The sequence below is a fragment of the Aptenodytes patagonicus genome, chromosome Z (genome assembly GCF_965638725.1).
Source record: "Aptenodytes patagonicus chromosome Z, bAptPat1.pri.cur, whole genome shotgun sequence".
Taxonomy (NCBI): domain Eukaryota; kingdom Metazoa; phylum Chordata; class Aves; order Sphenisciformes; family Spheniscidae; genus Aptenodytes; species Aptenodytes patagonicus.
Window position 1 is genome coordinate 74,644,246 of NC_134982.1, and position 288,358 is coordinate 74,932,603.

The 288,358-nt window shown below is 38.7% G+C and overlaps 1 long non-coding RNA gene across 1 annotated transcript; it reads left to right on the forward strand.

Annotated features, from left to right (window-relative positions):
- The first annotated feature begins 26,206 nt into the window (after positions 1 to 26,206).
- On the forward strand, positions 26,207 to 225,007 carry LOC143172554 (uncharacterized). Its single transcript, XR_012997355.1, has 5 exons — positions 26,207 to 26,265; positions 94,483 to 94,575; positions 127,576 to 127,659; positions 215,868 to 215,910; positions 224,856 to 225,007. It is a non-coding gene; the product is annotated as an uncharacterized LOC143172554 (long non-coding RNA).
- The last annotated feature ends 63,351 nt before the right edge of the window (positions 225,008 to 288,358 follow it).

Here is a 288,358-nt window from a genome sequence, read left to right on the forward strand (position 1 = left end):
TGGCAAAACCTGTTATTGGTTATTGCTAGCTTTAGTACAGTAACTCAGGTTTTAAAACTCAGCTGTGGCCATTGCAATCTTTCTTAGTCTTCAGGTATATCCTTTAACTTTCTTTGGTCTATCTGGTCTTTGGTTCTGCGTATGAAAGATATGCCCATCCTTTTCATTTATACTCATTCCTTGTGTTTCTATGACACAGAATTACAAATTGCCTTCTGGCTGCCACCATGTCTCAGTCTGCTGATGCCCTAAGTGGCAGGATTGGCTCATTCAAGTTCATTAACATCTTTTTTGTATTGGAATTAAGGTGTTTTAATGCTTCCAAGTGCTTACGTTCATTCTTTCTCCTGTGTTCTTTTACCTTTTTCCACAGCATTTTTTAGAGGAGCAGGATCTCAGGTTGGTTTCCTGTAAAACTCATGCTGTGGTCCAATAAAACATGTGCTTATAGCTTGCTTATAGGTACATGGACATGCTTATAACTAAGCACATATTTAGTAAGCTTGCTGCATTTGAAAGATCAGGATTGTTGTTTTGGTTAATTTCCAAAGTGATCTATGTGTTTAACATTTAATGGTCCAGAACTGAAATTGCCATTGTTCTTTGTAGACAGCAAATTGACTGTACCTGGGTTTACTACAAAACATGAAAGTTAAAACCATGAAATAGTAGTAATAAGTGAGATAAGTAATGTGCTGGATTATATTTTTTTATGGAAAATGGAACCAGGATGTTGTAAATGGCGGGTGGATGCACCCTGTTAACTTACTGAATGCTGCTTGTTCTTTAACTACAGCTCTTTTTCTTCAGATCTTATTCCTACTGGTGAGTTAGAAGTGTCTTCTGTTTAAGAAATTTTTCAGTTACATTATTCTGAAGGTTTTAGTTAATTACACGTAAGTCAGACTTAGAATTGTATTTTTCTTTGAATCTGAATCAGTCATCTTGTCTTTCTAAATTGAACCTGAAGATTTTGGACAAAAGCCACATTTACCTCTTGTAAGAGGGCCTTGAAAATCTGTAGGACAGTGCTCGGTGTTACCATGCAGTTATGTTTGGCTACCATTCTTCCTCTTCCTTCTCCTTGATAGATTTTCACTAGAGTTGAATGGAGCATCCTTGGCATTGTGAGAACTGCGTGGGCTTTGCTAACCATTAGTCAGAATAGCACATATCCTAAGAGCAGCCTGGAGTCCCAAGCCAGCTAACTCTGAACTTTGCAGTGCGTAGTATCAGCTCCAGAGAGGAGTTCCCTGGGTGTCAGTACATTCATTTCTTTCCTTTGGACTCCCATTTGTTTGAGTAACTTACAATTTCATGCACAAGTAAGAAATAAAAGCTATGGTTTAAAATTCTCTCTTAAAAAGGCTCAACACCTATGAGAGGCCCCCTTCATGGGAAAAACCCTGTTACTGCACTTAGTCCCTTTGCTGCTATTAAATATTGCATTATAGCAAGTATTGGAAATGAATATACAAATTTGTAGGGCTGATTTTAAAAGCAAAATTTACATTCATACAGACAGTGTTTTTCTAATGGTTTTATATTGAAAATGTATTTTCTAATCTTTTACTCTTTGAACAATAATAATTGGATTGCCAATATTATAATCTGTTGGAGCACTTAAGTGGGATTCAGTTCACAGCATGTGCAGTAGACATTAATCAGTTCATGATCAGTTATAAAGCAGAGCATAAAAGAATCCATTATAAAACACCCCTAAAAAAGAAAATTGTCTTCCAACTTCACACTAGAAAACACAATGTGTAAATTCAAGCAAAACAGACAAATTCTGTGTTTTAAGACCTGGAGATTTCACTTTGGAGATAAAGTATAACCAGAGTGCAAAACCGAATACTTTATGTTTGTCCCAGTAATTCCTGGCCTGGGGTTGACAGGCAAGTTTTTTAGATATGGCAAGCACAAAAACAAACTATATTGTCAAATTACAACAGGTTGCGCTGAGAAAGGGTGTCATTAATACTTTTGTAGTTTTATTTCTGTACTATTAAACACATTGTTTTGGTTTTGTGTCAGGGGTTGGTGTGTACAGTGCTGCAACAATTTGGGGTTTTGCCTGGACTAATGATCTACGTTACTGCTGTTCCTGCCAGAAAGTTACTAATCTGCTCCTGAGAGGTGATTCTGCTGAGGGGACATGCCAAGGCACAGTTCAACTCATGGCCTCCCAAACTCCTCTTAAATGGCAGGTAGCCTGTCCACTCCTCCTCACCTGACTCATTACCTTTGAAGAAACAGGTGTCCCAATACTGCCAGCTTTATCTTCTGTCTTAATAACAGACAAGATGTAATCTAGAAAGAATTTTAGTTTATTCTTGTGGAGCAAAAGTTTAAGTCCTTGAATTGTAAAGATCCAGAAAAGAAACATAAGGTGAGAAAATGAACATAACTCTTCTTTCTCAGTTTCTTTTACATCCTCAAAATGCATTTTGACTGGAATAGTCAAAGTCAACAACTTGTCAAGCAGCAGCTCAACTTCTGGTTGCTGTCCTTCAGAGGGAAACCTAAGTTAGCCTAGTGCTGGGTCAGGGCCGGCAACTTTTTCTGCCCTCCACCTCCCGTTCTGTCTTGAGCAGCTGCCTGTGACACTACAGTGTTGCTCCTCTAGTTCCAATTACACTCAATTTGTCTTTTTAACAAAAACTTAGCTTCCTGATTCTTTCATCCAGTCGCTTTGGTATCCTTCATTCTTTATACCACGTTGCTAGAAACAGTTTATTTGGCCCAAGGCTGATGCAGGGTAAATCTGCAGGCATGAATAGTATGTATTCAAAATGACTACTGTACTTTATGGATCATAGCACTGCAGGACAATTCAGGATGACAGGGACCTCAGGAGGTCTCTAGTCCAACCCTCTGCCCAGAGCAGGCTCAGCTGTGGGTCAGACCACATTGCTCAGGGCTTAATTTCATGGCAGCCGGAAACCTTCTGCCTGCCTAGGACAGGGCTGCCTTTTGCTCCTGCCCCAGTTGCATGAGGGCCCCATTGGCCACTTCTTCCTACCAGCTGGACAGCAGCCCTACCCTCATGCATACAGACTTGTCTGCTGCCTCAGTTTGGTGTCACCTGCAAATTTGACAGAGTGCACTTGGTCACCTTCTAGGTCACGGATAGAGATGTTAAACAGGACAGGCCCCAGGACAGACCCTGCGGGACACCATGAGGCACCAGCCTCCAGGTAGATATGACCCAGTGACCACCACCTCTGAGCCCAACTCTCCAACCAGGTATTTACCCACTGGGTTGGGCACCAACCCAGGCCCTAACATCCAGCTTGGATACAAGGACATTGTGGAAGAAGTATTGAAAGCCTTGCTAAATTCGAGGTAAATTTGTCCACAAATCCTGTCATTTTATCACAGGAGGTAACTAGCTGATTTGGTCATGATTCACCCTTGGTCAAACCACACTCACAGTTCTCCATCACCTTCTTCTCCCTTGTGTTTAGAAATGTGCTCCAAGAGGACCCACTCTATGATTTTCCCACGACCAAAGTAAGACTTGAGGCTACCAGCATGATCCTTTTGGCTTGAAGATAGATGCATCATTTGCTTTCTCCCTATTGTCAGAGATCTCCCCCAAACCCCAAGACCTTTCTTGTTGCAGAACGGCCTTGCAAGCACGTCAGCCAGCTTTCTTAACACAGCTGGGTGCAGCCCATGAGCTTGTTGAGAGCTCACAAGTAATCCCTGACTCATCCTCCTCTGGTCATTTTCCTTGTTCTTGAATCGCATCCTTAAGCACAGAGAGAGACCTTGTTAATGCATACTGAGACAAAAGGCATTCCCTGTTTAGCCAGGCTCATCTGCCTCCATAGAGGAGCCCCATGTGTCTGAGCTGCACCATTACACTGAGGACCACCTCCTCCTCCACTTCACTGTCCACCTCTAACTGAAAGGGTTTTGCCTGTCCACTGCTTACCCCAGTTGTGTGAGCTGTCCCACCACATCTTAGTCACTGTGGTTTTGTTTCCCCATCTGTGAGCAGCTGTGTGCGTACCCTGGGGTGGGAGCCCTGTCACCCTGCAATACTGTTCCTGAGGTCTCTTTCGCTCCCATTGCCCAGCACCCTTTCCTTTCCACCCCATCCATCACCTCTTTACAAGGCTGTAGGTCGTCATCTGTCTTCCCCATTGTTTCTGTTTAAAAGCTTTTCTCAGTGTGATTTAATCTTTCCACAGAAATTATATGTTCCACATTATTAACACCAAGGAGAGATTTTAGTTTTATATGGTTTCCTCCATCCTGCTGGGAGACTGCTGGAGATGTTGTTCCCCACCTGCAGTCTTGCTTATGGCTTCTGAAGTCATGATGCCATGCTGTGTACAGCAGCATTAGTTAGATTTTAGAGGAGATGTTAACTCAGTAGAGGATGAAGGACTGTGAGTAGTTGTTTATAGTTGATAAAGGCTGACAATTATTTCCTTATAACCTTCCATTTCTGTCATATTTTTGTGATGATAATCTTGAAGCTCTCAACCTATCATTGCTGTGTGAATTTCTAATGGGTTCTGTAGATGTTTGTATTTATAATCTCCTGTCTGGAAGTTTGTTTTCATAGATTAAACCTACTTTCTCTCTTTCCCCCCCCACTGAAATAGAAAATTTATATGTGTAAGTTCTTATTAAGAAGTGACATAAAGAAGTTTAAGCTCATATACATTGTCTTAAGGGTTTTATAATTTAAACTGTGGTCATTGCCATGATAGTCTCATTTTTTCCATATATATATATATATATATAGCCATGCACAGAGCTTCCCTATATAGAAAACCTCATGAACAGACTTAATTCTCAATTTACAGCCAAGCTGGGGACTGAAGTGTTATTACTAAATCTTTAATCCTGAAGACTTTGACAAGTATCAATTTTAGGGTTTTAATTTCAAAATGACATTTACAGAAGTCCAGTGCCAAGTATTGCCACTAAAAATTTCCAGTTTCTTGGGATGTCAGAAAATGTGTTAGCTAAATCCCCTGCCTTACTCAAAGAATGTCAATAGAAAGCATTCTAGTGGCCTAGCTGTCCCTACAAAATTGGCAGGTTCTGCATGCTTTTGTTTTAGATGAGCCGTTTCAGAAAATCTTGAACATTTCAGACTTCAGTCAGGTGGCTATTCTCACTAGATAGTTAGATAACAGCTATATCAAAATGGCTATATCAAAACCTGTGCCACCTCAGTGGTTTTTGGCACTAACAGAGTGTGAAATATCTTCTGTTTTGAGTGAAAGTTTGAGCTGTTTTACAGACAGTCCCAAACTTTTAATTTTCTTTCTGACTTTGATGTTACAGTTGCAGTAAAGGATTGGGAGGAAAGATTTCTAGCTTCCATTTTAGATTTTACCTGTAATTTCTTCAGTTAACTCAGGAAAGGAAAGTCCCTTAGTGTTCAATCACTGACAGTGCAGATTATACTCAAAATGCTGGAATCAACTTCCAGCTGAAGAAGTCACAGCGAGTGATAGTTTTTCAGCAAAGAACAGGCTTTTGTGAGTTCATGCATTTGAGCTCAGCCTCCACACCGTCTCACTGACTTGTAGAAACTTTGACCTACGTTCACGCACACTCACAGTTACAGACAAGACCTGTTTATAAGCCATTTGTGACCTGAAAAAGTTTAACAATCATAATATGAAATAAAAGGGATGGTGTGTTCCTACCCATAAGAAGAGGATAAAGGCTCAATGTTGGAAGAGTGAGATTAAGATGTCTGAAATTTGTGCAAGGCTGAGGATTTCTTCACTCTTATAAGCTGAATAAGGTCTACAGAGTAGTTCAAATATAGTTCTGTTACTAACTGAAAAAATAGCTAAAATTATTTCCGGTTCTAATAGTGTGCTGTTTGTTATCAATTGCTTCATGAATGCGGTAGCTTATTTCAGGCAATAAATTGCTCCCACACTCTTTGCTATAAGTATTCCTCCAGGTATCCAGTACTCGAACATGTTTTTATGGCCCCATAGGCGATATGATATATTTCTGTTACTTGGCTGGATGAATACAGCAGCTCCTTGAATCATGCTCCCCATGTGGATTATGAATTGAGAACTTCCCTTCTGCTGTATTTGCTGAAAAGGGCAGTCATTCCTGTTGACAGTCATTCCTGTGTGCCAACAGAAATCTGCAGAAAGTGAATACAAATAGTATGAAAACAATAGGACTTATTTTTAAAAAAGGACTGAATAATAATAATAATAATAATAATAATAATAATAATAATAATAATAATAATAATAATTTGAATAACTGAATATTTTTAGTCTTTGCTGCCTATGTCTCCCTGTGGAATGAGAGATTTATTTATTTAATCTCAGAAGAATGGTGAGGATTCATTCATGGGTCTGCTAGTACTGTAACAGCTATTGCTAATAGTTGTCATTATTATGTTACATGAGGTAGCCAAGTTCTTCCTTTCTACAGGCTGCTGTAAATTGTGGCACAGTCATCCTTTTCTATGCCTTCCCTTTTATCCTTTTGCCCTCAGTGTATCCAGGTGCTTTAGAGTACTTATATGAAAAATTACACCCACACTAAGTGTATAGCGTGATGGTATTTTACAACATAACAGTGCAGTTCCATGAAATGGGTCAAGGCAGCTTAGTAACCCGAAGTTGCAGAAGGGGGCAATCCCCTTCCCAAGCTTCCCCTACCGTACTCCTACCTTTCCAAAGCTACCTGCTCTGGGTGCTTGCCTTCTGCATCTTCCTATTGCTTTTTTCTGGGTGTGCTTCTCATCAGACTCCTCCATAACCTGACACAATTTGCTAATCTACTAGAAAACTAACCTAGCTGGACTTCTCAGCTGAGTTTATTCACCAAAGTTTTTAACAGGGCTCTGCAGCTGGAGGAAGGTAGGTGGCAGGGGCACACAGCTGGGAGCACTGGGGAGCAGGAGTGGAAGAAAAGGAAGGAAGTGGAAACTGAACCTTCCCTGTGCAAGTAGCTGCGAGCTGGTAACCAGCTGCTGATCAGCTCTGCAGGTTGGCTGGTACATGCTTGGGCACAACCTGCTGCACCAAGGCCATACCTCTTCCAGCAGAGTGGTCATTACAAAGTGAGTTTACATGGCAACAGGCAAATCACTGTGTAAATTTATGTCATGCCAGGACCCAGTACCTGTGTTTTGACCTAGTAATATGTTAGCCAGACTTGAACGGTACGATGTCCTCTTAACAGCTGTGTGTGTTCTGTACGTCAAATGTCAAACAAAATTTCCAATGCTCCTCTGGCCTTTGCTCATTTCATCCCAGGGTGAGCTGAGGTTACATATCCTCCTGCAGAATAATCATGCAGTGAGGACTGAAACAAAAGAATTAGGTTATGTTGTGATTTATATCTCCATCATCCCAGTCTTGTTGTGTTAGCTGGAGACAGTGGTCACAAAAGGCACGTTTTTCAGATGCTGTAATAAACATCTAGGGCTGACAGCATGTTGCCTTTACTTTCCTTGTAGGTAATTCTTTCTGAGGGGAGAACTGAAATCTGAGTGTGTCTCATTTCTTCTGTTTTGTTGGCAGTTCTTCTGTGCATTGTTCCTCCTTTCTCTCTATGACCTTTTTGTTTGTGTTGTTTTGAAAAGTGAGGAGACACCATGGCTCTGCTTTGTGTTCCACAGGGAATATAAAGGAGCGCTATATTTTCTTTTTCTTGTAAACAGCTTTTCTTACTCAAAATAACCACCTTTTCATCTTGTTATTTATAGTCTGTGGTAAATGCATAAAGCACTTCACAAAACACAAAAGGCAAAATCTCTGCATTTCAAAGAGCACTATTCTATCTCTAGCAAGTTACAGAAAAGAAACAAAGGCATTGTTAGGAGTCTAAGGTCCTAATCCTACAGCACTAAGGTTAGTGTGAACATTGTCATTAATTTAAATGAGCCAAAAATTAGCTCTAAATACTTCCTAGGATAAAACTCAGAGGAGAAAAAATAAAGTTTTGCTTCTTGTGGTTATTTTAGGAACTCTGTAACAGGATTGCTTGACAGCTAAAATAAATTATGGATGTCATAATTTTGGCAGACTAGCCTGGACATCACAAATCATATTTCAAGTCCCAGCTTTATCAAAAGTAGTCTGTATAACTTGAGGTGAAGTAAAGTTTGCAGCCAGACCTTTAAAATTAACTTGATACCCCATTTCTGCTAGGCATAAGTTCTCAGTACTTTTGTAAACCAGTCCTAACTGCTGAATTTTATTCCATTCCATTTTGCCATCTTAATCTTGCTAAAACACCTTTTGAAATCAGAATGTATGTAGCTGGTAGAGTTCCTGAGAATTCAAACAGAGATCTGGGAAGATTTTGAGTAGTACTACAAATGTGGGATGTATGGGTACATATATATGGAATAAAAAAATTAAATGTTTTTGCATAGATTTTGCACCAGTGTATCTGCATTGACGATAATTGCATTAATCTAAGATACAGCAAGGGAGGTGACTGACGAGACCTTGGAGGGTTTCAAGCCCTGGCTGAATAAAGCCTGAGCAACCTGGTCTGACCCCACAGTTGAGCCTGCTCTGGGCAGGAGGTTGGACTGGAGACCTCCTGTGAGCACTTTTAATGAGGGGGGAAAAAAAAGAAAAAAGGACATCCCCCCCCAACCCCCCACCCCAAATAACTAAACCCTGAAACACAGGTTGATGCACATGATAGAAAGGACTGACTCTCCAAGCATAACTGTACAAATAGCAATTTCACTACCAACTAGTCAGCCTTGTAAGATCATGGAGCAGATCCTCCTGGAAATTAAGTTGAAGCATATGGAACAGAGGGAGGTGATTAGACACAGCCAGCATGGCTTCACCAAGACCATATTGTGCCTGACTAATCTAGTGGCCTTCTGTGATGGAATGACCGCATTAGTGGACAAGGGAGAGCTACAGATGTCATCTACCTAGATTTCTGTAAGGCCTTTGATATAGTCCCCCACAACATTCTTGCCACTAAATTGGAGATATGGATTTGATGGATGGACTGTTAGATGGATAAGGAATTAGCTGAATGGCCATGTCCAAAGAGCCAATGGCTCAAGGAGTGGAAACCAGTAATGAGTGATGTCCCTCAAGGGTCCAAACTGGGACCAATACTATTAATATCTTAATCAATGACATAGTGGGACTGAGTGCACTGTCAGCAAGTTTGCAGATAAAACCAAGCTGAGTGGTGCAGTTGATTCTGTAGAGGGAAGGGATGCCATCCAGAGGGACCCTGACAGGCTTGAGGACTGGGCCTGTGTGAACCTCATGAAGTTCAACAAGGCCAAGTGAAACGTTCCTGCACCTGGGTCAGGGCAATACCCAGTATCAGTTCAGGTTGGGGGATGAATGGATTGAGAGCAGTCCTGCAGAGAAGGGATACTGATGGATGAAAAATTGGACATGAGACAGCAATGTGTGCCTGCAGCCCAGAAAGCCAATCATATCCTGGGCTGCATAAAAAGAAGCGTGGCCAGCAGGTTGAAGGAGGTAAATTCTTACCCTCTACTCTGCTCTGGTGAGACCCCACCTGGAATTCTGCTCCCAGCTCTGGGGTTCCCAGCACAAGAAAGATGTTTACCTGTTGGAGCACATCCAGAGGAGGAGCATGAAAATAACAATCAGAGGGCTGGAACACCTCTCCTATGAAAAAAAGGCTGAGGGAGTTGGGGTTGTTCAGCCTGGAGAAGAGAAGGCTCCAGGGAGACGTAATTGAGGCCTTTCAATACTTAAAGGTGCCTTATAAGAAAGGTGAAGAGAGACTTTTTACTAAGGCCTGTAGTGACGGGACAAGGGACAGCAGTTTTAAACTGAAAGAGGATAGATTTAGATGGGACATGCGATGAGGGCGGTAAGACACTGAAACAGGTTGCCCAAAGAAGTTGTGGATGCCCCACCACCGGAAGTCTTCAAAGTCGGGTTGGACGGGGCTCTGAGCAACCTGATCTAGTGGAAGGTGTCCCTGTCCATGGCAGGGGGGTTGAGCTAGATAATCTTTAAAGGTCCCTACCAACCCAAACCATTCTATGATTCTATGATGCTTTCCTGTAGAGAGGAAGCTGGTAGTGCAGCTAATTAATTTCCTTTCTTGCAGTAATCTTTACTTACAGTCTGAGATTATTAAGTCTGGCTGGACATTAAGATCTAATTTAGGTGCAGCCTACCTGGCTGTATGAACACTTTCTGTTAGCTGCTCCTTTCACTCACTCACAAGCTTCTCCCTCACTGCTCTTCTTACCCATGTTTTGCGTTTCTCCAGTGCTACAATCACCACTCTTTATTCTTCTGCACTTCTCACTATGCTCTTCAGTCTCTTTCAGAGCCACCATAGGTTTTTGCTACAGGTCTGCTAACCAATTTTTTTCTCATCCTACTTCTTGAATTAATTTATATGATGCTGAAAATAAAACATGGTCTCTGAACTCACATGACACTATTAAATATGTTGTCTGATTTTACACTTGGCAGAAAACCTTAACACATGTTCACCTTCTTCCATGCCAGAGTTTGTACCCTAATGCTGGGGGATGTTGGCTTATTGTTAATGCTCAGGCCAGGCACACTTAGAAAGTTAGTTGACTTACTTCTGTGTATGCAGTTTCATGCTTTTCTCATGCACTACTTGCTGTAAATCTCTTTTTAACAGAGATACCTCTCTAACAGAATACCATGAAACAACTATGCATCAGGACTGCCTGCTGGTTGTCTTCATTTTTCTCCTTTTGCTCTGCAGGATGTTAACAGAGTTCCCATACTTGTTTGAGCTTCTCTCTCCTTGAGGCAGATAGAAAAACTGGGAAGGAACCTGGAGGGGGGGTTGCTTTCTCTTTTGGCCTCGGTAACTTCATAAAGCTTGCTTCAGCTTCTGGATTTTATTCTTAAATTTTCAGAAGCAAAACAGCCCCTGGAATATGCAAATGGCACTGATTCCTGGAAAGGAACTGTGAATAAAACCTTGGCCACTGTGAATCTCATTGTTCTCTATACACAAAGAAATATCTTACATTCTTCATGCATTTTTGAATACCCAAAGACAAGGAAATTCTCTCTATAGGTTAACTCCAGCATGTTTTGAATACATTTATTTGTTCGCTGCAATAAATACTGCAGTTCTGATACAAAATCTGTTAAGTACATAGCAATCATTTTAATGTAGACCCACATGTTTTGTAGAGAATATTAGACAACATTCTATTGTCTAATATGATGCCAAAGCAGCTTGGTTTAAAAATTATAAAAAGGAAATGGAGTCTCTAAGTTCTTTTTGCAAGCACACAGAATTTGAACTGTTTTTTAAAAACTTTTTTTTGCTTCACATTAAAATGTTTTCAGCAGGGTTTCTTTATTTTGGCATATTGTGGGCTTTCAAGCATGATTGGAATTCTGCACAGCATCGTAGTTCTGATTTGCATGTCCTGTTAGAGACACTATTCAACTGTAAATTAATTATGGAAAATAATGGAACTCTATAATTAAGATTTGGCAAAAGTCAGTAAGTCTCTGCTCTATTATATTTTAAACTTTTTCTATATGAAATGAATATGCTTAAAAAAGGGTTTTGTATTTTTCTGTGCCTAAAAATCTGAGTCATTCATATATCGCTAAATAAGCTGCTGAAATGTCTAGTTACTTTGTGATTGAAAAATATAACCTTAACTGAAAAGTTAGTCATTCCTTACCTAAGTGTTGTGCTTCATATCACAGTTGATACAAATCAGCAATAGAACGGCAACAGCACTGCTTGTTATGCTTTACTAGCGATGGAAAGGTACCCTTAACTGTGAAGTTGTGTCAATCACCGAGTCTCAGTTCATTTCTGGTTCTTCTAGGCAGTGTGGGGAAGCCAATTTCAGTTTGTAGCCTTGCTACCAGGTAAAAAATATACCACAAAGAGGATGTCTGTGGTTTACCTAAATCATTACAAGTTGATAAACCCATGTTTATTTGTCACAGGGAAAACAATGCACAATGATATTTTATAAAATTAATTATTATTTTGTTTTAAACACAGATGTCTGAGGTATACTGACAGTAGTATTAGCTTTTCAGACATAGTGACAGAAAAAACAGCAGCAGCATAAACCCACTTATTTTTACTTATAGAAATGTTAAGCAGATGGCTTAGCTTCTTCTCTGTGATGGTTATGTGTTTTCTGGTTTTCCCATTGTGCAGGATAAAGAGTACAGCATACACACCACCTAGGTGTACCATCCTGCATTTTCACCCTGTACATGAAGAAGAGAAATCTGTACATAAATGATATTAATGAAATACTGTTCTTAGTAAAATACTTAGTCATGCATTGGTCTTTAGTCTCAGAAATATAACCACATTATTAAAAGTCTCTTGTACTCGGTTGTTTTTTTTTAAGGAGGCTAAACAAACAAAAATAATGGTTTTATAGAAAAGTACTGAATCTACTTATTTATTTGTATAAAAGAATACCAGTTAACAGTTCTTTACTTAAAATTTTGCTTGTGATTCAAGTTGATCATGGATGTTAAATGTGGTCAGTCTTCTGTATGATCTTTGCATGGGTTCAAATTTTGTCTCTAAGGATTCAGATATGACAGATGTGGAGAATACTGGCCCTGCTCCTCCCAAAATATTCCAAGTATCCAAGACACCCTATTGACTCTTTGCTAGCAAAAGAAGCAGAAAGTACAGTAGCTTTGCAAAATTTCTTGGACATGAAATAGCTGTAATAGGTAATCTACAGCTGCACGTTTTGTTACAACAATGCAACTAATACACAATATTTTTAAAGGGTATCCTCACAGCAGCCACCAAACTCTTCCTTAGATAGTGCTTCTTTTTCCTTTTTTCAGTCAGTTCTTATATGGCCATAATACCCAGACTCTCTTAAAATGAAAAGCTTGTTTACACACCCATCCCTGCCTCCAGTGGTTATTTTTCTGAGGCATGAACCCTCTTAAATATCACCTGTTTTAGCTACTTTTATAGGAAAGAAATCAAATGGCTAAATTCAAAGTGTTCATTAACTTGGAATACCATCTGCTATATCTTACATTAAAATGCCTTATTCTGAGCCTAATGGCGCAAAATCTTATTTTAGACTGCTGGCTTCATTCCAGAAAAAAAGAAAATGTACTGAAGGTTCAAGTCAATGGAAGCAAATTTTCACATGATTTCAAAATAACCTTAGCAAAGCTAAATGGCATGAAGAAAGTGGTATGTACAGATCAAGGAAATCTATCACTTAATGAGGAATAGTTCTGAATTTTAGGTTACACAGTGGTCTGTAACTACTCCCTTAGGCCGTTACAAAGTAATAAATTCAGACTGTGCCTGTTGGCAGTGATTGACTTCCATGTAATTTCTTAATGACACCAAGTGATTAATACATATTTTATGTTCCTAATTAAAGTTTATTCAGTGGATCAGAATAGTTTCTTTCTACAATTCTACTCACTTACAGTTTGCTATTGCCTTTAAAATGAGCCGTGATGCATTTGCAGGCATATCTTGAGCTTTTTAAACTTGTGACTCAATGTAGAAAATTGTATGAGAAAGAGGTTGATGCTCTCAGCTGAACATATACCTTTGGTATATAGGTATTTTCCTTCAAAAATTCTAACCTCAATAGCTGCTGCTATTCAGCAATTGCAGTAATGCTACGCCTATAGCTGGGGGAAGGGAGGGGGGGCTCCTGTCTCTTTTAGTGCATCTAAAACTTTCTCTCAAAGTTTCTACATTAAATCCTTTCTGATTGAGAGAAAGGAAACAGTTTGAAGCATAGATAGGCAGAAGACACATATTTCAGAGGTTACTTATCCTGGTTGTCAAGTTTTAAGTTCACAGTTACTGACCCAGGACCTTATTAACTTTTAGCTCTCAATAAATGTGGAACTTTATGCCTTTTTTTTTTTTCCTTTCTTAAGAAAAACTGTGGGGTTTTTTTGTTGTATCTCTTAAATTATAATAATAATTAAAACAAAAAACAAACCAGTGTCAAACTTAACAAAAATATTCTGGAAAATGTTGTGTCCTTTGTGTATAAAAAGGGAGAAAAGATCAAAAGTTTTCTCTGCACATTTAGAGACAAGTCATCTTTATTTATTTCACTGAGGATTTTCTCCCCTTTTCACTAAGTCAAATTTTGCAGGAGAATGAAATGCTTTGTTGAGTACAAGGTACTAGGAAAAAGATAAATGAATTCAGTATTCTAACTGATACCTTCTTGGTTGCTAATATATCTGAGAAAGTTTTTATAGATTGTATTTTTCCAATGAAATCTATGCTGATCTTTTTTTAACTGTGAAATGTTATAGAGTAAGGACCCAGCATGCTCACATCCTTCATATACAGAGCTCTTGCTTTGAAATCACAACATGATGACAACATGAGCAAAACTAAGATGTTTACAAGTTTGTATTTATGAAGAATTTGAAAAGAGGGGTATCCATTTGTACTATTACCCTTTTTTTTAAATTTGAAAATTTCAATAGCGATTACCAAATCTTTTTCTAATAAACATCAAACCTAAATATTCTTTTCAAAATCCAACCTTTGCGGTTATATGCTGTAAAATATGCATTTCTGTGGAGAACCTTTGGAAATGTTAATCCTTGCTCAAATGCCATGGTTGTGAATTTTCAAAGAGGGAACAATTTTTGTCAGATCAGAATCATTCTTTCTTGAAAACATTAAAATATGTCAATCCATTATTATCCTAAGCTTTCCATTCTAAAATTTAAATCAAATACTTAATCACCCACTTTCATTGGAATCAAAATATTTTCATTCACGGAATTAAAATGAAAGTTTCTTTTGGCTCACCTAAGTGTTCATTTGTATTTCCCACTGTGAGTGCAATGCCTTATAAGAGATGTAAATCCAATTCTGATTCAGTTGCATTCCAGAAGTGAACAGGCTACTCTGCATTAGACGTGCCTTTGTATAAATGTGTTTCATTATGGGAGTTAAATAGCTCTGAGTACTTAATGGAGGACAGTAAAATGTTTTGGCCATTGAAAAGAATGGGAGACAGGATCAATACAACACTAAGAACACAGTACGGTGTTTAAAGAAAAAATATTTAATTTCAATTTAGCACTGACAGATTATATTGATGACCTGAAAGGAAACATACTTTTCTGGTAAAAGTTCCATCTTTTTGTTTTGATTGGAAATGTTGAAACAACAAAGGAATCATCAAATTTCCTGATAGACTCTTTGGCACATTTTTTTTTTTAATTTTGAGAAGCCATGTTTGAGGTTAAAAAAATTTCTTCAGTTCTGGTAAAGAATAATAACCTTAAGCTACCATACAGTTCATTCAGTTTCTCTTAGTTGCTGATACATTCGGATAAAACTCTCATCTGCTTCCTAACCAATTTTCAACAGGTCATGCTCATCTTCTGCATTTTTTCGTGTCTTCCATAAAGGTTGGAAGAAAGACACCAGTTTATAGAGTTGCAGCCCATCAAACTTCATATTGCAACAACCAGCTCAAAAATGATACTGGGTATCATCTCTACAGTAACACAAGATCTATAACATACAAACTTTTTCCTATACTAGTCAGTGTCATTAAAAGTCTACAAATCTGTCTCAGATTGTGTGCTCAATTTCATAGCTTTGAATACATTTGTCTTTCCAAGGTCAGGGAGAGTAATTATGGATTTGGTGTAGTGACTCTCTTTCCTCTGGGCTTGAAAACTATAGTCTTTTCCAGATCTGTTCTGTGAGTCTATTTCATCTGTAAGTTCAAAGGGACTTTGAGCAATTGTAACAAAGACTATAATTGCTGAGAACTTACTGAAAATAAGGGATGAAAAAGTTCTCAGGCAGATAATCCCTAATAGAAAATATGTTAGTATTAAAAAAGACTGGAGGAAGAGGTCTCAGATTAGCATAGACTAGAAACTTCAGCATCCCGTTTTAGTATTTGAGTCCAGTAGAATTAGCCACGTGTTCATGCTGGCTTATACTAAAGGTAATGGATGTAAGCTCAAGGAATCCACAGTATGCACTGCAGAGATGCACAAAATGGACCTGAACCTGTGGCAGTCTCTTGCAGGAATGTGTGGGGTGTTCATACCATAATCACCGGGGAATTTGCAGGAACTGTATTATTGTAAATGCAGTAGGGATATGAACGGGATCTCTGCAGTTCCCAAATGGAACGTGCCTCTCCTAATATAGCACCTGGAGCACTGGTAAGTGGTAGAGTTTCCAGAGGAATTAGCTCAAGCCCAGTGCACTTGCAGTAATAAATCAGTCAACTCGAAAGTGACTCTGCCTGAAGCCCTTCTATCCCTGTATCATGATTCCCATGACTTCTTTATCTGGCAAGACAGTGGAGAACATCTGCATCCAGATAGGCTTTGCTGGGAGCTTTTTAGTCTATGAAAAGAGTAGCTGTCTTGTTTCCCAAACCAAGTTCACTCCTCAGACAATATTTGTTGCTGACTTTGTCCTGTACTGCAGACAGTAAGCACAGGCATGGTGCAAAATTACATTAAAGGCTTCAGTCTAAATGATTCCACACATTTCAGGCTATTGGCTGCAATAAAATAGGTTTTTGTGGCATAAGGAATGAAAAGGTGAAGTATAAGCTCGGCTGGAATTGGTGGGAGTTCTTCTCCATGGTCTCCAGTAGGTCCAAAATTTCATAATAGGTATTCAAAACCCTGTGACAGAACTTCAGGTTTTTAAGAACGTTGAAGTGCATATATGTAGAAATCCTGGGGGAAGAGTTTATGATCTGCTTTGTATATATTTATAGTGTGAGCTTTTAACCTGTATGAAGATAAGAAAAGGGTTTGTAAAAGCCACTCAGGGAAATTAGTTCAATTTGTTTGGCCAGTTACAGTTTGTTCTCTGAAATAATATGCTTTAAATAGCCTCAATATGTTTTCTGAATGTCTGAAATGAAGAACAGTAATTGGAAAAATAAATCACTAGTCCAGACGTTATCAATGGTGTTGGGTCAAATTTTTTTATGTTCTTGGAGTATTTATCAGCTGAATTAAAGCATATTACATTTCATCCAAAATATCAGTTCAGCATCTCAGTAATGTCTCAAATATTATTCAGGCAGAAAACATTTCTAATTCATAGGATGTTAGTTTTTAAAATAATGTAATTCCTATACTGATATACTAAACTCAAACTACATACACTGTACTCGCAAACACAGACTACTTTAAGTGTATATTTTATCTTTCTGTTTCATAAGCCCAGATGGTAATCTGTTTGCTTTGGGGTAAGTTCATGAAATGAAGCATCTGGAGTTTAGAGTGTTTTGATTTGCTTCACTAGCTGCACCAAGCTCTGACTATATAACAAAATATTTGCTGCTAGAGCTCTTACTCTGAAAGTAGTGTTGCCAAAGGGTAAGAAAAGCATAAATGTATTGGTACTCTTTTCCAGACTACAATTCTGCTAAGATTACTACAAACCTTAAGGGCAAGAGCTCAGTTTCCCAATCTGAAGACGAATGTCATGTGTTTTATAAACACAGTCCTCTAAAATGAATCAGGTCTGCACTTGAATCATCCATCAAGTTACAAGTGCAAGGTCAAATAACATTTTGCTTTAGTATAAGAACATTCATATAAAGTTGATTTAGTTATAGTGACAGTTCTATATTCTCTTTTATATTGCTAAAAGATATCAATTACATTACGGGTAGATTACAGCTATAAAATGAAGTACCTCTTATGTATGCATGCTGGAGAGCTGCCTTATTTTATAGGTGTAACTTTTTTAATTCAGGCACTTGTTTCTGTATATGACTATGAATAAGGAGAAATCCTGGCTGTGGAAGAGAAAGAGGAAATCTCAGAGGCAGCTCAAATTTGTTTCAGAGTATGCCAGAGAAGCAGTAAACAAAGTAATTCCTTGATTGGTTCTTCCTTCTTTGGTAATCCCCATGGATTTTAACAGCGCTTTGTATATTATGCCTTACCACTGGCACTGAAATTGCTCTGTGTATCCCTGGTTAAAGCAAACAGCATCCATGGAAGCATGACACATATTTCTTACCTTTGTGACCTAGAAGAGATGCAGGGCCACTCTGAGTAACAAATAAAATATTAAACATGCTTACCTACAAAAGCTAACAAACAGTAGCTTAACTGTAGGATTTGCTGTTTCACATTGATTGTTGTAACTGTGTACTAGGCCTACTTTCAGGTGTTGTTGAAATTACACATACCTTTTTTTTTGGTGATGAACTTGTCCTTAAGTTCTGAGAGTAAGTTATCCTTGGTTTTGAATGGCACAAAACTAAATATTCGTTCTTCTGCAAGAAATTAGCATTACATCATGGAAAGCAATGTTGCTATTGTAAATAATAGAGGCAGGCAAACTACAGAGGTGGAAGGTACCTGAAAAACAAAGATTATGGGCACCTGCAGAAAATACAAGAGTATTATTGGACTTATGCTCAAACAAATGCATGTTTTCTTAATCCCTGTTCTTGTAACTTCTCATCTCTTCTTGTCTCAGGCCATATCTGACTGAAATGGGAAACATTCCTGAATAAAGGTCTTACTCCTTCACTTTTTCTCGTGACAAATCCTATTTGCTGAGCTGACAAGAAAAGATTATAAAATGAACTGTTGCAACAGTTTAATATTACATCATATAATTTCATTAACTCCTTTTTCTTCTGTCAGAGTGATTTATTTGAATTGTCATGCAGCAAAATAAAGCTGTCTGTCAGACTTTATACGAATGAAACCTGCAATTAATAGTGATGATTGAATGTCAAATGGTGCGAGTGAGTACTGGGCATTCTGGATGTTCGTGTTGTGTTTGTCCAGTTCAGTGTGACATGTTTAAGCTGTGTCCCTAACTCTGTTTTACACTGAATGGCAGTTTGAGTTGTTATCTAATGTAGTTTTGTCAAGTTTTTGGTTCATAAGGGGCTGTGTGTCTTCCTGATACCCATGATAAAAAGAGATGATTTCTCATAAAAAAGAGGTTGACATAGTAATTTCAGCTATTGTAACCACTTAATCCTAAATACCTCCAAAATTTTAAACAAAATTAAATCAAGTGGTTCCCAGAACACTGGTCCACCATGAGGTGTTTCACAACTATAAGAGAACCTATCTGAGCTGTGTGGTGGTGTCACAGATTATCAGAAGTGAGTTGATGACGCAGTCCATTGCAAGAAATATTCAGAACATTTGTCTATCATTAGGCAATTCTTAATAGCTGTAATTCTGCTGATGTGTAACACACCAAACGGTATTTCACCCACCATGCAAGCAGATGGGATGAGATGGCTGAGAGATTTGAGTAGGAAGCATATGTCAAAATTAGTTACCTTTATGTTTGGAATGGCACAGATGAAATAAAAACCTACAGACAATAGGCATAAACAACACTGCCTTCTGCTTTTCCAGATAGATGTAATTTGGTTTTGGTAGAGGGCTGTAAACCTGGATACCACTTGAGTGGTATGTAGAGGAATGAAACTAACAATTATGTAGTCTTTATAGAGGAATCTTGTTGGTGGCAAAGAGAATAAACACTGAAAAGAGCGAGAATGATTATGATTTCAGCAGGTGACACATTGACATTTATCCTGGATTCCAGTATATTTGCTTTCATTTCTTGGTAATTTTTGTTTTGCATTTTTTTTGTGGCATTTTGATAGAGAGTGACCAATTAGTGTGACTTTTATTGAAAAACTAGTAAAATGTTGAGAGCCATAAGAAATAATTGTTTTGAAGGACTGATTTTACAAAGACCGTAAGTTTCTTCACATCGCTTTTGCCTATAGTACTTCTTAAACATTAACCTTAGTCAGCATTCATTCTAATTGAAGGTTATATGATGATGATAAATGAAGAGAATGGCAGAATTTAATTCTCTTATTGCAGAATGCCTCAGTATCCATTCTTTTGACTTTCAACAAAAGCATCAATGAATGTGTACGGGCTTTGTGCAAAGCAAATGAGATAATATATGCTTTGGCTTCAGAAATCTGAAATTTATTAGTTTTTCAAAACCTCATACATAATTATTAAAATAGAAATTGTAGTAACTGAAGATCATATAACTCTTGAGGACATTTAAAGTGAAATTTGAACAATTTTTTTCAGCTTTCTCATGGTTTTAAACCTGAAAATACTGCCTCAGTTCACTTTTGATCACTTGTGATAACCAAAATAAAGTGATGAGAGGTATATATTTTAGGTCAGATGATAAAATATGAACCCAAGCCTATATCCAATTTCTTTCAATATTAGCAATTATTGAAAGAATCATGAAAGGTAGGTCTAATGGGTCCTCAAGAGTATATAACCTACTGTCCTCCCCCACTGCTGCCTCTAGCTGTTTGTATGTAATTTCTGAGAGATATTTATTTAAGTTTCATAATGATGCAGTACTGAAGTACTGGAGGTTCTGCAACTGCCATAGACATTACATTTCAGTGCTAAACTATTCTTAGAATTAGAAAGCTTTTTTTTTCCCCAGAGGAAGTTTGATCTGTTTTTCTGCAATTTGAACTCAGTACTTTCAGTTGTGTCAACTTTAACATCTGTTTTTTCTGTTTCCAGTATTTTCTTGTGCAGAATCTGAAATGCTAAAATGCAATTACATGTCTACAGAGCATAGTATACCCTGTAACTCCGAATAGGAAGCAGTGGACATTTCAGTGCAATGCCTACTCTCACAGAGCTACACTTCCACTGTGTCATTCTGAAACTCCTCTTAGCTGAGGAGAGTGGAATGAAGTCAGGAGAAGAAATAGGTGCTTGTGGGTTACCGTGGTCTGGCACAACTTAGCAATTCCACTAAGAGTGGTAAAGTTTTGGAAAGTTTTGCTATATATTCGTAAAGCTGACTCTCAAAGGCTGTGTTTACAGACCTCAGTGTGCAGCAGGTTTTTTTAATTAATTTTTTGAACTAATTCCTTCAATAGGAAGGAAGTCTCTGAGATATGCTTTCAGGGAAAGTGTGATATCTGTGTCCAACAAGGTTTACTTTTTTATTAGCTAGTTCATTTAGGTTTTTAAAAAACTGGCTCTAAGCTTAATATGTATTGCAAGCAATCTAACACATCTGTTGAAAAAAACCCGTTGCCTGCCTTAGGCTTATATTGAAATTTTTATTTGTTCAATTCATTAATGCTTGACAAGAAACATACATTTTAAGATAATGTTTTGAACTATGACAGATTTACAAAAAAAACTACTGCTGTCCTCAGTGCATCTTGGGTAACATTTCTTTGGAAATCTGTAAAAAAAAATCAGTGATTTAATTTGCGGAAAAATATGACCACTAACCTTACAAAATTCTATTGTCTAAAGAATTTCATTATTTTATGCCTGAAACTCTACTGTAAATTATATATAAAACTAATTAATTTTGGTGTCAAGATATAGATCTGGAGGATCGTCATTATTATTAATAGAATTTTGAAAGCTTTTTAAAATCTGAAACATTTATTGTTTGACAGTTAAAGCAGTCAGCTTTTTGGTTGTGTTGCATCTCAACATTTTAGTTCTGTGGCCTTCAATGTTTTCAGTATTTTAGAATATGTAGGTCACATAACTTATTTTCATGATGCTCGTGTTTTTTGCATGCTTTTAGGGCAAAACTATCTTAATTCATTTCACATCTGGCATGTGGCTCAAAAAATCCAGCTGAAATCTCTGTAATATCTTCAGGCTGTCCCTGTGTAGTGTGTTTTGGTGACTTCTAGTTTTGATGACTTCTTGTTTTGATATTGTGATACTCTCAGAATTATGTTTGTGACAGTCGTCCTCTTCCTTAAAGCAACGTCTTGATTGAGATTGCACTTCAGCTGCTGTAATAGACAAATTTAGATGAAGTATTCCAGAGTTACCAAAGCGGGGTTCCTGCAGATTATTTTCCCTCCAAAAATTTGACGATGATCAGCATCTGGGGCAAAAAGTTCTGTGTTTTCCCTGCACAATCCATGAATGAAATACATATTTTTCTTTATTTTTTGACTTTTATTCTGCTGGATATTGTATAGTTCCCACTGGTTCTTGTAGTGGGCACTATCTATGCCAGTAAAGATTTTGTAGAAAATTGTGGTAGACCCTCCTCTCTCATTTGTCTCTCAGTATTTTCCATTTTTTCTCTCTTCCATTCACAGTAATTCTTATCATTCAGGTTTGCTTTCTTGACTACTAAGCTCGTGTCCTCACAGACCTGCTTTCTAAGACTCCCAAATCTTACTTCTGAGGGGTGGTGATGGTTTCAGAACACACTACTTTTTATCTGATGTGAGTGCTTTTTTTTTTCCATGTGTATCACTGTACACGCAGCAACACTGAATTTCCTCTACCATTTCCACACCTGGTTAGTAAGCTTGTGTGGTTCTCCAGCATCAGCTTGGTACCACCTAAAGAGCAGCTTGGGGCCAAGGGCAGCTTGTTGTAAGACAAAATACTAGTGGTATCCCGCTACGGGGGAAACTGATTAGTTCCTCTGTTTCTCACCTTTTAGGCAATCACTTATCTCTAAGGACCTCTTCCTTGTCCCAGAGAAACCTGGTTTCTCTAATAGCCTTTTGTGATGGACCTTGCTGAATTCCCATTTGGATCTGTCAAATAACACCCCTCTATTCCTCTAGTACCACTTGGGTTTTGCCCTCAGAAATAATGAAGTAATGAGATGGAGATGTTATCAACATTTGGGAGTTTGATTCTTGAGCTTCTCCAATGAAGGAGATTTTAATGTTGATACTCCATTGTACTGCTGTATTTTGGGGAGGACATAAATCTGATTATTTAAATATCCTTTGAAGGTTAGTTAGAATATAAAGCACAGTTCAGAGTTAAATTCCCTTGGCCTCCAAAGGCTCACACTCATCTTTATTTTAAGTCTGCTATGTGTGCAACCAAAGGTGAAGGGAAATGGCTACAATACTTAAAATACTTCCCTTTTGTTTCAGCATAAAAGAAATGAAACGTATTTTTAGAGTCATGGTGGATTTGCTTATTTGTATAAGGTTTTTTTCTGTTCTAATTTTATTCTGTATTAAGTCTCAGAAGCATTCAAGGTTATAAAAGGCACGATTAAAAAATAGTTACAATTCCTCATAGGAAGTGAAAAACCTGAAAAAAAATTATTGCTTTTCCCCTTCTCCATTAAAATCACCAGAGAAGTTAGCTTTGAACCTATTACTTTAACCTACACAGTAGTGAAAGCAAAGCATGCTTTTTATTTAACTTAATACTACATAATAGATTTAGGAATTCAATACAGTGTAGAAACCTTTCACATTACAGTAGAATACATATTTAGACTGTAAGACACTCTTCCAGTATGGTGTGAAAGAACTGCTGCTTCTGTGGGAAAGCACTATGGAAAGATTGCTGTTCTGTAAATAACACTGTTTTCTTTCGTAGGAAAATACCTTGTCATTGAAACAAATAAAAAGGTCCAGTAATAATGAAGTAAGATATTGCAATGGTGGAACAACTTGCTTACCCTTTGCCCTCTTGAGCTGACCTAATCAGTATAACAGCACATGCACTGAGTGACCAAATATTTGCTCTTACCAGAGCAGAATTGTCCTGTTGTAGACTTCACCACAGAACAGCACTGAAATACTATTGCTTTTTTGACTTAACCTCATAATGTTGGCTTTATCCCAGTGAAAGTATAGCTCGTTAGGAATAGACACTTCTGTCTGTCTTAAGGAAGAGTTGCCAGGAGCGTGTAAAGAAACTGTGGTGGGCTGACCTTGGCTGGCTGCCAGACCACCACCCAGCTGCTCTCTCAATCCCCTTCCTCAACAGGACAGGGGGAGAAAATAAGATGAAAAAACTCACGGGTCAAGATAAGTACCAGGAGATCACTTACCAATTATTGTCACAGGCAAAACAGATTCAATTTAGAGAAGATTTAATTTATTCTATTACTAATTAAAAATAGAGTAGAATGGTAAGAAACAAATACAAAACTGAAACCACCTTCCCCTCACTGCCCCCCATCTTCCCATTCTCAACTTCACTCCTCCATGCCCAACTTTTCTACCTTCAGAGTTACATTCAGAAATAAGTTGTTTTACAGTTTCTATGTGTTTTGACACTTCTTATGATTTCATCTAGATAAGGCATTTTCAATCTAGTTAGAAAGCAGGAATAAAGAAAATAAGCTAAAAGTTAAATAAACTGTCTAGAAATGAATTCTGCCTGTTAATAGAACACCTTTTTTGTCATTCAAATGTGTTCAGGCAATGCAATATTATTTTCTCCTAGTGGCTTTTTCTTCCTGCTTTCTTGTATTGCTGGTTATTTCCATTTCTTCAAATAATGATTTGACCTCTTTATTAATAGAAGATAGCATTTGATTTTCAAAATATTCCACTCAGTCTCTGTCCCTAGTAGATACAAAGATAAGAGCTGTACAATCAGATTTAGGCATGAATATGAGTTTCCATAAAGAAGAAAATATTTAAGTATCTGAATATCTGGAGAGGTGTTCAAATTTCAGCAAAATGTTGGAGAATTGAAGTTTTTTTTCCATGACAATTGTTCAAAAAAATTCCGAGGCAAACTTTTTGCCCACACCTGTTAATTTCCTCACCTAAGCAACATGGGGGGGGAGGGGGCAGTTGTTTGGTTTTTTTGTCGTACTAACAGCTCATACAGAGCAACAGAAAGCCAAGCAAATTGCATAAAGGGGCCCCAGAAGCCCAAGAGATGGATTTCTAGAGAATTTGCTGAATCACTCCACTCCTTCAAAATAATCATTTCAAGGGGAGAATATTTTCAGCTAGGTCCCATTGGACCCTGCACTACAAAAAAATAAATGAATAGTGTATAAAGTTTCTATTTTCACAAAGTAAGCTGGTGGAAAATGTTATGCTAGGGAGATAATAGAGAATTGATGCAAATCTCATGCCAAAACTACTGCTTTGGTGAACAAGCAACCTGAATTCTTCTCTAGGGAAACAGTTTTGTTTAGTGAAGACAATCCTGCTTGGAGTGCTGGCAGCTCTTTGCTGCCTTCCAAGTCTCCTTCTGCAATTTGCATAAATTCCATATGTTACAGATTCCCTCTGCAGTTCAGCTGTTGGTCCCTTTACCTTGTCCATGGTCAAGCATATAGTATAATATAAAATGATTGAATTAACTCACATATTTGTATACCATATAAAAAGTTAGCTGAATGAGAATTAAATAAAAATTATATTTCACCATGAAATTTGTATTTACTTACAATACTTGATCTTTCCCATAACTGCCGTGTTATGTTTATATAATATCCTAAGAATATTTTTTAAGTAATATTTTTCTCTTCTTTTTTATATGCTATATTTCAGTTTTCAGAATAATCTCTGTCAGATCATAATGTGCTTTATGTAGAGGTGCAGAGTCTTCTTTTTCAGGCATTGTGAAAGGTCTTGGAAAAGTCATTTCTATATGGCAAGAAACCAAAGAATTTTGTCCTCTTGGTTTGTCTTTCTGAAAAGTCTAGGTGGACATGTTGATCAAAAGAGTTCATGGCATTTTTTTCAGATTACTTTTGAAATACCACAGTCATTACTAGTCTTTGGAATCAGTGTAGTTCTGGATTATTGTATAATCTATAGTTCTTTTGCTCTATCAGGGGTTATTCTGGTCCTGACAAACATACGAGTCAGAACTTTTCTTAACTCCTCTGTCTTCACTATTGAAGAGAGTTGTTTTTTCATATGTCCCATTAAAAAAATGGAAAGTCCAGATTTTAATTCAATATGGCAAGAGGATACAGTTCTAAAAACCTCCTTTCTTACTGTAGAGTTGGAGACATGGATGGAGAAAGCTGTGGAGGTGCCAAATTCCATCACCAGCAGAGACAAGTAGTCAATCCTACTGTTGAAAAGAATTTTTTTTCTTTGTCTCCATTCTGGGTTTAATGCTTTGTCAGTTTCACCTTCAGATTCTTTAGTAAATGGCTTTCTAAGTTACTGTAGGCAATGCAGTTGCCTGCTCCCTTTGAGTGCCAGTGAGTGCACATTATTATTTGGTATTATTAGGAGCTTTCACTTGCCTCTAACCCTATTGACCTCAGCAGAGGCATTTATGGCTCTGACAATCCTTTCTGTTCCTTTTTGGGTAGGAGCTAAATATGATCCTAAAACATCTCAAGGAATTTCACTAAAAACATCACCATTTCAAAAAGCTCAGTACAACCAACAAGTCTAAATAAATTTTCCTCTTATTGTTTTCTAGTAAGCGAGCAGTGGAGCTGGAAAACTTGGCAGCAAACTCTTTGTCTTTCCTGCTTGTATCTGTGGAGCCTGGATTTTGCAAGGTAAATGTTCCATTTTAATTGACTGTAATTTTATATTATTATAGTTTCCAATGACTACAATGACCTTATAATACCTCTAGGTTTTGAAGAAAATACCCTTGCTTGGTGTTTCATCTACAATTTTAGCAGTGAATTGTATTAGAATACTCTTATAACTTAAAATAAATGCAATGAGTTGCTTTGGATTCATTAACAAGCACACCTCCCTCGCAGGAAGAAAGGAAAAGGATGCCAAGATCTAGGTTATTTGTGAGTTTCTGGGTTATTGCTTCTTTATTTCCATCAATCTGAGTGAAAGAACAGCTAACCTGAGCCTGAAGATTTAAATCTGAATGTGAATGCATTTATTATGTCAAGATGTATTCTCCGTATTCTGTGTTTATTGGTGATTTTGTGTTTATTGGTGATTTTATTAGAGGGGAGACTGAAGGCGATTCGTCAGAGGTACCCGGCTATGTTTGACAATCTTTATTGCTGTACAGTTTTTAAAATGAGAGGTTCTTATTCATGCACTTAAACATAGTTCTTAATAGTGATATTTGAAAGGTAGTCATGTTAAATATTTGGAAAATTCAGTTCTTTTACACGTGGTGAAAAAAAGGTCTTCAAAAGCTTTTTTATTATATATTATAAAGAATTGAACCAGAAGCTATGCAAAAGCTGCTCCAAATTCATGCTTTTAAATGGAGTGCTGAGCAGAAGAATTACCCCCTCTCAAAAGAAGTGCCACTTTGAGCTGTACATTCAAGGTGGAAAATTGGCCCTTTTGAAAAACAAAATCAGCAGACTTCCCAGCACCTAAAACGGGGGAGTGAATATTCTACTCTTCAGCATTTATTTAACAAGCTGAACCCCAAGGCTGTGCATTTTAATGTATTGTATTTCTTTACTAAGGAGAGAAAAAAAAGGTGAATCCGCCTTTGCTGTGAGTGAAACCCTGCTATGAGATGTGGGTGGTGATTGTAAAAAGAAAAGTAGCAGCATTTCCTTCTAGGCGACTTCTGAGGATGGAATCCATTTGTAAATACTGAAAAAGGCTGGCCATTTTTCCCAGCTCTCTTTCACCTCTAGAAACAGTAAAAAAATTTCAGTTGTGAGGAAAAGCCCAAACACAATGATTTTCCATGCAGATGGTTAGGCATTGAACAATCGGACTTGCCAGAAAAGTGTGGGTGGTGGTGTGTTTCGAAGAGGTGCTGGTGCAGCTCCCCAGATTTTGTGTTGTGTTACATAGGCCTCATCTATCTTGAGTTCGTGAATCCAGCAGATTCCAGTGCAGAGAAAGCACTAGCAATCAGCAGTCTGATGGCTAAAGCCATAATTTTACAAGAGCGTAAACACAATTTTCATGATTATCTTGCATTGTGTTTAGTGACAATTTAAGCATGTACTTAAACACTTGCAGAATTGGGATATATTTGGCTCAATGGCAGCTAAAGAAGTGACAGTTGAAGACAATGAGTAAAATTTCCAAAGCATCTATACCTGATATAGCAGCAGGCACGTGCTGGTCTTTCTCCATCATATATGATAGCTTGGTATCTTAGGCAGGATAACAGTCACAAAAAATAATATAATGTTTTAAAACACAATTGGTAAAAAGCATTTAATTTTTTTCTAAAAAACTAGTATTATGACTTTTTAACCAGTTCTGACTTACAGGGCTTCCTTTGGTTGTAGGTGTAGTTAAATCTGAAGGTGCCATTGATTCTAGTGACTTATGTGTAATTTTTGGCATTGACATTTCAATAGCAAAACATCAATATTCAATTTGGAGTTAGCAATAAGTCACTGCCAGTGAGAATAGACTAATACATCTTTATGATGATGATCTTCTGTGGGGTAATGAGATGTTTTTAATCAGCCAAAAGGGTAGGTTCAGAGTTGCAATTTGATCATTCTATTTTTAAACAGGTTTGGGGAATTATTGTGACGTAAATTGTCCTTCATTCTGTCTTTTGTCTTCCTCCTTCTGAAAAGATTTATTACCACCTATTTAACTTGTTTTCCTAACATTCTTCTTGTGAATTTGGAATGCATAGTGCATAACATTTGTGGATTTGCATAAGCTTGATGCTGTGAAAGTTTTCTCTCTACTTCTGATTTCACATTAGGGTACTAACAAAAAACATCCGAAACCCCTGAGTAGTTTTTAGGCATCTCAAGAATGTTTCTTTGGTTACTAATGTAGAAAATACTAAGTGCTAATGTAAGTCACTGAGCCACTATAGGTGTAATGTCTTTTTCTACTTCAGAAATTAAAAAAAAGAAAAGGAAGAGGTTATTTCAGAGTGTCACCACATATGTCCATACGTATGTATTTCTTTTCTAAAGAGAAAAGATCCCAGTACTCCATAAGCTGAAATTGTCCACATGAGCAAAAATTATATATCTTTGTGCTTGGGACATTCAAGATAAAATAAAATTAGGTTGGAGGTGGTGTCCTCTAATCTAATAGCCCAGTCGTTTTTATATACCAGTGGCCTGATTCTGATTTAAGGTCATTTTTCTTCCTGGGCAAATACAGACTCTCACCTGGCACTGGGGTGTGTGAATTCTTTCTAAACATTTTGTATAGTCCCTTTACTGATTAGTAAATGCTATTTGGACCAGAAATCCTCTAAGTGTGTTTCTTAAGACTCTGGCTGATGAACTGTTCTCCCTTTTTTCTTCTATGAATAGCCATCCTGGAGAGAACAACACTGTGATGGTGCTAAAGTGCTGTGCTTTTATTTTGGGTATCTGCAGTCAACAGCCTGTATTCATTCAAATGAGTACAAGCGATATGAAGATTTTCCATACTGTGATATTGGCTGTTGCTGATGGTGTGTTTGTGTAGCCAGATTAACTCAGTTTCCTTCCCCAGATGGACAACAGTGCTTTAAGAACTGATTTTTACTAATGCAGCCACCCTGTTTTAGCCTACCAGGGTGAGAGATATTTTTTATATTATCAGATATAGCCAAACTTCATATGAGTGCAGTACTTGTCTAGAAATGATTAACTATTATTTCCACTGTCTTCTATATTGACTCTAATTGCTTGTGCTTAAACATCTATTTTTCTTGAGTAACTTCCCTGAACTTGATGGACCTGTAGATTGAGGAAAAAAATGCATCTCCTGAACATTCCTAGAGGAGAAAACCAAAAAATTCTGGATGATTGTATTTTTTTCTGCTCTTTAATCTATGAATCTAGATTAAAAAAGGCATTTAGCCAGGGGTTTGGTAGTATAATTAATTAAGGTTTCTCAGATCTCTCAGTGTTATCAGGTCTGTCTGCCTGAAAATAAATAAAAGCTGCCATGACTGCTATGCTTTCGAGACCAGAAGCTACTGTTCTTCAGACTGAAAAGGAAAATTTGAATGGTTGTGTTGAAATGACTATAAATATATACAACATGGTATGTAAATAAAAAGAGTAGATCACCTCAGGTTTAAACCATTTATTTTAATCCACGTGCTTGACTCCTCTCTGATGATTCAGTCTAGTACCTTCAAAAGTAACAGGTGGCTTCGGGTGCTCAGATTATACAGCCTGAAGGAATCTGATTTTCACTAAGTTCTGACCACTCCTTTTATGAAATTCAGGCTGCTTCTAAATTCAAAATGCACACCCATAAAATCACTTAGAGGAATCTTTGTTTACACTGGAGCTGCAAGACATGCTGATTCTTAAAACTACCAGAATAAATTAAAATAATCCATTTCAGTCTTTTGGGGTGTTATCTTGAGCTCTTATGTATGTGATGGTCTGCATACATTTCTCTGAGTTACAACTGGACTTTAAATAAGTGTTAGGAATTATTTGGAAGTTCTTAAGTTTACTGAATATCAGACTTTATTTTCCAGATAAAGTTCAGAAATAAGTTGTGGAGTAGGGACAATAGGCATCTACACTCCTATATAATGAATAGATATTTAAAACCGATGCACAGCAAACAAGACCTTCATTTATAGAGACATGCAGTTCATTCAGTGAAGACACTCCAGTTTGTTCCCTGGCCTCCCCCAAGCATCAGGTGTTGTTTACATTTAAAGTGGACTAGAATTACTGTTTGGAAATTATAAACTTATCCTCAGTATTCTTTGGTTTTGAAGAGTAAGAATGTTGATCAGAGCTGAACAAAATCTTAGAGAAACAATCTGCTGGAAAAAGTGAAGTTACAATTCACAAATAAAAAGGGGATTTCTTTGTGTTACAAAGTTTTGTTATATGGCTATCCTGCAGCCACTTCCTATGTTTTGGAGAAGATAAAGACACCTTAAGAAAAGCTAGAAGATCTGTGGTCTTCTTTTAGTAGCAATGCCAGTATGCTTCCATTTTCTGTCACAAGCAATGCACCATTTTAGATTGTGCACCATCCTTGAAATAATGGATTCAGTCCTTCCTTGACTTTCCTTCATGCCTCACTCACAACCCTACTGTGCATCCTTAAATCTTTCCATTTTGCATTTTCAGCATTGCAGGCCAATCTTTGGAATGGAATTTTGCAATGAGGGCTCATCATAGTAAAATACTGTGCTGCATTTCATTAATCAGAAAGTATATGAGCAGGAAAAAAAGGAATAACTTTCTATACTATTACTGTCAATACAAGGGTGACACTTGAGCTACAGTAATAATAAAAGGTAAAAGGAGGCTTTATCAAGATAATGTATGTAACTATCCAAAACTGAACTGAGTGGGTTGGTTTATTTTGATGTTGGAAGAAGAATTTGCATGCCAAAAAGTGTTTTTTGGTTCCTGACTGGCAAAAAAAGAAACATAAAAAATCTGTTATATAACAGCAGTCTGCTGATACACAGATTTTTAATAAATATATAGGTGATCACGGTTCAACACCTTGAATTCTTTTACATAATCTCTATTTTTAATACAGCTGTGATTTCTGGTATATTTTGTCAGTACCATTAGAAATTGTATAGAAGCTTTTGACGTGAATGTTAAGTCTCATTCTTGAATAACAAGTTTCAGAGCTTTATTCCATCCTTGTTTACTGCCTCACTGTGAATTAAATCACCCTTAGACTAGAAGATTATTCTCAGACTCACTATACATTTAAGTTTAATCCTGCAGGCCGCTGCGTTTTTGCCTCATTTTACTCTTGTGCACAGAAGGATTTTCTGCTGGCCAGGGGATGTTGATTGGCAGGTGAGACCCTAGGCCTGAAAGTCCAGGAACTACAGGATGTTGAAAAGCTACAGTCAAGTGCTTGATGATGAGGAGCCCTGCCAGCTCCCTGGGAGAGCCCTCTCAAATCCATTAAAAAGCCCTTGAGTGTGCAAGGAAGAACAGGTCACCCAGCTGTGTGAATGAGAACAACTATAGGTCGATAGGACTTTAAAGTAATATAATTTGACATGTCTTGAGAAAGCACTCAAGTGGAGAGGCCATGTAGCACAGTGTGTGTGTGCTGTCCTGGAAAAAGGAGCTATGGGTACCCCAAAGGTAGAAAGAGGTATTTTTCTGCAAATACTTCTTCCAAAGTGGTTTCTGTCACTGTCACAAGAGGAAATTCTATTGTCATCACATTCTTAAAGACAAAGGCATGAAGGATGAGGAGTCAATATGGAATAATAAAAAATATATCACCTCAGTAGAATATGAATATTTTAATGATAAATCTGGAGGTAGAGAAGCAGCACGCTCCTTTCTTTATATATAAATAGCAGGCTAAAAAAAAGAATAGTCTTCCAAATTTCCCAGAGGGTCATCAAGAGATTTAATCAAGATTACTCTTCAATTCTTTAATTTGCTCAGGTAGAGCCCCTGTGCTGAGTCTGGTGTTCTGTCTCTGAAGCATACTGATACCGTTCTGAAGGCCATTACTTGAACTCTCTCATTGCAGTCAGTACACAGAATAAATCTGCAAAATTCATTTTTTCCCACACATGGCTGTTTCTGCCTGTGCAAATTCCTTTCTGGAATCATTCTCCTCCAAAATTTGGCCTTCTAATGGGGAAAATTATTTGGAAACAATTACACAAAATCGGAGCAGTTTTAATTGGAAGATTTAAAGCAGCTGCTAGTCACCTTCATCTACTACAAGAAAATGAGAGCTCTCTCGTACCATTTATTCAAATGTATTCACTCTAAAAATATTCATATAAATTAAGCAGAAAGCAGCCACCATTTCAGTTTCTTGATGTCTTATCAGACAAGAAGATCAGTGCCTCAGTCAGACATAAAGGTCAATTCAGAAGAGGGAGGGAATGGAGAAAAGGGAATGAACCAAGAACTGTATGGTTTTAGTTTTAGTTTTAGTTTTAGTTTTAGTTTTAGTTTTAGTTTTAGTTTTAGTTTGGACATTAGAAGAACAGTGATGCTTTTCAGAATCAAAGACCCAGCATTATGGGACAAAGTAGGCTATTTCTGCAGTATTCATGCATATACAAAAATGTGGCATTCCTAATGCATTCCCTATACTTTTGATTTTCATCAAGGTCCAATTCATATCATTTGGCGTGAAAATTAAAGCCCATATCCTAAGCTAATGTAAATCATGATATCACTGGAGGTATACTAATTTACAAGAAATTATGATAGCCCTCAGACCTGTTTTGGAAATTCTACTCACTCTGTAGTGAAGTTCATGGGAGAAATATTTCAAAACATTTTTGATGAAAAAGTTGATGGAAATTACTGTGTTTATTCATTTGGACATATTCAAAGTAAAGGTGTTCATTATTTTTTTTTTTTCCTGTAATGTGTTCTTAACTTGACTTTTGTTGTGTCTAAAAAAATAGCAGATATTGAAATTTGGGAGAAGCTTGTTACATGCAATAAGAGCAACTGAAGCAGTGTGCCTTCACACGTTATCCAAGAGCCAAAAATACATCTATTTTAATTTCAGTTATGAAACTTTAGGATCGCCTAAACTGTGTTAGCAAATCGGTAATTATTTAACAAATGTTATGAAGAGAGAGGAAAAAAAAAGGGACAGCTATGTTGTTCCTACTTAAAAATGGATATTTACAATATCCATAGAATGCTAACATCTACTTAAATCTTAAAAAAAAGTAAAAAAAAACCCCAAACTTAAACAAAATGCACCAAACTTGTTCATCTTCATGCAAGAACCCTAGTGTGCTTACAATTGGATGTACTGAAGGAAGGTAAGGACCCACACTTTAAAAGGTTGAAAGCACCTTATGCCTGTATGTTTCTTTACAACTCACAGCATAGTTTTCAAATATTTGGTGGTATGTTTTTAATAGTTCTGGTGTTTGCACTGAATCTTTTCTTTTAGAATGATAAATTAAGGCAAGTCCGATGACTAGATCTTGTCAGCATCAGAATGCCTGGGTAGTACTAACATAATAGCAAATACCTCAGCCAACAAAGTTACTTGGTATGGTCAGGTATTGCTAAAACCATGCTTATCTTATGCACTACCTAATTGTTTTCATACTTTTCCAAACACATAAATAGAGTAAGTATAGCATGAATTTTTTTTGTCTCCTTTTCCCACTTGGGTTTGGAAACTACTCTCCCTTTTAAGGAGGATTTATTATTAATGATGGGCTTTTCTCATTTCTTCTCAGAATGTCACAATTGATCACATCCAGATTTATCTGCCTAGCTACTTGCATGTGTTATTTACAGAGTGTTGTTTTTCTTTTACTTTCCTTTCTCTTTTTTCGTGAGCCACCCCATAGCATCATGTAGCTCTTCACAATTAGACAGCAGCACCCCTGGGAAGCAGGGCTGCTTGTTATAAAAACAGAACTGTGGCATTTGTAGTTTTATTCAGAATTTTTCAAGGAACCTGTGATGTCTGAAACAGTAATTGGACCCGTAGCATACACTATAATCATGCATATTATTCAATGCAATGGTAACATGATACAGAATGGCAAAAAAACCCCAACCCAAGACGGTTAGTGAGATAGTGCCTCTTATGCTTGGATAACCCAGGGAAAAAGATATCTTTAGCACAGCTGTGTGGATGGGCTAAAGAAGAGCATTTAAGCTGCATAGCATCCCAAAAGGTGAAAATCATGCCAGTGAAGGTGAAAGTGATCAGGGTTTTGAAGGGGAGGTAATGGAGAGAAGACAGGGTATAAAGGAAATGTGGAATTAAGTTGTAGTATAAAATAAGTGCCAGTGGGGTTCCAGTAAGGGTCAATTTTGGCAAAACTGACCGAGATGACAGATAGATGAACCTGAAGAGAAGGGAAGAGTAAATCTCCCAGGGGAAAAAAGACTTTTGAACTTTGAGTGGAAACCATTCTAATTAATGCACCTGATTCATTTGAATTAAGATTCTGATCCTGACTACTCAAAATTCCTTCACATTTTTTGGACTGTACAGCTGTGAAGGCTAGTCCATACTCTGGGTGTGAGGAGCTTACACTTTGTAAGTTGTAAATTATGTAATGTGATAATATTCTGGCTTCATTTAACCATATTATAGAGCTCCTCAGCTCTGCTGAGCATCTTAATTACAGGAATTCATTTTACCAAGATGGTATTCAATGTGCAGAAATAAAAGAGAAAAAAACAGTTATTGTTGCTGTAGTCAGCAAAATGTATGTTTTGTGAGTAGTGCCAGGTAGATGGATAATGGTTAGCAGAACTGCATCCTGTGGAGAATGACACATTTTCTGGGTCACTAAATAGTCAGCTCGCTCAGTTCAAGTACAATAGTAATTGAATGTTAGAAGATTTATGGTGACAGTGGATTGGGCATACTAGTTCACTAAATAAAAAGGACAGACTTCTTTCCTCTAAACACAGTTTTTGGTACTCAGGAAAGCTTTATTATTCTATTATGAACTGACCAGATTCTGCGATGTTCACCCACTGTTTGAATACTGGCTTTTCCCTTGAGTTCATCTTTCCTTCAGCAAGCAGGCAATCTCCGAGAGCAGCCAGTGTGTCTGTCAGGTGGAGGGATGCTCTGAGGACTGTCGCCTTCCATCTTTCATTTCTTTCCCTTCAGTTACATAAATAATAACAGTTTCAGCCCTGTCGCTCCAGGGTTATGTGAACCCATGGACATAACTGGGATTTCTTTGAGAGTCACTGAGGGCAGCACTGGTTGCTGCAAGCTCTGAGGCATTAGTTTTTCCCATCTTTGGCTACGAATGGTCCTGTTAATTTCAAAGCAGTTGTGAGCCAAGTTGAAGTCCTCTGAAGGACTGACCTAGGGCTGCTTCTGCCCCACTGGGGTCTGGATGGAGGGGTGGCGTTGCCTTTCCACTCGTGCTCCTGTCCAACTCACCTCAGAGGTAGACGTGGAAGGTTGGTGCTGTATCTGTGAGCAAACGAGTGCCAGCCAAATGTGAGTGCCGGTTCCAAAAATAACCACCTGTAGAGACTGGTGTGAGCTTTGCTGTAAGGACTGAAGAGGAAAATCACCCTAGTTAAAGTGCAATTTCATCTATCAGAGGAAGGATTTTTCCTTTTCAATCAGATGAGGGTTTCATTTTCAAAATGCTGTCTTGCTCTGGAGGTTGCTGCATAAAGAGAAAGTCTGGGTACTCCAAAGGAAGACCCACATACACAGTTATGCTGACGTTACTGTATGTTCTCTCTTTAGTACACTGTCTAGTGTCCTAATTCAAGTACAGTACCATGCTTACCTTACACAAACTTCTAATGGTATATTTCAGGTTAAAATGCTGGGCTTTTTATCTTCACTCTCAAATTAGCATTGTGATTTAAAAACAAAACTTTTAATATACTCGATAAGAAAAAAAATTACTGGAATCAGAAGGAAACTTCTGTGATTTCTCAAATAGAAGTATTTAGCAGAGCAATGAATTTGAATGAATACCTGAGGGAAAGTAGTACTTAGATAATTTTGCCTTTGAAGATACTGTTTTATTGAAGTCTTTTAAAGTAAGCACATTGAACTTTTGAATATATTTTATGTTTTCAAATAATTTATCCTGCTTTTTGAGATAATTCTCAGATCTTAAGTGTATATTGTAATAATGTTAAAAACAAACACAAAAATACCTGGATAGTTTTTGATTAGTAAAATGCATCTGGGTAAGTGATTGCATTCCATGCCTATAAGCTTTATTTTCAGTTGAAACTGAAACTGCTGAGAAGGAAAGGCTTTCCACCGTTGTAGCCATACTTTAAAGGACACGTAGGACTAGGCAGGTGTAGGGCTTTTATGAGTCTTCTGGCTGTGTCCTATGTGCTGATGGGAAACACCACTGTGAGGATATAGTGTCCTTCATAGTTTTAGTCCTTATAGTCCTGAATAAACTACGGTTGTTACATTTATTAAAAGTTAAACAAACTAAATTTATAGTGTTCCAAAATGCTAATCCTCAGGGGGGGGGGGGGAAAAAGTCTTTTCTATTTGAGACTTATTTTATTGTTTATTACTTGCATTAATTCCTTTAAATGATGAAATTATTTGTTCTGTTCATTTTCCAGCTATTCCTCCACTTTCTCCACCCTTGTCACACACTTTTAAAGAGTTTGTACTGCAATAGCATCTTCTGGCATTTCTTTCTCTAAATGGTAAACAAAAGCATTTAAAAGAGACCTTTCAAAAATTCAAGAAAATTTGAAAATATTTTGAGGAGAGCCTTTAATTAAGTATCACTGATCATTTCTGGCTAACGAGGGAGCCTTTGTTGAATTGCAGAAGACAGTTCTGCACAGTTCTGTAAGGGGTACAAAGGGCAACCTATTTTCTTTGTAATGCTTTTGCTTCTCTTCTTCTCCCATGTAATACTAGGAGGTGTTTCTTCTTTGGTCTTTATCCTTCATTAACGCATAATTTTGTGTAAATCTTCAGGAGCACTTCTTGGACATTTTGCTGCTCTGTATCTGACTAGCCATGTTACGTAGTGCCTGCATATTATAAGTGTGAAAAGTTTGAACCCAAGATGGGGGCCAAAAAGAAAAGATCTTTGTTGGTGCCAAATAGGCAAAGGTTTAATGATTTATTAACTCTTCTGGAAAGCCAGTCACTCATGCTTATCATCTAGGTTTCCTTGCGATTGTTAGCAGCAGAGACAGTCAGTGCTGCCATGAACTTCATTCAAACCCTGCCAGTGCCTCCTCTTAAAAAGAGTTTCTACATTTACATTGACCTTTACCTTAATATAATAGAGAAATATGGCTTTCTCGCTTTTGCCCGTATATGGGCACTTGTTTCTTTCAATCTTTTAAGGCAAACATTAAGAACGTTGGTAGATGGTAAACATTTTGTGATCTATTTCACTGCGCAATTACAAACTACTTTTTCCTGTGCTTCATTCTTTTTTGGTGCACAGCTAGGACAGATTTAAGTTAAAAAGAGAACTTTAAATGTAGTTGCCCTGCTTTTATTTGCTGTTTCAGTTTGCAACCTAATTTTACTCTCTTCCGATCAATGTAAGGGCATAGGGAGAGGACATGGTTCTGGGTGTTTGGATGTTCATTAATTCATAAACCAGAATCATTAATATTCTTGGAGTTCAAAACAGAAGCATAAATCATTCCTTTATGAAGTGAGGTATTGTGCTTCTAATGCTCATGTGAAGAATACTTTGCAAATCAGGAACCAATGCATATGTTTTAGAGGTCAGAGACAGATAACCAAAGCTCAAGACTTTGTGCAAATAATTACATATCTGTCAAGTCATAACCGGAAAATCCAATTTACCATTTTATAAAAATTTTAAGACTTTTTCAATTATTTGTGGTTTTTTCTGTTTCTTTTTCTACTTCAGAAATACCATAACACAATTGCCACACCTGTAGTTTGGATCACCATAGATCATGTGATACCTTTATGCTTGGGAGGTGCTCACAAAATGCTGATCTGCAAACAGGACATTTATTGTGTAGATAGTCCTTGAACCTTGTTATTTTTTTACTTTTTTTGTTTGTCTTTAAGTGCTGTGCAGACAGACAGAGCATGAGTAAAGGCAGATTGATGAAGAACTTTAAATTACTCATTTTAGAGAGAAATTCTCTTCTCTAAAAACAAGCGTTAATTCTTTCATGACTGGTATTAACTAAATTAATTATGCAATAACTACCCCACTGTAAAACCATCTTGGAGGTGTTGCATTGATATGTTTTTATGGTAGCATAAAAATGAAATAAGGTCAGCAATAGAACTGTCCAAAGTTTTCTGACAATGCCAGAGAAGAATGGTCCAACAGGTAACTGGTTTAAGCCAAAATAAGTAGATCATAGTTAAGAAGTTAATTTCTAGAAAAATGTTTCAATTCAGTTTTGAGCAGTTTTTTCTTCTGAAGAGACTTTAAACACAAATCAAAATGTATAGTTGAAAATAACCCTCAAATTACAATTTCTTTCCCATTATTTACTTTGTATCTGACAGAAGCATCTGGCAAAAACAAAAATGAGTTGATAAAAGATCAGTATCATTGAAAAAGTTTTTTGATTAAAAATATGGCCAAACCCCCCCAAGTTCTGTTCCTTCATATGATTAAATTTAACTAAATTTATGTCACAGTTAAACGAAATCAGCTTTCTCCTGTTTGTTTTTTTCTGGGTAATTAACATGTATTAGTTAGTCTAAGGTAAAAATACATCTTACCTCCACTCAGAGTCTTGCAAAAGGAAAATTATTATAAGTTGTCTTTCTCAGGTTTTTGTTATTTTTATGAATATTTATTAAAAATTGTAGAAAAAAAGAATAATTATGATGATTCAAAATTTAAGTATACATGAAGTTCTGGTTACTAATCTTAAAAAAGAAATAGTTGCTGTAGATTGATCAGATATACTGGGCTTCTCTATGAAGACTGTATCTCTTTCAATTGACAAAGAGGCTTTTGAGGGGATGTTGGAGAAGTCAATGCATTGTATAGAGAGTGCCAATAGGAATAAATAACCACTTCCCTCAGAAGAATAGGGACAACCAAAGAAATATTCAGGAAGAAAGTTGGGAGCTCTAAAGGGAATATTTTCACAGAATGGAAAATTTATGGAACTAAATATTCCGGGAATTTGGGAAAGGCAATCTATAACTAGGTTGAAGAACATATCAGGAAAGTGGAATGGAGCAGAAGCTTTTTTGGTGTCATCAAAATGGTATAACATCTGACCTGGAAAATGCATCAATTTCTGTTTGCTAAAAGTGTTTGTAGGGGAACATAGCAAGTTGCCTGTATTCACCTGTGGGCTTTTGCTACTGCTCCCCAACAGAGGCATAATATCTCAATGGTCACTTGGTTTCACCAGACAGTAGATCTACTGTTACATTGCTAGGAAGTATTTTGGTTTGAGTTTTTCTGTTTGTTTTTGAGACGTACTCATAGTGATACCTTCTATAAACTAAAGCCCCAACTGTATTTCAATAATAAATTCTGCCAAGAGGCATATTGATGGAAAAAGTGGTATGGATAGTTAGGTAAGATATACAGGTTAGAAAAAAAGGAAGAATTGTTTTTGCATTTTTAAATTACTGTTTAAATGTAAAACATAAATATGTTTGCCATGTAGACAATTTCTCTAACTCCACTAAAATGCTGGCAGGGTTGTACTTACAGATGCAGTAAAATTTTAAAATTAAGAACAAATTAATAACTTGTCATTTCAGGGTCAGTGCTGAAATAAGAGTATGCAGTAATCTTAGATAAATTTCTTTCATCCACCTTTCCTTTAATATAGTCAAATTAAGTTAAAAAATACTTTGAAGTGTTACTTTAAGAATTGCCTGTACTTCTTCTAGGAACATAATTTCCCAAGTGTCTAAAGTTTATGTGAATACTTTTGACTAACCAATCACATTAGCCTAAAATGGATTCCCACCTACCTGGTTTACACTCTCACTTTGCAAAATTGTGCTCTTATTTATTTTTGTTTAAAAATATTACAGATTTTTTTTTTAAATTGCTAACTTGATAAAATCAGCTTGCAGTGACAGGCTTTTCAGCCATAAAGCAGTAAACAAATCCTATTTGACCCTGCCTAGTCAAGACAGAATGCAGAACTAGATTTTGTAATTATACTCACCTGAAGTAGCATGAAAGATAATAAAGTAGTGACGAGTCGTAAATGAATGTACATAGCTTGTCTTCCTCTGGGCTCCAAGTAAGTCATCACTGACAAAGAATACCTGGTTTAAAAGTTGCTAGGGTTCACACAGCCTTACTGAAGATGTATTCCGGCATAATTCCATACATAATTTGGGGTCAGATCTGTGCTTGTCTGCTACATCTTCACATTAACCAAACTAAATTTCAACTTTGGGATTACAGAAGACAGCTACTCAGGAAGCCCAAGTCCTCTTCTTGCCTGACACAGAGAGCTGGCAGGGTGACCCACTGCAAAGAGGCATGGGGAGAGAAACTGCAGAGCACAGTCCACCAGAATAGTGTTTCTGGACTTTTTTTGTTTGTTTGCTTGTTTGTTTTTCTGCTTCAGGTCAGAAGAGGGTGTGTTCAGTTTTCTGTTGTGGGTAGGGGCTGATCGGGGATGGCATCCCAAATCTGACAGCTGTCTCCCACAGCTGCAGAGTTGGCACATACTGCACGTATTGCACTCTGTATTGCACATTGCAAGCAAACAGTGGATTGGGTAATTTTTTTCTTAATTAAATCTTAAGCATGGATTTTGGGCATGGTTCTAAACCATAAGCTATCCACAAATGGCAGAGCAAAAGAAATTTTTCTTCAAAATTGGGAATGTCCAGATGGGAAGTTAATCAACACATAGAAGTGAATGTCATCATCTGTTTGAGTAACTTTTTTGTTCATCATTGCTTCAACAACCAGTGTGTGTTCTTCCAGACAGGGAGAACTGAATACATGTCTTGGGGATGTCTACATATTTAGCTATTGCAGCAACCTGATTGGGTCTGCAGCACCTCTGTTCAAAAGATGCTCAGCTTGATAAGAAGGAGCAGCTTACAGAAGCCAGGACAGAGGTGTAGAAGGGTGTTATGGCCTGGGGATTTCATGTCTGTGCATGCAAGCACAGGTAATTGTTTTGCAGCACTGCTGTACAATTCCGGTAACACTGTATGGCAGCCAAGGTGGCTGCTTCCCTCAGGGGCTCAGAGGAGGGAGGATCTCAGCCATTCCTTGTCAACTTGGAAAGCATCATTTTAGATTGTCTTGCTAATAAATGAAGTGGGTCAGGTGTAGCTTAAGGCAGCGGGACTTACCCTTCAGACATAGTTTCAGTCTGAAAACTTTGGGGATCCCATATCTGGTTTTATTCATGTATTCAGGGTTGTGACATGATTATCTGTATTCAGTGATGTTTGGCCATGAAATAGTCTGGTTGTTTCTAAGAGGTGGGTAGAATTGACTTTTGCATTCAGGACTTTTTTCTTTTTCTTTTCTTTCTAGCAAGAAGGAATTTTATAGATCATAATGGTTAAGATAGAAAGATTTTTTTTTTTTTTAATGAGGTGAAAGGAAAAAAGTTTTCTAAGATTACGTATTAGGCTGCTGAAAAAAGCACTCACAACCCCCAAGTCCTAATCCAGCTCTCTATTTAGACAGCTAAACAACATAATCATCTTCTGGAAAGATACCTTCTGCACAGAAAGCTGAATCATAGAATCACAGAATGGTTTGGGTTGGAAGGGACCTTCAAAGATCATTTGGTCCCACCATCCTGCCATGGACAGGGACATCTTTCACTAGGTCAGGTTGCTCAAAGCCCCATCAAACTTGACTTTGAACAATTCCAGGGGTGGGGCATCCACAACTTCTTTGGGCAACCTGTTCCAGTGTCTCACCACCCCCATCATAAAAAATGTCTTCCTTATGCCCAGTCCACCCTCTTCCTGTTTAAAAATGTTGCCCCTTGTCCTGTCATTAGAGGCATTGGTAAAAAATCTCTCCATCTTTCATACAAGCCCCCTTTAAGTATTGAAAGGCTACAATAAGGTCTCCCCAGAGCCTTCTCTTCTCCAGGCTGAACAACCCCAACTCTCTCAGCCTTTCTTCATAGGTGTTCCAGCCCTCTGATCATTCATGGATCATGGAGGATCATTTTCATGTTCCTCCTCTGGACATGCTCCAACAGGTCCATGACTTTCTTGTGCTGGGGACCCCAGAGCTGGACACAGTACTCCAGGTGGGGTCTCACCAGAGCAGAGTAGAGGGGCAGAATCACCTCCCTTGACCTGCTGGCCATGTGTCTTTTTATGCAGCCCAGGATATGATTGGCTTTCTAGACTGCAAGCACACATTGCTGGCTCATGTCCAATTTTTCATCCACCAGTATCCCTTCTCGTCAGGGCTGCTCTCAATCCCTTCATCCCCTAGTCTGAATTGATACTGGGGATTGCCCTGACCCAGATGTAGGACCTTGCACTTGGCCTTGTTGAACTTCATGAGGTTCACTGAGGTGAGGCTGACTGGTCGCTAGTTCCCAGCGTACTCCTTATTACCCTCTTATTAATTACTTATTATTATGTCAGAACTGATTTTAGTTTTACTTCTTTTATGGGGGTTCTTTTTTTCATTCTTCATTCAGACAGTCAGTTTGAGAAATGTAAATGTGATTTGCATAACCAGGGAATGGGAAATGGTATAGCAAGTCTTAACTTATTCTGAAATAACTTCGGTCTAAGCTAATAGCTTGTTTCCCATGATTTCATGCAACTAGGTCTGAGAAAAGATAAGGAAAACCTATGACTAAGGTCAGAATTTTCAGATAAGAATATTTCAGTTACAAAATACCTACCCAGTAAACTTAATATAGAGCAGCAACAATTGGATAACATACTAGTTACTAATAATTTAAGACAATATGTCATTGACGCTAATAGTATTGTTTCTTATGAAGCTGCTTCATGGATCTTAATTTTGTTGTCAGCATTGTCTCTGGTATGCTCTTCAGTTACAGAAGAAAACACTTGCAGCTATTTGCTCCACTGTCATAGAGTGGCTCCATAATGTAGTATGTCTTCATGTGTGGAGACATAGCTGGCCCAAGTTGCCAGTGTACCTTACCATAACACTTGCTTTAGGCAGGTGGGTATTTCCTTGGAAAATGTATTGCTGTAGGCACAGAATGTTAATTGCTGGTAGCTACTCTGTCATCTTGCAAACACAGTGATTTTAGGGTTACCGTTACTGCCTTATTAACCAGCTGGTGCAAGACCACTAATTAAAGGAAGACTTACTCCTGTTGTTGTGTACAGTAAGAATCATTAATAATGGCAAAAATATTACAGCCTTACAAGCATTTCCATCTTTTTTGCTGGGTTTTTTAAGAGCAAATTTCCAGATAAATTACATTCTGCCTTTATACCCTGTGCTGCTCTTAATGTAAATTGCAGGAGAGGTGAGTCAGGACATACTCTTTTTCATCATCGGTATTCCCTTTCGTAATTTCTTGCAAATGAAGACAGGATGAATACTCCTACCTTAGGAAAAAAAAAAAAGGAGGAAAAATGTTTTTATGTGTGTTTAGGAACAGAGATGTCACTAAAGTTTTATGAAACTTTTTTTTATTCTAACAGAAGCAATTAGAAATTAATTCAAGTTGATTTGCTTTTGCCTTTATGATTTCTCTGGGGGTGAAACTTAACACCTAAACTGATCTGAAGATGTACATCTTTAACACTATAGATTCAAGGATAGGTCCTATGCCTATAACTTCCATTGTGCAAGGAAGACCTGAGGATGTCTGGCATCGTACCATGACTTTGTTGCTGAGGGCTTTGCTCTTGGTCTGTTGACAGTAAAGTTTTAAAGTAGGCATGAAATGTTCTTTTCAGTATTATACCAACCTTTGTGTAGGAAATTATTCCGAACTTCAGTTTCATTAACGCAAGATGCTAAAAACATTCCATGATATTTCCTATTAGTAGACTTTTATGGGGGAAAAATTCAACCTAGACTGCAGAAGAGAATCTCTCTTCCCACCCCAAAATACTATCATACCCAGTCAAAATTAGACATGGCAAAGAAATAATTGCTGTAAGACTTCCCCCCCCACCCCCAACATTGCTTCATCAAAATTATGATGTGCAAATCAAACTCAGAAAATTTAATGATGCAGTAGGTATAGAACACGTCAGCTTTAAACTTAAGAGATTTTAAAATATAAATACAAAAAATAGTATATCAAAACTACACACTTCGTTGCTTAGGAAGCTCTCTTTCCCCCTCCCCCCACACCAATGTCAAGACATTTGAGAAAATAGACCCTACCCTGCATTTTCAATGAATGGATATTTTCTCCTGAAAACATTTCATTATGGAAGGTCTTGCTGGCTGGCAGTTGCACAGATTCACCACACTGTATTAGACATAGATCATGTAAAACACACATGCCTTTGTTAATAGGAAATTCATAAAGACAGAAAACAACTGTAAACTTGAATCTTTTAGTTTGATTTTTTTTTTTTTTTAATTCCCCTCACACAAACCTTACTATTTGAAATTATTGGTAATTGTTGGCAAATAGTGTATGTGAAAACTGAATGCAAATGATCCACTCAGTTTTAATTGTTGTACACAGCTGCTAGTGAACACTGGTTTTATAGAAGCAGCGTGCAAATTATAAAAAACAGATAGATAAAATCATCTGGAACATATTCAGAGGTTTTTAATTCTCTTATTTGTAAGTTAGTCTTTTGAGGTTAAGCCCGGCAAAGTAGAACCAAACACACACTTCAACGTAAAGAAATTTTTTACGGAACATTTTTCTTTTGTAAACTACCAGTTTCCCACAAGGCAGTAAATTCATTGATATTTAGATATAAATGACATAAGATTGGTTCGCTGGCTCTTCTTTTTAGTACTTCTGCTGTATAAATATCTTTAATTAGATTTTGTACACTAGAAATAAATTGTCATGTTAAACAAAGTCAAATTTGCTCTCTCTATAGCCTCCTAAGGGGAAGCAGATATATGGATAACGTAATCCGTCATTAATAACAATTGTGTGAACAAAACACACCTGTATTTACATGCAGGCTGAGAAAGGGTACACAGCTGGCTAACTTTAGGAAGGCCATGTAATGCTTTCAGCTAAACACACTGCCAATGTGAGCTGGGGTCATCAGTCAATTTGACGCTCTAGTGAGCTTAAATAAAAAACTGTAAGAAAGTTCATAAGTGGAAAATAACAGATAAAGACTATCATTGATACAAAACACAGAGATCAACTCAGTGTTAGGCCTTGCACTTCTAAATAAATAACAATACACTAGGAAACCAGGTATTGTATTGACATCCCATTTTAATCCTTGTTAGAGCATTTCTCAAGACTGTTTCATGCCAAATCAGGCTGCTTTGACAAATAGGATTTTTTCCTTCTTTTTTTTTTTTACAAAAAACATCACCCCCAAGATCTTATTCAGGAGAAATTATGGAAAATCTTTGCTGAAAAAATGACATTTCTCATTTAAAAGTTTTTCAAAAGTTTGCTATGTAACATGGTTTCACAATTCCTTTACAACATTTTTGTAAGTAAAATAAAAATGAAAATTTATATCACTTTCCTAAAGGGTCATCACAATAAACAAAAGCAGATTTTTAGTTGCAACAGACCTTCAGAAGAAGGTTTGAAAGAAGGAACATTGACTTGTTTTATTTATTTATTTTCCATTTTCATTTCCATTCTGTTTCCACACTTAAGGCAGACAACTCCTCCCTAACTCTCAGTCAGATTGTGAAATGTTTATGATAGAGCCACTAATAGAAAGCACAAATTTATGCCAACTGTTCAGATTTGAAATAGGATGTTCCTTCATTAAAACAGACTTACTAGTCCGACAACTGTATATTACTGAGTTTACTGTTTAGGAAAATTCATAATTTCCTACAATAAATGAAAAACAACAGTAATGGCTATTAGACTTGCAGAAGGTATAAGTCTTTGTTTATCACCTCCTCTATAGTTGTTTTCTTCAGCTGTCACTAAATATTAACCACATAACTCCCTGGTCTTGTTACAGTTAAAGAAAATCATGTGTTGACACTAATACAGCTTTCTAATCTACCCAATAGAACAGTGGTCTTCCTGATTTTTATGGTCTTTGATGCTGCGAAATATAAGGTACTTCCCTCCTGATACTAATTATTCATCATCTGAGAACACAAGATAGTTTTGCTGCTGCTTCTCTAAAAGCACACTTTTTCGTTTTGATGGGATGAGTTCGGAGGTGGAAGTGATGTAGTTGGAGAAGTCATAGAAAGTCATAGAAAGTCATAGAATCATTAAGGTTGGAAAAGACCTCTAAGATCATCGAGTCCAACCGTCGACCCAACACCACCATGCCCACTAAACCATGTCCCTAAGCGCCTCATCTACATGTCTTTTAAATACCTCCAGGAATGGGGACTCAACCACTGCCCTGGGCAGCCTCTTCCAATGTTTAACCACTCTTTCAGTAAAGACATTTTTCCTCACGTCCAATCTAAACCTCCCCTGGCGCAACTTGAGGCCATTTCCTCTCGTCCTATCGCTTGTTACTTGGGAGAAGAGACTGACACCCACCTCGCTACAACCTCCTTTCAGGGAGTTGTAGAGAGCGATGAGGTCTCCCCTCAGCCTCCTTTTCTCCAGGCTGAACAACCCCAGTTCCCTCAGCCGCTCCTCATAAGACTTGTTCTCCAGACCCCTCACCAGCCTCCTTGCCCTTCTCTGGACACGCTCCAGCCCCTCAACGTCCTTCTTGTAGTGAGGGGCCCAAAACTGAACACAGTATTTGAGGTGCGGCCTCACCAGTGCCAAGTACGGGGGCACGATCACTTCCCTACTCCTGCTGGCCACACTATTGCTGATACAGGCCAGGATGCCATTGGCCTTCTTGGCCGCCTGGGCACACTGCCGGCTCATGTTCAGCCGGCTGTCAACCAGAACCCCCAGGTCCTTTTCTGCCAGGCAGCTTTCCAGACACTCTTCCCCAAGCCTGTAGCGCTGCATGGGGTTGTTGTGGCCGAAGTGCAGGACCCGGCACTTGGCCTTGTTGAACCTCATACAGTTGGCCTGGGCCCATCAATCCAGCCTGTCCAGGTCCCTCTGCAGAGCCTTCTTACCCTCGAGCAGATCAACACTCCCACCCAACTTGGTGTTGTCTGCAAACTTACTGAGGGTGCAATCGATCCCCTCATCCAGATCATCGATAAAGATGTTGAACAAGACCGGCCCCAGTACTGAGCCCTGGGGAACACCGCTCGTGACCGGCCGCCAACTGGATTGAACTCCATTCACCACAACTCTCTGGGCCCGGCCGTCCAGCCAGTTTTTGACCCAGCACAGAGTACACCTGTCTAAGCCGTGAGCCCCCAGCTTCTCGAGGAGAATGCTGTGGGAGACGGTGTCAAAGGCCTTACTGAAGCCCAGGTAGACCACATCCACAGCCTTTCCCTCATCCACTAGGCGGGTCACCTGGTCATAGAAGGAGATCAGGTTGGTCAAGCAGGACCTGCCTCTCATGAACCCGTGCTGACTGGGCCTGATCCCCTGGTTGTCCCGCTCATGCCTTGTGAGCGCCCTCAACATGAACAGCTCCATCATCTTCCCTGGCCCTGAGGTCAGGCTGACAGGCCTGTAGTTCCCTGGATCTTCCTTCCAGCCCTTCTTGTAGATGGGTGTCACATTGGCAAGCCTCCAGTCGCACGGAACCTCCCCCGTTAACCAGGACTGCTGATAAATGATGGAGAGTGGCTTGGCGAGCTCCTCCGCCAGCTCCCTCAGCACTCTCAGGTGGATCCCATCCGGCCCCATAGACTTGTGAGCATCCAGGTGGCGTAGCAGGTCATTGACTGCTTCCTCTTGGATTACGGGGGGTTCATCCTGCTCGCTGTCCCTGTGTTCCAGCTCAGGGGGCCGAGTACCCTGAGGATAACTGGTCTGCCTGTTAAAGACTGAGGCAAAGAAGGCATTGAGTACCTCAGCCTTTTCCTCTTCCTCGGTGACAATGTTCCCCCCCGCATCCAATAAAGGATGGAGATTCTCCTTGGCTCTCTTCTTGTCATTAACATATTTCTAAAAACATTTTTTGTTGTCTCTAACGACGGTGGCCAGATTGCGTTCTAGCTGGGCTTTTGCTTTTCTCATTTCTTCTCTGCATGACCTAACGAGATCCCTGTACTCTTCTTGAGTTGCCTGCCCCTTCTTCCACAAGCGGTAAACTCTCCTTTTTTCCCTGAGTCCCAGCAAGAGCTCCCCGTTCAGCCAGGCCGGTCGTCTTCCTCGCCCGTTCTTCTTACGGCGTACAGGGACAGCCTGCTCCTGCACCTTTAAGACTTCCTTCTTGAAGATCGTCCGCCTTCCTGGACCCCTTTGCCCTTCAGGACCGTCTCCCAAGGGACTCTCTCAACCAGCGTCCTGAACAGGCCAAAGTCCACCCTCCGGAAGTCCATGGTTGCAGTTTTGCTGCCCCCCCTCCTTACTTCACCAAGACTCGAGAATTCTATCATTTCATGGTCGCTAAGCCCAAGACGGCCTCTGACCACCACATCTCCCACCAGTCCTTCTCTGTTAGTAAACAGCAGGTCGAGCGAGGCACCTCCCCTGGTAGGCTCACTTACCAGCTGTGTCAGGAAGTTGTCTTCCACACACGAAGTCAGTTAAGAGTAAAAGAAAAAAGGTTTGATAGATTAACTGATAGACTGGGCTATATTCTAGGTGTAACTATTCCTGAGCTACTACATTTTAAGCAGAGATTTTATAATGTTATTTTTAACTCCCAGTGCACTGTGATGTTCCTTCTTGTTTTTATGTATTTTTAACTGAACATGGTTTAGATCTTAATAAAGGAATTTTCTCACTTTTGTTTTCTCTTTCCTTCTTTGTATAGTCTGGGTTAATACATTGATCCAACCAAATGAAAAGAGAAAGGAAAGTAAGTACAGTGCTGAACAAAAAGAAAATTTTATGTGGCAGCTGTAGAAAATTGTGTTGGACCTCTTGGAACCAAATTCAGTGGGCTTAAATTTCTTGATTGGCAGGGAGTTAACATAGTTTCTGGGATTAGTGCCCAAACTAGAAGTTTTAGCAATGTTTGAAAGAAGGCAACAGTTAGTGAACTGGGGGGGAGAAATAATATTTTCTACTTTCAATTTCTTAGGCCAGCATGCAACTAATTCACAGGGGAAAAAAACCCCAAAACTTCACTTCCATGTAAATAAAGTTGTCCTTTTTTGCCTCTAGTATTGCAAAAAAACCTATGGCACCTCTGCCACTTAATTTGAAAAAAATTATTAATCAAAAAATCTGATGTGTAGACACCTATTACTACATATATTGACTATTATTTTTATTACAGGATTAGTTCAACAAAGGCAGAAACAAAATCTCATGCCATTATATGTTTCACAAGCTCTTCACATTTTCTAGAAATGTTCTGATACTCAGATTTTGCTGGATTTATGCCACACAATTTAATTAGATCTTTTATTTTAATGTTATTCAGATGTCCGGTGTTTTTTTCTCTCTCTCAGATAGACATTGGGCAGACCAAGTGAGGTGTAGTCATATTCCCAGTGATTTAGCTTGCAACTACCTCTAATTCTTAAATTTTCCTTTTCTCACTAAATTTTAGTTTTTATTTTTGTTGTCTTTCATTCTATTTTTTCATACATAATTCAAAACATGTCTGTAACATGACTCCTTATTTTTGAAATTCAATTTAGGTGAGCAAATGAGCTTTTTTTTCCCACAGAATATTTTAAGGGAAACTAAGGTCAAAATTTTCTTCTTCGAATCCCAACTCCTGTTTCCACTGAAGTCAATAGTAATATTGATGTATTCATTATGAACAGGAGCTGGTCTTTACACACTGAAACTTGAGCAGTTATCTCTGAATTTCAATATCTGAATAGCACTGAAGTTCCTAAAATTACCATCTAAGATTAAGATAAACTTTCTTAAAATTTCTCCCTCAGCCACAAATCTAAAGGGAAACTCCTTTGACCATGAACTCACCTTAGTTGTGTCGAGGCAAGTTTTTAGCCTTTCTGTAATCAAAGCTTAGGCCTCAGCAATGTTGGTTTTCAATGTCCTGGTTTCGGCAGGGATAGAGTTAATTTCCTTTCTAGTAGCTGGTACAGTGTTTTGGATTTAGGATGAGAACAAAGTTGATAAGCACCAATGTTTTAGTTGTTGCTAGGTAATGCTTACACTAGCCAAGGACTTTTCAGCTTCCCGTGCTCTACCGACTGAGAAGGCTGGAGGTGCACAAGAAGCTGGGAGGGGGCACAGCCAGGACAGCTGACCCAAACTGGCCAAAGGGACATTCCACACCATGTGACGTCATGCTCAGTACATAAACTGGGGAAAGCTGGCCGGGGGGGCCGCTGCTCGGGGACTGGCTGGGCATCGGTCAGCGGGTGGTGAGCAATTGTACTGTGCATCACTTGCTTTGTGTATTATTATTATTATCATATTATTATTATTATTATAATTTTATTTCAATTATTAAACTGTTTTTATCTCAACCCACGAGTTTTTCTCACTTGTGCTCTTCCAATTCTCTCCCCCATCCCACCGGGTGGGGGGGAGTGAGCGAGCAGCTGTGTGGTGCTTAGTTGCCGACTGAGATTAAACCATGACACAACTGGAGAAATGTGAGAGGTTTTCTTCACTGAAATCCATGATATGCAGATGGTGGATTACCACTCTCACGTAGGAGGTTAGTATTTATGGGGCAGTGCCATTACTAGCAGAATGCAAAAACCTGGAAACAGGTAATCCTTCAGCTTTGCTGGCCAGGCCCAGTCTGAGATGCATTAGAAAGCACTAGGTAGTAAGTTCTTAAGAAAACTTATTTGAAATATGCCAGTGTTATAAAGTTCTGAGTTGGAAAATTTGACTCCCTACCAGAGGTGATATAAAATGATAGGAGATAAAGGCCTAGCTGCATTAAAAATGAGCTGTATAAATAAAGTATCATGTGTTTTGGTGAGCCTGTACTCTTTTTTTACGCCTGGGCTGACAGATGCTGTTGTGTTGTGTTTAGACTGTAGTAACACCTAGACACCTCAGCTCTGCTGTGCATGACACAGAACAAGCGCACAGCACAGACTCTATCCAAGCTAACCCCCTGTGACCTATTGCACTTATGTTTAATAAAACATGATCCAGAAATATAAAGAACTTGTTCATTTTCACTTCACAAAATCTCTTTGGTGTCCATTTTTTACTTATCAAATATTGTTTGAACTTTCCAGGGCTTCAAGCAGTGCAGCTCTGTTTTCTGGTATTTCTTTGACTGTTCCCATGCAAAATATACATTTTAATCAGAAGCATGCAAAGCAAAACCTGTAAAACAACTCAAAGCTTCATTTTTTTAAAATTATAAATACATTAAAAATTATTCAAGTTATGGAGTCCGGGTAAAGAAGTTGCAGTATACTTCCCTTCACAAACAGAACAGTTTTTGACACGTCAGCCCATGTATTTATTGTGAGGATAACTTACCGTATGGGGTTTTTCCCCTTTTCTTTCTTCTTCTGAGCAGATCCTTGGTTTTAACAAAAGAAGAATGCACTACTATTTTATTGTGACTTGCTGTCAGTCATTTTCTGAGTTGCATTGTTAGAAATGCATCATAAAAACTTTCTATTTTCCTTCTTAATGTAGCATTTAGGAGAACAATTCAAATGGCCCAGAAAGACAGGAGATACAAATGAAATGGCTGGAGAGTTACTCTGTTGGGAATTACAGTGTGAAGATTATCAGAATGCAAGAATACCCACTAACATCAAGACCATGCCTTCTCAAAGTCATGTCTTTTTGGGGGGAAAAAAAAAAACCAAAACCCGACTCGAAAGCTTCCAAGCCTTTTGAGTTTAGCAGGATCTTGTTTCTTGGCTAAGGAATCACCTGGCAGTGCCCTAGGTTGAAGACAAAAAGGACAAGGCAGGAATCAAAATCTTTTAAGAAATTGCTAACTCACTGATGTGACAGTGGGAAGGGTTGTATCTGAAGCAAATGTCCATCAGGGCTGAAACTCTAGGACTGCAAAGTTGTCTTTTACTGTGCTATTCCTCCCCATCAAATCACTCTTCTTTGGGAATCTGTGAGTGGATGTTAGGCAATTTGAAAAGCAGCAATGTGCTTCACTGTTGAGTAGGCTACTTAATGAACTCCCACTGCTTCTTCCCTGATATAAATCATAGAATCATAGAATTGTTCAGGTTGGAAAAGACCTTTAAGATCATCGAGTCCAACCATTAACCTAACACTACCAAGTCCACCACTAAACCATGTCCCTATGCGCCACATCTACACGTCTTTTAAATACCTCCAGGGATGGGGACTCAACCACTGCCCTGGGCAGCCTCTTCCAATGTTTCACCACTCTTTCAGTAAAGACATTTTTCCTCATATCCAAACTAAACCTCCCCTGGCACAACTTGAGGCCATTTCCTCTCGTCCTATCGCTTGTTACTTGGGAGAAGAGACCGACCCCCACCTCGCTACAACCTCCTTTCAGGTAGTTGTAGAGAGTGATGAGGTCTCCCCTCAGCCTCCTTTTCTCCAGGCTGAACAACCCCAGTTCCCTCAGCCGCTCCTCATAAGACTTGTTCTCCAGACCCCTCACCAGCCTCCTTGCCCTTCTCTGGACACGCTCCAGCCCCTCAACGTCCTTCTTGTAGTGAGGGGCCCAAAACTGAACACAGTATTTGAGGTGTGGCCTCACCAGTACCGAGTACAGGGGCACGATCACTTCCCTACTCCTGCTGGCCACACTATTGCTGATACAGGCCAGGATGCCATTGGCCTTCTTGGCCGCCTGGGCACACTGCCGGCTCATGTTCAGCCGGCTGTCGACCAGAACCCCCAGGTCCTTTTCTGCCAGGCAGCTTTCCAGCCACTCTTCCCCAAGCCTGTAGCGCTGCATGGGGCTGTTGTGGCCGAAGTGCAGGACCCGGCACTTGGCCTTGTTGAACCTCATACAGTTGGCCTGGGCCCATCGATCCAGCCTGTCCAGGTCCCTCTGCAGAGCCTTCCTACCCTCGAGCAAACCAACACTCCCACCCAACTTGGTGTCGTCTGTAAACTGACTGAGGGTGCACTCAATCTCCTCATCCAGATCATTGATAAAGATATTAAACAGAACTGGCGCCGGTACTGAGCCCTGGGGAGCACCACTTGTGACCAGCTGCCAACTGGATTTAGCTCCATTCACCACAACTCTTTGGGCCCGACCACTCAGCCAGTTTTTTTTACCCAGAGAAGAGTACACCCGCCCAAGTCACGAGCAGCCATTTTCTCCAGGAGAATGCTGTGGAAAATGGTGTCAAAGGCTTTGCTGAAGTCCAGGTAGACCACATCCACAGCCTTTCCCTTGTCCACTAAGTGGGTCACCTTGTCATAGAAGGAGATCAGGTTAGTCAGGCAGGACCTGCCTTTCATAAACCCGTGCTGACTGGGCCTGATTGCCTGGTTGTCCTGTACGTGCCTGTACTAGTGTGATGGCACTCAAGATGATCAATGAAGCATCACCTACCATCACCATCTCACCCAGTGAAAACAAGTAAGAACTGTGCTGACCCTTCATACCCTCTGTATTGCCTGTTCTCTATACCAGAATGCTTGAAGTCCTGTGAAATCTTTGCATACTTTTTCTACCTAGACATGACAGAAATAGGGAGTCCCTAGTCTACTGCTGACAGATGATTATGATTTTCCTGTGCTTTTGGATTATGCAGACAGTCCTTGATATCCATAAAATAGTAAAAAATTCATTTAAGAGCTTGATGTAGAATAGTAAGTGTACTAGATATCTTAGCAGTTAATATAGGATTTTATAAATGTGAGTTGGCTTTGTTCATCAAATTGTACCACACAGACACAGGCCATAGTATACTCAATCACATCGGTTGCATACAATAAGGTTAATTACAAGATGTGTAAATACCACTGTCAAAATCAAGTTTGTATATGCAGATATCTGCAGGTTCTCATGCACAATATAAATAGACTTGAACTATCTAACCTGAATATCCTTGATGGGAATGGGCAATTCACATTGTTTTCTGAGATTGGTAGCTTGGACATCCCTTATTCATATTCTGTGTCTTTACTTGCAGAGCTGTGTGAAGTTCTGCCCGAGTTCCCACAGGGGTTAATTAAAATATTTGGTCTGTTTCATTTCATGTAAGTTTCATCCTCTTGAGTTTTAGATTTCAATGAACCCAGGAAGTGCTCCATTTTCTCATGACTTTAATCTGAGATCATCAGTGCCTGTATGATTTTCTTAAGATTTGGCTAGGGGCCAGCTCCAAGTTGACTCAGTTGTGTTGAAGGTTAGTGAACCCAGGTCAAGTTTCAAGACCAGTGTAGTGCTGTTTGTACACAAGAGGGAATTGCAAGGAGAGAGTTACCAAACTGCTGCTGAACAAAGGGAAGTTATTTGTTTCCACCATCCTGACACAGTATAACTGGTTCCTTAAAGGACTGTGGCCAGTGTATTACAACTGGTATCTCCTGTTCCTGCTGCTGCAATTTGAACAACTGCTGGTCACCATTACCAGCTCCCTCTAGACAGCTACTCAACACCACCAGAACACAGGCAGTTACATCTGCTGTTTTTCGTGGCTGAATTGTCTTTGGTTTGAAACTGGAAAAGGAGGAAATACCTAGCGGGGAACTTTTGGATTTTGTAACTGTTTGTTATGTAAAGCCTGTTAAGAGTATCAAATTATTCAGCAATGTTATAATACAGTCCCATATTCTTTAGGGGACAGGGTTTTCTTTGTTTAGCTCTTAGGTTGTCACCATACCATGCAGAGAGACAGTACATTATTACTTCTTGAGATCTATTGTAAACAAAGTAGATAAAAATATAGAGCTGAAAAATATCTGAAAGGCAAAGGGAAAAAAAAAAAAAAAAGAAAAAGAAAGCAGCATCGGCTTATCTTCTATCTCCAAAGAACAAATGTACTGTATATTCACAATAAAAGCATCTGGGGTGGTTTTCCTTGTATACCTAATAAGTTTATTAAGCTACTGATGGAAAATTGCTTTAGTTAAAAGGTACACTAAACACAGACAGTACATAAATCATTAAACATGAATAAACTTTAATTATGAAATATTTTGTCCAAATAACTTTTTAAACTTTAAGTTATTGCAAATAATTTAGTTACTACAAAATATGACATCATGGAAAAGAAAAAAAACCTTCATAATCTCTGGGTCTGCATCCTTCCTGTGTCACCTTCCACTGATCTATAGGACAACACAGTCTAAAGCACATATTTGTGACTTTTGGTTTACAAGAAACTCTCTTGAGATCAGAGGTGTTTTCTCTCAGCTCACACTAAGAGTATAACTGGGGAGCCCTCCTTGCTGGATTCTTGATATCAGTGATAGCATGAAGCATCACGTACAGCTTGGGGCAAAACTGAAGTTGCTTTTACTTACAGCTAGGGTTGAATCAGGGCAAGACTGGTTGTTCCCAATGGACATATAAAGTTAGGTGTCCTGCTCCAGTTATAGGTTGGTCAACACCGATGATCTGGAACATATACACGAAATGGGCATGTCAAAAAAGAGGCATATTAAAACTGCGCGTAGATAGAAAGGTAGATATATTTTTCTTGTTGTTTGTTTGGGTTTTTTTTATCTTCTTTTGGATTTCAATCTCTGGGATCTTTCCTTTCTGTGTAATCTTCCCCCAGTAGTGAAACACCATCCAGCCTCCAATCTCCTGTTCCTAGGCCAGGAACAGGAGAGGCAGTCCCTTGGCTCAGTTTCTCCCTGCACCCTGGGCTGGAAGTGCTTACATATGTTTCAGCATAGCACTGTTTCTGGGGGAAATGCAGAGAAATGAGCCCCAGGGGATTCGTGTCAGCCAGGTTTCCCTGTTTGCATGGGAGTGCCATGAGAGAACAAGCTGATACAACACTCTGGCTGACCTGCTCTGTGCATGGGGTTGGTCCAGAAACCCCCAGAGGTGCCTTCCAGAGCTGTCCTCTGTTTCTGTGACTCTGCTTGTAGAAAAGTATCACAGGAAACTGATTCAGGAGGAAGAATGGAAATATCAGCTCAACAGGAAATGTCTCACTTTGCCACCAGCATAAAGCTATAGGCAGCATCATGATTCATCCTTACATTGAAGGCTGACTCTGGAATGCAAGTGTGTCACTAATTAATAACACAACAAACAAACAAATAATGCCCACTGGTTACCAAAACCACTTCAAGAATGGAAAAAAAAAAAAGCCCACACTTGCTGTATTTTCTTTCCCAACGAATTTCTGTGTGACTTTGAAGGAGGTGCACCGTATCTGTTTTCTGATTATTACCTTAAAATTAACTCAGTGTGAAAGGGACCCAAAGGATTATCTTTTCTTCCTCTTCTTGTACCTCCAAGAATGTGGCTGAGTTATAGGAGGGATGACAGACACTGTGGCAGCTGGAGTTAAATGTGCCAGTAGAGATTTGTCCTTTTAGATGGAAGATCTCAGAGTCAACGACTGTCACTGGCAGCCAGTCCAGGAAATAAACATTGTCCTCAGCAAATTGCTTTGCATCTTGCAGGGAGGAGCACACCATATCTGAGTGTACAGTCTGAACAAGGCAGATGATAATATATATTGGATGGTGCTGCAATAAAATGTGTAAAAATGGCTTAAAGTATTCAAAGGAAGGGGCTGTTGAAATGTTATCTGCTGTTGTCTGACACTCAAGATGAAGTTATTACTAAGCCTGACAGTATTGGATCCTTTACACTATTGACTTTGATTATGCCTTACTAATGGCTGGCTCCTTTTCCATCTCACTGGCAGTAGTTTCATTTTCTTACCTGTACCTTTCTATTGAGTCATTCAGAAAGAGTCAAAGTCATCTTCCAGAGCTGAGAAATGGGAATTACTCTCCCTATATAAAGAACTCATAAAAGTGTCATATCATCAGAAGAGGTGTTCAGGAAATCAAGAGTGATTTCATACTTCCTTTGCAATTGCTGAGAGGAGCCAAGCAATTCTGTTCTCACAGACTGCTGGCAGGCACAGCAGCTCTGCTGTCTCAGACCACAGCTCCATCTAGACCAGTATTCCTATGCTGACCAAGTCCAAAAAACAGATTCCTGTAAATGACTTAAAACAAGGCAAAGGCACAGTAAGACAGCTGTAGGGGGAAGATTTTCATTCCTAACTGTGGTGTGATTTTCTTTTTTTCAGACAGGAAAAAGAAAGAAAAGCACCAGGCAGGGCCTGAGATTGTAACCGTATGGAGAAGTGTAGACCAAGTAAGTGTTCAGTGAAGTGTTGCTGGAATGGGTAAGAAGCTGTGAACAAAACCACAGCTACCTAAGACTATTTTTTCACTACTTTTGCTGCAAACAAAGAACAGGGCTCCTTATTTTCTGTGAAAGAGCTTTATTGCACCAAATTGTTTTCTGTCATTATTTTTATTTCTCAAGCAACTGGTAGTGGCTCAAGCCTGGACAGTATTTATAGCTGTTTTCTTTCTAGGATTCCTTCTGCTGCAGGCCACTGCAGCCACAAACAATGTGCCCTAAATATAAGCATCAGTAAAGTGCTTGATATCGTTTCAAAGAATGTTGAGTCTAGGACTATTTTCTGGGACTGTTTATGAAGAAAATCTTTTAAGAGCTTTTATGCAGGATAGGAAGAGAGATGTTTTCTGAAATAAGTTTATTTTATCTGATACTGTGATGCCAATCTTATAGGCTGTGTTAATAGCATTGTTATAGGTGACAGCGTATTAGAATAGAATAGAATAGAATAGAATAGAATAGAATAGAATAGAATAGAATAGAATATTTCAGTTGGAAGGACCTACAACGGTCATCTAGTCAAACTGCCTGACCACTTCAGGGCTGACCAAAAGTTAAAGCATGTTATTAAGGGCATTGCCCAAATGCCTCTTAAACACTGACGGGCATGTGGCATCGACCACCTCTCTAGGAAGCCTGTTCCAGTGTTTGACCACCCTCTCTATAAAGAAATGCTTCCTAATGTCAAGTCTGAACCTCCCCTGATGCAGCTTTGAACCATTCCCGTGCATCCTGTCACAGGATCCCAGGGAGAAGAGACCAGCACCTCCCTCTCCACTTCCCCTCCAGAGGAAGCTGCAGAGAGCAATGAGGTCGCCCCTCAGCCTCCTTTTCTCCAGGCTAGACAAAGCCAGAGTCCACAGCCGCTCCTCATAGGACATGCCTTCCAGCCCTTCCACTAGCTTTGTTGCCCTCCTCTGGATGCATTCATCCTTAACATGGACCTTAACATCCTTCTTAAATTGTGGGGCCCAGAACTGCACACAGCACTCAAGGTGAGACCACACCAATGCTATTCACTTAATAGGTGAAAAATCTGCTACACCTGAGATTACTAGCCAGTGCCCTTTTTTTGCTACATAATCTTTCCATCTGCACACTTCAAAAGACCTTGTTTTTTCCAACGTTATCCATTCTTCAGGAATTTTCTGTAGATCAGTTTTGTAAAGAAAAGGAAAATGGTTTGATGTCAAAGATATTTTACATTCCTTAAGAATATGAGTGTGGTTGTAATGGATCAGAATACAGTTCCTCCTAGCCCAATATCCTGTCTCTGACAGTGCACAAAAACAGATACTTAAGATACGGCTCTGGCACACATGACTTAAGCTTACTGGAGAAATAGCTGAGAAAAACAGCCCACCCCTGCAGAAATGCTTCTAGGAGAACAGTGCCAGTCATCCTAGACCAGAGACAAAATAACAGTGTTAACAATTGCAGTTCTCACAAAAGAAGTACGGAGTCATCACCCAAGGAAACATGGGAGGTAAGTTAGAGAAAGATGAATTAAAAATGTAGACACCATGAACGGTTCAAAGTATTCAGCGTGAAAGAAACATGAAAAGCACAAAGACAATGCCAAGCTTGTAGACAGTGGAGGCTAAGATACATATATGTTTTATATTCTGGGGAAACGGGTTCCCCTAAGAAGAGCAATAATATGAGCATGACTGAGGACTAAAGCCTTGTAATGCAAAGAAGACCGCCTGGAGTACTGCTTTAACAGATTTTAAGACTCTCAGTGTGCACATAGTGCATAAAAAGACTGTCAGCTATACAACAGCCAAATTTGCCACTCTGTTGTTAAATCAACAGCGGTTAAATCACAGCAGGATTAGGAAGACATCTGTAATGCAGTACTGGCAGTGCTGAGGGGCAGGAGTGGACTGGAGCAATCTAACTTTATGCTGGTTATGACAGGACTGTTCATAGGGAAAAGCAAGCATAGTTAAAAAAAATCTTGAGCAACAAAAGGTGATGTGACTTTATGAGAGCTGACATACAACTGTACCTATGTAGCACTGCAAGACAGTAGACCATTTTGAAACAGCCTGGTATAATATAAGAATATCATCATTAAGTGAAAGAATAGTTATTATGGGCCTTGGCCAGCAATACGAGGAATTGTGTTAGTGAACTGGACATATAAATAGCAGTTGGAAATTCTAAACAGACCACCCTACATACAGTTTGGGACTGCCGAAATGCATTTACCTCAGCCATGCTGCAATTACTAAAGTATTAACAAGAATGCAAAGAAAATTCATTACAACTATTGAAAATAGTGGTCTATAGTGAGAAAACAATGGCAGAAATTGAGTCATATAGAACAGTCACACCTTCTTAATAGAAATGCACCTATCAGATGAATATCTTTTTATTAGGAAATAAAACAAAGAAGAAAATAAATTCTTCAGGCAATAGATCGATCTCCAAGAAGTGTATTGGAATTTGGGTCTCCAGACCCCCCCACCCCTTAGTGCTGAAGTTATTTGGCTGAAAAAATGAACACTTTCCTGGTGAAGTGTATATTTAATTACACTCTTGAAATGGAAAAGCCCTAACAGGAAAAATTGAAAAACTAGGTCTATAATGTGGTTGTTAGAACCTATTAGTATCATACTAGTATCCTAATCTTGGTCATGTTGGTTATTCTGGGGCTACTGTATTCCCTTATTTTTTAATGAAAAAAAATTCTAACAGCTTTGTTTTGTTTCAGTGGATGAAGAAAATACTTCAACTTTAGAGCTTATTATGAAATCACATTCTTGGGAACTAGCTATTCTTTCTAAGGATTTGCACTGATCCAAAGCTGCAGAATAGCACCTGGAAAAGAAGTTGCTACCTATTACTAACAATTGAGAACATACTGCTTGATTTACCCAGGGAGCTGCAGTAATAGAAAAGCAGCAATCTGGTGCATTTGATAAACAGTCAATGAAAGACTCAGTAAGAGAATGTGAATATACTGAAAAAGAGCTACTAGCTGTGCTCTTTGGAATGAAATCATCACATCAGGGTAGATCTGCTTTGCCCCTCAGGTGAGGTTTGATCATGAGCTTCAGAAAGCATCATGAAAAAGCCACTGCTGAAAGCATCCGGGTGACTAAAATGCCTATTACTCAGCTTCCAGAGCTGTCAGTGGAAGATGGGGTCTTGCCCCCAAATCACCAGGAAAGTCACACTATAGTGACCGAGACCATGTCCTAGCTTACAGCACAGATGCCTCTCCCTATCAAGAACATGAGATAGACTTTCAACATGATACAGTATATGCACTGCTCTCATGAGAGAATATACATAATCCAAAAACCACCAACGAGATGACAGATAAAGACAATGTAGATGGAAGAAGTCTTCTATATGTCACAAAGTATTTCAGTACTTCTAATACGCTGACAGTAGCTTAGAAAACAGAATAGACCATAAAAGCAAGGTTCTGTCTTGTGTATCTACAGGAGAGGTAAAGTGATAGCTAGAGTAAAGAAATAATAAAATTAAGAATAGCAAAGCAATATAGCAACCTGGTACAAAAGAGGAACAGAAGCTCTGAAGCCACGATAACAGATAAATTATTTTGGCTTGCCATCTGAAAACCACATAATGATGCAGCAAAAAATCTAAACTGCACTAAAATGTAGAATACATTCTACAGCCATCTGGATTAAGAACAGAGAAACAAAGTTAGAAAAGGGAACATATGGTGGTGTAGCCAGAGAGCTTCAGCCACTCTGAAAACCTTCATCGTCTGTTGGACTCTGTTAAAAGAGCTGGAAAGAAACTAAGCAGTACAGAGGACCAGTCCAATAGCACTCAAAAGGACATAACATAAACAAAATAAATTCAGATTTCTTATCAACAGCAGTGACATAAATAAGAAATGTAAATTTTTTAAAGATCATGCATTGGAGGACGACCAGGTCTCACAGGCTGCAGCAGAAAGACAGTAACACTTATGTCCCTGAGATGAGTGTGAAACTACGTTTCAAAAATAACAAAATAGCAACACAAAAAGTTGAAATAAAAGATACAGTAATCTATCACAAATTTGGAGATGGCATCAAGCAGTCAATTGTGCAAACCGTAGAATGTGGAAAGCAGCATTTCTCAGTAAACCCTAGCATTGCACCTGGACAGAGCTCCACCATTTCCTCGCACATGGTATGGGAAGCAAAGCAATTGCCAACTGTGTAGAGGCCGTGTAATAGACTGATGATTCAAATTATGTGTGTTTATCCTCTGAAACTGAATTCCAGTGTAACTCTGCCTGGATTTTAACCTACAATGTGGGGTACAGGAAGGAGTTTACTGAAATATTCCCTAGTGCTGTTTTCCTGAATTGCAAATTTGAAGTTATTTTATTTTTCAGTAAATCATCAGAATATAAGGGCTGATTGACAATATTATATTGCCCGAATCATATTTGGAGACCAAATTCTCCAATTTTGTCCACAAGGTGAACAGGGTAAGTTGAAGGTTAAACTAGTCCCAGCAAATGATTTGGGGCTTTAAGAAATATGGACCTTCAGTTAAAAGAGTCTACAAGTATTCCTGCTCCCACTGTATGCCTGAGTCTTTCCAGGGACTACTTCTAATGACTAATCATATTTAGAAATAACTGTTCTTATATATGAAAGGAGATAGGAAGAAATTTGTTCAGAAACTTCACAGGCACAAGGGAACTGAAGGTAGTCTGCTAAATTAAAAATGTATGTCCTATCTATTCAGCATTGCTTAGTGTCACTTTGCTGTACAATAAAGAAGCCACTTTCCATTGACTCCTGTCATATGTTCACAGGAAGAATGAACTGTTTCCTTTTCTAGTCCTGGGAGCAACTGGACTCCACCATCCCTGGCAAGGAGCAGCAAGTGTGGGGCAGCATTGCAAAGAAGAACTAGCTGGGACCTGAGGAGGTCCAGTCAGGAGAAGCTGGGGACAAGAATGGAAAGGGCCAGGGAGAGGAATACAACAGTCTTGCTGTTGTACTTCAACTGTACAACAGTTCAGGCATCTGGGTGCATGCAAGATCCTGAATGGACAGTCACTGCCCTGCAATTCTTGCTGTTGGGCACAGAACAGTCACGGAGTGTCTCATTGTGTTAACAGCCTGAAAATGGGGTTACCAGTCTCCACAGACAGCTGTGGCAGCTGGTATGTTCTTCTGCAGGAACTCTACTGAATCCCCTAGAATTCTCTAGGACACTGCATACTAAAAGAAACGTCTTGAGATGCCTAGTATAATTACTACAGACACTTCACCTGCCTTTTTGGAGTTGGTAGAAAGACATTTTTTTCTGATGCTGTTTCTGTAGACCCTGCTGGAAATGGGAGCATTGTCTCAGATTGTACTCCCCTTACCTAAAGCCTCATCAAGGTCCATAAGTGCAGCAAGAATTAGAAAAAGTAGATTCCACCTCTGTTCCATGGCTTCAAAAGGTCTCTCTAGAAAGCAAGTATGCAGAAATCATCTGAAAATTTATGTAAGCGCAGGGAAGTCCCTAGCAGTGAACAAGCTACAACAATAGTTTCTGAAAGGTCGTCTGTGGGGAAGGAGAGACAAGTTGGACCACCACGGTTGGAGAATTTACCAGTGCTTCACCTGACAGGAACAGTTAGGCCATTTGATAACAGAATAATTTGTGCACAATGAAATTCAGATGGAATTCAGAGTTTAAGAAGCTCTGGAGAGTCGGGTGATATTCTTTATCATGCTAGAGCTTTTCTTTGAAAGGCAACTTGGAGATGTCATGCTGTGAGGAGCAAATGGTTGAAAAACTCTAGTTTCTATAACAACTTAAAACATTTTAACCAAACGGCTCTCAGGAACAAAATGGATGTGAATATTCGGTGTTACTTTATGGAATGGATTGCTTTTATTGGCATTTTTTGCAGTCAATAGAAATGTTACAAATAGCTTTCTCTAATTGAGTTTACCAGATCTGTTTATGAAGGCTCAGACATTCACATGCACAATGGATTTTATTGAGTATATAGAAAATTATTTATAGTAAAATGTTATTATACATCAAAAAGCGTATTAGAAATAGAACCAAAATTACCTACACCTGTTGTATGCTCCAAAACACAGGTAATAAGAGCAAGCATGCAAATGATTTTCATGTAGTTATAATTATTTTGATACAGAATTAGAAAGAATAACACAATGAAATTTTAACAGTAGTATGCTCATAAATTGTCATGCTTTGTTTAATCACAGCTAAAACATAAAGGAGAGAAAATATAAACAGGAATAGATGAAAAAGGTACTCAGGAGGTGTACAAATGTAAATAACAGCAATAAAATATAAATCCTGTAAAGACAAACAATAACCTCTGTTATTGTTAAATTTTTAATTTAACATTATTATTAAATTAAATCCTCGGAGTTTTAATGGATGAAAAATGGGGACACACTCAGGTGTAAAGTGGTCTGTATTGGATTATCTGGGAATCTAATGGCTTGAATTTTTAAAATAATTTCTTTTTTCCTTTTGCCATAAGAAAATAGTAGACACATAACTTGAACATGGATTTCCTAATATGCTAAATTTATATTATTCCTCAAATCCTAATTACCCTTCAATTATTTGGGGATAAATTGAGATTTAGGATAGTAACAAAATGATAAACTTGTTCAGAACCAATATAAGTCCAGCATCTTTCTATTACATTTTAATATGGAGTTGGGTGCAATAATAAACACTGTGAGCCAGCACACCACTGTAAAAATTTTTACATAAGTGCAAGCACTATTTGAAATAATAATGTTGGAAATTTGGAGAAAGGCAAACTAAAGGTAAAGATATATATACAGCCAGATATATAAATTCTAAGAGTGATGTTAGTTCATCTTCCTAAAAGGCCCTATTGTTATATAGAATATGAAGATATTATGCTGTTCTACCATAACAGATGGTTTAGGAACAATAAATCAGAATGAATAAGACTATTCTCTAATTTTATGGGACTCTACTTGTCATTGCTTATTGGATAAGCATGAATGAAAAATTAAATACAGATGTTTGTGTGCGTATGTGTGTCTGATGACTTGATGGTGAATAGAAAAACAGTATTTCCAGTGTAAGTCTAATTTAGAAAGAATAAACCACCATGAACCGTCAGCTCAGTCTCAATACAAGTCCAGCAATTTCTTAACTTTGCAAAAATTCCTAATTTTCCCTTTTGCAAGCAGCCTATTTGCCTGGGTAGAAATTATTGTGTCCAGTATACATCATAATATTCATACAGAAGCAAATGTATCTAAATCTTGCTTTACACCAGCAAAGTCACTAATATGATAACTACATTTCTTGAAAGTGACTGAAATTCAAGGCCACCTTTATCACAGAGATATTTCTTGCAGCTTTTTTTCAGTTTCAGTGGGGTTTTTTAATGGATTTTTATGGATTTTATTGAATTTGCTTTCGAAATCTCTTTATGTCTGAAATGTAAAGGAAATGTTCATAGTGTTCCTCAGACAACAAAACTGCCCTATATTCGTAAATAATTTAAATCAAAACTACTCTGATAAAAGCTCTGTAGACTAGTTGTTCATTACCTGAAAAAAATAATCTTTTGTTTATTTTACGTTTGTTTCAATCTCTTAATTTATTCCAAGTTTCCCCTTGAGTTGAGGGTTCTGATTTCTGCTTAAGTTACAGCATCTTCTGTGGTATTCTTAATCTTATCTACATTGGATTTCGGAGAGAAAATTTGCAAATTACCCTCTGCCAGCCTCTGCTACTTCACTGCAGGATACTTCAGTCTTAGTTGCTGCAGTATAGCCATATATAGCATACACCTTTTTCTGTCTAATACTGTATGACTTAATTTTTTTATTAGATTCTGCAGTTCATTTCAGTCCTTCTTCCTGACTACACACAATTGGTCATGTCACCAGGGAAGGTTTTCATTTTCCTTGTTTCTTCTATTTCAGAAATCAATGTGGGCTAGCTAGAATGAGAAATGAGTGGTGGAGTTAGCTGTATGTTATCACTGAGTGTGTGTTGCAAGACGAACCTGAAAGACAAAGTTTCAGATAGTCTTTGTTCCATCTGCAACAGTCAGATCCTGTTCCCACTGAAACCTGTTGAGGTTTTGCCATTGCGAACAATTGGAAAAAAGGAGACTCAAAAGGTATCTGACTTGTTAGAAGCCTTGTTTTTCCATGCGCAGAGATTTTGAATTGCTACCCCCATCTCTTAAATATTAAACCATAGTAAGTATGTTTTTTTATTAATTTGTATATTACCTTTTTAACTAAGATAAAACCTGACCCAAGCCTGTTTAGATTATTGTGCAGGTCGGATATTTTTCTTTGCTGTTAAAATGGTTATTGAAGTGAAATCCAAGTGGGAATGTGAAGTTGTGTAACCATTCTATTATAGGCATTTTAAGTATAACAGTTCCTGGAGTTTTTAATAGGTTTTTAATAAGACATTCACTCTCTTGTTACAGTGGTTTGCACAGAGCTGGTTCTACTTATTGCTTCTAGATCAAACTAGAGTCCTTTGGAACTGATATCTTTCATTTTACTGTTCCTGGAAATTGTCACGTAACTTTTGCCCAGATAAGGCAGAGAAAATTCAATAAATCTAAACTTTTTGATTTTTCATAACAACTTTTTTTTTTAGTTTCAAAATGGAAACACAAAGGAAAAAATAAGCAAGCCTACAGAGAGGCAAAATGTGTTTCTAGGGTCACTCAGAATGTTTGCTGATACTGAATTTTTTTTTTTTAATTTTTCATTTTTCTTGCCAAAAAGTCACCCAGCATGGCATTGATTCAAATTTTAATTTTTAAATAATTTTTTTTCATTAGTTTGAAATACATTTAGAAATCCATTATTCAAGCAACCCTGTCTGAAGTTGCTGATTTTTAATTTCTTTGTTGATGGCCACACAATAAAAGGAGTTCTGTTCCGTTTTAACAGATAATTTAAAAATCCATGTCAGTTTTCTAGCCTATTATGTACATAGTGGTTAGTGTGATTGTTCAGAGCCACAGCAAGTAGGTTTTTTTTTGTCCTCCTCTTAAGAATCTGTCAGACCATCAAGAGAAGTGCATTGTATGTAGAACCTGTGTTATTGTCGTCTTTGTCACTGCCACCAAGGATAGATCTTTCCTCTCCTTTGCCAAAAATCAGTCGAAATCTTAATGATAGGTTCATGGTATTAGTTGAGAAATTGACTTTCTGTACTCCTCACAGTTCCAGCATTTCAAAATATAATTCTCAGGAGTAAGGACAAACTAAAATCTTGAGAAAGTTTCTAATGCAAAATTTATGTGAGTAAAATTGAAAATGTCCAAATACTTTCAATTACTCTTTTTGTTAATATAAAAACTGTGGAGCAAAATGTACAGAATGAAGTGAGGATGTTTCCACTGTATTCCACCTCATCTGCTGGGCTACACTTTTTCAACCAGCTCTGGGTTATTAACTGCAAATTGCAAGCCCACTTGTGGCAATGATATTTTTCTATCTTCTCTGCAATGGTTATTAGTGCTTCATGTCAATGGTGATTATTGCATAGAGCACTGAGCAGGTTCTGGTGAAACGAGCGATGGAGGAATTTTCTACATCCACAAAGGGCAGACAAGTACTAAGGGGAACACCAGAGATGGGTTACCTTCCTTTAAACTTAGCCACCAGAACTGCTCAGGCAGCACAATTTCACATGAAAGGTCTCAGCTTTTCCTCCTGATAGGCTCCCTTACCATTTACAGACAGGCTACTTTAAAGATTTTGTTAGAAAAGTACTGCTGCTTGCAAAGTATCAGGGGATGCTGCAGCTGATAAGAGGAATAACAGCATTTTTTGAACAAGTGACTGAGCTGTGGGAGAAGAAGACAAAACAGGGCAAGCGTTGTGTGAAATGTATTTACCATATGCAAAGTTTGAAATATGTGAAAGGAAAATATTTTTAAGAATAAAGAATCAATGAGAAAGGTCAAAATAGGGGGGGGAAGATGCTTTCTTGTCCCTGCTTTCTTCATTCCATCTCAATATGCAATTCTTCTACTAATATTCCTTTTATAATGAAAATATGAAATATACCTCTGCAGAAAAAATCTATAGGAAAGGAAAAGCTTTAAGGGTACAAGTTATTACATAGCTCAATATCCAAATTACTGTATTTTCTCCACTCATGAATTTTAAGCCTGTATGGATCAGAAAAGGATGTGACAGTGATAAAAGATGAATAAATGAATGGAAGGCAGTGCTTCTGGAAGGTATTTAATGTCATCTGCCCTCACATCTGTAAACAGCTGTGGGTTATTTGCTGTATTTTACCGTGGTGTCAGGAAAGTGTTCTACACACACTACTTTATCAGGTATGAGTGAGCTTGTGGGAGCTGACAAGGCTTTGATGTATCCCTTATCCTCTGCATTCCTTGTTTGTGTACAGTTTGGGGAATCCTGAGCTTCTGAAGGTCCTGGCAATAGGGTCCACAGCTGCAGTGAGGGAGGCACTAAACAAAATTAATGCAGAAGAGAAAAATGGATCTAGAGAACAGTTTGGAATCTGACAGTTCATCCAGCTTTGCTGGACAAATCTGTTATTTTCTTGATATATTTGCTTTCCTTGTTGTTTTTCGAAGTTGCAAGATGCTAGGCAAGGTCATTAAGCAAGAGGAAAATCTCTGGCTTTCTGTTTTCCTGCAGGGTAAGTATAGATCACAGTTCAGAGTGATATTGCTTCAGGCTAATGGGTTTACTGTTTTGGTTTATTGTTTTGTTTTTGTTTTCCTCTTACTCATTGATACTCCATGTTTAACTCTGGTCTCATAAGCCCACTGACATTTTTGAAACAAGAATGGACAAGGAAAAGAGAACTTAACATTATAGGACTTTCCTTTCAGGCTAAGTGTGAAGGTAGTGTTACAGACTCGTCGCTGTGTCAATCTCCCTGGGAGCCTCATTCAATACAGAAGTTGCTGTTACCTGAATGTCCAGTTTCTTTGGAGTCATTCCCTCAGTCCATACTAAGGCCTGTCCAGCTAAGGACAAGGCTGCTACTGAGAAAAACAAGTCTATGTAGCCACCCCTTCAGCTTAGCAGCAGAGTTCAGATTGCTCTGAGCAACGTGATCTAGTTGAAGGTGTCCCTGCTCATGGGGGACTAGATGACCTTTAAAGGTCCCTTACAACCCGAACCGTTCTATGATTCTATGATTCTCTGCCCTGCATTTGGGCACTGACCAGCATCACCTTTTCTCAAAGGGCATTCACTTCACCTAGGATGAGTAAGGTGCTGCCTCCTTGTTGGCAGAGGAAGAGGAGGAGTATAACAGCAGTGCACTCACCCTCAGCTGTAGTAAGGAGAGAAAGCAAGGCTTGCTTGGTCACAAACAGGCTAAGTCTGGCTACTCCCTTTCGGAAGGGAATTTAAACTCAAGTAGCATATAAAACAGAATTTGATCAAATGAAAGGGGAGGATGGAAAAAAAGGAATATTTTGTCTGTCCCTGAGGACATATAGGATTTAGGAGATCCTTTCTCAGCCCATATATAGATAAAAGCCTTAATCCTTTCTGCAGTCCTGAAAGGTAAATCCTTTATCTTTCTTCAGGATCCTACCTGTTTTATACCAAGTAAGTGCAGCTGGCCCAGCCTCAGCTCACCTATCGATTTTTAGAAAAGTAAAGATGTTATATATTTATACAAACATGGTATTGTATCATGCCAAGGAAGCAATTACCCTTCAGCAAGAGGGCTATTTGCTTCAATATTTGAGTGAATAGTCTTCTAATACAACTATACCTATTTGCTTTCAGGAACTCAGCTTCTGTCCCACTAATTTCGGTTTACTGTGACACATAATTTATTCTTCCCAAGATTTACATGCATCTGCAGTACCATTAATTGTATTTGTTGTGCTATTAGCTTTAAACTTTTATAAATACCACAGAGATGGTAAATAAAGTGTCAAGGAAAGTGGCTGATATATGAAAGGGTATTAATATCTGCCTGGAAAGATATGCCAAATTTCTTCAGGGAGTATATCAGCTCCCATAAGATAACAGTTAAGGTTATCTTGCCTTTTGAGGCTGATCCCTGAACTGTACTGATTCTTTATAATGTTGATACTCTTTTAGGCATAAAAATTGATGTTACCATGAGAGTTGTAACTCATGTCCCTCTCTGCTACTGCTCCCATCTATATTTTGAGTAAATGAAAGGAAAAACGATATGAGACCTAGTTTTCACCCTCTGAGACTTTCACTGAGGCTTCTCTGTGAGGAATAAATGTCTTTTCTTCCCTGGGAGTGTGAGCATCCTTTATGTCATGATGCTTAAAACACAGAAACTGATAACTGGGTCATCATGCATGAAAGTGCTAAATGATGTGAAAGATGATATCTCCCAATTCTACATCAGTTTTGCAAATCTGTTTTGAATTTTTGGGGAAATGGGAGGCGGGCAGTACCACAAAGGTAAAAGCAGATGAGAGTCCTAACTGTGCTAAGTTCCCAAGCCATGAAAGAACAGTGGCTTTCTAATGCAAATCTTAAAAAAAAAAAAAAAAGTGTGCAACCTCCTACCCCTATCTTTTTTTTTCAGTCACTAGTACAAAAGAGGATAAAAAAGGAAAAAAAAAAAAAGACATCTCATCAAGAAATCCTTAATATGAATAATAATGTACTCATGCATGATTAGGAAATCTATATAGCTATGAGCTTGTTTTCGTGCACAGACTAGAAATTTAATTAGAGTCTGGGTCCAGCATTCCTGTAGTAAAAACCACAACTTTGATTCTCTTGGCCCCAGAAATAAGGTTTAATCTCTTTCCTTTTATTATTTTGCTGTCTACACCTGACTTTGTTCTTTTGACATTTGGTGGGTCCATACTGTAGAGTTCCTAAAATAGCAATGAGGCAAAAAAAGCAGATGGAAGTTAAGCACAAGTGATGTAGCATAAAGACATTTTCAAAGTATTTTGACAAACGAATGGACTTTAGAATCATAGAATCATTAAGGTTGGAAGAGACCTCTAAGATCATTGAGTCCAACCGTCAACCCAACACCACCATGCCCACTAAACCATGTCCCTAAGCACCTCATCTACATGTCTTTTAAATACCTCCAGGAATGGGGACTCAACCACTGCCCTGGGCAGCCTCTTCCAATGTTTAACCACTCTTTCAGTAAAGACATTTTTCCTCACGTCCAATCTAAACCTCCCCTGGCACAACTTGAGGCCATTTCCTCTCGTCCTATCACTTGTTACTTGGGAGAAGAGACCGACCCCCACCTCGCTACAACCTCCTTTCAGGGAGTTGTAGAGAGCGATGAGGTCTCCCCTCAGCCTCCTTTTCTCCAGGCTGAACAACCCCAGTTCCCTCAGCCGCTCCTCATAAGACTTGTTCTCCAGACCCCTCACCAGCCTCGTTGCCCTTCTCTGGACACGCTCCAGCCCCTCAACGTCCTTCTTGTAGTGAGGGGCCCAAAACTGAACACAGTATTTGAGGTGCGGCCTCACCAGTGCCGAGTACAGGGGCACATTCACTTCCCTAGTCCTGCTGGCTAAAAGTTTAGCCAGTAGTTTTTAGTAGCTAAAAGCTACTAAAGCTTTGGGAGAGCAAGAATCTGTGTGACTAAATGCAATGACTTGCTATAAAGCTGAAGGGGTCATTTGCTTACATCAAGATAACTGTTGCCAAAAGAAGAACATGACTAGTGACAAGAACAGAAGGAAAAAATGAATAGATAATTCAAAGGGGTTTTTTTGTTCTGTTTTTGGTTTTTAGTTGTTCATTGAAGGGTTCTCATCAGTGCTGAGAGATGGTGGAGGGAAGATTTGCCAGACTGCTTCCAGTAGCTGCAGTATGAAACATACTCTATGAAACCTAGAATTATATCCATTTATTAACTTTTTAAAAAGGGAGAGAGAGGGAAAGAGGGGTTTTAATTCATATATAGCATTGTTATTTAGTTTTCAAAATGCACTTAAATCTTTGACCTTACAGGATTTAAAAATTTGCCAGTGGTGTGAATTTTAAAACCTATTTTAGGAGTTCAGTAGCTTTTCCTAAAGGTTAAAAGAAAACTCTGGGCTTAACTTTTTTTTTTTTTTTTTTCTTTGCATTTCAAGTCATAATTCATATATTTGATAACAACTTTGCTTTTTAATGTTGGGGAATACCTGTGGTACAAACAGGAGTGTCACTACACAAATAAGCACTGACGTGCATGATCTCTACTACTTTGTATTCTATTCTTGCCAGTGGGAATGATTCTCTTTAAATAAAATGTGTCTGTCTCAGAAAAAATGTGGTTGTAATTAAGGGTTCAACAGTGAGTTACTTAACAGAGAAAATCAACACTGAGGAAAATTGGGCAACCACATTTGAATGGCAGCATCTTGTGGTTTGTTTTAATGTCTCTGTTAATAGTTACCTAACAATGAAAAGAGAAGGACAACTGTTTGCAGCCAATTCTTCTCTACAGCTATCACTTCTGTTGGCAAGGAGGAGGTTTTCAGGCTTCATGTAATGTCCAAAAAATGTCCTTCAATGAAATAGCACCAGTATCACAAAACTGTCCATTTATACTTTCTCCTTCCTTGGCTTTCTTCCAGGCAAACTCGTCTAAAATATCCTGGCTGGAGCCAAAATGCATCATGTACTTTTCTAATTTGCATTTCCTCATGAAAGATGCAGTGGGACATCATCCCTGAGACTACTTGAAGTTACCTCGATAGACGTTAAACAAGGTTAATTTTGTTCTGAAATAATGTTGGATTGAAAATAGTGGGAGAATGAAGTTCTGATGTGCTTTGGGTTAATGCAGATGTACAGAACATGAAACCAAGAAAATATTAATGTTACTAAAAATAAGACATACCATTCTCTGAAATTTGGAAGTAGTATAGAGCAGACTGTCTTCATCTCAGTACAACTGATGTGTCCCAGAGTGATAACCATGGCCTGTACATGATTAATGACATTGTTTATCACTTTGCAGTTTGTGAATTCAAGGACACTGAGCTGCATTGGAGAGAACACCCGCAAAAGGAAACATGGGTCACAGGAATGAATAGTGAATTTTATGAGTCTTTCCAACTGAATATTGCTCTCCATAAAGTAGATGCCTTTTATAGATATCTGGGTCTAAAAGATGAAGAAAATTGTAGTACTTATCTATATATTTGTTGCAATTGCCCCAGCCTCTGTCCTGTAGTATAGTCTTCTAATAAAGAAAACGGTATAGGATACTGACCTAGCCCAGGTAGAAAGGACATTGTCACTCTCTCTCCATTGTTAAATGGGGGCAGGCCAGGAAGGGTTTTGCTCTGGTCTTGAAAACAATAGAAATTCCAGTCCAGGGACAATATTACTCCCCTCCTTCAGCTGGAGCAGGGAAGAGTGAGAGGTTTTGCAGGGGCATTGTAGAGCAGGGAGTGGTGACTCTTTCTGGCAATAGCTGCAGATGCAGAATGGCACTGGGAGCACCTCTCCACCCAGGCACTGCGCTGAGCCTGAGCTTGCAGAGCCTTGGAAGAAGTCCTTGCACCTGAAATTTCCAGGTTGAGTCTGCTGCTGATGGAGAAACTGAGCTACACATTTCTTTTAGCTGGGAGCACAGGTCAGGGGATGATAAAAACCATAAAAATCTTAGTTCTTTTTTACACAGAGGCTAAAATTCTCAAGTGAGACAAAACTACCACAGTTGAGACTTTAAAAATACAGCAACCATCAGAATGAAGTTGTGAGACCTGACAACTCTGCAGCTGGTTTACAGCAGGAAAACAAGATCCAGTGTTTAAAAGGACTGTAACATTGCACCTGAAAAAGGCTGTACAGACATCCTTTCACAAAGCTTCTTCTATAGGCTCCCTCCAGGGAGAGGGGTAGAGGGATGCTCTGTGTACTGTTTTAGATTAAATGGGAACATCTTTGGTTGTAGAAACTCCAGAACACGTTATGTTCTTCATCTTATTGCTAAAGCATAGAGTGCAATTGCAGCAGTACCCCAGTCTCTGTTACCATATTGCAATGCAGTTTGTTTCATACCCAAATTACATCTTTATCTATCTATTTCATATGTGCCCATGCTCTTACTCACAGACCCCTGTTAATGATACTATAGCCACCTAAAAGTCTAGCTGCTGTAATAACTTGATGTTAGCTATCCACCACACCCAGTCTTCCCTTTCACACATGTAGAACAGCTGGCTTTTCAAATGCAAGAGGAGACCTGTATGCATATACTGTACAAGCCAATTTGCAGAGGATATAGATGCATAGAATCATAGAATCATTAAGGTTGGAAAAGACCTCTAAGATCATCGAGTCCAACCATCAACCCAACACCACCATGCCCACTAAACCATGTCCCTAAGCGCCTCATCTTTTAAATACCTCCAGGGATGGTGACTCAACCACTGCCCTGGGCAGCCTGTCCCAATGTTTAACCACTCTTTCAGTAAAGACATTTATATTTGGTATTGTCTATTTGAGAGAGAGGTTGGCAAAGAAATGGCCAACAGGAAATGGCAAATAAGTGCTAATGTGTAATATAGGTGGCAGCAACCTGGCACCTTGACATAACACAGGTTCTCCTCTGCCTAATCCAGTTCTGGCCTGGGCAAACACAGCGAAGGAGAGAGAAGGAGTTTGCTTTCTGAGCCAGTTCATGCTCTTGTCATCTTGCCAGGAGCAGCCAGCTGTAACGCATGGTTATGATTTGAATGCTTAATGAGAGATCACTGGGATTGAACACACAGGCACAGCTAGAATGAACAACCATTACAACTATCCAGGTTTTCTGTGGGAACAGTGAAGCATGTCATTACTCCATGAGAATACTTCCAAGCATGGCATACACAAGGTGAGTTACAGGGTATGAAGGGATAACCACAGGTTTCCTAGGAAAAGAATATCTTCATAATGATTCAGAGGGACATTTACGGTAATGTTTGGGCAACATTATAGCTATCTTCTGTTGGCAAAATGTAAATAAACAGGCAAAAGCAGAGACTCCCTCCAGGCTATCTTCTTTCACTCTTGCTCCCCTTACTTCCTGATATGATGATGACAGCAGACAGAAATAGACACCCTACCTGGAGACAAATATTCCAGCCAGAGCACCCCTGTGCATCTGGCTTGAAACTGCTGCATTACCATCACTATCCTGGGCAAGCAGCGGCCAACGCCAGAGATGAGCATCTCAATCAGCACCCTTTGCTCATACCACCGGGAGCTGCCAGGTGCATGAATGCCAAGTGGTGGGATGGCAGTCAGCGAGTATGCCAAATGTGCTGTTCCCATGGTGTGTCCCAGGTTGTGCCCTGTCAGTCCTGAGCTCTGGCAAACTGTCGTTTCTTTAAGCAAGACACTACACTTAATTAAATATGCAGAGAAGGTGTTTTATTTACATAAAACACCAGGTTTAAATTTTTGTTTTGACCTGCACAATCACCATGTTTATTTCCTGTTTTGAACATGTGGAGGGAAAATTGGCATCTCAGATACTCTTCTGGTAATTTGGTAGTTACCAACTTTTTTATGGTTATCACTACTGTGATACCAGAAAATGGCCTTTATGATCAGTGATAACTTGCTTTATGTTTGCTGTCAGCCAGTGGATGTTCAGTTTTGACATTAAGTTATTTTACAGAAGGGTATCCAAGTTCTGACTCTTGCAGATAGCTTCAGACATACTGATATTCCCACACAGCTGATTCAAATAAATGATAAAGGTTATCAAGTTATCCTACTGTCATGGTCTCCAAGTTTTTTCTAACCTTGCATGGGGCCAGGTTTAATATATGGATTGGGATGAGTCTGCAGATGCATCAAAAGCTTTTTTCCCTAATCCCACTAAGTGTGTTACAAAATTCCATGTCATAGAGCTGAGCAGTGGAGTGGCTTTTATTATTAGGAAAACAAGGAAGATCCCCAAAAATGTAAGTTTAGGAGAAAGATCCTAATCTATTTTCTTTTTGCCATTCCTTCAGATAAGTTTCAATTGGATGTGCCATTTAAAAATACGAGCCACAGTTTTCATGGGTGGGGCGGAGGGGTTTCTCAGTAAAGGGTAATTATTTCTCACTCAGTTCACACTGTTAGTCAGTGGCCCAGTGATGTGTGTGACTCCGTACGGCTCCCTTTTGTACTCCGTCTAGTCAACACGCCTCTCAAATCCTCTGTGCCTGAAAAATGCTTGTGAATAGCCTTTTAAGTTTTTCTTTGTTACTGTCATTCCTACAGAAAGACAGTATATTCACTTATCATTTTGAGACTGGACTGAGAAAGCAATGACCTGCTCAGCCCTCTGGCAGTTTCAGTGGGGCATCAGTGTTCAAGGATGAGAGCACTTGCAGGAGAGTCTTTCCTGGCTTTTGCTGAGGCCGGTGCTACAGATTGCGAACAGAGTCTGTATCTACTCACCTTATGACAGTTACCTTTAGTTTAACAATTTTTGTTTCCACCGTCAGTTTTCAAGTCTTTGCCATCATTGTAGAAGTCCAGAAAAATATTTGTATAAATTCATTCTGACAGCAGAGAGCAATAAGTGGAAGTTTAAAAGTACCCTTTAATATATTTTCATTCTAAACAGCAGTTCTTTATCCCAGTTACAGTTTTCACATTTATTGCTGGTTCATAACGTACTGGTCATTGCATCCTTTCAACAATTTTATCTAAGGAAAGAAAAATATTACTAATAAAAAAGAGTCTTGGGTGTGATATTCTCGATAATGGCTGTATTAAAGTGAAATAGCTAAACATAAAAATCTGTAGTATGTGTAAACAGGAGAAATCACTGCAAAAAACCTACACATTGCTTGTAAATGACCACAGAATAACACTGACCTGTAGTCAATTTTGATTATAACAGGTATGTGTATTAAGCTTGCTGCAGAGTAACCTCCAGGTGCTCTTGAAGCAGAATCGATAGGAAGCAACTACAGGATTTAGCAAACTGAATATTATTTAACTTCGGTAGAGCAGGTACTAAAAATGAAATACATATAAAAGGGTACCTTGATTTTTCAAACGTAGGGATGATTATGACTGTTAAAGCCATTAATCAGAAGTCATGGACAGTTTTTGGTTTACATATTTATAAAATAGTGTCTCATTAGAGTCAATGCTAATAATGCTATGTCTGTATGAATGCCGCTTTTTTTTGATCAGGAGGGTGGAGAGGTGGGATATTACAAGAAGCTTGTGCTGAAAGAAAAGTGACCATTTTGTCTATTTATGCTACAGCTGTGCAGGCAGTAATATAATGTTCTCTGCCCATTTACTTTTACAAGTGGAATGTGACACACTTTCTGGAGTTAATTTTTTTAAAGAGACCTCCACTGGGTAATACAATGCAAAATAAAATTTCAGTGCTAAGAACAGAAGATTTCCATTCTTGATCCATCAATTGGGGGGGGGGGGAGAAAGAAAAAAAGTACATCTTTTTGAAGAAGATGCTGTTCTAGAAAATGCAGTGGGTAGAAAAGGGAAAATGTCCATGTGGCTGATACACCGGCAAGAATCCCTACCTGAGTCTCTCCCCCAGACTTTCCATAAGAGCTTCCCGGGACCTAGCTGTCCTGTATACCCATTGACTGAGTCACTGAAAAAAAGTTACTCTGCTCATTTTCCCATTCTGTGCTTTTATCTTAATTATATTAGTGAGAGTGAAATAACTCTCTGGCTATGTCTACCGTCTTGTATCTGATCTTTGTTCTGGATGATTTCACCTCTCCTAATTTTTGTTTGTTGAACCTGTATGGTAAATTGTGCATCAGAAAGAAGGATCTTGTGAACAAAGTCATAGGGTTTGAAATACCCAAAGTTGCATGAAAAAGGGGAGGACACAGAGACTGGGTAGCTTGATCCACTTGCTAAGCAAGAGGGGGAATCTTGGCAACAGACTTTGTCCCCATAACTTCTAGCTAAGATGTCCTCTCACAGTCACTTTCTGCTAGGTTTCCTTGAGAAGCACAGACACAAGGCAAGCATCTTCCCAAAACTGAGAGAAATATACAGCCTGAGTAATTATTAAAAAAATAATTTGTGTGAAGCATTGTGTGAAACAGTCTGTGAAAACATTGCCAAAATTACTAAAATTCCTTTCTTTGTCATTTAAAAAGAAAAAGCAACACCAAAAAAACCAGTGTAGATCAAATGTTCTCCCCTAGATAGGTGAGTCTGAACTCCCACAGCATCGTGTCTTTTTAACATTTGTAGATAAAAAGCACTTCACTTGTTTCACCAAAGTTTCATTTTTAGTACTCCATCCTGAAGGATGTTTAAACCTGCAATGACTGAAAAGAGGTTAAAGGATAAATACATGGTGTCTTTTAAAACTATTGGGCAAGGCTTTTGTTTTAGAAGCAGTCATCTTAAATGATAGTTGACAGCTTAAGTTTCTGTAATAGAGGAATAAGATAAGTAAGACAGATTCAGAAACAAAATACTGAATTTTCCTCCAAGCTTTTTATCATTGCATCATTCTTAAGAAAAGCAAACCTATTGTACTTGGCTATGCTTCTTTATGCAGTTACACACCATACACTCGTATGACTAATCACCTAGAATAGTTTTTAGGATGTTATTAATGTAGCAGAGAGAAAGATAGAAAAAAATCAGTATAAAATTAGAAAGTCCTTAGACAGACTGACAGAAGACTAAGGGAGAAGACTTACCTTTATTTAAATGGAACTGTGTTAAGATTTCTACACTAATTTAATGAGTAGGTACATTTACACCATGAAATGGAGCAGATATGGAGCTCTCTTAACTAGGTACAGCTGAGCTAGTTTGGAAATTTGAAGCAGGTATATAGATGCCATAGGTTACACTGGGCACTGCCTGTGAGGAACTGTTTAGTGTTTCTGCTGGGCGAAGCCTCAGGGAACTGTGTATCTTGCTGTGTGGGGTGTTGATGACATGTCCAGTAACTTCTTGAAAGGCTGACATGCATACAAATATATAAAGAGGTTATATACATGTACATGTGTGTGTATACATAAAGGTGTGTGCATGTGAAGTATACAGTACAGATATAAACTTTGTTTTGCCAAAATACAAGTATCCTAGATGTTCCATGTAGGATTTCTCCTGCACACCAGTTTTTTTCCTAACCACTCTGGCAGAGAGAGATGAATTAGCCAGCAAATGCCAGTCAGATTTGGAGAATCACGGAAGCATTTTCAGATGTTTTGGCACTTCTCTGAACTGGACAGTAGAAGCAGCAAAGCTCACTGAGAGCCAAGTATCTAATTCCTTCTCACACCACTGTCTCAGCTAGAACTAAGGATATTGCAGAAAAATAAACCCAACTACCTGATATTCAGCAATGTTTATATTAACGTTGAAGCATGTTTGCATGGGTGTGTATCTAAACATATACGTGGAATTTAACTTGAAGGCATTGTTTCTTTAAAAAGTAATGAGAAATTGCATATATGTGGCACAGATAGTATTATCAACACCTTGTGTTGATGTATACATGTATACTTTAAAGCACAAAACATCTGCTATGACTGGAGTGGTAAATCCTAGTTGAAAATATTTAACTCCTTAAATATAAACTCACAGATTTGAGCTATATATTTCAATTTAAAAATTATTTATCAGATCAATCATAAAAACCAAGTCAGTCTTACATTCTTTCACAAATGAGAAACAGGCCAAAGCCAATTGATAGTTCTGTTTGAAGGCCCGATCTATTGACAGCAAAGAAGAGTGAATTCTGCTCACATCTGGATAATTATGAGCTCATTGAGCAAAACATTTTCCCCATGTGTTTTGACATTGTGGGAGAAAGATGATCCAGAACACCCAGCCAGCTTCCCACTACTACACTAGAGTTCTAGAAATGGGTGTCACTGCACAGTTTGTCACAGAGCAGTTTTCATGTCTGATTGCTACTGCCAGCAAATATTATCCAAATAACTTTAACAGCCAGCACAAGTAGACTAAAAAGAACAGAATGTTTGCTTAATTTTGTTTCAGTTAATATTTTAAGAATATAATCTGGAAATAATTCATTAATTTCTTATTCTTGGGTTCAGAAAGGGATAAGTTTCAAAAAGGCAATTTTTAATGCTTTTACACTGTGGTTTGTGTTGCTGGGAAATTTTTTCCTACTCTGATTTTGTAATTCATGGTAGCTATAAGCAGCCATTGCCTAAAGAATTTATAAAAGTTTCATATGTACCAGCTTGCAACTACAGTGATGTAAACAGCTTTAATTATGATCCTAGCATAACATAAAAATTAAAAATCTTTCCAATTAAAAAAGTAGTCAAATACATATTCTGGAACAATATTAGTGGAGATAAAATAAGGAAAGAATAAGAACAAATTCATCATCAACTATAGAGTGTTTTTATTCTAAACTTCAAAGGGTGATATTTCTACAAAAGTCTGAAGGCAGGACATCATGAAGAATTCTTTAGCATAGCATTGTGACAAATGCATATTATTTTAAATTAATCCTTTTTTCTTTTCCCCTTTTTATGTGGAATACAAGCTGGAATATACATTTGTGATACCTGAAGATAATTATGTGTTACTTTATTGTGCTCCTTCTGAGTGAGACAAGCTATGAAAATCCTCCTCAGTCATGTCTCTGATATCTGGCTTGTTAACAAGAGTAAGGGTCACCTAGTCTTTTAGATAATATCACAGCTTCTGAATTACTTCCTTATTAACGTTAGTTACAAATGGGAAAATATTTTTTACTTTGCTGTTCCAATATAAACCAGTGAACAGTATTGTTGAGTGCTGTGAAAAAAACTGATGTATTTCTTCTTTGCAGTCACCACATGTTGTCTTCCATGGGACTAATTAGTTCTTTTCTTCTGAAAACATCTCCCCCCCCACAAATGAATTTTTTTAAAATAAAATCTAATAGTTTATAGAAAAATCTGACATTTTCAGAAATCATTCCTGTGAGATCTATTGCACGTATACAGTGACTATACTCAGAGCCTGTCACTCTGTCACTCTTTTTGAAAGTACTGCTGTTAATGTGTTTGTGCAATATTTCTGACACTTTCAAGATGCATTAGACTGACTCACTGTGCCCGTATATATCAGTATATTATGTATGCAATGAGAACGATGTCTCAGAGGCATTGATTTTATGGCATATACCATCTATAGACAGCTGATACCTGAACAGTAAATCCAATGCATTCTTCAGTTTCATATATGTGCAATTCCTACACATATGATGTTGATACACTACACAGTACATGCTCATCTCTTTCTGGTGCAAATGACGGCAACTCTGATTGTCCCTAAATCAAAGATGTTCCTAATATGGAGCATGCATCTTTGGGTCCTGATCCTATGTTCTGGTCTGACTGATGTGAATCTGACAAACCTGTTAAGGTCTATGGAGCTTTGCACAGTGTAAGGGTGAAGAAATTAAGTACAGAGTTTGTAAACTAATCTTGAAAGTTTGTTTGGTGTTTATTGTAAGGGAGTTATGATATAAATGCAAATTACTGTCATTAGAAACTTTTAAAGATTAATATACCCAAGAAAAAAAAGTTAGAAATGGCTTAGTCTACCCGGGGGTTAAATAGATAACCTTTATTAATTGGCCTTACACCATTCCTAGCTCTGATATTCAGACCTTGAAGGCAGATTATATTAGAATAACATGTTACTCAGATGAGGTGGGAGACCATTGCACGCTTAAGGGTTGGGGTTTTTTTGAGGCAAGACTGATGTTGACTGTTGCAAAACAGAATAGGCACAAGTACGACTTCAAAAAGAAGTACTTATTTCCCATACATTTAGCTCATTAACTGAAAAGATCTTTGTGAAAAACATACATAAGCAGTTTTCACATATCATTGTGCTATGAATGTAAATTGCAAATTCAAACCATTCTGGCAGCCTGCTGATTTTCTTTGAGATTTCTCCATGACTGTTTAATGTTAATCCATCTGGGTACAGGAAAAAAAAGTCAATAAAGCTGGTGCAGAGAGGTAGAAATTACACCTTCCTGTGTTAGCAACAACTTACCCCCTAAGAAGAACCTATTTTCAGCAGTTTTTTCTAGGAATTTTGACAAGGATGGAGGCACTCAATTACAATCACCAGAGGACATCTGCTAGTTAGTTTTGCAGCAGACAGATGCAGAATTTCTGCATGCTTCAGGTGTCTTCGATTGCCCTTTTATGCTTCTTACCCATTTCATAAGTAGAATTGCAGCTGTTGAATACAATCACAATCTGGCTGCTGGCCTGGGGTGTAGGAGCAGAGAATGAAGAACTCCACCTGGCTTTCTGCTAGCACGTGCTGGTGTCATCTACAGGAAAATCTATTACATACTCAGCATGGGGAGCTCACAGAGAAATTCTGAACTAAATAGAATTTGGTATGATGGATGCTTTACAGGACAAACTGAGTTGTCCAATTGTTTTCCAGTAAAAATTATTCTAAAAATAATTCACATCAGAGAAAAGAATGGAAGCATCTGATGATGCTCTGTGGCTGTAAACTGGGTTTTCTCCAAAGCCAGAGCTCACCCTTTCTTGCCTGCTCCTTTACCAAGGAGCTCAGGTCAGCCGCAAGACATTTTGCACCAAAATTGGCAAATTGCAATGTTAACCAGATAACTGGTCCTTGATCTTTGGTGGGACAATAGCTGCAGTCACTGGGGAAGTCCTGGGATTTTCAGAAGAGAAAATTGATTTGGATTTTGATGTGAACGGTTGCAAAACAGAAGAGGAACAAGTACGTCTTCAAAAGTTTGTTTCCCATACCTTTAGCTCATTAACTGCGAAGGATTCTGTGAAGAACTCAAGTAAGCAGTTTTCACAAATCTTTGTGCTGTGGTTGGGATTTTCAGAAGACTGTAAGACACAGCCAGTGTCTCTATATGGTAGGAAGATATGAGTGCTGACTTTGGGAAAAATCTCATCCTCTCTCTAAGTAGCTTCCCATTTTACAGGGGTTTCAGAACATGCACATGTATAGCTGTCCTCTTCTTGTTCTTCTCACACAGGGATGGGATGTCACTGAAGTACAGCAACAGGACTTGAAATTCTTATTTCTCGTCTCTTTCTGAATACAATCATCTGTTCTTACTAAGCAAGGGGCTGCTCCCACTCTAGCAAAAAAACCCACTTTGATATGGATCAACAGCCATTTTTTGAACAGAATGTTCTATAAACATCTTCTGTATGAAAATCTTCCTTTTAATTCCATTATAGAAGATATTGGGGCTTTTTTTTGTTTTGATCTGGTTGGGGTTTTTTGTTTGTTTGTTTGTTTCTCAAATGCTAGTTGCTTTGATCTTTAAACAAATTTTGGAATCTTTGAAATACTGATATTTCTGTGTTCCCATTTTACGCCCTTCATGGAAACATCACAACAGTGTCAATTTCTACTTGCTGTCTAGTCACTGAGCCTATGAAGTTAATTATTCTCTAAGCAAAAACACCTTGCATTCAGTTTAGATCCTCTAAACTAAAACTGCAGTTTAAGGTTACAAGGGTCACAATGACTAATGGAGGACTCCAGCCTTTGGATTTATGAGTTACTTTGTGGAGAGAAAAAGACTTTCTAGGTTTTCAGCTTAAAAACTGAAAAGGCTTAGAAGATACTCCAAGGACTGCAATAAGTTAATCACATCCTCAAAAAGGTGGTTAATGTAATAAAATTTGAGAGGAGCTGCTAGGAGGCTCAGCTTCATTGCAGGGAGGGAGGAAGAGAGAAGGAAGGAATAAGCTCAAAATGAAGGCTGTTGGTTCTTACTAAACGTAGTACACACACACACACACACACACACCCTTTTCGTTATGTATTTATTTAACATTAAATGTCTTCAGGTAATAGTATATTAAAATACTTTGTAGAAAAATAACACGCATACATGCAGTGACCCCCCCTTTTCCTCTCCCAAACATAATACTGCAGGAACAGAGACTCATTACCTGTTGTGGTGGGTTAGCCTTGGCTAAGGGCCAAACGCCCACCCAGCTGCTCACTAACCTTCCTCCAGCCCTCTTTCCCTGCCCAGCTTCACTCCCAACTCCTCCCTTCCCCCTGAGCTGGTAGGGACTGCATGGTTGCAGTCAGTCTGTAACAGTTTGTCTCTGCCCCTCCTTCTTCCTTATGCTTTTCCCTCCTCAAGTGTGGGTCTTTCCCACGGATTGCAGTCCTTCAGGAGCAACCTGCTCTGCTGTTGGCTCTCCATGGGCTGCAGGAGAATACCTGCTCTGGTGCCTGGAGCAACCTCTTCCCCTGCTTATTCCCTGACCTTGGTGCTTACACTGCTGTTTTTCTCACTTTTTGTTCCCTCCTCCTCTGCGTGTGTGGTGTTTTCTGCCTTTTCTTAAATATGTTTTCCCGGAGGTGCCACCAGCATGGCTGACAGGCTCAGCTTTGGCCAGTGGTGGGTCCATTGGAGCTGTCTGGACCTGCCATTTACACCCAACACAGCTGGGTTTGGGGTTGGTCATATACAAGGAGAGAAGAGACCTCCAGGTTTGACCACTGAGATGGGTGTGCTTTTTTGGGAGACTGCCGTCCCTCTGAGGCACACCCTTAGCACCGAGGGCATTTGTCTCTAGGAAGTCATCTGTAACTCCTGTTCCTGCTGCTTGGGGCTCCCCACTGTGGCCAGCCAGCTGCCCTGTCCATGGCAGCCTTTTTCTGGGGCAAACCTGCTGCTCTCACCCGCCTGAGCTCAGCTGGGGGTCTGATCTCAGTTAGTAAGGAGGCCTAGAAACAAATGCTTTCCCTCTTCTATAAACTCTTTCAGGGCACCATGTTGCTTAACTGTTAATGTGGTGTCAAGAGGTCTGCTGCTTTACACAGCCTTGACATACTCTTCCAAGTGGGATTTTTCCAAAATACCTGCCAGGGTACCATGGGGGCTGGGGACTGCTGGAAACGGGACCGCCAGGGGCGGCAGGGCAGGACCTGGCAGCCAGGACTATCCCATCACCCCACCAGGGAGCAGGGCAGCTGGGGGGCAGCCCTAGCCCCAGGCAGCAGGAACCTCCCTGGGGATGGGGATAGGCAAGGCTGGGACAGGACGGCTGCCTGTGGGTGGGGGGCAGGATCAGGTCCAGAGCAGTCACTCAGATGGGAGTCCAACGCCAAAGCCTTAGAGGAAAGGAGCTCCCAGGAGCCGGGGTCAGCCCATAACATTTACACAGCCCTACTCACTTTGGTGAGCAAGAGACAAAAATAATGAGAGAAGAACTTCAAAGGAAAAAGAAACAGAAACAAAACCAGGTGGAACTGAAGCATTAAAAAGTTAAATATTCTATTTGTTTATTTTTCTGTCTATATGTGAATGAGTTGAATACAAATTTAGCAAGAGAGCTTTCTTAACACATCAAGGAAAGATTCTTTCTCTTGATAGAGCCTGACTGCAGATTTTAAAGAAATTTTTCACAACAATATGATTGTGTGATCTCCTGAAAAGGGGCTTTTCTTTTCCTATCACAAAGTTGCCTGAGAAATATTTTCCTCTTTAAATACAATTAAGAATTCTATTCATAAAATGAATCCCTTTAAAATTAAAATACCTACTCCTTATAACTCTTCGCAATATGAGGAAGATGGTGATTCCCACTGAGCATGGATTGCAGGTTAACATGGGTAACCAGATTGGTTGGCCTTGATTTCTCTCCTTTACAGATGGGTGGAAAGGGGCAGTGATGGTGCTTTGAACCATTCAGGCTCACTGAGCCAGAAGAGAGGAGACAATAGGAAGAAAGAGAAGTCACAAGAGTGTGTTTTAGACATTTGACCTTGAGAGATACAGTATGAACTCTTCCCCTCAGATGTGGTTCCTTCCCTGAGCTGTTTCCAGGGTAAGATAGCAGTAAAGCACCTTTCTGGTAAATGTAGATATAAAAGTGCAATATAGTATTTAATCAGTAGTAAATTAGTTTTTAATACAGTGCTTTTGTGCAGCTTTGCCTTTGGATACTGTAATATTATCACTAAGCAATTCCCTAAAAATGGTGAAAGGGCTGAGGGGTGGCAAGTGCATTCTGTATTAATGGTTCCATTCTACCTGAACATGGTACCTTAAATAATTAATTCACAATTCACTGTAAGCCTAAAAGCTCTTTTTTTGCAAGTGCCACCAGGCATGTGTTAGAAATAGCACACTCCTCTCCTGGAAAGCTTTGGGTACTCTCAGTCAGGTTCTGGAAAATGGAAAATTACCGTTAGATAACTTGGAAGAATTGTTAGGAACGTAAATGATGCTAATCGTGCTATCTCTGTTGGTATATTTTTACCTGGAATGAATTTCTGTGTAGTCTGTCTGTGGCCTTAAGTTACTCAGGAGTGACTGATTTATTACCATTCACATGTGACATCTGTCAAAGGCCAATTTTGCAGTAGAAGATTTGTTATTCTTTGTAGTTTATTCTTCTTATATCCTCAGAGTGGTTTTACTCAAGATACAGCTAGTTAAGCTGATTAAAACTGTTATGTTCAAAGTTGCTCAGACCAAATATTTAACCATTAAGTACCCAAAATGATCATGGGTGGATTTTCCAAGTTTCTTGTGGGGGTAAAAAGGGACCCAAAATATACTGTGCTTAGGAGCCATGAAGAGAATTATATCCAGATCCCCCTCAGAGAGGGGAGGGATTTTACATGGCCTTCTTGATCTTGTCTTGCCACACAGCAAGTGGGTGATAATCAGGATTTCCTGAAGGTTGATTTTTTTCTTCCTTGCTGCTCTCTCAGTGTATAACCACAGAAGCAGAGATCACCTGAGTGTAGTGTGCTTGAAATGAATAGTAATGCCCATGTATAGTTTATTTCCAAATGCTCATGCTGTCAATTATATACTATTTTCATCAAGATATACATTTCTCTTTCACGGGGGAATCCATGATAACACTGGGCTTTTGGGTTCTCTTTTTTTTTTTCCTTTTTGTCCTTTTTTTTTTTTTTTAACTGAGACCCTTAATTAGTTTCCCTGGTTGAAAGTACCATCTTTGCTAATACATTACATAAGTGTAAACTGTTCCTGATACATAATTGCATTAGAAATTGTTTGTGTTTAAAATGTGACAAGTTGCAAGTGCATAGAACACTTTTGGCTCTGTACAAGAACAACAGTCTGAGCTTTTTCAGTTTTTAAGCAACATAAAATGAAAGAACAACAACATTAAAAAATTACAACTTTAAAACGCCTTTTTAAATGTTAAGCCAAATTTATCCAAGTGTTATGTAACACTGAAACAAGTCTCTGTAGTCTCAGACAAACAAAATTGAAAGCAAGTTTTACTGCTGGTATTGTTAAACCAGGAGCTTTTGTGCTGCCTGTGTCCAGTGCTTATATTTCCTCTTTCTCCACCCATAAATCGCCTTGGTCCAGTATCTGTTGTGTTCCTGCTCAGTGCTGTTCTGACCTGCTTGGATGTGACTGCTGCCAGGGTAAACAAACGGTTCCTGAGTGTCTTTCAGTAAATGGAGTTAGCAACACCTCAGAGTGACCTGTGTGTCATGCATTGCTGTGGATGCTACATGGCATTTAATAACTGCTGCATCTGTGGAGGCAACAGATCTAAAATGGAGGAAAATATTTTATTTTTTTCCATGGTATAGTGTATTGCTAAGTTGTGGAAGTCATTTGCCTGAGGGTGTGTGGACTACAAAGCAGGGTCCTTCATAAAAGAGGATAGATAAATTCCTGGAGAATAGGTCTACAGGTGACTCTTAAATGCAGTGAAAAAGATTTTGTGTCTAGCAAATTCTCTTTGTCAGACGCTGGGAGTATAGCAAAGCAAGAGATTAGCTTTAGTCTTTCTCTGGTTCAGAAACTCCTTCCCTTTACTCACTGCAAACTGTTACTGGTGGTAGGTAATGGGGCAGGCAGTCTCATTTAGGCAATTTGTGTTCACCTGGGACTATGGGCTGGGCTCCATGAGTGAGCAGTATCAATAATAATCTAAAATACTCTTTTCCTGTTTTAAACTAAATCTGAATTTAATTTTAATTTAAATCTAAAATATTGCTTTAGCTTCATATTTACTTTGGCTGTTGTTTGTTAGGCTGGTGAAAGGTATGTCAGTTCTTCATTTCAGACAAGTATTTCAGACTTAGCCCTGAAATTAGTAGTAGTAAGCAGCACAAGTTGTTTTGAGCCAGGAACAGCTCCAAGGTATATTCAGCTGATCAAACTAGTCAAATTCGTTGTTTTATCAACTGCTCTCATGCTCTTTCCGAACTTGGACTAATTTTAGAGCTTAGAGATGAATTAGCAATTCACAGTGCATGCTTACCAGATGCTGTTGACACATGTGAATAAAACAGCAATGCAGTCAGGCTGAAAACAATTCTTAAAGATCACCTTGTCCCTTCAGTACTAAAGACTAAGCTAAACAGGAGAAGTAATATATTAATTCACTCCATGCCATTATTAAATTAGCCAAGCTGAGGGTATAGACATAATACTGTAGAAGAGTTTTATTGGTATGAGTCACAGTCCCCATAATTTAGCAAACAAATTGTGTATTTCTGTCAGGTGATTCCATCTGGCTGCTTGTAGTGAAAGTTTCCTAATGCTGGACTTGGTTATTTACCAATTATACAGCTTATTTCCATGCATTTTGTGAGTCCATCAGATGAGTGTTCTGCAGAAGATGAAGACATATTTTTCATGGAAAATTATGTACGCATTTTTGCAAGCCAGTAAATCTGCTTTAAAATAAGCTACTGTCCCAGCCACTCCATACTGTATTTTTCATGCCTGCTCAGTGTAAGACAGGGAATGACGCAGAGGTCAAGAACAGATAGCACAAAGGGTCCATCCCGTATAGGTAAAGCTCAGATCTGAATACAGTCATGTTCATTCTTTTTTATTTGTTTTTATCCTGCCAGAGATACACTGTGGGTTTTTTTTTAAGCCATACACAGAAACAACTTAAACAAAAGGGGGGTTAGAGTGCCAGCTACTCAATTTTCTGATTCTTGAACTATCTCATCATGTGTCTTATCATTAGGACACTCCCCTCAGGAGAAAAGGAATCTGAAACAAAGGTGGGAACCCCATTGGGATGAAGAGATGAGTGAGATTTTTTTTCCTAGAACCTATAGAAAAGCTATTAAAAAGATAGCTGCTATGCCTAGCATTTTTTTGAATCAAAGTTCCCATGCTTGTTTATTGTGCAGGATCCATTGCTACCTGTCTTTTATGTATATAACAGCGATTGGCACTGAAAACTGAACAGTGATGTAGCAGATCCGTATAGTATGAAATACGTTACTTGTGTTTTGTGCTCTTATTTTGCTGCTAAAATGGCCACAGGGACTGTTGTCATAAATAGAGGAGACAGGGATAGAATCCAGTCAGCCAGCAAGAGGTTTGTTAAATAGCAAAACTGGAATAAACGACTGTAAAATCTCACTAGAAAATTTGTTCTCAGATACTATCTGAGATTTCAACTACTGTTATCTTTTTCACTGTTATTTTGATTCATCTTTCATCATTGTTATCTGATCCTCTTTCTATCCTGCAAAACTTTTCCCCTTCTATGTATTTTTATAGTGGATGATTTCCCCCAGCATTAGATCATGCCTGTTCCTAAAATATTTGCCTGAAAGCTTTTGCTTCTCCATTGGGAGGAGACATCAAAGAGTTATCATCTAATTGATTTTGTGTTTTGTCATCTTCTTCCGTGAAAAATGAGGTCATCACAACACAGGATAAGAAAAAAACATTTAAAATAAATTAAGGCATAGCCTATAGCTTCACCAAGACCTATTCATATCCACTATAAACATTTTATTAGGGTTTTTTCTTAAAAGATGTTTACATAATAGGAATGTTAGGATTTGGGTTTTAGTTTTGGTTTGTTTTTTTTTTACCTAAAGTGTCAAGAGATTTGAACATTGAAATACAGTGACACAGATGATGAGAATACAGAGATTGAATAAATTGTCCAACCGAAATGGGAAGCTTTGAAACTCCCTAAAGTTTTATGATTAGGCAGACTCCATTCTTTCTGAGTTAAGGCTGAAAAACTAACAATTTAACTGCAAGCATATGGATTTCCTGTGCTGCCATTTCAAATGATGCTTATCTCAAACAAATTAGTCAATCTCTGAAAACTGAGATGAGCAGATCTTCAGCTATCTTAATTCTTTTGTTGAATGTGGATCTATACAATTTTATATTGCTATGTGAATAAAAGTGAGGTCAGAGTTCTGATAATTTTATAAATTTGTCAATTACAATTCCCAGTGAAATCAACTGGATTTCCACATAAAAAAGTGAAGAGAAAGTAGATGGATACATGTCAGCAACATGTTCCAAATCCATAATCTTATAATGATTTTTTTTTGTTGGTTATCAAAATGTGTTTAAGTTTGCAGCAAAACTACTGAGAACAGAAAAAGGACCATGCAGTGAAAAGAGGGAAAAAATGCCTGCCTGCAATCAATAATGATACTTCAGTTGCAAGACAGTACTGTTAAAGTAGCATTTCTAGTGGAAGAATCACCATGAGTTTTAGGATCTTGTGATATTGTTTCTTTGATAGTTGTTCTAGAAGGAAATTGTGAAATCTTCTATAAGTTTTTGTAATAAAAACCAAGCCCTTTTATCTTCAGTTAGAGGGCCTACTTCATGTTTCCAGTGAGGCCCCTTCCCTGGAAGTGTTCAAGGCCAGGTTGGATGAGGCTTTGAGCAACCTGATTTAGTGGAAGGTGTCCCTGCCCATGGCAGGGGAATGGGAACAGATGATCTTTAAGGTCCCTTCCAACCCAAACCATTCTATGATTCTATGAAGAAAAAAAATTTGGCTAATTATCGCATTACCTGAAGTTTCACTCATCTACTTGCAAATTGTAATAGATTGGTTGGCAAACTAAAAGCCCAATGAATATTTCCAACTCTGAATCTTTACTTGATTTGTTTACATTGTGCAGATCAAAAATGCCAACCTTCATAAATGTAAGACAGCCAGTTCCTGAGTTTGAGTGGATGTTAAATGCTGAGGCCAGCACAATTCCCTGTCACCTCTTTCTCAGTAGCCAACTAGTTCAGTAATATTTTCAAGATGAGTTAATTATCCTGCTACTTAGCACAGAATTCATAACCCCAAACTACCCAGTCTCTGATATCACTGCTGCTGTGCAGCCAGGATCATAGCATACACTAAAATTCATTCCAGTCTCTCAAATATTTCTTGTGCATCTTCCCATTCAGGTAACTCATTTTATCCAGATTTCAGAGTACAAAACATAGATCTGAGTTTTGCACTGGACCTCATGATATTTGTAACATTGAAATTTTTTAAATAGATTTATAGAGTCTGTCTGCTCCTATAGGTCTGTAGAACCTTACGCTACAGTGCAAAATGAATATAAATGGAATGGATGTAATTTGCTACTGTTTTGTGTTTGCTTTTAAGTAACAGTTACTGATTTCTTCTAGAACATGGCAATAGACAACCAATTGTGGTGAGAAGTTGTTTGCATTAATTCATGCAGTAAAATTCACTTTTTAGTGAATTCAGGCTGCCTTTATTGTTTATCATTTGGTAGTTGACAGCCCGTCATGAGCTGGAATCAGCTCACAAGATGTTTCTATTTGACTTGTCACCTTCTACAGGTGAAAGAAAGCAAACAGTTATTCCATTGCTCAGACTAGCAAAAGCTAAAGGATTTATTTCTCACCATAAAGAGGTTGGAGAGGGGTAGCAGCACTGCTGGAAGCTGGGAAGAAGAAGGGTCCCTGCACCCTTGCTGCCTTACATTGGCTGCACCATGAACCCAGTGCTCTGGGTGAGACAGTCAGCCCTTTTTATCCTACCTGCTTCCTTCCTCAACCCATCAAACTTCATCTTTGCAACAGAAGTGCACCTCAAAGTGGCAGGATAGGGAGGTCAGCGGGAAGGGTATATGGCTGCTTTCATGGGAATCATCCAATGCTGCCACCAGAGGAAACATAACAGAGCTTTCTGGGAAAGCCACTGTTCCTTGGCTATGGGAAGAGCAAGGATGGGCCTGAGTTTAGCATCTCCACAAAGAGGAAAAAAGGCCTGGCAAAGCAGGACCTCATTTCCACACAGCTGAAGGGAAGCCTTGGCTGCCCTTGCATGCTAAGCATCTGTGTGTAGGATCTGCAAATGAATCAGACATCTACTGTTGTCAGTGAGATCTAGGTGACAACAGTTAATGATGTCTGGAGAAAGACTTGCCTCACTGTACAGCTTTGTCATGCTTGACCATCTTGTGGTCATGCTTGACCAACTTGATAAGTTTCTACGATTAAATGACTGTCCTGGTAGACAAGGGGAGAGCAGTGGATATTGTCTACCTGGACTTCAGTAAGTCCTTTAACACTGTCTCCCATAAGATTCTTATAGAAAAGCTGTTGATGTACAGGCTGCATGAGCAGACAGTGAGGTGGATTGAAAACTGGCTGAACAGCTGGTCTTGGGTGGTGGTGATCACTGCACAAAGTCTAGTTGGAGGCCAGTAACTAGTGGTGTACCCCAGTGGTTGGTCAGTACTGGGTCTAATCCTGTTTAACATCTTCATTAATGATCTGGATGATGGCACAGAATGTACCCTCAGCAAGTCTGCTGATGGCATAAAACTGGGAGAAGTAGCTGATACACCAGAGGATCATGCTGTCATCCAGAGGGACCTCAACAGGCTGCAGAAATTGGTCTGAAAGGATCCTTATGAAGTTCTACAAGGGGAAGTGCAACATCCTGCACCTGGGAAGGAACAACCCCAGGCACCAGTATACGCTGGGGCCCACCCAGCTGGAAAATAGCCAGACAGAAAAGGACCAAGGTGGACACCAAGTTGAACAGGAGCCAGCAGAGTGCCCTTGTGGCAAAGGCGGCTAATGGTATCCTGGTCTGCCTTAGGCGGGATGTTGCCAGCAGGTCTGAGGGAGGTGATCCTTCCCCTCTACTCAGCACTAGTGAGGTCACACCTGGACTACGGTGTTCAGTTCTGAGCTCCTCAGTAGAAGAGACATACAGACATACAAAATCCAACAAAGGGCCACAAAGATGATGAAAGGACTGGAGTATTTCTCCTGCAAGGAAGGGCTGATCGAGCTGGGACTGTTTAGCCTGGAGAAGAACAGGCTCAGGGGGATCTTGTCAATGTATATAATGTACATAATGGAGCCAGGTTGCTCACAGTGGTGCCCAGTGACAGGACAAGATGCAACGGGCACAAAGTGAAACACAGGAGGTTCCTTATGGACATAAGGTAACATTTTTTACTGTGAGGGTGACCGAGCACTGGCATAGGTTGCTCAGGGAGATGCTGGAGTCTCCAACCTTGGACATATTAAAAAGCCATCTGGACATGGTCCTGGGCAACTGGCTCTAGGTGGCCCTGCTTGAGCAGAACAGTTGGACCAGCCTTCTTCCAGAGGTCCCTTCCAACCTCAGTCATTCACTGATTCTATGAAAGCAGAAATGTTAGTTGACAGTCTAGTTTCTAAACTCTGTTCTCTGTTTTGACATATCTCAATTGTCTATAATAGGAGCTTAGACACCTACATGTAGATGCCTAAATATAGGTATATTATTGAACTGTATGAAACCCAGATTGTCTTGCTTTAGCATAAAGAGTAGCACGAGTATCTAATTTATTTGTTAAAGGATGTTACTTGAGCCAGTTAACTTTTCTCTAGCTCTTACATAATTTTGGAGTAGAAATTTATGTTCACATTTATAATCTCCATGTAATCTCAGGAAATTATTCCCGAGAAGGACTTCCTAACTGTTTGATACTTCTCTATCTGTAAAACATACGGCTCCTTCTCTAAGATCTGTAGTCATGGTAATCAGTTCTAGCCAGTTCCTGTGCCCACTGCTCAGGCCTATGTAAGACAAGGTTATGCTATTTTTTAGACTGTGCATTACTTCAAATATTGCCCTTATTTTATTTTTGTGTTGTTTATTTAATTCTCTACCTTCCTGCTAAAAATTTATTTCAAAATCTTCGCTTTCATTTAAAAAAGTTTCTAATCTAGATTATGCAGAAATAAGTTAAAAATAAAATCCTTAAAGATTGAATACTGAGGAATGAATAACAAAAATAAAAAATAATTCTTAGAAGTACAGTATTTTTAAAACATTTTCATGACATGACTTTCCCTGGAGTCTGACTGATGCCTCTGAGTGCTTGGAATTTACTGTGTTAGCTCTGTAGCTAACATCTTTTTATTCACACAAAAAGATGTGAATAAAATAATGTCTGAGTATGAATATTAAATGGTAGAGCGCAAGAGACGGTGTTACTTCTGAGGCAAGTGGTACTTTCCAAGGCCCTCCCTAGGTTGCAGTTAGGTTAAGTAGAAGATCTGCAGGCAGATGTTGCCCACAAGAAGAGGCAAATAAATGTTTGTGGTCCTCACAATTTGTAAGTGTGATATACCATCATTCACCACCATCAGAAATACATGAGACATTTTGTGCATTATTGCATGTACTCCAGAGATGCTAGAGAAGTAGATTATAATTTTTCCTGACATTTCTTTTTTTCAGTCTCACTTATTTTTTTCATACATAACTGTAATCCTGATAACTTTGAAATGAGTTGTACAGTGGTTTTACATCGTACTTGCCTGGTTATTTACTATGCATTAGTGTATAAGATTTCTGATTTAAAAAAGGTCATCACATTTTATTCTGCTATGATGGCTTGCAGATTTGGTAGCTTCTTCATCAACTCATACTGCACATATCTCCTTTTTCTTTAATGGAGTGAGTGGAAATTACCTGGTTTGAAATGCAGGGTAAAATATGACACTACTGGAAATATTTTCATGAAGAAATAAAAGTTGTGGTACCTTTAGGACTGCACATTTGCCTCCTTTCAAACAAGATAGCACCTGCAGTAACTGACTCAGTTCCCCAAAACTCTGGCCCAAAAAGTGTGTCTACCTCTGTTCAAGGCTGAGTCCACTATTCTGCCCTAGGCCAAAGCCAAAAACTTGTCATAAACTACTCAGCTGCAGAACAGAGGTCCAAAATATGGAAGAGTAATAGCTGTAAGAAAACATAATGTCATTAGAGCAATCTGTGGGTAAGGAGAATAATTCTTGATTTGTTTGTTTTCCAGATGTATTAGCTGCTTTAAAGCAAGTACCTGTTTCTTGAAATGACCTTGCTTCACTAATATATGTGGTCTGTAACAAACTACAGTATTACAACTGTAAGTATGGCTTTCTGTTTTGATTTTAGCCTATTAAGAAAGTAGTTCAGCGCCCACTTAAGATCTGGCAGACTTGGCAGGCTTCAGGATGGTTCAAACTGAAAGGCTTGTCACGTTAGAAATATTTCAGGTAAACCTGGCCAAGTCTGACCAAATGTCAGATTTACAAGGAGTGTTGTCAAAAACGTAAAGTTAACAAGCTGCAGAAGAAGAAAAAGCCTTCTGAGCTACATAATCTTAATTGTTATTTGTAGCTGTAACAGATTAGAAAATAATACTTGAATTAACAGGCATTATTTTAACTGAGACTCTCTCTTTAATAATTAACTGCAACAGATAGAAAAAGGCATTCCAAAGCTAGAACCCTTCTTTCTTGTAGTCAAGTCTGCTTTCATTACTTTTCCCTTGATGTTGGGTTACAGAGCAAAGTTAAAAAATAAACGAGAACCTCAAGCCAGATTTTTAAATCCAGAGGTAGGCAACAAATTTAAGTGCCCTGATTTCTGAAATGCTGAGCCTCTGGCAACTTTCATTTACTTTAAAGGGAGCTGCCAGGGGCTAAGCACCTGAAAATAAGGTCAGTTATTGAGGCACTTCACTAAAGATTGATGATCCAGAGACAGGAGATCCATAACCAGAGCATAGCGTGACTGTTCCCCTTTGGGAGGAGAGAAGATTCTGAACAGAAAAACAGAGGCACATACATATTGTTACTAAGCAGTAAGTGCAGTATCCACAGGAGAAAGCAAAGTATTTCTATTTTACAAAATGTGGACATTGACTTTTGTTTTAGTTTTTTTAAAAAAACAAAGAACAAAACACTGGAATGAAAGGGAGGAAATTTTAGGGAATAGCATGATTTGAAAAGTCAAAATTCAAACCACTGTATCATGGCTTTCCCTTCTGCTGGCTGGTCTGTCTCTGAAGGGTGATACAACCCCGTTCTTTTTCTCTTTTTTTTTGCCACATTCAGGTAGAAATGCTGCAGTTAGGTTTGGTCCTGGCAACAGCATGAATGTGGGATCAGAAGGTTCCATTAACAGTAATTTTCCCTCTCTCTTAGCTATCTCCTCAGGCTGAATATAGCAGTACCATGACATGTTTTGTTTGGGAAATTAAAAATGTTGAAAGGAGGGAAATAAAAAAGAATTTCCAGCAGTTCTGTCAAGTTTCATTGCTCTGGCCCTTCATTTCCTTTTGAGCTCCAGCATGTATTTTTTATCAGATTTTGCCTCTTAATTTTGAGTCTTCTGCATCTCCCCTGCACAAAGCTATCCCATGGTACAAGCTGTGCTAGCACTCACAGTAAAAACACTAATTTTCAAGGATTCTTTACTGAGCTGTGAAAATTTGCTCTGGGCAGACATATGCCTCGGGGCAGAGATGCAGAAGGAGACTTGTGCAGTCTCCAAAGCCATTTTATGACATCCTTTCTTTGCCCCTAAAGTGGCAGTTCCAACCTGAAAATTCCAGAAGCTTCATTTTTGTGTTCTGTTCTGCTGAAACTCTGCAAAGTTGTGTCCAGTTACTCCAGGGATTCAAAGGGGTTTTACATCAATGAGCACCAAACAGCTCAGAGAACCTGAACTGGACCTTTCTCCCCGCAAGGCATGCTGGTGTGCGTTATAATCACACGGCTAATAGGCCTACCTCTTCAGCCTCACACTAGTGTGCAGTAGCCCAGATGTCCACAGTGGCCTGCTTTAAAGGTCCCGATTTGCATAAGTGGGCCTGCCAACAAATATATTTTACTCTCAGAAATTGATTTATGAACTTGCTGGACTCTTCTCTGCACAAGCTTTGCTTGCAGCCAGAGATAAGATTTGGGTATGTGTGAAAAGCTAACAGTTTGGGAAGTGGAAAATCCTCCAGACAAATGTAAAAAGCCAGACACTGCTAATAAAATGAATATAATGCAAGTAAGTGATTAAGAAGTTTTTGATTTAATATCTCTTTGGTTTGTTTTGATAGTTTTCAGTCTAAGGCTGTGTTTTAATGCTCTTGGACTAAGTACTTTCAAATGTACTACAGTAATGAGCAAGAGCTTCTAGACAATCCCAAGGGGGTTTTACAGGAGTTGCAGAGCAGAGGGCTGTAGGAGCCATTCCCTTATATAAATTAGACTTGCTCCAGGGTTAATCGTGTTGGGAACTTTGTGAAAATGTTATAGGGGGGACAGCAATGTAGGATTAGTACTATGACATTCCTGCTTCTCCCAGTGAACAGCTTAGAAAACAACTCAAAAATAGGATGAGTGGATTTACAAAAGAAAGAAAGAAAGAAAGAATCCAGTGGTGTTTCCTGTAGAAGTGACATGGTGGCACAAGATGCCTGTCAGAACTCAAGTAAGCCAGCACAGAAATTAGGGCAGTGGTTTGACTGTTGTCTTTTTTTCAGAGCTGGGTAAAATACCTGGGTTATGATTCCAGGGAGGGAAGAACAAGAAAGAGTAGGAGAATCTCTGAGTTTAATTTATGTAGTGTCCAAACACAGTGGCAGAAGGTGCTGAGGGTATACACAAACAACAGAGAGTTGAGAACTAAAGAAGTTAGTCACATATCCTTGTTTAGCTGACCTGCTTTAGGACAGACAGTGGCCTCTGAGTGTTCCCCAGGTGCTACATAAGGCGACATTATCACTGTTAGTACTGGTCAACACACCACCCTTGTGGCCTGTAGGGAGAGCAGGCTTCTTCCTTGCAAAGTAAATACATGCATCATATACAACTAAGTCTTTTCTTATATTCTGTGAGATCACCTGTGCCAAGCACAGCACGGATGCAGAATAGGAGCATTCATAGGAAGTGTGGAAAATTGCATTGTAAAGCATAGCTGCAGGTATGTAGTCCAACCTCTTTCTCTAAACAGGGCTAACTTCAAAGTTAGGCCAGACTACTGATAGCCTTTCTTCAGTAGTTTTGGAAATTTCAAAGGACAGTAATTCCGTGTGCCTTTGGACAACCTATTGCAATTCTGAACCATTCTTACTGTGAACAACTCTTAGTTTTCATTGTGCCCATTTAGAATTCCTTCGCTTCTTCCCCAAAGCAAGGAGTACCTCAGATTCAGATTATTCCAAGTCCCAATCAATATCTCTGATCTTCTCCTTGCATATAACAGGAATACACTTTTCTGACATATGGTTTGTAGTAAGGCCACAAATTTTTGTAGCTTTCTGAATCCAGTCTGAACACAAATTTTCTACGTAATATAAATTCTTACAATCATTTTATAAGCTGACCGTGTTATCTTTAATGTTAAAACTTCAATGGTAACCTATTGAATCTGATTTTTTGTTTTGTTTTTTTGGTGGTTTTTTTTAAACCACTGGTCCTTGAAAATAAGATATGGAAACATGTAAAACTACAACCATAGTAAAACAGACTTTTGCTCTTTTTATTCAAATTACAGTGCTTTGATGGCAATTTTGTACAGCCGATGTTGTTTGGAAGGCATGCAAGGAGTACTGGTATCGGTATTCTGTTACACTTACAGACAATCAACTACTAAAGCATAGCTATAAACAATTTGTTATTTTCAAGATTGCTTCAACAAATATTAGTTTCTAAGTCTACAGCCAAAAATGTAGTTATGTGGATGTTTATGTCAACTATAGCACTTCAGTTTTTACTGATCTTGTAATCTTTGGGAAAAAATATCTTTCAGTGAAAGTTTAAGATGGATAAAGATATCCACAAAAGATTTTACTGTATAAAAAACTTCTTGTTGGGATAATTTGAAATAAGTTGTTAATGATCTCTCTAAAGTCACATTTGTGTTAATTGTGACAATCTCAATTAAAGCACATATAAAATAGATACCTATTACATACAAATTCAGCAAAATAAATATATGTTTTATGCTGCCACCTTATGGTAGCACAAGCGATGTGAGTCTTGATGTAATAGTATACTGTACAGGAAAAAATATCAGAAAAATAGGCAATATCTTTCCTGTCAATAAGCTTGTATAAAGTCAAATAAATTTCTTTGGTAATAAGAGTTTAACTGGGAAAATTTAGTTATAATTTTCTAAAATTTCACTGAAAATGATTTTAATTTCTTTTGAAAACATTGCGCTAAATCTCTTCAGCCTAAGAATGAGGATGGTAGTTAATTGGTAATGTCTGAAAGGACATACTTATTGGAGACCTAGATATTCCTGGCAGGTTTGGATAAGTATCTAGTGAAGTAGTATCTTTGGTATTACATTTCAAACATGTTGGCATTCTGTCCATTTTTCTGGGCAGAAGCATAATCATGTTTATTATAGCCAACTAATACCAGAATAGATCTATTTTTATAAATATTTCCAAAAGTAACTTCATAAGCAGTGAAAGAATAAGTTTCTTTCACAAAATGCATATTTAAAGTGTGTATATGTTGCTGTAGGATAGCATGACTGTCAGACCTACATGTATTAAGGAATTGCTTAGAAGAAAAATCCATGTAAGACTGTTAAACCTGAAGGGACTACCTTTGCTTAGGATGTCCATGAACAATGCATTGCTAGAAACTGGGAGAGAATATAAGACTACTGTAATCACACAGATATGTTTGCCTCATCATTATACTCTTCCCTAAGCACCTGCCTTTGGCCCCACTCAGATGGATCTTTGCTCTGATCGGGTTCAGCTATTCCTGTGTTCACTGGCAGAAAAGCAGTTAATGGTTATCTCCATTCTTAATATGAATGAATATTGCAAATGTGATCCCAGACTAATGTGATGAAAGAACAATGGGCATTCACCTTTTTGCTATATATAATCAAACCTTGGTATTTACTGGAAAGCAATCTCAAGTATTTAGCAACAGCTTCAAGTTTATTTACAACACAAGGACAAACAAATAGAATCTCTTTTTATGCAAAAATGTTCTTCTGCTAAGTAATTTTCTGTTTGTTTATTTTTGTACTTTCAGCTACATAAAATACAAAGCACAAGTGCTCAGTTGATGAAGATGTCAGACTGCAAACATAAAAGTTTATGTTTAAATGAATCTGAATCTGTGTTCTAGACCCCAGCTGGAAATGGATTTCAAATTGACAAGCTTAACAGCTGAATGTATGTGAACTGCTTTGAAATGGCCAACTTCAGATGGTCTCAACAACCTCTAAACTCTTAAAGATAATAGGCTAGATAAAAACAGAGATTCCAAATTGTGCAGAGCTTTATACTGTAAGTTGTCATATAGCAATTTTAAAATCAATTCGGTGTTGAACAGGAAGCCAACGTAATTCTCTCAGAACTCAAGTTTCATACTGAGACCTCCTTGTGCATGCTAAATCACAGCATCTGTATTTTGTATGCTTAGGAAGAAATTGCATTTAGGGGACATATTCAGAAAGTCATGCAGCAATCCAATTCTATATGCTAAGATACTGAAACAACATATGGTAGCATATGCAGTAATGGCATTTTGTGAGCTGTAGTTCACTAAACTAGATCTGGTCTTGAAGTTCCAAGGTCATATTCTTGACTCTGTTACTTATATAACGTGTCACTTTAAAGAAATATTTCCTGTTTGAAAAGTCCAACTCATTATCATTGGTTTCTTTGTATATTTTTGTCCTTCAAGAGAAAAAAAATAAGAGCGGTAGAGGAATAAAAACCTACCAATATTTGCTAAACACAGTCCAAAGTCCATGCAGTGGGTGACTCCCAGCATCCTTACTTCTGCTTAGTAGTGTCTTATTCTCTAAAAATTCATCCCAATGTTTGATGAACTTCCTTGTGTCTTAGATGCTAGAAGAAGAAAATGTTTGGGGAACTAGGTATATACAATTTCTTTAAAAAGAATTGTGTGTCAATTTATCTGAAGTAGTGTTTCCTATTTGAAGAGTCCAACTCTTATTTTCATTGGTTTCTTTCTATATTTTTGCCCTCCAACCATAAGAGATAACTTATTATCCATAATAAAAAGCTTGCATTTTCTTAAAATTAAATAGAAAACTCAAAAAGTTATTTATAGATCCTGTTAGAACTGCTGCCTCTTGTGCTTTAGTAAAAGCTTTATATTTTAAGCAATATAGCTGTTAAGCTTATAACTTAGATCCAAATTTTAAAGCAGATGAAGAAGACTTAGAAAAATATTGGCTAATGCTAGCCTACTGACCAAAAAAGTCAAACTAAGAAAAATATGTACAATTGCATTATGAAATGTGTTACTTGACTGAGACAATTTCTGTAATTTACCACCATTTTGGTGCAATTCATTGTAGCTGTATTTTGACATTTTTCTTTGGCTCCATTCAGGATGCTCAGCTTCAACTACCTGAAGGTGGAATACGCTGTTCCACTGACAAGCATCTCAGCCTTGCTTAAATAAGACTTTTTAATAGGACACATCATACTGGTGAAATCATAAAAAAAAAAAAAAAACAAAACCCAAACCACAAAAAAATGTCACTGCATTACTGAATAAGCATTTGATCTTTTTTTCCTTCCATCTCCCTCTTGCTGTTTAGACTAAACCTGCTATAATAGGTTCCCCACCAAATTGTGAAGCCAACTTCAATTACGTTTTGGAGCAAAAGCACTACTTGAAACTTTTTTGTTGTTCAGAAAAATGGATACTACTTTTTGATCGAATTTCTTTGTACTTGAATCTTAATGTATTTTTTCCAGTCGTCTTAAACACTACTGAATGACACTAGAAAAGCTGAAGCATCTGTCCTTCTGAAGTACTTTAAGAACATTCAGTGTGATGCTGGGCTCTTATATGCTTCTTTTTTTTTTTTCAACTTGTTAATAATAAGCTGAGAACTTATGTATCACAATTCAGAATGACTACAGCAATTAGTTGTGTTTCAGAAGACATGCGCATGTTTTTAGGTGACATTTAGTACAGCAAAGACACAGCATTCTTCAATTTTCTTTCTAGTCTTAGGCTAAACAGTTCAAGTAACAATCAAAAGTAGCAAACATGCATAGACATTTAAAGTCAGTATTAGTTCCTTTTTTAATCAGTTAATATCAGTGAATGTTTAGATTCCTCCTCTCAGTTTTGCTCATTCTTCACTGAAAATCTAGTCATTGATAGTTTTGTTTAAATCTCCGTTGAGGAGTAGGTGAAGGGTTTAATTTATTTCTTTAAACTACTCGTATGATACTAGACTATAGATAATCATTTTGGCCTAAGGGAACATTGAAATATTATCATAGAATCATAGAATCATAGAGGTTGGAAAAGACCTCTAAGATCATCGAGTCCAACCATCAACCCAACACCACCATGCCCACTAAACCATGTCCCTAAGCGCCTCATCTACACGTCTTTTAAATACCTCCAGGGATGGGGACTCAACCACTGCCCTGGGCAGCCTCTTCCAATGTTTCACCACTCTTTCAGTAAAGACATTTTTCCTCACGTCCAATCTAAACCTCCCCTGGTGCAACTTGAGGCCATTTCCTCTCGTCCTATCACTTGTTACTTCGGAGAAAAGACCAACACCCACCTCACTACAACCTCCTTTCAGGGAGTTGTAGAGCGCGATGAGGTCTCCCCTCAGCCTCCTTTTCTCCAGGCTAAACAACCCCAGTTCCCTCAGCCGCTCCTCATAAGACTTGTTCTCCAGACCCCTCACCAGCCTCGTTGCCCTTCTCTGGACACGCTCCAGCACCTCAATGTCCTTCTTGTAGTGAGGGGCCCAAAACTGAACACAGTATTTGAGGTGCGGCCTCACCAGGGCCGAGTACAGGGGCACGATCACTTCCCTAGTCCTGCTGGCCACACTATTGCTGATACAGGCCAGGATGCCATTGGCCTTCTTGGCCGCCTGGGCACACTGCCGGCTCATGTTCAGCCGGCTGTCAACCAGCACCCCCAGGTCCTTTTCCGCCAGGCAGCTTTCCAGCCACTCTTCCCCAAGCCTGTAGCGCTGCATGGGGTTGTTGTGGCCGAAGTGCAGGACCCGGCACTTGGCCTTGTTGAACCTCATACAGTTGGCCTGGGCCCATCGATCCAGCCTGTCCAGGTCCCTCTGCAGAGCCTTCCTACCCTCGAGCAGATCAACACTCCCGCCCAACTTGGTGTCGTCTGCAAACTTACTGAGGGTGCACTCAATCCCCTCATCCAGATCATCGATAAAGATATTGAACAAGACCGGCCCCAAAACTGAGCCCTGGGGAACACCGCTCGTGACCGGCCACCAACTGGATGTAATTCCATTCACCACAACTCTCTGGGCCCGGCCGTCCAGCCAGTTTTTGACCCAGCACAGAGTACACCTGTCTAAGCCGTGAGCCGCCAGCTTCTCGAGGAGAATGCTGTGGGAGAGGGTGTCAAAGGCCTTGCTGAAGCCCAGGTAGACCACATCCACAGCCTTTCCCTCATCCACTAGGCGGGTCACCTGGTCATAGAAGGAGATCAGGTTGGTCAAGCAAGACCTGCCTCTCATGAACCCGTGCTGACTGGGCCTGATCCCCTGGTTGTCCCGCTCATGCCTTGTGAGCGCCCTCAACATGAACCGCTCCATAATCTTCCCCGGCACCAAGGTCAGGCTGACAGGCCTGTAGTTCCCCGGATCCTCCTTCCAGCCCTTCTTGTAGATGGGCGTCACATTGGCAAGCCTCCAGTCGTCCGGGACCTCCCCCGTTAACCAGGACTGCTGATAAATGATGGAGAGCGGCTTGGCGAGCACCTCCGCCAGCTCCCTCAGCACTCTCGGGTGGATCCCATCCGGCCCCATAGACTTGTGAGCGTCCAGGTGGCGTAGCAGGTCATTGACTGCTTCCTTTTGGATTATGGGGGGTTCATCCTGCTTGCCGTCCCTGTCTTCCAGCTCAGGGGGCCGAGTACCCTGAGGATAACTGGTCTGCCTGTTAAAGACTGAGGCAAAGAAGGCATTGAGTACCTCAGCCTTTTCCTCATCCTCGGTGACAATCTTCCCCCCCCGCATCCAATAAGGGATGGAGATTCTCCTTGGCTCTCTTCTTGTCATTAACATATTTCTAAAAACATTTTTTGTTGTCTCTAACGACAGCGGCCAGTTTGCATTCTAGCTGGGCTTTTGCCTTTCTCATTTCTTCTCTGCATGACCTAACGAGATCCCTGTACTCTTCTTGAGTCGCCTGCCCCTTCTTCCACAAGTGGTAAATCCTCCTTTTTTCCCTGAGTCCCAGCAAGAGCTCCCCGTTCAGCCAGGCCGGTCGTCTTCCCCGCCCGTTCTTCTTATGGCGTACAGGGACAGCCTGCTCCTGCGCCTTTAAGACTTCCTTCTTGAAGATCGTCCAGCCTTCCTGGACCCCTTTGCCCTTCAGGACCGTCTCCCAAGGGACTCTCTCAACCAGCGTCCTGAACAGGCCAAAGTCTGCCCTCCAGAAGTCCATGGTTGCAGTTTTGCTGGCCCCCCTCCTTACTTCACCAAGAAGCGAGAATTCTACCATTTCATGGTCGCTAAGCCCAAGATGGCCTCTGACCACCACATCTCCCACCAGTCCTTCTCTGTTAGTAAACAGCAGGTCGAGCGAGGCACCTCCCCTGGTAGGCTCACTTACCAGCTGTGTCAGGAAGTTGTCTTCCACACACTCCAGGAACCTCCTAGACTGCTTCCTCTCTGCCGTGTTGTATTTCCAGCAGACATCCGGGAAGTTGAAGTCCCCCACGAGAACAAGGGCTAGCGCTTGAGAGACTTCTGCCAGCTGCTTGTAGAACGCTTCATCCGCCCCTTCATCCTGGTTGGGTGGTCTATAACAGACTCCCAGCAGGATATCTGCCTTGTTGGCCTTCCCCCTCATCCTTACCCATAAACACTCAACCGTGTCATCATCACAATCGTTGAGCTCTAGACAATCGAAACACTCCCTAACATACAGGGCCACCCCACCGCCTCTCCTTCCTCGCCTGTCCCTTCTGAAGAGTCTGTAGCCATCCATTGCAGCACTCCAGTCGTGAGAGTCACCCCACCATGTTTCTGTGATGGCAACTAAGTCATATGTCTCCCGCTGCACAATGGCTTCCAGCTCCTCCTGCTTGCCGCCCATGCTGCGTGCATTGGTGTATATGCACTTGAGCTGGGCTATTGATTTCACCCCCAGCATCGGCACGCCACCCCTAGGCTCATCTCTAGTGGGCCTGGTTTTATCCCCTTCCCCCTTCAAACCTAGTTTAAAGCCCTCTCAATGAGCCCTGCCAATTCATGAGCAATGATCCTTTTCCCCCTGTGAGACAGTTGAACTCCATCTGCCGCCAGCAGGCCCGGTGCCGTGCAAACCTCCCCGTGATCAAAAAAGCCAAAATTCCTCCGATGGCACCAGCCCCTGAGCCACGTGTTGATCAGGTGTGTTTTCCTGTTCCTTTCAGTATCCTTCCCTGCCACTGTAGGGATAGAGGAAAACACTACCTGTGCTCCCGATCCTTCAACCAGTCGCCCCAGTGCCCTGAAGTCCCTTTTGATCACTGCAGGACTTCTCTCTGCAACCTCATCACTGCCAGCCTGTATAACCAATAGTGGGTAGTAATCGGAAGACCGTACCAGGCCAGGGAGCTTCCTAGTGATGTCTCTGACCCGGTCCCCAGGGAGGCAGCAGACTTATTCTATATTCTAATCACATTGAAATTTTTGTAGCAGTTGTGGAGGAGGAGGGGGGAAAGAGGACATTTTTGCATGAGCAACTGTTTATTTCAGCCATTTCCTTAAATGCTAGCTTTTAAATGAAGCTAGAGTTGAACTAAAGGAATTAAAATTACCATATTGTCTTTGTTTTAAATTACAGTGGTAGATACACTGTATCACTTGAGGATGGTAAAGTGTTTGATAGAAGCACTTAAAAGCAGAGGATAAAAATATTATTTAAGTTAAAGTTTTATTGGCTATAGCATAGAAGAAAATGCTAATCACAGAATTGAAATGACAGTGTACAGTCTAATGTAAGACAGTAGATCATTTAACAGAGACAAAGGGAAAAAACTCTTCCTTTTTTCAAGGAGCTAATACAGCTGAATAATTTCTCAGTAACAGAGTTGATTAGACCCAAGAATATGATATAAGAATGTATTCAGACAGCACATATAAGTGAAGCCAGACAGAGCATGTTTTTCTATGATGCCTGCGACAATCAGACACTCCAAACTAAATACTTGATGACAGCTTCAGCTGTGTGGACAAACCTCAGCTACTGGTTTGTGAGTTACCAGTATGATCCCAAGTAGCTCGATGATTTGATGTGCTGGAATTCCAGTAGCAGTGCCGACAGTATTGTAATACCGCTGTCTTCCTTGACCACAGAGACACGTCTGTCCTGTTAAACCAGATGATAACAGAAATGTGGGTTGTTGAGTTCTTTGGTGGGTTTGGTTTGTTTTTTTTTTTTTTTTCCATGAATGATCAGGAGAAGTTACCTTTAATATTGGTAGTCAGTAGCTCAGTGAGTAGGGCACTCCTGTTTAGGAAAAGATATCCAATTCCCAGCTGTACAGATGAGGAACGCAAGCTTGAAACTTGATTTCCTGGGGAGTGCAGCACAGTCAACATATATAGGGTATCACCCGAGAAAGAGCAAAGGGAGTTAGAAAGAGGAAGAGAGAGACAGACCTCAAAAAAGTTCAGGAGAAGAAAATGTATGATAAACAGGATGTATGACTAAGCCAGAATCCTGTAGTATCTGGTGTAAGAAAGCACACATCACAGATGAGCAATTGAGCAGTACCACAATCTGGGTCAGCAGAAAATGAAAATAATACATTTAAGCATAGTTATATCTATTTCTTGTTGGTTCTTAGGGTGTGTAAGTTGAATTTTGCAACCAGTATGATCAAAGGTATTAAAAGAATCTGAAGAGTGTTGGTATTAGCTCCTTTTTGAAAGACACCAACAAAGGGTGAAGCTAGTGTTAAGCGTGAGAGGATTTCTAGTAACTCAGCTTTTGTGTGGCACCTCACCACATATTTTTATCTTTTTTTTTCCTAAATAATGTTAATGGTTACAGTGATTGGTGAGGATGTCAATCACCAATTTCTTGAGGAAAAGAATTACAGTACTTTTTTAAGTTAGCCTGTCCACACAAAGCAAAGTCTTAATGTCTTTTATGAAAAGAAGTAACATGTCCTTGATGTTTTCTGTAGGTGTGTGTCCTGCTCTCCAATTGCTGATCTGAAGGTCTAGCAATGCACAGACTTCAGTGAACTAACCCACTTGAAATAGAGTGCTGGTGATTTCCCCCTGGAATAAGTCTTTCACCTCATGGACCAATTTCTTTTGCTTAAATCAAAGTCCTTTAATCAGTCTTGACATCTACAGTAGGATTATTTTGAAAAAGAACAAAAAGCCAAACAAACAAAAGTTGCTTTGTTCTATTCCCATTAAATTAAATGCAAAAATTTATCTCCTTTTCTTTATGAACAAAGTTAAACTAATGACGAATGCTTTAAACTTCTTACCTGAGTTTCCTATTTACTATTAAAATCCATGCAGTTCATTAAAGCCTATGGGTTCCACCAAATTTCAGGCTCTGCTAAGTGTGTGTTATGAAGGACTGTAAAATGTCTTTAGACATAGAGTTTAAATAATAGACAAAAAACCTAAGAAGTTAAGGATCCTAAGACATACAGAGAGAGGACGAGGTTAACTATATGCCCTTCCATGATTTTTTTTCATAGTGTCTTTGATGTCCGACATTACCTCAACACATTGTTTCCACCAGAAATAATGACTTATGGCAAAGAGTTATGCTATGTTAATGGAGTTGTAGAGACTGATGATCATTCTGTCATTGAATCAATATCTTTCATCTTTGTCTCTGTCACCCCTTTAGGTAAAACAACACTGTGTAACATCAGAATTCTGATCCAAGGACAAGAATATTTTTAATTCATTTTGTTCTTGTTCTTTACACCTGGGTATGATAGCAGAAATAAATGGCAGTAACATAAGTAAGGAATTTCTCTGACAAATAAGCCTTGAAATACCACACGGAATTGGCATACATCTTAGCTTCTCTGCTGACCTGGATGAACAGGTGTAAAAATAACCTGGTTAAGCAAGTTTCACTCTCATCTATTTACTGGATATTAAATCTTTTCATGCCTATATTCATAATAGATTATACCCCTTTTCTACTTGTCGTGGTTTAACCCCAGTCGGCAATTAAGCACCACACAGCTGCTCGCTCACCCTCCCCCCCCTCCGCTGCGATGGGGGAGGCAATTGGAAGAGCAAAAGTAAAAAACACTCATGGGTTGAGGTAAGAACAGTTTAATACTTGAAATAATAGAATAATAATAATAATAATAACAAAAACAACAACAACAGTAATGGAAAGTAAAACAACAAGAGAGAGAGAGGAAAAAAAAACAAAAAACCCAGGGAAAGAAAAAAAAAATTATGCAAGTGCTCACTACCCGCCAACCAATGCTCTGTCAGTCCCCAAGCAGCGCTTGTTGTCCCCTGGCCAGTTCCCCCCAGCTTATATACTGAGCATGAGGTCACATGGTATGGAATGTCCCTTTGGCCAGTTTGGGTCAGCTGTCCTGGCTGTGCCCCCTCCCAGCTTCTTGTGCATCACTGGCAGAGTATGAGAAGCTGAAAAGTCCTTGACTTAGTACAAACACTGCTTAGCAACAACTAAAACATCCGTGTGTTATCACATTATTCTCATGCTAAGTCCAAACCACAACACTGTACCAGCTACTAGGAAGAAAATTAACTCTATCCCAGCCAAAACCAGGACACTGGTGGTCTCAAAAATAACTCCCAGGAGATCAAAGGGATTACATAAAGGCACATTAGGAATTCTTGTGATGGCCAGTAAAATAATTATTTTGTCAGTCCCCCATCCCTACATTTCAGGTTGGAATTGTGCATTTGTGCATTAATCTACATGAAAACTTAAGAGTTAGTTAAGAGTTTTGTTATTGAAAAAGGAATATAAGACATTCAACTGACAATTTGTAAAAAATGGGCTCTGTCCTTCCAGCTTTGCTTGCAGAGACAGACTTTAAAAGCCTGCTCTGGGATTTATACATATTTTGTACTCACAGACCAGTCTGTGGTAGGGACCTATCTGCATAATGGAAGGAGTGAAATGTTGGGACAACAAGAGATCCTGTTTCACCACTTAGTGCAAAGACATCCCACAAAAGAGTGGGATGGAGCCAAATGAATACCCCAGAGCTGTAGACAGGAACTCAAATGCCATGCAGATGTTAACATTATAACTAACATCTTTTCCAATTTCTTTGAAGTTTGCCAATAAACATCAAGGCTAGAAAGTGTTATTTAGTTAAAAATGCTAAGAAAGATGTTATTGGCAAAATTGTTAGGGACTTAAGAATATTTTTTTTTTCTTTTACTGTGGTCATCACTATTTCTTTAATATTTTTTAAAACTGCCTGATATCATTTGCTCCTACATTTTTTACCTCCTGTCCTCACCTTGCAATGGTCATAAATCACAAAACCCTCCCCTTTCATTTTGTGAAAATCTTATTAAGGAGAATTAATGAGAAAGGATTCTGTGAATACTGGAAGCTGAATATTCTATTTAAATTTCTACCTTGCTTGCAAGGTCCTCTTTTTCTTTTCCTTCCAACCATTTCCCTTACCGCTAATAAAAGTTACTGAGAGTTTTATGATTAAAGCAGATTGGTTATAGTAGCTGTAAATTCTTTGCAAATGCATAAGAAAGAACATATTAGATTTAAAGTTGATGGTTATTATTTTTTCTTGTACCTATGCTACTTTCATCCCGTGATACTCTGCAGAGTGGCTATACTACTAAATATTATCTGGCATTACAAAAGGGTTTTCTAGGGAAATTAGTTATGTCCTTTGGTTGTACCATCAGTGTACAGGTATCAGTACTGCTGATTCATTCTCTCATTCTTTCTGTCTTCCTTTCTCTCTCTTTCTTTCTATAACAGTCATGCCCTGTCATAGGAAGCATATTGTCCATGGCATTTCTTTCAGATCCATAATTTAGGAACGGACTAGCAGCATTATGTGAACGATTGGGAAGGAGGGGGATTTTGTGTATCTCTAGCAGATTTTTAATGGAAACTATCAGATTCATTTGTCTATCTTGGTAGTTTGGAAGACACTGTCCTTCTTCCATTTCAGCATTAGATTACGGTAGCCATTGGATGCAATTCCCAAATCCTGCTTCAGCTTGCACACTCAGTCTTGACTTATATGCTTTCTTTCTGCCTAAGCATACAAGTTCTCCAGCAATTTAAATGAAACAGAAAAGTGTGTTTTATAGCATCCATTTACCTGTGTTGAGGCCCTGACAGTCAAGGATTCTCAAGTTAGATGTAAACTAAAGTTCTGTTTTGCTGTAGAAAAAGCTGCAATTCTGTGATATTGTATTTAGAAAACAGCTCTATTCTTTGTAAATCTGTAAGCCACAGAACTCTATTAATGGCAAGTACGATGAGGTATTCCATTGATGAAATAAAAGATTTCAGTTTATTGAAATTGCAAGGGTTTTAATAAATTAACATTGAAAAGTTATTTTTTGCCTCTCAAAATTTTGTGGATCCCTAAGCTTTAAATTAAACTATTTGTGGCAACAACTCCACCAACGACTTATCATTCATTACCACCAGAGTTCTGGTGCAACTGGATTCAGTAAGACCAGATTCAAAAAGTACTTCAGGTTTTTGTGTCTAGTGTGCCAAAGTGGAAGAGCGTAATTCACCTCCCTCCTGTATGTAATTGTAAATCAGGGAAAATTCTAAAAGTTAATGCATTTACCTTTGGGTAGGAAGTAGTATGAGAAAGTAAGTCTGAAAAGTAGGTATTTTCACCAGGATTTGTATCTCTGTTCTGGGAAATAAATGACAAAAACTTCAGCTATGAAGTTTGATCAACATAATTGTACCAGTCCTAGAACAATATACATCCAAAATTCTTACAATCCATAGATTGCAATGTTCATTGTTTCCTTGTTCAGATGCTTGGAGCTGTTTATCTGTTACAGATGGCCTCTTTATTCACTTCTGTGTGTGGTGTACTTGGTGCAACCACTGTATTCTGTAAGCATGATTTGCTTTACTTTTGCTTTGCTTTTCTTTGTTGATTTAACACTGCTTATAAAAAAGGTTAAGCACAAGTAAAACACAATTTCATTTAATTATTTGCAATATTAATTTCCTACACAAGCTTAGAAGTTCACTAGGCTATAATACTATATGTATTAGCAAATATATTAGTAGTATGGTCTGGCTTTTGTGCAGTAGGGAAACCTATTGTAAACAAGAGGTCAAACCTTATCCTTATGTTTGAATACTGGGATGTATACATTCAGTGACTGTTTTCCTTGGGGAGTGATGAAAACAATGGTACTGCCAAGCAGGTTAGAGGAGTGAAGCCAGTAAATTAAAAATATTAATGTAGAGGTTCATTGGATCAGACTTGTTTCCTGTTACCCAGATTTCTAAATATATAGGGAAACTGTGCAGGGAGAAGGCTGTGGAAGTCCAAGTTGTATCTTATTTCTCCTGAATTTTAGAAAAAGCTTTGTTGTTTCAGTTAGGCTATTATTATTAGCTAGAACTTTTACATAGAAGGACTAACCAGTTTCTATCTTGACCCTTGCAGTAGATTTTGAATATGATAAAATTGCTCCACTATGTGTTTTTAAAAGAACATGGTAAAATGCTTTATTTTTTCCAGCACACCTTTTTCTTAATATTTTTTTCATATATTGGCTTTCCCTGTTCTGTTTCTAGTACAGCTTAATAGTTTGTTTCATTATTGATATTAAGAAATATATCTGATTGAGGTAATAAGGATTTGAAACGTGGTGCTATGACTGTGACACAAAATCATATTTAAACACTTCAAAAATAATTGTTAAAATACCGTGAAAAATTCATTGAAAACCATGTATTTTTTTAGTCTCACTTTTCAGTCAGGAGTAGCTGCACAAACTATACAAGATTTGTTAGTGTATTTAATGTGATGTTTAAGTTATTGACATACATTTCATGTGATTTTATAATGTGTTTATGAACCTTTGGATTGATTGTTTGGGTCATTTTGATGACTAACCAAATTAGTAGGCCAATGTGATTTTTAATGAATCCAGACTAATGGAGTAGGTGTTACCTTTCATATTAGTGAACAATAACCACATGCCATTTGAATATAAATTCATATAAATTACATCACAATATACAAATCTGTTTTGTCATTACTGTTGCAGGTCTATGAAGCCCAACAGTACTGAAAATACTAACATTTTGCCTTTAAGTGTTCAAAAACATAAAATAAATGAGGCATGGCTATTGATTGTCTTCTGCCTACATTATCTGCACAGGAACTATTAAGAAGGCTCTCCTATCTTCCTTTCATGCCTCATTTTCTCATACTATCTAATGAAGAGCTTCACTTAAACTATAATGTGCTACTGTCTTGAAAGTACATTTTTATGGTACTAAAAAGCTATAGTTGTGCATTATGAGCTTTTTACTGCTGTTTTTATTGCTGTGTTGCAGTGTGTAGAATAATAAAATTTTGTAGTCTGGGAGTTACTTGTTTAATTAATTTTTACTTTTAAATTATATTTTGTCCACTTTAAAAGCAACCTAGAATCCTGACTTCAAAAAAACAGGTTGTCGGCAATAGCTCTGGATTTCAGCTTGTCACACTTAAGACTGTCTATCAGTAAATTAGAACTGTGGATCAGTCCACATTTTTTGCCTTTGTAGGTGTTACTAAAGTTTCAATACACGGCTTTTTGAACTACAAATGAAAATGTTCCTCCTGCACTAGTGATACTTGATTTTGGCGCTACTTTCTTGAAATTCAAGTATTCTGGTAGATGAAAACTGATTTAGTGGTGAAAGTCTTATGGCAAGGAAAATAAAAGAAAATAAAATAATTTAATCAAAAAATCTAAAATTTAGTTTAGGGTATTTAGCAACTATATGCATGCACTAAAATATTTGGTCAAAACTTACATGATGTATCATTCTGACTGTAGGAGGTTATAGTGCTTAACCTTTGCAGACTATTTTGAGGTAGTCTGAAGGCTATAAACTCTTGCTACAGGTTCTGTAATTTATGGTGCTCACTAAGTACTTACCTAAAATGCCCTCCAGTGCTGGATTCTGAAGTTTGTTACTGGTCACTTGTAGGTTTTTGATAGAATTTGCAGAATATAATTTGAAGAACTCAAGGTTTTGATGTAGCATAGGACCTCCCTCTAGAAGAAAATTCTATAAAATGATCAAAAATGAGAGATGAGAGGTATTTGAAATTACAAATGCAATCTCTTTCCTTTTTTTTTTTTTTTCCTCTTCAGAGCACAGATTTTGTGTTCTCATGTAATATGTATCAGTAGGTTTTCTATGTAAGGTAAAAAACCAAAATCTGGACTGTTTGGTTGCAAAGGAGAATCTCTAGACAGCTCAGCAAAGCTTGAATTCTGAACCTCAGCCTTGGGATTTTCTGGCACTTACCTCTTGCGGGCATTATAAAATCCCTGTCTGTGCACCTTCCTGAGAGGATGAGGAATAAATCTTTGATACTTCTGAGCCTTACCTGGAGCAATGTGATTTGACTTGGATAAAGCTAGTTTTAAAGCATGCAGATTTTAGGCTGCTGAGCTCAAAGCATAAATCAAGGTCTCAGAAATTCAAGTGAGTTAGTTATCCAGATCCCTGAACTGAGGAAGTCTCAAGGTTAAAAAAAAAAAAAAAAAAAAAAAGCATGAGTTGCTAATTCAATACCAACAGAAATTTGTCATGTATAAACTTTCTAAGTTGGGGGGTTGGCACACATTTGTTTTCCCATATTTTCTTTCTAATAATTTCATGTTTTACTTTCAAGGCCATGGACTTTTTGGGTAGCGGTTACTTTCATATTGTAGATCCCAAATGCTGAATTTTACTTGGTCTATCTAATATATGTGCATATGCATCACAGCCACATTTTTGGAGAATAAATGCAAAGGTTTTGTTGCCACAGCAGAGCTTTAAAACTCTGTCTTTGTAAAAAGCAAGCTTTATGCATGTTCAGGCATAACATAATCATAAATGTCAATTTTAGTCTCACAGGTTCTGTTGTTGCTGAAGCTGTATTTAATTTCTCAGGTAGATTTTTATTACTAAGAAACATGAAATGGGTAGACGCAAGTGTCCAAGATCCTGAGGTAGACTTCATTATAGCCAGGTCATTCCTGACAGATTTGTGTCCAAGTTGCTAAATCTATTCAAGATAGAAGTCCTCTACATCCCCAATATAAGCTTTACTTAACTGTCCAAAGAGTTCGTTTCTGCAAGTTGTATCAACATTTCTTGTCTGGCTTGCAGTGGAACTTGAAAGCAGTTAATCATTAGCCTCTCAATGACAAGTTACATACTACCTCAGTCATCTCTCGTGTTGAACAAAGTGATTTACTTGTCACAGCCCTTATCTGTAGATCACATTTTCTAAACCTTTCGTGATTCTTGTTTCTCTTGGATTCTCCTTATCTTGTGTACATTTTCTTGAGAGTTTAGCATTTCTTAATTAATATCAGCTCTCAGTGTGTAGAAAATATTGATAACAAATATTCCAAATACAAATATTAATAATTACATATAAGTGATTATATTTAAGATATAATAAAAATGTAGGAGAAATGTAATAAACAGAAATATTTGTAGCTCTGTTTATTAGAGGAAATTTAGGCAAATGACGAACAGAATAGAACTGACCTGGAGATGAAACTTGCAAAAGTATTAATATAAGAATGACCTACACTAAGAATGTAGCCTGTCTGAATGAGTATTTAATGCATAGCAAGTTGAAGCTAGAGCTGTAAAACTGTGAAGTAACCAGTATGTTGGTGTTTACTAGTAAGATTATTGCATCATTGAAAATAAAGGCTCCTACATAACAGACAAAGGAATAATCACTAGGCTACTGGTTAAGATGCCTGGACAAAAATTTCATCTTTGGTAAGAAAAATATCAAAGATTAAAAGTTTTGTTATTATTAGTGAGTTACTTCAAAAAAGTTCTAGCGATAAGAATGTTTTAAACTGTGGATTAAAATTACCCAAGTTTTTTCTAAGAAGATTATCTTAAAAATTAATATTATTTTAGATTGGAAACATAGTTTTTCAACACCTTAAAATGTGAGAACAAGGAAGAGTCTAATTATGTTTCCACTTTGTAAATAAAAACTAGGTATGGAGGAAAAGAAAGAAAATCCTGTGTGCTTTACACAGTCAACCTGGGAACAGGCTTATATGTAGTAATCGAAGGTTTATTCTCTATCTGATTATGAGCGTGATGGGATCTCCTAGACAAGGCAAATTGTAGTTACTTCTACATGTGATACCTCTGTGTTGTCTGAAATCTGATGTTGAACAGGGTCTGTATTGCAACTGATTCTGCATGTGTGTGCATGGTTTAGGAAAATAGAGATTACTCTGCTGGGAGTATCTCATACAGATAAAATGTCAGCTACACTGTATAATGATCAGAATACTGTTAAATCTGACCAGTTTTTCAATTTAAAGTGAAAACATTCCTAAATTCACTCATTAGCAATACACTTAGCAGTAATGATTTGTTCTACATGTTATTAAACACTATCACTACATATACAAAACATATCCTAGAGTAGCTGTGTGTACAGTGTCACAGAGCTGATGCACTGTATTCAGGGCCGATGGCTGGGTGTTCCTCAGTCATGGAGGTCGAGGTGATCAAAAACACTAGCCCAGATGAACCTGGAAGGTTGCATCAGTTGCTTCCTTTACTCAAAGAATTGGTAGGAGTTTTTGTTTATTATTGAATAACTATGTTGATGTTCCATTGGCAAGTTGCCTGTAGGCTAGAAACAAGCACAACACACCGTGCAGAGACATGAGGGGTTGAAATTGCCAAGAGAATGAACTTTTCATTCAGGGAGTTCAAGCACTAGTATGTGAAGGCGTGTATTTGGTGGTGAACTTCTCCCTTTTGATGCTTGCATTATCTTGTCTTCAATAGGAAATATTAATGTCAAAAATTATTAATATAACTTTTTACTAACCAATTATACTTCTGCTTAAGTTTTGATAGTGGAGAGCCAAAAATCTCAAAATTTTACATTCCCTACTCATTAGTCACCAACAGTTTACATATAACAGTACTCTGATATTTATCTCCAGGATACAATTCCGCTTTTCCTTCCAGATATGTTATTGTTTAGTTGATAAGATGAGAGAAAGACAACACTGGAAGAAGGGTGAAGGTCTTTAGTGGAAAGAAGAAATAATGTTATGTTCAGGCTAGTATCTCTGATAGAGTCCTGAAGATGAAATCTGACATGTAAGAAGATAAGGCTGATGATACACAAGGATAAAGAAGCATAACCCTGAGCACTCCAAGTAGACAAAGGTTGGATTTTGAGCTTGACAAACATGGTAGTAGAGTATGAGGTGTTAGAGTCAAGAAAGGAACTGATAAATACAAGTACATGTTTGGACATTAAGATAGACTTGAGCACAATTCAGAGTAGTACTGGAGGGGGCTAAAATAATCCACGCTTGAAAGGCAATTTTTAGTTACTGTAGTACCTGATAAAACAGATCAATGTAGTGTTCTCAATACTGTAATTATAATAATTAAAATAATTAGGAATCTAAGATGACAGCTCTATCTGAAATAATCTTTAGCTTTTTTAGTTAAATGTGATTAATTTGTCATATTTCTCTGTATGTGAAGTCTAGACAGAACTGCTACCCTGACTACAGCAACTAATATAAACTAAGGAGTCTGTTCAGAAAATCATTGTTGCACAGCTTAAACTGGTTGAAGTCTAAGACATCCCTGAGGAAGGGCTTTTGCAAAATGTTCTGGTGTCTTTCAGAGTTGTCATTGTGAGAAATATCAGAGAAACAAACATGAAAAATACAAACTGTAAATGTGAGGTAAACATTTTGTGCAGTGAACTATTTGGCAGTATTAGCTGTGAATGAGTAGAAATTTCTGCATCTGTCCCACCTACCTTTTCCCCAGGGACAGAACAGTACCTACTCATGACTGCCTCCAGTGAGCACCCCACACTTCACCACGTCAGAGACTCAAAGAGAATTTTGCAGCATTTGCACTTTCCCTTAGCATATTCCTAACTAAAGATGCTATCTCTTAGGATAAAAATAATGCACTTGTTTAGTAAATGAGGGGTGTAGATGGGAGGTAACCCCATCAAGAGCAGGAAGGAGAGAGTCTGAAATTTTAAAAAGGCTGAGATAAGCCCTGATTTAACATTTTGTGAAATCATTTACAAAGACAGAACATATGTAAAATAAAAGTGCATTTTTTCCTCTAACACTGATCAAACTAGAAAGGGCAGATTTAACATGGTTGCTTGCAGTTTTGGCATTACTAAGAACAGTTCTAGATGTATTTTTTTTCTTCCCCCAGTCTCCCCAACCTAGTGCCAACAACAGTAAAAGTTTATAGTTGAGGCTTAATACCACTTGTTGAGTGTGCAAGCTCTGTAATGTAATGTATTTTGTTAGATTTTCACCTAATACTTCAATTGCACAGATTCACGCTGTATCTGTCTGACTCCCACACCAATATCTTGTTGAGTACCTGGTGCCATTTTTCAGGCTCTTATTTCTTTATTTATATTGGAACTCATTTAGTTTTATCCAAAAGCTCTTCTCAAATTGCCTGTAGTACACAAAAAAAGCACATTATCAACAGATAGTCTGTTACCTTGCAGATGTGAGTTTCAAGAAGCATCCTTATGGTGTGTCCTGGTTTTGGCTGGGACAGAGTTAATTTTCTTCCTAGCAGCTGGTACAGTGCTGTGGTTTGGATTTAGGGTGAGAACAATGTTGATAACACACCGATGTTTTAGTTGTTGCTAGGTAATGTTTACACTAGCCAAGGACTTTTCAGCTTCCCACGCTCTGCTGACTGAGAAGGCTGGAGGTGCACAAGAAGCTGGGAGGGGGCACAGCCAGGACAGCTGACCCAAACTGGCCAAAGGGACATTCCATACCATGTGACGTCATGCTCAGTACCTAAACTGGGGAAAGCTGGCCAGGGGGGCAGCTGCTCAAGGACTGGCTGGGCATCAGTTGGCGAGCAGTGAGCAATTGCATCGTGCACCACTTGCTTTGTATATTCTATTATTATAATTATTATAATAATAATTATTATTATTACTATTACTACTACTACTATTTTACTTTATTTTATTTCAATTATTAAACTGTTTTTATCTCAACCCACGAGTTTTCTCACTTTTACTCTTCCGATTCTCTCCCCCATCCCACCAGGGCGGGGAGGGTGAGCGAGCGGCTGTGTGGTGCTCAGTTGCCGACTGAGGTTAAACCACAACATGGTGTAAGAATGTAATCTATTAGAGTGATAAAGGTTTCAAGGAGAAACAATCTTAATCAAAAGAAAAACATTTTTAATTAAATGTATCCAGCTGTCTAGAGATCCACTAGCATGTGTCCCTTTCAGACACTATCAATAAAGGATCTATTTTTTCAGCAATACCTTTACTGCTCTTGTTTCCACTCTGCAGAAACTGATGCATTAATCCCATGGACAATTTTCTTGAAGCTTTCTTGTTTCTAACAAGATTATTGTCATATCAAATAACAACTGGCTTTTTAGAATAAGAAATTACAGGTAAGGAGCCACTTTATTTCTGAATTGAGAAATAATAAAGGTACAGTTGCTGGTAATGAGTAAAAAACTGATTTACTGCTTATAGGAAATCTTGCTTGTTTGACTATTTTCAAACATTAGGTTGAATCCTTCACTTGTACTCAAACAAGTCATGGTTTATGATACCCAGCACCTGCAAACCATCTGATTCTTCTATTAAAAATTCAGTGGGTGCCTACATGTGGTCAATTTAATAAAATAGTCAGTTTTCAAGTCTACTGCCCTTAGGATCTTCGTTGCGTCTTGTTCAAGTCATAACTTCATTCTGCATTTCAGTTGTGGATAGAGACAGCATCTTGTCCTTTCAGCTGAAACGTATACATGTGCACAGTATCCTTTTAGAAAGTGTGCCATCTATATTTCATGTAATCAATGTGATCTTTTCTCTTAGGTGAAAGAGTGCTCCATTTAATGCATACATTTTGACAAATCAATTAAGAAATTTATTTTCAGCTGTTGGTAAGACTGGGGATGTCAGGCTGCAGATACATGCAGGTCTGTTAACTGGTTAATAGCTTAATAGTAGATCTATTGGTGGTAGCTGCTGTTTCTGCAGGTGCCACCTCATTTTCTCTGTGGCACACAATTAACATCAAGCCTCAACATTCTTTGATTTCTCTGAGAAAGTATGTTTGTCTATAAATAGTCCCTTTGAAATGAATAGGTGCTGTTTAGTGAGTAAGATAACAGATTGCCTCTCAAGATTTCTGGTTGTGATAGGATGTACTTGTATCACAGCATAAAAAATAAAATCCTCAAAATTTCAAATTTTGGCTTCTGAATCAAATGCTTATCATGTCCTCAGTCGCTTTGTCGCACTAGTCAATGGTAAGATATTTCTGACTTCTCAGCTGGAAAGGCATCTAAATTACTTAGCAAAAATGTGATTTTCACCACGAGAATGTCTTTATTTGCTCAGACCAAATGTTAAGCTCAGCAGTAGTCTGTTTCCAGTATTGCTAAGGGAAAGTGAGGATGCATGTATAAAGTGAGCAACCTCTTGGTAAACCCTCTTAGATTCCAGGACTGACAGTTTAAAGCCCTGAGCTGAATATCACCAGTATGTTTAATAAATGCTGTTTTAATAGTCATAAGCATAGTCAGAAGAATATGGTGTCTGTGTTTGGTCCTTGTTCATAAGCAGTTATCTTAGTTCTCAACCAGTCATATCTTTACATCTTTATGGAAAAATCTGAAATATGCTTTGCTGTTGAGGGTCTGTGCTGCTATGTTTTTTTCTCCAAAAAGAAAATAAATTAAAAAAAAAAAAGTTTTTGTAATGCCAGTATATACCCTCATTCACTTAAGATACCAAAAATTCTGTTCTATCTCATGAATGAAATCTGAGCTATACTACTACACATATTTCTGGAACGATTGATTACAGGTCCTCTTAAGTAATTGCAGTCTATACTACTACTGTCTCTTGACTCTGCTGGTTTTTTCTTTTTTTGGCTCTGAGTTCTTTTTCTGCTTTTATTTCATTCCTTTCTGATCATACTGTGGCTCTTCTCTCAGTCTGCTAAATTCCAGTCACATATTAGGAAAAGATTTGGATCTTTTTCTATTTGCAAGAGTTATAGTAAGTGTATCCAGGAACAAATGAGTATTAATTGGCCTCAGACACATGTAAACTGGAAATTAGATATCTAATATGATAAAAGTATGGATCTGGAACAGTGTTTCCATTAGTCACATTTGTCTGGAGACATCTAAGTTAATATTTAGATAGACCATGTAACGTGGTTGCCCAGACGTGAGGACTGGAGGAGATTCTTTCTGGTACTATGTCTGTTAGTCCACTAGCAAAATATGATGCCAGATAGTTTGTATCTTTGGATAGGTGTTTACAGTGAAAGAGCTGGGAGAGGCTTCTACACTGAAGCTTTTCTTTAGAGGGAACTGATTTTGAGAAAATGTTTCAAATTCCAATGTTTGTGAAAGAGATTGTAGAAAAATAAATAAAAACAAATAATATAGAAGAAGTGATACTCACAGAGTTACAAAGTTACTGAAATAGGAAGCTGCTGAACTACATAGCACAGTAATAAACCAGCAGTGGAGTAACAGACAAATCATACTCGGCACTAGAGTATCAGACCTATTGTTCATATAGTCATAAACTATACAGAAAAGGAAGATGTCCTTTCACAGTCTAAGTCTGACTATACAAATGGCATAAGCTAGGTGAAACAGTGTTATAATTGTCAAGTAAAATGTATTTGGAGAAACATCTGTCCTTCTATGTAAGCAGTCATGGTTTCTAAATTAGACATTACCCAAAGCAAATCTCTCTCACACATTAGCTCTGATTATTAGCAATCAATGTTTCTACTTTGCTTGTTTCACTTCATTTTTTCCCATTGTTTCTACTCCAATTTGACTGCCTCATTTCTGAGGCTTCACTCTACATTGTATTTTCAGTAGTAAAACATTTAGAGAACAGTATAAAGCATCTGCTCTTAGTAAGAATATGCCTTTGTGAAAATGCTGGCAGTCTTCAGGATGGGGTGTGTCAGGGGAGGGCAGGGGGAGTTTCTGTTTTCTTTTTAGTGGCAAATACACACTGAAAGCATGACATACAGGTTGTACAAATTGAACTACTCTTTCGTGTGTATCATTGCTATACCATGCTTCCGGGATATATGTCAGGTTTTTTTAACTATTCTTTACTTTGTGAATAGCCCTTTTTGCTTAGATACTCACCCAAGATCAGGGAACATAGGAAGCCAAGTTCTCCCACAGTCTTGACTAAGATTATCCTCAGTAAAAGAGGAGTAAAAAGAGTTACAGTAAAGAACTGTAACTCAGCGTCTCTATATTCTCTGTTTCTTCCCTTTTCCCAATGAGACAAAAAATTATGACTGATCCTACTTCAATGTCAACAAATGTGGAATGGAGCCAGAACTAAGCTTAATTCTTCTTGTCCCTGATTTTTCAGTATGAAAGAATATAGGATGCTAAGTAGACATTATGTTCGGCAGATCAAGTTTAAAACTTTTATCATAAGTAGCCCTGTATGCATATTCTGGAAGTTCAGTTGTTGAATCCTTTGAGGTGTGTAAATATTTTAGGAAGAAATATCAAAGGTCTTGTCTGCCTCACTCCCAAGTCTGTAAAAATAAGTACAAGAGTTTAAATGCATCCAGTTTGCGGTCATTTGTGGACTGACTCTGGAGTTGTGAAATTAATTTTTTCCCTTCTTCCAAAGTTTTAAAATAGAATTCTTTTAATTAATAAATAAACAGGATCTTTTCCTTAGCTGAAGATCCCAGGTGACTTTCAGGACTAAAACAAGTTGAAGCCGTAAGTTGGTACATAAGACCATCATTGTCTAGGTATGCCAGGAAATTGAAAGTAGCCAAATGTTTAAGGAACAGTCAGTTTCAGTCCTGTCAGAAAATGTGATTTCATTACAGAGATTTATACTGAAAAACTGGAATGGCTCAGAAAATAGATTCATAGAATCATAGAATCATAGAATCATAGAATCATAGAAGTTGGAAAAGACCTCTAAGATCATCGAGTCCAACCGTCGACCCAACACCACCATGCCCACTAAACCATGTCCCTAAGCGCCTCATCTACACGTCTTTTAAATACCTCCAGGGATGGGGACTCAACCACTGCCCTGGGCAGCCTCTTCCAATGTTTCACCACTCTTTCAGTAAAGACATTTTTCCTCATATCCAAACTACACCTCCCCTGGCACAACTTGAGGCCATTTCTTCTCGTCCTATCGCTTGTTACTTGGGAGAAGAGACCGACACCCACCTCACTGCAACCTCCTTTCAGGGAGTTGTAGAGCGCGATGAGGTCTCCCCTCAGCCTCCTTTTCTCCAGGCTAAACAACCCCAGTTCCCTCAGCCGCTCCTCATAAGACTTGTTCTCCAGACCCCTCACCAGCCTCATTGCCCTTCTCTGGACACGCTCCAGCACCTCAATGTCCTTCTTGTAGTGAGGGGCCCAAAACTGAACACAGTATTTGAGGTGCGGCCTCATCACTGCCGAGTACAGGGGGACGATCACTTCCCTACTCCTGCTGGCCACACTGTTTCTGATACAGGCCAGGATGCCACTGGCCTTCTTGGCCGCCTGGGCACACTGCCGGCTCATGTTCAGCCGGCTGTCAACCAGCACCCCCAGGTCCTTTTCCGCCAGGCAGCTTTCCAGCCACTCTTCCCCAAGCCTGTAGCGCTGCATGGGGTTGTTGTGGCCGAAGTGCAGGACCCGGCACTTGGCCTTGTTGAACCTCATACAGTTGGCCTGGGCCCATCGATCCAGCCTGTCCAGGTCCCTCTGCAGAGCCTTCCTACCCTCGAGCAGATCAACACTCCCGCCCAACTTGGTGTCGTCTGCAAACTGACTGAGGGTGCACTCAATCCCCTCATCCAGATCATTGATAAAGATATTGAACAAGACCGGCCCCAGTACTGAGCCCTGGGGAACACCGCTCGTGACCGGCCACCAACTGGATGTAATTCCATTCACCACAACTCTCTGGGCCCGGCCGTCCAGCCAGTTTTTGACCCAGCGCAGAGTCCACCTGTCTAAGCCATGAGCCGCCAGCTTCTCGAGGAGAATGCTGTGGGAGAGGGTGTCAAAGGCCTTGCTGAAGCCCAGGTAGACCACATTCACAGCCTTTCCCTCATCCACTAGGCGGGTCACCTGGTCATAGAAGGAGATCAGGTTGGTCAAGCAAGACCTGCCTCTCATGAACCCGTGCTGACTGGGCCGGGTCCCCTCGTTGTCCCGCTCATGCCTTGTGAGCACCCTCAACATGAACCGCTCCATAATCTTCCCTGGCACCAAGGTCAGGCTGACAGGCCTGTAGTTCCCCGGATCCTCCTTCCGGCCCTTCTTGTAGATGGGCGTCACATTGGCAAGCCTCCAGTCGCACGGAACCTCCCCCGTTAACCAGGACTGCTGATAAATGATGGAGAGCGGCTTGGCGAGCACCTCCGCCAGCTCCCTCAGCACTCTCGGGTGGATCCCATCCGGCCCCATAGACTTGTGAGCGTCCAGGTGGCGTAGCAGGTCATTGACTGCTTCCTTTTGGATTATGGGGGGTTCATCCTGCTCGCTGTCCCTGTCTTCCAGCTCAGGGGGCCGAGTACCCTGAGGATAACTGGTCTGCCTGTTAAAGACTGAGGCAAAGAAGGCATTGAGTACCTCAGCCTTTTCCTCTTCCTCGGTGACAATGTTCCCCCCTGCATCCAATAAAGGATGGAGATTCTCCTTGGCTTTCATCATTAATATATTTCTAAAAGCTTTTTTTGTTGTCTCTAACGACAGCGGCCAGATTGCGTTCTAGCTGGGCTTTTGCCTTTCTCATTTCTTTTCTGCATGACCTAATGAGATCCCTGTACTCTTCTGGATAGGTTGCTTATCTCACAAGACAGGACTGAAATATTTAGTATTTCCATTGAGGAACTTGGACACTCTTTTGACTTAATCCTGAGTTTACAAAGAAAATCTGAAATGTCTTAAATAACAGTAAAGCACATAACATCAAGTCCTAGGTGGTTCTCAGTAATTAATACCCAAAAACACCCGGCATAGCATAAATGGATGTCTTTCTTGCTATATCCTTTTCTTTCATCTCCTCTCAAATACATGAGTTGTAATGCCTTAAACTCAAAGAGGAAGTCCATTACCACTCTCTCAGTGATAATTCGAGCTGGAAGCATTCTTGCACACATTCTCATTGAACTTCTTTCTTCCTGGCCAAGTGTTGCTCTCACCTTTGATGTGTCTGGGTTAAAAATGAAGCCTTTGAAGGGGTCTTATTGTAATTTGTACAGAATTAAGGTGATATAAAATTAAATCAGAAGTCATAAGTTTGCCAATATGTTTGCTGGGATATTTCAAGAATAAATCAATATGACTCCATCTTACTCCTCTGCTGAGGACTAGAATAGATCCATGATGATGCCCATTGTCTCCAATAGTAGATAGCAATGCTACCCTGTCACCTGCACCAAACATAGAATATATCTATGCTGAACTCTACCTGTTCCTGAGTTTCCTGTGAAGCATATAAAATCCGGGGGATACATTTTTTCTTTTTTTTAGGTATGTTGGTAGTTAATATTTACCTCTTGGGGTCACCTTTACTGCCTCTTCATTAATAGCTGAATTTAGCCTATGGTCCTTGGCTTTTGTCAAGAATTCTACAAAATATTTCACAAGTCAAGTGGGTATACTTATAGTCTTCCTCAATAATATGTTGTGTGTATATAATGCTGGCTAATATTAGAGTACCACTTAGCAGTGCACATCACACAACATAATTTCTCATAATACATTAGCAGGAACATTATTTAAAACAGTGCATTCTGAAAATAAAGTAGTTCACTGAACAGTGTGGAAATTGTCTAGTATTCCTTATTTGTAACAGCAATAGAACATTTGCCAAAACTAGGCATGAAACAACACAGAAATTATTCTCTTAGCCTTCTCACCTTCTAAGTAGATATTAGTAAAAATAGCTACTCTTAGAAAACATCAGATTATTCATTGACCTTGCAAATATAATTCATTATAATGAGGATGAAGTGGCTATTTTGCTGGCTTTAAAAATAGTTTGCAGGAAAAACTTTTCTGTCACATAAATTTGGACTGGAGCAAATTTTAATTGAGTCGTATGCAGATATAGAAGCAGTAATGTCTAAAAATGGATGGATATCCAAAACATTTAATGTACTGAATTGCAAGATTATGACTGTTGCCTCTTTCTTTCTTCATGTTTAAAATTACATTAAATTAAAGATAGCAGTAAGGTAAGAGAAAAGCATATAAGACAATTAATTCCTGAGGAGTAATTCAAACCAAATAAATTGGGGTTAAGTTGCCCTTATAAATTTGTACAAACTACATGGAATTACTAAAATGATAGCTCTCAATTTACTTTTTAAATTAAATGTATCATGGAAACATGTTTTTCAATACTTAGCTGAACTAATCCGTGTTCTGAATTCAGTCCTGACCCTGCACATGAAGTGGGATGTTGGTCAGGAGACCTCCTCGGGTCCTTTCCAACCAGTTATTCTGTGACTCTATGATTCTTCACAGAAAAATTCAAAAATACTGATACCATTGGTCCAGTTCTCAACATCAATCACAATCCTATGGCTTTAAAAAGCTGCAAGGCAACTGAATGTAAGAAGCAGACATTCCTCTCATATAAGCAGTTGTCTCAACTGAGAGCTTAAGGACAGAAAGTCAAAAGCTAAATCTAGTATTAATTGTAGAAAGAAACTTCGGAAGCATATAGGTGAGTTTTGTGATACCTAAGTCAAGACTCTCTCTTTTTTCAGCAAGTCTGTGATTTAGAAGTGCACCTGGAGAAAAATGTAGCATTACTTGTCCAACGTTTGTTCACTTTACTCCATGTGTAGATCTCAGCTTGTACAGTTTTCCTGGGATTATGCAAAAAGACTTTTGCAAAACAGAGAAACCTTTCTCCCTGACTTTTCTAGCATCTCCAAATGAAAGTAATCCTAACTAATCTAAAGCCTGTCCAGTTAGTTTGATAAGCCAATGGCAGATTATTCCAGGAAAAAAACCATATCAGCTGACATCTTCTTAAATGATTTGTCAGTTTAGTATTAGTTTTTGGTGACCTATTCCAATTTTGTACATCCTAGTGCTTCTCAAAACCAAACTGGCAGAGGTTGTTTCAACTGGAGAATCCAAATCAGTCATTTTATTTTAAAAGAAATATCTTGAAAATAAGTCATTATTTTCAGGCCAAACCCTGACCTAGGTAGAAACTATGGAAGCTTATTTTAATTTCCTGAACTAAATATCTGGAGCAGCAGTTTCTCTCTTCTTACTTTTAACTTTAAGAATGATACTACAACTGGTTATATAACCAAAAGGAAGAGGATTTTTAGTGAAGAACTACTATGTAGTGGATTTCAGCTCTCCAGCGTTGTCTGTTTCTTTTTAATTAAAAAAAAAAAAAAAAACAGCCATGTTGTTTTGTTTTTTTTTTAATCAATGCATGAGTGTTATAGTACTTTTTAAGCTCTTCCCCAGGTAATACAAACCTGAAATAACAGCAAGTAGATTTTGGAAAATAACTGAAACATAAAAGACTCCATCTGAGTGGTGCGGTTGACACACCTGAGGGATGGGATGCCATTCAGAGGGACCTGGACAAGCTCAAGAAGTGGGCCCATGTGAACCTCATGAGGTTCAACAAGGCCAAGTGCAAGGTCCTGCACCTGGGTCGGGGCAACCCCCAGTATCAACACAGGCTGGGGGATGAAGGGATTGAGAGCAGCCCTGCCAAGAAGGACTTGGGGGTACTGGTGGATGAAAAGCTGGACATGAGCCAGCAATGTGCGCTCACAGCCCAGAAGGCCAATCGTATCCTGGGCTGCATCAAAAGCAGCGTGGCCAGCAGGTTGAGGGAGGGGATTCTGCCCCTCTACTCTGCTCTGGTGACACCCCACCTGGAGTACTGTGTCCAGCTCTGGAGCCCTCAGCACAGGAAAGACATGGACCTGTTGGAGCGGGTCCAGAGGAGGGCCACAAAAATGATCAGAGGGCTGGAACACCTCTCCTGTGAAGAAAGGCTGAGGGAGTTGGGGTTGTTCAGCCTGGAGAAGAGAAGGCTTTGGGGAGACCTTCTTGCAGCCTATCAGTACTTAAAGGGGGCTTGTAAGAAAGATGGGGACAAACTTTTTAGCAGAGCCTGTAGTGGTAGGACAAGAAGTAATGGTTTTAAACTAAAAGAGGGTAGATTCAGACTAGATATAAGGAAGAAATTTTTTATGTTGAGGGTGGTGAAACACTGGCAGAAGTTGCCCAGAGAGGTGGTGGATGCCCCATCCCTGGAAACATTGAAGGTCAGGTTGGATGGGGCTCTGAGCAACCTGATGTAGTTGAAGATGTCCCTGCCCACGGCAGGGGGGTTGGACTAGATGACCTTTAGAAGTCCCTTCCAACCCCAACTATTCTATGATTCTATGATTTATCCTTATAATCCATATCAATACATGTCAGGGTTTACCTCCTGTCATCTACAACTACAAGAGTTCTAAAGCTTCCATTATTATTTACTAAAATTCATAAATAGAGGGAAACTGAGGAGACATATTATGTAACTTTAACAGTTTACATTAAGCTGTTTTTCCTTTTTATGAATGCTTAAGGTCAGTCTAAGATGTGCTATGTACTCAATCTCAAAATGTAAAAATAATGAAAGGAGAACATGATCTATCACATTGATCTATTGAAAGATTTCTGACCCAGTTACTCAAGTTCTTTTGTCTAAAGATTTGAATATCATTGCTTTATTTTATTTAATTTTATTTTATTTTGTTTTATATTATTTTATTTGGGTTTGGTTTTTTTGTTTGTTTGTTTGTTTTTTATCAGGTTGTTATGAAGATAAAGAATCTGGAGAAAGGAAGTAGTGGAAGACCGTCGCCACAAGTGTGAGCAATGAGCAGTTTCAACCTGGTAAGCTTCTCTTTTTTTCCACTGGTGATGGTTTTTCCCATCGATGGTCTCATTTTTGTTCGTAGTAACATCTCAGCTGATGTTGCTTTTTATTCTTGATGTGATATTTCTGTGTTATATGTCATAAACTTTGCCTTCTGTGTTAACAAAACACGAATACTCAATATCTCATTATCTCTTTGAGATGCAGTTTTGTCATGGATCCAAGTATTTTCAGTCCCCTTCAATGCAGTTAGCACAGAAAATTATTTTCTAATCTTTTATGTACACAATACTCCCAAATTTTGCCCACTCTTGTCAGGACTAGATGTTGCAATGTCAAGAATTTTATGAGCTGAAGGGTCTGCTTTTAAAATGTTATTTTCTGCTTTTTTCCTTTTTTTTTTTAATCTAGAAAAACACATTCATGAGTTTTAAAAATACTGTTCTAGAGGTTCAAATTGTGTTTTAAAACAATTATTTATTCCAGCCTTATTCTGAGAAGTGTTTGCTTCAGGTGAGTTGTCCTTTTATGAAAGAGCTATTTGTGATTTTTTTTCCTCCCTAGAAGAAAGTCAGTGCAATTTTAGCAATGCTATCTCTTTTGGGAGGAAAAGTAATTAGAAACATTTAGGGACAATAGTCTCTGAGCCCCCAGAGAGAGTGGAACTAGCCCTGCTATTGTTTATACACTAGAATATCAGTGACACACAGAACCTTTGACTAATAAAGTGCTGGGAAGTGGTAAGGTAGTTTTAGAAATTCAAAAAGAATTTGGATCAGCTGCAGCATTTAATAGAGTAACATGTTCAAATTTGTAACCTGAAAATATAAACCACCCCTGGTATCGGAGACCTGGCACAGCATAAGGCCTTATGGCCTAAGAACGGATTTATAAATATATCAAATTTATCAGCAAAGAAATATGTAATGAGTTGTAGACTTCTGTCAAGACTGGTCTTATCTGATCTCCATTTTCATATGTATGTGTAAGTATACTCACATATATCTGTACATATATATGGCTTCTGTTGATAAATGGATGATCTATATCCTTTATTTAAAGGAAACACAATAGTTTTCCGAGTTTGACTATTCTATCAGTACTGACAATTCATCAGTAGTGTTTCACCATTGCACTGAGTTTGAAAGTAGATCAGATAATAATGAAGCAGTGAGACACCCCCCCCCAAAAAAAAGTGAAGTTCACTGACTCTGTCTTGTGATCACTGGTAGGTGGCAGAGATATCAAAAATGTTAATAGAGAAACACCAGGAATATGGCTTTATCCCTCAGGAAGGATATTTCTTTTCATATGATACGAACTTGCTTGGACTGTTGAGCTCTCCAAGCTGAATGGTAAGTCCACTAATATTGTAACACCTATGCTGACTCAAACCCACCTCCTGTCTCTATAAACCCAGTTACTGTCACTTTCATTTTCAAAGCACCCTGAATCTTTTCTAGCTGGGTCCCCAAAATCCCACTTGCACTACATACAGGTAGTTACAATTTGTCTCCTTCTTATAAATTTGTGAGGAAGATGTTAATTCTGGGAATTAGCGGGTATTCAGTTCTTGCACATAATGGAAGATGGTCTACTGTGGGCTCCTGCAAAAGCTATTTTTTGCTTGGATGCATTTGCCTTGGTCTGTTTCTGCAGGTTTGGGAGTGCTTTTTGATCCAGAGTTTAGACTTGCCCTGGGACTTGCGATTTGCTTGCCTTAACATCACCACTACTTAGTCATGTTTCAGACAGCACAAAAATAGGGTGTTTTCCCTTCAATGTGTTTGAACTGCTAACTGTTCAGTCCTCCTTGAAGCTTCTTACTCTCCAGAAAGTGAAAATACATCTAGATTATATCTTTAGAGAAGGAGGAAACACTTGTAATTTTGTTATGCAGAAGAGATAATTTTGCATATATATTTACCAGCATACATCACTTTAAGGTACCTCTAGAATGTACCTTTCAGAATTATTTTGAAGCCAGTTTTAAATATTTTAATCTTGATTTGTTTTAGTCTTCTGAAAACTTTGTGTCTTCTGCAGTTAGATGAAATGAGTGTATTGGTGAATACCAACAATAGTATCGCAATCTTGACATAGTTGGCTTTCTGCTTTGATTCCCATTAGCTATAAGAAGATTTTTGTTTGTTTGGTTTGTTTTTTTTTCCCATGAGGGTGATGAGATCCTAAAGCAGATTGTCTGGAGAGATTATGAGATTTCTGTGCTTGGAGGTGTTCAAGAATAAATTGGGCATGGTCTTGAGCAGCTTGATCTGATTAGACCTGTTTTGAGAAGAGAGTTGAACTAGATGACCTCCAAAGGCTCCTTGCTTTCAAAATTATTCTGATAATTTGAGGATTTGTGATTCTATGGGTAGCATTGTTCCCAAGAAGTAGGAGGAAAGTCTTAGCAACTATTTTGCTTAATTTCACTAACCACTTCAAGCAATTAGTTATGAAATTTTGACTAAACTGACATGAAATGTGTATTCTATTCCTATTTCTTGTTGCACACATCAGAATATTAAAATCTTGGTGATTCTGAACAAGGGACAGATATTGGATAGATAAATGTGCTTCCAGTAGATGTTTTAGAAATTTGTAAAGGCAAACATTTCCTTTAAACAACTGCATACCCTCATTAATGAGAATAAATTACAAATTCCTGGTTACCAACAGGTGCCAGTTGGATCTAACTGAGGAGTAAATGCTTTGAGAGTAATGAGCTTTTTTTAAGCTTCCAATTTGGAGTAGTTTCTCTGGTGGCAGGAGTGTCTAGAACTAGGGAGTAGAGCACTGTAATGCTAAGTCTGTCATCTGTATTTATTGATGTTGTGTATGGTCTCTTTCTGGTGAACTAGTTATTCTGGATTTCCTTAAAATACATGTGAAGTGATGTCATTCCACCAAGTAAGTAATAAATGTTTCATACACACTTAGGAGCGGCAAACCCATGAGCTCAGTAGGTTTCCTTTTATTAAAAGGTGTTTGGGAGAGACTGAACTGCAAAAACTACTGAGGGGAAGGAAACAGAAGTTGTAATAGCTGTATTTGGTTAAGATCTCTTTGTCTTCCCTTTGGAACAAGGAGCAAGGAAGAGAACTGGGGGAGGGGGGAAAGAAACATGAAACAGAGGGAACAGCTTTCATCCTGAGTATGAGAAACAGAGTTGGGAAGCTCCCAAGGCTAAGTTGCACTGAAATGGAGATCTCAGCTATCAGCATACAAATTGTCTGAAATCATGGATCAGCTAAGAAAAAACATTTCCTAAAACATAACTGTTCTGATTGTTTCTCATTCCTTTCAGAAGCATTTCCGAATTTATAGTTAAGAAAGGAATCCTTTACTTCACGAGATTGAAACTTGTGTTAGACTTAAGACAGGATAGTGTTTAACATTTGTTAACTTGACTGTGACAAATTGGTATTAAGTAAGGACTTCATGTACAGGTACCCCAAACAAGTAGGGGAATATCAGGAATTGGTGTGTGGTCCCAACCAATCTGCAAAAATGCTTTTCAGTACTGATTTTTTCAAACATTAGGATAAGAGGAGAAGCTTACCTGGTTGGTTTTTGTTCAGTGCTACTTTTAGAAGAGCAGGCAATAAAGAAGCAGACCATGATGTTATACATTTTCACAGCTAATATGTGTGTTTACAAAAGAATAAAAAGGAAAAAAAAAAAAGTGAAGAGCAGGCAGATAAGTCTCCTCTGGAAACTGTCAGAGAGGCTGGTGGCATTCAGCATGTTGTGAACAGAAGTTGAGACAGGTTTAGGTAAAGATAGACACGTGTTTTTCTTTTGTAATTTATTTATATTACTATTTATAATCCCCATTGCCCATGGTGGTGTAATAGAGCCTGTATTGAAGTTTTTGTACTTGCTTCAGGAATGAAGCAGGAGTAATAATGTGACAAAGATGGGTGTTTGAATTGTGTCACCATTTTCATAGCTCTGTTGGTTTTATTCTGTTCACTGAGGCAGAATTTTGCCCAAAGTACATACAGTGTACTAAACACAACAAATTGCATGTAATGTGAACTGTTATTTATTGGTTCTCAGCACACTACAATTTAAGTGCAACACTTAATAGTAAGAGTCAAAGCATTGATAGTGCAAGGTGATAGATTATTGGCCACATGCACGGAAGAGCTTTTAAGTTTAAATCAACAATAGTTTGTGTTTGTTACGGATGTTTGTAGTGAGAAAAGTGTTTTACAAAGCTTGAGCAACCTTTGAGAGGAAGACAGCGTAGTCTGCTAAATGATCGAGAAGCTAGGTTTCTCCCCTTAAAGAAAAAGAGTTGAAATGTTCACATCCAGATAGATCTGACCATGTGAACGTGGAACAAAAAAATATTGTGGAAAAAGTTATGGCAAGGACTTGAAGGTCAATAAACTTTTCTGTAAAATTTTTTTTTCACTAAGTTGGGAACCCTAATAGCACAGATTTCCTCTTCAGGATACAAAGGTATCCTGCATATTTTTTAAGTGTCTTTTAGAAAAGAAGATGGTTGCAGTTAACTTCATGAGCATGCAACACTCCCAACCAGACAAAACCAAAACACCTACGAAATGAAACATTCAGTTCATAGTATGAACAGTTGTGCTATAAAAACTTTTAATTTAGAAGTGAAATAATAGTAAAAAGGAAAAGAATTATAAAGAGAAAGGGCTAGGTAGAAGAAATATAACAAAATTAAAGAATTGACTTTGTTTTGGTAAAGGACAAAGAAGTAACTAAGAGATTCAGACTTGGGAGATTATCAAGGGACTTAAAGTGAAGAAAAGTAGTTCAGCTTTGAGAAGACCACATGCTCTTAGACAGTAAGATTTTACACACTGTAGCTGCTAAAATGGGAACAGTTGATCAGCTACTGAAAATCTTAAATTTTGGATATAGATATTTGAAAATCTGTTTACACACTGGCTATAATCCTTTGGGAAGTCTGAAGTTGAGCTGAAAACTGAACTGCAAACTTTTGAGGGTCCCTCTTATTTCTGTTTTAGTCTGGTTCTTACTGTCTTCTTTTCCAAAGACAGCTTATAGTAACTCATGTATAACTTTAAAAGTTACCAGTGTGGTTATTTTAGTTTAAAGCTGTACTTCTTTGTTGTTTTACTTAAAGGAAACCAAGAAAGACTTTATGGATGTAATTTCTTCATTTCAAAGAGCAGAATAGTAGAGTACTGTCCTAATGTCATAGGTACAACTATCAAAGCAATAATTCATGTGTGTTATAGTCTGCCAGAAGTCAAAGGAATTGCATCAGAGATAAATCTGGACAATTACTGTTTAAAGAAAATGCAGAGTAATTTAATTAAAGAACTATCCCACACCCCAAAAAAAATTAATTACTGAAAAAGTACTAATCTTAAAAGCACTGTTGTCACTAAGTCATGAAACATCTGGAAAGTATCATCAATGACCTTATTTCTAGCTACTTCAAAATACCATCTAATTTCTGTCACTTATCTTTTCAGTTCCTGCCTGTATGAATAAGTGTTAACTTTTTTTCCTGACCTTGCTCTTCTTTTGGCATTTCTAAAACACCTGTCATGTAATAAGGAATTCATTTGCAGCTGTAACAGTGATTTATAGTCATTAGCTTTTTTGCTGTCAATGTGTTTTTAAGCATGCTAATTGGAACGAGAGAGAAAATGTGATCAAGGGAAACTGTATCAGCAAACACTATAATTAAATATAGCATATTATTTATTTTCATGACCAACATTTCAATCTAATATTAAACATTCCTGGAAGAAACTAGAAGGTTTCATCTTAAAATATAACTATGGTATTTTGACATACAAAAAAGTTATATGACATTACTCCAGCAGCAGTATGATCAAGATGAATTCTTGTCTGTTTATTCCACACTTCTACACTGAGAAAATAGAAGGATTGAAGTAGCTGTCTTCCCACAGATACAGGCACTGTTTCATAAATAGCTTTTGCACAGGGAAGGAAACGGTCTTAGAAAGTGCTGTGCTGAGACAGGTTTTTATTTATACCTTGGCTCCTTTGTGTTGTTCTGGCTGGGAAAAGGTTCTGTTTAGTGTAAAGGGTTTTCCCAGAACCAAATGTTACTGTGATTCTTTTGAGTAATCTAGAATTGTACCAGTACAACTGTACCATCAGTTGTGATGAAGTGTAAAGGTGACTCAACCTTTACAGGTTACTGTAAAGTGAGTGAAGGTTACTGGAGCTATCGTGTCTACTTTCCTTAGCTGAAAAGAGCAGATAAGTCTACTTGACTATTACTGTACTAACTATATGAATGTATGTCTTCAAAATCAGTTTCACAGGGGGCAGTTTCGCAGGCCTAGAATCAGATACCTCCCTTCATGTTCAAGGTCTCCTTTTATTCCCAGATTGGTAAACTAAGTGCTATTTGATCTAGCTCTGGAGTAAAGATGCATGTCCCATTCACGGCAGTGTGTTATTTCAATATAGCAGCTACAAGACACTTGTATTAGGATATTATTCTTCTGCATAGTATATGCAGAAGATATATCTAGGACTGTTCAGTTTCTCAGCTAGTATATATTATCAGTTTCAATGTGATCAGAGACACTAAGCCAATTTATGTTAGCTGTTCTCTGATCCTTTGTTTTAATATACATTTCTAGGGCTTTTTTCATATTTTCAGATGCTTTAAAAGTAGAACTGAGGAATCTCCTGATTTCTCAGATTCTTCATTTTTTCAGGTTTGTTTCTTCATATTAGTTTTCTCTAGCTGTCTTTGAGTCATCTTTTTGGCAGAGAAAGTGTAATAAAATCAGTGGGGGACAGGTTGCTCTCTGATCTGCTAATTTAGTAAAGGGATGAAAAGGTGTTTTTGAGATGCTTTGCAAACAGTAGGAGTGGGTGGGTGGAGGAGTCATGAAAGACAGGGAGAGCATGGGAGCTCAGAAAGTAGGGCAAGGGTTGTAGCAAGGGGAAGTAAAATAGAATACAGCTCAAAAGAGAATGAAGACTAGACTGGTAAAAACGTTACAAAGGTAGTGAGAACAGGAGAGAGAAAAGTCTGAAGTTAAACAGCATGTAGTATACCTTCAGTATGTGGTTACTCCTGCATATTCACGGGCATTTAGCTGTGTACTAGTCCTATCATAAACATCTTAAATCTGAACATCTTAGAAGCAAGCAAATGACAAATTATGCTTAAATTATTTAACAACATTTATCCATTCTTCTCTGCTTAGAAAATACATCCAGAACCACAATGACCACTGTCCAACTTGTGCTGAAGGTGTAACTTACCAAAAAAGACATGTCAGCATTCTGTTCCCTGATGTCATAAGAACTGTATGATTCTCTTCCCACCATAAAAGATTTTTAGTTTGGGGACACCATACAGATATTTTGTTATTAAGTATTACCCGTATCAATTCTTGGCCTCTTTGTACAACTAGTGCCCCTTTTTGGGGGGAGATTTTGTGACGTTCACATGATAGGACAATGAGCTAGATCTCCTGATACTTTTACCACAGAACAGTGGAGAACGTAACCTCAAGCATTAACAGACCAGAAATATAGAGACCAGAATCTTTATGTTAAAACCCCACTGAGATTTTCAGTTCACTGTCCTGATTTTGGCTGGGATAGAGCTAATTTTCCTCCTAGTATGTGATATAGTGCTGTGGTTTGAATTTAGGATGAGAATAACGCTGATAACACAGCATTATTATATTATATAATATATAATAATTATATTATATTATATAACATAACATTGCTGATGTTTTTGTTGTTGCTAAGCAGTGCTTACATTAGACAAGGACTTTTCAGCTTCTCATGTCCTGCCAGTGAGAAGCTGGGAATGGGCACAGCCAGGACAGCTGACCCAAACTGGCCAAAGGGATATTCCATACCATGTGATGTCATGCTCAGTGTATAAACTGGGTGGAGTTAGCTGGTGGGTGGCAACTGCTGCTCGGGAGCTGGCTGGGCATCGGTTGGCAGGTGGTGACCAATTGCATTGTGCCTCACTTATTTTGTATATTATTATTATTATTATTATTATTATTATTATTATTTTCCCTTCTTTTTCTGTCCTATTAAACTGTCTTTATCTCAACCCACAAATTTTACCTTTTTTTTTCAATTCTCTCCACCATCCCATTGGGCAGGGTGGGGAGTGAGCAAACAGCTATGTGTTGAGCTGCCTGCTGGCTTAAACCACAACAGTCATTTTGGCGCCCAACGTGGGGCTCGAAGGGTTGAGATAACGACAGATCTGACCAGAGCATCTTAAGGCAAATTTGTTATAAGCGCTCATCATATTGGTTTAGTAGTCGCTGGTCACAATGTTGACTAATTTGCTCTCAAAGTTGTCGTGCTTGCTCTCAAAGTTGTGTTATGTAAAACCTTACTTGCTGTATGTGTTCCCTGTTGTGCTGTCTATCACCTCTGGGAGCTGGATCAAGGATACCTTTTTGCCGCACTGTGTAACACTACTGGTTTATGATGTGATAAAATTTTTGGTCGTGAGACTAATTTTTGTATTTTTACTTCTGCATTTGTACTCGACATTGCCGTCATCTCTGTGCCGCAGCAGTCACTTTTCAGAAACTGTTAATAATTACACCTTTTACATTTTCTCCTCGGGGAACCAATCTATGGGGGAGATGGGGGGGACGCTTTCCCATGCTCCTTCACCTTCCCTTTCTCCTTCAGGCGAGTTACAACAGCTCTTGAGAATTTTGAGTATGCTTGGGGTGTTCAAACCAGCATGGTCCTATTGTTATGTCTCCTGAATGTGGTTCAGGTCATGATCTTGTTTAAGGTTAAACAATTATTTAAGAATACCAGCCAGAGATCAATCCCAGTGACAGGCACTGTGGCTACTCCAGCCCTGGTGACAGGCACTGTGGCTACTCCAACACCCACAACAGGCACTGTGGCTACTCCAGCCCTGGTGACAGGCATTGCGGCTACTCAAACCTCATCGACAGGCCCTGCAGCTACTCAAACCTCGGCAACAAGCACTGCAACTACTCCAGCCCCCATGATAGGTACTTCAATTATTCAAACCCTGGTGACAGGCAGTGCAGCTGAACCAGAGAACCAACCCGTGCTGGTATCAGTCACCCCTATACACAAGAAGATATACACAAGAAAATCAACTCCTTTAGTAAGGGATGAAGATGAACCAGGGCTGTCACAAGAACAGGAGCAGGAAGAGGCAGAACCCATAAATGAGATGGTAACCACCCGATCCCGATCCCTGAGCGAGCTGCGAGATATGCAAAAAGATCTCAGTCATCGTCCAGGTGAGCATGGGGTCACCTGGTTGCTCCAATGCTGGGATAATGGGGCCAGCAGCCTGGAGTTGGAGGGTAGGGAAACCAGACAACTGGGATCCCTTTCTAGGGAAGGGGGCATTGACAAAGCAACTGGAAAAGGGGCACAGGTCACCTCAGCCTCTGTCAGGCGTGAAGGAAAGGTATCCCTTCAAGGAAGACGTTATATGTCACCCAGGCAAGTGGACCACCATGGAGAGAGGTATGCAGGAGCTGAGGGAATTAGCCGTGCTGGAGGTGATTTATGATGACCTGGACAGCGGGCAGTTATCCAAAGATCCAGATGAAGTCAGGTGCACATGACCCATGTGGCAGAAGTTGGTACGGAGCGCACCAGTGTCACGTGCCAACTCATTGGCTATACTGACCTGGAAAGACGGAGAGGAACAAACGGTGGATGAATTGGCTGGCCAACTCCGACAATATGAAGACAGTGTCTCTTCCTCCCTTGTCTTGACTGCGGAGAAACTGTCCCAGCAGATCCAGCAACTCAAAGAGGTTATGTCCTACTCCCCACCTGTATGGACCAGTATCTCAGCCATTAGAAGTCAGCATTCTCCTGCTCAAGAGAGGGGATATAGGGGATATACACCATGGGCCACCCTGTGGTTTTAACCTATGTGACCGTGGAGAGGACATGAGGAACTGGGATGGAAAATCTACCTCGACCCTGGAGGCACGGGTACGTGAGTTGCAAGGAAAAACAATCACAAAAGGGGGTTCTTCCAGGAAACTTGCTGCTCCAGTTTCCAGTGGGCAGTTCCCCAGACAGAATAGAAGGGCTGATCTTACTTCTGATCTTAATGAAGAGACTTCTGACTCGTATTTACAAGAACTGAGTGATGCATACGATAATGAGGACTGGAGGGGCCCTGCCTCCATCCAGGTGGAGGAAAGGGACAACTGGGTTTACTGGACTGTGTGCATTCAATGGCCTGGCCCATCAGGCCCACAGGAGTATAAGGCTCTCGTGGACAGCGGTGCACAGTGTACCCTAATGCCATCAAGCTACAAAGGGGCAGAACCCATCTGTATTTCTGGTGTGATGGGGGGATCCCAACAGCTAACTGTATTGGAGGCTGAAGTGGGCCTAGCTGGGAACGAGTGGCAAAAGCACCCCATTGTGACTGGCGCAGAGGCTCCGTGCACAGGGAGGGTATTTCAAGGACCCAAAAGGGTACCGGTGGGCTTTTGGTGTAGCTGCCTTGGAGATGGAGAAAATGAAACAGCTGTCCACCTTGCCCAGCCTCTCAGAAGACCATTCTATTGTGGGGATGCTGAAGGTCCAAGAACAAGTGCCGATTGCCACCACAACAGTGCACCGGCGGCAATATTGCACCAACCGAGACTCCCTGATTCCCATCCATAAGCTGATTCGTTGACTGGAGAGCCAAGGAGTGATCAGCAAGACTCGCTCACCCTTTAACAGTCCCATATGGCCAGTGCAAAAGTCTAATGGATAGTGGAGACTAACGGTAGACTATCGTGGCCTGAACAAAGTCACACCACCGCTGAGTGCTGCTGTGCCAGCCATGCTAGAACTTCAATACGAACTGGAGTCGAAGGCAGCCAAGTGGTTTGCCACAATTGGTATCGCTAATGCGTTTTTCTCCATTTCTTTGGCAGGAGAGTGCAGGCCACCGTTTGCTTTCACTTGGAGGGGCGTCCAGTACAGCTGGAACTGACTGCCCCAGGGGTGGAAACACAGCCCCACCATTTGCCGTGGACTGATCCAGACTGCACTGGAACACCCGCAATACATTGATGACATCATCGTGTGGGGCAACACAGCAGGAGAAGTTTTTGAGAAAGGGAAGAAAATAGTCCAAATCCTTCTGAAGGCCGGTTTTGCCATAAAACAAAGGAAGGTCAAGGGACCTGCACAGGAGATCCACTTTTTAGGAATAAAATGGCAAGATGGACGTCGTAGATCCCAATGGATGTGGTCAACAAAGTAACAGCCATGTCTCCACCAACTAGCAAAAAGGAAACACAAGCTTTCTTAAGCATTGTGGGGTTTTGGAGAATGCGTATTCCAAATTACAGTCTGATCATAAACCCTCTCTATCAAGTGACCCAGAAGAAGAACGATTTGAAATGGGGCCCTGAGCAACGACAAGCCTTTGAACAAATTAAAGAGGAGATAGTTCATGCAGTAGCCCTGGGGCCAGTCTGGGCAGGGCAAGATGTAAAAAGTGTGCTGTACACCGCAGCCGAGGAGAACGGCCCTACCTGGAGCCTCTGGCAGAAAGCACCAGGGGAGACTCGAGGTCGACCCCTAGGGTTTTGGAGTCGGGGATATAGAGGATCCGCTATAGTCCAACTGAAAAAGAGATAGTGACAGCATATGCAGGGGTTTGAGCCGCTTTGGAAGTGCTTGGTACTGAAGCACAGCTCCTCCTGGCACCCGGACTGCCGGTGCTGGGCTGGATGTTCAAAGGGAGAGTCCCCTGTACACATCATGCAACTGATGCTACGTGGAGTAAGTGGGTTGCACTGATCACACAACGGGCTCGAATAGGAAACCCCAGTTGCCCAGGAACCTTGGAAGTGATCATGGACTGGCCAGAAGGCAAAGATTTCAGAATACCGCCAGAGGAGGAGGTGGCGTGTGCTGAAGAGGCCCCACTGTGTAATAAACTACCAGAAGATGAGAAGCAATAGGCCCTGTTCACTGATGGGTCCTGTTGCCTTGTGGGAAAGCATCGGAGGTGGAAAGCTGCTGTATGGAGTCCTGTATGACAAGTGGCAGAAACTGCTGAAGGAGAAGGTGAATCGAGCCAATTTGCAGAAGTAAAGGCCATCCAGCTGGCTTTAGACATTGCTGACCGAGAAAAGTGGCCAGTGCTCTATCTCTATACTGACTCATGGATGGTGGCAAATGCCCTGTGGGGGTGGTTGCAGCAATGGAAGCAGAGCAACTGGCAGCGCAGAGGCAAACCCATCTGGGCTGCCGCATTGTGGCAAGATATTGCTGCCCAGGTAGAGAACCTGGTTGTAAAAGTCCGTCACGTAGACGCTCACGTGTCCAAGAGTCGGGCCACTGAAGAACATCAAGACAACCAGCAGGTGGATCAGGCTGCTAAGATTGAAGTGGCTCAGGTGGATCTGGACTGGCAACGTAAGGGTGAATTATTTCTAGCTCGGTGGGCCCATGACACCTCAGGCCATCAAGGAAGAGGTGCAACATACAGATGGGCTCGTGATCGAGGGGTGGACTTGACCAGGGGCACTACTGCACAGGTTATCCGTCAGTGTGAAACATGCGCTGTGATCAAGCAAGCCAAGTGGTTAAAGCCCCTCTGGTATGGAGGACGATGGCTGAAGTATAAATATGGGGAGGCCTGGCACGCTGATGATATCACACCCCCACAAACCCAACAAGGCAAGCGCCACGTGCTTACAATGGTGGAAGCAACCACCAGATGGCTGGAAACATATCCCGTGCCCCGTGCCACTGCCCGGAACACTATCCTGGGCCTTGAAAAGCAAGTCCTATGGCGACATGGCACCCCAGAAAGAATTGAGTCAGACAACGGGACTCATTTCCAAAACAACCTCATAGACACCAGGACCAAGGAGCACGGCACTGAGTGGGTGTATCACATCCCCTATCATGCACCAGCCTCTGGGAAAATCGAACGATACAATGGGCTGTTAAAGACTACACTGAGAGCAATGGGTGGCGGGACGTTCAGACATTGGGACACACATTTAGCAAATCCACCTGGTTAGTCAACACGAGGGGATGTGCCAATCGAGCTGGCCCTGCCCAGTCAGAACTTTTATGTACCGTAGAAGGGGATAAAGTCGCTGTAGTGCACACAAAAGATATGTTGGGGAAGACAGTCTGGGTTCTTCCTGCCTCGGGCAAAGGCAAACCCATCCGTGGGATTGCTTTTGCTCAAGGACCTGGGTGCACTTGGTGGGTGATGCGGGCGGATGGGGAAGCCCAATGTGTACCTCAAGGGGATTTGATTTTGGGTGAGACTAGCCAATGAATTAAATTCTATGATGTTAGTTGCTATATAATACTGTATATCATCACTTCTATGGTGGCTATATGCCATATCAACAGCATTACAGTAAGAATCACCTAGATTAATCAAGAATTAACTGTGATGAAACCGAGCAAGGTACAGCGATGACAGAACTGGACAAGCACAGCGATAATGGAACCAGAACTGGCTTCAGCATGCAACAATCCCACACCACACACCACCTCTCCTGCCCTGAAGGACTGTCATGACAGATGAGCCCAAAGTCATGGACTAAATGAACCCAGCAAACATTTTATAGGGATGGCCGATAGAGTAAGGGAATGATATCTGTGTGTGTGTATCAAAAGACAGAGAAAGTGGTGGTGATTAATGAGAACGTATTGGAAAGTGTGGGACGGGGGCATGACGTAGATGGTATAGATTAAGGGGTAGATACTGTCCTAGTTTTGGCTGGGATAGAGTTAATTTCCTTCCTAGCAGCTGGTACAGTGCTGTCTTTTGGTTTTAGGATGAGAATAATGTTGACAATGGCCTCAAGTTGTGCCAGGGGAGGTTTAGATTGGACATGAGGAAAAATTTCTTCACTGAAAGAGTGGTTAAACATTGGAACAGGCTGCCCAGGGAAGTCGTTGAGTCACTATCCCTGGAGGTATTTAAAAGACGTGTAGATGAGGTGCTTAAGGACATGGTTTAGTGGGCATGGTGGTGTTGGGTTGACAGTTGGACTCGATCTTAGAGGTCTTTTCCAACCTCTATGATTCTATGATTCTATGATAACACACTGATGTTTTAGTTGTTGCTACGTAGTGCTTACACCAGTCAAGGACTTTTCAGCTTCCCATGCTCTACCGACTGAGAAGGCTGGAGGTGCACAAGAAGCTGGGAGGGGGGACAGCCAGGACAGCTGACCCAAACTGGCCAAAGGGGTATTCCATGCCATGTGACGTCATGCTCAGTATATGAACTGAGGGGACTTAGCTGGGGGGCAGCGACCACTGCTCGGGGGCTGGCTGGGCATCGGTTGGCAGGTGGTGAGCAATTGCATTGTGCATCACTCATTTTGTATATTCTTTTACTTTTGTTATTATTATTTTCCCTTCCTTTTCTGTCCTATTAAACTGTATTAATCCCAACCCACAAATTTTACTTTTTTTTTCCTGATTCTCTCCCCCATCCCATTGGGTGGGGTGGGGAGTGAACAAACAGCTGTGTGGTGTGTAGCTGCCTCTCGGGTTAAACCACAACAGTTCATGCACTGTTCTTAGTCAGTTTAACCATTCTTTCAGTTCCATCTGTAAGGAGAAGAGGTTAGTAAATTCTCTGCACCCTTCTTATTGATCTTTTCCTCCAAATAAAGCCTTAATTAAGGCTCTGTGAAAACAGGTCTGATTCAGGGAAACTATTGTTTTATTTTTAAGAATTTCTCCATATTTTGCAGGCTTGGGTTTAAACCTTCTTACATTATTTATATGCTTCACCATATTGTTGAATTGCACCCAGTCTTCAACTGGTTTGGAGAAGTTATAACCCTTTAGTTATAGTCTGATGGGCATTTCCATGCAATGTGTGAAGGGAAGAATGTCCCATTAAGGGAACAGGGTGTCCCAGGTTTAACTGTGCTCTTTACTTTTAATAAAGCTGATTTTCGAAGTAGAAAATTTTCTATTGTGTGAAATTGCAAAATCTTTTTGCTATCTATTCTAATATATTTATTACTAAGAATATGCTTTGTAATAATATAAGAACAGCATGAGATAAGATTCACCTTGTCAACTAGCTATTCAACACTGGGAAAGGAAGCATGTCTTGACATATGAAGCAGTAAGTTACGGTCCACAATCTCATGTCTGGACTTAAAAAGTGTGTAAATGTACCTCTTCTGTAACTTCTGGTTTATTATTGATTATATTTTATTTTACAGTTACTGGTACTGAACACACAGCCCTAATTGTTTTATGCTAATACCAAATAAAAATAATAAAAAAACCCACCCCAAATAGATTTTATGTAAATCTGAGATAGTACCTCACTCATGCTAGTAGAAATCATTTGTATATAGAAAGAAAAACCAAGTCCGGAGAGACCTTTATATTGCAAAGTATTTTTACATTTGTGGCCTGAGATATATGCTACATGGTCTATGAACTGAGTTTAAGGGTGATTTACTATTCTTCTAGAGGAGGAGGCTTATCAGTTCATAAATATATGCTGCAACAACTTTCCCAACAGATTTCTCCCTACCTAGAGGAAATCCTGAAAACCACTGCTCAGAATCTGTAATTATGGTCCTCTTTGTAATCTGCCTTGTAAAATATTCTTGTTGAAATATGCTTTGTTGTACCCTGCCTAGATAGTTAATTCTTTTCAAAGAGAATGCTTAGCTGAGTTATGTTATTAATCAAAATCTATGCCTCCAGCAACCATTCCTACAATAAAATAAAATAAAATGTAGAAATGGTACAAAGGAAAATGAAGCTGTAATACCAAAACTGTACACAATGTTGATCCTCTTGATTCTACCTGACAGAAAAAGGTTTTATTCTCAGCACTAATGCATAAATTAGCTCTCTGGATAGCAAGATGGCAATATTGAAGGCAATTGCTGACAACAGGGAAGATTTAAGTTTGCACTTCATAATTTAACATGCTTAATTTATCAGTAGGTTGAGATTATTATTTAATAGTCCTATATATTAAAACATTTTAATTAAAGTAACTTTTTAGTTTTCTGCCTCATGACCTGGTGCTAGAGCTGACTAATTCTTTGTGGAGGAGGCATGAAGCACTTCTCACCTTGCAATATATTTGCAGAGAGAAAAGGAATATTTTTCCATCCTGATGTTAAACAATTCATCTCACCATTACTGGCCAAAGTATTACCTTCACCAGTCAATATTTTCCAATGATATTGCATGAAAAAGCAGCACTGCTGGCACAATAAGATGTCATTTGCCTAAGCTAAATGTAATCAAAGAAGAAAATGGGTAAATTTGGCAATATCTGCTCCAGGACAGAGAAGAGAGGTGGCTTGGATGAAGCAATCTTAAGTGCTAACTTCAGTATTGTTTAATGAGGAATTTCTGTGAGGTTTTGTTTTTTTTTTTTGTTTTATAAGCAGCAAGGGGTAGCAGGTATTTTTTCTTTTATGCTAAAAAATATTCTAACATCCCTGGAAATGCTTTTAATAGCACAAATATTTTTGTCCTGGTCCTTAACCCTCCCTTCTAAAAAAACCCCAGAGTGCTTTGTTTACACTGAATTGGCCCCATGGCATACTATTGCAAGGACTAAGAGAAAACTAACCTCAGAGCAAGAAACATGTCAGCAATCCATATGAATAACCAGCATAAAAATCATTGAAGTTACAGGGCTACTGCATAAATGGAAACAAAAGTGAAGAAAGAGAAGAGAGAACCATCTCATGAGAGGGGAGAGCCCATATATCTGCATGCCCAGAGGCAAGATTGTCTTCCAGGACAATCCTGCAAGAAGGAAAGGAGAATACACTCTCAGGTACCCCCTCACCTGTTTGGACTTAGACTACAGGATACTTCTGCTTAATTTTCCACTACAGGGGCAGTCTGAGAAGATGCAGGTAGATGTGAGGACTGTTTTCAGCAAGTGTCATGTTCCTGAAGTCCCTTATGCCGCTGGCCATCTCCATTCTTCTGCCAGGCAGCAGAGAAGCATTCAGCAGGTTACCTGAGCCATTTTTAAGCATTCCCAATTAACTGTATTAAAACTGGAAATTGTGAGCTCTTCCCTTTCCTCTGCTTTCATTTTTTCTTATCCCCTAATCTTCCTTCTCTACCTCCATGGGTCTTGGCTCACAACATTGAGCCTTACTCCTGCTGCTTCTTTTAGGGACATTCCAAGTAAACTTGCATTTTTCTTCTATTCACGTAACTTTTTTTTTTAAACCTCTTGCCAGACGCTCTTTCCTTTCTAATGGACCATATCATAATCAAAATTACAAATCTGCTACACCTAAAAGCAAAAGAATTCATTTAGTTAATGCAGGACTAGGCAGATAATGTCTAATAATTACAGCTAATGTGTCACAAGAGGCAACAAATACGGATAGTAAGACATACAACAGACATTTCCAGTAATGTGAAAGCCACTGAATATATTCCTTCTATCTCTTCTAGTTTGTTTCAGTATGTAAATTTATCCTTTTAAGGCTATGCAGCTGTTGTCAGATTAAAAATTTGTCTGCAGCCTACCAAGATACAGCAGAATTTTCAAGCAGTAAACTTCACAGAGAGAAATCAAATAAAATTAATAAAATCAGAATATTCATTGGAAATAATATACCACTCCATATGAATCTACAGATGTCTAAAGCATGTACAAACATACCTACATTCGTGGATGCATGCATATTTGCTTTTGTGAAAGACCAGCTGCTCTCCAGGGTGATGATGTGTCTTTAGGAAGCTGATCAGAGTTCATTTCTTCTCTGCCCATTGACTGTGGGAAAAGTATCAACCAAAACAATGGAGGTTTGCTTCTAATTATGCATTATTATGAATTTCAAATCCAAAGTTAGAATTGTATCTGAAGTAAATGGGTGAAATCCTTTGAGAGTTTTTCACCAGCATGTAATTTCATTAGAATTCATTAAATCACTGTAGAGGGAAAAAAAAAAAAAAATAATAAAAGAGCAACCCCAGGGTGGGTTGTTCCTTTTAGCATTTTTTTTCCTCCTTTGAATTCAACACTTCAAATATTTTTCGAAGTTTTTCTATCTTGTCTTTCATGATGGTTTGCATTGCCATTTCATGGTAAGGCAATACAGTTGGATCTAAAATTTCAATCAGAATATTCTCAAGCTCTGAAGAGATACAAATATAGCTTTGTATCTTATCTCTGCTCTATGCTGGATGTTTTAGTTCTGTTTAAAATAATGTATTTGTATGGCTGTAAAACACTGAAGGATTGGCGCATATTACATATTTGCTGTACTATCAAAATCAAATCCTTCTCTGGATCCTGGCATGCCAAAGCATTAACGTTTAACTGCAAAAGTTCAGTAGCTTCACAGAGTTTTTTGTCTTTTTTTTTTCTTCCTATTGCACTGCTGGAATGTTACGAGAACACTGAAAGTTGAAGAATTTCTGTGTAATCTCACTATTATTATTTTCTGCATTTTATTTTTTCTTTTGTACTGAATTATAATTCCCCTGGAACCGAAGACTGCCACCTGAGTCATAATGCTAATAGTGATTAACACTTGGACTGTGTGATGTGCAGGTAACTCAACCCTTCTGTAATACTCCATCTTCTAGAAAGAGAAAAGTTTGGAAACAGGTAGTCAATGAGTCTTTTGACAAAGTCCTTTTTGGCTGCATATTTAAGGAAGTTTTTCATTTGCTAGAGTGAAGAAAAAGTGGCTTAGGTCTTTGGAATGATCTATTTATTGATATGCAGGAAGTTAAGGGGCAAGGGACTTGATTTCACAAGGCTGATTTTGTGTTAACCCCTCTTTATTTCTGCTTAGCTTCCATGAATTTCTTAAGAAAACATGGCAAGTTGTCTGACAGGCTTAAAAGGGTGACCAAGGAAAAACAGGGTTTTTGCTTGTTTGTTTCTTTGTTTCAGAGAGACATTTAAGTTCAGCAAATATTAAGCTCAGGATCTTGCACACCTCAGCATGCTACTTCCTTATATTGAAAGTCAAGTTGTTTTATTGTAGAGCGTAAGAGCTCCAGAGAGACTTGCTTCATTTGCTGAGTCAAGCAATGAAATTGTGCAAATTCATGTGATGGAACAGCTTGGGGACAGGCGTAAATTTTATTTTATCATGCTGCAAATATTGGGGTACCTATGCTCAGTATGTTTTTTGGTATAAGCTGGAGAAGATGAAAATTGTCTTATTACTAATCAGAGTACACCAGGAAAAAAGAGAAAAAAACCCAACCGCCAGCTTTTTGGCACTATGAATGTTTAAGAAATATTTATTTGGAAATAACATGGCTCTTTTGTTCCTTCAGGAAATATAGAGGCTCTGTTGAGCATCCAGGATGAAATATTATGATGTTTGGTTTAATCAGTATTCTAGCACTGATTAAAAATTGTTATAGTTAGAGATTGGCAGAAGATAGCAGACTGACACAGGAAAGTTTAAGTCGGGTAGAACAGATGACAGTTTTTCTCTTCCCCATCCCCAATGAAAAACAGGGTATTTTTTACAAAAATATTTTTAAAGGATTTCTTTAATCAGAAAACCATTTCAGCAGTCACTTTCTGATTAGCATTATTGATAACATCAGCTTAGATGAGAAGACAGCAGTTACACACTCTTGTCTTTTCTTTTTACATGGGTAATATCTATACACTATTGAGTCTATGTCCTCTTCTGAAACTGCAGGAAGTATTGTGACCTTTAAGTCTCACATCCCAAATGACACAATCCTGATAGCGAAGCCGAGGCAGAATGTCTCCCACATCCATGGCAATTTATTACAAAATTTGCCAAAAATATTTTGACAAAACCCTTTACTGGACCGTAAGTGCTGATTTCACATTCTCAGAGTGCTTCGCAGAATTTTCTCAAATTCCCACAGTAAAATACAGAAATATTTTGTCATCTCCATGTGTTGTTTGAAGTGATAGACTAGAGAGTATGACATTTGTTATTAATCACAGGTATAGTTCTCCTTTGGCATTCTGGCCAGGTTCTTTTTCAGGCTTTATGAAGGGTCAACAAATAGCAATTAATTTTTCAAATAGGGCCACTTAGAAGGATCCCCGCATCTAAGATTAGACCTCTAAGTTAAAAAATCTTGCCTCAAAACTTAAATGCTTCACTCTCCCTTGTTGCTACTAATGTTACTAATAAACCTCAGGGCCTTAAGCTCTCTTCTCATTTGTACTTTCTTTTCTCCCCTGTGAAAAGTGTGTTCCAGATGAATCCTCTTGCCTTATCAAGGCTATACCCGCTGCATTCCTTCTTTATTTTAACAGACTGCAGGGCAACTTCAGTAATTGCTAGAGACAGCTAGGCAGCAGGGCTTAAAATGCTATGTGTGGAAGCAAAGCCTTCTGACAGTGTCCTACCTATTCTTTTGTTACAACTTTATGGCTACAGTTCTTTTAGAATCAGGGACATGTTTGTTGGTGAAGTTGTTTCTTAAAGTTTCTTTTGGTTTTTCTTGTAGTGGTTTTTTGGTGTTTGATTAATACTGTTATCATATGCTGCCCCAATGACATTTCTGTAGGAATTCTGTAGGAGCCAGCAATGTGCACTCGCAGCCCAGAAGGCCAATCATACCCTGGGCTGCATCCAAAGAAGCGTGGCCAGCAGGTCGAGGGACGTGATTCTGCCCCTCTGCTCTGCTCTGGTGACACCCCACCTGGAGTCCTGCATCCAGCTCTGGGGCCCTCAGCATAAGAAAGATGCGGACCTGTTGGAGCGGGTCCAGAGGAGGACCACAAAAATGATCAGGGGGATGGAACACCTCTCCTGTGAAGAAAGGCTGAGAGAGTTGGGGTTGTTCAGCCTAGAGAAGAGAAGTCTTTGGGGAGACCTTCTTGCAGCCTATCAGTACTTGAAGGGGGCTCATAAGAAAGGTGGCAGCAAACTTTTTAGCAGGGCCTGTTGCGACAGGACAAGAGGGAATGGCTTTAAACTAAAGCGGGGTAGATTTAGACTAGACATAAGGAAGAAATTTTTTACGCTGAGGGTGGTGAAACACTGGCACAGGTTGCCCAGAGAGGTGGTGGATGCCCCATCCCTGGAAACATCAAAGGTCAGGTTGGACGGGGCTCTGAGCAACCTGATGTAGTTGAAGATGTCCCTGCCCATGGCAGGGGGGTTGGACTGGATGACCTCTAGAAGTCCCTTCCAACCCAAACTATTCTATGATTCTATGATTTGAGTTAGGTCAGAAGTAAAAAGTCTTTCTGTAAGTTTTTTTGGTTTTGTTTTTGTTCTTTCTGATTAGGAGTCTTTTTTTGTATGCTTATCTCAGCTTGTCCATCAGCTGTCAGCCTGAGATGTCTTTCATTCTTTAGAGGTTTTAAATTAAAAAAAAAAAAAGTCATGTTGAATGTGGAGGATGTGTAGTTAACTGTGATCCTATGAGCGGCCTTTCTGCCCCTGAACTAATTAATTCTTTCAAGTTCAAATTGTGTTTCTTTCTGCAATAATACTTTCTGTTTTTTAAACAAAGAAGAATATACAGCTTCAAACTGCAGGTGTTTTAATCTATGAATGTGATTGATCTGAAGGGCATTCACCTAATAAATAGTAGACATAGTCAAGGCAAAGTTAGCTTCGGTTATCTGTGGTCTTCAGCTGCGGAATGAAATTAATCTAAATTGAATTCCAACACCAGAATCCCCATGTCTTAAAAGTGCAATTAATATGCTTAAATCCAACCCCCCTGCCATGGGCAGGGACATCTTCAACTACATCAGGTTGCTCAGAGCCCCATCCAACCTGACCTTTGATGTTTCCAGGGATGGGGCATCCACCACCTCTCTGGGCAACCTGTGCCAGTGTATGCGAGTTCATTTATTGTGTATGGATTTGAGCTGTCATTAAATCAATCATGGTTAACCTCAGCTGGAAAAGATTATAGGTGCCACCCTTGAGCAATGACAGCATAAGTTGCACTACATAGGTTTCTAAATTGACAAGTTCCCTTTTCTAAATGCAAAAAACCTTGAGATTAAGGTACGATTATAGCATATGGCAAGTATGGGATGCCTCAAAAAATTCTGAGTATTTTACTAAGAATAAAAAGTTTTACTTGCCTTTGTCTTTGACATAATTTAGCATAAGAAACCAGTAGAGTCATCAGAATTGGCACCAAATTAATTTGAATTAGTTTTAAGTATATTTTTCTCTTAGTTTTCAGAGGATATTCTGGGACTACATATTCTTCACCAGGCAAGAGTTCTTTAACTTGATTCTTCAATGTTTACACAACACCAGTACTGAGAATGTGAGTGAATGGGCTTTATTTTGAGGAGAATTAGTGCTAAGGATTTTTTAACCTCATAGTCTCATTGAAAAGCTGCTGAAGTAAGTTTTAAAAATGCCCACTGACTTTGGAGGGCTCTTTTTCTTTGTTTCCAGGTTTGAATTAGGTGTGTTTACCTGGGCCCAGTGCAGAGGTAAGGTGGATTGCAAGGCAGCCCCTCACAGTCTGCTCACATACTGCTCCACAGCTCCTCTTTCAGCTGGCTCTGCTTATAGTACCCTGGCAGTTTTTCCTCATAGTCATTTTTTTTGCCTCTAAGGTGACAGAAGTTCTTCTCAGAAAAAAAAAAAAATAACCCTTGAGACTTACCTTGCTTGAGTTATGTTCTGCCCTTAAGAAAGAAGAAGGGCTTTTGCTTGTGCATCTCCAACAAAAGTTCGAGATCAATATTTATATAGTATTAAATTCTGATAGATATCAAGTACCCTAGCCATTCTCCCAAGCCATTGAAGTCCATTTGCCCAAGTAATCACTGAAGTCAGAGGTATCATCTGTATTTCAGAACCTGAGTATTTTTTAAGGACTCCCTGTATTTTTCTCCAGGTATGAATACCCTGAGGTATCATTTTTGTCAATGAACATCTATATGGGATTCAGCCTTTTGCATCTAATCAATTTATTACTATTTCATTATAGGAACTCATTTTCAAAGGTTTCATTAAGACATGCATGGTGGTGAAAGTCTCAGTTTTCATAACAAATGGGAACATAGTAATTTTGACTGTTATTTAAAATACTGCATATAATAATGTTCATTCTTATTGAAGAAAACATTATGACAAATGCAGTTTTAAATCTTGGGATGAATTCTTTGCTTTTTTGTCTTTTGCTGCTGAATGTTCTTAAATATGACTAAAATTTCCAGTTATGATTAATAAAAACAGCTTTTCATGGGTATTTCATAAATTTAAGATGTTATTTCTAGTACTAACTACATAGTAGCACATCTGTGATTTCCCCATCTTTCCAAACTGCCATGATGTTTGGTATTTTGAAGTATGCTTTAGTCTCAGCATTGGCATATTCCTGTATTGGTTCATAAAAGATGGAATTTATGGTGAATATGTAGAACTGTTCAGCTGTTTCTGCTACAGCAGCATGCTTGGAATTTGCAAGTCCTCTTGAATGCGTCAGTGAGCCACCAAATAGATTTATAATACAGTATAATTATTTTGTTTTCAAAGTTAAATATAAATGAATGGCATGCAAATTAGGCCATAGTCAGATTCCCACAGTCAAATGAATTTCTGAAAGAATATATTTCAGTATAACCTCTGCCCTTCTACTCTGTGAAAGCCTACATAATAAAACACAATGTTTCCCTTTGGGGCTTGCATGCTGGTTGGCTGGTATTAGTACCTTTAAACTTGATGAGCTTTGTTGTTGATTTCTTGAGTGTGGGGCCCAAAGGTGATACACCATCAGTATAATTTTATGGACAGAAGAGATTCAAGTCTTTCTGAAAAGTGTAAATCCAGTGTTTTGCAGAACTGGACAGCTTTTCTTCTTGGAGGAATAGTGCAAACATTTTAGTTTTTCATTCCAAAGATACATGAAGAAAGACTTTCAATTTGCACCATTATTCTGTGCTAGTGCCAGGTAATTCTGCATGCACTGCATGAAGAAGGATTTACCTGTTATAGAAGTCGGTTTTGTAGAGCTTTGGGCTTCCTGAAGTTGCACATTTACATTAGAGTTGATGGTTGTGGTTTATGTGCAAATATAAAAAGTAGGTTATTTATTCTTGTGTACTACTTTCTGTTTCAGCTTTTCTCTTTCATGCATATTTTTTGTATAAATGTTTCAATTTAATTATTGTTAGAAATGGATGAATGGCCTTAGGAACCACAAAGCAAAAGTTTAATTTGATTCAATTGTGTTTATATAATGTTACCTGTCTGAGGTGAAATTTCAAATACCACTGAGAACAAAAAAATTAAACAATGGTACAAAAAGACACTTACAAAGTGAGCAAAAAGAGCAAAAATGAAATCCAGATGGCAAAAATGGATTCTAATTAATCTAGAGGGAAAATTATTGAGGAGACCAGTGTTTTCCCACATGTAGATGGCTGGATTTGGATGAAATGGTAAGACTGGCACAGACCTAAGACAGGGAGCAAACACCAAACAAGACAAGAAGTATCAGCTGAAATGGTAACAAAGAGGACAATGTAAAAAGATCTTGTTATGAAACAGGTAGATGATAATTGTCTGTCTGGCTCTGTGGTGACTGTGCTTCCATTAAGTTGCTTTCACCCCGTCTTCCCTTGCTTATTGCCTTCTGACTATTATCAGTCAGTCTGAAAAAGTTATAACTACTTCTCACATGTCAGCTTCCATTTCTGGTGTTTCAGACAACCCCAGTTCTAAGTAATACACCAGGAGGTAGTCAGACAAGTTCAGTGCACAGCCTTGTAAACAATCCAGGGGCCAAAGGGGTTTTAGTCCTTTAGAAGACAGTAAAATGAAGTAAGTACATCCAACCTGGCCACTGAATTGTGGGAGTTAAGATAAAACATGAAGAAGGATTAGTTTTTAACTATGATGAGGGTAGATGTCTGAGTTTCATCAGACTTACAGTAGAAGCAGAAACCAATTAGGGAACCTCATCTTTCAATAATTCAAAAATACATTTAAAAAATAATTAGTGAGAATTGCATCACTTCAACAAGGCTCAGAGGATAAGCTCCCAGTGAAGTCAGGGTAGATGAGGTAGAATAAAAGAATAAAATAATTGGTCTCACTTTTTGTCTCTTCTTGATGAGACTTAATGGTAACATTAATTTATTTTGCTGGTAATTTAAATGATGGACAGCTTAAACCTATCTAGTGGAGACAGTCCATTTCTTCGTCTTCTAATAGAAAACACAGTGAGAGACAGGTGGAGGGAAGGCATCAGACTTTCTCATTGTAGTACCTGAATAACTATGGGCTTTAAGATTGCCATGTTGAAATTAGGGCGCTTTTTTTTTTGCTTTTTTTGTTTTGGCTTTTTTTTTCCTTTTTCTTTTTGTAACAAAGTAGAAACTTGTTAGATGAGTCATTTACAAAAGGCAACTTTCACTGGAAGGTTCAGTTCAGGTGTCTTTTATTTTCACGTGGGCTTCTCTGAATTCCAATGATGAAATAGTCAGCATTCAGTTAGGATACTGATTATACATGCGTTTTCATGTGGAAATTGAAAACTGCAGCACCTTGCATCGTAACCTTATGGAAGAGTTTAGTAGTGCTTTTCACTGTCATCAGCTGTTTTAATTACATCAGCATTGCTTCAAGGTCATGAATGGAGCCATAATAATATATACCAGATGAGATTCAAACATGTATGCACATCTTTATTTTCTGCTTGTCATCTCTTCACATCTTTAATTTGTAATTTAAATTTTGATATGTAGCTCCTTCATATAGTACAATGAATATAATGTATAAGATGTTAGATGGTTTATGAAAAAAAGTCTATTGCTGTATTCATTGCACATTTCTAGTCTGCTTTTCTGGTGTGGTCTGAGTACACTATGGCTCCAGATTTGACATCACTGTTATTTTCCTCATAAGTCTTGTTTCTGCTGTACAACTGGTTGTGCCTGTTTTGATACAACTGAATCACAGAGCCATGTTCTGAGATTTACTGTCCTTAGTAAAAATTAACATTTCTGTGAAATATAATATTTATAAAAATATTTCATTTAAAGCATGTAATATGAAATATTATGACTATTAAATATCTGTCATTCAACATAGAAATATTTACGGATTCCTTATTTTGTGACGGCAAACTCCTGATGTTGAAACTAGGAAGATTTGAAATCTCTCTTTCAGCACTATTTGTTACATTCCTTTATGCAGCCTAGGTTTAATTTTTGCATATAACTTACTCTGCACTGCAGCCTAATGGAACTGCTTAATTTTTCTCACATTTATTGTTGTCTTTCTTTTGTGTGACCTTATGCATGTAGCAAACAGGATTATTATAGGACATAATTGTTTTAATTATAATTTCTAATACACTGCTGTAGTAAAGCTTGTTTGCTAGACTTGACTTAACTAAAATATTCACAACATGAATGCCCACACAAGGTCTTCATTTTGATGATCATTCCTGAAACATCCCAGAACTACAGAAAATAAGATTGAAACACAAAATGGCAATATAGGAGTAAGGGCATTTTACTTTTTTTTTTTTTTTTTTTAGTTACTATAAATTGAGCAAAACCTGTGATCAAATGGTTTATTGTCAAGTTTTTTTTAAATTCCAGAATATTGACTGCTTGGTCTACACGAAACCTTTTTTTTTTAATTTCACTGACCTTTGTATTAATCTTTGGCTTTTCTTCCAAATACTATAACATTAGTAGATGTTCAAGCATTAGTCTGATCCAGGAATCTGTGGTCCTTGAAAGCAGGCTAGAATTTTGGCAATAAATTACTTCAGGACTTTGCAAAAATGGGTAAAATACATGCTAAACCGTGGGAGGAATCTTTAAGGCATTCTTGCACAAGAAAAAAATTGTGCAAGGTTTCTGAACTTTTTTCTCTCTAAATCTGTGAATTGCACACTGGTTGTCTGGTACTTCTATAGAGTTTTGTTTGGTTTTGAATGTAGGCTCCTGGCTCTTCTGTACTTCAGAGCTTTCCTGTTGCATCAGAATTACAGATTCAAAACTGCCTGTGATGCATGCTCAACAACTCTGTTGTATTTCTTTCCCCTGAAACGTGGAATATTTTAAACAAACAGAATAGTTGAAAAAAATGTGCAGTTCTGTTCATCACTTAGGAATAATTACATTAAGAAGATGTCTGGTTAATCTAAAAATAATGAGAAATTGAAAAGTGCTGTCAGCACTGGCCTTTATTTGTAATTGATACATGAAAGCTTATGGAAATTGTGGGTTGTGACAGGTCAGTCATTTTTTTTTGCTTAATGTCTGTGAAAAATTAAGCAAATTTAGCCAGCTTGCTAGCCCTAAAAATTCAAGTCTTCTGTTCTGATCTTTTTTTTTTTTCCCCGGGATGGGGGTGGGGGTGGAGGGTGGGGGTGTTTAGAATTCCAAGAGCTGAAACAAGATATACGTCTTGAGAATAAATTAATGTAATTTTTTTTCTGCATCTAATTATAATGAAGAAATATTTATTTTCTCTATCTATTATGTCCTTGAATAATACTGTCTTCCCAAGGTATATAATAAAATATAATATAATATAATATAATATAATATAATATAATATAATATAATATATCTGTATTATGTAATATAATATCTGTAATATATAATATAATGTCTGTAGTGCAAATGACCTATATTCCATGGCATACGGACTATAAGCTATATCAGATAATCTATTCACAGCTATTGAGCAATAACAACTTTCAAGCATTACAGACTGATCACAATTTCAAACAAGTGACAAAAATTTAGATGTGGTATGATTCAATGGTAGGATCATATTTCCCTGTACATTTATGCAGTATTCCTCTTAGTATGGATATAGTCTTAGTGTTTGCTACAAGACAAAAAAAAAACAGTAAAAAAGATAAGTAAGACTTGAGCTAATTTGGTTAAAAATGGTGATATAATAGACTGATGCACTTTTCCAAGAGGAATAAAAGAAATATCAGTGTTTTTTAGGGCAATGTTATGTAACAGTTATATTAGTTTGAGTTAATTGAGTAATTTTATTTCTGAACTTTTTTTTTTTAATACGCTTAATAAGAAGCTTTGGATTTAATAGTTACTTGGAAAGCTGCACATTTGGTGTTGCTTTTTTAAATTTTCTCAGAACTAGTGAACACCTTGGTAGGTAGAAGGATGTTTTTGCAAACAGATGGAACATAACTGAAAACTTGACTTGTGTTTTCATTTCTTTTGTTTTCTTTTCTACTTCATATCCTGTGATATTTCACACAGTGAACAAATAACAACAGTGAGCACTGCAGATATGATCTTGAAAAGTCTGTCTATAGGAAAAAAAACTGGATTTTAGTACTTGACATTTCTCTTGTTTTACTTCTCAAAGCACTTGTTGCCTCCCAGTTTTTTGTATAGGCAAGACTAATTTCAGAAGTTCAGAACAATCTGTGAAAGTATTCCTTGGAAAAGTAACAGACTGAAGAAGGTTATACACTTCTGAATCTGAACTGAGGAAAAATGACAATTAACTTAGAAACTTCCAGAAATGTCATGTGAAAATTGCAAAAAAGAAATATAGAAATAGGCATGACATAGTAAGTTATTAGCATGAAAGACACTTTAAAGCTTTAACTAAAATAAAAATGAAAGCAATCCCATTTCATCACAGAGACTATTCCTCCTAACTTTCAGGATAGTCCTTCTTTCCACAGCTTACAATGCCCTGTTTGACTTTGAGTATCACCCACAAATATGAGCATCAGTTTGTCCATTGGAAGCCAAAGGCTAAACTCTCATTAACCAAAGTGAGACCACGATTTTAACCACAATCCTTGTCCATATCTTGTAGTGGTTTTCTTTCTTTCATTATTTCATAATTAATATCTTCGTATTTAGTTTTACTTGGTCTGTAATTTTCAATGTGCTGCAGGCTGAAATGTCCCTCAAGAGCTTTAGACACTGCTAGAAGAATCTGTAGGATCAGGAGTCTATTAAATGAAAAACTTTTGGTTTGTTTTATGTTTATGTTATTAATGAAGCCATGACACCACCACTCATAACAAAAGTTACACCTATAAATAATCTTTCTCATGTATGAAGTCTCCTCACATTCCATATAATACTGTAGAAGAACTGTATCCATCTAATAAACTATTATGAAGACTGAGATAAGATTAGGCATACTTTTGAAAAGGCTATAAAATCTTAACTTTAATGAAATAAAACTAAAAGATCAGTTTTTCAGTTTACTGGTACTTTGCAAACTCTTTGTTTGCAAAAATTGCAAAAATTGAATTGCATTTTTAAAGTACATTGATATATTGAGGCTGAACCTAGGCAGAAAGGTTTTTTGATAAGTCATTTAGACTTTCTAAAAACTTCTAAGAAACTGTACCAGTGATCAGATTTAGCCCAATGTAGGATAATGTAGTCCTACCATACAAATGTTTGACATTATTTTTGTGTTTATATTTGACTCAAATGTTGTTTTCAGCATTGAATCAATGTTTCCATCTGTGAAAATAGTTCATTTTAAAACCATTGTGAAATACAGATGCAACTTTCATGATTTTTTTTTTTTAGTCCATCAGAAAAAAAAATAATTTTTGATCTGAAAATCTGTTGTAAGCAAAAATTTTTTATTGGGATCAATTACTTACTGGACTAAATGTCTGACATGCTCATGCACAAGATACAGAAGGGTGAACTTGGTAAAAGGCTGAGAAAGATTTTCTTTTCTCTTTCTGAACCTCTGAATGCTGCAGAGAGTGCATTTATGAAAACATTGAGAAAACCCATCCTCTTTAAAATTTTGCATACACTGAAAAACAATTGCAGACTAATAGAAAAAAACAGACTTTTGGTACACATGATTAATGAAAATCAATTATATTTTTTTAACCTTGAAATTAAGTCTTCCTAAAATAGAAATGTTTTCATACCCCTTATTTCCATCCTACACTAGCAACAATTTCATTCTGTGATTTCACACTCGATGCTATGGGATGCAAATTAATAGGCATTTGTCAGTAAATTGGTAGGTGCTGGCAACAGATTACCAGTCTCCCACGCATATTAGCAGAAGGCAAATTCCCATGAAAAGTCTGCAGAAACAATTTCTGCTTTTTTCAACTGACAATGGTGTGATCATATGCAATAGACAAAGAAAAGATTCCTAATATAATGTGTCTTTTCATAAAGCAACAGTAAAGCTTACCTCCCATGTACTATTCATTCCTAGTGGGGCAAGAGAAAGAAAGTACTTTTATTGTTCCAAGCAAAAATGATACCTTTCTTTGAACTTTAAAATTTCTTTAAAATTAATGCTGCTAATTTTGGTCTTCTTTGTCTCTGATTGGTAGAAAGAAGCCTGAGTTCTCTTTGGCTTTGTAAGGCAGATTTGCTTGGCAATGGATGTTACTGAAAGGGCAACCAAATGACTTAGAGGGAATAGTAATGAGGCATAGAAACTTAAATAATCCAAATGACAGGTTAAAATTTTATCTCTGTGGGGAGTAAATGAAAGTCACCAACATTGACAACACATTTGGTATCCCATCCATAAAGTCTGCAAACTGAAGAAAGCTGTCATAACAGTATTCACCATCACTTCCAGTATTTCCTGCCCCCCACCATCGCAGACAAGCTGGGAAGTTGTAAGTATGCAGGATTTCTATGGCCTAGTTATGGTAGAAAGCTGTGGTGGACCAGCACTGGAAATCTGGCAAGCTCCCTGGCTATACAATACCCACAAATTATTACATCACATGAAATAAGCCTGATAATATAAGGACTTGTCTTGTAACAGTCTGGAAGAAATATGTCTTAGAAGAACTTTTCTGGGGACAGTTAGCTTCCCACTGTCCAGCAGATTTGGGGTTTTGAAGAAAAGACATAGAATTATGCCTCATGTTTTGGATTCAGAGGGAGCTCAACTTCGTAGAAAAAGAGGACAACCCAAATAGTAGAAAAAAGACTGAGAAACCATTATCACAGGAAAGTTGTCATGATGAAAGAAAAAGTGAAGGATTGAGGAAAGGATCGGCAGTATGAATGAGATCTCACTGAAGCTTAAATGGTAAACGAGAGAAAAAAGGAATTGCTGGGAAAAAATGTTTCTATGTCAAGCGTAGCATGAATCATTGCAAAAGCTAGAAAAGTTAAAAATTGTATGTGCAGAGTGCCTATACTTTTTCCTAATTTTCCCCTTAAAATCAGTGATTTGACCTTTTTAATATTCACTCTTAAATTGTCACCTGCACCTAAATTGGAAGAAAACATGGTTTCAGAGAATTCTCTGCTGCAACATTCTCTGTCTTGATAATTTTATCATTTGAGCAGGTTGAGGCTTGAAAATAGTAAAGCCAGCCTGGTTCCATGAAGAAAGCTCATAGCAGCCAGTGTAAACTGTTTTGCTGTTTCAAACCCTGAAGGATACTTCCTGGGATGGAGAGAGAACTTTCTGCATTTCCTTTGTCTAAATGACAGAGGAAAACAAATTTTAAGTGTGGTGTTTTCACTGCCTAATGGAGCTTTCTGTATTCTTTCCAGAGCATACACGGTATGTTCTGCAGCTAGATTATAATATATTGATTATGCAGGTTTTCTTGCAGGTGTGGGGTAGGCAGATCATTTTAAGATACTGATAGGTGCTCAGAGAACAAATGTTTCTCCGCACACCAGCTGTGTTGACATCTTTCAGTCACCCTGAATGCTGGTGTTTCTTTAAGTGTCAGTTACTATACCTACCAGTAGATACTTGATCCAGGAGTATTTCTGATCACTTTCTGAAAGAAGTGCATGAAAAAAACATAATTTATCTATCCTGAATATATGCAATAAGCCATATATTGTTTCCAGGCTGTGAATCCTAGTGGAATTTCAGCACTAAATGCTGACTCAACTAGCTATTTTAGCAGCAGATTAGCTTTATGCATGCAAATGTTCCCATTGACATCTGCAGGCTTGATTGCAGGTTTATATTTAAACAAATAGTGAGCATTTTTATGCATCAAAGACCAATAGACATTATTTATATCTGAAACTTTGCAATTAGTAGTAGTAGTTATTTCAGTATATTCTTGTTACCCCACAGGTATTACCTATGAAATCCTCTTAAATTATTTGAAAGTTGATAAAATGCTAAAATATGCCATAAAAATTGTAGTTATGACACACTATCCTCCTCTTTGTACACTGGATTTGACAGTCTGCTTGTTGCAAAGTGCAACAAAAAAAGTGGTTCAATTGTGATGCTCACCGATATTTTAGCTTTTTAAAGCAAGACAAAGAGAGGGGAAAAGAATGAGTTGTGTTTGTCATCTTTACCAAAATAAGACAGTCATGGCATGTACTTCTTTGAATACAGCCTCTAGATATGGAGGATCTGTGAGCAGACAAACTTAAGTTTTCTTTATCGTAGACTCCCTTTAGCCAGCTCTGAAACAGACCTAAGAAACCTGGGATTGGTAAACTAGCTTGGAAGTCAGACTCTGCTGCTGTGCTAGTACTGAAAATTTGTATACGGTGTTTTAAGGAACTGAAATATCTTGATTTTTAATGTCTTTTGCATACCAGTTACATCCAGTTTCTGGCAACAGTAAGCATTGGCATCCTTTGAATCATGTAAACCATATTTGAAGTACAGCCTGGACCCAGACTACTTTACCATAATTTGCACCTCTCACCTTTTCCATAGAAGAAGCTGAATTACACTTCTAAGTCACATATAGAAGCAGAGACGATGGCAAGAAGAGCTTTAAAAAAAAAAAAAAAAAAATTGTAAGAGTTTCCTGAATTCAAGAGGACTAAAACAGGTGGTCTAAGATTTCAAATATTTTAGGTGTCTTTTGCCAATTTAGGATCAACTTTTCATATTCCAGTGTTTTCTAATCAGTAAAAATGATGCAAAATCCATGATACGTTAGTTAAGTCCACATCTGCCTCCCAAGTAACAGTGATAGATGTATGGCCCACACTTTCTTTTTTATTTCTTCCTTTTCTCCTTTTCCACATATCTCTTTTCTGCTGCTTAGGTATGTCATGGCTGACTTGCCCCTTCTTCCACTGTTCCCTGTTCATTTTATGATATGCTTAGAAAATCTCCTCTAATTGGTAATCCTGGCTAGAGGAGGACTTAATCAGCAGTAAAAATTGGGGAGCTGATTTTGTGTGATCCAGCAGCCTTCTGCAGTCTACCATTTTTGGACACTCTTTTCAGCATCCTTTATCCGTAAAAATCTAGAAGCTGTGTTTGCCTTTAATGCAACATGGAGAATTATACATAAACTATGTGTTAATCACGGTGTATTTATTCTGGATTCACTTTTTTCCCTCAACTTCATAAAACAGATACTTGGTACACTCATATTCTGTGACAGAATAAAATGTTAGTTCAGATATGCTTCCTCTCTTGAAAAAAAATCTACGTTTTGGAGCCTTTACTGACAGTTCTGTGATGCTTATATAGGCAAGTTCAGATGAGCCCGAATCGATGGTTACTGAAAAGGTAACACCTGACTACAGAAAGATTGATGTAAAATCTAGAGTCAGAAAAGATTGTTTAACATAATTTTCCATAGTGGATTTTCTATTAGGTACTCTTGAGATGAGACACAAAACTTGTGTTCAAATGTCCCCAGTGCTCTGGGGTGACTCAGAAGACATTAACTATGCACCAACCCTGAGGTCTTGCATGAGTCCTGCAAAGGTGGTGTAGGTGTGGAAGCCAAGGAGGAAGTTTTTTTAACTAGAAAGAATTACACGGATCTTGGAGAGTGTTAATTGAGCATCAGGTGTGTTTGCAGATCCCCTAGAGCATTGTAAGTGGGGAAGAGGAAATCTTAAGAAATGATCATTTTTGTCAGCAGATTTCAGGAATTTAGTGGAATTTACTATTTATGTTTTCCTTCAAAACAGAAAGGAAAGATCCGTTTCCACTTCTGGTCATACACAAGAAAGCACAGGCATTAGATCTAGTTCATAGCTAGGATTCAGTCCACAGCCTTTTCTTTAATATTTGTTATTTAAATTATTGTATCATCATCTTCTCATATAATACAGTCTTTATTACAAAGAATCATAGAGTATTTTCAATATAAGAGAGGTAAAATATCCATTGGCAAATGTTGGGATGATGATGTTCTTTGATACTCTATACGTCTGACATGAGAAGCCTTGCATGGATTAAAATAGGAAGTATTCTTACACTTCCTATATATCTGGTCATAGCCAGCACGGGCTCATGAGGGGAAAGTCCTGCTTAACTAACTTAATTTCCTTTTATGACAAGGTCACCCATCTACTTGACCAAGGGAAACCAGTAGATGTGGTGTTTTGGGATTTTAGCAAAGCTTTTGACACTGTCTCCCACAGTATCCTTCTGGCCAAAATGTCCATCACACAGCTAGACAAGTCCATAATACATTGGGTGAGCAATTGGCTGACGGGTCGGGCTCAAAGAGTTATAGTAAATGGGGTTATATCAGGCTGGCAGCCACTCACCAGTGGGGTTCCCCAGGTCTCAATTTTAGGGCCAGTGCTCTTTAATGTTTTTATAAATGATCTGGACGCAGGAATCAAATGTACATTAAGTAAGTTTGCCAAAGCTACTAAACTAGGAGGAGCTGTGGACTCCCTTGAGGGTAGAGAGACCTTACAGAGAGATCTGGATAGGCTAGAGAGCTGGGCAATCACCACCTGTGTGAAATTTAGCAACAGCAAGTGCTGGATTCTGCACCTGGGATGGGGTAATCCTGGTTATACATACCAATTGGGGGATGAGAGGCTGGAGAGCAGCCCAGCAGAAAGAGATCTGGGGGTTTGGGTTGATGGCAAGTTGAATAGGAGTCAACAGTGTGCCCTGGCAGCCAAAAGGGCCAACTGTGCCCTGGGGTGCATCAAGCACAGCATAGCTAGCCAGTCGAGGGAGGTGATTGTCCCACTCTGCACTGCACTGGTGGGGCCCCACGTCAAGTACAGTGTGCAGTTTTGGGTGCCTCAATACAAAAAGGACATCAAACTATTAGAGTGTGTCCAGAGGAGGGCAACGAAGATGGTGAAGTGCAAGTCGAGGGCAAGACTTACGAGGAGCAGCTGAGGTCACTTGGTTTGTTCAGCTTGAAGAAGAGAAGGCTGAGGGGTGACCTCATCGCAGTCTCCGACTTCCTCAAGGGGGACAGTGGAGGGGGAGGTGTTGATCTCTCTCTGGTGACCAGCGATAGGACACGAGAAAATGGAATGAAGCTGCATCAGGGGAAGTTCAGATTGAACATTAGGAAAAGATTCTTCACTGACAGTGTGGTCGGTCACTGGAACAGGCTCCCCAGGGAATTGGTCTTGGCATCAAGCCTGTCAGAGTTCAAGGAGGGTGTGGATGATGCTCCTAGTCATATGGTTTAGTTTTAGGTAGTCCTGTGAGGAACAGGGAGTTGGACTCGATGATCCTTATGGGTCCCTTCCAACTCGAGATGTTCTGTGTTTCTATGATTCTATTGTACAAGCTCAACTACAGAAGAAATATAACTTCAGGAACCTCAAAAACAATGCACAAAATTGAAACTGTACTCCCAAATCAAATGGGAGACCGTGCCTAATAAGTATGATCAGTTCCACATGTGTTTATTCCAACCTCAGTACAAGTCTAAATATAGTCATCCATGTTAAAAAGGTGGCAGAATGCACTGGTTCTGGAAGTCTCCCAGGATGTAGTAATTTACACTAAGAAGGACGTTTGAGTATGGTAGATATTGAAGTTTAGACAATGCAATGGCAGACAACAAGATAGTGCTGGTTTGGTTTTTGAGATTATTATTAGCATGCAACTGATGTCTTTTGTAGAATGAATACACCGAACATCCATCTAAACTTTTATTCAAATGGTCTCTTTGAAGCAAAGTGTCTTTCCAAGCCAATCTCTTTTATTAAAAACATGTATGAGTCTAGAGTGTGTCAAAAATATATTGCAACAGGGCTAGCATATCAAACTGTGTCAGCTATATTGACCATCTATCTCTATTGAAGCTGATATTATTTTATTCAATTGAGATAGTAAAGATATAACATGGAAAACAGTTGCTATTGATACCAACAGTACCCTTGCTACCAACCCTATTTTCTGCTCTTACCTGGCAGTGCTGCTGTGGGCTTTAATGGATTTCCAGCCAGAGTGCATGTCTAAGTACAGACAGTAGGCAGTTTACCACATTACAGCAAACAGATTACATAATGGAATGTGATGTTTATGAGTAATTCTGATATTTAACGTTAAAAAAATATAAAAAACCTAAGCTTCTACAGGAAGGGGTCTCTTGTTCTTTAAATAGAATCATTCCTTTACTGAGCTAGTAAAAGCGCAGCATTTGCTCCTCAAATCTGTTCTCCTGGACCTGGTGGTTTCTATAATGTTTACTTTGCCCCATCTGCAATAGGAAGTGTTTCTCCTGGGAATATCGAGTAGGAATCGATACACAAACATAACTGAAAGATTTTTTTTTGTTGTTGTTGATATGTGAAAAATGCAGTCATTAGCAAAAGATACAACTTAAATAAAATATCTGTGGAATAAAGTGAAAGTCAAATCCATTTCCTTTTAGCTTTTCTGTATAGATCAAATTATATTCTAATGATTTCCCAATGCAAACAGATATAATAAGACTTCTAGACTTAGCTAGGGAAGAGATCTGGATTTTTTATGAACTACCTTGTATATTCATGCTTGTCTCACTGAGAAGTTGCTGGTATTTCATTAATTAAAAAAAAAAAAACAGTACTTAAAAAATATATATATATAAATAGGGGTGATTACATTTGTTCTCAGAACAAAGTCACCAGCATTTCACATCAGTTTTAAGATAACTGAGAGCAACTGGATTGCAGTATTGTGTTAGACCTGTGACCCCATCAGTAAGGCCTGTGGTTGGCATGGACTGCTTCAAGAAAAGATGCAAGACACCTCACATTCAACTGCTATGACATTATCTGGCTTTTTCCTCTATCTCCTTTATTAGGAGATACAGATTTTATATATAATATATGATATATATAATATATCATAATTCCTATATTAGGAGTTACTTGAAATTTGGTATTAGGTCTAAATGAAAGTCTACTTTAGCACATACATTCTCAACTCAACATAGTGTTAGCCGCAGACTGTCCAATTCCTTTTGCAGGTTTTCCTAGTTTCAGTGGTATGTCATGTCAATAAATTAATTTTTTACTGTGTGTTGGAAAAAACACACTTTTATTTGTTTCAAATTTGTTATGTCTTTGAATTTTTTGAAAGTCCCTTAATTCTAATCTTACAATTATCATAAGAGACAATCTGTTACAAGCTGGAACTGTTATCTTCCCAACACCAATTTATACTGATAGTAAAGGCTGATGATATAACAAGAAGTGTTTGTAACTATAAACTGACGAGTCTTAATTAAAATTATAGCAAAGTTTTCTGGTGTGATCAGTCATATTTAGCTTCCTAAATGATATACCTTAGGCATTTTCAGAACTCTTTAATTCTGTATATGACCTTTTCAATTTCATATTTTGTTAGGCTCCCCAAAAATGAAGGCACCCATTTCTTGACTATAAATACACTGAATTGCATTTTAGCTATGTAGTATTGAATAACGCAGAAGAAAAGCAATCCAGTGTAAATTTTTCCAATTTTGCCCTCTTCTGCATAATATTCAACATAAATTTGCATTGTTTCTGGTTTTGTTTAGAATTTATTTTTTGTTTTAAGACATAAAAAGAAATTGCTAATGGAGAAATGATAAATTTGTTTTAGGACTTGTGTAACTATATGTACTTGTGTAACTATATGTAATATTCAAAAGAAGCATCTTCTCTAGGCTGAAGATAGGGAAGATGAAACAGGAAAGTGAAAACAAAAAGGAAAGGAGAAAAACACCTAGTAAAGCAAAATAGCATCAAGAGAACAGCAAGAGATTTTATTTTTCATGTAATTCATAGGTGCCCCAATGACTGTAATTCCTGGAGATGAGAAGGATAAGTTGCATCATTTCTGAGCCCTTTCCAATCAAGTTAAAAATATTAAACTGAATTCTTACACTGTTCAAGAAACAATCTGTGTTTAAAGCTTCCTGTCAAACACGGTGTATAATTATTATTTGTTACATTCTGATAACAAGCACTGACTTCTTTTATCAATTTGAGAAAATAGAAATGTATGGTATAGCTTTTCAAGCTGACTTTTGAATGCTAGGCTAAAAAACATGACCTGATTTGAGGTTTGGTCCAGAATATGACTCATTGTTAAAACATATGAAATGCATTTTTTCTATAAATAGTAGAGATCAAATGCCTTTAACTGGTGAAGAGCTTGCATCTACATTTCTGACTATCTAGAAAATTTGAGGTAGTTGTAAAGTTTTCAGCTTTGATCTTTTAGCTGTACTATAGCCACAGATCTAATATTCTGAATTAGCTAAATTAAAATATATATATGGTATCTCTAGTTCATTTTCAAGACAGTATTATGTTATCTTTCTATATACATCAAACCAACAAACTTCTAAAGTGCTTTTATGATATACACAGTAGAGTATGGGTATATCATGAATAATATATGTATGTGTCATTTTAATCATATGACGAGGTAGAAAGCTGTACAGTAAAATTTCTCCATGCTGTGAAATGATCTGATTAAATATTTTGCATTTCTTTTCTGTATGGCATTTATGTGTTTAAGGAAGATAGACTTGCCTAGATGAATATATTTGTCAGAGTTCAGTGTTTCTGCAATTCAACAAAAGACTAATTTGCAGAACCTGTAAGAGAAAATTATAAAGGCTGTGGCTAAAAAGGAAAATTATTGCCAATTCTTATGTCCAAATAAAATTAATAATTGAGTTTAGAACTTAATGATAGAGAAAAATTTGATGCCTCTTCCTTACTAGCCTGGCAAGGTTGTGAAACCTGTACACCTGGAGGTCTTCAAAACCTGTCTGGACAAGGCTTTGAGCAACCTGATCTAATTTGAAATTTTTTAAGCAGGAGATTGAACTAATTACATCCCAAGGTCTCCTCAACGTAAATTTCTCTGTGAAAGTATCATCGCTTTTTCTCCTTTTCCCTTGCCCCTCCCTGCCAGATATCTACACAACACTGGTAATTTCTGCCACACTTAAAACAGTAAACAAATATTTATTTTTGTCTTATAATGATATATAGAAAATGTTATTGACTGCATACTACATAGTGTGATTCTGAAGATAATGGAGTGTAGCTAGAACAAGGTAAAAAAAAAAAAAAAATCCAGAAAGTCTCCAGATTTACATGAAGGCCAAAATTTACAGATTATCCAAATTCCAGATCAGTATAAATCAGTGTGTTTGAACTGAAATATTGAAACCATATTGATTTAAGATTTTGGCCAGATTTATAAAGTGAAAAAGGAAAAAGATATTTTATGTCTCTAGATTTGCTAATATCACCTTCAAAAATATAATGGAAGAAAAATAATTTTACCTACCCTGTTGATATATTCCACGTAGGGAGGAGAGTATGTCTTCACAAAATCACAGAAAGACTGAGTTTGTTGACACCTCTTGACACTACCTGTTCCAACCCCACTGCTCAAAGCAAGTCCACCTGGAGCATGTTGCTCAGTAGCATGTCCTATCAGGTTTTGCATATCTCCAGGGATGGAGACTCTACAACCTCTCTGGGTAATGGGTTCCTGTGTTCAAACACCCTCCCAATAGAAAACAATTTTCTTGTGTACAGATGAAACTTCATGTGTTTTAATTTGTGCTTATTACCTCTTGTCCCATCAGTGGGCACCACTGTGGGAGGCTGGTTCCCTCTTCAATCCCTCCCATTGGGTATTTATACACAGATAAGATCCCCCTGAGCCTTCTTTTCTCCAGGCTGAACAGTCCCAGGTCTCTCAGCCTCTTCTCATATAACAGATGCTCCAGCCTTTTATCTTCTTTGTGGCCTTCTGCTGGACTCACTCCAGTAAATCCAAGTCTTTTGTGTATGGGGAAGCCCAGAGCTGGACCCAGGGCTTAGCAGAGGGGAAGAATCACCTCCCTCAACCTGCTGGCAACACTCTTCCTAATGCAGTCCAGGTAGCTTCTTTAGCCTTCTTTGCTGCAAGCGTGGCTCATAGTCAATTTGTCCATCAGAACCCTGCTTGTACTGGTGCATGGGGTTATTCCTCCCCTGGTGCAGGGCTTTTCATTTCCTTTTATTGGACTTGTTTCCCTTGTCTGAACTTATCATTTCAACTTACTAGGTAATTTCTTCTTCCTTTGTATCACTATGTAGTGTCATCTTCTTCATTTGAAGAATGAGGTTATTTAATTTTGTGAATGCATAACTTCTAAAAATGTAGTGCTTGGGTATACTCTTCTGTGAAGATTTTTAGAGTTGTCTTAGATGTGGGAAATCATGCATAGACAATATAGTGAGAATTTATAAAGTGTAAACCCTGTAATTTCAAATCTATCATTCAGTCTGAGTTCTTCACATCATAATTTCAGTGTTTAATGACAGGGTTGTTTATTCTCTGAGCAATGTTTAGAAGTAAGTGAGTGCTTGGGTCCACCAAAGTTAATGAAATGGTAGAAACTTCAATCTATCAGTGTTCTAAATTGGCATTAAAGTCAATGAAACACAATAATTGTACCCAAAAGAAGCTCTGGCTGATGGTTTTGGTGTTTGTTGTTTTTTTTCTTTTTTCCCAGTTAAGATGAACAAAGAATATTTTAAAGTTTAGAGGAGAAAATTTGGCTTTTAAGACTTTTCAGAGTAAGTTTTGTGACTTCTGGGTGTTTTGCTCTTGTTTTGATTTTATAATGAATTTTTTAACATACATTCCTCTTTTTTAAATCCAGTCCAGAGACAATCTGTTGTAGACTTTGTTGCATTATCAGACCATGAGAAGCATGAAGGGACTTGGCTTTCAAAGGAAAGAAAATAAGAAAAGAATGAGAGCTTTGTTGGTGGCTTCCTTAAATAATTTTAAGAAACAAAGTAATATTTTCTATGTTTGAATTTTTCCCAGGAGAACTAGACTGAAGTTCCATTAGTTAGTTGCTTTAGGTGAGACAAAGTTGGCAATGCCTAGCATGTGAAGAAGTCTAATCTTGGGATGTGGGCACACAGTAGTTTACCGCTGCAATTATGAATTCATGAGGACTTAAAAACAGCTGGGGTGTATATGTAGTGCCACAGAGAGCAGAGCAAGTTGCAAAATCCTTAAAAAAAAAAGGGTGTCCTGTGCTGAACTCTGCATAGCAATGGCTATACTGCTTGCAGAGATCAGGCTAGCTCGGTTCACTTCTGTGAGTGTGCATTCTTTGTTTCTCATTTCCTATAATTTCTTTGCTGCAGTGAAGTAATTACAGTAGCAGGGCTTTCTCTTGGATCTTAGTGTGTTAATCTGGAAAATAAAATTTAACTCACAAAGAACTCTTTGTGTACCACTGCCCTCTCTTCTCAGAAAGACTGCAAGGAGAGTGTTGATGAATGGCTGAGTTTCATTCTTTCTCATGAGACCATTAAAAATGTTAATGTAAACCTTTTTAGAAGTCTAAGAGACTAAGTCAGGAAAAGTAGGAGGGTGATACAGTGGGGGAGAGAGGGAGGGAAAGGTTAAGCTTATTTGTGAAATGCCAAGTTGTGAGCAGTATGCTTTTTTTCAACAAATATAATGAACGATCTGGCATTTGGCTTGTGTGGAATACAGAATAGAAGAACAAAGGGCTTTTGGTATGTATTTGTGCTAATCAGTAAGAGTATTCTTTCTTTCTCTACACAGAGTCTTCAAGCGAACAGATGTAACACGATTAAGTAAACTGTAGAATTTCTGTTCCTAATGTGTTCTGTGGGACATCTTCCCATCTCTTTTTTTTAGAAATACATATTTGAGTAATGAAACAGTCTGGTTCTTTAATGATAGTATAACCTACCTTAGCTGAAACCTTTAGAAAAAAGTAGTCAGAAAATATAAACCCATTGCAAATATTATATGGTGTTATAATAAAACTGATGAAACCAAGGATTTAGTTGAGGGATGGCTCTACTGGTGATTGTATCAATTTATATTTTTTGACTTTTCATTCCACTAATATCAAGTGGTTTGCTACTTTGGAACTACTAGAATGAGAAGGGCCAGTCATATGTGAGTGACATTTGTTACCCAGAAGCTTTCTCATAGCTGACTCCTTTCCTCCCTCCCTCCATCCACGTTAAATGGCACATTCTGCTGAAGCACAAAGGAGAATTTCTGCAGTGCTGTGCACTGCTAACTGTGAGCTGATAGGAAGTACACCTGCTTTTCTTTTCCCTGTCATATCTAGAGTGATTTTGGTGAAGGAGATCTGGTAATGGTATCTTCCAATGACATCTGCTGAAGTAGCACCTAAGGTATGTACTGATGAAATAAGTCAGTCGTCTTTACAAGCACCTTGTAACAGCTTGGGTCTTTGGGGTTTTTTAACTTTGAGAAGACACTCAATAGAATACAATGATTCTACAGAATGGTTTTTGTAAAGCATATTGTGTACCATGCCTGCCATACAAGCATGCAATATCCAAGCCATTCGTTCTTTCAGAAAAGGAACTTATGAGTTAGAATGAAAACAAGAGTTATATTATTGCTATTGAAGCATCATGTAAACACAAAAGTAGACAGCTGATAATTTTCATCTTATTTTTTAATGCCTGTCCTGCCCTTGATGCACCGTAGTTCAAATCCATAATACTCTGACAAGGACAATAAACACATTTACGGGCATGAATCATACAGAGGGCAGTTACAACAGGCATCAAATATACTAAAGAACATCAGACAAAACTGAGAGGTGAGTAGGATTGCAAGAATATTTTATATTTTATCCTTTTCTATGTAGAAGGAGAATACTTGATGAATATAAAAATATTTAGACTATACTTTGATTTGTGTTATTCATGTGAACTGAAGCAAAAAACCCTGCTGTGGTTTTTACACATTCCCAGGGCTGTGCTGGTCAAAAGAACTACCAAATAATTACTGATTTCATATAATTGCAGAATAAGGTAGGTTGGATGGGACTGCTGGAGTTTATCTAGTCTGGCCTCCTGCTCAAAGCAGGTCAGTTAGACTGTGTTGCTCAGAACCTTGTTCCATTAAGATCTGAGCATCTCCAAGGATGGAGAAGCCACAGCTTCCACAGATACCATGTTCCAGTGTTTGACAACCCTTATAGTGGTAAAAAAAAAAATTTCATTATATTGAATCTGAATTTCCCATGTCCCAACCTGTGCTTGTTGCCTCTCATCCTATTGCCATACACCTCTGAGAAGAGACTGGCTTCATCTTGCTTATACCTCCCCATTCCTCATCAGGTGGTTGTAGCCAACAGCAGAATCTCACTTTAACCTCTTTTTTAAGGCTAAAGAAACCCAGACCTCTCATCCGCATGCTCCAGCCCTGGCCATCATGGTGACCCTCCACTGAACTCACTCCTGCACACCAGAGTCTGTCCTGTGCCCAGGAGACCAGACCTGGACCCTGCACTCCTGGTGCAGTCTCACTGGTGCTGAGCAGTGGGGCAGGATCAGTGCCTGACCTTGCTGCTGTGCCTATGCAGGTGCAGCCCCAGGTCCAAAGGCTGCTTTGCTGCCCAGGTGCACTGCTGTCTTGTGGGAACTTGCTGCCCCCAGGACCTTTTCTGTACAGCTGCTTCTGTTCAGTCGGTCCTAGCCTGTCCTGCTGCAGGGGTGACTCCTTTCCAGGGCTTTGGGGAACTCCATGAGGTTCCCTTCAGCCCATTCTCCAGCCTGTCCAAATTCCTCTAAATAACAGCACTGCCCTCCAGCCCGCTATCCACACCCCTCAGTCTGGTGCCCCCCAATGACTTGCTGGCAGTCCCTTCTCTCCCATCATGCAGGTGATGAGAGCACTAAACTGCTTTAGACCCAATATCAGTCTTTGAGGGATGCCACTATTAACCAGCCATTATTTGGGTTTTGCAACACTGACCTCAGCCCTTTGCACCCATCTTTCCAGAGAGTCTTCTTCTCACCTTATCATACCTATATGCAGGCTAGACGTCCCCATGGTTACAATGAGTCTATGGGCGATCATGTCAAGGGCCTTGCTAAAGTCAAGTCATGCAACATCCGCTGCTGTCCCCTACACACCCTGCCAGTCACCTCATCACTGCTGGTCAGGGTTGCACTTGGTAGATTTCCGTGAGCACAAGGGCATTGTTGCTAATAGGTCTGTCTTCCAGAATGAAGCTCTGATTGCACCATGTGTTAGCAAAACAATGCCAGGTTAATCTTGATAAAAGAAGTAACTACCTATTTCATAGGCTGTAGCACATGGTAGCAATCAGAATTCACCTCTTGACCAGTTTTGTGCTTAAATGGGGCACTTATTTTAATGTTTGTTTTGCTTTGTGTAAGTGAAAATTTATTTTTATAGAACTACAGATACATTTCTTAGGTACAGTATTATGAAACAAGTTAAACTGGAACAAATTCTGCTCTTTCAAGTTAAGTTTCTGGAAATAAGAGTCTGCACTAGAAAAGTTCATATGCCTCACAAGGTGCTGTTAGGTCAGCTGAGACTGACTGGTCTCAATTGCTTTGTCCTAAAGCCTATTAAATTGTCTCCTGCTTGTGCTGGTTTTAGAAATAATGTCAATTTTAAGTCAGCCTGAATGTGGGATTTTCTCTCCTTTCTGTAAATGGGTTATATATTCTGTGAAAGAAATGTGTTCATTGTGTATTGTGTTTGCCGTTAAAGTACATCTTTCTTTTTTATTACTTTGTTTATCCATTAAAGGGCAATAAGCTTCCCCTCACTTTGGATTTGATTATTAGGACTTTATACTTCCCTGTCCATAAACACATCAATACACAGAGGTTCAGTGGGATAAGTTTTGGTAGCCATGATCTTTATCTGTGAATTCTGTTTCTGGCATAAGTGGATAAACAATAGAAGGATAAGAAAGATAGACAATATACATGATAATATCTTTGGTGAAGAGTGACATGTAAGGTGGTCAGTGAAAAATAGGGAAATGATGCCTGTGTTTTGTTCAGTCCTTACCCTGTTACAGCCTAGTATATTTGGTTGGAGGAAAAGATGCTGCAACCTCTCCAAGACTACTTGTGTTCCTCTCAAAGGCAATTAACTACTGCTGTCAGACTTGCGTTCCCAGAAGGGCCAGTGCGGTGCTATTTTATTAATGATGCTCTGCAGTAAAATGTGTAATGAATTGTGCTGTTTCATTAAACAAAAAATCTTCTTGGTTGCTAAGGGTGTACGTTTCTCTAGTAAGCTGGTACTGAGGGTAAATATTTCACTGAACGTCCCTTCAATTTTTGTGTAAAATATGTGAATATATATAAATATGTATTTATAAATATACATACCTAACATTTTTAAATTGCTTGTAAAAGTTGGATTAGTAAAAACAAATTTGGTCATTCATCTTACATACAGCATAATCAGGAGGCCTCCAGCACTGAACTTTGTGTAAATGTATGTGTATTGAGCATTTTTATATTAAGTTGGTCCTTTTTCCCATTGCTTAATGTTTCTCTCCCAAAGTTAATTTAGGTTCCTGGACTCCTTTCATCTTCCTTACTACACCAAACCAGACCATACCAGGCCATACCTAGGCAGACCTCATTATTCTAGAAACAAGTGGTAGCTTTTACTTCTCTCTGTTACTTGGATCCAGTAGAAAATGAACAAGAAAAAGTGGTTCATACTCTACTGAGAAGAATTCTGAAGGCTAAGGTTACCAACCAAGTTGCTATTTTCCATTTCAGTATCCAGCTAATATTTATTCAGAGATTAGGTTTAAATACACCAAAAGCATCAAGGAATCACCCTGTAAATTTTGGGCAAACAAATTTTGGGCGTGATATCTATACCTTGTTTGATTATGAGAATATACATTTCTGGATTAGAAAGTTTTATATGATCTAGGTGCTGAACAATAAATTCCTGTGCCCTCCATGGAGTGAGTCCAGGTGCTGCGACACTGTTGAAGTGACACTGTTCAGCACTAGAGAAGACAAGATTTAGGAAAACAGTGAGCTTTAAATCTCTGAGCATACCAAAGTGCCCAGTTGCTTGGGACTTTTTCAAGATGCAGTTGGAAATGTTGCTAGATAATCTCATCCAGGTTCCCTTTCCCATGAAAGGCTGAGCCAGATAACCTTTCAAGGTCCCTTCCAACCTGGGCTGGTCTATGGCTCTATGATTCTATGACTTGCCTCCAGGTGCTGAGTGTGCAGATTGGAGCAGGAGGAAGCAAGAGTGATTCAGGCATTTGAGAAACATGTAGAAGCGTATCTACACAGGCAGATGCAGACAACCTCAGGTTCGCCCAAAAAGTCTGTTTATCTCTAAAACTCAGTAAGTGAATTACGATGAAGTCCAGTGTGTGTTTCTTATAGACGATTCTGAAAAATTACATTGGAATACCATAGTAAAATCTTCACCTTATATTGTGTGAATTCTGGTTTAACAATATGAAAGAGATTGTTGTCATAAAATTTAGTATTTTGGCTCCTTTATGGACAGTCATGGCTTCTAATGATTTTCCCTTAAGAACTGGACAAAACTTTCATGTTGTATACATAAAGTCACCAGATGATAATTATATAACTATGATTTAAGCTGCTTTAAGAGATGATGTATTTTTTTGGCAACAAAGATAAGAAATGACGTATTTTTTATTGCTTTTTCTTCCAAGAAAGCAACTGAGTAGTCCCATTGAATTTATAAACACTTTTGTGTACTTACCAGCCTTGTTGGATCAGAAAGAAAGTTTTAACACTTTGTAGGATCAAGCCTGTCATTTCTGATGCATGGCTTCCAGGAACAAACTATGCACAGAAAGTGTTCTGCAGCAAATACTGAGTGCAGTTGGCAGTAAATGAACATGAATGCCACACCCTTTCAAAACCATGTAAACAGCAGTGGTGTTATGTAGTTGATATTTCCAAACTTTATTAAAAATTTTCAAATATTTGTAGATATTTTCTATCAATACGTCAGTGTCAAATGGGAATGGTTGTGTATGATAAAGCATAGACTGCAGCTCCAGTTTTATAACTGTGTTTTAAAACTTCTTTCACTAGTCTTTTCTATTGGAACAGTTTCAAATATTGTCCTGTGAATCCAGTGGAATTAGTGTAAATGGCAAACATTGCTGAAATCTCTTAATCATTTTTAAAACCTCGTCTTCTTTTTTTTCTTCATTATCAATCACGACCAAAGGCTACATATCCATCTGTGTTTTACAATCAGCAGACAATCTTCTGAATTTCTTAGAACCAATAAGTTTTACAGTATGGGTTAAAAAGGACCTTAGTGCAGAGGGCTAGTGGGGTGCACTGTATTAAAGACTCCGGGAGGCAAATACAAGAACAGTATGAGAAATGCACTGAGGATGCCAGCATATCTGGAAACAATCTAATTATCAAATTGAACATGTTGCAGTGCTAACTGTATGCTCAGCATGTTCTCTTTACAGCAGGGATATTACATCAGCAGTACAATCAGAGACGGAAAACTCCCTGAGGACTGGTTAGGTCATCTGCAAATTTCAGCTTGAATCTTGCTTGCTTGTTTCTTTGGGGTTTTTTTTGGGGGGGTGGGCTTTCTTGCTTGCTTGCTTGCTTGCTTGCTTGCTTTCCTTCCTTCCTTCCTTCCTTCCTTCCTTCCTTCCTTCCTTCCTTCCTTCCTTCCTTCCTTCCCTCCCTCCCTCCCTCCTAAAATGCTAAATTAAAACTTCCATGATCTCTGGAACTAATGAATAGGTATAAAAATTAATTCTGCTTATTTCTGAAACCACAAATAAGAGTAACATGAGAGTGATATGAGAGTAGAGTCATAGAAATCGATAGCTGGTAGGATCAGAATGGCTCACCATATGATCTGGGACTGTATCTCCTGCATTAGTAGGAAACTGTACTATTTTTCTATCAACTGTTATAATTGTATCAATTTTCTTTAAACCTTTTCTTTTTTCTTTAAAGATTGGCAGAAGATAGGATGTCATCACATTTCAATAATGTGTTATATAGAACATCATGTGATAAATTCATCCTTGTCAGTTGTAATCTATAGCTTGTCATGTTGAATTATTACTGGGATGAATTTGGCTCAACTATGGGTCCATAATTTTTTTACAGAATCTACTTAGCACTGTCCAGGTAAACACTATGATAATGAGGCTTTCCACTAGAAAAAATGACTTTCTATTACACTACCCATCATCATAATTACAACCTTGATAACAAAGTGTTGATTTTATGGTCAGTTGTGTAGTTTGCCCTTGAGGACCTGGACCTATCTGCACTATATTGTTGAGACCTAGATGCTACATGGATTGTAAATCCCTTGTTATTAAAAAGGACAAAAAACCCCTACAATATGTCACCTAGGAAACTTTTTATTTTGTTTTATTTAAATTGGTAGTTCTTTAACCACAAATTCATCCTGCTTCTCTTTATCAAAGACATTCAGGAGACTCTGAATTAAGATCCTGGAGTCTTTGGTACTGTTTGTAGTGCAAAGCCATACCTGATGGTTAAAGTAGTCTGACCTCCTCTCTGGATTTGTGCTGGGTAATACCAGTTGTTGCCATTGAGGTAAGAAATTGTTCCAAATCTTCATGTGCCATTAGGCACTAAAAAAAATTCTTGCTTGTTCTTTAAAATTTTCTGATTTTGTCCCATTCCTGCAAATGTTATGATTTGCCTATGTTATGATTTGCCTGTAACATGAACCAGTTTTGTTAATTTTCCCAAATTATAATTTTAAAAGCTAGTACTATTATGTTATCTGTGGCTTTCTGCGTATCTTCAGCTTGCAGATTGCTGTATTCCTTGTAAAAGATGTAATGATATAACTATTTCACTATTTGCCTTTTTTTTTTTTTTAATACAGTAAGAAAACTTTAAAATGTTTTCTTATGGAGGAAGGAAGGATATAGATATAAGCAATATCAAAGAAATATGTTACTTGGAATGCAAGTAAGTATAGTCTGATAATCAGGAAACCTTGCCCTTAAGAAGTTTACCTGAGCAAAGAATATGCTCATTCAGGTTCCTTGTTCAGTATCAGTAGTTTCCTTTTGCTAATAATGGAGGATAACCACATATACTTGTTGGACTTCTGCATGCATTTGGCAAACTAAATTAGAATTGACTATAAAAGCCTTGAAATAAATATGATTTTCCAGTGCAATATTTACGTAGCTCCTAAACAAGTTTGTTTCCAAATGGATACTGGCTTCAGAAACAGATTGGAAATACGGAATTTGAGCAAATGTGCTCTCCTCCTGGAACTAGAAGTGTTTCTACAGATAGGCCAGAGTCCTGAGCACACCAGGCTGTGTAGTGGTGCGTGTGCTGACATGTGCTGACAATATACCTCTCATGGAAAAGGATACTATATCACTTTATTTCCTTTCACTGAAGAAAAAAATGGTAGGAAATTGTGCTTCCAACAAATGGACAGAAGGAGCACTGTAACCACATAAACTCACAAAGTCAGTCAATAGTGAAGGTGACTTGAGAGTTACACATTGGTCAGTCACACCCAAAACTACAAAGTCTGAAGAAATTACGGATGAGAACAACAGGACATGGTAAGAGTACCTGGCCACGAATATGCTATTGTGTTCTGTTCAGGCTCATCTCAAAGTATAGGAGAGAAAGCTGATGTCTGAGACTAGTAGTTCAAAGAAACTTGGTGGAGGCAAAGTGTAATGGACATTCCACTACTATTCTCTAATACCGATCTTTGTGAATAAAAATACAGTTGCAATGACAGACCAGATGAGACATAGTTTTCCTGTCTAGTGAAAACTCAACTGGACGCTAACAGTCCAAGTAGCTGAAAGCAAATTAGTTAATCTAAAAATCATATCAATTACAAAAATAAAGGTCACCTGACAATTTTATTTTCTTGAGCAATCATTACTCTTGGGACTAGTTCTAAAAAGTGAAAGTAGGAAGTTTAGTGGAAAGAGAAATAAGAGTTCATAGAATGGAGATCATATCATGAAAACAGTAAAAAAAATTTTCATTGGGAAACCCAGCACTAAAGAATCACAAATTAGTGATTCATCTGATTATTTCAAGGCATTGAAAGAAATTCTTGTTGTGAGGGTTGCTGTGGAGTTAAATTGATATAACTTATTTGAATAGTTCCAAAGTGTGATATTTACTTAGAGACATGAAAATGAAAATGAAAATGGAAATGAAAATGAAAATGAAAGGGCTTAAAACTAAATCACAAAGTGATGAATCTATCCTTTTGTGATGTAGGAACTGTTTATTTAGAACTACATCTGTCTAGCAACAGGGTGTTAAGTAGCAAATTATACGAACTTTTTGAACTCTGAATTTTGGGTATAATATATCTGGATAAATTTTATATGTATATTAAATTCCATTAATATATACATATTGAGATACATTAAATATTTATGTTAAATGGACTTCTAAAAAATAAAAATTAACTTCTAAAACGTCAAAGCTTTTGAATAAAAGTTTTCAGAGAAAATATGGAACTTTTTTTCCCATTACAAGGGATTATCTTGAGATAAAAGCATTTTGTAAAATCTCTCAGAAAAAAATTAAAGGAAAAATACCAGAAATATTGAAATACCAAAGCAAGATTTTCATTCTGAAATTACTTTTCCTTTCAGGTGTTTTATATGAAAGTGACAGTAATGTGTGTTTCTTGGGTGGATATATATGAGTGCAAGTATCTGCTATTTGTATTTTATTTGGTAAAATGCACTTTAAAACCTATAGACAGTATTATATTCTTTAAAAACTCTTCATGCGATTTGTGCAATGCAGGAAAGACCTAAGGACATGAATTACATCTCTGCTCACTTTAGTACCCTTTGATACTGCTAGAGTGGGGGAAAAAGTGACTTGAAACTGAATAGAAGTTAGTTAAAAACGTTCAAAAATACCTCCCGTTCTTCTCTGCCACTCTGGTGTGGCCTGCTGTCCTGGTATTATCCTTTATATTGCACGTTAGCTGTAGCACAGTTGCTGTAAAAGCTACTTTGTTTCCTGTTCATCTTGCAGTAGAAGATAAGTATGTGGTATGTGATGCATGTTCTTTCAAAAGTGCATTCCCATAATCTATCATCATAGAATTAGCTTGCTTTGGCTGTAACAGAGTTAATACTTAAGAGACTAACCAGCCTTAATCCTGTTATTGCACCTCCTCTTGCAACTGGTTACCCAGGACATTCCTAGATAGTGTTTTTTGTCTATGGCTGTCTTGCCATGTGAGAGTATTAATTAGCTGCAACACAGGTATTATTATATCATTTTGCAGATCAATGAACTGAGCCACAAAAAAGTGACATAATATGCTAAAGGTCATGTGTGAGTGGTAGTGGCAGAACTGAAAACAAAATTCCAGGTTCCAGTGCTAAAAACTAAGTTACTTTGAGAAAGATTTTTCCAGTAGAGAACGGGATAATGAATTTGGTATTTATGAAAAAAGTAGAAAAGATGTTTGGTTGTCTCAAATGATTCATACTTCAGATCTACCCTGTGACATACAGTTGATCTCTTTATGCCATTTTAAATTGAACTGAAATATACACATATATATATCTAACATATATTCCTTATATCTATATGTGTGTGTGTGTGTTTGTATGTGTATTTACTTCATGGGATAACTGTGTTTATTACACTTATGTTTGTCATAGATATATGGTTTGGAAATGAATAAGACTAGAACTGAGGGGTGACTGCCATATCATAAATAACCCACAGAGATGTGGTTATTCTCCAAGATGCTGCATTCTTATAGTGGTCAGAGGAAACTATTGATTTGTGTTAATTCAGTATTTGTTGTTTCATTTTGAGGTATAACAATTGCAATTAAAATTGCTAGAACTGGGTAAAACTTCAGTTTTCTGGTAATTAAAAGTTTCACTGAGAATTGGAAATAAAAATAGTCTGTGAATACATTAGTGCATCTTGAAACAACCATCTTTCTTGTCTTAACTTCAATTCTTGTCGCTTTTTCTTTTTTCCCCCTTTTGATCCATTTGTTGTCTGTTCATTATGCTGAAAGACATGGATGATAATTCTGGGACTCATAATTTTACAGTGAAACCTGTCCTGGTTTTGGCAGGGATAGAGTTAATTTCCTTCCTAGCAGCTGGTACAGTGCTGTGGTTTGGATTTAGGGTGAGAACAATGTTGGTAACACACCCATGTTTTAGTTGTTGGTAGGTAAGGCTTACACTAGCCAAGGACTTTTCAGCTTCCCATGTTCTACCGACTGAGAAGGCTGGAGGTGCACAAGAAGCTGGGAGGGGGCACAGCCAAACTGGCCAAAGGGACATCCCATACCCTGTGACGTCATGCTCAGTACATAAACTGGGGAAAGCTGGCCGGGGGGCCGCTGCTCGGGGACTGGCTGGGCATCGGTTGGCGGGTGGTGAGCAATTGCATTGTGCATCACTTGCTTTGTGTATTATTATTATTATTATTATTATTATTATTATTGCTATTATTATTTTATTTCCATTATTAAGCCACCACTGGGGGTGGGGGGAGTGAACGACCAGCTGTGTGGTGTCTCAGTTGCTGACTGAGGTTAAACCAGAACAAACCTTTTTGCTTTTTAAGAAATTCTGAAAGTTCTCTATGTACATTGGATCACATTCCTTCTGTACATTTTCTGGTTTTAGCATCCTGTATCTATAAGGACTTCCAACATATACAGAGTTTGTCACTTGATTTCACTTGTGAGCAGCGACATTTTCTGCACGTTAATCTCTTCTCTTACTGGCTTCATTTTTTTTTTTCTTTTTTTGTCATTGTTCTTTTTTTTATAATTTATTTAATTGGTATTATTTCTCTGGTTAGCATTTGAGTGGGGAAGGCATGCTATTTGCTGTACATCAACGGCAGTGTTTTTCTGAAGAAAGTTTTAGCACAAGTAGAAAGAATTCTATAAGCATTCAGTCTTGATACAGAAGGTCATGAAAGCACAGAACAGAAATGGTACAGGTAATGTCAATATTTATTTTTGCACTCATGGCATTATAAGATGTGAAAGTAGTGGCAGGGACAGCAGCCTCAAGAGAGTTATAGGAAAGGTTTGCCTGGTAATAGATTATCTGCCCACACTCTAAGATACTGAAATATATGGATGCAGTGCTCTATTTTATTTAATCTGTTTCAAGTGCTTGAAACAGGTAGGTGAGGTTATTCACTTTTCAGACTGACCTTGTAGTTTATTGGTACTTATTTTAATATAGTTCTAGAAAGTAATACACTATAAATTCTCCCCACAGGTTAAAAAGCCCACAAAGGTGATGTATGTTAGCTTTCCTCTCCCCCCCCAGTTTTCAGAACAACAGTAGTTTCGTGATGGCCTGAGTCTATTTTAGCAGAGAAAGTTTGTCGTGGTTTAACCTCAGTCGGCAACTGAGCTCCACACAGCCGCTCGCTCACTCCCCCCACCCCTGTGGAATGGGGGAGAGAATTGGAAGAATAAAAGTGAGAAAATTCATGGGTTGAGATAAGAACAGTTTAATAATTGAAATAAAATAAAGTAAAATACTGCTACTAATAGTAGTAGTAGTAATAATAATAATAATAATAATAATAATAACAATAATACACTATACAAAGCAAGTGTTGCATGATGCAATTTGTCACCACCCAATGAACAATGCCCAGCCAGTCCCCAAGCAGCAGCCCCCCTGGGAAGCTTTTCCCTAATTTATATACTGAACATGGCGTCATATGGTATGGAATAGCCCTTTGGCCAGTTTGGGTCAGCTGTCCTGGCTGTGCCCCCTCCCAGCTTCCTGTGCATCCCCAGCCTTCTCAATCACTAGAGCATGGGAAGCTGAAAAGTCCTTGACTAGTGTAAACACTACCTAGCAACAACTAAAACATCGGTGTGTTATCAACATTGTTCTCATCCTAAATCCAAAAGACAGCACTGTACCAGCTGCTAGGAAGGAAATTAACTCTATCCCAGCCAAAACTAGGACAGTATCTACCCCTTAATCTATACCATCTACGTCATGCCCCCGTCCCACACTTTCCAATACGTTCTCATTAATCACCACCACTTTCTCTGTCTTTTGATACACACACACAGATATCATTCCCTTACTCTATCGGCCATCCCTATAAAATGTTTGCTGGGTTCATTTAGTCCATGACTTTGGGCTCCATCTGTCATGACAGTCCTTCAGGGCAGGAGAGGTGGTGTGTGGTGTGGGATTGTTGCATGCTGAAGCCAGTTCTGGTTCCATTATCGCTGTGCTTGTCCAGTTCTGTCATCGCTGTACCTTGCTCGGTTTCATCACAGTTAATTCTTGATTAATCTAGGTGATTCTTACTGTAATGCTGTTGATATGGCATATAGCCACCATAGAAGTGATGATATACAGTATTATATAGCAACTAACATCATAGAATTTAATTCATTGGCTAGTCTCACCCAAAATCAAATCCCCTTGAGGTACACATTGGGCTTCCCCATCCGCCCGCATCACCCACCAAGTGCACCCAGGTCCTTGAGCAAAAGCAATCCCACAGATGGGTTTGCCTTTGCCCGAGGCAGGAAGAACCCAGACTGTCTTCCCCAACATATCTTTTGTGTGCACTACAGCGACTTTATCCCCTTCTACGGTACGTATAAGTTCTGACTGGGCAGGGCCAGCTCGATTGGCACATCCCCTCGTGTTGACTAACCAGGTGGATTTGCTAAATGTGTGTCCCAATGTCTGAACGTCCCGCCACCCATTGCTCTCAGTGTAGTCTTTAACAGCCCATTGTATCGTTCGATTTTCCCAGAGGCTGGTGCATGATAGGGGATGTGATACACCCACTCAGTGCCGTGCTCCTTGGTCCTGGTGTCTATGAGGTTGTTTTGGAAATGAGTCCCGTTGTCTGACTCAATTCTTTCTGGGGTGCCATGTCGCCATAGGACTTGCTTTTCAAGGCCCAGGATAGTGTTCCGGGCGGTGGCACGGGGCACGCGATATGTTTCCAGCCATCTGGTGGTTGCTTCCACCATTGTAAGCACGTGGCGCTTGCCTTGTTGGGTTTGTGGGGGTGTGATATCATCAGTGTGCCAGGCCTCCCCATATTTATACTTCAGCCATCGTCCTCCATACCAGAGGGGCTTTAACCACTTGGCTTGCTTGATCACAGCGCATGTTTCACACTGACGGATAACCTGTGCAGTAGTGCCCCTGGTCAAGTCCACCCCTCGATCACGAGCCCATCTGTATGTTGCACCTCTTCCTTGATGGCCTGAGGTGTCATGGGCCCACCGAGCTAGAAATAATTCACCCTTACGTTGCCAGTCCAGATCCACCTGAGCCACTTCAATCTTAGCAGCCTGATCCACCTGCTGGTTGTCTTGATGTTCTTCAGTGGCCCGACTCTTGGACACGTGAGCGTCTACGTGACGGACTTTTACAACCAGGTTCTCTACCTGGGCAGCAATATCTTGCCACAATGCGGCAGCCCAGATGGGTTTGCCTCTGCGCTGCCAGTTGCTCTGCTTCCATTGCTGCAACCACCCCCACAGGGCATTTGCCACCATCCATGAGTCAGTATAGACATAAAGTACTGGCCATTTTTCACGTCCAGCAATATCTAAAGCCAGCTGGATGGCTTTCACCTCTGCACACTGACTCGATTCACCTTCTCCTTCAGCAGTTTCTGCCACTTGTTGTATAAGACGCCACACAGCAGCCCTCCACCTCCAATGCTTTCCCACAAGGCGACAGGACCCATCAGTGAACAGGGCCTATTGCTTCTCATCTTCTGGTAGTTTATTACACAGTGGGGCCTCTTCAGCACACGCCACCTCCTCCTCTGGCGGTATTCTGAAATCTTTGCCTTCTGGCCAGTCCATGATCACTTCCAAGGTTCCTGGGCAACTGGGGTTTCCTATTCGAGCCCGTTGTGTGATCAGTGCAACCCACTTACTCCACGTAGCATCAGTTGCATGATGTGTACAGGGGACTCTCCCTTTGAACATCCAGCCCAGCACCGGCAGTCCGGGTGCCAGGAGGAGCTGTGCTTCAGTACCAAGCACTTCCAAAGCGGCTCAAACCCCTGCATATGCTGTCACTATCTCTTTTTCAGTTGGACTATAGCGGATCCTCTATATCCCCGACTCCAAAACCCTAGGGGTCGACCTTGAGTCTCCCCTGGTGCTTTCTGCCAGAGGCTCCAGGTAGGGCCGTTCTCCTCAGCTGCGGTGTACAGCACACTTTTTACATCTTGCCCTGCCCAGACTGGCCCCAGGGCTACTGCATGAACTATCTCCTCTTTAATTTGTTCAAAGGCTTGTCGTTGCTCAGGGCCCCATTTCAAATCGTTCTTCTTCTGGGTCACTTGATAGAGAGGGTTTATGATCAGACTGTAATTTGGAATGTGCATTCTCCAAAACCCCACAATGCTTAAGAAAGCCTGTGTTTCCTTTTTGCTAGTTGGTGGAGACATGGCTGTTATTTTGTTGACCACATCCATTGGGATCTGATGACGTCCATCTTGCCATTTTATTCCTAAAAAGTGGATCTCCTGTGCAGGTCCCTTGACCTTCCTTTGTTTTATGGCAAAACCGGCCTTCAGAAGGATTTGGACTATTTTCTTCCCTTTCTCAAAAACTTCTCCTGCTGTGTTGCCCCACACGATGATGTCATCAATGTATTGCGGGTGTTCCAGTGCAGTCTGGATCAGTCCACGGCAAATGGTGGGGCTGTGTTTCCACCCCTGGGGCAGTCAGTTCCAGCTGTACTGGACGCCCCTCCAAGTGAAAGCAAACGGTGGCCTGCACTCTCCTGCCAAAGAAATGGAGAAAAACGCATTAGCGATACCAATTGTGGCAAACCACTTGGCTGCCTTCGACTCCAGTTCGTATTGAAGTTCTAGCATGGCTGGCACAGCAGCACTCAGCGGTGGTGTGACTTTGTTCAGGCCACGATAGTCTACCGTTAGTCTCCACTATCCATTAGACTTTTGCACTGGCCATATGGGACTGTTAAAGGGTGAGCGAGTCTTGCTGATCACTCCTTGGCTCTCCAGTCAACGAATCAGCTTATGGATGGGAATCAGGGAGTCTCGGTTGGTGCAATATTGCCGCCGGTGCACTGTTGTGGTGGCAATCGGCACTTGTTCTTGGACCTTCAGCATCCCCACAATAGAATGGTCTTCTGAGAGGCTGGGCAAGGTGGACAGCTGTTTCATTTTCTCCATCTCCAAGGCAGCTACACCAAAAGCCCACCGGTACCCTTTTGGGTCCTTGAAATACCCTCCCTGTGCACGGAGCCTCTGCGCCAGTCACAATGGGGTGCTTTTGCCACTCGTTCCCAGCTAGGCCCACTTCAGCCTCCAATACAGTTAGCTGTTGGGATCCCCCCATCACACCAGAAATACAGATGGGTTCTGCCCCTTTGTAGCTTGATGGCATTAGGGTACACTGTGCACCGCTGTCCACGAGAGCCTTATACTCCTGTGGGCCTGATGGGCCAGGCCATTGAATGCACACAGTCCAGTAAACCCAGTTGTCCCTTTCCTCCACCTGGATGGAGGCAGGGCCCCTCCAGTCCTCATTATCGTATGCATCACTCAGTTCTTGTAAATACGAGTCAGAAGTCTCTTCATTAAGATCAGAAGTAAGATCAGCCCTTCTATTCTGTCTGGGGAACTGCCCACTGGAAACTGGAGCAGCAAGTTTCCTGGAAGAACCCCCTTTTGTGATTGTTTTTCCTTGCAACTCACGTACCCGTGCCTCCAGGGTCGAGGTAGATTTTCCATCCCAGTTCCTCATGTCCTCTCCACGGTCACATAGGTTAAAACCACAGGGTGGCCCATGGTGTATATCCCCTATATCCCCTCTCTTGAGCAGGAGAATGCTGACTTCTAATGGCTGAGATACTGGTCCATACAGGTGGGGAGTAGGACATAACCTCTTTGAGTTGCTGGATCTGCTGGGACAGTTTCTCCGCAGTCAAGACAAGGGAGGAAGAGACACTGTCTTCATATTGTCGGAGTTGGCCAGCCAATTCATCCACCGTTTGTTCCTCTCCGTCTTTCCAGGTCAGTATAGCCAATGAGTTGGCACGTGACACTGGTGCGCTCCGTACCAACTTCTGCCACATGGGTCATGTGCACCTGACTTCATCTGGATCTTTGGATAACTGCCCGCTGTCCAGGTCATCATAAATCACCTCCAGCACGGCTAATTCCCTCAGCTCCTGCATACCTCTCTCCATGGTGGTCCACTTGCCTGGGTGACATATAACGTCTTCCTTGAAGGGATACCTTTCCTTCACGCCTGACAGGAGTTGCCTCCAGAGGCTGAGGTGACTTGTGCTCCTTTTCCAGTTGCTTTGTCAATGCGCCCTTCTCTGGAAAGGGATCCTGGCTGCTTGGCTTCCCTACCCTCTAATTCCAGGCTGCTGGCCCCATTATCCCAGCCAAGTGACAACATGCTCGTCTGGACAACGACTGAAATTTTTCCGTGTATCTTGCAGCTCACTCAGGGATAGAGATCTGGTGGTTTCGCTCTCGTTTATGAGTTCTTCCTTTTCCTCCTCCTCTCCTCACAATGGCCCTACTTTTTCATCATGCCTTACTAAACAAGCTGACTTTTACTTCCAACATTTCTTGTATATAGGGGTGACTGATACTAGCACGGGTTGGTTCTCTGGTTCAGCTTCAGTACCTGTTGCAGGGGTTGGAGTATCCGCAGTGCCTGATGCAGGGTTTGGAGTAGCTGTAGTGCCTGTCACAGCAGTTAGAGTAGCCACACTGCCTGTCACAGGGTTGGAGTAGCCACAGGGCCTGTCACCGGGGTTAGAGTAGCTGCAGGGCTTGTCATTTTGTCATCAGATCCAGAGACCTTCTTTTCCCCTTGAGAGTACTGAATAGTGTTGGACAGGGCTCGGTAGGCTTGGGCCAGGCCTCAGCATGTTGCAGTGTTTTGTGTCTCCCTAGAATTGCCAGGGTGACAGCATACTGTTTCCAAATATTCTACTAATTTTTCATGATTCTGCACATATTCACAGGTGAAGTTCCAAAACACTGGAGGTGCCCACTGTCCTAAGCATTTGCCCATGCTATCCCACACACCCTGCCACTCATAACTATCCAGCCTTGGGACAGATCTCTGGATGATATTCTTAAATTGCTTACCAACCTTAGACAAAACCAAAACAATATTCCCAAGAAATACCAATAGAAGTATCTTAACTACCCAAGGATGTTCAAGATACAGAAAAGTTATTGTAATGAAGGAGGAAACATCATAGAAGAAGGTAACAAAGCTGCCATTCTGTATTTCCTCCATAAAAATCTTCTCAGTAGAAGAAGTATAATTGCTAATTATGTCCACGAGGTAGTACCTAAAGTACAATAATGGCTTCAGTACAAAGCTCAAATACCAGATTAAGCTCAAGGCCAGTGTTTTAATAACAAATCTACCAGGCAAAACATCACTAATCACTGCAGAGCACAGCAAACTGCAAAAACCAACACCAATCTTTCTTTAACATGTACAGCAAAAAAAAGAGCATGGTGCAGATCAGATAAACTAATACCGAGAACAGATGAATCAATATTATGACCCACAACTGTTAACAGATATAAATTCCTTAATACGCTCTGGTTAATCTGTTATCTCAAACCCTTTGAGCCCCACGTTGGGTGCCAAAAAGGACTGTCATGGTTTAACCCCAGCTGGCAACTGAGACACCACACTGTTGCTCGCTCACTCCTCCCGCCCCAGTGGGATGGGGGAAAGAATCAGAAGGGTAAAAGTGGGAAAACTCATGGGCTGAGATAAGAACAGTTTAATAATTGAAATAAAATGAAATAAAATAGTAGTAATAGTAGTAGTAGTAGTAGTAGCAGTAGTAGTAGCAGTAGTAGTAGTAGTAGTAGTAGTAGTAATAATAATAATAGAATATACAAAGCAAGTGATGCACAATGCAATTGCTCACCACCCACCGACCAATGCCCAGCCAGTCCCCGAGCAGCTGCCCCCCTGGACAGCTCCCCCCAGTTTATGTACTGAGCATGACGTCCCATGGTATGGAATGTCCCTTTGGCCAGTTGGGGTCAGCTGTCCTGGCTGTGCCCCCTCCCAGCTTCTTGTGCACCTCCAGCCTTCTCAGTCAGTAGAGCATGGGAAGCTGAAAAGTCCTTGACTAGTGTAAGCACTACCTAGCAACAACTAAAACATCGGTGTGTTATCAACATTATTCTCATCCTAAATCCAAAGCACAGCACTGTACCTGCTACTAGGAAGGAAATTAACTCTGTCCCAGCCAAAACCAGGGCAATGTTGTAGGGTGAATCTTTGCGGGCTAATATACTTCTTCTTGTCATGTTTTGCAAAGGGTCCACAGACTGCTATTTAATACCTGCATTCCTGTTTTTGTATGGTCTGTATTGCTGGCTGGACAATTATCTTGAGTCCTTTTGCAGATTTTAAACACCTCTCTAGTAGTGCTTGTCTTACTCCTCTGCAGGGTGCACCTTAAGAGAGGTTACCCACACCAAACTTCATAATTATGACCCCATTAATCTTCTTTTTGGAATAATTGTAGTTGGGCATGGAAAAAAATATTATGTTAGGTATTAGCAGGTTATATACTTTGAGTTAAGCTTCTGCAATTGTTTTTGACTTTCTAGAGAAGAAAATAATAATCAGGATGCTCATTCTTTCATTTTTTTTGTTCCCACTTGTTCTGTTTGTCTGTTCTCAGTGTCTTTTCTAATCTCATTCTTCACCAACCTCCAGATGCTTGTATCTTCCACTCACCTTAGCCTTGCTTGATGCTCTTTTCTCCAAAGATCTCGCTTATCCATTATCTTCTCCCCCTGATTTCTTCAGTTCATGTGTGAGTGTTTCTCCTTCACTTGTATCTCTCTTCTTCCTAATCTCTGTCCCTGTTTATCCATGGTAGTTTGTGACAAGCTGCTATCTCATGCCGCATGTGGTTGTCTGACAGCAATGACTATGCTTTGCTTTCTGCAGTCACTTGTTTCTGCCTCCCTAATTCATTCATTACTAATTAGCTGTCCTGGAGAAGGTAGCTCAGATGGCTCCCTTCACTGTTTTAATATGTGCTCGAATTTTCCTAGGCATCTATAAAACCTTTTTGCTAGAAAGAAAGTCACCATCTTTCTGTGCACTGTTCACTATTTAAGAATTTATTCTAAGTTCCTGCAACATTTCATTATCACTGTTTACCTGGAGGCTTTAATTCAGTTTTAAACAAGAGAGAGAGAGCTCCATAGCTTTAGCTGTAAATAAATGCAGTTCAGGTACGTTACAGTGTTTAGTAATTATAAATTAATGGATTAGTGTGATCTACACTAGGCAGGACTCTGGCCCCTACAAGATGGCTTAAAAGCAAACATGCTTGGAAATGTATATCTGTAGCTCTAGCAGTGTCATTTTGCTGAGATGATTTCTCAAATCTCACAATCTGTTCTGATTCCAAGTATAAAACATCCCACTGTGAGTCAAATTGTCTAGTAGATCACATGTCCTGAGTGGATTTAGAAAGGAGGACTTTTGCTGATACAAATTTTAGAGAGTGATTGGCCTGTTAGATTTTGTGTAGATCCTGCTACTGTTATCAATAATTCCCTAGTCTACTGCAGAATCAATATCTTTTCCCAAGTACTGAAAGTGACTAAGTGCCTAACTAAAGGCTATAAATGGCACTGTAATTTCCTTGGACCTTGCTCACTATTCACATAGTAATCACCATGTTCCTTTTTATCACTTTCTGCCAACCCTAATTTCCAAGGCTGCATAGATTCATTGTTACTGGTACGTACTACGTACAAGTCCTTTTATGCACTTTAATGAAAAAGTGGATGATGGATTTTCTCACTCAATGCCATGTTCAGTTAATGTGAATGAATTCTTTATGAGTGCACATACCCTTCGCATAGTACCGTCTTCAAGTAACTTCTTTCCAAAACTGGTGTTCCTGCGATTCTCCAGTCTGTAGCTATGTGCAATGAAAAGGGGCACATTCTGTTTTCTGCTTCTCCAGCATAAATTGTAACTTTGTGAAGTCTTCTTTGGGACTTCACTGTTACAGAACTTGGAGCAAGTAGTGGAATCTGTGGTTAAGCAGCTTGTTTCATGAATTGATCTGCAAAAGCCTTCTCAGATCGTTGAGAAGTTAATTGTGGAAGTTTGCAGTTGGAAGTCGGTATGTATCTGTGATTAACTCTTCAGCAGGGTGACTACAGGACTGATGAACTAGCTCAAACAAAATCACTGGGAGCACTGGAGTCCTCTCAGTCTGCCTTAGCAAGCTGCATACTTGATTTTTAGTCTTCCATCTCCGCTTCTTCTTGTCAAGAAATTGAAGTATTTAGTGCTTTTCATACCGATTAAGTTCTGCATCCTCTTTGCAGCCCAGCTGGATAGGAACATATCAATTACCATACAGTAGTTCAAAGTGTTTTGAATGAGATTTATGTCCAAAAAGGACTTTTCAAGGATGTCAGTATGCTCAGTGCACTGAACTGGCCAGCATGGTGGTGTCAGCTGGAAACTGACAATTTTCTGGAGGAAAAATTAGTATAAATTCTGTTTATGTTAATTCTGTTCCCATTTACATTCCCGGGTTTAGGTTCATTCTTGTAACATATACACTGTCACCTCCTATTTCCTTTTTGTTTCTGTCTAGAGAGCCCTTCCAATTTACTATTCTAGGAAACATTTTTTCTTGTTAGTTCAAGATAAGATTTTTTTCTTTTCTTCTGTATTGTGTAGCATAGAATAAAGGATCTCATCTAGCATTTGGAATCAGCCTTGATTGAAAACTGTCTTTTTTTTCCTGCCTAGTTAATGAGCCCAGGCCTGCAAATCCTTACTTTATTTATGTGTACTGTACTCTATTAAACTGTTAGAGGGAACTTTGTTTAAATTTTATTTTCCTTATTTGTATTTCATTTTCAATGCTTTCCTGCCTGAAGGAAATATCCCACGTTTGTTCAGAAAAGATGCTTAAATCCAAATTTAGGTATAAAACACAAAGACCTGTTGGTGTGAATAAACAGTTTAACAGTCATTGTCTATTCATTCATCTGAATCAAGTTTGAATCAAGCTAACTTACAGCCTTACAGTGTGGATAACATCATATCGTATGTGCCTTGCTGCATTTTTCCAATGAAGATCCCATTTTTCTGCAATTCTTTACTGGTGATGGAGACTTATGTTCAGGAGCCACCAGATGCATACTCCTTGTAATATGACTTAATCAGAGTCAGGAACAGTTAAGAATCAAAATAGATGCCTTATGAAGTTTCATTCCTTGAAATTTCAGGAACTTTGCAGATGCATCCAAGCCTTTGATACTGGTTCAAATTACGTATTTCATCCTTTAATAGTTTGACTACTGATAGTTTCAATATTTGATAGTCTTTCTTTCATCAACATTTTAAAACATTCCCTACTTTGTTTTGAAAGTGTAACTAATGGGAAGAAAATTTCTTTAGCACTGGCAGCCCTCTCTGTTTTTATGTATCTTACAACTAAAGTAACCTCTGAGCCAAGGATGAAGGAGATTGCTGACTACTACTTTGTTAACAAAATACAGTAATGAGTCATGGACAGTCATTAATCAGAATTAATAATCAGAAAATATTTGATATAGTGGAGGAGACATGTCTCCAGTTGTGACTAGCTTCCTACTGTAAAACAAACTAACAAATCATGCAGCTTTCTTCATAGTTTTGCCTATCCCCTTTATCTCTCTGGATGATAACTGGCAAACAGTTTTAACCTTCTCTTATGCAGTGGTATTAACCTATGCTTAGTAACATCTTCCCACAGTTCTGGTTAACATTCTATTACTGTTTTCTTCATTAGTTCTCTGAAAATAAGTATAAAAATATCTTATTTCCGATATCCTTAGGAAGTAGCTCCAGATCATATGTCTAACTGAAGCTGGCAAGTATCAGTTACTGTTGACATCAGCTGTTGTTAAAGAGTGCCAGTGAAATAACTTAAATGGGAAAATCCATTTTTTTAAATGTGTTATTGACATAATGAAATTACTTGGCCATCCTGAAGTTTCTAGACAGCCAGCAATGTGTGCTTGCAGCCCAGAAAACCAATCATATCCTGGGCTGCACAAAAAGAAGCGTGGCCAGCAGGTCAAGGGAGGTGATTCTGCCCCTCTACTCCGCTCTAATGAGACCCCACCTGCATCCAGTTCTGGGTCCCCAGTACAAGAAAGACATGGACCTGTTGGAGCGGGTCCAAAGGAGGGCCACAACAATGATCAGAAGGATGGAGCACCTCTCCTATGAAGAAAGGCTGAGAGAGTTGGCATTGTTCAGCCCGGAGAAGAGAAGGCTCCAGGGAGACCTTATTGCAGCCTTTCAATATATAAAGGAGACTTTTTCTCCTGTTTCTCAGTGTTTTGCTGAGAAAAAAAGGGATATAATCTTGCAGCCTTTCAATACTTAAAGGTGGCTTATAAGAAAGATGGAGAAAGACTTTTTACCAAGGCCTCTAGTGACAGGACAAGGGGCAATGGTTTTAAACTGAAAGGGGATAGATTTAGATTGGACATAAAGAAAAATTTTTTAACCAGAGAGGTTGTGGATGCCACATCATTGGAAATGTTCAAGGTCAGGTTGGATGGGACATTGAGCAACCTGATCTAGTGAAAGATACCCCTTCCCATGGCAGGGGGGTTGGACTAGATGACCGTCAAATGTCCTTTCCAATCCAAACCATTCTATGATTCTATAAAAAGAATGCATCCCAAGAAGGCACTTTTTATATTGTAGACTGAAATATCTGTGTGTAGTTACCTCACCTAGCAGGTTCTGAAAAGTAACCAAATTGTTTGCTTATCAATTCAGCTATATTTTAAATAAGGTATTCTCTCCAAAACAAAACAAAACAAAACAAAACAAAAACAAACAAACAAAAAATTCTAGAGAACCTCTTAATCAGGACATTGACCTAGGCAATACCTCCTTTACTCTTGAACTGAAAATCACCGAAATGAAGAGGGACTTAGACTAACTTAGACTTTGGTGCATCTCTTTTGTGTAGTTGCTTCTAGTGAATAGTTGTCAATTCCTTTTATCTTCCAGTGAAGCATCTCTCAACCGTGTTAATATTAATGGAATTAGAGCTGGTTTTCCATGAACTGCAATAACAGTCTGCCTTTATATCACTGAGAACTGTTAACTTCCTCGTCCTTAAAATCCTTGGCATTTTGTAATCCATGTCTGCAATACTGGGAAGATGCTTAAGGTTGTCCCTCCAGCTTCAGGTCTGATGGCGGTTAATGCACAGATGTGCAGAGCATGAAGACAGACAAATCATCCATAATTGCAGCAGTATCATAAGCCAGTTCTCCAGGGACTGCTTTCTACATTCCTCATGCAGCTATGCAAAATAGATTGGAAAATAGCCCTCTACCTTAATACTTGGCAAGCAGAATTAGAGTCCCTGCCTCAGAATAGTCTTAGGCATGATTCTTCTTACTTTCTTTCTATGTAGGACACACGGTTTCCCAGCTAGGTCAAAATGTAGGCAAAGATCCTTCTTCCTCACCAGCCAGACTTAGTGAAAAGTGTTACATTCCCTTTCAAGGAGCATAGCAACTTAAATCCTCTGCTGTGTGGGATGGGAGGTATAGGAAATGCACTGATTTATCTTGTTTACTGTACTGATCACAAGGCACAACACAGTTCTCTAAGCCAAGTTTAGGGCTCAGTACATGGCGTCCATGCTCACAGTGTATAAAGCCAGTTCCTGTTATTTGCAGAAGTAACTAGATTTATCGGTTTTATGTACTCAGAGAACTTTTTTAACTAGATTTGTTTATCACCGTTCCCCTTTTGCTCTTACTACCAATGTTACCAGTTAACTCCTTATGAGCAATCTTATTAAATGAAGAAAATGAGAGTTTATCTGCGGAGTCAAAGTGCAGCTCCCCATGAACAAAGAGCAAAGGTAAACTGATCTGCAAGTCTTCTGCCAGCCTCTTCCTCCAAGAGTAATGGAATTTTTTTTTCAAAATTTGTTTACAAAACCAGCTAGATGCCTACCTCCATTGAAATAAAGGGAAGGCAGATACTTAAGGGTTTTTTTTGGCATCTATATACATGTCTCTTTAAACCTCTAGGTTTCCAAAGGCTTTAATATATCTGGCTTGTAAGTGCCACTGGCATGTAAATGCCATTGGCTTGTAAATGCCACCAGTTTATGAGCTTGGCCTTTTTATGAGTTTTTCTTTCCTCATGAAAGTATCCCCATTTCGAATGTTCAGAATGCTGTAGGCTCCCTTGCACTTTATTATGCAGATATAATCAAAGACAAGATTTATAACCATAATCCACCACTTCTAACCAACTGAGAATTGTTAATGCAATCACCACTCCATTCCCCATGTTCAGATATCATAAGAACTTTAATCCAAGTTAATAAAACTTCTCATCTGTAGTAATGAGGCTAGTAGACTGTTTTCCCATAATATTAGAGGATTAAAACAAATGGGAAAATATGCACAACTGAATCCTCCTGGCACTTTAAGCCACCAGAAACCACTTACCTGACGTGTTTTGAAGTTCTTCTCAAAACCTGCATTTAACTATAAATATGCCTTTACAGTTTAATAGGACTTTAAAGGCAAATATGAACAATATAGTCCAAGAAGGGATTCAGGATCCAAGTAATTTCTTGGATCTTTCCTTTTCTTCTTTCTTTTCGTTTTTTAAAGAAGAATTATATAAGAGGTTTTTTTAAGTTGAATATGACTTCATTGCCATGTGTGTTCCATCCTAATATTCAATGAGTTTCTTATTCTGTGGTGATCTGCATAATTTCTGTGGGCCTTCTGTATTTCTGTCAGTCCATGGAGATTTTTTTTTTTTTTTTTCTGGAGGAAAACAGAGATACTGTGTTTTGAATGGAAGCACATTGGAAAAAATAAGGTGGGGTAAAGCCGTGAATAGTACTGAATACTATTCTTCCACCTGGAGAGTGGGGAAAGGTTTTTACTTGTTCAGTAAACATCAGTGTGGCACTTTTGGAATGAGACAAAAATGTTGGTTGCAAATTTGCGTGAAATAACCTCTTCCCTAAAGAGCTTATAGTCCTTGCATGAGCAAACGAAACAGGAAAAATGAGGCTGTAGTGTTTCTAGGGGAGAGACCGCAGGCCTGACACTTGTTCCTCAGCTGTGCTGCTGGCGACAGGCTGAATGCCCTTGGTCTCCTTTTCCTTGGTTCCTTCACAGTCATCTGTTGTTGTGTCTATTTCAAATGTCATGCTTTGGTTACCCCATACTTGACACAATATTGTCTTGGATTTTGTGTCCCTCTGGCACAAATAATAAGTACGAACGGTAGGCAAGAGCAAGTTTTGGAAATGTATGTAGATACAAAGGATAATACTGAGGTGATTACCTAGGTAGTGCTCTTGAAGTATGTTTGGCACTACACGACCATCTTGGGCTTTTATTTTTATTTAATCATACTAGATTGTAACTTATTGTTGGTTTTATTTCTTCCAGCCAATATTTCTGTATTGTTTTCTTATCTTAGATAGCTGTCAGACCTCTGTTACCATAGTATCCAAGTTCCTTCTCATCTTTAATGTATTTCTCCTCCTAACTGCAGCCATTTCATGCTATTACCTGTACTATTTTAACCAAGAAAAAACAGGACAGTAACTTACCTCTGTACTGTTGCAAAGAGACTTTATGTTGGAATGGGGAGTGAAGCTTCTGCTTCCACATTCTTCGCTATGCATTATTAGCTACTTGACCACTGCTTATCTATCACACTTTTGGGGTGTCACGGGAAGTTACTGGCCTGTCTTTTCTTGGGGAAGAAAATCCTCAGTCAGATTGAAAAAACAATTCAGTCTGAATAAGAGATGTTTTTTCTTCACCCCTGGACTCTCCTTGAGGAGTTGAATATGCTCGTATTTCATAACATGCTTCCTACAAAAGAAAGACATTGTAAAGAAAATGTTCATGTTAGTTTTTCATTAGCATAAAAATTATCTCCAATTATCCTGCAGAGTGAAAAAAATTGTGTCTGAAATGTGAACTGGAGATCCAAGAAAGTTTGGCTTTGGTTTGCCATCTTTGGTGACCTACAAATAGTTTATCATAAGTTACCAAACAATGTTTTTTTGCTTTTGCATTCATTAGCAATGTCAACACTGTGCTGCTTCTGGGCTCCAGTTCAGTGAATCACTCCTGTTTAAGGACATTTATGAATGTATTTAATAGCAATCAAAGTCAATTGGAACCAAGCAAGTACTTAACTGCTTATTCAAAAATAAGACTTTCAATTATCCTTACAATTGATGTCCTCTCCCCTGGGAGTTGAAGAAAAGGATTACAGTGTCTCAGTTTCAGCCTCTGTGATTATCAGTGTCTCCAGATCCAGTGTAAGTGCCTCAGCTTTGAGAAGATTCAATAGCCAAGGTATTTCAAAGACAGCATTTGGTGGCAAGTTCCAGAGAAGAATTAAAATAGAATATCTGAAGAGAAAGAAAATGTTCTTTGTGCCATCACAGTTCATTTTAAAAATACTTCTATCCTCACCTAGTGTCTTAGGAACCTTATTAGCATGTAATATTCTTTGTTTCTGTTTCATTTCACCTTGTGGTATATCTAAGCGTGCCGTGGGTTAGACAGAAGCCAGCGTTGCACAAATCCTAAAAAAACCATGATGATGTAAGAAAGAGATATAAGGGTAACAAGTTGTGGGAGTTGAAAGAAAAAGCTGAGGACTCTAGGAATGAAAGAACAACAGTGATTACCAGAGAACTTAGTTTAAGTAGGGTGAAATGGAAAAAAATCAAGTTGTTTCCTGCTCTCTCTGTTTTCTCTAATAAATATACCTTTTTTTTTCAATTTCCATAGAGATCATATACAAGTATCCAGATGTAATAGCTGTCATTTAGAAGAGTAGCTGTTAGTAGTCCTCTACTTCTTAACTCATCCAGAATTATTGTCCTTGAGATATTCCCAGTGTACAGAGGCCAGCTTAGGATACACAATCACCTTGAGTTCTTTTCATGTGCTGTATAAATTATTAATAAGAGAAATAATGACGAACTGTAAAGTAGACTCACTACATCATTTCTGTGTTGAACTTTGGAAGCAAATATACATATTAAACAATGTCCCCCGATTATGAATTTCTTTTTTCCTTTAAATAGGAATTAATTACTGTAACCTTAATTTCATTTTCTTCAGCATGATCCATGATGGCCAATAAACCAAATGTCATTTTGTAATATCATCACTCAGTTTGCTCCCTGTATAGTAAATTGTGCCTTCAGAGCTGTTGGAGTACACATCAATCTAGTTAAGCCCATGAACCACCTAGTGTAGACTCATTTACTAGTCTAGTGTAGACTCATTTACTAGTCTACACTAGTGCTGATGCTGCTATAATTTATATGGGCTAATTCTATTAAAATAAACTAATTACAAATCTGATAAGCCTTCTATACCACAGATGGCACTGATTTAACTGTGGTTTGATTTTTGACATATGTCTGTGTTGAGAAATCCTATGTAATCACAATACATGACGAACTATAAATGGCTTTTCAATGTCTCTAACAAAGGAGGGAGACGCTGAATGCTTGTAGACTTCAGTGACATCTCCTTGCATTTGCATTTAAAATAAAAGTTAAGCAATATAAGTAAATAAGAATTAAAATAATTCATTGCCATTTTCCCCCTTTATCTGTCATTAAAGCATTTCATAAGCTTATTTTGGTTTTAAGAAACAAAAGCAATTTTCTCTTCACAAAGAACAGCAGCTGATTGGCCAGAAAACCCACTGTGAGATTCAACTCCAATATAGAACAAAATTTTTCTACATTTAGAAAAAAAACCCTCAAAGCATAGTCTCTTTGCTTTATTAAGCAATGTCAACCTCTTTTGTAACATCTGAGGAAAGGAAATTGACATATTGTGCACTTTTATTTTTCCATTTTATGTTCATTTTTATGCAGCATTATTCTACTTAACATTATTCTCCAACATTTCCTTTTCTTTTCTGTTTTCCACTTAAATGAGTTTCTAAAATCTCCTTGCTTTCATCAATTTTCCAGAGAACTGTGTTCTATTGTAGAAATGAGATCAACCTTTCTCCTGTAGTACCTTTAAAAGACTGACTTGTAACTGGGTTGCTTTTACTTCTGCTGATGCCACCTTCATGTTATAGTCTTTTCCCTTAGACTGGGCTCCCAAATAATTTTCTTTCAGATTCCCGTTGTTGCTGTTGGTTATCAGATTGTAGTCATTCCTTATTTCTACTTTAGTGCTTCTAGGTAATTAGTGATAACATAGGCAAATGGTAGTCAGTATCAACCTTTTAAAAAACATAATAGACACAGCATATAACAGCTCTAAGGTTCTTCCTTGCTAAGCAGAATTGCTGGTTTAAGCTGTTGATTTCAAAGATATGTCTTTTAAATGAGTGCCATATATAATTAAAAAAAATAAAATAGAAAAGACATAACCCTCTTTCTGTAACAACCCAGAATATTTTGTTTAAAGTGATGAAATGAATTACTGTTCCATTAATAATTCTAATTATTCATCTACAGGCTTACTTCATTTTATGTATTAGTATGTGAAAGTCTATATTTTAGTTGGTATGCACAGACACCATCTATAAACATGGTATACAGGATCTAAAAAGAATGGGGAAAAGCCTGTTTAGCCATATTATTCTTTTAAAGGCTTTTATCAGTGTAACATTTGAACACCATTCAGTCACTGATGGATTGTATACCTGCTCTTCAACGATGTGAAACAGGGAAGTACCATTACACTCAGTTTCCAAAGGGCGAAGTGGCCGCCTCTGAAATCACACAGCAAGTGTGTCTGGTTGGGGAGCAAACTATAGGTTCAATTGTTATGATGAAGTTGTTGTGTCAAGATAGTATGTATACTCGTACTGTGGACTTTTTGTTTCAAGTTGAGTCATTCTGTTCTATTAAAAAAAACCACATTATAGCATCTGAGAGAAATTGTTTTGTTGAAGTGGTTTAAATCAAATCAGTATCAAAGCTGTTTATTGTCAACAGCACTTAATTAAGTGGTAATCAGTGAATTATACATTTGGGATCAATACCAACAACAAAAACATATAACCCACAATACTAAACACTTACAAAACATTAGTAAAAACCTACAAATTTCCAGGCATCCTTCTGCAGCAAATCCCAAGACCATACAATTCCCCCCTACACAAACGCACATGCGAGCGTGTATGGTTGCATGCACACACAGTTGCACGCACACCGCCTCCCCTTACAGGCTCTGGGTGTTGCAGACCTCCTTCCTGGCCATGTGGGCCCCTGCCACACACTCACCCCTGCTGTGGCAGAACGGGTGCTCCAGCTGTACCTGCACCTGTGCTGCCCCTGCAGCCCACTGACCCACGTGCCAGTGAGGAAGCCGCCTGCAAGGTCCCACAGGCATACCTTGGCATGGGGTCCCTCCTCTGTGTCCTCCACCATGATGGCCCACAGTGGGGTGCAGGCACCCTGCAGCAAAGCTGCTCTGTCCATCCCAGCAGCACTCGGGGTTAGTCTTCTACACACAGCATTTCTGTGTCAGTCTTCTTTATTTTAATGAGGGGCCTGCAGTAAACACAGATTTCACAAAAAAAGAATGGGCTCCTTCCTGATTTTAAAAAACCTGTATTTCATTTACCTCAGATATTTTTAAGGTAGGTTTAAAGTAATAATGGCTGCACACAGTAGGAATAAGAATGTGCAATAGGAATCCATCTGACTTTCTTTTTTGAGAACATTCTGACAAAATTGTGATGATGTTAGAAGCTTATAAAATATCTGCTAAAAATCAATATATACAAAAAAATAAGAGATTGTCTTATATAATACCAATATTTGGACAGCCATGTCATCTTGGGTTTAGGGCATAAATATTGATTTAATAACATTCCTTTGTTTGGCTTTATAGTAGGAGGGATAGCACATGTAAGGTGGAACAATGTAGTGTGGTGGGAGAATACATTTATCTTCCTCTAAAAAGGCAATAAAACAATTATATTTGTATACTTCTGATCTTTGCCTCCTGAAAAATATACATGCCTTCCCTCAAAGCCCCATTGTATACAATTACTTTCTAAATAATCTAGTTACGTATACAGGAATATGACCCTTGAAAAGGGAGATGAGCATTCCACAGAGAGAATGCTCAACAAAAGCAAGTGTAACCCTGTTCAGCAATTTTAATTAGGAGGATATCTTTTAATTAATTATTATTGTTTTCTGATAATGTCAGTTAATAGTGGAAACTATCATTCAGTGATACGGTCTTCCTCAGCTTCTCTTGTGAGTGTTTGAGAAGATACTCACAATGTTTTTTTAGGTGCAGAAAGCAATGAACCTTGATTGAATATTGCCTTTGGTGCATTACCATCCACATTGTTCTCTGAGAGCTCATTTGTTTAAAATTGAAATCTTGAGTTGTTTACGATGTGGTTGTTTCTGTTTTGAGACTGATTTTATTTTATTCACCTTTTTTTGGTTGTCTTCCTTCTTTATGTTCTTATATTTTTGTCCGTTATTTACTCCCTTCATTAAAGCAAAAGGTACCTAGCTGGGCTGCTTCCAGATATAGCTGTAGTTTTGATGCCATTTCCAGCCAGTCTCACCCTTGTGTTGATTTATGTTGAGAACTCATTTCTAATAAGCAACCAGTTCATTCTGCAGGGTGAAATAAAAGTACATTCGGGAGGATTGAATGCTTGCGCATGTTCAGCTTTTCATTTCAAATCTTATAAAGTCAATATATGTATATGTGTGGGCAAGTTTGAACATGGTATTCTGTTTTGTAGTTGTCCTAAGTGAACTGTTCATACTAAACTGTTATTCATCTCAAGCTATATGCTGACAGAAGCCAGACAACTTCAATCTGATTAGTTAGGCTTATTGTCAATATACTGCTACCACAAGCATAGGGGTTTTATTTTATTATATATATTTTTTTATTGCAGTGGTTCTTTCTGGGAATATGGGAATGAAAAGCTGTTTAGTTCTATAAATTATTCTGAAAGTAAAGACTGCTTATTATTCAAAATGGGCAAATTTGCTTTCAAATAGCACTTTTTACTTTTCACTTAGGTAACATCATATGAGTTTAAAGCACTATGAAAATGCAAAGTCTGATTATGATATGTGCACGTTTTACTTGGTTTGGAGTTGGGTGGGGAAGGTACATCAATCTAGATTTAAATTGCCTGGGATTCAAATTAATGGCATGGCTGCATCTTAAGAGCCCCATGTGATTTGTTCTAAGAATCAACGAGTAAGGGGATTATCTGACCAGCTCCTTTTTCTAAACCAGACAAAACATGTCTATTTACAAAGACCTCTCCTCTGCCTACCTCATTCATTTTTAAATGCCCCTGCCCCAAGTATTCCTCAGTAGGAGAACATCTGGGAATTAAGTGGGATTTCTTCTCCCCATGGGCACCAGCATCTAATGCTCTATCACAGAAGAGGTGCTCAGGGGCTCGGTAAGGCAACCTGTGTTGCTAGTATGATGTTACAGGAAGAAAAAAATGTGTTTTGGTCAAAGTTATGTGAGAAGAAACAGAGCTGAGATTCATATGCAGCAATTCTCAGTTCCTCGTTCTGCACTCAATAAAACACATCACTAGTAAAATAGCCTGTTTCCTGCAAGGATGCTGTAACATTAAGCATTGAATGAAGACAGTAAGTAAAAATAAAGGTAATTATTTCATAACTTGGTGCCTGATTTTAGCTCAGTTTGCCTGCTGCAGTCTTTCCTAACATCATATAACTTCATATTATCTTTCTTCTCCCAGGAAAGAGCTTACAAGTGTATTATTTCTCATGAATTAAAGGAGTATTTGCAGATATAAGAAATATTAAAAAAAAACGGGAATAAGTATGCATGTATAATTGTGTGTGAAACTGGGAAGGTATCAGGACAGGAAATATTTATTCCTTTTTCTTTGGTGCTCTCAGTATAGTCCACATTAAAAATCTTAGCTACATTTTCAGCTAGTCTAAACTGCCTTCAGTAGAGGTACTCTTACTTATATCCTCTGGGGCACAATGCTATTAGGACTGTTATTCCTGTTCCTTCATCAGCTATATTAGGATGAATCCAACTGTACTAAGCTGGTCCAAAAAGGATCAGAAGTAGAATTGCTGAGATGTGGGTAACCCATATTCATATCCCTCTTCTGTTGATTTGGAGAGATAAGAGGTGGAGACTGATCTAAATGAGTCAGCAAAACTATTTAGAGTCAGACTGCTTTAAACTACTTACACTGAGGCTGTCGGCCAGCCATCAGTCTGTTGATTGACACATATGCAATTCCAGCTAAGCAAAATTGTAGCTTGTACTCAATACAGACTTCATCTCTGCTTTGAAAAGAAAATATTAAGACAGCTTTAGTTTTCATTCTAAAGTAGAATGAAAAGCAAACTATGGAATCTCAGAAATTATTGTTGAATGGGGTCATTATTCCCTGGTAGTCTTTGCTAATGACTTTGCCAATAATACCCGCTTGAACCCAGTCTAAAGCAACACAGGTAGGATGCTGATAATCCCTTCATCCATTAGTTGAACTCTTTGCTGTGAAAAGAATTTGAAACTTAGCTCTTTCTAAACTGTTTTTAGTGACTAAGGTTTCCAGAAAACCTGAAAGCAGCAGAGTTATTGTTGATATAATTGCTGCGTGTGTGCTTTGGAAGGGAGGATTGGAACATTAGCCCCACCGCACGCTGATACACACTGCTGAAACAATTGTTCTCATAACTGACTGCTGGAGGGCATTGTCTTTATCCTGCTTTAATAACTCTCAAGCCAGGTCCACCTTAATCCATCAAGTTGTTTGTTGTGGGTTTTTTACATAGCATGAGGAGATACATACTTACCAAAAAGTCTTATCACAGGTAGATTTAGTAGTTGTTACAACCTCAGAATATGTCTTGGTGCCTGTCAAGCTCAGGTGTAACTGAGCAGGGTGTGTTTCTGACAGTGCTTGTAAAGACAGAATTGCAAAGGTATCCTAGAAACAACTGCTCTTGGGAGATTTACTGATAACAAACTTAACTCTCAAATTATGTAAATCAGTAAGTAACAGGAATATCTCAATTTGAGAGCATTGGGATGGCTATGACAGTCTTTTTGCTTGCAACATAAATAGCAGATTTTACTTCTCTTCCCAGTCACACTGGCCAGCAAGTAATCCAAATGGAGTGAATTCTGGGGTGATATTAAAGGAGGCAAGAAAGGTACAGTGGATTCCTTTAGAACAGTTTAAACTGGCCTGCCGTGAGGTGTTAGCAGAAGGTGTAAATTAAAGGTCAGTAGGGAATTGTTATAACTTGCCACATTAAATAACCTTTTGTTAACTTCATTTTTGGCCACACACTTATTTTCTGGTTGCTCATCTTTACTTGCCCCATCTTAGGATGTGTAGGATGCTGTAGCTTATGGAAATTTATTTGTTGCCCTGTTCCAAATTCCTGGTTCAGTGATGTGGTTTCAGTTACAGTTAAATTTCCCTGATAAAAACATTCTCAAAACTAGGTTAGCCAAGGAATAGTATGAAAAAAGCTTTATAGCAGATGTCATTCATGATGGTCTTGTGTTGTCTGCAATACTGCGTGAGGAAAAGGTTGGCTTGGATTTTATTTTATTTTATTTAAAAGCCAAAATATAAGAAGAAAACAGATGCCATCAGAAACAGTTTCCACTACAGAGCAAGTGCAAGTCTGATTCTAGCAATGAGATCTTGGCTGTGACACTGAGAGCAGAATGGTAGAAAAGCATTTTCTACCTAGGGCAGCTCCTTCATACACCCCCCCACCCCCCACCCCCCCCCTTCCCTTTCAAGCTTTGCTGCAAGCTCCTGGGGACTTCTTATGAAAAGCTAAAGGGAGAAACTCGTAGTCTATAAGGGGCACCTTCATGCTGCACATGTGGTCTTTATCCTCCCTGAATGTGTTGCTATCAAGTTGCTGAAATGCACTGCTGCCTGTGCACTGGGGAGCAGGGGAGGTGGCTGACTTTGATAAAAGAGCCACGCTAGCACTGTGTAGAATCTGGGCAGCACAAGAGAAATCAGTGTACTCCCCCTTTTGGTACTCTATTCTTCTGGGCTCTCACTGGGACAAAATTTCACTTTCAGAGAAATTAAGTAAAATTTCAGTCTCTGTGTTCTCAAAAAATTCCCTTCCCATAATTGTTCACAATGGTATGCCACATTTTAATAAAGGACTGAATTTTAAACTGTGTACTGTCATTCTCATGGGCTCTACTTTGCTTCATTGTCTGCTAATGCTATTGATGCTTTTTCAGTGTTACATAAGGTTCACTGCTTTCATTTTCCATTACCTTGATTTAAATACAAAGGTGCCTCAGTTAAGGCAAGTCTTGGCTTTTCTGTATTAATGCTATAATTAACTCAGTCGAAAACCATCTATAACATACCATGGACTAAGCATAGTAGCTTTTTTTTGGCAAAAGGTAGAATTTTTTAGGAGGAGTGGAGGTAGATGAACATAGCATTTTTCTTGTTCCATTTAGTAACGGCATGTTAGTGGCATTGTTCTCAACCTCATGTCAGGAAGTGTCCATGTGCAGATAACAAACGACAATATCACTTCAAAGATCTTTAAAATATAAGAAGCAGCTGTCAGTGAAGAATGAGACTAAGCCACTAAGAATGAAGAAGTTATGGAGCCTGTTGTATGGGTAGAGAAAAACAAGGAACTAATGCTGTTTAAAGCAGGACAGTATGAAAAGGGATGTGATATAACCAGGATGGGGATCTGCTGGTTATGTACCTTCCTATACTACATCTTGCCAGCAATGCATTCCTTCTGCAGTTATGATGAAGTTGATTCCTGATAAAGGGTCCTGGCAACGCATGTGTTGTGGTTTAACCCAGCAGGCAGCTAAACACCACACAGCCATTCACTCACTCCCCCCAACCCCCAGTGGGATGGGGGAGAGAATCTGAAAAAAAAAGAAAAATTTGCAGGTTGAGATAAAGACAGTTTAATAAGACAGAAAAGGAAAGGAAAAAAAAAATAATGATGGTGATGATAAAAGAATATACAAAATAACTGTTGCACAATGCAATTGCTCACCACCCGCTGACTGATGCCCAGCCAGTCCCCGAGCAGTGGCCCCCCCGGCCAGCTTTCCCCAGTTTATGTGCAGAGCATGATGTCACGTGGTATGGAACTTTTTTTGGCCAGTTTGGCTGTGCCCCCTCCCAGCTTCTTGTGCACCTCCAGCCTCCTCAGTCGGTAGAGCATGGGAAGCTGAAAAGTCCTTGACTAGTGTAAACACTACCTAGCAACAACTAAAACATCGGTGTGTTATCAACATTGTTCTCATCCTAAATCCAAAAGACAGCACTGTACCAGCTGCTAGGAAGGAAATTAACTCTATCCCAGCCAAAACTAGGACAGTATCTACCCCTTAATCTATACCATCTACGTCATGCCCCCGTCCCACACTTTCCAATACGTTCTCATTAATCACCACCACTTTCTCTGTCTTTTGATACACACACACAGATATCATTCCCTTACTCTATCGGCCATCCCTATAAAATGTTTGCTGGGTTCATTTAGTCCATGACTTTGGGCTCCATCTGTCATGACAGTCCTTCAGGGCAGGAGAGGTGGTGTGTGGTGTGGGATTGTTGCATGCTGAAGCCAGTTCTGGTTCCATTATCGCTGTGCTTGTCCAGTTCTGTCATCGCTGTACCTTGCTCGGTTTCATCACAGTTAATTCTTGATTAATCTAGGTGATTCTTACTGTAATGCTGTTGATATGGCATATAGCCACCATAGAAGTGATGATATACAGTATTATATAGCAACTAACATCATAGAATTTAATTCATTGGCTAGTCTCACCCAAAATCAAATCCCCTTGAGGTACACATTGGGCTTCCCCATCCGCCCGCATCACCCACCAAGTGCACCCAGGTCCTTGAGCAAAAGCAATCCCACAGATGGGTTTGCCTTTGCCCGAGGCAGGAAGAACCCAGACTGTCTTCCCCAACATATCTTTTGTGTGCACTACAGCGACTTTATCCCCTTCTACGGTACGTATAAGTTCTGACTGGGCAGGGCCAGCTCGATTGGCACATCCCCTCGTGTTGACTAACCAGGTGGATTTGCTAAATGTGTGTCCCAATGTCTGAACGTCCCGCCACCCATTGCTCTCAGTGTAGTCTTTAACAGCCCATTGTATCGTTCGATTTTCCCAGAGGCTGGTGCATGATAGGGGATGTGATACACCCACTCAGTGCCGTGCTCCTTGGTCCTGGTGTCTATGAGGTTGTTTTGGAAATGAGTCCCGTTGTCTGACTCAATTCTTTCTGGGGTGCCATGTCGCCATAGGACTTGCTTTTCAAGGCCCAGGATAGTGTTCCGGGCGGTGGCACGGGGCACGCGATATGTTTCCAGCCATCTGGTGGTTGCTTCCACCATTGTAAGCACGTGGCGCTTGCCTTGTTGGGTTTGTGGGGGTGTGATATCATCAGTGTGCCAGGCCTCCCCATATTTATACTTCAGCCATCGTCCTCCATACCAGAGGGGCTTTAACCACTTGGCTTGCTTGATCACAGCGCATGTTTCACACTGACGGATAACCTGTGCAGTAGTGCCCCTGGTCAAGTCCACCCCTCGATCACGAGCCCATCTGTATGTTGCACCTCTTCCTTGATGGCCTGAGGTGTCATGGGCCCACCGAGCTAGAAATAATTCACCCTTACGTTGCCAGTCCAGATCCACCTGAGCCACTTCAATCTTAGCAGCCTGATCCACCTGCTGGTTGTCTTGATGTTCTTCAGTGGCCCGACTCTTGGACACGTGAGCGTCTACGTGACGGACTTTTACAACCAGGTTCTCTACCTGGGCAGCAATATCTTGCCACAATGCGGCAGCCCAGATGGGTTTGCCTCTGCGCTGCCAGTTGCTCTGCTTCCATTGCTGCAACCACCCCCACAGGGCATTTGCCACCATCCATGAGTCAGTATAGACATAAAGTACTGGCCATTTTTCACGTCCAGCAATATCTAAAGCCAGCTGGATGGCTTTCACCTCTGCACACTGACTCGATTCACCTTCTCCTTCAGCAGTTTCTGCCACTTGTTGTATAAGACGCCACACAGCAGCCCTCCACCTCCAATGCTTTCCCACAAGGCGACAGGACCCATCAGTGAACAGGGCCTATTGCTTCTCATCTTCTGGTAGTTTATTACACAGTGGGGCCTCTTCAGCACACGCCACCTCCTCCTCTGGCGGTATTCTGAAATCTTTGCCTTCTGGCCAGTCCATGATCACTTCCAAGGTTCCTGGGCAACTGGGGTTTCCTATTCGAGCCCGTTGTGTGATCAGTGCAACCCACTTACTCCACGTAGCATCAGTTGCATGATGTGTACAGGGGACTCTCCCTTTGAACATCCAGCCCAGCACCGGCAGTCCGGGTGCCAGGAGGAGCTGTGCTTCAGTACCAAGCACTTCCAAAGCGGCTCAAACCCCTGCATATGCTGTCACTATCTCTTTTTCAGTTGGACTATAGCGGATCCTCTATATCCCCGACTCCAAAACCCTAGGGGTCGACCTTGAGTCTCCCCTGGTGCTTTCTGCCAGAGGCTCCAGGTAGGGCCGTTCTCCTCAGCTGCGGTGTACAGCACACTTTTTACATCTTGCCCTGCCCAGACTGGCCCCAGGGCTACTGCATGAACTATCTCCTCTTTAATTTGTTCAAAGGCTTGTCGTTGCTCAGGGCCCCATTTCAAATCGTTCTTCTTCTGGGTCACTTGATAGAGAGGGTTTATGATCAGACTGTAATTTGGAATGTGCATTCTCCAAAACCCCACAATGCTTAAGAAAGCCTGTGTTTCCTTTTTGCTAGTTGGTGGAGACATGGCTGTTATTTTGTTGACCACATCCATTGGGATCTGATGACGTCCATCTTGCCATTTTATTCCTAAAAAGTGGATCTCCTGTGCAGGTCCCTTGACCTTCCTTTGTTTTATGGCAAAACCGGCCTTCAGAAGGATTTGGACTATTTTCTTCCCTTTCTCAAAAACTTCTCCTGCTGTGTTGCCCCACACGATGATGTCATCAATGTATTGCGGGTGTTCCAGTGCAGTCTGGATCAGTCCACGGCAAATGGTGGGGCTGTGTTTCCACCCCTGGGGCAGTCAGTTCCAGCTGTACTGGACGCCCCTCCAAGTGAAAGCAAACGGTGGCCTGCACTCTCCTGCCAAAGAAATGGAGAAAAACGCATTAGCGATACCAATTGTGGCAAACCACTTGGCTGCCTTCGACTCCAGTTCGTATTGAAGTTCTAGCATGGCTGGCACAGCAGCACTCAGCGGTGGTGTGACTTTGTTCAGGCCACGATAGTCTACCGTTAGTCTCCACTATCCATTAGACTTTTGCACTGGCCATATGGGACTGTTAAAGGGTGAGCGAGTCTTGCTGATCACTCCTTGGCTCTCCAGTCAACGAATCAGCTTATGGATGGGAATCAGGGAGTCTCGGTTGGTGCAATATTGCCGCCGGTGCACTGTTGTGGTGGCAATCGGCACTTGTTCTTGGACCTTCAGCATCCCCACAATAGAATGGTCTTCTGAGAGGCTGGGCAAGGTGGACAGCTGTTTCATTTTCTCCATCTCCAAGGCAGCTACACCAAAAGCCCACCGGTACCCTTTTGGGTCCTTGAAATACCCTCCCTGTGCACGGAGCCTCTGCGCCAGTCACAATGGGGTGCTTTTGCCACTCGTTCCCAGCTAGGCCCACTTCAGCCTCCAATACAGTTAGCTGTTGGGATCCCCCCATCACACCAGAAATACAGATGGGTTCTGCCCCTTTGTAGCTTGATGGCATTAGGGTACACTGTGCACCGCTGTCCACGAGAGCCTTATACTCCTGTGGGCCTGATGGGCCAGGCCATTGAATGCACACAGTCCAGTAAACCCAGTTGTCCCTTTCCTCCACCTGGATGGAGGCAGGGCCCCTCCAGTCCTCATTATCGTATGCATCACTCAGTTCTTGTAAATACGAGTCAGAAGTCTCTTCATTAAGATCAGAAGTAAGATCAGCCCTTCTATTCTGTCTGGGGAACTGCCCACTGGAAACTGGAGCAGCAAGTTTCCTGGAAGAACCCCCTTTTGTGATTGTTTTTCCTTGCAACTCACGTACCCGTGCCTCTAGGGTCGAGGTAGATTTTCCATCCCAGTTCCTCATGTCCTCTCCACGGTCACATAGGTTAAAACCACAGGGTGGCCCATGGTGTATATCCCCTATATCCCCTCTCTTGAGCAGGAGAATGCTGACTTCTAATGGCTGAGATACTGGTCCATACAGGTGGGGAGTAGGACATAACCTCTTTGAGTTGCTGGATCTGCTGGGACAGTTTCTCCGCAGTCAAGACAAGGGAGGAAGAGACACTGTCTTCATATTGTCGGAGTTGGCCAGCCAATTCATCCACCGTTTGTTCCTCTCCGTCTTTCCAGGTCAGTATAGCCAATGAGTTGGCACGTGACACTGGTGCGCTCCGTACCAACTTCTGCCACATGGGTCATGTGCACCTGACTTCATCTGGATCTTTGGATAACTGCCCGCTGTCCAGGTCATCATAAATCACCTCCAGCACGGCTAATTCCCTCAGCTCCTGCATACCTCTCTCCATGGTGGTCCACTTGCCTGGGTGACATATAACGTCTTCCTTGAAGGGATACCTTTCCTTCACGCCTGACAGAGGCTGAGGTGACCTGTGCCCCTTTTCCAGTTGCTTTGTCAATGCCCCCTTCCCTAGAAAGGGATCCCAGTTGTCTGGTTTCCCTACCCTCCAACTCCAGGCTGCTGGCCCCATTATCCCAGCATTGGAGCAACCAGGTGACCCCATGCTCACCTGGACGATGACTGAGATCTTTTTGCATATCTCGCAGCTCGCTCAGGGATCGGGATCGGGTGGTTACCATCTCATTTATGGGTTCTGCCTCTTCCTGCTCCTGTTCTTGTGACAGCCCTGGTTCATCTTCATCCCTTACTAAAGGAGTTGATTTTCTTGTGTATATCTTCTTGTGTATAGGGGTGACTGATACCAGCACGGGTTGGTTCTCTGGTTCAGCTGCACTGCCTGTCACCAGGGTTTGAATAATTGAAGTACCTATCATGGGGGCTGGAGTAGTTGCAGTGCTTGTTGCCGAGGTTTGAGTAGCTGCAGGGCCTGTCGATGAGGTTTGAGTAGCCGCAATGCCTGTCACCAGGGCTGGAGTAGCCACAGTGCCTGTTGTGGGTGTTGGAGTAGCCACAGTGCCTGTCACCAGGGCTGGAGTAGCCACAGTGCCTGTCACTGGGATTGATCTCTGGCTGGTATTCTTAAATAATTGTTTAACCTTAAACAAGATCACGACCTGAACCACATTCAGGAGACATAACAATAGGACCATGCTGGTTTGAACACCCCAAGCATACTCAAAATTCTCAAGAGCTGTTGTAACTCGCCTGAAGGAGAAAGGGAAGGTGAAGGAGCATGGGAAAGCGTCCCCCCCATCTCCCCCATAGATTGGTTCCCCGAGGAGAAAATGTAAAAGGTGTAATTATTAACAGTTTCTGAAAAGTGACTGCTGCGGCACAGAGATGACGGCAATGTCGAGTACAAATGCAGAAGTAAAAATACAAAAATTAGTCTCACGACCAAAAATTTTATCACATCATAAACCAGTAGTGTTACACAGTGCGGCAAAAAGGTATCCTTGATCCAGCTCCCAGAGGTGATAGACAGCACAACAGGGAACACATACAGCAAGTAAGGTTTTACATAACACAACTTTGAGAGCAAGCACGACAACTTTGAGAGCAAATTAGTCAACATTGTGACCAGCGACTACTAAACCAATATGATGAGTGCTTATAACAAATTTGCCTTAAGACGCTCTGGTCAGATCTGTCGTTATCTCAACCCTTCGAGCCCCACGTTGGGCGCCAAAATGACTGTTGTGGTTTAAGCCAGCAGGCAGCTGAACACCACACAGCTGTTCGCTCACTCCCCCCTGCCCCACAGTGGGATGGTGGAGAGAATCGGGAAAAAAAAGGTAAAATTTGCAGGTTGAGATAAAGACAGTTTAATACGACAGGAAAGGAAAGGGGAAAAAAAAAAAAAAGATGTCTATACAAAATAAGTGAGGCACAATGCAATTGGTCACCACCTGCCAACCGATGCCCAGCCAGTTCCCAAGCAGCGGTCACCCCTCCCCCGGCCAGCTCCCCCCAGTTTATACACTGAGCATGGTGTCATATGGTATGGAATATCCCTGTGGCCAGTTTGGGTCAGCTGTCCTGGCTGTGCCCCCTCCCAGCTTCTCGCTGGCAGGGCATGAGAAGCTGAAAAGTCCTTGACTAGTGTAAGCACTGCTTAGCAATAACTAAAACATCAGCATGTTATCTACATTATTCTCATCCTAAATCCAAACCACAGCACTGTACCAGCTACCAGGAAGAAAATTAACTCTATCCCAGCCGAAACCAGGACAGTATGTTTTAACTTCCTGTAAAATTTTCCTGAGGATGTAGATGAGTTGATTGGGGCTGAATAATTTTCATCTTCCAATAGCTGCAAGACTGTATCTGCCCTTGCATGCTAAAAGTGAATCCCCACTGTTATTCCATGAAATAAACACCCAAGATTCTGTTTTTTCTTGGTTTTGTAATCAGCATGCTAGACATGATTATGTTAGATATATAAAATGAGGATAGAAATTCATTCATCTGTAATTATGTGATCTCATTTGGCATCTAACGATATGATAAGAAATCAGTGAATAAATTTCCTTTCAAAGTCTTTGTTCATCAGTCACAAAACAAGCTCAGTAATTATCCCTTAGTTATTGTGAGAACTGTGCCTTCATTATTACATTCTTAATTATTTTCAGTTAAGGAAATTTATTTTTATAGATCACTCAGCTGACTCTTTCGGACTGGGTGATTCTCCATTGTTTTCAGTGTAGAAAGCAGGCCTTATAGATTATGTTAAAAGAAATTCATATTATCCTGCTGGTACATACAATAGGATACATACTATGTACAAACCTGAGTACACATTATATTTAGTTCTTCTATGAGGCATTTCAATCCAAATGTTTTATAAATATTCACAGAACATCCCAGCAGAGACCTGTAGTTTGCCTGAAATTGCCAAGAGCTGCATCATCAAAGAAAAATTAGTTTGATGTTGTAACTGTGGGTGAGATAAACCCATCCTCTGTGTGAAAATACATGTATATTGTCCAGTCAATTCTGCAGAGAGAATCTGTATGTTTTTAACCACTAACTTGTAAGTCTCTTGCTGGGGAATTTTTATTGTATCCCTTGAGGTGAATTAAACACATTTGTGCTTAAATATAAGAGCTTTAATGCACAATGCATTGGACAGAGTCCTACCGCCATAAGCAGTTGTACAGGGAGTCTGCAAAGGTGCGACACCAGCCGGTTCCTTATGTACACTTGCACCAGCACCAATCCCATGAACACAGGGCACCTCAGCCTGGCGTTGGGTCCATCCCCCACCCCACCTGCCCAAAGGTGGCCCCTGAGCGCTCATGTCCCACAACCAATTGATTGGTACAAAACAACACTGCAGCATTTCTTGTCTCATCGCCAAGGGAAACTTCATCCCCTTACAGAGAGTCCTTCTGTCCCTGGCATTCCTGTGTCCAGCCAGTTCAACCCCTTCTGCAGCTGGACTTTCTTGCCCTCCATGCCAGGTCATTCCTTGGTCACAAAGTACTAATGCTGAGCAGCTACAATTTGAATTTCCTCTTCATTCTACTGGGTGTACACAGAATTCCTGTAACTTGACCACATTTTCTGGATTTTCAGAGGGTCAGCAAAATGGCAATTTTGTGGCAAAGAGGCTGCTCTTTCAGCAGATAAGAAGTCTTCTTTGAAGCACGGGGACAGTAGAACTGTAAACTGACAGTACTTGACAGAACTTTCTACCAAGGGCCAAACAACATAGGCTTTATTTTTTTATTTTTTTCCCCCGTATCTCAGTTATTGGAAGCCATTGAATCATTTGGGTAGAAACTTTCAAAAACCATGACTTTGAGCCAGGCTGTCTTTCTTTCAAACAGATGAGGTCTGCAAAACCTTTAACCAACTGAACAGTCATACTTTGGATGTTTTATGATTCAGCAAACCTGATTTTGTGCCTGTCATTCTGCCGCTGACACTAAGTTGTCTCAACTCCATCATTGGCATCATTTTGTTTCAAGGAGTTATTTGGTCATTATTAGCAGACAGAGGAAAATCCAGTGATAGACTATGAACAGAGCTCCTTGGGCTAAATTAATCCCACCACCTGATGTGTTGATATATGTATCTGTCTATTGGTTTTACAAATCAGGATTTCTATTTTTGCATTTGAATAAACTGTGCCAGAAAGTGAATTAATTAATTCTTGAGATGAAATAAATTGACTCGGTGCATGAAGTATGTTGCTCTATTGTGAGATTGTTCTGTTTTAAGTGTATGAAAGTTTCTTTTTTATAATTAAATAAATATTTCAAAATATATGCAAATTTTAATGAGTGATGTGCCTTAGTGAAATGTAACGTAGTCATCACTGAAGGGTGTCAGCTACTTTCACATCAGTGATTATTTGAGATGATATCCCTGACTTCAATGTGGTTGTGCCAAACAGAAAACCATTATTGTCAAAAATAAGGTAATGGGAGTTTAAGGACCAGGAGTTTTGAGGTCACTGGTAATCTTTACTCTCCATTGACTTCAGCTGGATGCAACCAGAACTGGCATTTTTTTAGCATTAGGTGCTACATCAGCTGAAATATAAACCACCGTAACAGTGCTAGTTCTGAATGCTTGGGGAGCTTTTTGTACATAATATCATGAACTAAGAGTTGCAGGGTTTTTGAAAAAACATCAGCAAAAGAGTTGATAAAGATCTGTTTGGGAATATGGACTTAAAATAAGAAGTCTGTAATGTACAGCAGGACTGGAATAAGCTTGATAACACAATTCTCTGTTTATCAGGTGGTAGTTAGAGACATATGTATTCTATTAAGTAAGAATTACAGCTAAAAATTTTGTTCTACAAATGCTTTCTAGCTTTCATAGCTGTCCTTACTTTAAGGATGCATTTTTCTTACTGTTGCAACAACTCTCAATATGTTTTTCCAAATCATTCCACTTAGAAGGAAGAGGTACTTCCCTGACATTAATGTATTTGTTTCAGGAATACTTTCAAGCTGATTAATTCAAATCAGCAAATTTTAGTTTATTTTTCTGCTAAATATCACCTTTCTAAAATTTGGAAAGTTTTTTTCTGCAGAATTACTTGTCTAAATTTACTTTCTTATGTGCAGTTTAATGCAGTTGAAAATGTTTGTCAGAAGTTGCAGTTGCATTCTTTAAAATGAAATAAATGTTGGTGTGTTGATACGTACATGTAAGTATTTACTTAAGGAGAAAAATGTAATTTCACTACACCAAAAAAATCAGAACTTATACCTCATAAGCATTTTATTGAGACACAAATATATGATTTATTTTTGAGTTAGCTGCCTAGGAAACCCGTTCTTTTTGAGATCAGCTTTGTGAATTTCAGGGGTTGTCTAATAAGCTGAAGATTTCAGGAGATTTGGGAATGACATAAGATAGGATCTGGAATTTTATGGAAGATTAATCTTGAATCACTCATGGTGCAAATCTGCAAACCTCCTATATCTGGCCAGATTCAGTATGCATGCTTTTCAGATTGCCTTTTGTCCCCTCACAAGGGAGTTGCAAGTCAGGTTGTTGAAGGTGAGGAAATAATACACTTTTCTTTGTGCTAGCCAATAAAGGCACAGCTATTGAGACGAAGTTACTTTGATTCTTACAGCACTGTGATGGTTCCTGCAGAGATCATTTAATGACATGAACCTAAAGGAAATATCTTGGATGATCCCCATAAGCTGTGTATTTTGCTAAAAAGCAGTTAAACCTGTGAAATTAAGATGAATAAGATGACTGTACTATTTATATTGTAATAAGGCAAGGTCTGTAGTAGAATAGCAGTACAGTACTTGGACTATACCTCTCTCATATTTTAAGGGTGACAGGTAATTTCACACTTCCAGAAAACTGAATGTAGCAAGTCCAAAATTTTATGAATTAAGACATTTTCAAAGGGGTGGGGAAGAAACAAATATTTTCAGGCAGTATTTTAAAAAATATATGTCAATGCTATATACATATAGGTCTGTGTGTATATATATATATAAGTATATATTTATAAATATATATGTAGAGGTGAACAAAGGATGGCAAGGACAGGCTACCATAGGAGTAAGCTTCTTCCTAATATCTCAGAAAAATATGCCAGAATTGTCTGTTTGTCAAGAGGGCTTTGATATCTTGAACTCAAGGAGCGAGATCCTCAAACACTATAAATTGCTATCACTTTTCTGAAATCATTCTACATGTAGAGGAGCAAAGGATCTGCTCTAGAGATTCTTCCACAATAGAGTATGAGAGAGTATGATGTCATTCACATAATATGTGCAAATAACAGAAGTTAAAATGGGAAAAGACTTATCAAGGCGTTCCTGTGCAAAATAAGTTGTTCCCAGTGCTCTGTCTATAATGCTTTGTCCCATGTGCTGACACCAGTACTGGTAAACTAGGAGAAGTCCAGTCATTATATTCCCCTTCATTCCAAAAAAGCTGAGTAAGAGGTTGGTGCTAGGTATGTTATTTTCTGTCGTCTGTAAGAGTGGTATTTATTTTTTAACAGTTTGTTTGTTAACTGCTGCTGCAGTAACCAGTGCTGCAGAGGGAGTACAAAATATTGTTGATTCCTGCTCCATAAAATAGTTGCTTTAGAAACATTCCTTGCTAGACTTCGTAGTACAAAATGAACTGAAATCCAGGTTGGGAGGCTGGAGCATGCAGGAGTGTATATTACAGTGGACCTTCTTCTTGGAAACCTCAAAAGAGGACCTGAGGGACTGAACAAATTACACTCATCTCTTGAAGGTAGCTTTAAGTCAGAAAGGAGCATGCTGCTTGGTACTAAAAAAGCTTGCAAACTGTGCTAAGTAAATGATTTCAGATAACAGGAATTTTTATCCTGAACTAAATTATTTGCAAAAGTTTTAACAGGTGAATTTTATTTCCAAAGGTGCAGTGATCATCTCCAGGACTTGAACCCACTAAGTCTTAAGGTACGTTATTTATACTTTCAGTAGTAAAACAACTTGATCTGAATATGTCTTGTATTACTGTTTGTAGTTATGTTGCAAGAAACTTAAGAAAGAAATGGTTTTAGTCTTACATTTACAAAAGTTAGGATTTTTTTTTTTTCTACATGGAAAAGCTGGGATGTATATTGTGTTCTTTTGGTTGACCATGCCAAGTTGATCACAGGTCATATATCTCACCATTCTTAAATGGATGGAACAGGTTTAACTGATTCATGGGCTGATCAGTTTTGTTCTGTTTTGTGACTTCCACTCTTAAATCATGAAATCTGAAAAAGGAAGAAAAACATAGTGCAATCTCTGCATGATTTTATTAAGCTTTTCTTTATTGAACTTTAGTTTTGACAGAATGTGTATCAAAGCTAGAGTTCCTGCAACTTATTATTTTAGAACTTCAGCTTTCCATTTTATATAAAATGAGGCTCTAGGTCCAAGACTATGGAGGGGAAAAGAAAAAAAAAAAAAGAAGGAATGGACTTTTAGAGACTCGGGAATTAGCAAATAAAAATGCAGCAATTTTTGAAATAAAAAATATCCTTTCCATTTTTAGTGTTTGATTTTATGGTTGCTGGTGCTCTTCATTCATATTAGTGGTTTCTTGTGCACTGTGAGTGAGAGGCTAAAGAGGTTGGAAAGCACACATGCATGCAGCTGGAGAACTAATCAGTGAATTCTTTGGTATTTGTTATATCGCCCTGTTATCCTGCAGGTATGCTTGCTCACACATTTCCAGTCTTCAAGGCCTGAAAAGAATTCTGAGGAGTCCCTGCCCTCCCCAGCCCACGCTAGATTTATTGGCAAAGGTCTCCCCCCTTCTTTGTATGTATGTTTCCAGGTGTCTTCTGGTAGACCCATCATCATTATCAGAAATAATAAATGTCCATGTTCAGAACTTTTGTTCTAGCAGTAGCTCCAATGGGACTGGGATGTGTCACAGCTGTTACATGAAGCAAAATATTTGCACACATAAGGGTAATAAGCTTCATTCATGACCCACTGGAGTTGCTGCTAGTGTTCAGAGCAATTGACAGCTTCTCTGATGCACCCCACATCAGCCACTGTAAAAACATCCGATTCCATTCAACCAATGGGCAGTGAACCAAGCAGCAGTAAAAATAGCCAAATCAGCCAGTTGTAACACTTTTCATGCAGCAGTGTTAGTCAGAAAAGTTTGTGTCCCCAGTGTTGCTACCTAATTAATCCCAACTAGTTGGCATGCTGCTCTTGCCTTCAGATTAACTTCTGAGAACTGCTAGATATGTGATTTCAATGGTTTGGGGCCAGTTCTCAGTAGGTGACTATCCTAGTAATTTTGGATTTGATTAACAAATTTTGTTGGCTGATCAGGGAGGACAGAAGTCAGACAGGTCATGGGGAAGGAACAGCCATGTTACTCTCGGGAGTGCATATTCTGTTATGCAACAATTAGCTGGTATCAGTCTTCCTAACCAATAACCAGGACTGCAAATGCAAATGATGCTCCTAAACCAGTTGATACTTGTAGCCTGTAGCCTTTACATTTGATGTTAGAAACTGATCTGTGAGCACACATATACTATAACCAACACTAAATATGTATCAGTACAACACTGAATTTTGTTTCATCCTACACCATGGCTTCAAAAAGTCCCCTAAACCTATAAGGAGAGATTCAGATGGCACCATCGCACTACTTTCTTTTCTGAAAGTTCCCACTATCTGTTCTAGCACTTTTCACTTCCTTCCTTGTTTTGTTGCTACCTCTGGAATCACCTCTGTCACAAAACCACTGAAAGGATTGAAAATCCAGTACCAACATTTAAAACAAGTCATCAGAACTGATATTATATTCATTGCATCTGTGTTCTTTTCTCTCCACTAGCTCTTTCCCCATCCTTTGCCTGTGCTTTTGATTTAAATCATAAACCCTTGGGTCAGTTAGTGTCTCATGCATTTATATGGTGCGGTACAGCAAGAAACTCCTTTTATGCTGTCCTCTTTTTCCATTAGCACTACTGAAAAAAAATATGATAAATAACAGAGTGAGCGATGAGTATCTCCCCACAGATTATACAGAACCAGCCAAAGAGCAGTTTGCCACATCCCTCATTTCTTTCTTCTTTGAGACCTACGCATAGTCATGGCATTGCAAAACAAGACTGGCAAAATGCTAATAGTGCAATTAGCAGTGTAATTCTCAAACCTGAGCAGGATTTCAGGCCATCACAGAGTCTAAGCTCCCAAGGAGCAGAGACAGGGCAGACCACTGTCACCCGTAACATCACAAAGCCTCTCAGTATGTGGAAATTGGATTCTGCTTCAGTCACACATACCTGAACAAAGGGAGTGCAAAATGTTTATTTATTAATTTTGTTTTCACAATGGTGGAAATGTAACAGAAGGTGTAGGTTTGTTGTGACTGCTTTGCTTGTTTGACTTTACTAGCTCCCATTAAGTAGCACACTGTTAGGTGTTTGTTCTGTGGGACTGTGCTTTTAAAAGTATTCTCCAGACTTTAGCTTTACTGTCCCTCCAATGTTATTAACTCAGTTCACTTTCAAAAATTGGACTGCAGTAATGGTAAAAATTAACAAGTAGAGAATGAAATTTATGTTAAATATGAAACCTGTCTGCTAAAATAGGGTTCTCGGGTGTTTATATATAGTGGCATGTTCTTCTTGCGAAGATTCTTTATTTAAATGCCAGTTTTGCTGAATGTCTGTGACTTCAAAAGTCACAGCTAATATTATTGCACTAAAAACACTGTCTTAGCAGAGTAGAGATAAAATAATCTTTTTTCTACGGCTGTAAAACAATATGCTATTATAAAACAGATTACACTGATATGTCTCAAAATACTGTGAAGTAAGCAAAAGCTGTTGATGATTTTTTTCATTCTTTCAACCATTTTCTAGGATTTCACAGAATCACAGAATGGTTGAGGATGGCAAGCATCTCTGGGGATAGTCTAGTTCAATGCCCCTGCTCAAAGCAGGATCAGCTAGAGTTGCTTAGGACCATGTACAGTCAGGTTTTGAATATCTCCAGGGATGGAGACTCCACAGTCTCCTGGGCAACTACTCCAGTGTTCAACCAACCTCACAGTAAAAATTGTTTTCTGATGTTCAAACAGAATTTCATGTATTTCAGCTTGTGGTTGTTGCCTCTTGCCTTCCCACTGGGCACCACTGAAAAGAGTTTAACTCCACCTTCTTCAGTCCCTCATGATGTGTATTTATACACATTGATAAGATCCCCCTGAGCCTTTTTTTCTCCAAGCTGAACAGTCCCAGCTCTGTCAGCCACTCCTCATATGAGTCCATCATCTTTGTGGTCCTGTGCTGGAGTTGCTCTGATATATCCATGTCTCTTATACTGGAGAGTGCAGAGCTGGGCTCAGCACTCCAGGTATGTCTCACCAGGTCTGAGCAGAGGGGAAGGATCAGCTCTCTCAAGCTGCAGTCAACACCCTTCCCAATGCAGCCTCCCTTCTTTGCTTCAAGGGCACTGTGCTGGCTTATGGTCAGCTTGTGTCCCAGGAACTCCAGGTTCTTCTCTGCAGAGCTGCTTTCCAGCTAGTTAACCCCCACCATGTACTGGTGCTGGGAGTGTTGTTCTTCTCCAGGTGCAGGGTTTTGCATTTCCCCTTGTTGAACTTCATGAGGTGCCTGTTGACCCATTACTGTTGGGTCAGTAATGTTGAGGGCCCTGTTGAGGTCCCTCTAAATGGCAGCACATCCATCTGATGTATTAACCACTCCTTCCTGTTTTGTATCACCAAAGTACTGAAGGTGTTCTCTTCCCCATTGTCCAGGTCTTCACAAACGGGTTAAACAGTGTTGGTCAGAGTATCCACCCCTGAGGTGAACCACTAGTAAATGGCCTCCTCCCGGACTTTGGACCACTGATCACAACCCTTCAAGACCAGCATTTTTAGACAATTTTCAGTCTACCTTGGTATGCATTTATCTAACCTGTTTTTCATCAGTTTGTACATGAGGATATTATGGGAAACAGTGATTAAAACCTTACTAAAGTTGAGTAAACAGCATCCACTGCTCTCCCTGCATCCACCAAGCTCATCATCTCATCACAGAATGTTATCAAGTTGTTAAGCACAATTTCCACTCCAAAAATCTATGGTGACTGCTCCAAATCAACTTCTTGTCCTTTATGGGTTTGGAAAGGATTTCCAGCATTATTTGCTTCATCTGCCTGTAGTTCCCTAAGTACTCCTTCTTACCCATCTTGAAGCTAAGGTTGACATTTACATTCTCCTACTCCTCAGGAACCTCTCCCAGGAGCATCTTGTCAGTCCCCTTGGACTTGTATGTGGTTAGGCTTTTTAAGTGTTCCCAAACATGATCCTCCTCCACCAACGGTAAGTCTTCATTGCTCCAGATATTCCCCCTGGTCTCAGGAGTCTGGGATTCCTGAAGGCTCCTCTTGCCAATGAAGAGTGAGGTGAAGAAGGTAGCAAGTCAGGCTTTTTGGTGTCCTTTGTCATGACAGCACCTTCCCCATCTGGAGGTAGGCCCACACTTTCCCTCGTCTTCCATTTACTGCTGATCTACTTGTAAAAGCCTCTCTTGTTGCCCTTCACATCCCTTGACAGATTCAACTCCAGATGGGCTTTGGCTGTACTAACCCTATTCCTGCACCCTCTGACAGTCTCCCTGCTTCCATCTCTTGCATGCTTCCTTTTTATGTTTGCTTTTAGTCAGGAGTTCATCTATCGAGGCCTCCTGCCACCTTTATCTGACTTCTGCATGTGGTGAAAGACCACCCCTGAGCTTGGAGGAGCTTGAAAATCAATCAGCTTTTTCCCAAAAAAGTGAGAAAAAAAGAGATAATGAACACAAATGGGTCTGCTACAAGAACTCTCCAGAAGATGACAACGAAAATAATTTCTAAATAATCAACTAACTGATTTGATTTTACTGTTCACAGTAATCTAAATTTCATTTATGAGCTTTCCTGATCCAAAGTTCTGATATGGATACTGAGACAAAAATTACTGGCAAGCAGTGGATATTATCAGAGTTGAGCCTTTCCTTTTCTGGAAAATTATACCTTGTTGAGTAGTCATTGTATCAACTTATTTTCAGCATCTAGGATTTCAACAAAAAAATTGTGTCACATGATTGGCCAGTTGTTTTCTTAGAAATCCCAGACACTATACACACTAATGACATCATAGATTGCTCAGTTTTTCTTCCCAGTCATCCACTTTGTGTTGAATCTTAATTAAATTTATTTTGTATAAATCTTGTTGAATCCTTGTCACATTGTTTCCCTTTGTTGCTCAGTATTCCTTCCCCAACACTTGAGATTTCTCTACAGACCTCACCTTCTCTTTTATTCCTGCTGAATTTTGTGTTAGTACCTTCTTGCTGTCTGTTGATTTTCATCACGGATCTGGCCTATGAAACAGAATTGACAAGTGTCGTGGTTTAACCCCAGCTGGCAACTAAGCACAACACATCCGTTCACTCATTCCCCCTGGTGGGATGAGGAGAGAATCAGAAGGGTAAAAGTGAGAAAACTCGTGGGTTGAGATAAAAACAGTTTAATAGATAAAGCAAAATCCGCGCATGCAAGCAAAGCAAAACAAGGGATTCATTCGCTCCTTCCCATGGGCAGGCAGGTGTTCAGCCATCTCCAGGAAAGCAGGGCTCCATCACGCGTAACGGTGACTTGAGAAGACAAACACCATCACTCCGAATGTACCACTTCCTCCTTCTTCCCCCAGCTTTTTATTGCTGAACATAACAGCATATGGTATGGGATATCCCTTTGGTCAGTTGGGGTCAGCTGTCCTGTCTGTGTCCCCTCCCAACTTCTTGTGCACCCCCAGGCTACTCGCTGGTGGGGTGGTGTGAGAAGCAGAAAAGGCCTGGACTCTGTGTCAGCACTGCTCAGCAGTAACAAAAACATCCCTGTATTATCAAAGCTGTTTTCAGCCCAAATCCAAAACATAGCCCCTTACCAGCTACTAGGAAGGAAATTAACTCTATCCCAGCCAAAACCAGCACAACAGGGGAGCTTATCAAACATGGCTTTTCTTTCACATTATTTGTTTTTCTACTCTGTCTTCAGAGCTAAGTTATTTATGGGAGAACATGCAAAGCCACTAGTTGCCACATGTTTGACTTTTCATCCTTAAATTCTATTGACAGCTTTCACCCAGTGATTGCCTTGTACACAGTCTGCTCCATATCCTTTGTCTCTTTCTGTAGGTGAGTATACACTGTTTTTAAAGTGCTGGCCCTTGTTTCACCCTCCACTCCAGCTTTCACACTCAGGTAGGGTGAAAGGAGGCTTTGGAGCATTCTGAAGGAGGAATCTTGTTCTGTGGTATCCTGAACTAACATGTGATCTCCCTTTGTCAGCACAGACGTGTGGATTTGGGTTAGCATATTTGCAGGACTTTTGCCTGTTCCTCCATTATTGGTGTTTAGAGACAAGTAGACCTCACTGGCTCAGGTACTGTTCCTTGTTTCTTTTTCTACTCCAAGTTGTCCTAGTTTTAAGGAGTTTTCTTTTTCTTCAGAGAAGTGATTGGTCAAGATCAGGCATACGTTCTCATCTTAATAACCAAATCCATATATTCTGCCTCCATTTCAGCCCAGTTTCCTTTATTCTGACTCAGGAATGCCCCATGCCTATGTTATTAGCAAAATCTAGTTTCTGGAGAGCTTGACCTTTATCCAGCTGATTTATCCCTTGATCCTATTACCTTCTGTCTTTCTCAGTTGCACTAAAGATCAAAGTTGTTTCAGTTTGGTCATACAAATCCTGATGCATCCAAATCTGAAATCTTAGCTGATTGCTCTCTTTACACTGTAAAGTGTCAAACTATCATGCAAATTTAGAGGAATATCTGGAGTATTTAACTTTGGCCATACACAGCCTGACATATTCTGAGAATTTTATGAAAGAATTGAATAAAACTTTTCCATTGTCTTTCTGGAAGATATTAATGAAAGCTTTACTTCTTGTTTTGACTCCTTTATGTGTCTATGATATTACATTTCTAGGAAAACCTTCTTGCTGCCCCATCAGAGATGGCACTATGGAAATCACAACCAATGAAAAAGCACCCTTACCCGTGTATTTTGAGTTCAGTAGTAGATTTATTCTGAGATGTATTAGTGTGTTCCTTCCTCTGTCTCACTAAAATTCAGTTCTGCATCTGATCATGGAAAACCATATGTCAATCAGTGACAATCTGCACACACTGGATTGGATGAAAAAGATCCATTAATATCTCAATACAAGATATTCAGTTGATTTTCAAAGTACATTCCACCAACCTTTCACATTTCCTACATTCATCTGACCTGGTGTATGATGAGAGATCAGAACTGTGATTCCTGATCATTTAGTCAGGTACATTCCTAAAACTCTGGACAGGGTTGCTCTCCAATTTGACGTCATGGAAGATATGATAGATTTTGTACACTTGGAAACTTTGTTTTTCATGGTGATGCATCATGCTTCAGATGCACTGAACTCTCACTTTAAAACTGGGCTAAGTACAATCTTATCCCTCTTTTAGAAATACCTTCTGTTTGTGTAACTTTTAGAAAAAACTGCTAATGATTGGTGGAGGTTGAATAGCAGTTTGTCTTTTGACCCAATGGTTTTAGCTCAGTTGTTGCAGTCTAAAAAATTTGATTTGTTGAGAAGTCATATTCTATGTTAACCCAGTAGTGAAATACTTTGCAAAGTTAGAGAAGAAATCTACTGGCATTTTACTTAGGATATTTCTGAATTTGGATAGAATTTTTTTTTTTTTTTTATCTTGCATACACACGTATGCACTAGCACTCACCTCTGTGCACACATTTTCCTTCTCTCTATTAAAAAACATATGCAACACTTGAGAAGGAGACATTCCTATCAATGGGAAAGGTAGGGAACATCCAGAATTTTGGAGATATTTAGGAGTAGTGCTCAGTCACTCTTTAAATTTCAACAGGGACTGAAACAACAAGTCAGGACTCCTAAGGAAAGCCCAGATCAGTGTATCTTCTGGATGAACTGGCCATGATCTGGATGCCATCTGGCATTCCCCATGATATCTCTGCATTGGCCTGAAGATTTCAGTGACAGGGAACAAAGATGAGAAAAATATCTTTATTAAGTAAATTCAGCTCACCTAAATTAATAATCTTTTTAGTGAAGGAGGTCGATGCACTGTAGTTTAAAGTCTGAAAAAAACATGTTTAGAGATTGTAACAAAAGTATTCACTTGAATTACTAGAAGTTACTTATAAATGGTAGGAAATTTTCTCAAGGAAACTTAAAACAATAAAGAAGCAGAGTACTAGATAAAACTGTAAATTTCCCTGGCTGCATTAAAACCATGTTGAAATATGCCACCCGAATACTTTACTTGTCTGTTTGCCTTTCCTTAGTAAAACGAAGAGCATGTGATTGGTGTGGGTTTGCATTGCATCTGTTTACAGGTTGCATTTTCTGTTAAAGATACTGCAAGAAATGGTACTCAGCAAAGCTCTCATGGAACAACTAACTATAATTTTACTGAATCCTTTCCATGACCTTTCTCAGATAAGATTTGCTTTGGTTCAGAATGTGATCTTCCTTTTGGAATTCATATGAAAAAGGACTTACAGGTCTATATATGAAAAGCTGCAATTTTTTAAAAAAGATAAATACTGGTTTTTTAATCCTGACAGTTTTAATGGGTCAATAAGTACAACAGAGCTGCATATACTCAGCAAAAACAGATTCTCTGGAATGTGAGCTTCACGGTCTCTGGTCTTGATGTTTACCAGGTGATATTTATGACTTCATACTCACTCCTTTATAATGTATTAATTGATTAAGGGCTCATGTTTTCTCATCCTAGGACATGGTTGAGTATGTTTCAATAAAAATGTAAGAATACCTGTGTCTTCCAGGTTCATTTCAAGCATTCTGAGTGTGGTGCCATGAGAGATGCTGTTGCCCATGACAGGTTGGGATTATCATGACCAGGTGCTCTATTTTGACTTCACCCAGTGGCTAAAAGATTTGTATGGTAAAGAGGAAGTATTGGATTTTTAAAAGCATTAAACAGGTAAGTTTATTGAAATCAATTTTTTTATTGACAGTTTCCAGGCTTATTTTAATTGCAGGTGTTTATAGAATCATATATCACTGATTCTTTCTAATAGGGTTTCCTCTTAATTATCATCTCAGAGTGGTAGTTGTCATGTATCTCCAAACAGAAGAGAAACACAGAGAACATTGCACTGAATTGTGTTAAAGCAGATGCTTGTTTCAGCTTATTAGTCTAGAGCATTTGCACAGTCCTATCTAACTTCCGAAAAAAATCTGTATTCCACAAGCACAAATGCAAATGACCATTGCAATTTCAATTCTAAGCCACTCTTTATTTTGTGCAGTAAGTTGTTTTCTTTACAGAAAACATGTTTTTAGCAAAAGGAGACTGACTTATTTCCCTTACATTGTGTTAATAAGAAGAATCTCTGCTACACCCAGTAGCGTTGCACCAGTGTGAAAGCAATGGAAAAAATGTAAATGATTAAGCTAGCAGAGAAATTTAGTGGCTACTATGTAAGTTATTATATTAAAAGACTGTTACCTGTACATAGTTTGAGCCTGAGTGCATGTTTATTTCAAGGTTATTTTAGCATAATATTTTGTTTTATTATTAGATCCTGAGAACTCCCTTTCATCTTCAGCTAAGACTCCTGTTTTGGTGTCTAAACAACCTATCTCATTCCTTAGAGCAATCTGTAGAAACCAATCAGTCTAACATAAAGCAATGTGTTATGGACACTTTTAAACATTACCAGAAATAGGTCTATCTTGTCTGATTTTGACTGATGTTTCACAAGAGAGGGAGGAGAGGGTGAACAGTTTTGGTTTGTTTCTTTTTTCTGTTTGTTGCTGTAGCTTTACTCTTTTCAAGCCAAAATCTTAGAAACTATACAGTAATATGGCACTCTGGCAAAGAACTAAACTGCTGAATTGAGACTCAGTTTGCTGGTATGTAAGCCTCATACTTATGGCTGTTTAAGGGTGCTCATATTCATGTTTTGCTTTTTGGTTTGGTAAAGAATGAGGAGTGATATTTTATTTACCAAGACTGTATTCAAAACTGTCTTGGGGTATGTCTAGGGCAGCAGTAGGTACTGATGCACAAATTCCAAGCTTATGCTGATGTGACTTGAACCATACAAATATACAGTTTGGGTCAGGAAACAGTAGAGCAATGTTCAGGTGACACTGTACCTTGTGATCTTTACTGTGCAACTTCCAGATGTGATCTCACTGGTAAAAGTCAGCTTAGACATAAGTGCATAAAAGCTATCTTTACATTCATTTTCCCAGACTTCTGGTTTTGGAGTACACTCAGATAGATGCAGGTCAGGTGTATCTGTATTTATATCATAGGTGCACTACCATTGTGCTCTGCCTGTTTCCAAAAAATATTTGCAACAGAATTATTTTTGTAACAGGTAGGAAAAGTACGTTTTATTGGCTATTTAGTGCTGCAACTGAATTGTCCTCTGAATTCAAAACTAGTGATTTAAGGAATAGGTTTGTTTTAAATATTTTTACCAGCATAAAAGACCCTGCTTTTTAATCTTGAAAAACTCAGAAAAGAAATGAAAAAAGAGTGGACCAATGACTGAAATAAGATGACTAACAGTTTCAAAAACACAATGTTGCAGCTCAACTTTGAGATACAGAATTGGGGAATTTTAATGCTGATGTATAATGATAAAAAAAGAAATGTGTTTAAAATGGCATGTTGTACTGGATTGTGTTTCTAGCTTCACATTACTTTCCTATAGAAACCTACAGCCTGATAAAATACTCTTCTCATAGGCCTGTATTTCTCATGGTAGCTTTATTCTGATGATACTCATGTAGAGTTGGAGTCACTGTTGGATTAGGATTGTTTAGGCTTCACTAATATTTATCTCCTTTAGACCCAGGTTTTTATCCATTTTTTAAAGAAATTGTTTGTAGTATTTAATTGAAGGGTCAGCTATTAAAAAGAAGTCAACAGTGATAACACTGTCAATTATACTTCTAAGCTTTGGGAGTGGTATGTGGAACACAAAAGGCAAAAGAAACATAGAATTCTTATTTTGCCTTGCAGAAAGTATTGCATTTTCTTTCTGCTGTCTCTCATTTGTAGAAGTCTTTTGTAGTCTGTACTGTAAAAACTAAGTGTATTTAAAACATGATTACATTTGTCATCTCAGTAAGGGTTCAAATTTTTCACTGTTTGCATCAAAAGGATAAACCATGTTTCCAACTGCGTAGCTTTGCATGCTTACTCTGCTGGCTGGATAAATGGGCAGAAAATTGAGAGCTTTACAAACAGCTTGTGGTAGGAATCCTTTCTCGAAAGTCTTAAATTACATTACTAGCCAATGAAAAATGTTTGCTAATCAAAGGGCTGTCATGACGTCCAAAAACCTTTTTTTCTGTGATCTACGAAACCTTGCCCTCCAAACTTCATCTTTTTTTTTTTTTTTTTTTTTTTTGCTATGAACTTGGAAAAAAGTGCAAGAAGCAGGGGGAAAATGTTACCTGCCATATCAAGATCTTCCTATTTCCCCCTCAACTTTTACATAGCGGCACTATGCACTTGGTAACCTATGAAGGCCCAGTGCTTTTTTAGGGGCTGGAGGGAGAACAGGGGCAACCCTACCCCCCTAATGCACAACTCAGATATTTTTGTAAAACAGTGTTTTCAGTGCATGGAAGCTTTTTACAGATTTATTGTTTTGTGGGGACTCTTTGCAGGGAAAAGTTATTTTCTATAGTTTTACTTTGGTTTAATAGCAGTAACTGTTAGTACATGAGAGGTTAAGTTTTTGTCAGGAAGTTTCAATGCTGTTTTTAGGCTTTTATGATATGGTTATGAAACAATTCCCCCAAGCCTAGCTCAGAATATGTTATTCTGTTTTCAACAAATAGTGTAAAACTTGTAAAGTTTCTGCAAAACAGAAATTTAAATATAATACTAATAGGCATGACAAACTCAGAATATTTCTGTGAGTATTAAAGAAAAATTAAAAACCTTCCAAAAGGTGATGAGTTCATATCATGAAACCTTTGCATTTACCATTCACAACAAAGCTAACTGTGATATGCAAACTAGCTAACTACACCGTGCTTTCTGGAAAGGCCTGAAGACAAATATACGTTTCAGATCTAGAGGCTTTAAGTGACTGATAACAATACCATGTCCTTCCTTCAGGGTTATTATGGATGTGCAATAGAGTGATAACTGCAAGTTAATCTGAGGCTGTTTACAGTAGTCTACTTACAATATTGAAGTAAGAAGTAAGCATGTCTGGGAGTTCAGGGATGAGTTGATCAAGTTTTTGACTGCTCATGATTTTCTGAGCATATTTTGAACTTAGACAGCAGGCTCAATACTATTACTACAACTTTGTTTCACTTTGATTTATTCCTCCCACACACTTCTTCCTTCTTTTGAAATTAAAGAATTTTGATGATTCTATTAAGTAACTTGTGATTTCTTCATTTCATTTAGAGACTGGTGTCTTCTTGGAATACAAGGATGCTAAACCACGTAAATACTTGAAAATATAAGATTCATTTTTGTCTAAAGTATTCTGTGATCTGCAGTGGTAGAAAAAGGTACTTAAAGGATTGATCCTTAAGAATCAGAAGGCAAATAAAATGAACTTAAATCCATTACACTTTTTATTTTTAATTCTCATTGTATTGTTAGTCTCATGAACTAGAGGCACTGTAAGCCACATCTTTAGATTTTCGAGTCCTTAGTTATATAATGCTGAACGCTTTCTGAAAGAAACCAAATTTCTATAAATATTTTTCCCTTTCCATTTGAGGCCAAATGATTAATTTTACTACTTTTTTTTTTTTTAATTCTGATAGGGAAACTCTGGTTAAATAGTTAAATCTGGGCAAGAGTCTTCAATAGACCTGTGAGAAAAAGAAAGTGTTGCTTTTGCTGTGTAAACACTGTGGGAACAGGAATCACACTTCACTGATCCTATTAGTTAGTATACTGACTCTCTGGAAAGTGGAGGATGATTTCTTCCCCTTCTCTTTGTTCTCTTCTCCTCCTCTTCCCATTTCAGTCCTTTAGCAGTATTTTCTGCTTCTGATAGCTTATGATGTGAGCAAAAGGATTGTGGAGAGTGCCCTCTGTGGCATCCCTGCCAACTGGGAATAGATGAGTATGCTGACATGGAAAGGTATAAAAAGGGCCAGGAGAAGGAGGATTGACAGAAAGAGAAAGCTACCTTAATACCATCCATTAAGTCATTAAATGAAAATGGAAAAGTGGAAGGGTAAGGAAGGACTCCACAATCTGAGGAAAGAAAATGTTGACCAAGTAATAAGACTGTCCCCATCTCCCCACTGCTGAATGTGGACAAGAAAGTCCAGGAGTCATCTCTGAACATGAAGATTGTCTCCTCGCACCAGTTGACTGTTGTGCAGTGCAGGCATTGAGGGTGAAAAGTAGGCAGATTAAGTGGTCCTGCTCTAGTCCAGCCTTCCTGAGAGCTAGAAAGAGAGCTCAGATCTGCTTTTATCTTCTCTATTGGGGGACCCACCCAACTGATGGGCAGACAAACATAAATTTCATACAGCTTGATCAGCATCATCTGTTAATATGAAAAGGGATGGATAAGGTGGTGCTTTCTTTAATCAGAATGGTGCATAATGGAACTCGCCATTCCTCTGCTTTGCACTATAGACTGTCAACCCCATTCGGCCTTTACTGCCCTTCGATTATTTAAATACAGCTTGGCACAATGGGCCATATCAGCCCAGAATGGGTCAAAATCCAGCACTTGTGCCTCTTAAAACTCACCCCCATACGCATTTGCTGAAATGAAATCTCATAATCCTGTTCCTCAAATTTATGTTTCAATTAAAAACGAAGTCACTTCTTCTGAACTTTATTTTTCTTACTCAACTTTTATCTCTCAGGTTTTATCCTTCTATTCGTCATTTTATCACCTTATCAATCATTAAATTTCAATTCTCTAGCAAGTTCAGCAGGCCAACAAAGGAAGCCAAATGTACCTAACACCAACACGCTCACTAATAAAAATAAATGAGCTCCTAGGGAAAGTTACCAAAATTGTTTCATTACAGAAGATCTTACAAAAAGATGAGACAAAGCGATGACAGATATGGAGAAAGGCTTAGGGAGGTCCTGAGCATGTCAACACAAGTATCCTGTTGCTGATAAGAGGAGCTAAAGTCCCGTAACACTGTGACTTCTTTAGTAAAGTCTTCACTGCCACAAAACAAAGTGCAGCTGAAAAGAAGAAAATATCTAATCTTGATCAGGTTAACAATCAATGCCCTGAATCTAAGCCTTCTTTTAATATTTTTCAAGAATTCCTGAAATCTGTAAAGCCTTCTGAATGTTCATCAATTCACACAAAAAGATAAGTGGAAAAGAAAAGAAAAAAAGGAAAAAAAAAGAGGGAAAAAAAAAAGCAGATCCCTGTGTCAAGAGAAGTGCCAAGCTATTTGAGTAATTCCTTCTAGTTCCCAACCTTTTGCTATGCAATGTGTGTAGATACATACAAATTTATATAAAGGCCTTTTCTTATTTCTTCTTTTTCTCAGAGTATCCTACTTGGGTTAGATTTCTACCCTACCATAGGCACCTTTAAAAAAAGCCCACTCTTTTTCAAGAACATTTCTGTACATAACAAAGGTTCAGGTTGTAACTTGATTGTCTGGGGATTTTGTCAAAATCAAATGGCACTTTACAATTCCATAGTTTTACAGTTTTGGTTTTACGAGAGTTTGCTTTTCTCCTCTTATTGGCTGGTCTGCTGTGACATTGGAAAGAAACACGTACTTGCACACATCTGAGATTGCAAGAACTTCATCTCATGATGAGATGGGAATGAACAAGAGACTACCTTAGTGTGATGCAGCTTGATGGTGCTACACTAGTTAGGGACAGTTCTCTACAGATTGGAAAAGAAAACATATTTAGCAGTCAGTGTACATTGAGATATAAAGCTCCTAAACTAGATGTGCACAATAGCTCATGGTCTGTCAAATAAATAGTATATATTTTAAGAAGTGTCTAAATAAGCATTGGAAATGATATATTTCAGCAGCTTCAGATGAGCTGTCCAAGTCAGTCAAATAATATCCATCCTTTCTTCCTCCAAAAAAGGCAGGAGGTAGACAGGAAAACATTTAATATATGGTCATACAATAAAACATGCTTTAAATGTCCTTTGCAACCTCTGTAGTTTGACAAGTGAAATTTCACGTATCTTGTAGCAAATTCTGTATTCAGGAGGTTTTGTGAGTGAAAATAACTTTCTGCAAAAAACAGAAACAATACTAATAATGCAATTATTAATATTGTGATGCAAATTCTTTGGTTGAAACCTACGAATTCAGGGAAATATATATGTTATGAACATTATTAAGCATCCTTTTTAATTGTGAATGTTGAGATCAAGGCTATAAGACATCTTAAGACATTAATACATAAGACATCATGTATGATGTATATTGAACAACAATATTTTAGTCAGCTATTTATATTTCAGTCATTCAAATAAGATTCCAGTGATGTTTTCAGAAACTTCAGGGTAGGATCTGACACTGTTGGTGACCTTGACAACTACTTTACTTCATAGGCAGCTGCAATTAAATTGGAAGGGCTGCTTAGCAGCAGACTACAATAAGATAATGCTAGTCCTCATATCAAATAGCCATTCATCATGAACAGTAATATATTTCTAGTATTAATAGAGTACAGTATTTTAGGCTCCTCTCTTTAATGAGGTATGTTCAAGGAATGAAAGATCAAAGAAGTATTTTGAGAATGGTCTACTCCTCTGTTGCTGTGGAACTAACTTTACATTAAAGCATAACTGGAACTAGACGTGTATTATGTATGGTATATGTATAGTTTATGTATTTATATGGGCATCTTTATACATTGTTCCAGTACGTACAAAAACACATTCAAATGCATGCATGACAGTGTTAGAAATTCAGGCCACAGACTTTGTGAAGATATGTTTAGCTAGGCTATGATGTGAACTTTGGACTTTCTCTGTCATCTTTTTTGTGTTGCAAGTCTATCACAGTAATAACCATGTTTGCAATTGGAAGACAAAGCAATGATTCATTGTAACTGATTCTGTGAAATTAGAACATTAATCTTACTGTTATTTTCCTGCTGTAGTTTTCCTCTAGCAAAGCAGACGAGCATGTTGGATTTCTCTTTGTATTTTGGAATTTTTTCCACTCTTTGATTCTGTTAGTTCCACTGCTGCTTCATACAGTGGAGAGGAACACCTCTGGAGTTTCTCCAGAGGTGGTAGTTGCCCCAGAGCTAACCTACAGTGGTTCCATGGGTTGATCTTGCCTGGATGCCAGATGCCCACGCAGGCACCTTCTCAATCCCCCTCCTCAACAGGACAGGGGGAGAAAATAAGATTAAAAACTCACAGGCTGAGATAAACACAGGGAGATCATTTACCAATTACAGTCACGGGCAAAACAGGTTCAACTTGGGAAAGATTGATTTAATTTATCGCCAATTAAAAATAGAGTAGAATAGTGAGAAATAAAGGCAAAACTAAAACCACCATCCCCTCACCCACCCAATCTTCCCAGGCTCAACTTCACTCCTCCATTCCCAACTTTTCTACCTCCTTCCCCTCAGAGCAGTGCAGCCAGATGGGAAATGGGGGTTGTGCTCAGTCCATAAAACTTCATCTCTGCCACTCCTTCCTCTTCACACTGTTCCCCTGCTCCAGCATGCCCCCCCCCCCCCAGGATACAGTCCTTTAAGAACTGCTCCAGTGTAGATCCTCTCCACAGGGCACAGTCCTTCAGGAATGGACTGCTCCAGCAAGGGTCTCCCACAGGCTGCAGCTCCTGCCAGGAGCCTGCTCCAGCACAGGCTCTCCATGGGGTCACAGCCTCCTTCGGGCATCCACCTGCTCTGGCGTGGTGTCCTCCATGGGCTGCAGGTGGATATGTGCTCCACCATGGGCTGCAGGGGGACAACCTTCATCATTACAGTCTTCTCCAGCAGCTGCAGGGGAATCTCTGCTCCAGCACCTGGAACACCTCCACCCCCTCCTTCTTCACTGGCCTTGGTGTCTACAGGGCTGTTTCTCTCACATTTTCTCACTCCTTTCTCTCACAACTGTTATGCAGGGTTTTTTTTACCCTTTCTTAAATATGTTGTCACAGAGACACCACCATCAGCATGGCTGATGGGCTCAGCTTTGACCAGGGGCGGGTCCACTTTGCAGTCTACTGGAACTGGCAGTGTCCAGCATGGGCAGCCCTGGCCTCTCCTCACAGAGGCTACCCCTGCAGCCCCCCTGCTATGAAAACCTTGCTACTTAAACAGAATACAAATTTTACTGAGTTGTAATGTAAGACAGATCCTAATTGTCCTTGAATATTGAAAACTTCAGGAGGAAAGAAGAAAACAGTACAGGTGACAATTTTTAGTTAATTATGAACACTGGAGAGTAAGAAATCCCTTTTCTGGAGCAGAGGTAGGCCACAAGGAGCTGAATTCACATGCAGATTACACTGCTAAAGCTATTCAAGTTTGGGTAAAAATTGTGATTAAAATTGTTGCCAGTTTAACAATATTTTCGAAGTTGGAGGTGAACAATTGCACTTATACATTAACATGCATTTAATATGCCTACAAACAGCCATTGTGCGTACACAGATAAGGTATTTATTCATGCATGTGACCTAGTAGAAAACTAGCTGGCTATTTGTTTATGCAAATATGTTGTTTATCCATCCTCCACCTGGGAATTTGCACAAAAAATGGCCATGTATTACTGTTTAAGCTAATTGTATACACCTAACTAAGCTTACAACTCTGAAAAATCAGAAGAGATCTTTTCCCCACAGTGTCTCAGATTAGAATGTGTGAATATCAGGGATATTGTTCTATAAGAATTTTCCTGAAAATTAACTTATGATATTTCTTGTGAATTCTCATCCATTAAGTTTAGTTTAGGCTAAGCTTCCAAGTTCATCTGTTGTTCATACAAAACAGAAGATCATATGCAAGCCTTCTTCAGTCTAAAAAGCTCTCAGAACCTGGCATATTAGTAAAAGAACCATTCAAACATTTGCAGGCCATGAACATTTCCATAGCCCAATCTCTGGAAATAGCATTCTGTGAAATCCCAAAACAAGTAGCTGGAAGATACTTTTTTGATGTCAGAACTAGAGAGGTTCGGTAAATTTATGACCAATATTAATCTAAATCCGTAAGATGAGCCAAAACACATGATCTGTTGCTATTCTATGTGTCATTTTTGTCACAATAACAAATGTGCTGTATATACCTATGTTTTGTTTATTAGGTATGCCTTACCCAGGAAATATTCTCTCATGATACCTTTTGCGTAAGGCTGGGTCAAGGTTTTCAAACTTGTGTGACAAAGTTCGAGGAGAGGAAGCCTAGTCTATCATAACTTCTGAAATCTTATCAGAATGTTATTTTATTTTTACAGCTTACCAGGAGTGTGTGGAACACAAAATCAGATAGTATGGAGTAATTTCTTTCAATTAGAAGGACTATTTAATCAAATAAAAAGCTTTTTCATAAGACCACAAAAAAGGTGCCAAGGTTAGCAATGAATTACATCTTGTGCTGTGAACTCCAGGTAGCCTACTGATGCAGTCTTTTGAATTATGTGCTTTTAAAATTTATAAGATAAATTCATAACTTGTTCCAATCAATGGGATGCATTCTGTGACAGCTTCGTATCTCAGAACTACATTTGTTGTTTTGAAATATATTTCGTAATTAATCAGCAGTCAAGTATACAATATGTATTATATATATATATAATCAGCACATTAATCTGACTTGTAAGAAACTTATCACGGTACTTATTTATATTAAGCTTCATCAATTGTTCAGCATCTTCAAAGCCATGCGGGAAATGGCCATAGTAATTCTTTCAGCAATGTTTTGATTTGATATTCATTGTTATGCAACTTTTCCACTTCTTAACTCACATGAAGTTATAAACTGCCATAATGGTAACATTGGAATGATTCCACAGTAAGTTGTTCATGGAGAAAGAAAATTATATTTCTAGTCTATAACATGGTATATCTTAATAGTCAGTGGGTATATTATATAATGAGTCCTGCACCGATACTTTTTTTTCCTTTTAATCTATGTAAGGTACAACTGTAACAGAAATACTTCTTTTTGTACCCTTCTTTAATGAAGATTTGAGTGAAGTAAAGGATCTTTGTGTTATAATGTTTTTGATCTACGAAGTGTCACATTTCTTCCTTTCGTTTTGTATATATAGCAGGAAAAAAAGCCAGATTTGCTAAATTTGTTTTACATGTGGATTTTTTATACAGCTCTCTTGTTTTTTAATAATGCTTAGAGTTGGCCTATTTAAAAGATTCATATAATCTAGGGGTAAATGAGATCTTAATAGGAAAATTAAAGGATCTTCATTCCTTGCAATTCATATAATTTTATGCAGAATGCCAGTTGACCTACATTTTGAAAGAGTAAGATAACTTGTTTCAAGCTGTAGATAATACATTTAGAAGCTTTCAGGTATCTTAGTAATACAGTGTAATGAAGCTAATAATTCCTTAAATGAAAATAAATTGTAGAAATACCCACTCTAAGAAGATCCACTCAGAGAAAAGAGAAATGCTGGAGTTAGGATTCCTTAGTTATAAATTTTCAAAAGAATGAGGGACAGCCTGAGTTCAACGTCTGTTGGACTCATACAGATTTTTTGACTGGTTAGGTGTTCACCCCTAAGTCTGTAAGAATATATTTTTTGCATATTGAGATATGTGCATTATTGTCTGAAAGTAGTCATATATTTTCATGTCAATCCTGAGATGTTCCTGCATCTACGCCATCTTTTAACCAGACTCTCAGATACCATTATGTCTAAATCTTGAGGGTTTTACCTTGTAATTTTATTAGAATGACATTTTAAAATGGTAACTTAAATGTTTGTTGTCCGCTTTTTGGTGTTCATATGATGCACTAATACCATTCATCTATTTGGATTTGTGTAATAACCAGCTGGATTTCCTATTTCTCTCTTTTATTATCAGTGATCATTAATTAAAATTTTTGAAGGTCCCTCCAGCTAGCACATAAATTGTAGGAAGAATCACAGAAAAGGGATCCTGGACTTGATCCTCTGTTAAAATACTGTAGGTAGTGGCAGTAGGAATCATAGTAAGGGGTAGGAATGTTTTAATTTTTTCATCATAACAATACCAAAAAGAGATATCACTGTTTACACGTCATCCTGTTAGCCTGGCAAGATTTCTAGGGCCCTCTCCATTCAGTTTGTATTTAGTTATATAGTAATAACTTTTCTGAGATCATCTATTATATAAATTATAAAGGTGATTTAAGTTAACCAGTTATACTTTGCACCTGAAACGGGTTACAAACATCCACATGCCCAGTTTTTACATCTCAGCTGATAAGTGGTCACATCTTAAGTTGAACTAAACAAATTGTCTGTAATTATGTGAATGTAACCCAGGAAGAGACAGTTCCAGCTCTTAAGTAGGTTATTCAATAAAGAATGACTTGTGAAGAACAGTTCAGAAAGGATAGAAGTCTTTCCCATTTGTATAGTGGGACAACTGATAAAGGAATACATTGTTTTTAACCTCCCAAAATGTAAGGCCAGTGAAAGACACTTGTCTTAAAAGAAAAAGGCAGTTGGATTAAGTAAATTACAGCTTGATGTTGCTTATGCTTCATCTGAGCATTAGCATGCTTTCCTCTAGGTTTCTTTGATCTTTCTTTGTTTGCATCATGTTATTTCAAGACTTATGCTTGAAATGCTTCAGTATAGTCCACTGGAAAAGCCGTGTTGTGAATTTTTGCTGCTGCATACCTTTTCTTAGGATTTGAAGCTGTACTGCAGTGTCTAAGACAAGCAGTACCACAGCCCATGCACTATAACTGGAGTCAGAAGGGGGTGAGAAGGTTGAATCCTTGGATTTTCAGTTGAAGACAGCTGCCAGCACAGAGTCATGCACCTTCACAGACATCAACTCTGTTCTTTCTCAATCCCCACTACTTCAGAAGCAGCATATTTTAATCATGCATTGTGTAGGATCACTCTGACTCCTAACTCCATTTTTCTTTTCTTGTTGTTTTGATAGCATGACATTTTCAAATGCTAATCAATGTATGTGTTTACCACTACTCATATTTTACATAACCAGTGCAAACTGACCTTTCTGCTGTGAAATAAACAGTGGGAACAGGAGTTTTGGGTTTTCTTCCTGCATGTGAAACCTTTTATCAGATTCAAGAACAGCTGCTTAAGTAAAATCTTCTGATCTGGGTGTGTCTGGGATAGGATTTAGCCAGTCACAGATACTTTAAGCAACAGGCAGGAATTTAATTTTTTTCTTACATACAAATTTAGTCTCAAAATCTTCCTCATTTTCATTGCGCATCACTAATGCTAGAATGGCATCAGAGGGACATTCATGCACAGTTTTGCTTCTGTGGTACCACAAGCAAAATGTGTAAAGAAATATCTGTGTGACCCAGAATTACTTGGCTTTAACTCACTTTTATAGCCATGACCTAGTCCTCTGTTTTGTCTCTTTTCTCAGCCACATATTACCTGTGTGATCTTAGATTTATTACATTGTCTCACTAAGCCTCATGCCCTGACTGTCAAACACTGGTAATGGTGCTTCTTGCCTCCCACATCTGTCCCGTTTGTTTTGATGGCAAACAATTCAGAGAGGGGACTGCTGGGCACGGCATCTGCACAGCACTTAGCACAACAGGACCTCACTGTCTGAAACCTTGCATGCTTCTGGAATACAATCAGTAAAGAGTGATATGTAATAAATCTTGCCTAAATCCTCCCAGAGGACTTGCATTTTCTATTTCATTTTAAGCAGAAGCAGTGAAGGCATTGGCATGTAGTAGGAGAGACAAGCTTTCTATCTGTAGAGCAAGTGAAAAGAGGTGCATTTTTCTCAGTCTAACATGTGCTTCACCTCTGGCTTGGAGGATTGACTTTTCTGGGTTGAAGGGCAGTTTATTTTCAAGGCTCATTCAGCCTTGGCCTCTCAGCCATGGTTGCAATCAAAGATGTCAATCAGCATTAACTGTAATTGTTTTATGATAGAGAACTGGAATGAGGCCACCAATTCATTTCCTATAGGCCACAAAGCAACCATCTAATCGACACAATTTTCAGTCATTGCTGACCTCAGGCAATTTCATGCCGTTATCTAGAGGTAAAAAGCTCCATATGTCATTACCTGGCAATAAAGCCATCTACACCTTCAAATTCTCACTTCTGAAAAGATCTTTGGCCTGCCTATGCTTTCTCATGTGCTTACGGCAGCTGTCTAATACAACAACAGAGAAGTGTGATCACTGAGGCCCAGGTTTAGTCAGTCCAGCTGCCACCTGCAGATTTTGCACAGATTTTTTCTGCTGTGTGGCCTGAGGAACCATAGTGGCTTTAAGCCATCTGAATCTCACCCAAAGCGGGAGTTAATATTTATGAAAACGTTTTAACACGTAACTGCAGATTTTTTATCGCTGTTTTGGGTACTTGTATTCCAGAAGTGTGGAAAGCATTGTCAGGCCTCTTTCCATTAACTTGATATTAGCTTGACAGTAACTCGATATTGGCTTGATATTGTATTTGGGAACATTTACTCTTTTGGGAGCAAGGGGAAGGCCGTTGTTTTTGTATGGTTTTTTTTATTTTTTTCACAGTGAAATGTTTGCTGAATCGTTGCTTTTTCATTTAGTTTTCCATTTTACTTAGAAAGGTGTTTGAAAAACTCATAGAAAATTTCACTCTGAGAGACACTCTTGAATATAAGCCATGATACTGTCTTCTTCTTTCCAGTTCCTCTCTTGCATTTATATGATGCAGCTATCAAGATTTTCTAAACATAATTTCATTGTTTTCAAAGGTAGAGATGCTGGTATCTCTGGTTACATTTACTAGTATTTTATTACAAAAAGAGATCCAATAAAATGAAAAAGAATGGCTTGAGAAGGAAGATACTTTTCTGTGGAAGTAAACATAGCAGGATTTGAGCTTCAAATTATTTTGGATGAAAAGGCAGACTACAGTCAACATTATATTTTCATTTTTTGTGTAACAGAGAAAAAGAAATCTAACATCATAAAGCCTCAAAACATCTGAGGCTGATTTTATATGTGTATGTATATTCCAGCCTATCATTATTTTAGGTTGAAATTTTGTGTCTCTTATGAGTAATAAAAATAAGAGTAGAATAGCATGTAGGAACTCTTGTGAGAAACAAGAATGTCATAATAATTTTCTCTGGTTTGTTAAACTAACATAAACATAATATCAAACATAACAGCATGTTTTTCTTCTATCTACCTTTTTTTTTATTTTACATAATGTATCAAAAGATAACAGTAAAAAATAATTAACATCAAAATAAGAACAAAACAACCCCCCCCAAGAAAACAGTTTTAAGTCAAAGTCTCTGGTTTGCAACACCAAAAATTACTGAAATATTCTGTGAAAGAATTAAGCTACATTTGTCTCAGCAAATGTTTAAATAGCTGGAAGGGAGTAGGCAGGGAGGTACTAATCCACTGCTTATGGATGCTAGGAGAACACAACTGCAGATGGTATCCTTCCTTGTTTGTTCTTCCCACAGCCACTTCCAGAGAGAGAAGAGTGGACTTGGATGTACCACTGGGCTGACCTAGTAGGATACTTTCAGGGTACAGAAAACAGAATCTTTTGAAGACTTCTCACCTCTAGCTTCTAAAATTAAAGTACAGATTTACTTGATTTATTTTAATGTATTTTATTATGTCAAAATGTTCTACTTCTATGTACTACTTTGCCTTTTCTCCACTCCACAGAGATGCTGTCTCCTTTGTTATTTATTGTCTTGAATTTCAGATTTTCTTTGCCTTTAAGCATGAGTTACTAGTCAAAAAAAAGCAGCACAATGAAAACAAGAAACCTACCTTAGACCTTATTAGAATATAAATAGGCATAAGGTTCTTGTGTATAGCTCTACCCACTGAAATGGAACTTTCGTAGCCAAGCAGATATGCCACAATACAGCATTTTACAACAATAAAAGCACTTATGATTGGAAAACTAAGTTATATATTTATTTTTAAAATATTTACTGCCTTATCCCAGAATGTATTTTTAATATCTTTTGATGGAAAAATAGAAACTCCAAATAATTTCTCCTTAATCTTGTAAAGTGCTGAATGATTTCTGGTTGACAGGGATGGATGAGGAGTCAGAAATCAGATTAAACAGTATTTTTAGTGACTCCAATCACTCTTTGTCTAGTCATTTTCTTTCTCTTACTTCCTCTCTACTTTGGTCTCTGTCAGATGCCTGGAAATTGAAGGCTGGATGGCTTTTCTTGAACCAAAACTTTTAAGAAGTATAAGCAGCTGTAAGTTCCACTGTATTTTGAGTGGCTGCAGAGTGAGAAAAGGAAAGAGTGTGAATTCAGATTTTCTGTCCTTTTTAAGAGAATAATAACGATTCCTATTGATTTCACCAACAAGACGTTCAGAAGTCTCTGATATAGTAGCACAATACAACCACAGATGGAAACAAGAAATGTTCATTTTCCTCCCTCAAGCCTTATCTTTTGAAAGTTCTTCTTGCTTGCAATTTGAACAGTACTTTTGAGAACAAATCTCTGGAATGGAACTGGACTCTAGCTCAGGAAACTCATACTGGTTTAGGTTAGGGATCAGCTAAAGAATATCTTTATTAATAACCATAAAATGAGAAAGACTAGGAGGAGTGATAAGGATGTCTAAAGGGACTATCCTTATTATGTCACCTGGATCTCAGGAATGCATATGTAGTCTTGGCAGTGACCTGAGCAAAAATGGCAGTGTGCTTTGTAATGCTAGCCTAAGTCGTGCTCACTTAAGCTTTCCATCCTGTCTCTTTTCTGGCCTGTTAGCTTGACTGTTGCATCATTTATTATTAAAGATGTTCTGGGGCTGCAAATGCCTAAGACTTCAAGCCCGAGAATCTTAATTAACATCCCTGATTTCCACCCATATAGCCAAGACCTCTCACTCCCAGGTTGAAAGACTCCTTCCATGACTTCAACATTAATTTAGCTGAGCTCAATAGCAACACAGTATCTGTACACAAAAAAATGTCTGAACTGGGAACCATGTTTTACACTAGGAAGGTCATCAGCTTCCTTGACAGGGTTGAAAGGAAATGTATTTGTTGCTTCCCTTATCTATATTTTACCTTCTACAAAAACAAAAATTCCACCAGCCGTGGGTGAAAAAGGGACTCTTCTCCTTGCAGTACAGTGATGATTAGACTTCCACTCTGACAGCATGGACTGAGCTTTGGAAAAAAAGATCCTTCTGCTACTCATTTAAAAAAATGGGCCTGATGCTTCACATTTTGCTATTTATGCAGTCCTTTATACTCAGATAAAAGCAGGTATAAAATGCAATCAGTTCAGTCTTGTTCTTTTACATCTGCTTTGTACAGGCATAAATCATGCATGAGTTGCTTAGTAGTGAAGAAACAGGTCTGAAATATCTATGTTTTATGAAATTCAGTAGTTTCCTGTGAGTCAAAGCTAGGCTGGGAGAAAAAAACCTATTAGTCCGAACGCTGGGGGAAAACAGTACTTCAAGGAACTCCAAGCAGGTAAGTGTTGCAATCTGTTGTATAACATATCTCATAAGCTTTGTCAATAGTGAGCTGAAACTTCAGCTGCCCAAGTTCTCAGTCCTCTGGCTTTAATCCCCTCTGTCCTGGGACAACATTAGCCACCACCTGCCTTGGCCTTCCCTTGGACAAAACAGATTAGGAGCACATGAATGTGCTGGTGAAAACCTTTTCCTTCTGCTCTTTCAAATAGCATAGGACGAATATGGGTGACACAGGACGAGTTATTGCCATACAAGTCACAGATTTCCTGGGGATATGTATGACCACAGTCTGTTCTACTTCTCACGTGTGCAAAAGTTAATTTTGAAGAGTGGGAGGTGAACCAGAGCAGAGGAAAGGGGAGGGCAAGGGTCTCAGCCTTCCTCTGGTGTCTCTTTCATGGAAGTTGCTGAGTTTCATAGCTCATAAAATATTCATCACATTGTTTGAAGAATAAAACATGTATATGTCTGCTCCCAGCCTTTAGGAAAGAGAGAAATTCCTCCTGGATATGATTTATATTCATTGTGTAAGCTTTCGTGTGGCTGGTAAGTCAGTGAGAATAAAGATGGCGTGGAAAAATGGTTTGAAAAAGATGTTCTGTGTTGTAGCTCACAACTCTTATTGTGCTGCAAAAATCTGATTTATTTTCATACTTCACTAACAAGACTCTCTGGTGAGATGGATGTTAATCTCCACAGACTGCTTTTCCCCTAGGAAAAAAAATATTCCTAGAAGATATTTTTAAATGAGCTATAGGAGCAGCATATCCTTATCTATGCCTTTTATTAAAATGAAGGCAGACAACTTCTTAAGACTATTTTACTGCACATGTTAAAGAGAAACAAGCACTCAAAAATAAGGAGTGCTTGTAGAAATGTTCTTATAGGTTATTACCTTTTAATTCCAAAATTTTCCTTCTGGCTGCTTTTCTGCTCCCTCTTGCTAGGGGGAGGAGAAAGAACAAGAAGGTCTCAGAAGCATTGGTGACGGAAGCAGTGATGCCTTCCCACAACTTCCTTACCTGTTGCTCAGTGCTCATCACACACACGTACAAACTGTGCTCTAGTCTTGCAGCAGCTCCATATCTTTCATAATTTCTTTAGTAACATAGTCTTGTTTGTTTGTTTGTTTGTTTGTTTGTTTTTCTGTGCTGGCCCGTTAAATTTCCTTTATGTGAAAATAAAGTTGCTCTTGAATTTTTAAAACCAGTAACTTTCACAGATAAGGTCCAATATTTTGTAAATTTTGTCTTTGCTGATTATTTGTTATACTATGCTCAGTCATCTTTCTTTAGGAAAAGCTCATTAAAGTTAGTGAAAAGAATCCAGGTGACACAATACTTTTGATTATACCCTTAATCTTCTCTTCCAAGCAATACCTCATGCTGTCCCTAATCTTGAGATAATTAACCTAATTTTTTTTGCATCATTTAACATCTGTCATCCTTCAAACTTCTCTCCCCAAAATCTGTTTTACTCTGGAGGCTAACCCTTCTTTTGAGGCTAAACCTAGGTCTTCTCTTCTAGTTAAAATGTATTTTCAAATGACAAAGATGATGTGGGTCTCATAAAGATCACCATTGCATCACAGCTGTATATTTGGTGACATAAAAACACATGGTTCTTGTGTCAGTACCACTCACTCTAATGACACATGACATAAGTTGACCTATGCCATGGTTAGTATCAGTGACGTGGCTTGGGAATGGGATCTCTGTCCATGTCTGTTTTTTCTAGCAGTTCCTTATGGTCACCATGGCTACCTCAGTACCGTTCAGGGAGATTTACAGGATTGTGAGATGGTCCCAAGCTATGGTCATCCTGGAATAGAGGAAGCATAAAATTCTTCTGTGATAATTTTCACTGTCAGACAGCCGCAGTTCTATTTTTATTCTTCCATTGTAATTGGAATTATAGAGAAGCTTTCTTTGGGAAAACTAATCCTGTGCAGGTGTAAATACTCAGTTATAACTGTTAGGAGGTAATAATTCTAACTGAAAATGTGGTGTTGGGGAGAAGGGAGAAGACATATTGCTTGGATGATATGGAAGAATCAGAGTCTATACCATTTGGAGGCTTTAAAAATAAGACAAAAATAATTTCCTGATTCAGAAATGTTTCTCCTTTGTGTTACTTTTTATACCTTTTTCATGTAATATACTGGTATTTGTACTATCATCATACCTTGGCCGTGGTCCAGGAATCTTTTATACTAGGTGGTATATAAGCAAAGAATAAGAACTCTCTTTCCCGTGGTGTTTACAATGTATGTTTAAGATGAGACAACAGTTGGAAACAGACATGCTGGGGGAATACAAGACAGTGAGGCAGTACTAATCAATATGCTAGGCAGTGATCTCAGCAGTACCTAATTGATGCTAATGTTCATTGTGCTGAAGCAGCACAATGAAGGAAAGTTTTAAGGAAGATTTGAAAGTGTTTATAGGCAGTTCTAAAGTTGCGAAAGAAAGCATAGAAACAGATGTACATCTATTACATAACGTCCAATCCATAAGTGGGGAGATGATAATTATGTTGCATTAAAACGATTTTCTGTAGTGGTAGGACAATGCAACAGGCAATCTGAACTGAAATATTCTTCAGCTAGCACTAACCGTAGAGGGCCTTGGCATAATAATTTTTTAAGCTTTCAGAGTTTTATAAGACATCAAAGGTTACAGATGAGGTTCATCTCAGCTGGCCCTTTCTGTAGAAAGCCCTGTCAGCTGCAGAATACCTGAAAGGCTCTTCAAGCTCTTCTGCCTGAAGACAGGCTGACATTATGCTCTTTATTCTAGAATTTCGTGGTATTCCCATGAGTCATTTTTCTTATGTATAACCACAAAATGGGAGAAATGTCGTTCCATTTTCAGGCAAAGGGGCAGATGTCTAGTTTCAGAATAATGGTTTTAGTGACAGTAATTGATAAAAAAAAAAAAATCAAACATTTATATAAAAGAAAAAATACAGCAGAAAGAATTTGGTGTGCTTTTTGTTTCGGGTAAGAAAGAAAGAAAAAACTTCTCAGGAACAAGCAGCTGAAAATAGCGCCATCACCCTATGTTATACCCTCAAAGAAGAATCAAGAAGTCGTCAAGAATTAAATGTTAATTTTATGCAGATGAAAAAAAATAGATCATAGAATCATAGAATCAGAATGGTTTGGGTTGGAAGGGAGCTTCAAAGATCATCTAGTCCAACGCCACTGCCGTGGGCAGGGACATCTTTCACTAGATCATCTTGCTCAAAGCCCTGTGCAACCTGACCTCAAACACTTCCAGGAATGCAGCATCCGCAACTTCTCTGGGCAGACTGTCCCAGTCTCACCACCCTCATCATAAAAAATGTCTTCCTTATGTCCAATCTAAATCTACCCTCTTTCAGTTTAAAACCATTCCCCCTTGTCCTGTCACTAGAGGCCTTGGTAAAAAGTCTTTCTCCATCTTTCTTATAAGCCACCTTTAAGTATTGAAAGGCTGCAAGATTATATATCTTTTTTTCTCAGCAAAACACTACATACTACAATTTTATGGAAAATGTGCATGCTAATTTTTTTCTCAGTGCTTATCTGGTTTACAGCTGTGTCTGAGTGACAGCCTTTGGGAAGCTTCACTTCTTAGACCAAAAAAAAAAAAAAATCACCACAGATGGTAAGATTTCTTGATCCCTTTGTATACAAGTTACAGGATAGATATAGTAGAAAAAAGAGGATCCCATTCCTATGGTAGTTGAAGTGCAAATTTAAAAGCATCAAACTTAACAAAATAAGACACCTGTGTCACTTAATGTCAAAATTCATATACTTCTCCACTAATATTTACTCCATACTAAGATTTAGTAACCAGCTTATTCAATATCAATGCAACTTTTTCACCTGGAAAAATATTAAAAAGTGTACTGTGACTTCTGAACTTCAACACTAAAGTTTGGAGTTGCTGGCAGTACTACTGTTATCACAGAAAAATTGAAACTATTTTCCGGCTGATGCTTGAAAACAATTCAGTTACACTTTGAAGAGTGGTGGGTTTTTTGTGGTTTTTTTTTCTGTGTGCTAAGGTGAAGGTTTTTCTATCATACCCATTAAACACTTTAAAAATAACTAAAAATATTATCAAAGGAAGAGAGGGAAAAACATTCACTTTATTAAAGACAGGTATTTATCCTTCCTATTTGAAGCTCAATTTAAATGTGCTGCTTTCTTTGAATAAAAAATAAAAAGCCAATTTAATGTTAATGATCAGAGAAGAATTTTTATTTCTGACTGAAAGAATTATAGCTCATCTTTTCTTTAATAGGAACAGTAAGTAAAAATAATTATTCGTGCATGCTTGCCATCTCATTAGGCATTTGATGTAAAAACCCTCTCCAATAAAAACTCTAAGTAGGTTTTTTTTTTTCTTTTTGCAAGGTTAGACTGAATAAGGTTTATTCTTTCCATTAGGCCTTAGAATTTGATTATTCAATCAACCTACTTCAATCCAGGAAGTCACTTATGGGCCATTAATTTAGTGATGCTCCTTGGTTCATGCCATGATTGTTTAAAGGAAAAAAATGTTCTAATTAAAAAAAAAAAAAAAAAAAGGTTGTTAGTTCTTTCCAGCTTCACTTTCGTCTCTGGCTTGTGCCACTCTTGCAGCAAACCTCACATGCAGAGGAGGGGGAGTATCCTAAAGAACAGAAGCAAGACAGAGGAGCCAGGGCAGACTGATAGCTTTCCTTGAGGAAATATCAGCCTGGTCAAGGGTAAAATAGTAATTTTTTCTTTACATTTAAAAGCACCTTTTTAATAATTTCTGCAGTCTTGAAGAGTTATCCTGGAAACTGACTTATTTCTCTGCACCTTGTCTAAAGAAGAGCTTACAATGGCACTGCAGGAATATTAGGAGAGTTCTTACCTACCAATTCCCAAAGTCTTTGTGATCGGTTAGTACAGGCCTAAAAACTTTATATGGGAACGCATATAAGCTTTACTTTACATAGCTGCGATACAGGGTTTGGCCACTCCCCTGCATGCTTAAGACTTGGTTTTTCAAAGGTCCTTGAAGTGGTTAATTCCTGCTAAAACTAAAAAAGTTCAGTACCTAAATGATCTTGTAGAACTGTTCCAATGGGGCTATGAAATGCAGAATCATGGATTATACAGCCTGACCTCAGTAGGCTGTTGTTGTATATTAATAACACTTGAAATATCCATTTATAGCTAGCATTTATGGTTACTTAATGTAGATTTATTCAAAGGGAAATTGGCAGCACAGTGCTGAGGGCAACAGCAATTTTGGGAGTCCCCCTCTATGGCTACAACAAGAGATCTGAGAGGGATCTAACCTGCTTTTGTGTCTTGAGATACAGCTAAGCCCTTCTACCATGGGAAGTAAATATGCTGAAGCTTTTGTTGATTCTCTGAAGTTTGGGATGGGGACAGGATGAGGAAATGGGGTAAATGAACTCTTGTGATCGCTCTCCACTTGCCTGTTGTACACCTCTGGGGACCTTTCAATACAGTTTAATTCTGCTTGCACTGAAAGCAAGAGCTGAATAAATACTATGGTGTAAAATCAAAGTGCTGAAGAGGATGTATGCTCTCATGTGAATCATAAGCACCATAAAAGATGCTGAGGTTGAAAAGAGTTCAGCTATGATATTTTGCCATGCTGGATTGCTAAGTAAACTAACTAGCTGAACAAAGCCTGAATGTTAATAACTGACACTTTAAAGTAAATAACTTTAGCCAAATTAGTGTTTTGTTCCTAATTCTGTGATTACGAACATGTTCAAACGTAGGCTCATGGATTTTGGCTGATTCAGGGACCTGCTTGGTCCTGGAAGAAAAAGCTTGTTGATCTTCAAGGATAGCCCCTTCAGAGCACAAGAATGGTTCATCTCAATGTGTGAAAAGTTGAGCAAGTGTGGCAGAAAAACTAGCATGGATGAACATGGAGCTTCTGAGCTCAAACCCATGAAAGACACACAGTAGGTAGAAGTGGACTTCTCTGCAAAAGGAAGGCTAATGAAAATGTGGGCCCATTGCTACATGGGGCAAGAGAACTAGTGACCAAAGACATGGAGATGGCGGAAGTACTTTTTTACCTCAGTTTTCACTGGTAAGATCTGCCCTCAAGCCACCCAGGTCCCTGAGCCTCCTAGTCCGTGGGACCAGACAGAATGTGCCAAAGGGAGCTGGCTGGTGTCTTTGCAGGACTGCTGTCTGTCATCTTCAAAAGATTGTGGCTTCATTTCTGATGCCTGAAAAAAAGCAAACATTGCACCCATATTCAAAAAGAGTAAGAAGGAGAATCCATGTTATACAGGCAGATCAGCTTCCCCTTAGTCCCTGGGAAGGGTCTGGATGTATCCTGTCTTTAGCAAGGCCTTTGCCACAGTACCCCAGAATCTTCCTATGACTAAATTGGTGAGATCTGTTTTGGATAGCTGAATGAGAAGGTGGGTGAGAAGTTGGCTGGATGCACAGGCTCAAAGGGCCGTGATCAGTAGTGCACAGTCCAGCTGACAGACAGCAACTAGTGGTGTCTAGTGGCTGAATTAATGCTGTGTCTATGCAGTTTACTGCCTTCATTAACAGCCTAGACGACGGGACAGAACACACTCCCAGATGGTTTGTGGATGACACCAGATTGGGGGGAGCAGTCAGTGAGCTGGAAGGCAGGGCTGTTTTTGAGAGGGACCTGGACAAATGGGCTGATGGGAATCCCATGGAGTTCCCCTAAGGCCAAGGCAAAGTCTGACCTCAGGGATGGAGAACAGGCTGGGGCCTCCCTGCAGCAGGACAGACTGGGGCCACCCAGCAAGGAAGAGCTCTGCAGAGAAGGCCCTAGGGGCCCTGGGAGGCAGCAAGTCGTCGGGAGGCAGCAATGCACCCAGGCAGGAAAGTAGCCCCTGCACCAGGGACTGCACCAGCAAGGGTGCAGCCTGCAGGGCCAGGTACTGATCGTGCACCACTGCTCAACAACAGTGAGACCACACCAGGTCTAGGTTGGGGCTCCTAGTGCAAGACAGACCCTGATGTGCAGGGGAGAATCCAGCAGAGGGTCCCCATGAAGGTCAGGGCTGGAGCACAGGGCAAACAAGGAGAGACTGAGAGCTGGGTTAGTCCAGAAAACAATGGTTCACATGATTAATACAAAAAAATATGTCACATCATATACATAATTATCTAAGAACATTTCTGAAAGAGTAGACAGAACCAATATATGTGTGTTATACTATTATTATTTTACTTGACATGAATAAAAATCTTCACAAAGGGGATAAAAAGATAAATCAACAACCAAAGGCACTATGTTGATTTGTTTGGTATATAACCTTGCTGAAATCAGAGCATACAGCACCCAGTGGCATCCCCTCACCCAAACTACGAACTTCCTCACTGCAGAAGGCAGTTAGGTTGGTGAGGCAGGATTTGCCCCTGGTAAATCTAGCCCGGCTGCTCCCAGTCACCTTGTCCCTTGTAGCTACAAGTGTCCGCAGGGGGATTCACTCCATCCACTGCCCAGGAATTGAGATGAGGCTGAGCTACCAGTCTGCAGTTCCCCAGATCCTTCTTCTACCCTTCTTGAAGATCAGTGTGATGTTTGTTTTCTTCACTTTTTTAATCATTTACAACCTCATGCTGAACAGGAACCAAACTGGAATATGAGGTGATAAATTTGGAAAGGGGGTTAAATGTACTTTCTTCCTTTTAAGAGATTGAGGAGAACAAATTTTCCAAGTTTCTTGTAGAGTGTGGCTTGGGGTTTTTTTTATATATTTCACTAGTCTTGTCACTGCTACAACCTCACTTCATTTTTTACTATTTTGGAAGATATGTTTAAACATGAGAGGAAACCTGTTGTTTTGAAAATTGGGATTTGATTCAACGCCTTCACAGATCATGACCGTTGCTCCTCTTTTTTAGAAAGTTGCCATCAGTTGACCCTTTTATATTCTGAATCAAAGTTTGCTTTCCTGGTCTAATTAGTCACCATCCTTCTAGAGCACCTGCTGGCTTGATGACAGCACTGCAGCTAAAACAGAGACTGTCATAGTTTTTAGTTCACGCCTTGATGTTTAGGGAACAGAGATTTCAAATGGCATTGACCTAAATCAAATTTCTACTTCTACCATATCATTGAAAGGGTATCAGATTTCATTACCAGTCTTTGGATCTGATCTTGTATTGAAATGGGTCTTAAAACACTCCTGGAACTCTGTAAAGAAATTTCATGCTGTACTGATAAACAGTTAAGAATGATCTTGGTTGAAGAAAGAGAAGTTATTTTGATTTCTTGGATTTTTAATCCTACCTTGCTTCCTTTTTTATTTGGTATACCAATTAAAGAACTAAATTAAAGAACTAAACAGTTGTACACGCATTTTAGCCTTGATTAAGTGAAATACTAATTGTTTAGCAAATATCTCCCTGCCCATGCATGTGAATATATATTTGCCAAAATTTTAGTTATCATCAGCCTTGAGAAATCTATAGGAATAGAATGAAACATGTCACAGACTCACTATGAACAAGACATTTTTGATCTTTGTGCTGTTGTTGACAATGAGGCCTGCGTTTTGTTGAGAGTTAATGGGCTTAAAATAAAATAAATAAATAAATTGCTTGTGCTTGCTTAATGTTGGTGTCTTCCTGCAGTTAGAACTGAAGTGTTTTCTGTGTTAATGAATCAAAATTGACATAAGCAGCAAGACTGCAACAGTCTTCATTTTGCTTATTCAATGTGTCTCAGCCGTGGTCTTAACAAACCACCGTTAAGAATGACAGAGTTTCTTATGATTGAATCTAAAGCAGCAGCTGGGAGTTTGTTTTCATTCTCTGTATTGAGGAATGGTGTTGGTGTAGAGAAGTCAAACTTTCTTAATGTCTGTTATATATTATAAAAAGCATTGTAGTTCATCAACACTCATGCCAGCCTCAGCCATTCTTTATGTGTTTGGCTTATAACCAGTGCACAGGCAGTTGTGTAGCTCATAACCTGGCCTAGTACGAGTACACAATAGAAAAATTCTTGCCAGAGCTACGTAAATGGTAGGCTCCTGTCCAGATCCAATTAAAGTGTATTTTGTAGACTTCACCACGCTCCTGTATGCGCTGTCTCCTCTGTTCCTTTTCAGGAGGCAGCTGCAGGTGTCTTGATGCTGCACTTAGATGTGCAGGTTTTATGCAATGTTTGGGCTTCATATCAGAGCAAAAGCTGGTGTACTACTTCTTACAGGGCATCCTATTAAAATTGTCTGTCTGACTATAAGTAGGCATAATCCAGGATTCATTTGTTCTTCTACCCATCATCTTTTTATTAGAAAAATGCTGTACCTCACCCACTCCACGTTTTGCCGCTAACTATCTTGACGTTATAGTACTGCCTGTTACTTTATCAGTATCCAGCTACGCCAGACAAGGAAGTTGCTGTTTAAAGTTACTCCTCCAAGCACAGTTTGGAGCTGCTATTAGGTTATCAGAGAGGAGAACCAGATTAAAACTGCTTTCATTTCAGCTTCTTTGCAAAACTCTTCAAAAAACAGAGTAGAATTTTGAAACCACAGAGGTGAGTGGCTGCAGACGTGATTTCAAAGGTGCTGTGGGGAACATGATTGCACTACTCAAAGGTGGGAGTTTAACAAATCGATGTGAGAGGACTGCAAGTGACCATTCCTGCTGTGATCAGCTGTGTTAGGAGGGAAAAAAGAAGTTATTTTTATTTTCCATCTCTGGTTAGATATTCTATTTAGCTAATGCTCTGAGGATTTTGAAATGCAGGTCAACAGCTTGTCTGGTGTGCAGTAATTATATTTCTCTTGCATGAACCAGTTTGTTGGTTTGTTTAAATGGCTGGACAATAAGGTTTTTCTTGCTTCTACAGGACCTAGTACCTATGAGCACATAGCTACTGCTGAGGAGGATGACTGATGACATATTGTTGTAACAGCAATGATTCACTGTCTGTGAAGCAGTGCATGAGGACAGTGTAAATCTCTTGAAGCTTTTAAAATTAAACCATATGTAGTTCATGCTTCTTGGGAACAGTGCTTATTTAAAAACCATTCACTCCCCAGAACAGCATGAGCAATTCATCTACAGACCAGCAATGTTGTACCTGTTGTTGCTTTTTAGACAGAAGATCAATAAGTATGAGTAACTTGAAAAACTAAAAACTTTTTAATGCCCACTGTTGGGGAGACTCAGAGAATTGACTTTGCATTGAGAGAATCACAGGAGAAGTTGGTAGCTGTCTTTATTCATTATTGGTGTCAGTGGGCAGCAACTAGGGTAGACATACTTGAGAAATAATGATGCTTTACATAACTATTCCCACCTGCAGTGTCAAGGCTCTAGACTTCATGTAGCTCATTTATGTCTGATAAGCTAAAAAAGTTGTCCCAAATTGCTTCTTTGTTACGAGTAAACAGCTAGAACACCTTTTGGCGATCAATACCTTTCTTCAGCACCAGATGAGAGCCAAGATAGAACCTATTAAGGATGCATGGAAATAAATTGGTGGCACATCTCTATACTTGTAAAACTGACCTTTCTAATAGCACATCATTCCAGGGGAGCATCCATTTGTGGCTTGGTACCATAAATTGACCTGCCTCTGGTATTTTTATTTCTTTATGTGGGATTTTGATTTTTAAAAAATTTCTTTGGGATTACTGTTACTATTTTCATTGGGAGCTGCTAAATGTTTAGCATTTTTGAAAATTTTAGTCTACAAAGGCAGTACTATGAAAGAGAATCAGAACTCCCTTCCAACCCAAACTATTCTATGATTCTATGATTCTATAACTCAAGTGTTATGCTGGTGTAGAGTATTTCTTACAACTTCCTTTGTAATATCCTGTGCAGCATAATCAATAGATAACTCATTTTAAAAAGATCTCTTATATTAGTATCTGATATTCTCTATCCTGTTATAATACTCATTAACATATTTTTGATAGGGGTTGATTCATATAAAATACAGGCAATTAATATATGGTATAATGACAGAACCCATTCTGTCCTATACATTTGTGATGTTATACAGTGTTGTAATATTTTTTTTTTTATATGCAGTGAACCAGTAGTTTTTAACTGGAGTGAGGGACACACGGGGGAAAACAAAGGAACTGTTGTTCTAAACCAAATCTTTAATAAAAAGAAAAAAATATAAAGATATGAATTGTATTTCAGTCTCACTGGCAACTCTCAGCAAGACTCCTAACAAGAGGCTGAAGCTGCTTGTTCAATTACAAGCCTTGGAAAAGAGAAGACAATCGTTTGTGATTGTGCATGTGGTTAATTATTATTATTTCTTTGTTGTGTGTTCCCTCAGTGTGCTCTCAGCTGCAGGTTAGAAGTGAACGGGGAATCCTTGCTTCACTGAATTCCACTGTAATTTTGCCTCTGGCTTCAGTGAGAAAGTGTGTCACTGGTTTTACCAAAAAAACACAACTGTCAAATCTGATTAATGAGATTTTACTTTGACTTTTGCTAGGATGCATACATCCCAGTATGTATAAGGATTATTAAAACAGGGCCTGGATTTTCACCATAAATACAGTAATAATGGTAGTCTAACTAACAGAAATGTATGTGATCATAGTGATAATGTTGCTGAAATTACAGTGAAGCGTGACATTGATAAGTCAAATGTGTAATCCAAAAAACATCAAGTATGGGCAGAAAGTACTATTGTCTCTGCATATAGCATAAATGAGGCTATTATTGATGTTCATGGTTCAAAAAAGTTGCTAAAAACAATGGAAAATAAATCAGAGAAAGGCTACAGGAATAAGTGACAGAGTTAAGAGCTTACACTATTTTTCTCCTCCAGATGTAGTATAAGAAATAAAATGACATATGCCTACATGAATGTATCTAGTAAAATGATTTGTAATAGATAAATTAATAGACAAAAAGGTAGAAAATAACATCCACTACATTTAGAATAAAAACTACTTTTAATGCTAGTGATAGTTAACAATAATGACTTAATAGGGTATTATGCTGGTCATTTGATTACATGAAATTTTTCTTGGAAGACTGTGCTTTTATAAAAAGTAGTCTGTGGTTTAAAACAAATAAGGAGTCTAATGTGCAAATTACTAGAATGCCTTTTGGTGTGCTGGAAGTGAGCAAGATAACAATACGTGCAGTCTATTAAGCTAACTACTAACTGATAGTTTTTTTGGTTTGGGTAACACTTGCTACTTTGAAAATACAGTATTTTGCAAATGATTTCTCACAAAAAATTATGCTGTGAACTATTTCAAAGTTAGTTCTTCCATCTTCCAAATTCTCTATACCTGTTGCATGTGGTGTTATAAATAATATCAAATATTGAAATAATTATTTTGATAAAATTCATACATTTAAGTCTAACATTAATATTCCAAAATTATTTTAATATTCCCATATGCAGAGGGAAACAGCTTCAATTTTAAAATAGTGTAAAACAATAAAAAATGTATGATATTAGTGAGTTCTGCTGAGCCTCTGGGGAGCAACAGCTAAAGAAGGGGTAAGGCGTTGTAAAGAAACTAAATAGCTTGGCTATGGTAACATTGGTCATGGGAAAAGAGCGGATTCTTTAATAAAACAACGTAGATAAGAGCAGTAAATTCTCTGGACTACATGATATTCATCTGCGAAATCACAGCAAAATGAGTAGTAAGTCTAATCTTCTAACAGAAGTATATGCCTTTCTCTTAAAGTGATCCCTTGCATACCACCTTCCCCAATGAGCTTGGAAAAGCCCCTTGACTTTCTAATAGGCCTATCACTTGTTATTAGATAGTGTAATAATAGCCCGTATGTTCTTACAGGACTGAGAAAACTGCCTTTATTTTTCCCAAAAATTTTATACCCTGAAAGAGTAACATGTAAGTGTTTAACCTCCTCAAGGAAAGCCAAATCTGGGGTTTTTTTTCCCTAGGAGCAAGATACTTCTTCATGCATTTATATTTACAAGGCAACTTACAACAGCAGCAGAAAGAACATCTGATGCAAGAGGACAAGAAAAAATAATCAGTAAGAGGGCAGATGAACTAGATTAATTTGATGCTCAGTGAAACATTATTCCAAAGCCTGCAGAGCTCAGCAGAATCATTAAGGCCTTGTATTAGCCTATCCTTATTAAATGTGAAATGTTATTTGTTGGAGTCTCATTCAAACAAGGCACTCTACATAAAATCTACTGTGACCTTATTTATTTATTTTGCTTGAGTTTTGTTTGAAGACCAGACTAGGAAGTAGTAAAATTTTAAAAGCATAATTTTCTTGTTATGTATGAAGAGCCCACTGGGTGAAATCCCTGCATACACAGGGAAAAAACAATGCCTCGTGTGCCTGTGGGACCCCATACAGGGTCTTGGCATAGCTCGGTCCAGAGGAGGACTCCTCACACTGAATTGTTTCTGATGTCGACTCAGCTGCTAGTGTACATTTATGTGTGGTCCACCTCAAAGAAAAGTGAGAAGATAAAAGCCGTGTTGATATCACCAACAATTTCTGAAAATAAGCACAGCCTGATTCAGCTTTGCCGTTTCCAACAGTGGCTTTATTTATTTACAAATTTATTCATTTATTTTGTTTGTCTTCTCTTCCACCCAAATGACTTTGTGTTTCTCCTCCTAAAAAGTTAATTTTCCAAGTTTATTCTCTAGTGAAAGCTGCCTGTCTCCTTTCTTCAGAGTAAAAGCTTTTCAATCTGCTTTGGAGAGTTCACTTTCAGAAACATATTATGTAATTCCAAATGACAATTACGTCGAGTATGGACATTACCTCCCACTTAGAGTGAAAATACTTCCTCCTTCAGTGCCATAGCTGAAAATCACTTAGTGGTTTTCAGGTTTGGCTGAGCTGTGATCATTCATGGGAAAAACAATCTTGTTCCTCACAGTAATATCCTTGTGAGGAATAAACTGGTCCATTTTTTTTCTGGAAACTCTCTAAATAAATGTTTATGGAGATGATGGGGACAAGAAAAAAAAACCTGTAAAAAGTAAGTCTGTATGAAATTTATGACTTTTTGCTGCTGTTTTATATTTCTGAGTAGGTAGATTGAACAAATTAGCAGTTTTGACAGGTGAAAGCGGAAGGGTAAGGCCTGAAGAAGTGAACTCTTGACTCAGAAAAACAAAGGCTTTTTTCTAGCCTTCACCTTAGAATTGGCAATAGGCTAAAAGGAAAAGATCATGGATAAATTTGTGCAACATTGCTTCTGCATAAAAAATTAACATATTCATTAAAAATTCATCAATTGACTTAGATGCTTGCTTTGATGAATTTTTGAGATACAACATAGATCTTCAATCTGCCATTTGCATCATAGCCATGTAGTGTTTGTTTTGAATGTGCCATGATTTTTCAGTGCCAGCGTGGCAGATATTTCACACAGTGAGATCACTGAAGTAAGAGTCCTTACAATGCCATAATAAGTTAACATTGAGTTTTTCTATTTGCATTTACAAAGAGGTACACACATATTAACAACTAGCAATACTTCACAATAACTTTATAATGAATTTCCACAATTTTCTGTTCTTTCAGCCTACAAGCCATGTAACTCATAATTTATACAAAATTTACTTCATTATCGCTCTAATTTATTTATAGAACATGTTTCTTTTAACTTGCATCAGTACACTCTAGGGAGAAAATACCACACAATGTGTACACCTTAGAAGTCATGAAAATGAGGATCCAACATCTCCAAAATTGGACTTCATATTTTGTTTCCACTTATTCTTAGAGCAGCATGCAAAAAACCATTAGTAGATCAGCCTCTCTGATTCTATTTTCTGTCTTAAAGTATGGGAGAAAAAAATAACATCAGGCACATAAACACTACCAGATAGCACAAGTTTCATTTTCTCAAGATATTTTTTCTGATATCAAGGACTGAAAAAACTGAAAACATTAGATGTTTACCAACTGGAATTATTGCAGGGTAAATTCCTCTATATAAGTTGAAACACTTAGGTTGATCATGTAAAAACATACAAATAGAATGGAAATGGATTCTTTTACTTAAAAGATATCATGACATGTCAGCAATTTAAAAAAAATCCCAATGTTTATTTGAATAGGAAATGCCTACACAGTGATTGTGGAGGGACTTCTGATACTCAAATTCTGTAGATTTCTTATCTGAAGTAAGTCACATAGTATATTCTTCTTCTGTAACACAGAATTATAGTAACTTCTATTGCAGGTGCATGTTTAAGGATAAACATGACTAAAACAAAAAGTGTTATACAGAGACTTGCTGTAAAAGTCTGAACTGAAGCGTATTATGCAAGAAAGTCTTCATATACATCATATTGTAGTAGTTCTCTGTCAGTTCCATCTGTTTTCTGCTCTAATCATAAAAACATTTCTTCCTATTCTCTGGTAATGTTATGAAGCCTATGCAAATAGTTGTTAGATATCCACTAGAAGGAAATGAAGTGCTCTGTTGCCACTTATAATGTAGTTTACTTTTTCTGTTGAGAGGCCTGTAACATTACCACCCACACAGGGTAATGATCCAGTACCTCAGACATAAACTGGACCATTAACTTTCAAAGGCTCTAAGATAGGAGGGCTAGTCGCAGCATCTCATTTTAGATTCAATCTTACTGGATTTTGTAATAGTACTGTCTGTCTGTCTGTCTGTAGTATTTAAAGTGTTATGTGTAGGGCTTTTGTGTGTGACCAAGAGCCACATGTACACTCGGAGAAAGTGCAAAACTGAAACTGATTTGGGGAAATGAGATCAAATGGTGCCTATACATTTGAGATCTCTGAGGCTGAGGGTGGCAAGCGCATAGGCTAAAGTCCAAATTCCCAATGAGACACACACAGATCATAATATTCATAAATTCAGAGTCAAATTTGACAGAAAACAAAATACAGGAACATGAATGTACAAGCATACATATTTTGTTATAGGGTTCCTTAAAGCTAGTTGTCGGTAAAACAGGATTTCTACTATGAACACAGAGCCCTCTCTTTGGTCAGACCTTTGCTGATTTAGCAACTCTCCATTTCATCACATGGGGGCTGTATCCCCAGGAATTGCTCTGACAAAGGACCCCCCCCAGAATCTGGAAGATTATCATATTTCAATTTAAAGAAATTTAAAGCAAGGATGACTGGCTAAGGCCAGATGTCTCTGATAGCGTTAGGAAAAGAGAAAGAGTGTGAGAGAGGGTGCATGTGTGTGAGAGAGAGTGTGCTTCACTTTCTCATATGAGTAAGGTGAGGAGAGCTGTGCCTGTCCTTAAGTTCTGTGGTGGGTGGAGGCAAGGTCCCTGGTGTTGGGTTTGGACCTGCTTGCTTTCTTTCCTTGCTTCTTTTCTTCTACTTCTCTCTCTCTGCTGTTGCTATGTGCAGAGCCCATACTGACATTAAAAGCTTACATTGATTCTTAGTGAGCCTTTTAAGATTTACATGCGTTAATGAACAGGGGCTCTTAACCCAGAAGCTCTGTTTGGGGCAGTACCAGCAGAGAATAAAAGATTGCTCTTAGTCCTAGGCTGAGTCAGGGGAGCGGTAGACGGCTTCTTCTGCTGGGAACAAAAAAGAGGTTCCAGAGAGCCATTAGCTTGGAAATCCCACCCAGAGCAGGATCATGCGGTACTGGGAGTTGTCCACAGGAGGAGACTGCATTATCATGCCTGGAAGGAGAATTGCATGAACATGCATTGCCACCCCACGGTCATCAAAATATTGCGAACCCTGAGCTGGCACGGGAGTCTCCAATTGACACAGAAGGATTTCACGTTGACTGCCGATGAAGCCCATCTGACCTTCATTGCTAACAGCTCCTGCCCAGCTCACCCTTAGGCACGGCTGGGCAAACCTTCCTGTTTAGCCCTTGTAGCTTAAGGTCCGCTTCAGCCAGCATGGCTGTGATCCAGTGTATTGCATGGGCAGAAGCGGGGAGCTCTGCATTGCGAAAGGCTAAGGCCTTCTCTGGGTTACCTTTTCTTGACTGGAACTTTCAACAAGATAGCCCACTTAATGTCTGTAAAATAATGAACAGTAATGATTACTTGCTTAGGTGTTGCTGTTGGCCTATCTTGCTTTTTGCTAGGGTACATAATGTTGTATAGTAGGATACAATATTTTAAACACATCTCAATATAACTATTATAAACTGGTAACTTTGAGGATTCAGAAGGTCAGAGTTCAAAACAAGTATTGTGTGTTTGCTATCACATTGCACTTGTATGTTTGCAAGCTGTACGCTGCAGCATCTTACAAAAGAGAGCAGTTGTTTAGAGAAGCTCTAGGGTGAAAAGACATAATAATAATTAGTAAAAGGATTTCTTCTCACAGGACATAATGAAAAGCCCACTGAACTTTCTAGACTCTAAAACTTGGCATCCCTCATGCTAAAGCTGGAATAAAAGGTTGCTTGTACATTCTTGCAACATAGTAATGCTCTTTCTTTGCATGAATGACTGTAACATGCTTAGCCTGACCTCTTTTGATCTTTACAGCTCCACAGTTTTACTAATCTGCACAATTTGATGGCAACTCTCTACAGCTGTTCATCCAGAAATGAGCTTGAGGAAAAGGAGATGGCTGAGGCACTAACGTTCATTTCATTCTGCAGAGTTGCCTTGTAAGAAAAGACTGAGATACAGAAGTCCAGAGTAGGACTGAGTGTAGTTCAGGAAAAGCATCATAAATGTCTCAGAAATGTCCCGGTACATACCATCATAATTCAAAATAGAGTAAAAGAGAGCTTTAGCATAAATTACATATATTCTTGTGTGTGCACGTGTGTGAGTGTGTATGCATCTTTGTATAGATGTAGACAGAATACTCAATCTTCCAAAAAACATTAGATTGTAGAATGTTTTCTATACAGTAGCCACAGGAGGCCAACTCTCTCTTATCAGCCAAACAAGTTTAGCTATGCCTGTATATTGAGATTCAATCCACATGTATCACTGCAAGGAAACACTGGTTGTAAGCAGAAACTGAAGAAGAAAACTTCCTTTTACCACCTTCCCCATTTTCAGAAGTTATTCAAGTAGGCAGCTGAACTGTAATTTCCCAAAATGAACCTTCATATTTGCTGTGGGAAGTTCACTGAGCATTTCTGCTGTCATGCAGCATCACACCCATACAGGGTGAAGTAAGACTAGAAATATAATCTTTTGTACCCATAGAGTGCTTTTCACTCGGCGTCACATAAGACATGAATGTTGCTCTAAATGAGTTAAACATAAAGGAGTAGCTGCAGTAAAACTCAGTGAAGTGTTGAATGCCACATGCTTGCAAAAACTTCAATGTCATTTAGTGCTCTGTGATGCACAACTAAAATAAGAAAGAGAAAGGCCAGTTATTTAAATAGCCTCTAAGCTTATTTCTATCTGTTTCACTGAACCTCTGGGCTTCGGGTGCACCACATTCACCTGGCATGTAATAAAAAATATTACGGTTAACTTCATACATTCAGTCTCAGAGTATTTATGCCGTCAAGTGTTTAAGGTTTTACCAAATTATCCTCTTTTCCCTGTTCACTGTGATTTTTCAATTAGCCAGAATAGCTGTCCTCAATGTGCTTTACATATATTTCTTCTGTTCTTTGTGCCCAACACAGCTGCTGTTTCACTTATAAAAACTTTTTTATGCTTCTTATATCTAGATCTGACCACTCCTTGCTTAAAGTTTCTCTCTATTCTTCATGACCAGAGGAATGTCTTGAGGTTCGGAAGCATGATTTTAAGATGAAAAGGGGAAACTGGGTGAGAAATTTATAAGAAGCAATGGAGAAACAGACTTGAGTCATTGTTCTAAATAAAGAACGTTTATACAAACCTGAGGTCAGCCATGAATTCCTATTGTGAGAATGCTAAATCTTCTGTATATTAATTAGAAAACAGGCTACATACCCGATAATATATCCATTCATTGAAAAAAATTCCAGCTGAAAGCACTCAAGAGTTTATCATGTGAAAACATAGAACAGTATAAAATATGTAGTGGCTGGGAAGGGTAAATGGTTCCTTTTTATTTCTGTCCATCTAATTTTTTAGTGCTTCATGGTTTTCTTTTCTGTCTTTACTTCCTCATGCTCTGTGTGGCCTGAATTAAAAGAATTGTTATGGTGATATGGTAAAATGAAGGAGAAAACAAATGAAGGTGTTGAAATGCCATCTGTATCTGAGTGCTTCACATTTTCAACACATTCGCAATACTCTTATGAGATTGAGAAGTTCTGTTATCCTCATTTCATACATGGGAGGCTGAAAACAAAGAGATAGAAGCCCAGATGAAGAGTGCTACTTAAGGTATAATAATTTCCAGTGATTTTTCTGAAACTTAAAAACCTTAGTCTTTGATAATCCAGTGTATGTGATTTACCAAGGAAAAACAAGATACCTGTAGCAGAGCAAGCAGCTGACCCCTGGCTCTTGTGTCTTAGCCTGCCCACTTAACAAATAGGACATACTTATCTTCTGAAAGTAAGCCAACTGTTTTTTCATGACTACTGTACTGAATGTATAATAATTCAAAACTGAAACCCAACCAGAAACATTTCTAGGAAGATTTCTAGCTTGAAACTATTTCTAAATAAGACATTTCTACATATAGGATGCTTCATAATTATGGAAAGTAAATAACTTCTGTAAATTAGAGACATAAAAATTTTAGAACAACAGTTCAGTAAGTAAAAGTCAGGAGGAAGCATTTATAAGAGTTCTGTACCTGCATTTTAATACAAGGCAAACTGAAATCAAAAAGTTGCTGCAGAATTTAACATTCCTGCTGAAGTATATTCCTTCAAATTAGCTTGATTTTGTGTGCTGTATAACAAGTATGCTTTTTTGTGTCCGTGCTGTAATTCAAATGACTGCAGCTTAAATTAGGTAGCCATATGTAGAATTTTTTGTGAAGGAAAAATAAACAAATAGGCTCTTACCAAGCTTTGTATCTGAAATCAATCCTCTAAATTTAACTAACATTGAAAGAAGAATTGATTTTGCTTATTTCTCCCTGAAGCATAATTGTGTCCCATTTAACATCCACCTGTGTACTCTACTAGGAGAACTGCAACTAGTTCAGAAGCAAAGTATCCTTTTTCAGACACAATACCTCTACTAAAGTGGCTTTGACTGGGCTCAAATTAATGAAAATTCTGGTTGCATGACTTGGAATTTAAAATTCCAAGAGATACCTGCAGGTTGTTTTGCTGGACTGATGCTGATCCCCATCTGCATTTGCTTGGTTTTCTACTTAAGTATAAATTTAATCTTCAAATCTAAGGATAGCCAGTGGGTTGGCCCACAAGCAAACTCAGGCAATTTGGCCACTCATACTTGAGACAGGACTGCACAACATGCAGCTCTCTGAGAAATCTCCCTGTCCCACAGGGAAAGAAGGAAATGTCTGAGGGAAATATATTGATTAACAATGAGCATTGTATTGACAGCAACTCGGCTGTTCAGGTGGCAAATCTAGAAGATAATGACAGCGCTGGGACAGACGTGGGCTGAGCTGGCTTCTTAAAATGTGTCTCTTCATAAGTGCACTGGACTTACTTTTCCAGTGTCCACCTCCACTGCCTTCTTAGACAATGGCAACTTGCCTAGTTCTAAATTAATGCACAAACTGAAAAAAAAAAAAAAAAAGAAAAATTTTCTTTTAATCCTGGGGTAATCTCATGTGAACCTCTAGATATTGGGCATTTAGCCTAAGATACTTAGCAAGGAATAGTGTGGGTTTTCCTCTTCAAATGTAGACTCACTTAAATTGAAGAATATGACTTTATTTCTAAGCTCCTTAATCACTTTTGAAATGCATAGACTAAAAAACATAAAAATGTAGGATAGTAGTAGGAATCAGGATTAAAACCTGTTCATAAACACAGTCTATGAATTAAAAATGTAATCCATAAATTGTCAGCCACAAACCGTAGGGTTTTTTTTTTATTTTAACTACCAGGAAGATAATAAAACATCCTGAAATAATGTTGACATTTATGTATTCAACCTATATGGCAACTTAACATCCACCTGTATACAGTGCCTTCTGAACTGGGGATTTGTTGCTGCATGTACAGAACTCCCTATGGCAGTTTGTGCTGAACAGCATACTGGGGGAAATCCAGAAACTTTGCTATGCAGTATTTTTTGCCTTTCTCTTGCACTCAGGCATTACAAGGATTTCGGAAGAGCGGGTAACCAACCGAACACAAAAAACAAAACATTAAACCAAATACAAGAAAAACATTTCCATTTAATGATATAAAATATCATTTGTGGCAGTAGAGTGTATAATATCAAAAGGAGACCCACAGAGCTCAGGTTTTGTTACTGACTTACATACACAACCTAGAGGAGGTGCCAACCTATTAGCATAATCAATTAGTTTTCCCACTCATTTTCTGTGTTCTTTACCTTTATCCATGGATCACCCATCAAGATAACTGATGTTTTTCAGGTGTATTTGTTTATTAGTATAATATAAATCCATTTTCCTCAGATGCAGATGAACATTCCTTTAAGACATGGATAGCATCTTAATGATTTTTTCCAAGTGTGGTTCAATATAGTTCTTGTCAGATATACTTCAGGATTCCTAGATTTTTCAGTGTCCTTGAAAATCCTAATTACGTAGCAAAGGTGAAAAACACATACACATACACCTTCCACACTCACTATCCTTCTAAGTACTTATTACCACAATTATTACCATGTAATACTGTTATATGCCTGAATTCAATTATTTTCAGGTTACAAAACTTTGCAGGCTTCATTAAGATACGAGGTATGGTATAATGTTGATTATTTATTGCACTTATTTGTCCACAAGGAAAAGAATTACATTCTTCCAAAATGGTTTTTTAGCTGGCATTTAGAAAACACAGCACAAGGGAACCAAAGTGAGCGAGCCATCTTATAGGCAGTAATTGAACACACAAGCAGCTGCCTCTATACTCAGAAAGCTGTGTCCTGGATTAAAGTTTTGTGGCATGCAAATATGTCATAATATGGTAGGTACAGCACCTTTCAGCTAGGGTCAAAGTTATATTGTACAGATATATAGAATAGCAGTAGCATGTATATTTCTCTCTTGAAACTTGAGAAGAAATTAATATCAGTACCTATGAGATTTTTCTCTTTCAGAAAGCCACAGGACAAGCTTAGCCTGGTTCCTGAGTGAGATGTACAGATCACTAAGCAGGCTTGTATAACTTTTAAGTGGAAGTTTGGCAGAAAGTTGTAGCATTTGGGTGGAAAGTCTGGCAAAGTGAAGTTTAGTCAGTGGAAACCATTGAGAGGTGCCTGGAAGATTTTGCCATTTAAAAAGTGATTCAAGATTGGTTCAGCTTTCCATTCAGGCAAATGGGTACAGTCTATGTCTACTGTCAAAACAGATGCAGGAATTCTACGTATCTGCTGTCTGGTATAGAGCTCATGATGTTGATCACAATATGAAACCCAGATTTTCTTTCTTCTTTGCTAAATTTATAGACATGTTGCTGTACACGCATCTGACTAGTTTTGTTTGAGCTCTTTTTGGATCTACATTGCAGAGGTATATAGTATTTTAAGTTATTAAGCATAGTTTTTAAAAGTGGTGGTTGTGAAAAGAACCAAAATTGTAAGGTGGTATGACACATGTTAGTTGCATTTTCCCAGAAACAAACAAAACATAGCAGTGGAGACCCATGCACAGCTTAGGCCATTTTTTAACTCTTTCACTTGAATTGTTTATATTTAAGGATAGTTTCCTTCAAGTAACTGGATTCCCTGAATACATTATACTGCTATTGTACATTGTACTCCAGTGTAGCTTGTTCTAATGAAAGCTTGTGATTTGTCATGAAGCATGCTTGACTGGATGATTTCTAATGTCTTGTAGTGCCTTTGTTTTAAAACTAGATTTTAATCCTTAATTACAACATACCTTATCTATATTTGTTCTATGCCCCTCTGAACTACATTTAACTTTTTTCCTAATGCTTCCTTGTAAGTACAGTGTTTGACATCAAAGCAGAAACGTGGTAAGGAAGAAGATCATACATGACAGAGGTATGCAAAGTTAGAAGGCTTAGAAGGTTATTTTCAGGACAATGTACATATCTCTTCCTTTTCAACTCCTTGCAGAACACTCTGCCTCTCTCCACAGTTAGGTGTGATCCAATGCCATTTCACATTTGCCATATATAAAGATGAATCTACTGATCAAACTAATGTGTTCCCCCCCGTTTTTTCCTTCCACCAATGCTTTAACAGTCTGTGTTAATTGCATTGGTGCTGCTTGTGAAAGGAAAGGGGACCTTTGTTACCCTCAGACTGTTGGATAAGCCTGAGACAAAGTTTACATTCAGGTCAAAATTTGGAAATGTGAATGTCTTTCAAATTCCCATATGATATTAATTCTGAAGTTTATGTCTCAACCTGATTATCTTTGGAATGAAAAGAGCTCTTACTCACACTGATATGTGGGGTTTTTTCTCTGGTATTTTGCATTTATGTACAAGCACCTACTTTGTCTTTTTCTTCTCACTGCTAAGCTTAGTTACACTAATTTTCTTATGTGAACTTCAGTTCCACAGTCTGAAAACTTGGTTTAGATTTCATCTATTTCCTTTCTTCCAAGACTCAAAGATATCTCACAGGATGACATCATCAGAGTAAGCAGTCATTCTGATATATTTTCTAATCCCACCTCCTTAGCAGTCCAAATGCATTTGAAAGCATTACCTTGTAGTTTTGTTGCCCTACAGCTCTTGCTAACCTTTAAAAATGCACTGTGATAGACATCTTTCCCATGGATATGCAAACATGGGCAACTCTGTCACTTACTGCCCTTGTATTTTGCCTGTTAATCGTTCCCAAACTACAGCTCCTTGGTTCATATGAAACCTTATATCTTGTACATAAACTTCTTGATTTTTTGCTGCCTGGTATTGCATAACTAAATACTGATAAAAAGGAAGATGAAAAATGGTATGAAAGTGATATTGTGTGGGTTTTTTATTGTTCCTTGATGTGCTTTTATTCCAGGTTCCAACTCTGGAAACTGCTAGGCTTGATGCTAGAGTCTAGCTGAACAGGTCTTATGAATGACATTTAATTAACAGATCTGTCGATATGGGCTTCAAAGTACATTTCTACATTCTGTTCCCTATACAGAGAGCTTGCTGAATTTAAAGGTGGCAAGAAATTAACAGACCCACAAGAACACTTGGTTGTAGTGACAGGAATGAGGCCCAGGCAGCAGATTTTAACAGTCTAGCAGCCCAGAAGATTACTTGATTCTTGACTCTCAGATAGGGTTGTTTCAAAATAGATGAGTACAATGTGGTTCCCTAAAGGGAGAAGGCCAACTCACTGCTGCCAGAAAGGAGAGGTGTTAGAGGATTTGGGTTTTCAGGATGTTTCATTTCTGTTTGTTGTTCTTATTGCTAAAGTCTCACTGTTTTGTTATTTGATAAAAAACAAAATGTGTGTGGAAAGCCTGTAACATTCATTTTCTAGGCTAGCAGGAGGCACAAGCAGCCACAAACACTTTAGTTATTAGACTATGTTGATGCAATTCTGAATTACGGAAACTGCAGCTGCATTTCTTAAGTCTTTTAAGACAACAGCATCTATCTGGGATCCTGTGAGACAAATCCAGCCTGGGAGAAGCATCAACTGAATTTTGACCCTAGTCCAGAAAGTACCTTATGCATCTAACTGTCATCACTTTCACTTGGAGCCAAACCTTAACACCTTATATCCATGTGAGAGGATAGGTTGGTGGGGAGAAGGCAGGCATCTTTCTTGAATGAGTTTTCTTCAACGCAAGGCAATTTCCTGAAGTGTCATCTGCCTTGTGTATGTTGTTTTTCCAGATTTTCTGGAATTATATCTGTAATTTGCTCATTTAGGTCAGTCCTCGTCCTTTATTTCTATGTTGTCTTCCAACTGACTTTGCAACAGGCATCTTTGTGTTTGCATTGACAACAAATGTCCTGAAATGAGGCATGTGCTTTCAAAGGGAAAGTAAATACATCACCTAATTTGAAATATGAAAGCCATGTTATGCCAGTTTTTCACTGTCATTATGTAAAGATGTAGCATCTGGGGCATAAGAAAAAGTCAGGAGAGATGCTGTAATAGAAAGTGTCAGAACAACGCAATGCTTGTTCTCTCACTCTGCCTGGCAATTTTGTGTAAAGTAGAGGTTTAAATAGGAAAAACTTTGAATTGTGGAACTACTGGAGTGATATGCTGTATTTCTCTTGAAAGTTTTTACATGTACAGGCAATTGGAAATGACTCCCTCAAACACTAGGACAACTTTAATAACTGTCAAGTGTCAGTGAAGTAGACACATAAACAGAAGAAATGTCACAGTCCATCAGCTTTTCCTTACTTCTCCAATTTGCTTTCCATTGCTTAGTCACTTAGATGTATATAAAGACTCTGTGCATCAGTTCTGCACTTGTTCTGCTGCAGAAAAATGTTGGTACATCTGCTTTTCACCTTTCCTGTCTGCACAGCTCCCACCTAGCATTCAAACTGGATTTTCACTTTAAAACTTAAGAATAATCTTTCCTTGAGGTATGATTACGGTAAAAAAAATTTATGCCTTGGTATTCCATATTTATTCTCCTTCAGTGATTTCTATACTGAATCTGCTTACTGCCTATCCAAAATCAAAAACTTTCTAGCTGCTGCGTGGGCAAACTCAATTTGGTACCTGAAAGTAATGCCGGGGGCTTGATTACCCTTCTTCATTAATTTCATCAATGAAAAACACAAATTTTAGTGACACTTTATCTGTGTAAAACTAGAGACAGATCAGAGGCACACTTGCATTTCAAACACCTGAGAAAAGAGGAAAGTAAGTCACACCAGAAACAGGGGTCATACCCAGTCTAGATTCACAGTGACAATCTACTTGTTTGCTTCCTGCAAAAGCAAGGACTGCAGAATTGTACTTTTAGCGTAGGGAAATTATTAGAGGGGTTGAGTGAAGGATATTTGTCAAGATCAGAGTTCAACCAAAGAAAAAATAAAGGCAATAGAAATACAACCACATTATTCTAGTCAATAAGTAAACTGAGACTGTCTATTTTTGGGTATTTAGCCTTCTGTTACAACATTCTGATTTGTTTTCATTGAATGTTTTACTCCACCCTCCGACAAGCAGTCAATAGTAGGCTTTCCCTGAGTATCTGCACTGGGGGAGAGAAAAGAATTAATCCCATGTTTTCTGAAGATTAAAAAATACAGCATATTTCTACCATATGTTTAGCGCTTATTTCCATCAAAAGGAATAGAATAGTATTTCAGCTTTTCTGCCAAAGATACTGATAGTCTCCTACTGCTATTCCAGTAGAGTCTGAACTCCTGGCTCAGCTTTTCAGACTCCTGGAGATCCCGTTTGTTTCAATTCCAACTTCTGACAGTCTATTAGAGACAGTGAGGCCATGTTTATTCCTCTTCTTCTAAAGATGAAGAAAAGGAAAAGTTTCATCAGTAGATTAAGCAAATCTAAATTTGTTTAATATATATAGAATATATATAGTATATATATAAATCCTGAGGGACCTAGCTTGTTAGGGACTAAGTAGGGGATAATCTCCCTTAAAAACAACCGAGTACAGACCCCTAAGAGAAATATGATACTGCTTCTTTTTAAAATGTGCCAAGGTCTTTTGGTGCTTCAGAGTTGCAGGAAAACCTGAAAATAAGCTGCAAATATTTTTCATATAATTCCTAGTGCAGGGCTGTGGATGCTTCGTATTCTGTCTCCCTGCAAATACTATGTGATAGCCCAGTCTAGCCAAGAGAGAAGACAGATTCTCAAAATTCAAAGGTTTAATCCTTAGAGTCTAAGATAATCACATTTCAATTTTCTTGCTCTGTTCATAGGTCAGTTATTCTGAGGTATAATAGAAATATCTTATAACTGTGCAAGAATACCTCATCAATTTAAATAGTCTTACCTTTGGGGCAGGAGGAAGGGGAAAAAAAGAAGGGATATTTTTCAATTATTTGAACGCAGTTATAAGGAATCAAAGAAACATGAGGGAAGATGACATTATATTATATAAAAACTCAAGTCTGAAGTATAAAATACAGCAATGCTATGCAAATCCTTTTCAGAATTAAGAGATTTTCAATTTTTCTTATGAAATAAAAATGGCATTTATCTGTACGCTTACACTTCTTTATGCCCCCTATTTTTGTCTACCCACACAAGTGACCTTTAGCTTAAGAAGTGGCAGGGGCAGGGTTCAGGTTTGCTTAGAATTTTTTTTTAACCAAAAATCAATATATTTTGTGTAGAAATTAATTTCCTGAGAAAAATAAAAAAAAATTGTGGTGGGCAATGCAAGTTGTGTAGAACTTGAGGAGGATCTGCTGAGACTTCCTGATGCTGATCTCCCTAAAGAAGGAAAGGCCTTTAAATTAAACTGTGTTTCATTTCTTTATCAACAAGCTAAGTATTAGATAAGTTTTGACATGAAGAAAGCTTAAAAGTCCTAGGTCAGACAGAATAGATATAAGAAATGCTTACACATTAGTTCTTCCCCTACCTACTGTGTATTTACAAAGGTGGATCCTTGCTTTTGGTTAACTCACGACTTTCCAAGTGGCTGTGTATTTTGTCCCCAGAAATTATTATTTCCAGTCTGTTGGAGGCTTATTTTTTTACTCCCTGCTTCTCTCATTAGTTTGTCTTTCTCTGAACAAGCTGCAGTTTCCCAGCTTCAGGCTAGGATTCTTCTGTTTGCTGCACTCTGAAGTTTCAACAACTTTCCCTCAAAGCAGTTTCAGCAAATCTCCCCTCCTTCCAAACGTTTGGATTGGATTAGTCTTCTGAAAGGAACATAATGGAGAGCGCACAAATAAAACACACTGTCATGCACAATGGTATGTCTGTTATTTCAAAGTAGACAATCGAACTCATGTTTTAAACAAAATAGATAATAAGTTACCTTTGTCTTGAAAGCTTGAGAAGATGTGTAAGTAATGCCAAGGATGATACGAAATCTTATGGAGTAGCCACTTCTTTTTTGCACAATTTGGAAAAAAAAATTGAATTTGCTGAGTTCTAGTTTGTAACTTGGGAAGACAAAAAGAAAACCACAATTCCTTCCAAAGGAAACTTGAAAAATGAGGAATGAAATTGATGTCCTTGTAAAGGTTTTTCATCTCTCAGCTGAAGAACCCATTCTGTTTGGTACCTTAAGGTATATTTAAGAAATCAGGAGGTCTGAAAGATGATTAGATCTATTATTAACATGTCTATTTCCTAGCAATTGTTTGACTGTTATGGCTTATCAATTCAATTTCATTTCATAATAGAAACAGCTCCTGTGGATATGCAGCTGAACATTATGTCTCACATCTTATTAATTTCAGCCAGAACAATATGTATAGGTTCTAAATTATTTTCTTCGTTCTCTTCCCCATGTTGTAGTTTCCCTGGGGGGATCAACTCTACAGGGTGTTTTAAACAATAAGAAAGACTGATACAGAGGTAGTCCCAGGAGTATTATGTAGCAGATTGTCTGAGGACGATTAGATTGGGATGAACTGCGAGCATGACAGCACTGTGCTGATATAGTAAGCACGACAACAAGATGCTTTAAAAAGTGCATAAACCTCAAGTCGCCTTGCTATTACACAGTTGTCTCTGTGTTGTAAGTGTAGCAGTCTGAGAACAAACTGGGCCAGGTTCTGAATTTTGTTTAGTGGGGCTGAAAGTTTCTGAGTCCATCTCGTACCATTTCAAATCAATTTTGGGAAGCAGTGTAGGTTATTGTTCTTCATTAAAACATCTACTTGAAGTCAAATGGAGCTTGCTTAGCCGCTCTTGGAAGATCGCTGTGGTCCTCCTCACACTGCTGAAACTCCTCACCACTGAGTCGAGAGGGGAGTGCTGTGCACTCTGAACACTGTGAACCATTGCACTTCTCTGACATGATTTGCCAGGGCCCTGAATCACAGTTCTTTGTTTAAACTCTAGAAAACTCCCAGTGTCATGCTGGGTTGATAGCTATCTTAAAACATTAGTTCAATTAGGGGTTCACTGCCCCCAAGGGAGACTGAACATATTATGTAGATGTAGATAGATGTTGTAGATATTTTAGGTATTGGGAAGTTTGGCATATAGCCAAGCAGATGTATATCACAAGTAAAAAATATTTCATCAAAATATAAGTCAAAGACAGATACTTATGAAACAGGGTCACAGCACAAGCAGAGATATCCTGGCCTTTTCGTAAGCTCTGGTACTGTTAGAGAAGGGGCAAATAGGCACTAATTCTACTGCAGTGGAATACAAAGCTTTTCTTCTACCACTTTTATAGGTAGTTTTTACGTAATGCTGTCTTCTGTGATCTTCACAGGTTTTTAACTACAGTATTTTACTGACCTTACAAGGTAAGAATTCACTCTCTACTTTCTAAAGCACATAGCCTATACATACCCCCCATAACAGCAAAATTTTATAAAATGTGGCATCAAAACTAAACATGGTAGTGTACCCCACTGCCAATTTAGAAGAAAAAAATATCATTTGTCACAATTATTCTTGTCTTATGCTGATAAGAGAGGGGGGAAATGAGGTTTGATTGTAATACGCTAATCTATTCCTATTATTGAGGAACCTCTTGCCAAATAGGCACTGCATCAGCAGTAACTGTCTCCCAAGAATATGTTTAATAGATTACTTGAATGATTGTATATCACAAAATCTGCTGTTCTCAGAAAAGAACAACAGGTCCATGCTGGATCTACAAAATAGGGACCTTCCTGTGCTTATACTTAGCCTCAGATCAACAAGTATGGATATAAATCTCAATCCAGGGAATTGAAAAGTCAAATTTTAATATATTCTTAAAAATATGGCCCCCCAAAAGAAGAAACGAGAGGCAGTTCTGATGACCAACATTGGAGGAATGGAGCAGCAGGTGCCCAGAATTTTCTATACAATGATCTAGTGTTTGTCATAAAAATGTCATATAATATCACTTTATAGACATTTCTAAGGAAAAATACATTCAGCATGTTCAGTCTCTACATTGCTGGGTCTCTGTGTTATACAGTAATAGACATTTAAGAAGTGTCTGAACACATTTAAACAGTTCATGAGGTGCTGCCTTACGACCCACTGTACTGTATATGCTGTGCATTGGTGTCCCTAATGCTGTGTGTGTCTAAGGAAACAATCATACAGAATTTGTTGCTTTTTCTGCCCCTTATTCCTCCAGTAACCTGGAGCTGACCAGTTAGAATCAAATGCAACAGGGTAGACACCTCAAAGATTCAAATTTCTACAGGTTTTGTTGAAGTCAGTGGTGGGTAGAGGGAAGAGACCCAGATCGATGCCCCATGGAGGAAAAGGCTGAAGCGTGAGCCTAGTGGACGTCTGCTTTGCTTGTTACAGTGCATGTACAGGTATGGTGAGCTACACGGCGTGAGCATTTTTCAGTTGTAATCTTCAGACCTATGGGAGGAAATATTGGACATGTGGGACAGGGAAGGGACGGGGACAGGAGGTCAAATAGTGGAAGGTCTGTAGTGGCAGCAGGTTGTAGGCGAGAGCTGGAGTTTCTACAGTAAGGGAAGGGGGTGAGGCACCAACTGGTAACAGTGTTTCATTAGCGGTGCTTCTCAGAAGAAAAATAGCTTTTCCTCTGTTTTACCTCTGTCCATTGAGTTTTCTCTTTTATTGTGTACTTTACATTTGTAAGTGTGTGAAAGCAGTAAAAATAAAAATTGACAACCCTGAAGTTTTTTAAAAGGATTTGGAAAAATTATTGCACAGAAGAAGAATTGCTTTAGCTGCTTTTATAATGGTTTAGTTTTATCTGTATGTATTCAAGTTTCCCTTCATTCATCCAGCCCCAAAGTGCAGAAAATATTTTTTGATATTTTGTTTTTAGCCCTGCATCTTCACTTGTAGTCTGTCTTGTGAGAACTAACTGTGTATTTTTAAAATGATTGCCAGGCTCTTGAAAAACAACATTTAATCTGAAAACCTGAAACCAGTTAGAAGATATAGTGTAGCAAATAAATAGTTCACTTCTGAGATTGGCATGGCATTGTATGGAGTATATTGCTTGTGTTGTGGGAGAAAGTCCGGCTCTTATGGGAAGAGAAAACCATTTAGTTTCCTTTCTGCCACAGTAAGACCTCACTGATGGCAAGTTAGCACTAACTGTTTTTTTAATTACCTCATGAGAAAAACCCACATGATTGCGAGCTATCTCTGGACCTACACAGAATGCACTGTAGGGGAAACAGAAACCATCTTTCATGTAGATATTTTTTATAACCTGTACATTTATTCCATGCCTTTGAACACTCTCAGAAATATAAGATAGATTTACGTACAGCTGTTCTTCCGAGATTACTCATCATCTGGGTACTTGCGCACCCAGAGACGGTCTCCCACAAGCTCCTGAAAGCGTGCAGTCTTGTACATTTTATGCAAATGTGCAGGTGGCATTCTCTCAGATAAGACTTTAAAGTATTTAAATATTTCTATAGTAATTACTGATTTTGTAGGCTAATCAAAGGAGGATTAGTGCCTCTTGCCACATAAATTGATGGGCACAGGTTTGGTCTATACATCAGTGAGTAAGGTCCTCTCCTCTGTAAGAAAACTCTTAACATTTGATTCCTTGTGGCATAAAACAAACCTGAAACTACCTTATCTCTTAGGCTACCTGGACATTTTCCTTGTCTCTGAGAACATTAGCATGCCATCATGGTGTGGCCAGTGGTGACAACAGGGTCCACAGTCTGTTCTTAAGCCAGGGCAGATCCTTCACTGCTGAAATAGCTCTGCTGATCACCCATCCACTTTCAGGTGTGCTATTCACAGCTGTATCCCATTTACATAATTAATAAAATAAAACCAGAGTTGCGTATTTCTGAGATGGCTAAATGTTCAGTACAAAGAACATTTGTACAGAACCAAAACAATATAGGCTCAACCTACGGTAATCTTCCACTTACACATGTGCAGGTACGAAGTATTCCTTGTGGAAAATCATCTTAGAGAAGGGGAAAACTTGTGCCTCTTTCCACTGTGCAACAAACCAGGTCAATACTGAGAAATTTCTTTCTTGACTGGAGGGTAGGCACGAGATCTATATGCAAGGAATGGTATATAAGCCAATGATTTGTCTTAGTGGAACCTACAATAACTTAAGCCACTTAGCTCTTGAAATAATTTTTTGGCTTCCTCTCAAGCTCCTCAGTCATCGATGTCTGCCCTTCATTTTCCTCTCATTTGATGCCTACTGCAGGAAAAACTAAAAAAAAACATGAATTCTCTTTAAATATAGCCATTTTCCAAGAGAACATTTATTCTGACAGCAGTTAGGAATTAATGACACATCCATATATTGTTAAAAATGCTTTCTGAGTAGCTGTTCTTCAAGTAATTATTTCTTTTATCTCTCCAGGTACAGTTTTACTGTTTGAAAAATTGCAGGGGACAGTTATTTGTTATTGTCTCTCTTATGACTATCTTGCATGCATGGCAACTTCTGCTTTCCCTATCAAGTCAAGATCAGTTTGATCTTGTTTTCTTGTATTACATTTGGAGGAAAAAAAAAAACAAAACAAACACCAGAACAAAACCATGCTTTAATCCAAAATTTAGACTCTATCCATTTATCAGAGGGAGATGGAAGGAAAAAATCTCTAAAATATTTGAAACTGTAATTATAATATATAAATACAGCATTTTACTAGTCATATCTGTAATTATATTTTGTGAAAATGCTGTTAGGGGAGCAAGTGAAAGCATCCTCTTCCTTCTCCTGTAGGCTACTATTCTCAATGGTAATGAGAAAATCATCTGTAATTTTCTGGTTTTATACTTACCTCATGATGCAATTGAAGTTATTATTACCTATCATTCAATAGAACATATCTAGATTTGAAGAATTACTCTGCAAATCCAAGTGCAAAAATAGGTCATTTTATATGTAGATATTTGGGTTGGCAGACAAAATTGCTAATTTACAAACATATATACCAGAAGAGAGCAGAGAATTCTGCATGTGGGCCTGCATGTGGCTTATTTCAAACTTGTGTATGGATTTGTAATGAGCTATTGGATAGAAAGAAAATTCACTCTGTAAAATCCTGTATCTCAAGATATAAAAGTGTGCACAATACATTTCCACAATTTACAAAAAAATTGTCTGAGATTAGTGTAATTTCTAGTGAAGCACATAGGCTGTAATAGCAGCTATTGTTGTATTCTAGAGTCAAGGCATGAATACCCTGTCAACTTCATGACAACGAGATCACTTACATATAATAGGGTAAGAGTCAGATTCTTCTGCACAACATGTCATCCAGCAGAGGGAATGTATCTAAGTCATATGAATAAACTTTTATGAGCCCTGCAGATTTCATATCAGATAAAGGTCAATAGCAGTGACATATGATGAGACTCTGATCACCAAGTAATCTCATGAAGAATCGAATAAAGGAAGAATAACTTGCAATGTAGAAAAAGTAAGAAAAACTGAAACAGATATGAGGACATAAGAACAGATAAACAAGGTGAGGTTGAAGATCCTCCTTTCCCACTATCCCATCCCCAGTGATGGCCAAAAAAAAAATTTCTCAAGAAGAATATACATCCAGAGCAAGTATATACAACACTTCCCCTGAGTATTTGCCCAGCCGCCAACCAGATGCAATTTAGGGAGCTCATGATTTGGAGATATTCCTTCTGTGTTTAGCAACCCTTAGTGAACTTCTTTTCAATAAATTTCTTCGGTCTTGCTTTGAAACAGTATAAACCTATTATCACTCATAACATCTGGTGGGAAGGCTTTCATAGCTTAATGACATGTTCTGGAAACAGCCACTTCATTTGTTTGCTTTGTACCTGTTAAATACAAACTTTGTATGTTGCCTCCTAGTTATGCTTTATGAAGTTACACCAGCATTTTTGCTAGTTGAGTATACAAAGCTTTCAGAAAATTAGGCATTTTTATGATTACCTTATGCATTAAAAAAATTCAGATATTGAAAATCAGGTACAACATGGAAATCTTTGTCATTATCAATACTATCTTCCAAATCCCTCCTATCCCATATTTTCCATCCTTTCTTTCTTTCAGAAGTCAGATGAAGGACTTGAAACAAGCTGGTTTGTTTGCAGCATGTAATGCCTGTTACTCTAGACCAAAGCGTCAGTACTTGGAAGAGACATAATTCTCTTGTTCTCTACTGAATACTTACAAAAACTGCAAAGGCAGGTTGAAAAGTCCACCTGATCACAATAATTCCAAACCCAAATAACTACATGCCCTGACAGTTATCTTTGACACTAAATTAATTCAATTTAATTGGTTTATTTGCTAACTGCTGCAGATTAAATAAGATACTTTAAATCCTAAGACATTGCCCCAGAACATGCAGCCCTTAATGAGACAAGTGTGTTATCTTCCCATAGAGCCATATAGGACAGATATAGAGAGATGAAATACATGTAGAGCTAAACTCTTGGTAAGAAGCAACACGTTGCTATTCTCCAGCAAGAAACTTTGAATACTTTTCTCCTTTCTCCTGTTCTTCCAGTCATTCTTGATAGATTGTGTTTTCTAGACTTCTTGATGATTCTTGTTGATTTATCCTCTTCAGTTGCTTGCCTCAGCTTTCTCTCATTCCTGCATCTTCTGTGGATGACCACTGGCTGTGAAAGGGCCATGGCCAAGCTATTTCTCAACTGATCATTCAGAAATGTTAAAAATATTTCCCAAGTTGAGTAAGTGGCAAGATGAATGACCTCCCATCAGTCGGGTAAAACACACTGTACCATAACTAACTTAAGCAATCTATAAAATGGTAAACTTCCAGACACTGCCTTTGTGCTGTTCTCATCCTTGCCTGACATTGAACACCCAGCTCCTCACTGCTTATCTTTTGGCTTTCACAGCACTGATATTCAGACGGTGAAAAAAAAAAGTAGGGTTTTTTCAATGTAGAACTATGCAGCTCTTTTGTGTTTCCAATCACACTATGTCAAATTTATATGAAGTAACGTGTATCATCAAATGATTTATTTAGCAGATTTAGTATGTTAATGAAATTTATACATGCAGTATTAAATAATACAGTAATTTACAAGTTCTAGCACAAGGACATTAGAAAGTAAGAAAATATTTAAAACCTGTTGGAACATAACACATAGTTATATGTCAAAGTGAAAGCTGAACTCATGTTCAGATTTTTTTAAGATACAGTAGAGACCCAGTCAGACAGCTTATTGTAGAAAGAGCCCCTGACAAATTGCCAATTCATTCCAGGAACATCCTGGGTTCTCTGGCCTTTGAGTGGTCATTCAAAGAAAAAAAGGGATGAAATCTATGTTGAAATCATGAGTATATGAAATGTCATGATAAGCTTCCCTTGGAAATATATTCAAGTCTCCACTGATTCAAAAATGAACTTCAGCAATATCATCCTTGTTCTATAAACCTTAGAGTCTAATTAATTAAAGGCTCTTCATGAAATGCACTGTCTAAAGCTATTTGTCAGTGAAATGGTTTTGCTTGTTTGTCAAAACTCCAGTCTCACAAGTCTGTATCATTTTCTGCTAAGTAAGGGCTATTCAGTTTAGTGCTTTTAATGGTGGCTATATGGAGATAACTTCCTGTGAAGTTCTCCAAATGTCAGAATTAATTTCTCTTATCGTATCAGTATAAAAAATAAAAATCCAAAAGTAATTAAGATTTACTGAAGATTTCTTTTTCACCACTCTAAGCAAGCTCCCAGAGAAAATAACTACTTTTGTTGATTTATTGGTTCTTAGCAGAGAATCATGGGCTATATATAGGATAGCCAGCAGTGAGCTCATTTATCAGAGAAGAAAAGTCTTAGTTTAGCTAGTACTGCTGAGCTTTTTCTACAATGAAAAGCTTAACCAGTACTGACAATGTTTGTGAGAAATGTATGTAACAGAAATGATGCGAAAAATAGTTTAATTGCAAGAATAGATGGGGCAAAATGCATTGCACACATATCTAAAACTCCTTCTAAATTTCCAGAGCAAATAAATTTTGGTTCACATACTGAAGATATGAAGATATGGTTCACATCATGAAGACTTTTTGAAGACTTCCTGCCATTTTAGAAATATTGTATGAAATTTTACAAAGAAGTTGTTCTTATAGCTTTCTCAATCACAAAATAAGGTGTAATAAACAATTACATTCTGCCTGTTGGTTTATAAAAGAACTGTGGACAAACCTTCCTTTTCTCTGCTTTATTTTACAAATTCATTTTCTTACAAAATTAAGCTCATTACAGCAGTTTTCCAAAGCAGCAAAATTACACTTCTCTTTGCAGACACATTTGCTCTTCTGCTGTTCTTACATAGTTGTAAAGCCTCTGAAGGAAGAACTCTATCTCACATAATTTGTGCTTCACCCTCTTCCACACTTCTGTGTCTGAAAATGGAAAGCACTTTAGACATTGCAGAATTAATGTAGTAATATTTGTCATAATGTTCACTGAAGGAAAGGATTTGGGCTTTTTCCTCTCTTGCCAGGTATGTATGTGCAATTAGTTTACTTACATCTTACTTACAGTCACCCTTAGCAAAAAAAAAAAAAAAAGAGGTTTGACATAAAGGCATCTTGATTGTTTTTGCCTTTTCTAACAAAATACAGTAGACAAAGATTTCAATTAATGCTAAAAACGTAGTCAAGCACACTAAAATCTATGCTTAAATAGGTTTGAGTAAGGTTGAATCCTCTACAGCTGTGATGCATGGTCTGTCATCTACATTGCTGTCTGACGGCGGAGGAACGTATTGCACAGGCACAGCAGGCTTGAGAAGGCAAGTATTGCAGCCTTAACCTCTGATTGTGCAGACTGTAGAGCCTAACTTCCCCTCAAGTGCTGTTTCTGTGTTGTCTTTTGCATGATAAAGGGACAGAGCTGAGACTTAGACACTCCTGATATTAAGAATTAAATCCATTTAACAAGCATTTTTACTCAAATCACTATTTCTAAACAAAATTATTTGCTGAATTGTCAGAAACTTGTGCTTTATTTTCCACCAATCCTGCATTTGCAGTCTTCTTCACCCCTGAAATACTTGTCCAGCTGAATATTTATCATCTCTTTTTCTAACCTTGGGTCTCAGTCCGACATTGTTCAATTTGGAGCATCTTCACTGAAATCAGTTTGGTAGTCCAGTGATTCATATATTATTTAGAATTCAAAATGGTAAAAATCTGGTCCTGGGGATCCTTAAATGCATACTGCTATTAAAGTGCGTCTAAAAAGCTTTTATCATTTTCCTGTGATTCCAAGTAAACCTCTGAGCCTGCATAGGTAAATGCCTGCTAGCTTGCTTTGCACTTCAACTTGTTTGTTAGGTTTCCTGTGGGTTCACTCATTTTCAGTAAGGCTGCTAACATAACATTAACCAGTGCTGGGGTTTCATTTTCTGCGATTTTTTTATACTATTGCCATCTTAGAAAAACAACTTCTGTATGGTTATAAATGCTTGGTTTGAAACAAAGATCAAGGACTTTATCCACCAGTACTTCAGAAGACTTTACTTCTATGGAGGTTTTCCTTTCTCCTCTCCTGGCATTTTGAAGTTGTTAGATTTAAAACTCCTTTGAGAATCAGTAGTGCAGGCTAAAGAGAGAAAAGGAGCTACTGAATAGGGGGGAAAAGACTTTGCTTTTTGCAGAAGGGTGAGACCATAGCAATTGGTTAAGCTAGCGCTAAGAGCTTTTTGATGTAGGAGTGATGTTGGAGGCGTGAGATGCCAATCACAAAGTGAATGAACTTCGGAAGAATACGAAACAGATAACAGGCAAAAATGGCCTTTCAAGAGGGCGACTGCAGAGTGATCAGAATCTCAGCTGAGAATACAGGGAGAGTTTCCCAAATGAGGGATGCTTTTCTGACTGCTTAGAAAAGGCCTGGGGCAGCCCCAGGTGCCTAATGGAAACATTTTCTCTATGTACAGTTACGACTTTCACAAAGCGTCTTTAACAGAAGTCTGCTGTGCCTTTCAATCCATGAAACAATTTTTTTTTCATTTATTGATGATTTTCCTTTGCTTTTTATCTTGGCAGTAGTGCATGTAACAGGAGGAAGTGTATGTCTTGATTGTAAGAAAAAAAAAGTTGGTCTGAAATTCACTATTCAGAAATCACTGATCAATTTACTGATCAATATTCTCATCATATAATAGGAAGCTGCATAGTTAAAGAAGTAGCAAGTTAGAGGAGGAAACAAATTTCAGTCAGTGCAGTCAGCTAGTTGAAGGGGGCCTTTCCTCCACTTTAACAAAATGGGGAAGTTGTCTCTCAATTCTTCTGAGGAAAAAAGAAAATAATTAAATATTTTCAAGTAGGAAGACAACCTCTAGAAAAGAGAAAAACAGTATGATTGCTGAAAGCTGAAATTAGAAATCTCAATTTTGTTCCCAGCCTACAGTTAAGAGGAAGACAAACTGTACTTATTGCTTTCCATAGCAGAATTTTAAGAATTAAAGATATGGGGGTTGGAAAAAAGACAGGAAGCAAAATACTTAAGAAATTGGGGTAGATCACAGCTACTGTTTCCATTCACCACCACTGCATTTTTCTACATAAAGTCCTTTTCATTTTAAATTCATTGCTAGGTAATGTTCAGAATGAATTAAGTTTGTGTTCTCTAATTGAGTTTAGCAGCGAGTAATGAGGTGGACTTGCCATCACCAAAACAGTTGCCTGTTTACGATATACATTCAGGGTTGTTAGAAAGGGATGAGACAGACATTCAGAGAGTGCTTGTCCTGCTGCTCAGGACCTATTTTTAATTAAAAATCTGAGCTCTGGTACACATGCAAATATCATTATGTCAACAGTAATAGCCATGAAAACATGAAAGACTCATCAACAGTCTCAATAGAGCAGAAGGGGAAAGCAGTGGGATATCTTACACCCTCCTTAACTTCATGAAATGAATTGTAATGGACACAGTATAACATGAGCTTTTCACAAGGTTAGCCCTTCCTTGTTAATTTGCTGGCTGTACATGGAGGAGATGGTAAGACAGAATTGGAGAACTTTAACAGTGGATAATATAAATCAAACTGGCTTTTCATTTAAGAGTAGTTCAGAACTAAAAAATACAGAATTGTTGACTTTAAAAAATGTGGTAAAATAACACAAAATGCAAAATAACCAATTCCACCATAAATTGTGCTCTACTTAATACTGGAATCTCTTGTTCCAGTGGCAGAGAGTAGATAAGAAGTTCTTGCTTTTTTACGTTCTGCTGTAAGCAGGATTAATATAAGAAAGCCAAGCTTATAGTGCAAGAGTAATGAACTTTATCTGAAGAATCAAGGAGAAGCTCTCCACAGCTTGGACTTTTCTGATTATGAGATCTCGCTGCACCCACACTGGTATCTGCAGATCCTGCTAAGCCACATGGTAAAGCAGAGTCTCAGCACAGTCTTGACACACCACTAACCATTAGGTAAGTGTGGTTTTGTGTCAGTTCAGACACAAGTTTGTTGGGCATTTTTCCTTTATTTATACTGGTGGTTATTTATTTATATTCCTTTATTTATACCTTCTTGTTATTGGTTCTTTCTGCAGAATGTGATTTTACAAAAGATATTGTTAGTGGTTAGTGGTTAATATCAAGCCATTGCATATGGGGGAATATACTTGATTTGCATGGTTTTGTTGTAACTGTATGGACTCAAGCTATTGGCCTTAGAAGGGGAGCTAAGTGGAGGTGAAGTTGTCACAGCTATATTACATAAAATGCTTCTTACTCCAAATTAAGCACCAGATTGAATCTCTGGGGAATCCGTCGCAGCCACACTATATAAAGATGCAGACTGTCTGGCTGAAAGCTTTGTCTTTTCCTTTGCCTCTCTCTGGTGTATACTACACATTGAAAGAATGCTAAAATAATTGTACCATCGAACAAATCAGCAGGTATGTATTATCTGAGAGATATTAGAAGGTATTGGAGGTGAACACAGCATAAGGGAAAATCTATTCGGGTTTTTTTCTGTAGATTTTAACAGCCTAGTGAATATAGATACTTATGAATACATGGGTTGGTCTAGGCAATGCAGAAAACATGCAGTTTTCTAGATGGTTATTTTCTTGCACGAGATCATGTTAGCAGATGTTAGTACTTAACCATTTTGTCTTGTCCTCCCTCCTTCTATTCTTTCCATGTACAAAGATAAGCTCTCTTGTTCATTCTCAGTTTAGATATGCTCTCCATTTAGCAAAACAGATGTTCTCTTTAAATAGGCTTCAGGTAATATGGACATCTCAGCCTTTCCTTAATGAATCCGTCATAACCAAATTACATATGCATAAATGCAGCCTAAGTCCTTCAAGGACATACTCATTAGCTGTGTCATTTTGCATTCACTCTTTGGAATAAATATGTCCCTGTGGCTGTTTGAAGCATTTTGATTCACTGATTCTATCTGAAAATACCCATTTGATATATATTAACTATATATTGTTATGTACACAGGAAGAAAAAGAGACAAGATAGTTATTCAAAAAGGTATAAAATAAGTCCTCTTATATTCCACAGCCCTGTATCCTTTTCACATACACAAAATAATAAGATGAGAATCTGCTCAATCATCTCTAATACTCCTAATTTATTCACTGTGGTATAACTTAGCTAACTGAATTTTCCTTATTTATAATGAAGTGACAGAAAATATTTCTAGGTATAGTAATTGACAAATGTAAACATTATAAGTTATGGGAGATTATGATTTCTGTCAGTGTAAGTAGAGGATATTTTTATTATATGGCATAAAGTAACATAGCTTGGGATAAAACATGTTCAAGGGAATGTCTGATATTCAGAAAACATATAGTGAGATCCATCAACACCAGAAAAGCTTTAAAGTGCTGAAGCTTTTATGTTAAAAAAAAAAAAAAAATTCTTAAAGATCTTAAACCAAGTTTTGTGTAAAATAGGCAAAATAAGTAGTATGAGTTTGGATCACTAGATACAGCAATCTTCAGTAAAGAAATATTCAGTTATCCTCAGCTATCCAAGCTTCATGACACAAATCTGTCTAATTAATCAGCTGTGCCATTTTTAGTTCTACTTTTTACACTGTTTTTTGCAGTGCACTAATTTGCACTGTTACAAATGAGGAAATGGTAGCTACAAACAATTTCCCCGGTGTTGATATGAATCATGGTACTGTTGAAATCGATGAAAAGCTTTCCTTTGATGTCAGTGCGAAGCAATGGAAACCTACATGGGTTATTTCATAAACAAAATGTAGTAGTGCTGGTAATTATTGCAGAGGACATTTGGAATCATCATGCAATCACTATTTCTTTTCTTTTCTCCTTTATCTGCTGGCAACATTCAACCTTATTTAGTTAGCTGGGTTTTGGTCCTCTTCATTGTAATATAAAGATTATCTTTAAAAACAAACACCCGCACTTCACTTGGGCTCTAGGAAAGACGAGACAGCCAGCTACATGTACTTCAGTTCTAGGCAATCTCCTCTGAGGGTTTTTTTCATAATATCAAGGCTATATTTGGCTCTAAATAAAGGCCTAGCTTCTGGTGTCTTTACTCTGACCTAGCTGAAACATTTATTTCAGTGGGACTGCTCAAAGAATAACCATGGTAATTTGTGCATTAGTGGTGGCACATCACCCAAAGAAGGTGGCAAAACACCTTTCCTGTTACCATTCCAGTGCAATAGGTGTCCATGATTTGTAACAGCTGCATAAAGGAATACCAGAACAAGAGTGAGGCCCACTTTCACAGCCAACAGTGATGATTTTGGCCTGCCTTTGCTTCCAGGTGAAAAGGGCTCTACTAAACCTTCATAGAGGAAGATTTACCCAGTAGGCCAGAGTGACTGATCCACCAGGAATAAAGCTGGGTTGTATATTGGAAGCTGTTATGTGTGAATGGGGAATGTAGCATTTGCAGATTCATAATGTTTGATTATAAATTATGTTTGAGTGCTCATTAAGGCACAACAGCATGCATTTCATTACAAAAACACAAGGATTTAATACAGGTAAAAAGTCATTATGACACTCAAGGGCATAATAAACTGTAAGCAATGCAGCATTCCTTCATAACAGTAAACTAATATATATTCTGTTTTAAGCTTTACCCTAATAAATAGGCCCCAATGCCAGACAATGCTCCAAACAACTGAGAAATAGAAACACAGTATTTACAGATTGGAATTTCTCCCCTCTGTTGCTTGGCCTGTACTCATTAAGGCTGTTTTTCTAGTGAAAGTTTGTCTGAGAAGAATTTGACAATATTACTGCTATACCGATCTTATAGAAGTCATGTAAGGCATCAATAATGTGATCAAAGCACTGTTCTGTTCAGGGAAAAATAAAGGGGGGGGGGGAGATTCTTTTTCGCTACAGCAAAATGCCAGTATTATAAAACAGATTATACAGTCAGATCACAAATACATATCGAAGCGGATTTTTGGACCTTTGTTTCTGTTGTACTGTATATGTGTTAGAAGCATCTTTTAAGAACAAATGCATCTTTCAACTTCCAATAAAGTGGCTCACCACATTCTTCTCATGTTCTCCAGGAAATCACTACATGTCTGCACTGCCCACTCCATTGTGCAGAGCTTTTCAAGTTAGTCTGAAAACCTACATAGTTGTATCACTGCAGTGCACTGTGGTACTTCTCAAAAAGGCTAATTATCCTGTGTCAAGCACCTTACTAGTGGAGTGGTGCTAATTACCTTTTTTTCTCTATTTGTTCAACTAATGAACTTAATTATGTTCAACTTAGGCCCATTGTTTTTCACCTGTTCTTAGCTTGAAGCTTGCTGCTGCTTTGTCAGTTCTAATGAAGAGACTTACCTATTTTTTCCAAATATATTGGTTGTGTCATTTAAACATGTTAGCCTTCTGAGAGCTGGCAGGGGTGCCAAAGACTAAGGGAACAATACAGCCTCATTATAGTCCCTAGAAAAATCATGGAGCAAATCCTTTTAGAGCACATCTCTGGGCACGTGAGGGAGAAAGATGTGACGGGGAACTGTCACCGTGGCTTGGACAAGGGTGAACCATTGTGCTTGGGCCAGAGGACAGGAGAAACATCAACAAACTGGAGGGGCTCAGGGGAGGCCACTGGGACAGCAGGGTTGGAGCACTCACCCTGCAAGGAGAGGCTGCGGGGCCAGGGCTGGTTCAGTGGCAGCAGAGATGGCTTCACAGCACCTAACTGCAGCCTGGTACATACAGAAGTGCAGACAGGGACAGGGATTGGCTCTTCATAGTGGTGCCTGGCGGGAGAGCGAAAGATGCTAGCTGAAACAGGAGAGCTTCAGGCTGGGTTTCAGAAAAAGTTTTTTTCCCCAGAAGGGCAACCAGGGAGCAGGGCCGGCACGCAGGGAGATGGTGCTGTCTCCCTCCTTGGAGGATTTCCAGACTTCATGGGATAAAGCCCTGAGCAACCTGGTCTGACCCCATGGCTGAGCCTGCTCTGGGCTGCTGGGCTGAAGCATTGTGTAATGCTGTGGTCCTCTCCATGGTATTTCATCACTCTGAGAAGCGGAGGATGCCTACATGGCAAAGTTGAGCCAACATTGCTCTGCTAGCTTGGAGTCCGGAGAAATACATGTTAGCTGCCACCAATGTGCTGAAAACCCCTGTGCGGATCGATTACCCTTCCAGAGAAGACCATCTGTTGACTGTGGTTTTTTCCTGTGGAGAAGTGGCATGAATTCCTTTAATCAATCCATTTTCCATCTAGGACAGTGAGCCGTGCCATTAAAAAAATGCTCTGTAGTGTAGCCAGTGTATTTTCTACTGGGCTTATACTACGCTGTTGAGAACAAATTCATAATGATGCACTTTGTTAAACCTTCAATTTAAGAACCTTCTCTAGACTTGTCAATTGTGAAGAAAAAAACCTACTTGTTATCCACATGACATACATGAAACGTTCTAACACAAGAGAAAAAATGGAAGCACAAATCGCTCACATAATTTATCCAAGGTCATACAGTCTATATCATAGCTAGGAAATGGATCCATTTCTATTTGTTTCTGATCTTATGACCTAGACATGGGACCATTTTTCTTCAGTTGTTAGCCACTGAGTATATAACAAGTAAAAACTTTGGAGTGCTGAAATGAACATCCTTTACTTTCTATTGCCAGGTACTTTTAGCAGGAGTAGAAAACAGCTGCCCTTCCTTTTCACCATTTACTGTAGGTCAGGAATTTTCATGCCATGGTGGTAAAAAGGAAAAAAAACCAAAAAACAAACAAACAAACAAACAAAAAAAAACAGAAAGAGAAAATGACAGCCTTTTCCAGCTGAATCAAACTGGAGGTTTGTCTAATTCTTTGTCATAGAGTATGCATTGTCTGGTTTTGACTGCCAAACCCTAGGAAGCACTGCACTTTTTCCTATGTTAAATATGCACAGTAAAGTGCTGCTGAACTCAGGTCACCTTGCGGGACCAAAGTTAGGGATGGCAAGATCAGATGGGAATGTGAAGCAGCTTTTATTGCTGCAGCCCATCTCATTCTTAGCTAGCTCCAGTCCACTGCCACCACTGCATTACACAGCCACAGAATGGATGATTTTTGGAGTAAGAGAGCAAAATGATGTTTTGATATGTCATCATTTGAATTGCTCTACAAACTTCATGCTTTGGAAGAAAAGAAATGTAACTTTTTCCTCTCCCACAGAGTTTCTTTATGCTGTGTTTCTCTGGCTTATTACCCAAAGATCAGCCTAGAGCACCATAAATCACATACAATCTGAAGATCTGCCTTCAGCAAAAGAAAGCAATAGATACTGAGATATTAATCTTAGCAGTGGATTTCCCCTGCTTTCCATGGACTTTCATTTTAGCTAAAATTGAAATGCCTCAGACAGAGAAATCCTATGCAGATACAAAATAACATTTATTTTTATTATAGTCTACAAAACTCTTAGTAAGTGTAGGGGATGCGGTTTTTGTGCTTTATATTCTTTAACCTCCATTTAGCTTCAATTTTTGGCTTTTGTGAATGATTCTTCCAGTATCATGGGATGCCTCTTTCATCACAGTATTTTCAGTAACATCAACAAAAACTCTGAAAGTCAAGCCCTCTACAAAGTATTAAGGAGTACTCTGCAGGGAAAACATCAGTTCTACTGTATTTCAACTGCGAAATATGATACTTGCAAGCAAATGCAGTTCTTGAATCTATTGTAATATAAGAAGCTGAGTGATTTATCACCTTGGGCATGGCAATAGTTCTAGGAATAAAATGGCTGTGATCACTTACTGCTATTAGGAAATGAACATTCCCTCCTACATAGAGTAGGAAAAGGTTACCTTCCTGAGTGAAGGGTATGTGTCCACATCAGCAACTGACAGATAATCTTTTGCCACAGTAGATTAAGTAGGTGAACCAGAGCTAATGTGTCCTCACTTTTACCTTTGATGTTTTGCCAGTTTTAATGGTTCTGCATGGATAGAGTTCTGCATGGGTAAACAGAATTTTCCAAGGGTTGTAACCTTAGAAGTGACTCTGCTTTTAAGATTTGCACCATCTATTCATGGGCATTTGAAAAGAATGGAAAAATTGTTTGAATAAGCAAATCCAATGTGGTGAAATATACACTGTAGAATTATGCCACATTGCAGGTACACCATTCCCTGTGAAGTCCACATGCTCAACACACAGTTAGTATACAAGGTGAATAATGTATGTGAGAGAGAGAGAAGGAGTATGGAATTTGATATATTATCTGTAATATTCAATAACCATTTAAGTAGCTGAATAGTACTGTAGATGTTGTACTTGAGATCCTGACCTGAGTTAGTAGGTAGATAGAGTTGAACCCTCTTTGAGGTTGTTTTATTTCAACGTTTCCAGAATATCATGCAGAGGTTCTTTTTTGGCTACACGATGCAGTTTTGGACAAGCCAGTCAAGTTATGCTCCTCTAGTTGACCTGGAATGAGTAAAATTTTCTTATGGTATGTTGTGCATTTAGGCTGACTGCTGTTAAAAGCCCTTAAGTGGAAAGCATTGGGAACTCTAAACTAAACTTTCTGTGTGTTACCATTATGGCAGGTCACACTACATCTGCATTGATGTCTTCTTTACCTGTTGTCAGAACTTTGCAGAATTTTCTTTTTTTAAAGTTTAGTTTTGGTTCAGATTTAAACTATACCTGTAATCTCAGTAGCATACACTGAAAATGCCTAAGGAAGTTGTTAAAATTTATCTCCTTAAAATATATATGTTCTCTCATTCTTGAAACCAAATACCTCTTAATTTCTCAGCTGCCAAGAGCAAGTGAATCTGAACTGCAGATATTTGGACCCAAATACTTCATGAGGCCTAAATGAGCTTTGAATAATAGTTTTCTTGCTATGAGAGAAATTTAATAATATCATAAATAGCTAAATGATTTTTATGTTGAGTGCAAATTACTCAGAACGTGGGATGCAACAGGAAGCGTAAGGAAAAGCACTGAGATTATTTTTGAGAAGGAACAGAAAGAGATTATAATAGGCTGAATAGTTAAAGGTATATGAGACCTGGTATTTTGTTTACATCATCCCATTAGCTCCCATGTGTACCTTTCCTGCTGAATCACCCTGCCTGCCTTTCCTTCCCTTGGCATACAAATTGTCCTCATTTTTCATACACTAGATGCCTGAGGAG